Source organism: Ranitomeya variabilis, chromosome 3 (genome assembly GCF_051348905.1).
Source record: "Ranitomeya variabilis isolate aRanVar5 chromosome 3, aRanVar5.hap1, whole genome shotgun sequence".
Classification (NCBI taxonomy): domain Eukaryota; kingdom Metazoa; phylum Chordata; class Amphibia; order Anura; family Dendrobatidae; genus Ranitomeya; species Ranitomeya variabilis.
This window is the reverse complement of record NC_135234.1, coordinates 167941434-168229791: the sequence shown is the minus strand read 5'-3', so window position 1 is coordinate 168229791 and position 288358 is coordinate 167941434. Positions and strand designations below refer to the sequence as shown.

General features: G+C 43.5%; 2 protein-coding genes across 2 annotated transcripts; both read right to left on the bottom strand.

The window, feature by feature from the left end:
- Positions 1 to 85042: 85042 nt before the first annotated feature.
- On the bottom strand, positions 85043 to 122104 carry SLC19A2 (solute carrier family 19 member 2). Its single transcript, XM_077294841.1, has 7 exons — positions 121730 to 122104; positions 117274 to 117864; positions 103292 to 103523; positions 102932 to 103124; positions 101635 to 101776; positions 86569 to 87065; positions 85043 to 85572 (listed from the first exon to the last, which is right to left on the bottom strand). The coding sequence occupies exons 1-6, from the start codon at positions 121901 to 121903 to the stop codon at positions 86943 to 86945; spliced, it is 1455 nt and encodes a 484-aa protein (XP_077150956.1). The 5' UTR covers positions 121904 to 122104; the 3' UTR covers positions 85043 to 85572; positions 86569 to 86942.
- A 20874-nt stretch (positions 122105 to 142978) lies between these two features.
- F5 (coagulation factor V) lies at positions 142979 to 277214 on the bottom strand. Its single transcript, XM_077294840.1, has 26 exons — positions 276888 to 277214; positions 246541 to 246623; positions 235693 to 235815; positions 230255 to 230467; positions 226791 to 226949; positions 223802 to 224023; positions 219921 to 220086; positions 207369 to 207507; positions 206291 to 206387; positions 206002 to 206213; positions 203141 to 203285; positions 191768 to 191977; positions 175442 to 176570; positions 171885 to 172643; positions 171253 to 171427; positions 170867 to 171103; positions 169356 to 169575; positions 168910 to 169089; positions 166328 to 166444; positions 165189 to 165260; positions 164135 to 164229; positions 159940 to 160095; positions 157687 to 157831; positions 157349 to 157500; positions 156322 to 156504; positions 142979 to 143468 (listed from the first exon to the last, which is right to left on the bottom strand). The coding sequence occupies exons 1-26, from the start codon at positions 277040 to 277042 to the stop codon at positions 143325 to 143327; spliced, it is 5688 nt and encodes a 1895-aa protein (XP_077150955.1). The 5' UTR covers positions 277043 to 277214; the 3' UTR covers positions 142979 to 143324.
- Between the last annotated feature and the right edge of the window lie 11144 nt (positions 277215 to 288358).

Sequence of the window (288358 nt, the reverse complement as noted above, 5' to 3'; positions counted from 1 at the left end):
AGGATATTCATCTATAAGTCTGGTCTTTACAAATTCTGGTGTCATGTCTGCTTCAGGTCTTGCCTTTAGTGCATTTATCAGAGCAGTGTATGAATCTGGTAAACTGCACAATAATATTGCTCTCAAAAATTATCCCAAAACTAAATGGAGGACATGAAACTCAACACATACTCTACATCAACAGAAAAATGGTGCAAATAGACCACAAACTGAGTATAATCCATAAACAGTATCTTTATTAATAAAGTTTAAAATTTGATACAATAGGAACTAGGACTACTGGACACCATATCATAGGGACAGGATACAACCAACACACATTGAAAGCCTTTTATGTATTTATAGTGACGCATACACCAAAAAAAGTACTCACTAAAAGCTAATGGAAGCTGAATTAAACATGTGTCCCATGGGCCATTAGTATAGATAATAATCTCGGGCAAGCGGTAGTCCATGAAGAGAATTAAGATACAAAATAAAGTGCTAGTGCCTATCACGTCATCCAAGCTGAACCGCTGCAACATATAGCCCAAAGGTTAGGAGAAATGCGACATGTCTTACCAATATAAACAGGCTAATGTGCTGGTGGAAGCCTGTCCCCGCCGCTCCAACGCACGTTTCGTCAAGACTTCCTCAGGAGGCATGTCATTTCTTGCACTTAATCTCATCTTGTAAAGTTTTCTTAGCAGGAATAGTTTGTGATTTAAACTGGATCTTTCATGTAGCTTTCTTAATGCTTCCCACATTCCCTTTGCTGTATTCTCATTCCTTATGTGGATTAACTGATCATCCTCAACTAATAAGCTGATATTAGCTCTTGCTTGTCTGTTTTTCTTATCATTGGGTCTGTGTGTAGTGATTACCTCCCATAAATCATCTTTAGACAATAACATCTCAACTTTGAACTTCCATAACTGATAGTTCTCATTGTTCAGCTTAGCTACTGTGAGTCTCAGATCTGAACTGCTGCTTATCTTTATCTTATTTGTCTTGTTTGGAGAGAATTGCTCTGAAGTATTCATTTACATTCACCAAGTCCTTTTTGTCTTTTATGTTGGGCCCATAACCTGTTGCAGTTTGGTCACAGAAGAAACTTGTGAGAGTAGATTATATGGGGTAATTCAACTTTTATCTTCACAGAACATGAGGTACATGCATCAGCTTCTAAATACAGCTTAACAGGAAGTCTAAAAGACCTTTTACCAGAGAGAAAGTGAAACTAAAATACAACAAGTATATGCATTACATTCATCTAAGCATATAACAGTAACAACATTGCCATCTACTGTCAGAAAAGTGTAAACTCCTCCTGCACACAAATAAGTCTGTATCTGTTGCATATCTGCCAACAGTCTGCATATGTGAAGGATGAAGGGGCAGGATGGGCCCTGTGTTGTATACCAATATTTCTCTGCTGTATCTGTGCATCATAAATCATGGTATGTGTTAAAGGAGCCCACTGAGACTCTTTTGCCCATGGCCCATGAAGACCTGGAGCTGGCCCTGCCTGCTAGCAAGTTAGTATTTGATCTAATACAGTCCGGCATAGAAGATTGACAGGAGAGGGTCATTGTTCCAGGCAATTTCATCAGACAGGGTACAGAACTGAATGGCATAATGTAAAAGAGAGTTAAGGTACCGCCTCACAGTGGCACTTTGGTCGCTACGACGGCACGATCCGTGGAGCTGGAGCGATAATTTCATGACGTATTTGCGATGTAGAAGCCGTTGGTTACTGTGCGCACATCGTATACAATATCGTGCACACCTTTGTTACACGATGCGATCATGCCACCACAGCGGGACACTTGACGACGAAAGAAAGTTTCAAACGATCTGCTACGACGTACGATTCTCAGCGGGGTCCCTGATCGCAGTAGCGTGTCAGACACAGCGAGATCGTAAGTATATCGCTGGAACGTCACAGATCGTGCCGTCGGAGCGACCAAAGTGCCACTGTGAGACGGTACCCTTAGTCCCCTGATAAGCTTGGGTATGGAATTATCAACTGAGACTGACTGGATGCAATCTGGTTTGTCAAGCACTCTATGGAAGGCAGACAGAAAGGATGGTAGAGGATCCATCATGGGATCGTCCTGCTCCCTTAATAGTGTAGTCCAAGCCAACGCATCTTCAGGTAACTAAATAATAATATGTACCATGCTCGACTGCTATTAAAAAAAATTGTTGGGGACAAAGTTCAAACTGCATTCGTTCACAAAGCCACAGCAGGCCTTAGGGTCTCTGTCAATGCAGGAGTAAGCAAATGTATAGATGTTCCCCAAGCAGAATGTCCGGAGTAAGAATTAGGCTGTGTCAGGTGCTGAGAAGCGAAGGTGTAACTTAGTTTGAGGCAGTGCATTCAGGCTTCTGAGAGGTCATGCATAACAGTCAACATTCGGTTGGCTCACAGGAAGTTGCATAACCAGTTCAGATAAGTCTTCCATACCCAGAGGCAATGCTGGTGATACCTCTGCATTTTTGGAATCTATGGACTCAATTTTCTGTTAAGGACCCAAATGGTGAAGTAGATTCTCTAAGCCGCAGGTCAGGGTGGACAACAAAGATCAAAGACGATGGCAAGGCAGGCAGGATTTGCTTGGTGTCATGTTAAACAGAGAGGACCAGGACAGTAAGCAGACAAGTGGAGCAGGGGACACCAGAATACACAGAGCTAGGAGTGACACTCTCAGGAACTGAAGATATATAGTAAGTTTTGGACTTGCAGCAGCATTTGTATTGTGAACAAGGTCAAAGATGAGCTTACTGCAGACGAAGGGTAAATTGCAGGTCTGAGCCAGGAAGTGAATCCACATTGTAGAAACAAAGGAGTTTGCAGAGATGATTGTCAGCTGAGCTGGCTGAGATAAAGCTTCCATACACTACAAACAAAAATGGTCTCAGTTAGTCTATTATTACTAATGTCCACATCCCCATCAGGAAATATGAGACTAATATTGGGCATAGTGGCCAGTTTTGAAAACATATACATAAAAAATGTTTTCAAAATACATTTGAAATAAAATTAAACAATAGGCCATTTTTATGATGTTTCCTTTAAAATGTCATATTTGGTGGCAAGAGGGAAGAGCACCATGGTCGTCAGCATCCGTGGCCCTATGAAAGGAGTGGGAAAAATATTTAACTATAGGATGAGTGAGGTTCAGGGCATTGGCGGGATAGGAAGTGTTTTAAGCTGGATGAGCTCAGTGATTTATTGTAGGTGCCGTGTAGTCAGATCTTGTTACTCATTGTAAGAAAAGCTGTCCCGGTTATATCTCCGATCTCCAACATTATACAAATTGGGTTTGCTCTCGTAGCTTTTATAATATAATAATTGTACCATTATCATGTATACATTTCATGTACATAATGTATTATTCATGCTATGTCTTTAGACTACCGTTAGTATGTGACAAAATCTGAATGTTATATAGTGGAGCATGCAGCAGACAAACGAAACGTCCATTTCTAAATGTTAGTTTTTCTAAGAGCCCGGTTGATGGGAGGCGTTGAGTTGTGAAATGGAACATTACTGTTGCCATGCCGTACCCTCTGCATCGTGTTCCTGTTCTCTTCTATTACGTGTTCCACTCTGGGACTCAGATTGATTTTCTGCACAGCGATGACTTTCCTATTAGGTCAATTAGGCATGTTAGTTGGTGCTCCATGACATTACTTTGAAGCTAAAAATACCCATTTTAACTGCTTCAATGCTATTCTAATATTACCATATTCCATTCTTCAAACATGAGCCAATACGGTCATTTATGAAATATGGTTGGTGCTAGAATCCACCTCCCAGACAAAGCAAACCACACAATAACGCAGCTCTTAATGGGAATGTTTCATAAGAAAATGATCTATTGTTTAAATCAGAATTTAATTTAACTGTATTAACTGTATTTTTATAGTTATTCTTCTGTGCAGGCAGAGACTCGCCGACGCAGAAGGATGAGGACACTGCCCATAGTAGAGTGGATATGGTTCGGATAGTTGCACGAGTGCAGGGTGCAGGCGCAGGATTTTGGCGCCACAGCTGCATGTCACAGGGCAGTTCGTCGTGCATGGGATGGGGGGGTACTATGATAATAAAGACAGAAAGCCCAGATTTCTTCCGGGCACTGCACGCCCCGGAGCCTGGAAGAAATCATTACCATAAAAGATTAAAGGGCCACTGTCACCCCCCTCCAGCCGTTATAAACTAAAAGAGCCACCTTGTGCAGCAGTAATGCTGCATTCTAACAAGGTGGCTCTTTTAGCTTTAGGTTCAAGTATACCCCAAATAAAGCGTTTTTATACTTAGCCACAATTCCTGTCTCTAGCCAGGGAGGCGGGTCCTCACTCCCCAGCTTGGCCAGCTCCTCTGCCGTCACTCCAATCTTCCTGCGCTTTTGGCGCCGCCCCCTCAGCGCTGTTATCGTTTCAAAACCGGCGCCTGCGCTGTGTACTGGTGTCCTGCGCAGGCGCAGTAAGCTCTGGCCGTCTGATGTCCCAGCCAGGCTTGCACACTGCGCCTGCGCAGGCATTGCGGCCGCCGGCCAGCCACCTTTGGAATCCCCGCCCCGCACTGTGCATAATGCATAACACAGTTTATAACGGCTGGAGGGGGGTGACAGTGGCCCTTTAAAACACAATTTCTCAACAACTAGGCCACAACTATGAGGCATACAGGTAAGAATATTTTCACCATTCTATTACCTGTATGCCCATAGTAATAGCTTAAAAGGGTCCAGGGGGTGACAGATTCCCTTTAAACATGAAATCATTTTCAACTTTTGCTCTTAATTTTTTGCTGCATCTCTCTTGAGCATTTCATTTTTTTTAATCCACCATGGGGTTCAAATAGCTGTATGAAATTTTTTAAAAAGTGGTTCTATAAATGTACGCCCTATCTATACCAAACACCTGCAGTTCTAGATGCATAGTCATAGACATACATCGCCAAGGTGCCTAAAGATAGTCATACGATTGGCTCTGCCTGCGGAGCTACCAATGTGTTTTTCCTAAAAAAAAAATTGCAATCTTGATATAGTTGCATGGGGCCCCTCTGTCCTAGAGTCCAATGTAAATCTGCCGAATACTGTCTTATTAGTATCTGTCATCAGAGAAATAACCATAATAGTCCACATTGTGCTTTTGATATCTGATTAATCAGTACACAGTATTTATTGGGGCCAAAGTTTAAAGAAATGAAAAATTGAACTTAAATTCCATTCCATGTTCCGTTTGCTGTTGGACTCTTTTGTTAAAAAGAATTTATCTGTACAGCTTTTACTTTTAGCTTTTTAAGTGGAGTCTGCTCACTTCCAAAAATATATTAGGATTGCACTTCCAAACCCATTAGTCACTGGCAACAAGATTTTTCCATTGTATTTTTCCTGATCTGACATTCCTGTGAAAGTCTGGGACATATCCGTTACTTTTTTCAGTACCCGTCTGGACATCATTATTCATGCTTTATATGAGTATAAACATATAGATATGTGAATATTCCTATTTGAAAATATGGGCTACGTTGTGACCGCTATGATTTTGAATAGAAGTAGGCAACTTACTGTTCTCTATTTGGCAACTTGCTACGTGCCTTTACAGTGTTGGGTGGTCTATCGGGAGCGAGTGTTTCAGAAATTATGTTACATCACATGGCTTTAGTAACTGTATTACTGTAAGCCAATCTGAAAGGGCCGCAAAAATTTTAAAGGGGTACTTACCGTATTTTTTGGATTATAAGATGCAATTTTATGATCCCCAAAATTAGGGGGAAAATGGGGGTGCGTTTTATAAACCAAAAACTGTTCTTACCGATGCTGCGGGCCCAGAGCTGGGGGTGTTGCGGTGGTCCTGCGGTGTGCGGTAGTGGTACGGCGGCAAGCAGTGGTCCTGCAGTGGTGGTACAGTGGTGGTGGTACAGTGGTGGTGGCAGCGAGCGGTAGCCCTGTGGTGGCAGCATATGGCGGCCGCCATTCTTCTTCCAGGAGGAATAAAGGAAAAAGCGCGCAAAGAGCAAGTCAGTGTGGCGCCAGCGCAGAGCAGTGAGCAGCGCGCTCTGCTTCCCCCATCAGAGAGTGCCGGAGCTGCAGCAGGCCTGAAGGACGGGGACTGCTGCTCAGAGGGGAGTAGTGTGCCCAGCAGCAATCTGGAGCGAGAGACCGCTATAGAGCAAAGCCGTGCAGAACTGTGCACACATTGCAGAGCCGATCCGTGTGTTGCAGCAGCCACAGAGGGGAGCATTCCGCTCAGGAGCACCAGTGCCACGCAGACCAGCACCGCCTGCCATCTACAGCGGGGACCAGGGAGAGCGGGACGTGCGGTTTGTGTCCAGTGACTGCCAGAGTATCAAGTGCCGTACACTACGTGACTGTGAGTACCGCACACGCGCTGCCCAAGAGGGACACTTGCGCCCTGACGTTGGCGGCGAGCAGTTGCCCTGACACTTTTGACCTGACTTCATCAGTGAAGAATAGTTGTGGAGCCACGTTGGATTCAGAGAGTACCATGACCCACGCTCCTCTGGCCACGGTAGTATATGGACTAGGGGCAGCGGAAGGTGCCGGAGACCAACCGCTATCACCAGAAGACGTGGTTTTGTTGCATAGAGGACCTCCTTGGAAGATACACCGCACCAGCCGTTGCTGACGCTATTGAGTTCACAGCAGGAGTTACAGTTAAAGGACTTCCTGATACACGTGTAACCGAACTGCCGTTATCTGAATCATTGTTCTTTGCCTCATCTTATCCTTTTGCCATTTATACTGTTAATCCCTTGTTTAACCCATTGCCTCCCTGCATGATGTATTCCCCTGTTAATAAATCTGTTAACCCTTGCTTTGTCTCCTGCCCGTCACTGCATCCCGCGTTCCTGCTGTATCTTACACACACTCTGTCTCTCAAAAATATTCCCCCCGCACACTGCTCCCCTGCGAAATATTCCGCACGCACTGGCCCGTTCCAAAATTACCCCCACACACTGTCCCGTTCCAAAATACCCCCTCCACACACACACACTGCCTGTCTAAATAAAGTACCCCACCACCACCACTGACTCTCGCAAAAACTGTCGCCCTTTTCAAAATTTTCACTCCCATTTTGTGCATTTACTGTAACATTAACATTAAACCCCTTCCCCTTCATCCACAATAATAAGGCTCCTTCATGGAGCGCTTACTATTGGCTGCATCATCTCTTCTACTCTGTGGAACTTTGGGGCTGCATTGCTGGAGCAACATCTTACCGGCAGGTAGTAAGTAATTGTCTGTTATTCTCCCAGTGGAATGATCAAGCAGCAATTTTCCAGCTTCATTTGACCTTAAGTCTACAGAACAGTTAATCCCCTTCCGGTTTGCTCTGTTGATGAGGCATCACTGTCAATGTCATGCTGATTGGCAGCCGGCTGCCCTCTTCCTATCAGCATGACATTGGCAGTTGCACCCCCTCAACAGAGCAGTGCGGAAGTGAAGGAACTGATCTGTTGATATGAAGTGCTCATAAACAGGGGAATCACTGGCAGGAGCAGTCTGTGACTTCTCTGAACAAATTGTCCCAGGGCAGAACAAGCAGGTGGAAACTACTGGCTGGTAAGTTCTTAGCCCATAGCTAAAAAAATATATATAGTCATGGATAAGCCCTTCAACTAATGACATTAAATAGCTGTAGATCCTGACTATACCTCCAACACTTGTTAAACCTTTCAGCACAGTTTGCTATGAATACGTGAGACACAATGTTCTTTACCGGAATCTATTTCTTCCTCCTAACATTGGGAGAACAGTTGTTAGATTTCAATGGCATTAACATTAAACAAAGAAAAACTCCTGTTCCATGTATTTGTGTTACTAGGCAACCAATTGTTCCTGGCAAATATATAGCAGCAGGACCCAAATGATTAGCTGGCATCAAATGTGAACATTAAACAGTAGTCTGGCATTGTACTCATTTCACTTGGATCAACAAAAGGAACAGTAATCGTGTGTGAATCTAAGCAGGACTAGCGACGTTTTAAGAAACTATTCCTGATACATTTATGCATTTTGCTGACTCACAGACCTTTTGTGAATACATATTTCTTTCAATATTAAAATATGCATATTGTGTATTGCTGCATATTAACGCATTTCTAAATATCCTGTTATTGTATTCATGGTAAATAACATTACAATTCTCTGCTATTCACTGTACTTTTAGCTGCCCTCAATTCCAAGAAGTTTACCTATTTCTGAGTGGGGTTAACTTAAAGGGAATCTGTCACCAGGTTTTTGCCACCTAATCTGAGAGAAGCAACATGTAGAGACAGAGACCCTGATTCCAGTGATGTGTCACTTACTGGGCTGCTCAGAGTAGTTTTGATAAAATCACTGTTTTATCAGCAGGATATTATCACTAGAGGACTACATCTGCAGAAAGCTGCCAATCAGTGGTGTGGGCGGGGTTATACAGAGCTTAGCATTCTGAAAACTGCTAGATCTGCTGCAGCGAAAACAACAATTGTATCAAAATTACAGCAAGCAGCCCAATAAGTGACACATTGCTGGAATCAGGGTCTCTGTGTTTTTATAATGCTGCTTTCAGATGGGATAGCAAAAACTTGGTGACAGATTCCCTTTAAGGGCTTAGACCAATTATGTTTATTATTGCTGCGTAGTTAATATGAAGTTACCTGGCATATGGAATCAGTAAGGTTTCAGCTAGTGAAGAAAGAAACTGGTTGCTAATGAAAGTCAGGATGATGAAAAACACTATTTGGGCAAAAGTTAAAAGAAAAATCACAATTCTGTTTATTTATATGATGCCATGATGTATTCTCACTGTCCCCATTGGGACTCACAATCTAAATTCCCTGTCAGTATGACTAATAAGTGTGGAGGAAACTCACACAAACACGGGGAGAACATATAAACTACTTTCAGATGTTGGTTTTGAACCCAGGACCCCAGCACTGGAAATGATCAGTGCTAACCACTGAGCCACCATACTCCCTGAACAGAGTACAATCTGTTTTCAGTGTTCTTATAAGCACATCTCCTAACTTTTATATCCCCATTTTATTACTATTATTATTATACCCAGCCACGTTGTACTTAGAAATGTCCACAAAACCTGCCAGATAATTTTTAGCACATTTGCATATATTCCATTCTTTTCAGATCTGTTTTAGTGACAATCTCGTAAAAACAGACCTGAGGGAAGTATGACAAAGGAAAAAGAATAACTTCAAGTTACACCAAGTTATTTAATTATTTAGACATTGCAGAGTTATGAATTTTTGTACTTTAGAAGATTTTGATTTTTTTTGTACGTGAAATAAATAGATGCCACATTGATGGTAAAAAAACACACAGAACAACATTGGATGAGGATTGGATGAAAATCGGTCTTTTTTCTCATATGCAAAAAAAATGGACTTTTGAATGAGGCCTGTTATTATAATTTGTTCACTTACATTTCTAATGAAAAACTAAGCTTTTTTTTATTTAGTTATCCCCAAGTATGTGTTATGATTTTTCGTAATATACCGTCGCTGCATCTCTGTCCCTGCATCTCCGTTGTCCAGCGCCGGCGGCTCTCCTCTCCTGTGCTGAGAGGTCACGTGGTACCGCTCATTAAGGTAATGAATATGGACGCGTCTCCACTCCCATAGGCATGGAGCGCATATTCATTACCTTAATGAGCAGTACCACGTGACCGCTCAGCACAGGAGAGGAGAGCCACCGGCGCCAGACAACGGAGATGCAGGGACGGAGATGCAGGCACGAGGAGAGTGAGTATGACGGGGAGGGTGGGCAATGTGAGCCATGCATACAACCAGGGGAAGGGGGGAAAGCTGAGCCATGAAGACCGGAGGAGCTGAGCAATGCGGGACTGGGGGAGCTGAGCAATGCGGGACTGGGGGAGCTGAGCAATGCGGGACTGGGGCAGCTGAGCAATGCGGGACTGGGGGAGCTGAGCAATGTGGGAACCTGGGAGCTGAGCAATTCGGGAACGGGGGAGCTGAGAAATGCGGGACCGGGGGAGCCATGCATACAACAGTGGGAACCACACATACCAGGACAGAACAGGGGGAGCCACACATACCAGGACAGGACAGGGGGAGCCACACATACCAGGACAGGACGGGGGAGCCACATACCAGGACAGGACAGAGGGAGCCACGCATAGCAGGACAGGGGGAGCCACATACCAGGACAGGACAGGGGAGCCACACACAGCAGGACTGGGATGAGGGGACAATGCATACCTGGCTTATACTCAAGTCAATAAGCTTACCCAGTTTTCCGTGGCAAAAGTAGGTGCCTCGGCTTGTACTCGGGTCAGCTTATACTCTAATATATATGGTACTTTATTACCTTATTTTGCTTCCATCTCTTCCCAACACTATGCTACAGGCATATTTAAATTCCCAGTTCGTACTCCTTTAGAAGCTTGTTTTAACTGCTACTCACCAAAGATTTGTATACTATGTTCTGGCAAAGTACAGGAATTCACCATTCTGTGCCTCTCCACTCCCTACCCAACTGTTCAGACCGGTGAATTCTCCTACTTTGATGGTTTGAATATACTGTATGAAGCTTATTCAGCAGTGGTTAAAAGGAACTCTTAAAGGAGCATGAACTGGACATTCAGATATCACTCAGCATTGTATTTGGGAGAGAAGGAAACAAAATAAGGTAATTGTAACACTAGTTACTACTCATGGACAAGCCGTTTGGCTTGGGTAGTCAAGAGGTTCGGGGTCACATACCAAGAGGGCGTGTCATATACAAAGTAGTAAAGCAAAAGGGGTAGTCAGGTCACAGTCCAGAGTGAGAATTCCAAGGTTAGAGTATGTCAAGGCAAAAGAGGTAATACAAATGGGTAGTAAATAGGAAAATTCAGGTTTTTGGCAACAAAATATCAGAATGTCAGAATTCAGAGAACAAGGCACAGAGGATAAGCCACACAGAGCTGAAAGCTACAATTGGCAGTTATCTGGGATAGACAGCTTAGCTACGTAACTGAGTAAGGCTGGTTTCACATTTGCATAGGGCAGCTGCAGAGGGCTGCGTAGTTCCTCCATTAAGCCCCACCCACTGCCGCACCTCTTCCATTCAGCTCTGCCTACGCAGGCCATGCAAATGTATGTGGATGCGTCCGCAGGCGCCATTTTGACGCTGCGCCGACCGCAACAAAATGCAACATGTTGCGTTTGGCACAGCGTCAAAACGGCACATGCGGAGGAATCCGCATACATTTGCATGGCCTGCATACCCAATGTTAAAGATAGGTACGCAGATCGCATGCTGATGTAGGCAGAGCTAAATGGAAGAGGTGCGGCAGTGGGCAGGGCAAGTGTGAAACCAGCCTTAGGCCAGTCTCACACGTCCAGATAATTCCGGTACCGGAGAAAACGGTACCGGAGTTACCCGTGTCTGTGTGGTCACGTGGCACATCAGTGTGGCACAAGTGCGGCAGCCGTGTGCCTCCTGAGGACCACACGGACCGTGCAGGAGAGAGAGCGCTACAGTAAGCGCTGTCCCCAGCGTGTGGTGCTGAAGGCGGCATTCATCTCTTCTCCCCTGCAGGAGAGAAGAGATGAAAAATCAATTTTTTTTGTTAAAAATAAAGTTTGGGGTCACCTCCTGCCTCCCACCCCTTGTGCTCCCGCCCGCTTGCAGAGAAATACTCACCCAGCTCCCACGATGCCTCCTGTCAGCGCCAGCAGCCTGTCCTGTGTGAGCGGTCACGTGGTACCGCTCATTACAGTGATGAATATGCAGCTCCACCACTTCAGCCCCACTCTTGGGACAGCGCTTAACTGTAGCACTGTTTCTCCTGCGGCGGTACGTGCACACAGAGGAGAGTGCACACTGTTCTCCGTGTGCACGTGTGTGGGACGCTTTGCGGACCGTGCTGCCGGAGTAAAGCGGACATGTCTCCATGTTTTGCACACGGACACACGGTCTGTGAAAACACGCAGGCATGTGCATAGACCCATTTCAATTGAATGGGTCTACGTGTGTCAGTGTCTCCGGTACGTGAGAAAACTGTCACTACACGTACCGGAGCCACTGACGTGTGAAACCGGCCTGAGGCTATGTGCACACATCAGGAGATTTCTTGCAGAAATTTCCTGAACAAAACCGGAGATTTTCTGCAAAAAATCCGCATGCGGTTTTTTTTGTGTTTTTTGCAGGTTTTTCCAGAGGTTCCCAATGCAATAATATAGTGAGAAATCCGCAAAAAATCTGCAAAATTAATGAACATGCTGCGTTTTTTACCGCGATGCGTTTTTTTCGCGGAAAAAAACGCAACATATGCACAAAAATTGCAGAATGCATTATAAATGATGGGATGCATATGTATGCGTTTTTTATGTGTTAGCAGCCATCGGATCACCTCTTTATACACTGATAGCTGCTACTGCGCATGTTGCATGTATGACCGTTGGTGGGTCTGTTATTTGCCTGCTTGTAACCTTCTGGTGTTGGAAAAATATTTTTATGATTTATGCTGAAATAGCATGTACAATTGTATAGCGCACTATATATATCATCTGTGCATACTAGCAATTAGCAGCTCTTTTCAGCATTTTTGCAAGTTTTCTGTCACATTTGGTGTGTAGTGCCGCTAATACTTTGGTTTAGGGGCAATAACTTTAAGTGTATATCCAATCATCGCAGAGGCATATTATCTATCAAGTGCTCTATATGGACTAATTGCACCACCAGGGGTGTATATTGCCTTTTGCAGCTTATAACATTGTCCCTTGAAGTCTGGACAAGCGCACGTATCAAAATTCACTCTGTACATTTTAATGTCACTAATATGGTTTCCTTAGTAAGTCTATAGTTTCGGCAAACATTCAGACAATGGCAACACAAATCATTCCAGCACTGTGATAGCAAATCTGAAAACAGGACTATGTTTAATGATGGATGTTGAAATCCTTGCTGTATCATAAATATCCGTATGAACTGTGTATTACTAATACAAATGTATGCAAGGATTGTCTACCAAGAGATAACGCAAGTATTCTACTGAGCTGGCTCAACAAGACGAGGCTTGTCTCACCTAGTAGGTCCCATTCTAACGAAAGCTTAGTAAACAGCGTCGTAACAATTCATGTCAATAAATTAAACATTTGATGAGCAACAGAAGCGCCTGTTTTTATAACACGATTACTGGCAATCCCAATCCTGTCTGCATCTGCTAATAATTCTTAGAACAGATCATGGATTTTACTGCAAACCCACCCACCGCAGAGCATGACAAGCAGTAAAAATGACATTAAAATCTGGAAACTGACCATCGGGCACAAGCCAACATTCACTTGGATTGCGCTTGAGTTTATAGCACAGCTATAAATTACGGTAAATGTTGGGTCACACTGACTTATTGTGTTGTTTTCCTTCTTTCTGCTGGTTTCTCTTAGGCCAAATTTATAAAAATATGGTTTTTTTTTCTTGTACACTTTCCCCTCCCCTTTATAAAAAGAAGCGATTTTCATCAGCGTACTGGATCTGATTTTTTTACTCCATCTGTCCATTTTACCATCCCTGAGTCATTTGTTTTTCTCATATGACAAAAACACACTGATGGAGGTTTCCCAATCTTCTCCTAGTATTAATATGTGAAAAACGGACAGCACACAGAAGAAGTACAGATGGCATAAATGTACTGTCCATTTTTTGTTGTTGACTTATTTTCTCGAATGCATGAGTTTGAACTTCAAATTGGATGAAAATGTCCCATAAAATAGACTTATAGACTATAACAGAAAAAGGAAGTTATCTCCAGCGATGGACTTTATTTATAAATCTTAACATTTATTGTATTGTCATTATAAAAGCAAGGACAATGGCATACCACGGATACCCTGGAGGCAAAACCGACACGTTTCGACAGCTAGGATTTAGTCATAGTCAAACCATGATAGACTTCAGTGGTGGCCAGATCCTTTGGCTGACAGCAGTAAAGAATAAAATAAAAAATGAAAGATTTTGGTAGAATGGGGGCAAATTTAATAATATACAATTTACATAGTTGTTTTTACATTTAAAGTATCGTACTTTACAAATGTGCGCATCTTAGCTTAGATGGGAATATCCCTTTTAACTAGCAGCACGGATGACAAAAGCCAAGGAAAGTCTATGGGTCCGTATACACACATACAGCACACAGATGACTTCCGTGTGCCGTCTGAGTGACATGTAGCAGAATAAAAATGCCTTCAAGAAATTACTGATATTTATGTGTTAAAGATGTGCAAAGATAATAGATAGATACATAAATAAATAGGAGAGAATATGTATAAGTAATAGTAAAGTGCTTAGTGCTCCATTCTATTTACCTGGTTGAAGTTAACCTGTATGGGCTCCACTACCTGAGGTCACCTCGGCGTCCCCTCACCCCGACGCACGTTTCACCGCCAGCTTCTTCTTAGGTGTCAGTGGTAATTTCACGTAGCGTTAGGAGAAGTAGTCTCAGCTGATGTATACACACAGTGGCAAATAATAATTCATGAGGACAGCACCAAATTTAGCATTTCTATAGCTGTATTTTCATGGGTTAAATTATTGCACCTTAATAGTAATTTATTGTCTGCCTAGTGAGTCGTTCGGTGTATGTAAGTGCATATCACCTTATTCATTCTAGCTATCCTTGGCTCCTCGTGGCATCATGAAGCCATTACAAATTTTGTACTGATTTGATTTTTTTCTGAGTGCCACCTCTAAGCATCCCCTATTGTGACATCTCTGCTTATTTTATTATCATGTTTTAATTGATTATAAATAAAGCCTTTTTATTGTGGATTTCTTTAGTATTCAACCCATCATTTGGTTAGAAGTATAGTTTGTATTTTTCCCAGTCTGATAATATTTCCTCTCTGCTTTACCTTTGCTGATTACAAAAAATGGGGGAGGGCCCCCACATCCTTTTTTTTCATTTATTTATTTATTTATTTATTCATCCGGTTACTACAATGCTGAACAATAAACTCCACATCCAAGCCACTAAAGGGTGCAATTTTATAATTTGTTTTGGGGTTGTGAAATTATATCTGACGGATATCTATCTATCTATTGCCTTTGCACATCTTTAACACATAAAAATCAGTAATTTCTAGAATGCATTTTATTCCGATACGTGTCACATGGATGGGCAAAACACCGTCTCACATGTATGGTTTTTTAAGCGGACAAATGAAGGGGGCTTTAAAAGGATAACTAACTATACTATGAAGTAATTTTTCAAAATAAGCTGTCCTTTATCTGTACATAAAGTACATATACCGTATATACCTCACATCACAGAGATAGAGATTCCTTCATTACTTATATAAAACACAGGCAAAAGTAGCAGCATGGAGGAAATTATGCTACAGTGCTGAGTAGTGTAGATATGATTACAATCCTGGAGTGAGGTAAAAGACTTGTTAGAAAGCTCACCATGATCTTTCTGCGGCTTCCTCTGCTCCTCACTACTCCTTCTCTCTCCATACATTATAATGAGAGGCGTAACCTGACACATCAGTGACAGCCTTCATGACTTAACCCCTTCACAACCTTTGATGTAAGTATATGAATAGTGTGGGCAAAAGAGCAGTGCCTGCGCAATCACCCAATCTTTGCCATGGAAACCAGAAGTCATCATGCTGGGTCTGCCAGCTAAGGTATCCTTGTTAGACCATGCCATAGCATGCTCAGGACATGGTCTAAGAAGCTTCTGTTAGTGCAGCACTGATAGGTATAATGCATTGCAATGTTGGTGCATTATACCAGCGATCAAAGTAATATAATTTAAAGTCCCATACAGAGACTAAGAAAAAAGTAAAAAGAAAGTTTTCAAAAATTGCCAAAAAAAATTTTTAAATCACAAAATAAAAAAATACCAATAAATACATATATTTATATAAAAATAAAAAAAAACAAAAAAAACAGGTATTTGGTATTGTTGCATCTGTAATGACCCGAGCTATGAAACTGTCACATTAGTTGACCCCTTCGGTGATCACAGTAAAAAAATAAATGAAAAAAAACATGCTTTTCATCATATTGCTGAACAAAAAGTTGAATAAAACGCAATAGAAAGTTGAGTGTAAATAAAAATAACATACCTGAAAACGTAATATTGTCCTGCAAAAAAAAAGCCACCATACAGCTTCATCAACGGAGAAATAAAAAAGTTATAGCTCTCAGAATATAGCAATGCAAAATCAATTCTTTTTTCAAAAAAATTATCTTTATTATGTAAAAACGCCAAAACATAAAAAAAATATAAATGTGGTATTGCCGTAATTGTAATTAATGGAAGAATAAAGCTGCCTTACCAATTTTAACACATGATCTGCATTAAAACCCCCCAAAATTCCTGAGTTGCTGTTTTTTGTTCATTCTGCCTCCCAAAAATTGAAATAGAGAGTGATTAAAAAATTTTATGTGCTCAAACATGGTACCAATAAAAACTTCAACTTGTCCCACAAAAAACAAGCCCTCACATGATATCAGCAGAAATATAGGAAAATTATGACTCTCAGAATAATTTGTAAAAAATAGCGTCTTTTAGTGTGTGAAAGCAGCCAAAGATAAAAAAAACTATATAAATCTGGTATCGTTTTAATTGCACAAACCCGAAGAAGAAAACAGTCTAATTACTTATACTACAAGAGGAATGGAGTAAATAAATAAATTAAACCAATTCTTCACATGCTGTTGATTTGTTTATTCTGCCTCACAAAAATCTCAGGCTCAGATCACATTTATCCTGAACTCTACGCTGAGCACTTACACTAGAGTTTCCGTGTTAATCTATGAAATACGCAATTCAGATGGAAACCTCAATGTAAGATTCCCTATAATGAAGCAGATGGAGACACTGTGAATGCCATCTGGCCTATGATCCGGCGGTGTCCATTTTTTTAAAGGGAACCTGTCACCACGTTTTTGGAAGATGGGATAAAAATAGCGTTAAATAGGGGCAGAGGTGGGCATTACATTAGTGTGTTTGTTATGCGTTTATTACCCACCTAAGTTGCCGAAATACCTTTGCAAAGTCTCCGTTTTCGCCTGTCAATCAGGCTGGTCTGGTCAAAAGGGCGTCTTGTCTTCCCCCAGATTTTGCGTAGTTTTCCGTTGGTGGCGTAGTGGTGTGCGCATGCCCAAAGTCCTGAATCCTCTGCCAGGGGATTTAAAAGAGCGCGCTGTTCGTTTTCATTGGTGATCGGTGGGCGCGGCCATCTTCCTTTGGCCGCGCGTGCGCAGAAGCGGCGCTCTGCTGGCCGCGGCTTCAGGAAAATGGCCGCGGGATGCCGCGCGTGCGCAGATGGATATCGCGGCGGCCATTTTCCTGAAGCCGCGGCCAGCAGAGCGCCGCTTCTGCGCACGCGCGGCCAAAGGAAGATGGCCGCGCCCACCGATCACCAATGAAAACGAACAGCGCGCTCTTTTAAATCCCCTGGCAGAGGATTCGGGACCTTGGGCATGCGCACACCACTACGCCACCAACGGAAAACTACGCAAAATCTGGGGGAAGACAACGCCCTTTTGACCAGACCAGCCTGATTGACAGGCGAAAACGGAGACTTTGCAAAGGTATTTCGGCAACTTAGGTGGGTAATAAACGCATAACAAACACACTAATGTAATGCCCACCTCTGCCCCTATTTAACGCTATTTTTATCCCATCTTCCAAAAACGTGGTGACAGGTTCCCTTTAAGCGTGCATAAAACCACTGTCGGCCACAGTTTTGTGTGAAAAGAAGGACACTGCTGAACTGAGGCCAGACAGAGTCCAGAGTAACTCTGCTGCCTCATTATAGTGAATTGACCTATTGGCGGTTTCATCTGAATTACATCATTTGGAGATTTACGTGGGAACCCCGATGTCAGTGCTTATCGTAGAGCACCGGATAAATGTAATCCAAAATGTTATATAAAATATGCTCAACAAAAGTTTAACTCAATCCACAAATCCCCACTCATGACCGTCATCTTTCAATGGAAATCTAGAGGGCTTCCATGATACTGGTAGCACGAAGGCTCTAGAAAAGCAAAATAGTTCCTCACCTACCAAAAGAAATCCATCAAATTATGAATTCCAAAATCCAAATGCCCCTCTCCCTTCTGAGCCCCACAGTGTGCCTAAACCTCAGTTAGCATCCCAGTTTGGAATTTCTGTAGCGATGACAGCCCGCTTAATTTATGGGGTCCATGTCTCCAGACACACAAGCTGGGCAAAATGTACTGGGCATTGCAATGTAACGGACACTACAAGGGCAAATTGGCAATTTTCACTCAGCAACATCCATTGCTTCTTGTTTCTTGAAAACACCCATGGAGTCAAAATTGTCACTACTTCTTTAGATACATTTCCAAGGGGATGTAATTTCCAAAATGTGGTCACTTGATGGGGAGGAGGAGGGGGATTCTGCTCTTCTGGCACTTAGGGGCTCTGTATATGGAGTCCACAAACTCTTGTTCTCCAAGAGTCAAATAGGCCACCTTCCCTTCTGAGTCTGGCCATGTGGCTTAGCAGTACTGTACAGCCACATATGGGGTATTGCCACATTCAGCAGAAATTGTTTGACACATTTGGTAAAAAATTAATTATTTTTTCTTCACCACCTAATGGTATAAAATTCTGTGACACACCTATGGCGTCAATATGACCACTGCACCCCCAGATGAGTTCATTGGGACATGTAGATTGTAAAATGGAGTCATTTATTGGGGGTGATGCTGCTCTTGCACCTCAGGGGCTCTGCCAATGTGGCATGGCACCCTCAAACCATTACAACAAAATATGCACTAAATTGTGGAGCTTTCCACTGTGACTGAAAAGTATTTCCCGATAACATGTAGGGTATTGGCGCACAAACAATTGCACAACAAACTGAGATCTTATTAGCACTTATAAAATTTAAAAACTTGGGGCTAAAAACATTTTAGTGATAAAAATGCAATTATTCTTTCTTCACCGCCCAATGGTATAAAATTCTGGAGGCACAGGTGGTGTCAATATGCTGACTGCACTCCTAGGTGGGTGTAGTTTGTAAAGTGGGGTCACTTATGTTGGCGTCTGTTTTCCTGGCACCTCAGGGGATCTGAAAATGTTACATGTGGAAGCATGGTTGAAAAGCAATGTCTGACTTTCGTTTGTTTATTTTCATCGATTTTTTATTTATTATTACTTTTGTCAGATTCAAGTTATTTCTGTGACCATTGTGGGTTTTTCTGTCATTAAACGAGGGGTACCAACAATTTTGACCACGAGTGTACCTCTCTGATTTAAAGGCACACAGATGAAAAGTTTGAAAATTTCAAATTTTTTTACAAATTTCCATTTTTTTTCCATAAATAAAAAGTCATATCGAAGAAATTTTGCTACTATCATGTAGTACAATATGTTACAAAAAAAGAATCTCAGAATCAGTGGGATACGTTGAAACACTCCAGAGTTATTACCACATAAAGTGACAGTGGTCAGAATTGTAAAATGTGGCTTGATCATTAAGGTCAAAATTGGCTCTGTCACTAAGGGATTAAGGGCGAAATTTCAAAATTTTTGCAAAAATTCTGATACTTTCACAAATAAATGCAGGAAATATTGTCTTAAACATACTACCAACATAAAGTACGATGTGTCACAAAAAACTGTCTCGGAATCTCTGGGATACGCTAAAGCGTTCCAGACTTATTACCACATAAAGTGACAGTAATAGAATTGTAAAATTAGGCCTGGTCAGCAGGGTGAAAACAGGCTGGAGGGTGAAGGGGTTAACCAAGATGGATGTGAGCCAGTAAGGGGAGGAGCAGTAAGAAGGGGCTCATAAGTGGAGAAAGGAGAAGATTTTTCTATTACAAAGTTGTTGTTTTTTACATTTGCCTGTACTATTGATTTATGCAAAGCTTGTTGAAAGTACATGTTCCATTTAAGGATTTATGGTTAGTGATGATACTATAAAGGTGCATGCAGACATAGACATGGAAGGCTCCGACCCAATGTCAGAACATCACTGCTGATGACACCATTGTGGGGGTAAAGCAGTGAGAGATTCAGTGTTTTTGTAATCTGTTCAGGAGAGATTTAACCGCTTAATGACCGCCAATACATCTTTTAACTGGCCTGAGATATGAGAATAGCCTCCCCATACAGGTGTCACTCCAGCAGCTGTCAGCTGTACACTATAGCTGACAACTTGCTGCATCAGCCATGATCAGTGTAGGCATCGTCCATATCTGTTTAACCCCTTAGATGCTGCTGTCAATAATGACTATCTACTATATAATTGCCTAAGGGTACTTCCGTCTTTCTGTCACGGTTATTCGTTCGCTGATTGGTCGTGGCAGCCATGACAGGCAGCTGCCGAGACCAATCAGCGATGCGCACAGTCCAGAAAAAAATGGCCACTTACTACCCGCACTCACTGCCGGCGACCGCATACACCGCTCACACAGGGTTAATGCCGGCGTTAACGGACCGCGTTATGCCGCGGGTAACGCACTCCGTTACAGCCGCAATTAACCCTGTGTGTCCCCAACTTTGTACTATTGACGCTGCCTATGCGGCATCAATAGTACAAAATGTAATGTTAAAAATAATAAATAAAAAAAAAAAAACGGCTATACTCGCCCGCCATCTTCCGTTGCAGTTTGCGGTGGCAAAGATGGTATGGCAGCAGGACCTGCCATGACGTCACGGTCATGTGATCGCGACGTTATCACAAGTCCTGCGCGGCAAGGACCTGACGTGACGTCACGATCATGTGACCGCTACACGATCATGTGACCGTGACGTCATCACAGTTTCTGCGCACAGACCGACCCTGGGACCGGAAGCTGCCGTGGACTACAAGGGGCCCTCGGAAAGGTGAGTATATGTTTCTTTTTTATTTTTAAACCTGTGACAAACATGGCTGGGCAATATACTACGTGGCTCTGTGCTCTATACTACTTCGCTGTGCAATATACTACGTGGCTCTGTGCTGTATACTACGTCACTGGGCAATATAATACGTAACTGGGCAATATACTACCTGACTGGGCAATATACTACGTCACTGGGCAATATACTACGTCGATGGCCAATATACTACGTCGCTATACTACGTCGCTGGGCACTATACTAAATACTACGTGGCTGGGCAATATACTACGTGACTGGGCAATATACTACGTGACTGGGCAATATACTACGTAACTGGGCAATATACTACATGGCTGGGCAATATACTACGTCACTGGGCAATATACTACGTCACTGGGCAATATACTACGTAACTGGGCAATATACTACGTAACTGGGCAATATACTACGTGACTGGGCAATATACTACGTCGCTGGGCAATATACTACATCGCTATACTACGTCGCTGGGCACTATACTAAATACTATGTGGCTGGGCAATATACTGTACTACGTGACTGGGCAATATACTACGTGACTGGGCAATATACTACGTAACTGGGCAATATACTACATGGCTGGGCAATATACTATGTCACTGGGCAATATACTACGTAACTGGGCAATATACTACGTGGACATGCATATTCTAGAATACCCGATGCGTTAGAATCGGGCCACCATCTAGTATCATATAAATGGTTAAGCGAGTGTGGGGGCTTCCTCTTTATGCCCATCGGCACCCCGAGGTCATAATCGTGTGATCCTGATGTTTGCCATGGCAGTTCATGAGCAAATAGTGGCCTTAGAGTCTGCCGATACCAGTGGCCTGTTCAAAAGTCAGCGACATTTAGGTGGTAAAAATCAATTTTTTCATTCCTGTCATGTCACTTTGCATTAATTCCTGAACAGCACCTAAAGGGTTAATAAACTACCTGACAGCAGTTTTCAGTATGTCAGGGGATATTGTTTTTAACCCGTTAATGACCGCCGATATGTCTTTTAACGGGGTCGTTAAGAGTACTTAAACTACGTCGCCGTTAATTAATGGCACTGTGGAAAAAGTGTATAGCGCCCCCCAGTCGGATTTTCTCCGAGGTCTTGGCTGCCGGGGGTAGCCGAAACCTCAGAGAACATGATTCGGGTTGGTTTTTACCGACCCCCAGGTTGCAATCGCCGTTATTAACCGTATAATGGCGACCGCAAAAAAAAGAGTGCAATTTGCCATTTAATTTATCTGTCCTCCGATGTGAGGACAGAGAAATAGGCTCCCTGATCGCCCCCCGATGCTTACCAGTGTCCCTGGGTCCTCCTGCTTCCCCCCACAGCCGCTGGCGTCTTCCGGTAAAAAAATGGAGGGCGCATGCACAGTGCGCCCGCCGAGATCTGCCAGCCCGCAACAATAGGAAGATTTTTCCTATTGATTCATTTTGGTCACACCCTATCACAGTGATCAAAATAGAAAAAATTGTAAATGAACCGCTCCTTTATCACCCCCTTAGTTAGGAAAAAATAATAAAATAAAGAAAATATATTTATTTCCATTTTCCCATTAGGGTTACAGTTAGATTAAAGTGAGTTGGGCTAAAGTTTGAGATTAGGGTTGGGATTAGGGTTGGGATTGGGGTTTGGGTTGGGATTGGGGTTTGGGTTGGGATTAGGGTTAGAGTTGGGATTAGGGTTGGGATTAGAATTAGGTTTGTGGTTAGCGTTAGGGCTGGGATTAGGGTTAGGGTAGGGATTAGGGTTAGGGTTGGGATTGGGGTTTGAATTAGGGTTAGGGTTGGGTTTAGGGTTAGAGTTGGGATTAGGGTTCGGTTTGTGGTGATGGTTATGGTTAGGGTTGGGATTAGGGTTAGGGTTGGGACTAGGGTTAGGATTAGGGCTAGGGTTGGGACTAGGGTTATGGTTACGGTTGGGATTAGGGTTAGGGGTGTGTTGGGGTTAGGGTTCTGAATAGGGTTACGATTAGGGTTGGGATTAGGGTTAGGGGTGTGTTGCGGTTAGGGTTGGAGTTAGAATTGGGAGGTTTCCACTGTTTAGATACATCAGAGGGTCTCCAAACGCGACATGGCGCCACCATTGATTCCAGCCAATTTTGAATTCAAAAAGTCAAATGGTGCTCCCTCCCTTCTGAGCTCTGCCATGCACCAAAACAGTGGTTTACCCCCACATATGGGGCATCAGCATACTCAGGACAAATGGGACAACTTTTGTGGTAAAATTTCTCCTGTCACCCTTGGGAAAATAAAAATTGGGGGCTATAAAATCATTTTTGTGGAAAAAAATGATTTTTTATTTTCAGGGCTCTGTGTTACAAACTTCTGTGAAGCACTTGGGCTTTCAAAGTGCTCACCACACATCTAAATAAGCTGCTTTGGGGGGGTCTAGTTTCCAAAATGTGGTCACTTGTGGGGGGTTTCTACTGTTTAGCACTAGAAGTCCCAGAGATGGGTCATTTGACATTTCTACCTTTGAAACCCAGAGAAGGGTCAAATGACCTAAAGGATTTTATCTATAGCTTATCTTATCTCTATTCACTGTCTTTTGTTCTGTAATTAAGGCCATTACTGTTGCACCACAGGAGGTTGTTTGCTGTTTTCCATCGAGTTTACCCATGTAGTTTCAAGTTTCAAGTTAGTTCTGTTCAGTTTATTGTATTTGATAATATAAAGTCTATACATATTGTATTTAGTTTAGTTTTATTTGAGCAAAAAAGCGCTGAAACAATGAATCATTTTTTATATATTTTAAACAGAGAATTAGAAATTTTAGAGCAAGGTACAGCTGTGAGTAATGACCAGAAGCATTTGTGTCTAAGGCTATGTGCACACTTTGCGGATTCCACTGCGGATTTTTCCGCAGCGGAATTCCAAAATCCGCAGTGAAAACCCATTGTGGTTTTTACTGCGGATTTATCGCGTTTTTTACTGCGGTTTCTTCTGCGGATTTTCATCTGCAGTTTCCTATTGGAGCAGGTGAAAATCCGCAGAAAAGAAGTGACATGCTGCGGAATGTAATCCGCAGTTTTTCCGCAGCATGTGCACAGCGTTTTTTGTTTCCCATAAGTTTACATTGTACTGTAAACTCAGGGGAAACTGCTGCGGATCCGCAGCGGTCAAAGGTACCGTTACATGTTACGATCTCGTCGACGATATAGTTAGAAATGTCACGTGATCACATTGTTCGTGCAATCAGTTTCACATCGTCCAAGAGGCGTCACATGCAACTATCTTGTTAACGATGTAAATTTTGGCTTCGCGTTAGCCTCATTGCAAATGTTTGCAGAACGATTTTTCACAATGGCAGGAATAGGAGAATTTAGACCGACATCGTTCATCTCAGCGTTACACTGAACGATGCTGCACATCTTCTGACACATAATTGGACGAGGATCGTCAGATTTGAGATCCTGACCTCAAATCTGCGATCAGCGATCCAACGATGTGTTCGTCCGATATCTTCACGTTACACGCAACGATGTGAAAACGACATTGCATGAACGACGTGATCACGTGACGTTTTCAAACGATATCGTCAACGAGATCATAACGTGTAACTGTACCTTTAGGCCTCAATCACACTAGCGAAAAAAAATCGCAGCATGTTCATTCTTGTGCAAATTTGGCGCGAAAAAAATTCGCACAAGAGGACTGAAATTTTAGTGTAAAAATATACAAAAGAACAACTGTTATTTGTTTTGATGCTTTTTATTTTTTTTTTAAAAAACCAATAAGATTTTTTTTTCACTAAACGGTTATTTCACACCAACATCAAACAAATAGTCACATTTTCAAGATGAGCAGTGTATAAGCGGCATGGCCAAACAAATGCTATAAAACAGTGAACAAGAAAACAATATAATCAAATTATACAACAGGGAGGGATGTTGGTGGAGGAGTGGGAAGAGGGGAGGGGGGAAAGGGTAAAGGATGCTTTTTATTTTTGTTATAAAAATGTTAAAAAAATACAAGGAATAAAACAATTCCACACATATTTTCAATAGGCTGCAGTGGGGGGCTGTGTGTGTGTGAGTGGCATGTCCTTGTGTGACTAGCATTTCAGCACTCACTCAGCAGTCTGTCTGAACATGTCGGAACATACCTGGCACTGCCTGGGTATGTCCCTGGTACATTTGCCACACGTGTATTTGTAGCAGTCAACACATCTCTCAGTTGCACAATTGTTCATGCATCGATGGTTGACCTGACACTTCACCCTTTTGCCAGGGCTGGGTGTGGAAGGAAGTTGCCAAAGGAGTTTCTCCTTGCGTGCCTTCTTTTCAGTCACATGACTGCCACCTAACTCTTTTGCAAGCTCAACCAGGAAGTCCACCCGTCTCTCCCGCACCCCAGTGCATGCCTGATAAAGAACATGAGCATTGAGTGCTGCCATGTCAATCATGTTGTAGAACACGGCGACTGGCCATCTCCGTGTTCCTGCACGCACGCTGTACTCCCGCACCATTTGGTCCATTACATCCACACCGCACTTAGTGTGGTTGTACTGTGTGACCGTGTTTGGCTTCCTTTTGTTGGTATCCTCAGTCTCAACCACGCTGTGCATGCTGCTGAGAATGTAGACGGCCTTCTTTCGTTTGGGTGCATACACTGTCAGTGTGGCACCAGTGGTTGAAAACACCTGAGTGGTGAATTCAGTGCGGTCCATCTGTCTAGCGGATTGAGGAATTTCCCGGCGACTCTTGTTGACTGTGCCGAGGATAGTGGTTTCCCGGCTAAGCAGTCGTTGTGCAAGTGACAATGATGTAAAGAAATTGTCCGTGGTTACAGTTCTGCCCTTGTCCATGAATGGTTCCATCAGCCTCATCACTACAGTTTCGGACAGTCTCTCCCCGCTGGGACGACTGGGGTCCTTGCCAAGATATGGGAGGACATTACAGATGTACTTTGATTTCAAGTCGCAAGCCACTCAAAACTTGATGCCAAACTTGTCTGGTTTTGTTGCAATGTATTGCAGAAAACAGCAGCGAGTCTTTGATGGGAAAAGCTGTTCATCAATAGTGATGTGTCGACCAGGGTTGTAGGATGCGATGCGGTTGGTGACAAACGATCTCCACACATCGGAGATTGCAGCAAACTTATCGGTCTCCACTCGCTCACTGCGCGTGAACATATCATCAAAGCATAGGTGTTGCATGATGTCTTGAAAGCGGTTTCGGGTCATAGTGGCAATGATCCTTGGGTTTCCCAGGTTTGCTGACCAGCTGTCACGTAGTGATGGAACCTTGGTCACCCCCCGCAAGATAATGACTGAAATAAATGCCATTAGTTCTGGGAAACCCATGAACCAATCCACCTGCTCCGTGTGACGTGCATGTTGAGTAGTCCATTCTTCAATGCTACGAAGCATGTCAAGACTGATAAAACAGAGGAAGCTCTGAAGGCGACTCTGGACACTTCGTCTGGCCTTAGCACTTGGCTCTCCATCTGTAGGGTACGGTTCTATTGGGGTCAAATGGAGATGTTTCCCCACTTGTACTTCATGCCACACTGTGCCATCTTTTGCGGTCTCTGTCAGCTCACTCGCCAACCGAGCTCTCTTTTTTGGTAGAGGCGGAGTCTCCTCATCTGCAAGATAAATAATTTCAAATAAGCATTTTGTTTGGTTCAAGATAAAAAAGATAGTCAGGAAATAAAATAGGTAACTCACACTGCCTTTTTTGGCATCCTGTTCTGTCCGTTTTTAAAACAAGCAGAACAGGATCCCTTTTGGCCCCCATGCACCGTGGGTGATGTCCGTGTGCTATCCGTGAATCCACAGATAGCGCTGTCTGCTGTCACCACATACTCACCTCCCTCCAGCTCCTCTTCTCCTCTCACTTCCGGTTCACTCTAGGGCTCAGTAAAGTGAATATTCATAAGCCTAATGAGCGGCACCGGAAGTGAGAGGAACTGTCAGCGCTGGACTGAGGTGAATATGAAATTCTTTATTTTTAGGCTTTTCACTTTCTTCCGTGGTCCGTGCACACGGAAGTCACCGACCCTTATCTGCACCAACCCCTGCAAAACATAGGATCCAAATGAACAGGCAAAAAAGGGAGTGTGAAGCCAGCTTAACCTGAAGACAGCTCAGAGTCCGAATCTGGTTGAAGGACTATGTCTTCTCCATCTGAGTCAGAAGGGTTTGTGTTGCTCAGAATCAGTTCCAATGCCTCTTCAATGGTGTGCCTTCTCTCCATTTTCTTTCCTGTGAACAAAATAGGTTTCTCCCCCACAGCACATAAAGCTGCATGCAAATTTGCTAATGCAATGCAGCTGGTGGGGTGGGCAGACACTCAGGAGCAGCTCACATTCTCACAAGCAACCCCCACACTCAGGAATAGCTTGCATTCTTCTGTTTACACACTCTTATCTTAGATAATCCCCCCTGCAGATTCCTCAGGCAAGAGCACATTTACAAATAAAAGGATGCTAATTAAGGTGTCAATATGGACTGAGGGTCATTTGACCTTCTCTCAGGACTTCAGGGGGGATCTTGAAATTCCCTGGACTTCTAGTGTTAGGCACATCAGGAGCTCTGCAAACGCAACATGACGCCCGCAGACCATTCTATTAAAGTCTGCATTCCAAAACATTCAAAAACGGCGCTCCTTCCCTTCCGAGCTCTGCCATGTGCCCAGTGGTCCCCACCACATATAGGGTATCAGCGTACTCAGGACAAATTGCACACCAACTTTTATGGTCCAGTTTCTCCTGTTACCCTTGCGTGCTTAGGATAAATTGCACAAAACTTTGGTTGTCTAATTTCTCCTGTTACCCTTGTGAAAATAAAAATTTGGGGGAGAAAAGATCATTTTTGTGGAAAAAAAATATATTTTTTTTATTTTTATGACTACGTTATAAACTTCTGTGAAGCACTTGGGGGTTGAAAGTGCTCACCACACACTAGATAAGTTCCTTAAGGGGTCTAGTTTCCAAAATGGTGTCACTTGTGGGGGATTTCCACTGTTTAGGCACATCAGGGGCTTTCCAAATGCAACATGGTGTCCGATTTCAATTCTGCATTGAAAAAGTCAAACGGCACTCCTTCTCTTCCAAGCTCTGTCGTGCGCCCAAACAGTGGTTTACCCCCACATATGGGGTATCAGCGTATTCAGGAGAAATGGCACAACAAATTTTGTGGTTAATTTTCTCTTTTTGCACTTGTGAAAACAAGAAAATTGTTTCTGAAATAAAATGTTTGTAAAAAAAGTTAAATGTTAATTTTTTCCTTCCACATTGCTTCAGTTCCTGTGAAGCATATAAAGGGTTAATAAACTTCTTGAATGTGGTTTTGAGCACCTTGAAGTGTGCAGTTTTTAGAATGGTGTCACTTTTGGGTATTTTCTTGTCATGTACACCTCTCAAATGACTTTAATTGTGAGATGGTCCCTAAAAAAAATGGTTTTGTAAATTTTGTTGTAAAAATGAGAAATTGCTGGTCAAATTTTAACCCTTATAACTTCCTAACAAAAATAAAATTTGTTTCCAAAATTGTGCTGATGTAAAGTAGACATGTGGGAAATGTTATTTAATAACTATTTTGTGTGACATATCTCTCTGATTTAACGGCATAAAAATTCAAAGTTTGAAAATTCCAAAATTGTATTTTTTTTGCCATATTTTCATTTTATTAATAAACTAGCTGAAGAGCCTGGCGTTGCCTGGGCATAGTAAATATCTGTGGTTAGTTATAGCACCTCACTTCTCTAATTTTCCCATCACGCCTCTCATTTAGCACCTCACTTCTCTTATTTTAGCCCTCACATCTCTCATTTTCTCCCTCACACCTCTCATTTTCCCCCTCACTCCTCTTATTTTCCCCCTCACTCCTCTCATTCCCCCCTAACACTTGTCATTTTGACCTCACATCTGTCATTTTCCGATCACTCTACTATTTTCCCTCACTCCTCTCATTTTTCACTCACACCTTTTCATTTTCACCTCACACCTCTCATTTTCCCCTCAGTATATACATGTTTGTCATCTCCCTTATATATAGTATACACCTGTATGTCATCTCCTGTATATAGTATATACCTGTATGTCATCTCCCCTGTATACAGTATATACCTGTATGTCATCTCCCCTGTAAATAGTATATACCTGCTGTATGTCATCTCCTCCTGTATATTGTATATACCTGTATGTCATCTCTTCTGTATATAGTATATACCTGTGTGTCATTTCCTCCTATCTATAGTACATACCTATATGTCATCTCCTGTTTATAGTATATACCTATATGTCATCTCCCCTGTATATAGTATATACCTGCTGTATGTCATCTCCTCTTGTATATACCTATGTGTCATCTCCTCTTTTATATAGTATATACCTGTATGTCATCTCCTCTTTTATATAGTATATACCTGTATGTCACCTCCTCCTGTATATAATATATACCTGTGTGTTATCTCCTCCTGTATATAGTATATACCTGTAAGTCATCTCCTCCTGTATATAGTATATACCTGTATGTCATCTCCTCCTGTATATAGTATATACCTGTATGTCATCTCCTCCTATATATAGTATATACCTGTATGTCATCTCCTGTATATAGTATATACCTGTAAGTCATCTCCTCCTGTATATAGTATATACCTGTGTGTCATCTGCTCCTGTATATAGTATATACCTGTGTGTGTCATCTCCCCTGTATATAGTATGTACCTGTATGTCATCTCCTCCTGTATATAGTATACAGGTCCTTCTCAAAAAATTAGCATATAGTGTTAAATTTCATTATTTACCATAATGTAATGATTACAATTAAACTTTCATATATTATAGATTCATTATCCACCAACTGAAATTTGTCAGGTCTTTTATTGTTTTAATACTGATGATTTTGGCATACAACTCCTGATAACCCAAAAAACCTGTCTCAATAAATTAGCATATTTCACCCGTCCAATCAAATAAAAGTGTTTTTTAATACCAAACAAAAAAACCATCAAATAATAATGTTCAGTTATGCACTAAATACTTGGTCGGGAATCCTTTGGCAGAAATGACTGCTTCAATGCGGCGTGGCATGGAGGCAATCAGCCGGTGACACTGCTGAGATGTTATGGAGGCCCAGGATGCTTCAATAGCGGCCTTAAGCTCATCCAGAGTGTTGGGTCTTGCGTCTCTCAACTTTCTCTTCACAATATCCCACAGATTCTCTATGGGGTTCAGGTCAGGAGAGTTGGCTGGCCAATTGAGCACAGTAATACCATGGTCAGTAAACCATTTACCAGTGGTTTTGGCACTGTGAGCAGGTGCCAGGTCGTGCTGAAAAATGAAATCTTCATCTCCATAAAGCATTTCAGCCGATGGAAGCATGAAGTGCTCCAAAATCTCCTGATAGCTAGCTGCATTGACCCTGCCCTTGATGAAACACAGTGGACCAACACCAGCAGCTGACATGGCACCCCACACCATCACTGACTGTGGGTACTTGACACTGGACTTCAGGCATTTTGGCATTTCCTTCTCCCCAGTCTTCCTCCAGACTCTGGCACCTTGATTTCCGAATGACATGCAAAATTTGCTTTCATCAGAAAAAAGTACTTGGGACCACTTAGCAACAGTCCAGTGCTGCTTCTCTGTAGCCCAGGTCAGGCGCTTCTGCCGCTGTTTATGGTTCAAAAGTGGCTTTACCTGGGGAATGCGGCACCTGTAGCCCATTTCCTGCACACGCCTGTGCACGGTGGCTCTGGATGTTTCCACACCAGACTCAGTCCACTGCTTCCTCAGGTTCCCCAAGGTCTGGAATCGGTCCTTCTCCACAATCTTCCTCAGGGTCCGGTCACCTCTTCTCGTTGTACAGCGTTTTCTGCCACATTGTTTCCTTCCAACAGACTTACCATTGAGGTGCCTTGATACAGCACTCTGGGAACAGCCTATTTGTTGAGAAATTTCTTTCTGGGTCTTACCCTCTTGCTTGAGGGTGTCAATCAGGGCCGGACTGGCCATAGGGCAGTTCTGGCAAATGCTAGAAGGGCCGATGGCAGTAGTGGGCCGCTCGAATGTGCCGCTGTCGGCACACTCCCCACGCTGTCGGCACACTCCCCACGCTGTCGGCACACTCCCCACGCTGTCGCGGCACACTCCCGGCCCCGCATTCAACTACAGTTGAATGCAATGATGGAGGAGAGAGCGTCTGCTGACGCTTCCTCTCCCATCATTCCCCGCTCTGCCTGCCGCTGACACTGCGGGTGCGCGATGATGTCATATCATCGCGCACCTGCTGTGTGACCGGGCGGGCAGACTGCGACTGCTGAGACCAGAGCCAGGAGCAGCGCGGGGCAGGAGGAGAGAGGTGAGTAGTGTTTGTTTTTTTTATCAATGAGTGATGACTGGATTGTGGAGCTATTGGGGGGGGGGGCATTACTTTCTATGGGGGCTGCCTGCCTGCATTGCATTCTATGGGGGCTGCCTGCCTGCATTGCATTCTATGGGGGCTGCCTGCCTGCATTACATTCTATGGGGGCTGCCTGCCTGCATTACATTCTATGGGGGCTGCCTGCCTGCATTACATTCTATGGGGGCTGCCTGCCTGCATTACATTCTATGGGGGCTGCCTGCCTGCATTACATTCTATGGGGGCTGCCTGCCTGCATTACATTCTATGGGGGCTGCCTGCCTGCATTACATTCTATGGGGGCTGCCTGCCTGCATTACTTTCTATGGGGGCTGTGCTGCATTATATTGTATGGTGTCTGCCTGCATTACATTCTATGGGGGCTGGCTGCATTCCATTCCATGGGCCTGTGCTGCATTATATTCTATGGGGCTGGCTGCATTCCATTACATGGGCCTGTGCTGCATTATATTCTATGGGGCTGGCTGCATTCCATTCCATGGGCCTGTGCTGCATTATATTCTATGGGGCTGTGCTGCATTATATTCTATGGGGCTGTGCTGTATTACATTCTATGGGGCTGTGCTGCATTTAATTCTATGGGGCTGGCTGCATTACATTCTATGGGGGCTGTGCTGCATTACATTCTATGGGGCTGGCTGCATTACATTCTATGGGGGCTGTGCTGTATTACATTCTATGGGGACTGTGCTGCATTAAATTCTATGGGGACTGTGCTGCATTACATTCTATGGGGCTGTTCTGTATTACATTCTATGGGGCTGGCTGCATTACATTCTATGGGGCTGTTCTGTATTACATTCTATGGGGCTGGCTGCATTACATTCTATGGGGGCTGTGCTGTATTACATTCTATGGGGGCTGTGCTGTATTACATTCTATGGAGGCTGTGCTGTATTACATTCTATGGGGGCTGTGCTGTATTACATTCTATGGGGGCTGTGCTGTATTACATTCTATGGGGGCTGTGCTGTATTACATTCTATGGGGACTGAGCTGTAATGCTGGATACAGCTGTAATTATATGTTATATAGTCGTGTTACACTCCCCTCACTTCTTGTAGCCTACAAGTGTACAAAGATATTATACAGTCACCATGCGACAAGTGGGCCTGTGTGACTTCAAATGCCAGGGCTGAATTTTAGTCCCAGTCCGGCCCTGGTGTCAATGATGGCCTTCTTGACATCTGTCAGGTCGCTAGTCTTACCCATGATGGGGGTTTTGAGTAATGAACCAGGCAGGGAGTTTTTAAAAGCCTCAGGTATCTTTTGCATGTGTTTAGAGTTAATTAGTTGATTCAGAAGATTAGGGTAATAGGTCATTTAGAGAACCTTATCTTGATATGCTAATTTATTGAGACAGGTTTTTTGGGTTATCAGGAGTTGGATGCCAAAATCATCAGTATTAAAACAATAAAAGACCTGACAAATTTCAGTTGGTGGATAATGAATCTATAATATATGAAAGTTTAATTGTAATCATTACATTATGGTAAATAATGAAATTTAACACTATATGCTAATTTTTTGAGAAGGACCTGTATACCTGTGTGTCATCTCCTCCTGTATATAGTATATACCTGTATGTCATCTCCTCCTGTATATAGTATATACCTGTATGTCATCTCCTCCTGTATATAGTATGTACCTGTATGTCATCTTCTCCTGTATATAGTATATACCTGTGTGTCATCTGCTCCTGTATATAGTATATACCTGTATGTCATCTCCCCTGTATAGAGTATGTACCTGTAGTAACACTGTTTGACAATCAATTTCACATGCTGTTGTGCAAATAGACAACAGATGGAAATGATTGGCAATTATCAAGATACACTCAATAAAGGAGTGGTTCTGCAGGTGGGGACCACAGACCACATCTCAGTACCAATGCCTTCTTGCTGATGTTTTGGTCACTTTTGAATGTTGGTTGTGCTTTCACACTCGTAATAGCATAAGACAGACTCTACAACCCACACAAGTGGCTCAGGTAGTGCAGCTCATCCAGGATGGCACATCATTGCGAGCTGTGGCAAGAAGGTTTGCTGTGTCTGTCAGCGTAGTGTCCAGAGGCTGGAGGCGCTACCAGGAGACGGGCCAGTACTCCAGGAGACATGGAGGGGGCCGTAGAAGGGCAACAACCCAGCAGCAGGACTACTACCTCAGCCTTTGTGCAAGGAGGAACAGGAGGAGCACTGCCAGAGCCCTGCAAAATGACCTCCAGCAGGCCACAAATGTGCATGTGCCTGCACAAATGGTTAGAAACCGACTCCATGAGGATGGTCTGATTGCCCGATGTCCACAGATGGGAGTTGTGCTCACAGCCCAGCACCGTGCAGGATGATTGGCATTTGCCACAGAACACCAGAATAGGCAAATTTGCCACTGGTGCCCTGTGCTCTTTACAGATGAAAGCAAGTTCACACTGAGCACATGTGACAGACATGACAAAGTCTGGAGATGCCGTGGAGAGCAATCTGTTGCCTGCAACATCCTTAAACATGACCAGTTTGGCAGTGGGTCAGTAATGGTGTGGGGTGGCATTTCTTTGGAGGGCCGCACAGCCCTCCATGTGCTCACCAGAGGTAGCCTGACTGCCCTTAGGTACCGAGATGAAATCCTCAGTCCCCTTGTGAGACCATATGCTGGTGCGGTTGGCCCTGGGTTCCTCCTAATACAGGACAATGCCAGACCTCATGTGGCTGGAGTGTGTCAGCAGTTCCTGCAAGATGAAGGCATTGAAGCTATGGACTGGCCCGCCCGTTTCCCAGACCTGAATCCGATTGAACACATCTGGGACATCATGTCTCACACCATCCACCAACGTTACACCACAGACTGTCCAGGAGTTGGCAGATGCTTTAGTCCAGGTCTGGGAGGAGATCCCTCAGGAGACCATCCGCCGCCTCATCAGGAGCATGCCCAGGTGTTGTTGGGAGGTCATACAGGCACATGGAGGCAGCACACACAACTGAACATCATTTCCTTGTCTTGAGGCATTTCCGCAGAAGTTGGATCAGCCTGTAATTTGATTTTCCACTTTGATTTTGAGTATCATTCCAAATCCAAACCTCCATGGGATATTCATTTTGATTTACATTGATCATTTTTTGTTTTATTTTTCACAACACATTTGACTATGTAATGAATAAAGATTTTCAACTGAAATATTTCATTCAGTGATATCTAGGATGTGGGATTTTAGTGTTCCCTTTATTTTTTTGAGCAGTGTATATCTAGACTCTAAACATCTCAAATCTGCTCTCTGTGCACCCTTACTCTGACACTGACCATCACCTGATGTGGCAGAGAAATGGTGATGAGCCCCCCAAAGTGCCAGTTATGGGCGACCCTAACCTCTTCAGAAGCTATTGTCTCTCAACTGTTTTCACCTTGTGACTTAGTTCTGAAAGAAGTAAAAATGCATTGTACATGGACTGCACAGAACTGGATATTTTATACATGAAAACCTTTCTCCACTTAATCATTAAAGACTTATCAGAACTCATCCACAAACTATAATGGAATAAGCATTATCGTGTATGCAAAATTTACAACAGAAGTTTCAACTTACACTTTATATTTATTCCATTTTCTTTTATTCCCGTTATCTTAACTGTCTGGTTCTTTATTCCGTTTATCTCTTATCATTTATTTGCCTGTTCTATAATTTGTTTTTATTATCTCGGGACCTGTAAATCTTTTTCTATGCTTTGCTATAATGGCTGCTTTCCTATCAATAACCTGTCCTTCACCTGCCACCTAGTGCACACTTGGAAACATTGCAGTCCAGCAGAGTATGAAGAATTTGAATTTCATGATAAATTATATAAATTTATTTTACATACAATCTTTTTTATAAACAGGATTGCGCATTTAAAAAGATTTGTTTTACCTTTTTTTTCTAGTAGCATTCCAGAGAAGCCGGTATGGTTTGCAGCCACACATACAGCATTTTAACCCCTTCACTCACCAAAAAACCATAGACCCTGATTCATCAAAGCAATTAGCCAGAAGGTGTACAAGATGTACAAGATGTACAGAAGGGGTAGAGAGAAGGGGATATTTTTCGAAGTTCCAGTGTTACTGATACAGGGTGATATTCGTCCGTGATGGTGATACAAAAACAAACATGTCAGTCTCTGATATTTACATTGTGGACACTGAGTCCACAAAAACACACAGACTTGTGAACAGCCCCATAGACTATAATGTGTATATGTTCATTCCGTGAAAACACATACATGAAAAATAGAGGTCTGAGCGAGGTTTAAGGCCTGGGTCAGATGGTCGTATTAAAAGTAAGGCCGTCAAATTGTGGTCGTGGCTGACTCCAAGTGCTGCTCCGGGGGTTCGCCACATAGAGGATAAGTGCAGGGAGCTGCCAGCTATGTACATGCACTAGTCTGGTCCGTATATCAGACCAAAGGATGCATGCTACAGCATCCGCAATCCTATAGAGATCCGTGTGGAAATTTGTCCAAATACACTGGCATATAAGCTATAATGGGGAAGTGCGCTCGGATCACATAGATATATATATCACTCCAGTCTGACAGAGCCCTAAGAGTATTTTATGTGGCCAGACAGTAAGTACAAAAGGATATCATGGCGACGTGTGCTTGGTATTCAGGCAGGCAAGCATATGCAGACTTAATTTGAAGAGGAAAAAAGGGCCCAGATAAAAGAACTATGGAAGGAGTTATTTGTTCTTTTAAAACATTTTTGAGATAATGGCCACATGGTGTTGTAATATGTGCACAACGTCCTGTAATGGAAACTGAAGCCAGCACTGATTGGCCACAGGGATCACGTGACATAATGTCACATGATCAAAGGGAGAGACAGTGCCGACATTGGTGGAAAGCGCCAGCACCAGAAATAAAAATAAGTGCAATTATTTTACAAGGGGGTAACATAGGGATTCAGAAGGGGTTGTCCATTACTTTAAATTAGACTAAAATGATTGAATGTTCAGCCTGTGTACCACAAAAGGGGCAATCCTATTCAAATACTTCCAGTACGTGGGAGTGATCACAAATTTGTGGGGTAAATATCAAATGGATGTAGTTGGATGGACAATACATGATGGGCCTGTAACAAGAAAATAATTTCTGTCTGGGAAATATCATTACAACAACTCAAGTAATAAAACTATTCAGACAGAGAGGTATTACAGGGGGGTAACAGGAGACATACAACGTTGGGCTGTTGTCCAAAAATGTGGTTGGGGTAATATAGCGCAACATGCTGACATCACCTAAAGCATAAAATTTGGGCATATCAGTACGTGGGGGACCCCACAGTCCAGTACTGCCAAGTCCTAGTAGTGTGGTTGGCCACCAGGAGATGTGATGTCCACACCGTCAGTCTGCAGGAAGAGAAGTCAGGATCAGCATGGCCTCATCTATCCATCGTTTGGGGCAGTGTGAGATGGTGCACAGTGATGCTCTTGAGAACAAAATGTTTTTTAATCCTTTTCATAATATTATCCAGAATAGGTCTTTTGAGTCTTACTAGATGCCCAGAGTTCCTGAATAGTGGACTTCAGCTCCGATCACTAAGTGGTTGTCTTAGCAGAAATGAAAAGACTGCAGTCACTGTATGTGATTGACAACTACTGAAAAATTGTGACAGTGTGCAATGTGCACGCTGTCAGTGTCCGATGCGGTCAGTGTGCGATCTGCACACTGTCACAATTCCCCTGTATTATTCTGGCTTCTCTAAATTCTCTTCTGTTGTCTTAATGGCACAGTAAGAAATGACACAATGAGCAGCCATATAGGATCTGATATACAATACCTGCTACCCTGGAATCTCATATCTGTATGCGTTCCTTATTTGTATATGGTGTTGAATATGGAGCTAATAGCCTGTAATGCAACTAGGCACATATTTTTTCATATTTAACATGTCTTATCCGTATTTGTGTTTCTTTTAATATCTATAGTTGTTGTGTCTTTGTAACTGATAGTGGGTGAAATTGAAAAATTTGTTAAAAATATTTACAGTGGCACAAATTAGAATTACTCATCATTTCTGAGTAAAGGATTCTCTCAAATGAGAGTTTCTGCGTCATGATGTTGAAAATCCTGTGTTATTCTTGCTAAGACACCCACACCTTATCACACTAATGTTTTAATTCCACTTGGCTAAGCCAAGGTCTTCTTTTTTGATTAAGAAAAGCTATGTTTTCATGAACTAATTGAATAATTGTGTCTACTTTAAAGGCACATTAACTTGCAAATGATCTATGTCTAATATTTAGGCTGAATTTTGACCTCTGTGAACCAGCTGCCCATGGGCAATTCAGTCCAAACTCAGCAGCCTCATATATGCCTATGTCACAGCATCTACAGTCATATTTTGGCCACATTCACACATTCAGTATTTGGTCAGTATTTTACATCAGTATTTATAAGCCAAAACCAGGAGAGGAACAATCAGAGGAAAAGTATTATAGAAACACGTCACCACTAGTGTGCTCGTTAAACCGGGGTCACACTGGCGTGTGCAATTTGAGAAACTTGCGTGAGTCTCTCGCATCAATGCCCAGCACTGCCGCCGGCACTGCATGTATTTCTATGCAGCTGAAAGCTCCGGCCCCAAGTGCCAGCAGCAGTGCCGGGTATTGATGCGAGAGACTGACACAAGTTTCTTGCATTGCACATGCAAGTGTGACCCCGGCCTTACTCGAGTTTTACGAGCATACTCTGGTGTTCTCCGAGTATCTTGGGCGAGCTCGTAGATTATTTTTGAGTCCCCGCAGCTGCATAATTTGCGGCTGCCAGACAACCTGAACACATGCCTGTTTGTTAGGGAATCCCCACATGTATTCAGGCTGTCTGGCAGCCACAAATCAATATAAAGTGAAAAGAATGGTACATAGCAGCATTCTATCAATCAAATATTGATTAACCTATTCATTCAGGACATACTTGCTATCAATCAGGGACATTTATGTGGATCAGTCGCCAATAACTTGAGCAAGAACGGGGGTGTGGGAACCACATATACGACCAAGATGATCCAATATATAAAAGAATACTTTATTACCTTTTTACGACAGGAAAAATGGGGTTCATGGGGAACATGTGTAAAAACAGGCAAAAAGTGCAACCGTACAAAAATGACATTTTGACCAGGACATACCACAACTAGTATTCATATATATCATATATCATGGAATAAATGGCGCTATAATAATAAATAATAATAATAATAATAATAATATATAACACATTTTTTAAATACAATAATCGGCATAATGCTGATGAATGTGGGGTTAGATACCTACAGTACAGACAAAAAGTTTGGACACAAATTCTCATTTAAAGATTTTTCTGTATTTCCATGACTGTGAAAATTGTACATTCACACTGAAGGTATCAAAACTATGAATTAACACATATGGAATTATATACTTAACAAAAAAGTGTGAAACACCTGAAATTATGTCTTATATTCTAGGTTCTTCAAAGTAGCCACCTTTTGCTTTGATGACTGCTTTGCACACTCTTGGCATTCTCTTGATGAGCTTTAAGAGGTAGTCACCGGGAATGGTTTTCACTTCACAGGTGTGCCCTGTCAGGTTTAATAAGTGGGATTTCTTGCCTTATAAATGGGGTTGGGACCATCAGTTGTGTTGTGCAGAAGTCTGGTGGATACACAGCTGATAGTCCTACTGAATAGGCTGTTAGAATTTGTATTATGGCAAGAAAAAAGCAGCTAAGTAAAGAAAAACGAGTGGCCATCATTACTTTAAGATTGGGATTAGGGTTAGTGGTGTGTCAGGGTTAGGGGTGTGGTTAGGGTTACCGTTGAGATTAGGGTTAGCAATGTGTTTGGATTAGGGTTTCAATATAATTGGGGGGTTTCCACTGTTTAGGCACATCAGGGTCTCTCATGGCGTCCGATCTCAATTCCAGCCAATTCTGCGTTGAAAAAGTAAAACAGTGCTCATTCCCTTCCGAGCTCTCCCATTCGCCCAAACAGGGGTTTACCCCAACATATGGGATATCAGCATACTCAGGACATATTGGACAACAACTTTTGGGGTCCAATTTCTCCTGTTACCCTTGGGAAAATACAAAACTGGGGGCTAAAAAATAATTTTTGTGGGAAAAAAAAGGATTTTTTTTTTCACGGCTCTGCGTTATAAACTGTAGTGAAACACTTGGGGGTTCAAAGTTCTCACAACACATCTAGATAAGTTCCTTGGGTGGTCTAGTTTCCAATATGGGGTCACTTGTGGGGGGTTTCTACTGTTTAGGTACATTAGGGGCTCTGCAAACGCAATGTGACGCCTGCAGACCAATCCACCTAAGTCTGCATTCCAAATGATGATCCTTCCCTTCCGAGCTCTCCCATGTGCTCAAACGGTGGTTCTTCCCCACATATGGGGTATCAGCGTACTCAGGACAAATTGGACAACAACCTTTGGGGTCCAATTTCAACTGTCACCCTTGGAAAAATACAAAACTGGGGGCTAAAAAAGAATTTTTGTGGGAAAAAAAAGGAATTTTTATTTTCACGGCTCTGCGTTATAAACTGTAGTGAAACACTTGGGGGTTCAAAGCTCTCACAACACATCTAGATGAGTTCCTTAGGGGGTCTACTTTCCAAAATGGTGTCTTTTGTGGGGGGTTTCAATGTTTAGGCACATCAGTGGCTCTCCAAATGCAGCATGGCGTCCCATCTCAATTCCTGTCAATTTTGCATTGAAAAGTCAAACGGCGCTCCTTCCCTTCCGAACTCTCCCATGCACCCAATCAGTGGTTTACCCCCACATATGGGGTATCAGCGTACTCAGGAGAAATTGTACAACAACTTTTGGGGTCCAATTTCTTCTCTTACCCTTGGGAAAATAAAAAATTGGGGGCGAAAAGATTATTTTTGTGAAAAAATATGATTTTTTATTTTTATGGCTCTGCATTATAAACTTCTGTGAAGCACTTGGTGGGTCAAAGTGCTCACCACACATCTAGATAAGTTCCTTAAGGGGTCTACTTTCCAAAATGGTGTCACTTGTGGGGGGGTTTCAATGTTTAGGCACATCAGGGGCTCTCCAAATGCAACATGGCGTCCCATCTCAATTCCAGTCAATTTTGCATTGAAAAGTCAAATGGCGCTCCTTCGCTTTCGAGCTCTGCCATGTGCCCAAACAGTGGTTTACCCCCACATATGGGGTATCAGCGTACTCAGGACAAATTGTACAACAACTTTTGGGGTCCATTTTCTCCTGTTACCCTTGGTAAAATAAAACAAATTGGAGCTGAAGTAAATTTTTTGTGAAAAAAAGTTAAATGTTCATTTTTATTTAAACATTCCAAAAATTCCTGTGAAACACCTGAAGGGTTAATAAACTTCTTGAATGTGGTTTTGAGCACCTTGAGGGGTGCAGTTTTTAGAATGGTGTCACACTTGGTTATTTTATATCATATAGACCCCTCAAAATGACTTCAAATCAGATGTGGTCCCTAAAAAAAATGGTGTTGTAAAAATGAGAAATTGCTGGTCAACTTTTAACCCTTATAACTCCCTAACAAAAAAAAATTTTGGTTCCAAAATTGTGCTGATGTAAAGTAGACATGTGGGAAATGTTACTTATTAAGTATTTTTTGTGACATATCTCTGTGATTTAATTGCATAAAAATTCTAAGTTGGAAAATTGCGAAATTTTCAAAATTTTTGCCAAATTTCCATTTTTTGCACAAATAAATGCAGGTAATATCAAAGAAATGTTACCACTATCATGAAGTACATTATCTCTCGAGAAAATAATGTCAGAATCACCAAGATCCGTTGAAGCGTTCCAGAATTATAACCTCATAAAGGGACAGTGGTCAGAATTGTAAAAATTAGCCTGGTCATTAACGAGCAAACCACCCTTGGGGGTAAAGGGGTTAAATGAGAAGGTGTGTCCAAACTTTTGGTCTGTACTGTATATGTCAGTGACACACATATATTATTATTATTCATTATTATAGCGCCATTTATTCCATGGCGCTTTACATGTGAGGAGGGGTATACATAATAAAAACAAGTACAATAATCTTAAACAATACAGGTCACAACTAGTGTTGAGCATTCCGATACCGCAAGTATCGGGTATCGGCCGATATTTGCTGTATCGGAATTCCGATACCGAGATCTGATACTTTTGTGGTATCGGGTATCGGTATCGAAACAACATTAATGTAAAAATGTGTAAAAGAGAGAATTAAAATAAAAAATATTGCTATACTCACCTCTCCGACGCAGCCTGCACCTTACCGAGGGAAGCGGCAGCGTTCTTTGTTTAAAATTCGCGCTTTTCTTTCCTTACGTGAAGTCCCGGCTTTGTGATTGGTTGCATCGCAGTCACATGGGCGACGCAACCAATCACAGCAAGCCGTGATGTAATTTCAGGTCCTTAAGGATTTTAAAATTACGTCCCGGCTTTGTGATTGGTTGCGTCGCAGTCACATGGGCGACGCAACCAATCACAAGCCGTGACGTCACGGGAGGCTGGACACGCGCGCATTTTAAAATGCGCGCTTGTCCAGCCTCCCGTGACGTCCCGGCTTGTGATTGGTTGCGTCGCGATCAACCAATCACAAGCCGGGAGGCTGGACACGCGGGCATTTTAAAATGCGCGCTTGTCCAACCTCCCGTGACGTCCCGGCTTGTGATTGGTTGCTTCGCGGTCAACCAATCACAAGCCGGGAGGCTGGACACGCGCGCATTTTAAAATGCGCGCGTGTCCAGCCTCCCGGCTTGTGATTGGTTGATCGCGACGCAACCAATCACAAGCCGGGACGTCACGGGAGGCTGGACAAGCGCGCATTTTAAAATGCGCGCGTGTCCAGCCTCCCGTGACGTCACGGCTTGTGATTGGTTGCGTCGCCCATGTGACTGCGACGCAACCAATCACAAAGCCGGGACGTAATTTTAAAATCCTTAAGGACCTGAAATTACGTCACGGCTTGCTGTGATTGGTTGCGTCGCCCATGTGACTGCGACGCAACCAATCACAAAGCCGGGACTTCACGTAAGGAAAGAAAAGCGCGAATTTTAAACAAAGAACGCTGCCGCTTCCCTCGGTAAGGTGCAGGCTGCGTCGGAGAGGTGAGTATAGCAATATTTTTTATTTTCATTCTCTCTTTTACACATTAATATGGATCCCAGGGCCTGAAGGATAGTTTCCTCTCCTTCAGACCCTGAGAACCATCAGGAATACCGTCCGATACTTGAGTCCCATTGACTTGTATTGGTATCGGGTATCGGTATCGGATTGGATCCGATACTTTGCCGGTATCGGCTGATACTTTCCGATACCGATACTTTCAAGTATCGGACGGTATCGCTCAACACTAGTCACAACTGGTACAGGAGGAGAGAGGACCCTGCCCGCGAGGGCTCATATATATATATCTTTATGTTTCATAGAGAGTTAGGTAGCAGAATAGCTGATAATTCATTTGTTGGCTTCTGCATAATCATCTTAGAAGCCGACAGGATATAAGACATGGTTTACATACAGTAAACCATTGCATATCCATTAAATTTTTATATTTCGCTCACTAAAAATTTTAGTAGTGTGTGCGTAAAATTTTGGAGCTATAGGTGTTAAATTAAAGGATTAATTCACGGAAAAAACTGGTGTGGGCTCCCACGCAATTTTCTCTGACAGAGAGGGAAAGCCAGTGACTGAGGGCAGTGATGTGAACTATACTTCTTGACTCCCTCTTGTGGTCACTAGTGATTTGGCACTTGGATTGTCTTTTACCAGGTTTGTACACACCTGCTTCGTTAGGCCTGGGGTGTTGCTATTTAAACTTCCTGGATTTTCAGTCCAGTGCCTGGCATCGTTGTAATCAGTTCATTTCTGTTTGCTCCTGTCTTCAGGTCCTGGTTCTTTGCAAGATAAGCTAAGTTCTGCTTTCTTAATTTTGTTTATTTGCATTGTGCTTATTTTTGTCCAGCTTGTACAAAATGTGATTCCTGATATCGCTGGAAGCTCTAGGGGGCTGATATTCTCCCCCCTCACCGTTAGTCGGTTTGGGGGTTCTTGGATATTCGGCGTGGATATTTTGCAGGGTTTTTTGCTGACCATATAAGTCATCTTACTATCTTCTGCTATTTAGTCAGTGGGCCTCTCTTTGCTAAAATCTAGTTCATTCTTACGTTTGTCTTTTCTTCTTGCCTCACCGTTATTATTTGTTGGGGGCTTGTATTTCTTTGGGGTCTTTTCTCTGGAGGCAAGAGAGGTCTTATTTTCCCTGATAGGGTTAGTTAGTTCTCCGGCTGGCGCGAGACGTCTAGGATCAACGTAGGCATGTTCCCCGGCTACTGTTAGTGTTTGTGCTAGGATCAGCTATATGGTCAGCCTAGTTACCACTTCCCTATGAGCTGGTATTTATGTTTGCAGACTTTGCTTAATCTCTGTGATCCCTTGCCATTGAGATCATAACAGTATGCCAGGCCTAAATAGTTAATGCATTGCAGAAGTGGGATTAAAAGAAAAGGAGTTCTGAGTTTTTGGTTTTTTTTTCTCTCCTCTTTCTTCCTTCCCCTTTTTCTCAGAGTGGCTGTGAGCTTGCTGCAGACATGAATGTTCAGACCTTGATTACTAGTGTGGATCAGCTTGCTGCACGAGTGCAGAGCATTCAGGATTTTGTTGTTAGCAGTCCTATGTCTGAGCCTAAGATACCTATTCCTGAGCTGTTCTCTGGAGATCGATTTAAATTTGGGAATTTTAGGAATAATTGTAAATTGTTTCTATCTTTGAAACCTCGTTCGTCTGGAGATTCAGCTCAGCCAGTTAAAATTGTTATCTCCTTTTTGCGTGGCGACCCTCAGGATTGGGCTTTCTCGTTGGCGCCAGGAGATCCGGCATTGGCGGATGTTGATGCGTTTTTTCTGGCGCTCGGATTGCTTTATGAGGAGCCTAATCTTGAAATTCAGGCAGAAAAAGCTCTACTGGCTATCTCTCAGGGCCAGGATGAAGCTGAGGTGTACTGCCAAAAATTTCGGAAATGGTCCGTGCTTACTCAATGGAATGAATGTGCTCTGGCCGCAAATTTCAGAAATGGCCTTTCTGAAGCCATTAAGAATGTGATGGTGGGTTTTCCAATTCCTACAAGTCTGAATGATTCTATGGCACTGGCTATTCAGATTGATCGGCATTTGCGGGAGCGCAAATCCGCTAATCCTCTCGCGGTGTTGTCTGAACGGACACCTGTCTCAATGCAATGCGACAGAATCCTGACTAGAACCGAACGACAAAATCATAGACGTCAGAATGGGTTGTGTTTTTACTGTGGTGATTCTACACATGTTATATCAGCATGCTCTAAACGCCTAACCAAGGTTATCAGTCCTGTCACCATTGGTAATTTGCAGCCTAAATTTATTTTGTCTGTGACTTTAATTTGTTCATTGTCTTCCTACCCTGTTATGGCATTTGTGGATTCAAGTGCTGCCCTGAGTCTTATGGACTTGTCGTTTGCCAAGCGCTGCGGTTTTGTCCTGGAGCCTTTAAAAATTCCTATTCCTCTCAGAGGAATTGATGCTACGCCACTGGCGGAAAATAAACCGCAGTTTTGGACACAAGTGACCATGTGCATGACTCCTGAACATCGGGAGGTGATTCGTTTTCTTGTTCTGCATAAAATGAAGGATTTGGTCGTGTTAGGTCTGCCATGGTTACAGACCCATAATCCTGTTTTGGATTGGAAGGCTATGTCTGTGTCGAGTTGGGTTTGTCAGGGAATTCATTACGATTCTCCGCCGGTGTCTATTGCTACTTCTACTCCTTCAGAGGTTCCTGAGTATTTGTGTGACTATCAGGATGTATTCAGTGAGTCCAGGTCCAGTGATCTTCCTCCTCATAGGGACTGTGACTGCGCTATAGATTTGATTCCTGGCAGTAAATTTCCTAAGGGACGATTATTTAATTTGTCTGTACCCGAGCATGCCGCGATGCGTTCTTATGTCAAGGAGTCTTTGGAGAAGGGGCATATTCGCCCATCCTCTTCCCCTCTTGGTGCGGGATTCTTTTTTGTGGCCAAGAAAGACGGGTCTTTGAGACCTTGTATAGACTATCGGCTTCTGAATAAAATCACTGTTAAGTTTCAGTATCCTTTGCCACTATTGTCAGACTTGTTTGCTCGGATTAAGGGTGCCAAGTGGTTCACCAAGATAGATCTTCGTGGTGCGTACAACCTTGTGCGCATTAGGCAGGGAGATGAATGGAAAACTGCATTCAATACGCCCGAAGGTCATTTTGAATACTTGGTGATGCCCTTTGGGCTCTCTAATGCTCCTTCAGTGTTTCAGTCCTTTATGCATGATATCTTCCGGAAGTATCTGGATAAATTTATGATTGTTTATCTGGATGATATTCTGGTTTTCTCGGATGATTGGGATTCTCATGTAAAGCAGGTCAGGATGGTGTTTCAGGTTTTGCGTGATAATGCTTTGTTTGTGAAGGGCTCAAAGTGTCTCTTTGGAGTGCAGAAGGTTTCCTTTTTGGGTTTTATTTTCTCCCCTTCTGCTGTGGAGATGGACCCAGTCAAGGTCCGAGCTATTCATGATTGGACTCAGCCCACGTCTGTTAAGAGTCTTCAGAAGTTCTTGGGGTTTGCTAATTTCTACCGTCGCTTTATCGCTAATTTTTCTAGCGTTGTTAAACCTTTGACGGATATGACCAAGAAAGGTTCTGATGTGGCTAATTGGGCCCCTGCAGCCGTGGAGGCCTTCCAGGAGCTGAAGCTCCGGTTTACTTCGGCGCCTGTTTTGTGCCAGCCTGATGTCTCACTTCCCTTTCAGGTTGAAGTGGATGCTTCTGAGATCGGTGCTGGGGCTGTTTTGTCGCAGAGAGGCTCTGGTTGCTCTGTGATGAGACCATGTGCCTTTTTCTCTAGGAAGTTTTCGCCAGCTGAGCGGAACTATGATGTTGGTAATCAGGAGTTGTTGGCCATGAAGTGGGCATTTGAGGAGTGGCGTCATTGGCTCGAGGGTGCTAAGCATCGTGTGGTGGTCTTGACTGATCACAAAAATCTGATGTATCTCGAGTCTGCTAAGCGCCTGAATCCTAGACAGGCTCGTTGGTCATTGTTTTTCTCTCGTTTTGACTTTGTGGTCTCGTACCTGCCTGGTTCGAAGAATGTTAAGGCTGATGCTCTTTCTAGGAGCTTTGTGCCTGACTCTCCTGGAGTCTCGGAGCCAGCTGGTATTCTTAAAGAGGGAGTAATCGTGTCGGCCATATCTCCTGATTTGCGACGTGTGTTGCAGAGATTTCAGGCTGGTAGACCTGACTCTTGTCCACCCGACAGACTGTTTGTTCCTGATAAATGGACCAGCAAAGTCATTTCCGAGGTTTATTCCTTGGTGTTGGCAGGGCATCCGGGAATTTTTGGTACCCGAGATTTGGTGGCTAGGTCCTTTTGGTGGCCTTCCTTGTCACGGGATGTGCGGTCATTTGTGCAGTCCTGTGGGACTTGTGCTCGAGCTAAGCCTTGTTGTTCTCGTGCTAGCAGGTTGCTTCTGCCCTTGCCCGTCCCGAAGAGGCCTTGGACACACATTTCCATGGATTTCATTTCTGATCTTCCGGTGTCTCAAGGAATGTCTGTCATCTGGGTGGTGTGTGATCGTTTGTGATCGTTTTTCCAAGATGGTCCATTTGGTACCCTTGCCTAAGTTGCCTTCCTCTTCCGATCTGGTTCCTTTGTTTTTTCAGAATGTGGTTCGTTTACACGGCATTCCGGAGAATATCGTGTCCGACAGAGGATCCCAGTTTGTGTCCAGATTCTGGCGATCTTTTTGTGCTAAAATGGGCATTGATTTGTCGTTTTCATCTGCCTTCCATCCTCAGACTAATGGTCAAACGGAGCAAACTAATCAGACACTGGAGGCTTATTTGAGATGTTTTGTCTCTGCGGACCAGGATGATTGGGTGACCTTCTTGCCGTTGGCAGAGTTTGCCCTTAATAATCGGGCTAGTTCCGCTACTTTGGTTTCACCATTCTTCTGCAACTCTGGTTTTCATCCTCGTTTCTCCTCGGGTCATGTTGAGTCTTCTGACTGTCCTGGGGTGGATTCCGTGGTGGATAGGTTGCAGCAGATTTGGAATCATGTGGTGGACAACTTCAAGTTGTCACAGGAGAAGGCTCAGCGTTTTGCCAACCGCTGCCGCGGTGTGGGCCCCTGACTTCGTGTTGGGGATTTGGTTTGGTTGTCTTCTCGGTATGTCCCTCTGAAGGTTTCCTCTCCTACGTTTAAGCCTCGCTTTATTGGTCCTTATAAAATTTTGGAAGTTCTTAACCCGGTTTCTTTTCGTTTGGATCTTCCGGTGTCGTTTGCCATTCACAACGTGTTCCATAGGTCTTTGTTGCGGCAGTACGTTGTGCCTGTGGTTCCTGCTGTTGAGCCTCCTGCTCTGGTGTTGGTTGAGGGCGAGTTGGAGTACGTGGTAGAGAAGATCTTGGATTCTCGTCTCTCTAGACGGAGGCTTCAGTATTTGGTCAAATGGAAGGGCTATGGTCAGGAGGATAATTCCTGGGTGGCCGCCTCTGATGTTCATGCGGCCGATTTGGTTCGTGCCTTCCACGCTGCTCATCCTGGTCGCCCTGGTGGTCTTGGTGAGGGTTCGGTGACCCCTCCTTAAAGGGGGGGTACTGTTGTGAACTATACTTCTTGGCTCCCTCTTGTGGTCACTAGTGATTTGGCACTTGGATTGTCTTTTACCAGGTTTGTACTCACCTGCTTCGTTAGGCCTGGGGTGTTGCTATTTAAACTTCCTGGATTCTCAGTCCAGTGCCTGGCATCGTTGTAATCAGTTCATTTCTGTTTGCTCCTGTCTTCAGGTCCTGGTTCTTTGCAAGATAAGCTAAGTTCTGCTTTCTTACTTTTGTTTATTTGCATTGTGCTTATTTTTGTCCAGCTTGTACAAAATGTGATTCCTGATATCGCTGGAAGCTCTAGGGGGCTGATATTCTTCCCCCTCACTGTTAGTCGGTTTGGGGGTTCTTGGATATTCGGCGTGGATATTTTGCAGGGTTTTTTGCTGACCATATAAGTCATCTTACTATCTTCTGCTATTTAGTCAGTGGGCCTCTCTTTGCTAAAATCTAGTTCATTCTTACGTTTGTCTTTTCTTCTTGCCTCACCGTTATTATTTGTTGGGGGCTTGTATTTCTTTGGGGTCTTTTCTCTGGAGGCAAGAGAGGTCTTATTTTCCCTGATAGGGTTAGTTAGTTCTCCGGCTGGCGCGAGACGTCTAGGATCAACGTAGGCACGTTCCCCGGCTACTGTTAGTGTTTGTGCTAGGATCAGCTATATGGTCAGCCTAGTTACCACTTCCCTATGAGCTGGTATTTATGTTTGCAGACTTTGCTTAATCTCTGTGATCCCTTGCCATTGAGATCATAACAGGGCAGATATTAATAGCCTAGAGAAGGACCATGGTTATTGGCCCCCCGACTAAAAAAATCTGCCCCCAGCCACCCCAAAAAAGGCGCATCTGTAAGATGCGTCTATTCCGGCACTTAGCCTCTCTCTTCCCATTACCCTGTAGCAGAGGCATATGGGGTAATAAGGGGTTAATGTCACCTTGCTATTGTAAGGTGACATTAATAATGGAGAGGTGTCAATAAGACACCTCTCCACTATTAATCCAATAAAATGAAAGGGTTAAAAATACACACACACATTAAGAATAAAGTCTTTTAATGAAATAATGAAACACACAGGTTTAACATCTTTATTGCACTCTTAATCCATAGGAAGCCCTTGTTCTTCTGTAAAAAAAAAGAAAAAAAAGAAGCAACAGTATCCCAAATCTGTCCTCCTTACAGTCAAGTTCCACGCTGCAATCCATTTCAAGGGGTTAAATAGTTTATAACCGGGAGCGGAGCTAATGCTTCTGGCTGGACTGTAAACCACGGGGCGGGGCCGGCTACCGCTGATGTCACTGAGCATGCGCAGACTCACCGCTTGACCCGTGGTGAACTGACAGCGTGGGAAAATATTCAGAAACTTTCCCACGCTATAGAGTCCATATCCGGTCAGGTGGAGAGGCTGCGCAGGCAGCTTTTCATTCATTCCTCTGTGGTTTACAGCTCGGCCGATAGCATTAGCACCGCTTCGGGTTGTAAACTATTTAACCCCTTGAGATGGATTACAGCATGGGACTTGACTGTACGGGGGACAGGTATGTTGGTTTTTTTTCTGTTTTTTTTTTTTTACAGAAGAACGAGGGCTTTGCTTGGATTGAGAGTGCAATAAAGATGTTAAACCTGCGTGTTTCATTATTTCATTAAAAGACTTTATTAATAATGTGTGTGTTTTTAGCCCTTTCATACTATTGGATTAATAATGGGTAGGTGTCTTATTGGCACCTCTCTATTACTAACCAGGCTTGCTATTGTAAGGTGACATTAACTCCTTATTATTACCCCATATGCCACTGCCACAGGGCAATGGGAAGAGAGAGGCTAAGTGCCGGAATAGGTCTTCCAGATGTGCCTTTTCTGGGGTGGCTGGGGGCAGGTGTTATTAGCCGGGGGGCAATAACCATGGTCCTTCTCTAGGCTATTAATATCTTCCCTCAGTCACCGGCTTTCCCTCTCTGGCGGAGAAAATTGCGTGGAACCACAAGCCAGTTTTTTCCGTGAATTAATCCTTTAATTTAACACCTACAGCTCCAAAATTTCACACACACATACTACTAACATTATTTGTGAGGGACATATAAAAATCTAATGGATATGCAATGGTTTACTGTATGTAAACTATGTCTCATATCCTGCCGGGTTCTGCAATGATTTTACAGAGCCCAACAATTGAATTACTGGCTATTCTGCTATCTATCTCTCTATGAAATATTAAGATAGATATATATATATATTTATATATATATATATATATATATATATGTGTGTGTCACTAACATATATATATATATATATATATATATATATATATATAATATTAAAAAAAAAGGAAAGCAGCACAGAAACAAAATAAAAAAGGAGGACTTTATTGCATGGCAGAGTTATGTATGTGTAAGTCTTTTGTAATCATGATTTCGGGGATAGGGACACCTGATTTTTTGAAATTATTAATTGCTCATTAAATATATTTTAAGGAATAATCACGGTATATGCAACATATTATGTTCACTGATAATGAATTTAGTAAGGTTACCGATATTCACATGGATGCACTTTCTTATGGACTGTTAATGGATACAGTTTATTAATAATTATAATATTGCACATGATGAATTTTATAATTGGATATGCATGTGTTTTGTATAAATGGCTGTTTCACTCATGTGTTCGCTGCTTGAAAAAGGATTTTTGTATCCGAAACGTCGCCACGCCGATTCAGGCAATAAAGTCCACCTTTTTTATTTTGTTTCTGTGCTGCTTTCCTTTTTTTATATTATTGTTGGAGGCCTTTGGACTGCTGGTTGGGAGAGCTCTGCACGAGGTTGAGGTAATATTGGATGCTGTTCCATTTTTTCACTATATATATATATATATATATATATATATATATATGTATATATATATATAAATAAAAGAAAATTAGAGCAGCACAAAGAAAGAGTCCAGGTGCAGAGCCCCCCAGGCAAATAACTAACCTCAATTATAAGAAACCAGAAAAATTGAGAAAGGTTCCTATTGGGACCGAAACGTCGCCTTCTGGGCTGATTAAATAGCTCCTTTTCACTACAAACGGTGTGCTGCCTCCAATTTTTCTGGATATATATATATATATATACCTATACTATGTGTATATTTCTATTCTATTCTAATCTATTCTGTTCTATACTGTACGCGACATCTGCTTTTAATCTATCTATATGTGTGTTTTGAAGATTATTTGGTTTTGAAACGATGTGTACAGTTGTATTTTTGCAATGCGATTTTAACATGAGCTTTTACATGGAAAGAACTGCTGTATGCAAAACCTAATTTTAAAATCGCATTGCATACGCATGTCATACGGATGTTCCGAGGAAAAATTGCACAGAAATCGCATTACACTCGCATGACACTCATCCGTTTTTTCTGTCCGGAAATCGGACCGTTTTATTTCTCACAAATGAGTATGAGCCCTAACAGTTGTGTACTGTCATGCTGCTCTTCAGAATTCTCTGTGTTCAGTTGAATACTACAGCCTCTGCTCAATACAGGATTCACTAAACCATCTCAGACAGATGTCTGTCAAGCCTTTGTTTAAAGACTTCCATTTAATGAGGAATACTGGAGGAGAGAAAAAAGAGCAAATAGGGTCTTATCCCGTGGAGATAGTAAGGTATGCAATCAGATTGCACTCACCTGACGTATCTTTACTTTAGAGCAGTGTTCCCCAACTCAAGAGCCACCAACAGGTCATGTTTTCAGTATTTCCTTAGAATTGCCCAGGTGATAATTGCATCATTTGCACAGGCATTAATTCCATCACCTATGCAATATTACAGAAATCCTGGAAACATGACCTGTTGGGGGCTCTTGAGGACCGGAATTGGGGAACACTGCTTTAGAGCATGGAAAGTCATCAGAGTTGACAGCTGCTGCAGATCCACTGGTCAAGGAACTGATGACCAAAGAACATAGTATCAAACTGGAGAAATTCGTGGACATCACCTGCACTGCTGTGCAAATCACAATCCACACGGTTGTAGGAAAGAATTGATGGTTTATTCATTCAAGGCGTTTCAAAGTCATTACGACTTCTTCAGGAGATGTATAGGTACACAATATCACTAACAGTTTAAATGGATACAGCATTTAAAAACTGGTGCCAAACAGATCACATGTCAAACTGTGTCAAAGTTCAAAAAGCCGGCTTATGGTACAGCACATGACAGTTACAGCTTAGAGGAAAAAGATTTGATTTAAAATAAAAACAATGTTATCTACTATATGATTGTCTAAGGGTCACTTCCGTCTTTCTGTCCTTCCGTCTTTCTGTCCTTCTGTCCTTCTGTTTTTCTTTCTGTCACGGATATTCATTGGTCGCGGCCTCTGTCTGTCATGGAATCCAAGTCGCTGATTGGTCTCGCCAGCTGCCTGTCATGGCTGCCGCGACCAATCAGCGACGGCCACAGTCCGATTAGTCCCTCCCTACTCCCGTGCAGTCAGTGCCCGGCGCCCGCTCCATACTCCCCTCCAGTCACCGCTCACACAGGGTTAATGCCGGCGGTAACGGACCACTTTATGCCGCGGGTAACTCACTCCGTTACCGCCACTATTAACCCTGTGTGACCAAGTTTTTACTATTGATGCTTCCTATGCAGCGTCAATAGTAAAAACATCTAATGTTTAAAAATAATTAAAAAAATAAAAATCATTATATACTCACCTTTCCCGCTCCTCGCGACGCTCCGGTGACCACTCCATGCAAGTGGCAGGTTCCGGTGCCAAGGATGGTCTGCGAGAAGGACCTGCCATGATGTCACGGTCATGTGACCACGACGTCATCACAGGTCCTGCACGCCTGCACGAGAAGGACCTGCCGTGACGCCATGGTCATGTGACTGCAACACGGTCATGTGACCGCGACATCATCACAGCTCCTGCGCGCCTGCGCGAGAAGGAGGCGACAGGACTACAAGGGGCCCTGGAAGGTGAGTATATGTTTATTTTTTATTTTTTTAACCTGTGACATACGTGGCTGGGCAATATACTACGTAGCTGGGCAATATACTACGTGACTGGCCAATATACTACGTGGCTCTGTGCTGTATACTACGTCACTGTGCAATATACTATGTGGCTCTGTGCTGTATACTACGTCACTGGGCAATATACTACGTAACTGGGCAATATACTATGTGGCTGGGCAATATACTACGTCACTGGGCAATATACGACGTAACTGGGCAATATACTACGTGGCTCTGTGCTGTATACTACGTCGCTGTGCAATATACTATGTGGTTGGGCAATATACTACGTGGCTGGGCAATATACTACGTGACTGGCCAATATGCTACGTGGCTGGGCAATATACTACGTGGCTCTGCTGTATACTACGTCACTGGGCAATATACTACTTTACTGGGCAATATACTACGTGGCTGGGCAATATACTACGTCACTGGGCAATATACTACGTCACTGGGCAATATACTACGTCACTGGGCAATATACTACGTGGGCTGGGCAATATACTACGTGGGCTGGGCAATATACTACGTGGCTCTGTGCTGTATACTATGTGGCTGGGCTATATACTACGTGGCTGGGCAATATACTACGTGGCTGGGCAATATACTATGTTTGCTGTGCAATATACTACGTGGACATGCATATTCTAGAATACCCGATACGTTAGAATCGGGCCACCATCTAGTTTTATTATAATCATGTACTCTTATTGATAGGTGCATAAAAACAGAAGAAGCCAAAAATAATGAAGAAAATGACCAACAAATGGGAACAAACTCACTAAAAAAGGGAGAAAAGAAAAAAACTCACAGACGCACTTAACGTATGAGCCAAAGTTCCAGATGAAAAGGACTGGTCCAGAGAGAAATGTGAAGATAAAAGGTGTATAGAAGGTTGAGAATACCATCCTATAAAAATATCTATTATTTTATTTGTTTATTAAAAACTAGCAGTCTAAAAAATACCATAAATATATGAATAAACTTATTTTGATGAAATGTATTTATTTTACGTGTGATTATTTCATAAAATTATATAAATTATATTTTATGAAATAATCACATGTAAAATAAATAAATATATCATCATGTTTCATTGATACACGATGCACATTTTTTGTTTAAGATAATGTTGTCATTTAATTATTTATGATGCAATTGTTCAGATTAATTTGTAACACTTACACTAATTTATTACTTTTTAACCTTAACTTCTCCTAAAGTTGGTTAAGAAATGCATGAAAGAGAGAATATAACTTTTTTCTGTGAATATGTATCAATTAGTGATGAACTAACGTGCTCGCCACTACTCGGTACTCGCGCGAGTATCACTATGCTCGGTGTATTCAGCGAGCACAGAGCATTTCCGGGATTATTCGGCGGGAGCTCAGGTCTCCTCCTTTTAATTTTGGCGCTTTTTAGAGCTCCAATCAACATGCAGGGATTGTCTGCCATGCACTGTAATACCGCAGCCATCTTTGTTGTGGTATTACAGTGATTGGCTGGCGGCACAGCGTCATCAGGTCTATAAGAGACCTGGCGCCGCCCTGCTCGTCACATTCTGCTCCGGACTCAGCTAGCGTAGGGACAGCTGCTGCTGAGATAAGGTCAGATTCTTACATTTATTGGTGTGGGTCTACTAGTGTTCAATCCACAAATCCTGATAAACCAACAGTCCTTTTTAGGGTTAATTCGGGGGCACATAGATTGCAGCTCTAGGTAAGTAGGGGAGTCTATGTGCGCATATCCACATCAGTGCAAGACAAAAGGCTCCATTACTGTCTGCTGCTGCAAATTTTATGTATACGTAGCTGCAGGTATCCGTGGCTAGGATTTTTTTTTTTTTTGCACCTTATACCTGCTAATTTTATCACAAAGCAATCCATAGCCCCCTTTTTTCTACATTTATTTGCTTGGTCACACTGCAGACTACAGCCAGGTCATTTCAATACAAGAGCGTAAAAATCTAACAATTTCAATTTTTTTTTGTCCCAGGCATCAGATGTGAGTGTGCAGAAAATTCTGGCCCTTTTTTTGATACTATAGTATTTTTTGCAGCGTCTTACAACATTTTGGACACCATTTTGCTGACCAAAAAACCTGTAGCTGGCCCAAAAATATTTAGCTACAGTTTTTATATTTATCACTGTGATTTGTATGCCACATGCATTGCATATCATTGCGCAAAATATTTTACAATTTTAGTACTCCAATTTTTTTTTTTAGTGTCATAGCCTACTTATTGACACAATTTTGGTGGGCCAAAAAAAATCAAGGCCACATTTTGATCAGTCTGTTATCTCCGTCTGACGCCTGGTCTATCTGTGGTCTCCAAATTCTTGCTTTTTAGGCATGCATTCCACTTTTTCGTCTGTCTGCTACCCTTGTTCTATACAGTATTTGTGGTTAAATTTTTTTTTTAAATACTGGCCACAAATTAAACAGTCTGTTATCTCCATCAGACGCCTGGTCTATCTGTGTTGTCCAAATCCTTGCTTTTCATGCATACAATGCAGTTTTTGTCTGCTACCCTTGGTCTATACAGTATTTTGTGGTTACATTTAAAAAAAAAATACAGGCCACATATTGAAAGTCTGTTATCTCAGTCAGGTGCCTGGTCTATCTTTGGTCTCCAAATCCTTGCTTTTCAGGTATACATTCCACTTTTTGGTCTGCTACCCTTGGTCTATACAATATTTTGTGATTACATTTAAAAAAAAAAATACAGGCCACATATTGAAACAGTCTGATATCTCAGATGCCTGGTCTATCTGCGGTGTCCAAATCCTTGCTTTTCAGGCATACATTGTAGGTTTTTGTCTGCTACCCTTGGTCTATACAGTATTTTGTGGTTTAAAAAATGTAGAAAAATACAGGCCACATATTGAAACAGTCTGTTATCTCAGTCAGACGTCCGGTCTATCTGTGGTCTCCAAATACTTGCTTTTCAGGCATACTGATCACATAAGTTTTGTCAAAATTAATCCATTTGTATGGAACTTTTAAAATATTTCAGTAGTCCATTTAAAATGGGCAAGGCAAGGGGCAAGGGACAGGGAAGTGGATGTGATGCTGATGGTGCATGCAGAGTACGAGGCCGTGGCCAAGCTGCAAGTGGGCCACAACAAAGACCCACATCTTCTCGCTCGACCTTCCTGTCCCAGTTTTTAGGGGACCGCAGCACACCACTATTGAAGCCAGAGCAGTGTGAAATGGTTGTTGGTTGGATAGCGGATAATGCTTCCTGTCACTTAGCCACCACCACCACCACCATGTCTTCCACACGGTCAATTCTGAGTAGCCGTGAGTGTGGACCGCATATTACTCACCCTGATTCTCCTTCCTCCCACCATGCCGAGTCCACGTCCTTGTCCCAGCGCAGCCTTCAGTTGTCTATACCCCAGTTATTGGAACGCAAGCGGAAATATGCAGCCAGCGCCCCACAGGCCACAGTACTAAATTCTAACATTTCTCTTCTGCTTGTGCTCGAAATGTTGCCCTTTAGGCTTGTTGAGACGGAAGCTTTCCTCAACCTGACAGTGGCGGCTGTCCCAAGGTACTCAGTCCCCAGTCGCCACTATTTCTCCCGGTGTGTCGTAACGGCATTGTACCAGCACGAGTCCCACAACATTACCCGTTTCCTCAACAATGCTGTTACTGGGAAAGTCCACCTAACCACAGACACGTGGACAAGTGCTTGTGGGCAGGGATGGTACATCTCACTGATGGCACACTGGGTTAACATAGTGGAAGCCGGGACCCAGTCGGACCTTGAGATGGAACACATCCTCCCGACGCCGAGGATTGCGGGACCTACGTCAATCAGAGTTGCCCCCACAGTCTACAGCTCCTGCACCTCCTCCTCCTCTTCAGCCTCCATCTCTGAAATGAGCACATCAGCCAGAAGCTGGAATCACTGCAGCACTGCATCAGCCAAGCCAAGTGGCAACAGGCTGTGCTGAAGCTAATCTGCTTAGGTGACAAACCACACAATGCTGAAGAGTTGTGGACAGCGCTGAAAGAGCAGTCAGGTTTTTGGATGACACCGCTAAACCTACAGCCAGGCATGGTCGTGTGTGACAATGGCCGGAACCCGGTGGCGGCTCTGAGGCAAGGTGAGCTCACACATGTACCTTGCCTGGCCCATGTGCTTAAACTCGTCGTTCAATGTTTTCTCAAAAGCTACCCGTAGGTGCCGTCTGTCTGCTCATTTTAGAAAGTCAGCTACAGCTTCAGTCGCCCTTGCCGTGCTTCAGCAGCATTTGCATCTTCCGGCTCACCGACTGGTGTGTGATGTCCCCACGCTTTGGAACTCTACACTGCGTGTTGGAAAGGATTTGTGAGCAGAAGAGGGCAGTTGTTGACTACCAGCATCAACAAGGCTGTTGTTATTCAGTTCAGACTCCACACATAAGACCTCAGGAGTGGACATGGATGTCAGACATATGTACTATCCTCAAAAACTTTGAGGACTGCACCAAGATGGTGAGCGGCGATGACGCCATAATTAGCATCACCATCCCGCTTCTCTGCATTCTGAAAACCTCTATGCTCCCAATTAAAGAGGATGCATTGCAAACAGAGCACAAGGACATGGAGCAAGGAACCATGCAGGGTGATTACACTCAGCCCAGCCTCATGTCGTCCCAACATGGATTGGTAGACAACAAGCTACTTTCATGCGCTATAGACAGTACTACAAGCACAGCTGTCATACCGCCTGTTCAGCGTGGATGGCCTGAGGACAGGGGGAGAAGGATGAGGACAGCATGGTCAGTCGTCCTGTTGGTGAGGACACGGAAGTCTTGCCTGTTAGCAGTCTGGCACGCATGGCTGACTTTATGTTCACTGCGTTTCCCGTGACTCTCGCATTATTTAACATTTTTGGTGACGCTCATTACTGGTTGGTGACACTTCTAGACCCACGCTACAAGGAGAACTTTCATTCTCTTCTTCCAGAGGCAGACAGGTGTACTAAAATGTTGCAGTACCAGAGGGCCCTTGTAACAGAATTACTAAAATAATTCCCATCAGAGAACGCTGACAGCAGACATCACAGTTTGTTGTACAACCAAGGAGTCCAAGTGAGAGAGACAGAAGTACAATCCAGCACAGGCAGGGGAACAATGGCAAAGTTCTGGGACAGTTTTCTCCGACCCTCCCATCGTGCCGGCACAGAGGCAAGGGGTGCTGTCACAAGTGCAATGTTTGGGAAGATGCTGAGGGAGTACCTTGCTGATCGTACAAATGTCCTCCGTGATTCCTCTGTGCATTTTAATTATTGGGTATCCAAGCTGAACACATGGCATGAACTGGCTCTCTACGCCTTGGAGGTCCTGGCCTGCCCTGCTGCTAGCGTTCTGTCAGAGTGGGTTTTTAGTGCCGCTTGTGGAATTATAACAGATAAGTGCAACTGCCTGTCAAATGAAAATGCTGACAGGCTGATTCTTGTAAAAATGAACAAGGGCTGGATTGGGAAAGACTTCTGTACACCACCGAATGAAAATAGCGAAACATAACCTCAAATACATTGTCATTTTTTTGGAGGTGTATTCTCATGCACCTCTTCACAACCACACATGGGTATACACTTCCTGATTTGGTCTGTTTGGTGTTATCGTCCTCCTTATCCTCATCATCCACAACCACTAGATGACCAGAGTGATCGTATTCTGTGATGCAAAAGTCACTCAATTTTTGTGCAAGGGTGTTTTTATGTTACTAATTTGAAACCAAATTTTTTTTTACTCCCCCAGGGGGAAATGTTTGTCAGCCCATACACAGTGTATGGGCATTACAAGTCAAGGAGACCCGCTCCTTTAAATTGGGCCTAGTTTTTAATGTTTAATGAGGCCTTCCTCCACGTCTCATCATTCACAGCCACTAGATCACCAGAGTTAACATGTTCCTTTCTGCTACAGCCAGTCAATATTTTGGGAAGGGTGTCTATGATCCTCATAAAATATTATAAAAAAATGTACCCCCATGGGGAAATGTTTGTCAGCCCATGCACTTAGTGAATGGGCATTACAAGTCAAGGAGACCTGATCTTTTAAATTGGGCCTAGTTTTTAATGAGGCCTTCCTCCACGTCTCATCATTCTCCGCCACTAGAACACCAGGGTGAATGTGTTCTATGCTGCTACAACCAGTCAATTTTTTGGCAAGGGTGTCTATGATTCCCATGAAATAATTTTTAAAAATGTACCCCCATGGGGAAATGTTTGTCAGCCCATGCACTTAGTGAATGGGCATTACAAGTCAAGGAGACCTGATCTTTTAAATTGGGCCTAGTTTTTAATGAGGCCTTCCTCCACGTCTCATCATTCTCCGCCACTAGAACACCAGGGAGAACGTGTTCTATGCTGCTACAACCAGTCAACTTTTTGGCAAGGGTGTCTATGATTCCCATGAAATATTTTTAAAAAATGTACCCCCCATGGGGAAATGTTTGTCAGCCCATGCACTTAGTGTATGGGCATTACAAGTCTAGGAGACCCGCTCCTTTAAATTGGACCTAGTTTTTATTGAGGACTTCCTCCACATCTCATCATCCACCACCACTAGATTACCAGGGTTAACGTGTTCTGTCCTGCTACACCCAGTCAATTTTTGGATAGGGTGTCTATGATCCCCATAAAATATTTTTTTTAAAATGTACCCTTCATGGGGAAATGTTTGTCAGCCCATGCACTTAGTGTATGGGCATTATGAGTCTAGGAGACCCTCTCATTTGGAATGGGAGTTATCTTTATGAGGCCCTCCTCCATGTTTCTTCCAAGGGAGGATTGGGGTGCTTGCTAGTTTGGGTCAAGAAGGTGGCCCTTGCATTCAATGCATAAGGAAACAGTATGGCAGGACCAACTGAAGAATGTGAAGTGTGTTTTCCTGTGGCCATCCAGTACCTGGGTTCAGAGGCTTCTTGGGGTGCATATGACTTGATAGCAGGGCAGGCCTTGCATTCAATGCAACATTTTTTTCAGGAGGCCCTCCTGTACTCTCGTGAAAGGGGTATTGGGGTGCATCATAATTCTTGGCAGCCCAGCCACTCACTGCATAGGCAATAACAGCATAGGAGATCCACTGTTTAATAATGGCCCTTTAAGAATATTAATGCCACCTGATGCCCCTCTAAAAATAGGCTTTGTGACTTTAAGAGTCCCTCGTTCAGAAATGAAACAAGATATGTCTCCTTATGTGTCACACAACACATGGCCAGCTAGGATTGTTAACCCCGTTCTGCCAGCTGACGGAATAGTAAGTCAGCTGGCAGTATCCCCCGCTTTGAGGTGGGCTCCGGCGGTGAGCCCATACTGTTCTTATTATGGTACATGCTCTCCACACTGTCCTTTCCTTTCCATACTTGACCCCTCTTCACACTGTCCTCTCACAGTGTCCCCCTTATACTGCCCATAAGTCTCTATACTTTACCCCTGTCTCACACTCCCACTCCTCAGCATACTGTCCACTTTATTCAGTGCCCTGACACCTGTGAAGGTAAATAAGTGCACAAGTTTGCAAATAAAACCTCAGTATAAGGCCGGCGTCACACTTGGCGTAAGACAATACGGTCCGTATTTTACGGCCGTAATACGGCCGTAATACGGAGAAATGTTCCCAAAATAGTGATCCGTAGGCAGGGTGTGTCAGCGTATTTTGCGCATGGCATCCTCCGTATGTAATCCGTATGGCATCCGTACTGCGAGATTTTCTCGCAGGCTTGCAAAACCGACATCTAATGGATTTATGTGCTCAAATGTTCGGGAAAACATATATACAGTATATATATATATATATATATATATATATATATATATATATATATATATATATATATATATATATATATATGTCATTGAGACACATATATATATTCTGTATTTATATTTACTTCAGCGCGATATCTGTGACAAGCCGGTAATTCAATTGCCGGCTTCTCATTTCTCCTTCCCAAACCCGACAGGATATGAGACATGGTTTACATACAGTAAACCATCTCATATCCCCATTTTTTTTGCATATTCCACACTACTAATGTTAGTAGTGTGTGTATGCAAAATTTGGGCGCTGTAGCTGCTAAAATAAAGGGTTAAATGGCGGAAAAAATTGGCGTGGGCTCCCGCGCAAATTTCTCCGCCAGAGCGGTAAAGCCAGTGACTGAGGGCAGATATTAATAGCCAGGAGAGGGTCCATGGTTATTGGCCCCCCCGTGGCTAAAAACATCTGCCCCCAGCCACCCCAGAAAAGGCACATCTGGAAGATGCACCTATTCTGGCACTTGGCCACTCTCTTCCCACTCCCTGTAGCGGTGGGATATGGGGTAATGAAGGGTTAATGCCACCTTGCTATTGTAAGGTGACATTAAGCCAGATTAATAATGGAGAGGCGTCAATTATGTCACCTATCCATTATTAATCCAATTGTTTGAAAGGGTTAAAAAACACACACACATGATTTAAAAGTATTTTAATGAAATAAACACAGCGGTTGTTTTAATATTTTATTTGTCATGGTTCCCAATGGCAAGGGAACGTCAGAGAACATAAATAACAGAACAGCTCTTGGGTGATGGAATCTCGAGCTGACCGTGAGCTAAACCTACCACACAACTAACAGTGGCCGGGTGGCGTACCTACGTTTTATCCCTAGACGCCTAGCGCCAGCCGGAGGACTAACTAACCCTAATAGAGGAAAAGACAGACCTGGCTTACCTCTAGGGAAATTCCCCCAAAAAGGAGACAGAAGCCCCCCACATATATTGACGGTGAGTTCAGAGGAAAAGACATACGCAGTATGAAGGTAGGTTCAGCAAAGCGAGGTCCGCTTACTAGATAGCAAGAAGATACAATAGGGAACTTCACGGTCAGCTGAAAACCCTATTAATATACCATCCCGAAATTACTTTAAGACTCATGTGTCAACTCATGACACCGGAGTGGCAATTTCGGCCCACAAGAGCTTCCAGCTACAGAAAAATAACATAACTGTGAACTGGAACAAAAATGCAAAACAAACTTAGGACTAAGAGTCCAACTTAGCTGATAGTAGTCTAGAAGCAGGAACATGCAACAGAAAGGCTCTGGTTACATTGATGGCCGGCACTAGAATAACTGAGCAGCAAGGCTAAATAGGATACACCCATATCCAGATGAAAACAGGTGAACAGAGAAAGTGAAGCACACAAGTCCAGTACCACCAGTGACCACCGGGGGAGCCCAAAAACCAAATTCACAACAGTACCCCCCCTCAAGGAGGGGGCACCGAACCCTCACAAGAACCACCAGGGCGATCAGGATGAGCCCTATGAAAGGCACGGACCAAATCAGAGGCATGAACATCAGAGGCTGTCACCCAAGAATTATCCTCCTGACCGTAGCCCTTCCACTTGACCAGATACTGAAGTTTCCGTCTGGAAACACGGGAGTCCAAGATCTTCTCCACAACGTACTCCAATTCACCCTCAACCAACACCGGAGCGGGAGGCTCAACGGAAGGCACAACCGGTACCTCATACCTGCGCAATAATGACCGATGGAAGACATTATGGATAGAAAAAGATGCTGGGAGGTCCAATCGAAAGGACACGGGGTTAAGAATCTCCAAAATCTCATACGGGCCGATGAACCGAGGCTTAAACTTAGGAGAAGAAACCCTCATAGGGACAAAACGAGAAGACAACCACACCCAATCCCCAACACGAAGACGAGGACCAACACGACGGCGGCGGTTAGCAAAAAGCCGAGTCTTCTCCTGGGACAACTCCAAATTGTCCACCACCTGTCCCCAAATCCGATGCAACCTATCCACCACAGTATCCACTCCAGGACAATCCGAAGACTCCACCTGACCGGAAGAAAAACGAGGATGAAACCCCGAATTGCAAAAGAAAGGAGAAACCAAAGTGGCAGAACTAGCCCGATTATTGAGGGCAAACTCCGCCAACGGCAAAAAGGCAACCCAGTCATCCTGATCCGCAGACACAAAACACCTCAAATAAGTCTCCAAGGTCTGATTAGTTCGCTCAGTCTGGCCATTAGTCTGAGGATGGAACGCAGACGAAAAAGACAAATCAATGCCCATCCTAGCACAGAACGCCCGCCAAAATCTAGACACGAACTGGGTCCCCCTGTCAGAAACGATATTCTCCGGAATACCATGCAAGCGAACCACATTTTGAAAAAACAGAGAAACCAACTCGGATGAGGAAGGCAACTTAGGCAAGGGCACCAAATGAACCATCTTTGAAAAACGGTCACACACCACCCAGATGACAGACATTTTCTGAGAAACAGGGAGATCAGAAATAAAATCCATAGAGATGTGAGTCCAAGGCCTCTTCGGAATAGGCAAAGATAACAACAATCCGCTAGCCCGAGAACAACAAGGCTTGGCCCGAGCACAAACATCACAAGACTGCACAAAAACTCGTACATCTCGAGACAGGGAAGGCCACCAGAAGGACCTAGCCACCAAATCCCTGGTACCAAAGATCCCGGGATGACCTGCCAACACAGAAGAATGAACCTCCGAGATGACTCTACTGGTCCAATCATCAGGAACAAACAGTCTACCAGGCGGGCAACGATCAGGTCTATCCGCCTGAAACTCCTGCAAAGCCCGTCGCAGGTCTGGGGAAACAGCAGATAATATCACCCCATCCTTAAGGATACCTGTAGGTTCAGAATCACCAGGGGAATCAGGCTCAAAACTCCTAGAAAGGGCATCCGCCTTCACATTTTTAGAACCTGGTAAGTATGAGACCACAAAATTAAACCGAGAGAAAAACAACGACCAGCGCGCCTGTCTAGGATTCAGGCGCCTGGCAGACTCAAGATAAATCAAATTCTTGTGATCGGTCAATACCACCACCTGATGTCTAGCCCCCTCAAGCCAATGACGCCACTCCTCAAAAGCCCACTTCATAGCCAAAAGCTCCCGATTACCAATATCATAATTTCGCTCGGCGGGCGAAAATTTTCGAGAAAAGAACGCACAAGGTCTCATCACGGAGCAGTCGGAACTTTTCTGCGACAAGACCGCCCCAGCTCCGATCTCGGAAGCATCGACCTCAACCTGAAAAGGAAGAGTAACATCAGGCTGACGCAACACAGGGGCGGAAGAAAAGCGGCGCTTAAGCTCCCGAAAGGCCTCCACAGCAGCAGGGGACCAATCAGCAACATCAGCACCCTTTTTGGTCAAATCAGTCAAAGGTTTAGCAACATCAGAAAAACCAGTTATAAATCGACGATAAAAATTAGCAAAGCCCAAAAATTTCTGAAGGCTCTTAAGAGAAGAAGGTTGCGTCCAATCACAAATAGCCCGAACCTTGACAGGATCCATCTCAATGGAAGAGGGGGAAAAAATGTACCCCAAAAAAGAAATCTTTTGAACCCCAAAAATACACTTAGAACCCTTCACACACAAGGAATTAGCCCGCAAAACCTGAAAAACCCTCCTGACCTGTTGGACATGAGAATCCCAGTCATCCGAAAAAATCAAAATATCATCCAAATACACGATCATAAATTTATCCAAATATTCACGGAAAATGTCATGCATAAAGGACTGAAAGACTGAAGGGGCATTTGAAAGACCAAAAGGCATTACTAAATACTCAAAATGGCCCTCGAGCGTATTAAATGCGGTTTTCCACTCATCCCCCTGCTTAATTCGCACCAAATTATACGCCCCACGGAGATCAATCTTAGAGAACCACTTAGCCCCTTTTATTCGAGCAAACAAATCAGTCAGCAGTGGCAGAGGATACTGATATTTGACTGTAATTTTATTCAAGAGTCGATAATCAATACACGGCCTCAAAGAGCCATCTTTTTTAGATACAAAGAAAAAACCGGCTCCTAAGGGAGATGAAGAAGGACGAATATGTCCCTTTTCCAGGGACTCCTTAATATATTCTCGCATAGCAGCATGTTCAGGTACAGATAGATTAAATAAACGACCCTTTGGAAATTTACTGCCCGGAATCAGATCTATGGTACAATCGCAATCTCTGTGAGGAGGTAGTGAACCAAGCTTAGGCTCCTCAAAAACATCACGATAATCAGATAAAAATTCCGGAATCTCAGAGGGAATAGATGACGAAATGGAAACCAAAGGTACGTCCCCATGAGCCCCCTGACATCCCCAGCTTAACACAGACATTGCTTTCCAGTCAAGGACTGGGTTATGAGATTGTAACCATGGTAATCCGAGCACCAAAACGTCATGTAGATTGTACAACACAAGGAAGCGAATCATCTCCTGATGGTCTGGATTCATACGCATGGTCACTTGTGTCCAGTATTGTGGTTTATTACTAGCCAATGGTGTAGAGTCAATACCCTTCAGAGGTATAGGAACTTCCAGAGGCTCTAGATCAAACCCACAGCGCCTGGCAAAGGACCAATCCATTAGACTCAAAGCGGCGCCAGAGTCGACATAGGCATCCGCGGTAATTGACGATAATGAACAAATCAAGGTCACAGACAGAATAAACTTAGACTGTAAAGTGCCAATTGAAATAGACTTATCAACCTTTTTTGTACGTTTAGAGCATGCTGATATAACATGAGTTGAATCACCACAATAGAAGCACAACCCATTTTTTCGCCTAAAATTCTGCCGTTCACTTCTGGACAGAATTCTATCACATTGCATATTTTCTGGAGCCTTCTCAGAAGACACCGCCAAATGGTGCACAGGTTTGCGCTCCCGCAAACGCCGATCAATCTGAATAGCCATTGTCATGGACTCATTCAGACCTGTAGGTGCAGGGAACCCCACCATAACATCTTTAATGGCATCAGAGAGACCCTCTCTGAAATTCGCCGCCAGGGCGCACTCATTCCACTGAGTAAGCACAGACCATTTACGAAATTTTTGGCACTATATTTCAGCTTCATCTTGCCCTTGAGATAGGGCCATCAAGGCTTTTTCAGCCTGAATCTCTAAGTTAGGTTCCTCGTAAAGCAACCCCAAAGCCAGAAAAAACGCATCCACATTGAGCAACGCAGGATCCCCGGGTGCCAATGCAAATGCCCAGTCTTGAGGGTCACCCCGCAGCAAGGAAATTACTATCCCAACCTGCTGTGCGGGATCTCCAGCGGAGCGAGATCTCAGGGAAAGAAATAATTTACAATTATTTTTGAAATTCAGGAAACGAGATCTATCCCCGGAGAAAAATTCTGGTATAGGAATTCTAGGTTCAGATATAGGAGCATGAATAACAAAATCCTGTAAATTTTGAACCTTCGTAGCAAGATTATTCAAACCTGTAGCCAAACTCTGAGGATCCATTTTAATCAGGTGAGATCAGAGCCATTCAAGGAGTAGAAGGAGAGAGAGAGACAAAGGCTGCAATTAGAGCAGAAATGCAACTAAGTCAACTATAGAGCAAGCTCAGAGAAAAAAAAAAAAAAAAATCTGCAGACTTCTTTTTCTCTCCTTTCTTCTGCCAACGGTTTTAACACTGGGCCGGCCATACTGTCATGGTTCCCAATGGCAAGGGAACGTCAGAGAACATAAATAACAGAACAGCTCTTGGGTGATGGAATCTCGAGCTGACCGTGAGCTAAACCTACCACACAACTAACAGTGGCCGGGTGGCGTACCTACGTTTTATCCCTAGACGCCTAGCGCCAGCCGGAGGACTAACTAACCCTAATAGAGGAAAAGACAGACCTGGCTTACCTCTAGGGAAATTCCCCCAAAAAGGAGACAGAAGCCCCCCACATATATTGACGGTGAGTTCAGAGGAAAAGACATACGCAGTATGAAGGTAGGTTCAGCAAAGCGAGGTCCGCTTACTAGATAGCAAGAAGATACAATAGGGAACTTCACGGTCAGCTGAAAACCCTATTAATAAACCATCCCGAAATTACTTTAAGACTCATGTGTCAACTCATGACACCGGAGTGGCAATTTCGGCCCACAAGAGCTTCCAGCTACAGAAAAATAACATAACTGTGAACTGGAACAAAAATGCAAAACAAACTTAGGACTAAGAGTCCAACTTAGCTGATAGTAGTCTAGAAGCAGGAACATGCAACAGAAAGGCTCTGGTTACATTGATGGCCGGCACTAGAATAACTGAGCAGCAAGGCTAAATAGGATACACCCATATCCAGATGAAAACAGGTGAACAGAGAAAGTGAAGCACACAAGTCCAGTACCACCAGTGACCACCGGGGGAGCCCAAAAACCAAATTCACAACATTTATTGCTCTCTCAATCCATTTGCAGACCCTCGCTTGGCAAAACAATAAATGCACAAGATACATACCCTCTGTTGAACCGTCACGTCCCACGAGGTAATCCATCTGAAGGGGTTAAAATAATTTACAAGCAGGAGCCCTGCAAATGCAGCTGTGCTCGTGCTTGTAATTCCCCGGCGAATGAAGGAAATGTAGGTCATTGACCTACATTTCCTTCAGTCGCGGTGATGCGCGCCCTGGTGGATGTCCTCATATGACCTGGAGCGTGGGAAAAAGTTCCCAGGCTGCAGTTCATGAGAACATCCAGCAGGGCGCATCACCGCGACTGAATGTAAGTATAGATCACTCTGCTTTCCTTTCAGCACCCGGGGATTACAGGCACGAGCGAGTGGTTTAGCACAGCTCATGCCTGTAATATTAGTTAACCCCTTCAGATGGATTACCTCGTGGGACGTGATAGGACATCAGAAGGTATGTATATTGTGTGTTTATTATTTTGCCAAGCGAGGGTGTTGCTGATGGATTGAGAGAGCAATAAATTATTAAAACAACCTGTTTGTTTCTTTCATTAAAATACTTTTTAATCATGTGTGTGTGTGTTTTAACCCTTTCAGACAAATGGATTATTAATGGATAGGTGTCATAATTGACGCCTCTCCATTATTAATCTGGCTTAATGTCACCTTACAATAGCAAGGTGGCATTAACCCTTCATTACCCCATATCCCACCGCTACAGTGAGTGGGAAGAGAGTGGCCAAGTGCCAGAATAGGCGCATCTTCCAGATGTGCCTTTTCTGGGGTGGCTGGGGGCAGATGTTTTTAGCCACGGGGGGGCCAATAACCATGGACCCTCTCCTGGCTATTAATATCTGCCCTCAGTCACTGGCTTTACCACTCTGGCGGAGAAAATTGCGCGGGAGCCCACGCCAATTTTTTCCGCCATTTAACCCTTTATTTTAGCAGCTACAGCGCCCAAATTTTGCATACACACACTACTAACATTAGTAGTGTGGAATATGCAAAAAAAAAGGGGATATGAGATGGTTTACTGTATGTAAACCATGTCTCATATCCTGTCGGGTTTAGGCAGGAGAAATGAAAAGCCGGCAATTGAATTACCGACTTTTCACTAACACCGCTGCGTATTTCTCGCAAGTCACACTGCTGGTCCGTGTGGAATCCGTATTTTTCTCGCCCCCATAGACTTTCATTGGCGTATTATTTGCGCAATACGCTGACAAACGCAGCATGCTGCGATTTTGTACGGCCGTAGAACGCCGTATATTACGGATCCGTAATATACGGCTGATAGGACGAGACCCATTGAGAATCATTGTGCCGTATGTAATGCGAGTTTTACGGACGTAGTTTTTGCGCTCTTACGTCCGTAAAACACGCATGTGTGACGACGGCCTTACTGCAAACTCAAATGCTCAGTGCTGGCCGCAGGTGGCTACGGGCGACCTCTGGGATTCTCACGCATCGGGTGAATGGGGGTGATTCCCACCCACTGCATTCTCCATATATTTCAGTGGATATGTGGCTACATCTTTACAATAAAATGGATAAAGTGTTAGTTGAAAATAGGCTAACAAGGGTCAGGAAATACTTGCAGATAACTATAGCATGGGTCCCAAAATCATTGTTAGGCGATGTGCACACGTTGCGGATTTTGCTGCGGATCCACAGCGAATTTGACCCTACGGATTTGCAGCAGTTTTCCATGTGTTGTACAGTACCATGTAAACTTATGGAAAACAAATCCGCAGTGCCCATGGTGCGGAAAATACCACGCAGAAACGCTGCATTGTATTTTCCGCAGCATGTCACTTCTTTGTGAGGATTCTGCAGCAGTTTACACCAGCTCCTCAATAGTAATCTGCAGGTGTAAAATCGCAGGTGGTATCTGCACAAAAAACGCAGGAAATCCGCATCCAGATGTCTTACTGCAGCAATGTATAAATGAACTTTTAAAAAATGATGCAAAACTTTCAATGCATCTTGTCCTCAAAAAGGTTGTGAAAATTACTGTGTTGTAGCTGAACATTACAAAAGCATGCTGCAAATAGGAGCTTAGCTGCACCTCCCATGTTGGCTTGGTTCCCACCATCTGTATCATAACTTCTCCATTTCAGGCCATGTTGGTTAAACACAAGTTACAAATTTTACAAAAACGGTTGATAAAAGAGTGATGGGAGCGATGTAAGGAAGTAAATTATTGTGTCAATTCACTGCAAATGGACAAAAATAAGAACCAAGTGTTCTCCACATGGAAAAATGTTAATGCTCACACGTTACATTTTTGGTGCGTTTCTCCTGGCAAAACCTGCTCTCTTGGCAGTAAAGAAGCTGCTTACAAAAAGCAGGTTTAGGGCGCATTCCCACTGGCGACAAAATCAGACGAATGTAATCAGGTTAAAAATCAGATTGCATTCTGACCAATGCTATTCTATCATTGTGTATTATTCTGCGATTTTTTTTCCAGTTTGGATCAGATCATGATTGCATTAGAAAAAAGTTGCATCATGCTGCGATTTTTATTGGAAATCGGATCGCATTCACCAATAGAAATCAATGGGTGCGAAAAAAAATCACACCCATTGACCCTGCAAGTGCTGTCTGATTTTTACGCACTGATGTCCTTTGAAACCCTGGCAATTTATCTGCTGCATACAGTAAAATCACTGACATCTACAGTTGTGCTCAAAAGTTTACATACTCCGGCAGAATTTTTGCTTTCTTGGCCTTTTTTCAGAGAATCTGAATGATAACACCAAAACTTTTTCTCCACTCATGGTTAGTGGCTGGGTGAAGCCATTTATTGTCAAACTACTGTGTTTTCTTTTTTTAAACCATAATGACAACCCAAAACATCAAAATGACACTAATCAAAAGTTCACATACCATCATGATAGTGGCCTTATAACATGCACATAATTTAATACAAATGGGTTTGACTGCTTACTAAAGGTAACATCCTCACCTGTGACCTGTTTGCTTGTAATCAGTGTGTGTGTGCATAAAAGCTGAGTGAGTTTCTGGGATCCAGACAGACTCTTGCATCTTTCATCCAGCCCCTGACATTTCTGAATTGTGAGTCATGGGGAAAGCAAAAGAATTGTCAGTGGGTGCAAGTCTGGACACGTGCGGAAAGTCATGCACCAGCTGCAGGGGACCTCACATCCCGCAGATAGCAGCCAGGGACCACACACATGGATGGTCATGCAGCGGAGCAAAGACTCTACAACACATGTACGGCTACACAGTAGAGCAGGGAACTGAGTAGCATCCACATAGATAACTGACAACAGTATCCCAACTGGTTAGGGGGAAAGGAGCAAAGAGTAAAAGCACAGACATGCAGAGTAACGCCGGGGAAAGAAGGCACAAGCACACCGGCGTTACACTCTGGCCTTAGCTGCGTTTTTGCTGCGTTTTTATTGTCACTTGTGCATGTTAATAAAGTTGCCCCCCCAAAAATCATTACTCAAATTCATTAGGTTTTTGCACCAAAACCTAATAGCTGCCTTTTTGCACTTACTCATTGCTTTCTATGAGTGAAAACATGTTGAAAAGACGTTGAAAGAAGTGACATGCTGCAGTTTGGAAAAACGCAGCAGTGTTCCATATCAGTCAGAAAAAAAAATCAATGTGTGCATGAGATTTCTGAAATCAGCTTTTGCTGGTACTGTAAAACGCAGCTTTTAATTTCCATAAAAAAAAGCTCCAAAAACGCATCGGATATCAAAAATAAAATGGGACATGTGCACAATACCTGAAGGTGTCAGTAGATGTGACATCACCTGCCCCACTTACCTAGCAATGCAGAAGTGAACGGAGCATGACTAACCTTAGAAGATCAGAAAATAAAGACATGAGGGAGAATATGGTCATGTCAGAGAAACACGGGTGCGAGACTTATCAGTTAGGGCAGGGTTACACGCTCTTTGCACGTTTCCAGACTCTCTCACCTCACAGGCTCCTAGAACTTTCCAAAAGGTTTCTTGAGTATGATGATCGGATCATCCACCATTAGGTAGAGCTTTTCTGTTCAATTACACAAGCATAAATGGGACTTGGCCATGTGTAAAAATCATCTCTCAGAACAATGTGTGGAAGAGTTGGAAATTATCCACTAATTTTATCTAGGACGGAATTTTCTGGAAAGCTTGCAAGCAGATAGTAAAACTACACCTTGATTGTAGATCTGATCTACAACTGTAAAGCGTGAGTTCAAGCAGGGGTTAAGATATGTAGATATAATGTATCCTATACAGAGTACAGTGACATGTAAATATTTTCTGTGAGAAGATAAGAAATGCAAACATTGGAGTTCAAGAACACAGCAGTCATTTCTGACTTCACCCTGATAGTGGGTTTGTACTTCACTACTAGTAGTTTACCAGTAATGTCTGACTTTTTAATTCTGGCATAAAAGCATTGAAAAGTTGAAAAATGTGGGTGCAACTCAAAGTTGTGCCCAATTTTTTCTACTTTTGGTGTTCTACACCAGTTTCTCCCAGCTACAAAAAATAAATGTAGCTGGGGTGTGACGGCACATGGCGACTATCACTTGTCAGGCTGTGTGTACACGTTGTGGGTTTTTCACGTTTTTATGCTATAAAAATGCAATAAAAACGCATAAAAAACTCCTACATATGCATCCTATCATTTAGAATGCATTCTGCAATTTTTGTGCACATGATGCGTTTTTTTTCAGTGAAAATAGCCTTATGCACTGCACACTTTTAGGATTCTCCCTTGCCGGTGGACAGTCATGTCAGCACAAGTATGTGATTTGAATACTTCTGGCCACATTCCAACAAGACGTTGCCGGCCTCGCTCAGTTAATTCTCATTGAGTGAGGCCACACGTCTAGTCAGCACGTGACCGCATGTAAATTGCCAGCACGAGAGAATCCTGACAGCGTGCAGTGAGCACTGTGAGAATTCGGAAGTCTGCAGTCACAAAGAATGACTGCAGACTCATTACAAACCTGGACAACCCGTATAATGCTTTTAACATAAATAAAAACATGAGAATTAGTATCACAAATAACATTTATATCCAGGTACCTTATAGATGACGTCATCTCTGAAGTCGTTCTCCTTCTTTTCTTCATCTTGTCCAGACCCCATGATGTCCCTCTTATGGTACATGCTCTTTACCCTGACTTCTCCTTTCCATACTGGCCCTCCTCACACTGTGTTCCCCCTATAGGGCTCAGTATTTATACTGTACTCTCTCATCACACTCCCCCTCCTTGGTATACTGTCCCCTCCTGGCTGTGCCCTTACACTGTCCCCCCATGCTACGCCTTCACTACTCAGTTTCTATTCCTTGCCCACTCACTTCCCTCCTCATGCAGTCTCCTCACACTATTCCCCTCCCTCCTTATACTGTCTCCTCACATCCCCTGTTCACCAAACTGTCTCCTCATATATTTACCCCCTCACTTTCTATACTGCCTGCTCACCTGACTCTCCATACTGTGTCTGCACACATCCCATCACCCTCACTCCCAGTACTCTGTCCACATACATTTTTCACATCGCTACTCATACTGTGTCCGCATACATTCCCTGTTCGCTCCCCATACTGTCTGCACCCATCCCCACTCACCACACTGTGTCTGCACCCATCCCCATACTCTTTCCTTTTATATGCCCCCCATTCCTCCATACTGTTTCCTCGTATATGCCCCCCATTCCCCAGTACTGTGTCCTCGTACATTCCCCCCATTCCCCTGTACTGTTTCCTGATACATGACCCCATTCCTCCATACTGTTTCCTCGTACATGCCCCCATTCCCCTGTAGTTTCCTCATACATGCCCCCCATCTCCCCCTTTGCTCTTCATTTTGTGTCCTCAAATCTCCCCCACATTAAATCTCCAATCCCCATTCCAAATCTCCCCCCACACATTAAACACCCCCATCCCCACTCAAATTCTCACCCCACACACATTGAATCTCCCCCCCGCACTTAATCTTCGGTGTCTTCAGCTACACTGGAGCACTTACCTCCCATCTGTGTCTGAGTCTGCAGCATGGGCGAGTGACGTCAGCAGCTTGATTACATGATCTGATCACGCTGCTGGCGTCGCTCTGACCCAGCAGTCAGAGCATGAATTGTACTCGCAACTGTAAGATGCGAGTACAATTGATCCCAGAGAGCCTGCACGCTGCAGCTTCTCTGTGCCCGCTGTCAGATTGACAGGCGGCACAGAGAACAGCTGACTCCCAGTCCGGGGCGCGGCAGAATGCAGCTGCCGTGGGGAGACACTGCGGACTGCCGTATTAGGCGGCCCAACTGTGCCCCCTGCCGGCTGCACCCGGGGCACATTCCCCGGTTGCCTCCCCTAAATACACCTCTGTGGCCGGGGGGCGGCACATGTATAGATGGAGATCTCGGCACCAAGATCAGATGAGAGGCAAGTGAGGCCTGCAGGTCTTTGGATGTTGTTGCGAGGTCTTTTGTGACCTCTTGGATGAGTCGTCACTGCGCTCTTGGAGTAATTTTGGTCGGCCAGCAACTCTTGGGAAGGTTCACCACTGTTCCATGTTTTCACCATTTGTGGATAATCACTCTCTGTGGTTCGCTGGAGTCCCAAAGCTTGAGAAATGGTTTTATAACCTTTTCCAGACTGATACATTTCAATTACTTTGTTTCTCGTTTGTTCCAGAATTTCTTTGGATTGCAGTATGATTTGTTTATCCTCCTTTTGGATTGACCACAGCACTGTAGATGTTCAGTAATTAACCCCTTAACCCCCACAGCTTTTTTCGGTTTTGCGTTTTCATTTTTTTGCTCCCCTTCTTCTTAGAGCCATAACTTTTTTTTATTTTTCTGTCAATATGGCCAAGTGAGGGCTTGTTTTTTTTTTGCGGGATGAGTTGTACGTTTGAACGACACCATTGGTTTTACCACATCATGTACTACAAAACGGGGGGGGAAAAATCCAAGTGCGGTGAAATTGCAAAAAAAAGTGTACTTGTTTTTTGTTTGTTTTTTTTACTAGGTTCATTAAATGCTAAAACTGACCTGTCATTATGATTCTCCAGGTCATTATTAGTTTATAGACACCAAACAGGTCTAGGTTTTTTTTTATCTAAGTGGTGGAAATTTTTTTACAAACTTAAAAAAAAATTGCGCCATTTTCCGATTCCTGTAGCATCTCCATTTTTTGTGATCTCGGGTTGGGCGAGGGCTTATTTTTTGCGGGCCGAGCTGACGTTTTTAATACTATTTTGGTGCAGATACAATCTTTTGATCGCCTGCTATTGCATTTTAATGCAATTGTCATGGCGACTAAAAAAAACAATTCTTTCATTGTGACTTTTTTTTTCTCGCTACGCTGCTTAGCGATCAGGTTAATTATTTTTTTTAATTGATTGGGTGATTTTGAATGCGGCGATACCAAACATGTGTAGGTTTGATTTTATTTTTATTGTTTTATTTTGAATGGGGCGAAAGGGGGGTGATTTGAATTTTATATATTTTTTTATATTTTTAAAAACATTTTTCTTTTTACTTTTGGCATGCTTCAATAGTCTCCATAGGAGACTAGAAGCTGCCACAACCCGATCGGCTCTACTACATAGAGGCAATGTTCAGAACGCCTCTATATAGCAGAATTGCTCACTTAAATGAGCGCGGACCACTGGGTGGTCACAACAAGTCAGCACTGACAACCTCAGGTTGTCATGCCAACACACCTGTGACACTTGATCACGTGACTGGGGTCACTGGTGTGCGGATTTCTGACATGATTGCCGTAAGCGCAATTTAAATGCCGCTGTCAGAGTTTGACAGCGGAATTTAACTGGTTAATAGCCGTGCGTGGATCGTCATAGTTTGTAAGCTTGCGAGCAGGGCCCTCACTAATATCTATTGTCTGTACAAATCCCCTCTATAATGTAAAGCACTGCGGAATATGTTGGCCCTATATAAATAAAATAATAATTATTACATTACCGTATATACTCGAGTATAAGCCGACCCGAGTATAAGCCGACCCCCCTAATTTTGCAACAAAAAACTGGGAAAACTTATTGACTCGAGTATAAGCCTAGGGGGGAAAATGCAGCAGGTACCGGTAAATTTGAATAAAAAAAATAGATACCAATAAAAGTAAAATTAATTGAGACATCAGTAGGTTAAGTGTTTTTGAATATCCATATTGAATCAGGAGCCCCATATAATGCTCCATACTGTTCATTATGGCCCCATAGATGCCCCATATAATACTCCATGCAGTTCTTTATGGCCCCATATAATGCTCCATGCAGTTCTTTATGGCCCCATAGATGCTCCATATAATGTTCCATGCAGTTATGGCCCCATAGATGCTCCATATAATGCTCCATGCAGTTATGGCCCCATATAATGCTCCATGCAGTTATGGCCCCATATAATGCTCCATACAGTTATGGCCCCATAGATGCCCCATATAATGCTCCATGCAGTTATGGCCCCATAGATGCCCCATATAATGCTCCATGCAGTTATGGCCCCATAGATGCCCCATATAATACTCCATGCAGTTATGGCCCCATGGATGCACCATATAATGCTCCATGCAGTTATGGCCCCATATAATGCCCCATATAGTTATGGCCCCATATAATGCTCCATGCAGTTCATTATGGCCCCATAGATGCGCCATATAATGCTCCAGGCAGTTATGGCCCCATATAATGCTCCATGCAGTTCTTTATGGCCCCATAGATGCTCCATACAGCATTGTCCAACATGTAATGCTGCTGCTGCAATAAAAAAAAAATGACATACTCACCTCTCGTCGCTGCTCCTCAGCGTCCCATCTCTCCGCACTGACTGTTCAGGCAGAGGGCGGCGCGCACACTCATACGTCATCGCGCCCTCTGACCTGCACAGTCACAGCAAGAGGACGGGAAGACGGAGCGGCGCCCGGAACACGGACAGGTAAATATGAAATACTCACCTGCTCCTGACGCTGTCCCTGCCTGTCCCATGGTACCACAGCTTCTTCCTGTAATGAGCGGTCACTGGTACCGCTCATTACAGTAATGAATATGCGGCTCCACCCCTATGGGAGTGGAGTCCATATTCATTACTTTAATGAGCGGTACCACGTGACCGCTGAATAGAGGAAGAGCTGCAGCGCGGGAGACCATGGGACAGGCTGGGACAGCGTTAGGAGCGCCAGGAGCAGGTGAGTATGCGACAGTCCTCTCTCCCCCTCACCCGCCGACCATGACTCGAGTATAAGCCGAGAGGGGCACTTTCAGCCCAAAAATTTGGGGTGAAAATCTCGGCTTATACTCTAGTATATACGGTAAATTAATCTTTAGGCAATGTGCATGTTCTGACATGATTTTCATTCTCTGTTTATGTTCATCTTTATAGGCTGAAGAAAAATCCCAAAGTGGAGAATTGGCCTTTTTTAAAGATTTGGCCCAAAATGTCCTGTTTATACTAGAGGGTCGGGCCCACTCAGTGGAACACCTGGTAAGGATCCGTCATCTTCTATCATGTGAAGATAGCAGTTTTATTCTAGTCTCCACCGTGTGATATTACCTATTACCCCCGCAGTACAATGATATATGTGTATAAAGGATATTTTATTCCCTATAATGTGTCAGTGGAGGGGTCCGGCTTGTATCACGTCCTCTACATCTGCAGCCGTGTCAGCAGTGACATAATATAGAAGGGAGAAGTTCCGGCATCTGCAGCTTTTATTTTTCTGCAGCTTCTATGTGTAAATGTCTTTCTCATTCTTTTTAGGCATTGATCAGGTAATTGAACACATAGAGAAAGCCGTGTATGAGCGACTATACACCAGTCAGACTGATCAGCACTGGATCTTTTGGGTGAGCTTTATTTTGGCATCATGCACTTTTTCCAGGGTTTCTTTTCTTCCTTCTTTCTTTAAATGGTCTTTTTATCGAGAGATTATTGCATAACAAGCATATTCAGAGAAGATAACTGTAACAGAAAGCATAACTTCAAATACTATATCCGGTAAAATTAACAGCTAGTATCTGGCAATCAGAAACGTAATTACCGTAACACAGATGAATTACGGAAACTTCCAGTTTTGGTGAAAAACTAGGTGAACATCAGAGGAGACAGAGAGCACAGAACAGTTGAGGAGGATAGGAGTGGGAGGGGAAAAATTACAGGATAGGAAGGAATAAGGGGTGGGAGGGGGCTTAGAAGCACCTTGGGATGAATAATTAATTATGGTGTAACTATAGAGTAAAAGGTAGATTGTCCATGTTCTCTACTGGTGTAGGTCCATTGTGTTTTATCAAGACCAAAGTCAGTACAGCCATCTACCAGGAAATTTTAGAGAACTTCATGCTTCCCTCTGCCAACAAGCATTATAGAGATAGAAATGTAATTCTCCAGCAGGACTTGGCACCTGTCCACACTGCCAAAAGTACCAATACCTGGTTCAAAAAATGATCTGACCTTAACCCCGTAGAGAATCTATGGGGTATTGTCAAGTGGAAGATGACACACCAGACCCAACAATGCAGATGAGCTGAAGGCTGCTATCAAAGCAACCTGGGCTTCCATCACACCTCAGCAGTGCCACAGGCTGATCTCCTCCATGCTATGCCACATTGATGTAGTAATTGATGCAAGAGGAGTATATTTACTGAACATACATTTCAGTACGCCAACATTTTGGATGTTAAAATCATTTTTTCAAGATAGTGTTATAAAGTATTCTAATTTACTGAGAACGACTTTTGGGTTTTCATTGGCTGTAAGCCATAATCATCAACATAAACAGAAATAACTACTTGAAATACATCACTCTATTTGTAATGACTAATATATGAGTTTAACTTTTTGCATTGAAGAACTGAAATAAATTAACTTTTTGATGATATTCTAATTTTGTGAGATGCATCTGTATAGCAATCGCTTGGCTGTGTACTTGTACTTGATTTTATGCACATGTTTCCACTGAGAGTGAATGAAACACCCAAACTCAGTAAATAGGAGGGGTGTCCAGATACTTAAGGCTGTATAGTGTATAAAACAGTACATGAACAGCTCAATGAAAGCGCAATCTACACTTTCATAGACCAGCAAGTAAGGAGCAAATTTTGGGCAAATATTACAAAGCTACAGGATTTCTAGTTGTTCGCCCAAACTGGAAAGCTTAGAATCGCCTTGAATGGGTTGTCCAGGAGTATGATATGGATTCAGTAGAAAAAAAAACTCCCTGGAATAGGTCATCAATATCAGATCGGTTGTAGGGGTTTGACACAAGGCATCCCTACCAAACAACAGTTTTCAGCTCTGCCAACACCCGGATGTAAAACAGTAAATTAAGACCAAATTACACAGGATAGTTTATGGAAAAATACCATAAAGGATTTTTCATAAACACATTCCTTAAGGTATGTGCAAACGACGTCTTGTTAAAAGTAAGTTCCACTAGGAATCTGACTGAAAAAGCATTGCAAAAAATGAACATAGCAATATAAAAAAACAACATTTTGTGCACATTCGGTCCTTTGTGACTTTTCTTAACTGCTTCAAAGTTCGGAAACCATCATGAGGTTAAAAGAAGTTGAATGTCCATTCTTTGGCGTCTCGGTTTGGAAAATGCTCTCTGTTTATAGCTGGAAGAGTAGAGAAAAGACCCCGGAGAGTGAACCATAGACACTGTCTAAGGCTTCTATCACACTATCATGTATTCAGATACAAATGGCGTCCACATCCATTACATCACTGACCCATTCATAGATGTGAGTTTAGTCCAGAAATCAGACTCAACCCAGACATAGCTTTTCTTTTATTCTGCAGATAATAGGGCTTTTGGGCTCTTTTGCAGGTGCCTGAGGCCTAATTATTTACATTGTTATACTTACCATCATTCCAGGGGTAAAACTTATGTATGGAAAAAAATAAATAAGTTACAAAGCTTCTTCAACGCATTGCAATGTTAAGCATAGACAGCACACAGATGCCATCTGTCAGTGATTTTTCACAGACTTGAATGGTTGATTTTGATGTGACTTAGATCAAAATCAACATTTCTGTGATTTTTTTGTTTTGCAGACGCACGATCCTCAAAACAAACAAGAAAAACAAAACGTGAATAGCGCCACACAATATAATGGGTACACATAATATCAGTAAAAATCAGATATAACAAGTACGTAAAATATGAACATCTGAATGAGGCCAAAATAATGCACAAGCAGCCCTTTTACCATAAAAACATAAATCAGATACTATATGTATGTAGCAGTCATGTGTCTCATTTGATTCCAAGTAGCAGCTCAGTGAAAAAAATAATTTATTTTGATTGCAAATCTGCAACAAGGTGAATTAATGCAAAAAATAAATATGATAAAAAACAATGCTGTATATACAATTACACAATTTATAAAAAAGTATTTGATAAAATAAATACACATAGGAACATTTCTACATGGCAAACAAAGGTTTTGATTAGATGACATTGTAGACAAGCCTAGATTGGTCACGAGTGCCACACTTGTAGAGCAGTCTACGGCTAGGCACTTGCTGAGAGTGCTGCATCCTGTACAGACTCGTTCAGCCAGATAGTGGGTATTGAGTTTTTTGGAAGACTAGTGCAAAGACCTGGTGTAGTAAGTCTGAGGCTGCTGTCACACTAGTAGTATTTGGTCAGTATTTTACATCAGTATTTGTTAGCCAAAACCAGGAGTGGGTGATAAATACAGAAGTGGTGCATATGTTTCTATTATACTTTTCCTCTAATTGTTCCACTCCTGGTTTTGACTTACAAATACTGATGTAAAATACTGACCAAATACTGCTAGTGTGACGGCAGGATTACTCTTTACCAGGGAGTGTTTATGCATGAAGCTCATCTCCTTTTCAGGAGGTAGAAAGTTTACTTGTTGACAAGATACTGTATATACAGTACCAATAGGTTGCACGGGGTAATGTCCAACGCAATAAAATGCCTAAAAACTTAACTAGGGATATCTGACTATGGGTGAACTGGAGCACCAGATGCATCAGCTGCACAGCAAATATTCCATCCAACCGGTGGAGAACAAAAGTGGGCTAAAATGATTTGCACCTTCAAACTCAATCTTATGATAGTTTGCCAGACCGATTTCAACCTGCAAATATATTTCATGCGGTGGCTGGTTTACATTTTTGTGCTGTCATTTTTCCACCCATCTTCCAAGAGCCATATCTTAATTTACAAATTTTACCAAATGTACTGAAAAACAGTAGTTCCACCATGGTTTTTTAAAGCATCATTGTGCAGAAAATGGTAACCTGATTGTCCAGGTCTGTATAAGCAAGGTGACAACACATTTATATAGTGGCTTGCAGAAGTATTCAACCCCCATTAGCTTTTTACCAATTTTGTTACAACTGTTTAAATATTTTTCTAATCCGACTTGTGTGTGATGCATCAGCACTAAATAGTCTAAGTTGGTGAAGTGAAGAAAAAAAAAAAGTATAGGCATAAATTAAATTTATGGGATCAAATAACTAAAAACTGGCATGTGCATATGTATTCACCCCTTTTTGCTATAAATCTCCTAAAAATTTCTGGTGCAAGCAATTACCTTCATAAGTCACATGCTTAGTGAAAGGAAGTCCACCTGTGTGCAATCTAAGTGTCACATGGTCTGTCAGTATATACACACCTTTTCTAAAAGGCCACAGAGGCTGCAACACCATTAAGAAAAAGGCAACACTAAGGCCGGCGTCACACTAGCGAGTTTTACGGACGTATGAGAGGTGCAGAAAATAAGGATTGCATACGGTACAATGATTCTCTATGTCCCAGCTCCTATCTGCCGTATTTTACTGATCCGTATTATACGGTCTTGTACGGCCGTAGAAAATCGCAGCATGCTGCGTTTGTCACCGTATTGCACAAAAAAAAAAAAAAAAAATTGCCAATGAAAGTCTATGGGGGCGAGAAAAATACGGATTACACACGGACCAGCAGTGTGACTTGCGAGAAGTACGCAGCGGTGTTCTATAGAAAAGCCGGTAATTCAATTGACAGCTTTTTCTTTCTCCTTCACAAACCCGACATATGATGAGACATGGTTTACATACAGTAAACCATCTCATATCCCTTTTTTTTTTTTTTTGCATATTCCACACTACTAATGTTAGTAGTGTGTATGTGCAAAATTTGGGCGCTGTAGCTTGTAAAATAAAGGGTTAAATCACGGAAAAAATTGGCGTGGACTCCCGCGCAATTTTCTCTGCCAGAGTGATAATATCTGCCCTCAGTCACTGGCTTTAATAGCCTAGAGAGGGTCCATGGTTATTGGCCCCCCCGGCTAAAAACATCTGCCCCCAGCCACCCCAGAAAAGGCACATCTAGAAGATGCGCCTATTCTGGCACTTGGCCACACTCGTGTAGCGGTGGGATATGGGGTAATGAAGGGTTAATGTCACCTTGCTATTGTAAGGTGACATTAAGCCAGATTAATAATGGAGAGGCGTCAATTATGACACCTATCTATTATTAATCCAATAGTACGAAATGGTTAATAAAACACACATTATTTAAAAGTATTTTAATGAAATAAAGACACAGGGTGTTGTAATATTTTATTATACTGGTAATCAACCTGAAGACCCTCGTCCTGTAAAAAAGGTAAAATAAAAAATCAACAATATCCCATACCTTCCGTCGTTCTGTCAGTCCCACGATGTAAATCCATCTGAAGGGGTTAAATCATTTTACAGCCAGGAGCTGTGCTAATGCAGTTGCTCCTGTCTGTAAAACTTTGTGAATGAATGTAATGCAGGGGAATGTCCTGTAGTTACCTTGAGTCGCGGTGATGCGCCCCCTGCTGGATGTCCTCATATGAACTCGGGCGTGGGAATTTTTCCCAGGCTCGAGTTCATATGAGGACATCCAGCAGAGGGCGCATCACCGCGACTCAAGGTAACTACAGGACATTCCCCTGCACTCCATTCATTCCCCGGGGTTTTACAGCCGCAAGCACTGCATTAGCACAGCTCCTGGCTGTAAAATTCTTCCTGGCATGCTCAGTTTCAAAAGACGCCATCCGTCGCTGGATTGCTGCTTTTCACAGTCAGCGACGGATCCTGAGTCCATAGACTTCCATTATAGCCAACGGCGGGCAGCGCAGGATCCGTCGCTGAGTGATTTTCCGATGTACAGAAAAAACGTTCCTCTGTGCGTTGTCTACGCCCGACGGGCAGCAATTTTACGACGGATCCAGTGCACAACGGATGAAATGTGTGGCAATCCGTCGCTAATACAAGTCTATGAGAAAAAAAACGGATCCAGCAGCACCATTTGCTGGATCCGTGTTTTTTTTCACAAAACGACGGATTGTGATGGAAAAAGAAAGACGAAGTGTGAAAGAGGCCTAACCAAACGACACCATGAAGACCGAGAAGATCTCCAAACAAGTCAGGGACAAAGTTTTTGAGAAGTACAATTCAGGGTTGGGTTCTAAAAAAATATCCCAATCTCTTATGATTCCCCAAAGCACCAAATTCAATATTATCAACTGGAAATAACATGGTGCCACAACAAATCTGCCAAGAGAGGACCGCCTACCAAAACTCTAAGCCTGGGCGAGGGCATTAATCATAGAGGCAGCACAAGACCAAAAGGTAACCATGAATGATCTGCAGAGTTCCCAAGCAAGAGACTGCAGTATCTGTCCATACGATCACAATAAGGCCGGAGACACACTGGTGCGAGATACGGCCGAGTCTCGCTGGTTAAAAGCAAGCTGTGGCACCTGCACTCCGGAGCGGAGCGTGCAGCTGCATAGCAATACATGGAGCCGCACGCTCCGCTCCGGAGTGCCGGTGCCACAGCTTGCTTTTAACCAGCGAGACTCGGCCGTATCTCGCACCAGTGTGTCTCCGGTCTAAGCCGTACACTCCATAGAGGTGGTCAGAAAAAAAGCCTTTACTTAAACACAAAAATTGTAAGGCGCATTTAAGTTTGCCAAAAGCCATGTTGGAGACTCCCCAAATGTAAAAAATTTATGTTTTGGACCACCAAGCTAAACGCCATGTCTGGTGCCAAGCCAACACAGCTCATCACCCCAAGTACACCATCCCCACAGTGATACATGGTGACAGCAGGCCGCATCATGCTGTGGGGATGTTTTTCAGCAGCAGGGACAGGTAAAATGGTCCGGATCAAGGGGAAGACAGATGGTGAGAAATACAGGGATATTCTTGACCAAAAACGGTTTCCGTCTGTCAGTAATTTGAGACTTGGATGGAGGTTCACCTTCCAACAAGACAATGACCCCAAGCATACTTCTAAAGTAACACTGGTTGAGTGGTTGAAGGGGAAACGTCTAAATGTCTTCAAGTGGCCTAGTCAAAACCCAGATCTTAATCCAATTGAGAATCTGTTGTCAGATTTGAAGATAGATGGTTTCCTCTGGTGAACAGCAAGCTTGAAGGAGCTGGAGCAGTTTTGTCTTGAGGAATGCGCAAAAATCCCAGTGGCAAGATGTGGAAACTCAGAGACTTATTTAAAGCAGCTTACAGGTGTAATTACCGCAAAAGGATGCTCTACAAAAGTACTGACTTTAGGGGATGAACAGTCATGCACACTTATGATTGAATTATTTTGTCCTATTTGTTGTTTGCTTCAAAATATAAAGAAACCCAAATGTTCACAGCTGTAGGCATGTCCTTTACATGAATTTATGCAAATACTCAAATAAACCCAGCTAAAACCTAGGTTGCAAAACATGATAAATGACAAGAGGGCGAATAATTTCGCAAGTCACTGTAGATACACACACACAGACACAGACACACTGCTCAAAAAAATAAAGGGGACACTAATGACACTAATATCCCACATCCTAGATATCACTGAATGAAATATTCCAGTTGTAAATCTTTATTCATTACATAGTGGAATGTGTTGAGAACAATAAAACCTAAAAATGATTAACACATGCCCCGTTTGTGTCTAGCTGTAGATTTTAATTTTATCTTTTTTGGGTACATATGACTGATTTTTAGTTTTTTGGGGGGAATGAAGGCGATTGAGAAAAAAAAGCAATTTTAGACTTCATTTTTTTCTTACAGTAAATGCTATCAATCGGTCAAATACCTTTAAAGGCCTACAAGACGAATGCTTTAACAATAAAACGTGTGTGTCTTGTAGTCTGGAGGAACCTTCCTGTGACGGAGAAGAAAGCAGACACCACGTCCTTCCCGTAGGTTGAAGTGAAGGACAGCATCCAGTTAAGGTAAAAAAATTCTTCTTTATTATGCCATAAATGCAACGTTTCAACCTCAAGGGTCTTTTTCAAGCATGCTTCAAAAAGACCCTTGAGGTTGAAACGTTGCATTTATGGCATAATAAAGAAGAATGTTTTCACCTTGACTGGATGCTGTCCTTCACTTCAACCTATGGTATGTACTCTTCCACTTGGGTCCAGTGGAAATAGGACGGGCATCCGCCTTTACTTGTTTTTTTTGTCAGATGTGCTGTCAGCTGCCAATTTTGTTTTGGACCACGTCCTTCCCGATCACAGAGACAGCCGCGGCCTCCTCTTGTCTGACACTTATCGGTACACAATAGGAAAGGAAGCTACAGGGGCCTGAATGGAGGATGCACGAGATGAGCAGTTGGAGGACTTTCCACCCGATTAACTCAAATACCTTTCCGGTCAGCTTATTTTGCGTGTTGGAAGCAGGGGCCGGCTGTATAGCTTATGGCATCCTGTCTAGTTTACATACCTCCCCTCCCCCTCACAAAATCTGCCGAAAGAGGTAGAGATGGTCATGTTTGGCCATACATTTACAGTATTAATGCATAAGAGTGTTGGGTCAAGCACCAGCTGCCTTTACATTGGGCTTACACATGATAGAGCATATAAACATCATAACACCCCTTTAAGGCAATGTGAAAAGTCAACAATATAATACTTCATTGATGAACAATATCATATGTAATCAAGTATAAAAAATATATATACAATGAATATAAAGTCTATCTATAAAAAAGGAACCATTTATTGGTAATCAGTCTGGCCCCAAAATTATTGGCCATGGAGTTAATCTACCTAAATGAGTAAAATCGGTGACTTCAAATGTCTCAGCCAACCCCAAAACACAAAGACCCAACTCCACCCAATAGTGTCAGACATTTTGTGCACTTTGAGATAAAGGTCACGCTTACAGTAACGTCCTAGTATCCAGGAATTAGGGCATCTGGTAAAACTAAGAGCAATCATGAAATACACACAGGGTCAAAATTGTTGGCACCCCTCGTTTAATAACAGAAAAACCCACAATGGTCACATAAATAACTTGAATCTGACAAAAGTAATAAAAGTAAATACAAGATCTATGAAAATCAACAAATGAAAATCAGACATTCTTTTTCAACCATGCTTCCACAGAATTTTTAAACAAATAAAACTCATGAAATAGGCCTGGACAGAAATGATGGTACCCATGAAAATAATGTGACAAAAGGAACATGTTAAATCAAGGTGTGTCCACTAACTAGCATCACAGGTGTCTACAGTCTTGGAATCAGTGAGTGGGCCTGTATATAGGGCTATAGATACTCACTGTGCTGTTTGGTGACATGGTGTGTATCACACTCAACATGCACCAGAGAAAGCAAAGGAAAGAGGTGTCTCAGGAGACTAGAAAGAAAATTATAGACAAACATGTTAAACGTAAAAGTTATAGGACCATCTCCAAGCAGCTTGATGTTCCTGTGACTACAGTTGCACATATTATTCAGAAATTTAAGATCCATGGGACTGTAGCCAACCTTCCTGGACGTGGCTGCAGGAGGAAAATTGATGACAAATCAAAGAGACGGATAATACGAATGTTAACAAAAGAGCCCAGAAAAACTTCTAAACAGATTAAAGGTGAACTTCAAGCTCAAGGAACATCAGTGTCAGATCCGTCGTTGTATGAGTCAAAGTGGACTTCATGGGAGATGACCAAGGAGGACAACATTGTTGGAAAAAAAAATTAAAAAAAATCAATCATACAAAAGCCAGACTGGAATTTGCCAAAATACATGAGAGAAATGTGCTGCCCATTGTCAGAAAGCTTGGTCGCAGGTCATGGGTCTTGCAACAGGATAATGACCCAAAACACACAGCTAAAAACACCCAAGAATGGCCAAGAGGAAAACATTGGACCATTCTGAAGTGGCCTTCTATGAGCCCTGACCTAAATCCTATTAAGCATCTTTGGAAAGAGCTGAAACATGCCGTCTGGAAAAGGCAACCTTCAAATACGAGACAACTGGAGCAGCTGGCTCTTGAGGAGTGGGCCAAAATACCTGTCAAGAGGTGTGTGCAGAAGTCTCATTGACAGTTGCAGGAATTGTTTGATTGCAATGATTGCCTCAAAAGGTTGTGCAAAAAATACAAAGTTATGGGTACCATCATTTCTGTCCAGGCCTATTTCAGGAGTTGTTTTAGTTGTGTTTTTTTTTTTAAGTTATGTGAAAGCATGGTTGAAAAGCAATGTCTGACTTTCATTTGTTGATTTTCATAGTTTTTAATTATTTATTACTTTATTCAGATTCAAGTTATTTCGGTGACCATTGTGGGTTTTTCTGTCATTAAACGAGGGGTACCAACAATTGACCAAGTGTGTATAACCTATACTGTATTTTCAGACATGAACATGTGCAACCATTTACATTACAGTTCATAAATACATAAGGGCACATATTCGCATAAGGTGCTGTATACCACGGACAGCGCTGGTTTTTCCCCAGCAATATACTGTGCTTCATGGTCAGCCAGATAGTGGTGCTTAGATGTATCTTTCAGGTCCCTGAAGAATCCAGTTTATCCTGCTTTGGTTGTCGACAGTTTTTCACAATGTGGTAGATAGCGCTCACAAAGAATATTATTGCAATGATTGCAAAATACCCAGCGTAAATTTTAAACTGTAAAAAAAAAAGAAAAAAAAAGAAGAAGGATATTACTTGTTTAAAGCTGGAAAAAAAGGCAATTTATGTGAAAGCAATGCTACCTATAACAGCAGTCTGGCTGTGTAGTGTGGATGTGATCCAGACTGCTGTTATATAGGCCGACCCAGACTATACAGCCAGACTGCTTCTAACCCCTTTGAGACAAGACCTGTTTTCACCTTCCTGACCAGGACACTTCTGATCAGCGTCACTTTATGAGGTAATAACGCTGGAGTGCTTCAACGGATCCAACTGATTCCGAGATTGTACTTTATGAGAACGTTAAAATTTCTTCGATATGACTTGTGTTTATTTGTGAAAAAAAAAACGAAATTTGGCAAAAATTTCGCAATTTTCAAAACTTAATTTTTATGCCCTCAAATCAGTCATGTACCACAAAAAAATAATATTTCCCACATGTCTACTTTACATCAGCACAATTTTGGAAACAAATTTTTTTGTTAGGAAGTTATAAGGGATAAAAATTTACCAGCAATTTCTAATTTTTACGACAAAATTTGCAAAACCATTATTTTTAGGGACCACCTCACACTTGAAGTGACTTTGAGGGACCTATATGACAAAATACCCAAAAATGACACCATTCTAAAAACTGCACCCCTCAAGGTACTCAAAACCACATTCAAGAGGTTTATTAACCCTTCAGGTGCTTCACTGGAATTTTTGGAATGTGGAAGGAAAAAATAAACATTTACTTTTCTTTCACAAAAATTTTCCTTTAGACATTTTTTTTTTTTTTACTTTCGCAAGGGTAACAGGAGAAAATGGACCATACATTTTGTTGTGCCATTTCTCCTGCGTACGCAGATGCCCATATGTGGGGGAAATGTACTGTTTGGGTGCACAACAGGGCTTGGAAAGAGCGCCATTTGACTTTTTGAATGGAATAATTTGAATGGAATAATTAGCGGACGCCATATCACTTTTGAAGAACCCCTAATGTGCCTAAACAGTGGAAACCCTCCAGAAATGACACTATTTTGGAAACTAGACCCCTCTGTGACCTTATTACATATGTACTGAGCACCTTGAACCACAGGTGCTTCATAGAAGTTTATAACATTAAGCAGTGAAAATAAAAAAAAAATAATAAAAAAAAAAAATCACATTTTTCCCACAAACATATATATATATTTATTATAATATAATATTATAATATAATATTTATAATATAATATAATATTATATTTATAATATAATATAATATTATATTTATAATATAATATAATATTATATTTATAATATAATATAATATTATATTTATAATATAATATAATATTATATTTATAATATAATATAATATTATATTTATAATATAATATAATATTATATATATAATAATATTATATTTATAATATAATATTATTATAATATCATAATATTATATTATATTATATTTACACATATACACATACATACACACACAAATTTTGTATTTTTTACAACGGCAAAAGGAGAAAATGGACCCCAAAGTTAGTTGTGCAATTTCTCCTGAGTTCACCAATACCCCATATGTGGTCGAAAACTACTTTTGAGGCACCGTGCAAAGCTCAGAAGGGAAGTAGTGTCATATTACAGTGCAGATTTTGCTGCACTTGTTTCACGGTGCCATGTTACATTCACACAGCCCCCTGAGGTGCCAGAACAGCAGAATGCCTCCATAAGTGACCTCATTTTACCAATTAAACCCATCAATGAATTTATCTAGGGGTGAAGTGATTATATTGACACCACAGGTGTGTCACAAACTTTTATACCATTGGGTAGTGAAGAAAAAATAATTTACATGTTTACCACCAAGATTATGTGTTAGCCCCAAGTTTTACATTTTCACACTGGAAAATGGGTAAAAAGGACATCAGAATTTACCCCACAATCTCTGCTGAACGTAGAAATACCCCATATGTGGCTGTACTGTACTACTTTGACTTACGGAGTGACTCGGGAGGGACGGAGCGCTATTTGCCTCCTGAAGCTCAGATTTTCCTAGACTAGTTTGTAGATTCCATATAAAGAGCCCCTAAGTGCCAGAAAAGCAGAATCCCCCTCAAGTGACCCCATTTTGGAAATTATAACCCCTTTGGAATTTATCTACAGATGTAGTGACGATTTTGACTCCATGGGTGTTTTCCAGAAACGGGCAGCAGTGGCTGTTACGGAGTGAAAATTGCAAACTGCTGTTGTAGTGACAAGTACATTGTGCAACCCCTGGCAAAAATTTATGGAATCATCGGCCTTGGAGGATGTTCACTCAGTGGTTTCATTTTGTAGAAAAAAAGCAGATCACAGACATGGCACAAAACTAAAGTCATTTCAAATGGCAACTTTCTGGCTTTAAGAAACACTTAGGCTATGTCCACACGTTGCGGATTCTTGTGCAGATTTTTCCACACCGCTTTCGCAAAATTCCTGCGGTTTTTGTGCGGATTCCACCTGCGGTTTTACACCTGTGGATTCCTATTGAGGTGTAAACTGCTGTGGAATGCGCACAAAGAATTGACATGCTGCAGAAAATACAACACAGCATTTCCGTGCGGTATTTTCTGCACCACGGGCACTGCGGATTTTGTTTTCCATACGTTTACATGGTACTGTACAATGCATGGAAAACTGCTGCGAATCCGCAGTGGCCAATCCGCACAAAATCCACAACGTGTGCACATAGCCTAAAACAAATCAAGAACAAAAAATGCGGTAGTCAGTAATGGTTACTTTTTTTAACCAAGCATAGGGGAAAATTATGGAGTCACTCAATTCTGAGGAAAAAAAATATGTAATCATGAAAAACAAAAACAAAAAAAACGCCAAAACATCACTAGTATTTTGTTGCACCACCTCTGACACTTATAACAGCTTGCAGTCTCTGAGGCATGGACTTGAAGAGTACTGTTTGACACTCATTATCAATCTGGGTCCAACTTTCTCTGATTGCTGTTGCCAGATCAGCTTTGCAGGTTGGATCCTTGTCATGGACCATTTTCTTCAAGTTCCACCAAAGATTTTCAATTGGATTGAGATCTGGACTGTTTGCAGGCCATGACATTGACCTTATGTGTCTTTTTTCAAGGAATGTTTTCACAGTTTTTGCTCTATGGCAGGATGCATTATCATCTTGAAAAATGATTTCATCATCCCCAAACATCCTTTCAATTGATGGGATAAGAAAAGTGTCCAAAATATCAACATAAACTTGTGCATTTATTGAAGATGTAATGACAGCCATCTCCAAATTGCCTTTACCTGACATGCAGCCCCATATCATCAATGACTGTAGAAATTTGCATGTTCTCTTCAGGCAGTCATCTTTATAAATCTCATTGGAACGGCACCAAAACAAAAGTTCCAGCATCATCACCTTACCCAATGCAGATTCGTGATTCATCACTGAATATGACTTTCATCCTGTCATCCACAGTCCACGATTGCTTTTCCTTAGCCCATTGTAACCTTTTTTTCTGTTTAGGTGTTAATGATGGCTTTCGATTAGCTTTTCTTTATGTAAATCCCATTTCCTTTAGGCGGTTTCTTACAGTTCGGTCACAGACGTTGACTCCAGTTTCCACCCATTCGTTCCTCATTTGTTTTGTTGTGCATTTCCTGTTTTGGAGACATATTGCTTGAAGTTTCCGGTCTTGACGCTTTGAGGTCTTCCTTGGTCTACCAGTATGTTTGCCTTTAACAACCTTCCCATGTTGTTTGTATTTGGTCCATATTTTAGACATAGCTGACTGTGAACAACCAACATCTTTTGCAACACTGAGTGAGGATTTACCCTCTTAAGAGCTAGATAATCCTCTCCTTTGTTTCAATTGACATCTCTCGTGTTGTTGGGCGCACGGCAGAGCTCGGAAGGGAAGGAGCGCCGTTTGACTTTTCAATGCAAAATTGACTGAAATTGAGATAGGACACCATGTCACGTTTGGAGAGCCCTTGATGTGCCTAAACATTGAAACCCCCCACAAGTGACACCATTTTGGAAAGTAGACCCCCTAAAGAACTTATCTAGATGTGTGGTGAGCACTTTGACCCACCAAGTGCTTCACAGAAGTTTATAATGTAGAGCCGTAAAAGCAAAAAAATCATATTTTCACAAAAATGATCTTTTCGCCCCCAATTTTTTATTTTCCCAAGGGTAACAGAAGATGTTGTGCAATTTGTCCTGAGTACGCTGATATCCCATATGTGGGGGTAAACCACTGTTTGGGCGCATGGCAGAGCTCGGAAGGGAAAGAGCGCAGTTTGACTTTTTAATGCAAAATTGACTGGAATTGAGATGCCATGTCGCGCTTTGAAAGCCCCTGATGTGCCTAAACAGTGGAAACCCCCCATAAGTGACACCATTTTGGTAAGTAGACCCCCTAAGGAACTTATGTAGATGTGTTGTGAGAACTTTGAACGCCCAAGTGTTTCACTACAGTTTATAACGCAGAGCTGTGAAAATAAAAAATCCCTTTTTTTTTTCCCCACAAAAATTATATTTTAGCCCCCAGTTTTGTATTTTCCCAAGGGTAACAGGAAAAATTGGACCCCAAAAGTTGTTGTCCAATTTGTCCTGAGTACGCTGATACCCCATATGTGGGGGGGGGGGGGGGACCACCGTTTGGGTGCATGGCAGAGCACGGAAGGGAAGGAGTGCCATTTGGAATGCAGACGCCTTTGCAGAGCCCCTGATGTACATAAACAGTAGACACCTCCCACATGTGACCCCATATTGGAAACTAGACCCCCCAAGGAACTTATCTAGATATGTTGTGAGAACTTTGAACCCCCAAGTGTTTCACTAGTTTATAATGCAGAGCCGTGACAATAAAAAATCATTTTTTTCCCACAAAAATGGTTTTTTAGCCCCCCATTTTTTATTTTCCCAAGGGTACCAAGAGAAATTTGACCCCACAAGTTGTCCAATTTGTCCCAAGTACGCCGATACCCCATATATTGGGGTAAACCCGTTTGGGCGCACGGGAGAGCGCGGAAGGGAAGGAGCACTGTTTTACTTTTTCAAGGCAGAATTGGCTGGAATGGAGATCGGACGCTATGTAGCGTTTGGCGAGCCCATGAAATGCCTAAACAGTGGAAACCCCTCAATTCTAACGCCAACCCTAACCCGAACACACCCCTAACCCTAATCCCAACCCTAACCACACCCCTAACCCCAACACACCCCTAACCCTAATCCCAATCATAACCCTAACCATACCCCTAACCCTGACACACCCCTAACCCTAATCCCAACCGTAACCCTAATTTTAGCCCCAACCCTAACCGGAAAATGGAAACAAATACATTTTTTAAATTTTATTATTTTTCCCTAACTGAGGGGGGTTTGATTTACTATTTATAGCTGGTTTTTTAGCTGATTTTTTATGATAGGCAGCTGTCACACACTTAAAGATGCTTTTTATTGCAAATAATAGTTTTTGCGTCTCCACATTTTGAGAGCTATAATTTTTCCATATTTTGGTCCACAGTCATGTGAGGTCTTGCTTTTGCGGGACGAGTTGACGTTTGTAATGGTACCATTTCCGGGCACGTGACTATCGCTTTTTATTCTGATTTTTGTGAGGCAGAATGACCAAAAACCAGCAATTCATGAATTTCTTGGGGGGCGTTTATACCGTTCTGCGTCTGGTTAAATTGATAAAGCAGTTTTATTCTTCGGGTTAGTAAGATTACAGCGATACCTCATTTATATAATTTTTTTATGTTTTGGCTCTTTTATACGATAAAAACTTTTATATAAAAAAAATTATTTTTGCATCGCTTTATTCTGAGGACTAGAACTTTTTTATTTTTACGCTGATGATGCTGTATGGCGGCTCGTTTTTTGCAGGACAAGATGGCATTTTGAGCGGTACCATGTTTATATCCATCTTTTTGATCGCGCGTTATTCCACTTTTTGTTCGGCGGCATGATAAAGCTTTTTTTGCCTTTTTTTACGGTGTCCACTGAAGGGGTTAACTAGTGGGACAGTTTTTATAGGTCGGGTTGTTACGGACGCGGCGATACTAAATATGTGCACTTTTTTTTTTATAAAGAAATGTATTTATTGGAACTTTGTTTTTTTTTTTCTTACACTACACATGTGTATGTATGTATGTACAGTCATGGCCAATAGTATTCACACCCCTGCAATTCTGTCAGATAATACTCAGTTTCTTCCAGAAAATGATTGCAAACAAATTCTTTGGTATTATTTTCTTCATTTAATTTGTCTTAAATGAAAAAACACAAAAAGAATTGTCCTAAAGCCAATTTGGATATAATTCCACACCAAACATAAAAAAGGGGGTGGACAAAAGTATTGTCACTGTTTGAAAAATCATGTGATGCTTCTCTAATTTGTGTAATTAACAGCACCTGTAACTTACCTGTGGCACCTAACAGGTGTTGGCAATAACTAAATCACACTTGCAGCCAGTTGACATGGATTAAAGTTGACTCAACCTCTGTCCTGTGTCCTTGTGTGTACCACATTGAGCATGGAGAAAAGAAAGACCACCAAAGAACTGTCTGAGGACTTAAGAAACTAAATTGTGAGGAAGCATGAGCAATCTCAAGGCTACAAGTCCATCTCCAAAGACCTGAATGTTCCTGTGTCTACCGTGCGCAGTGTCATCAAGAAGTTTAAAACCCATGGCACTGTGGCTAACCTCCCTAGATGTGGACGGAAAAGAAAAATTGACAAGAGATTTCAACGCAAGATTGTGCGGATGTTGGTAAAGAACCTCGACTAACATCCAAACAAGTTCAAGCTGCCCTGCAGTCCGAGGGTACAATAGTGTCAACCCGTACTATCCGTCGGCGTCTGAATGAAAAGGGACTGTATGGTAGGAGACCCAGGAAGACCCCACTTCTTACCCCGAGACAAAGCCAGGCTGGAGTTTGCCAAAACTTACCTGAAAAAGCCTAAAACGTTTTGGAAGAATGTTCTCTGGTCAGATGAGACAAAAGTAGAGCTTTTTGGGCAAAGGCATCAACATAGAGTTTACAGGAGAAAAAAAAGAGGCATTCAAAGAAAAGAACACGGTCCCTACAGTCAAACATGGCGGAGGTTCCCTGATGTTTTGGGGTTGCTTTGCTGCCTCTGGCACTGGACTGCTTGACCGTGTGCGTGGCATTATGAAGTCTGAAGACTACCAACAAATTTTGCAGCATAATGTAGGGCCCAGTGTGAGAAAGCTGGGTCTCCCTCAGAGGTCATGGGTCTTCCAGCAGGACAATGACCCAAAACACACTTCAAAAAGCCCTAGAAAATGGTTTGAGAGAAAGCACTGGAGACTTCTAAGGTGGCCAGCAATGAGTCCAGACCTGAATCCCATAGAACACCTGTGGAGAGATCTAAAAATGGCAGTTTGGAGAAGGCACCCTTCAAATATCAGGGACCTGGAGTAGTTTGCCAAAGAAGAATGGTCTAAAATTCCAGCAGAGCATTGTAAGAAACTCATTGATGGTTACCGGACCTGGTTGGTCGCAGTTATTTTGGCTAAAGGTTGTGCAACCAAGTATTAGGCTGAGGGTGCCAATACTTTTGTCTGGCCCATTTTTGGAGTTTTGTGTGAAATGATCACTGTTTTGCTTTTTGCTTCATGCTCTTTTGTGTTTTTTTCATTTAAGACAAATTAAATGAAGATAATACCAAAGAATTTGTGTTTGCAATCATTTTCAGGAAAAAACTGAGTATTATCTGACAGAATTGCAGGGGTGTGAATACTTTTGGCCATCACTGACTGACTGTCTGTCTGTCTGTCTGTCTGTCTGTCTGTCTGTATGTATGTATGTATGTATACACACACACACACACACACATATATTTTTTTTACTTTGTGGGATATTTACTTTGCAAGGCACTGTGTCAGTGTCAGATCAGCGATCTGACAGGCAGTGCAGGAGGCTTGCCGGCGCCTGCTAAGAGAAGGCGCTTGCAAGACACCTCCCTGCAGGACCTGGAAGGAGCCTCGGGGCCATTTTGGATCCGGGGCCTGCAGGGAGGAGACACTCGGAACAACGCGGCCACTTTGCGTTGTTGCGAGGGTCTCAGGGAAGCACGCATGGAGCCCCATCCCTGCGCGATGCTTCGCTATGCCGTCGGAACGCTGCGATCATGTTTGATCGCAACCGCTCCTGGCACAGTGCCAGATGTCAGCTGTAATAATCAGCTGACACGGCGGCGACCGCCCGCGCTCTCCCAGTGAGCGTGGCCAATCGCCTATGACGTACTATCCCATCCCTGGGAATTAAGTCCCAGGTCACCTCAACGGGATAGTACGTCATATGGGATTAAGGGGTTAACCCCTTAACCCCCAGAGCTTTTTTTCGGTTTTGAGTTTTAGTTTTTCGCTCCCCTCCTTCCCAGAGCCATAACTTTTTTTATTTTTCCGTCAATATGGCCATGTGAGGACTTATTTTTTGCGGAACGAGTTGTACTTTTGAACGCCAGCAATGGCGTTACCATGTCGTGTACTAGAAAATGGGAAAAAAATTCGAAGTGCGTTGAAATTGCAATCCCATACTTTTTTTGTTTGGCTTTTTTGCTAAGTTCACTAAATGCCAAAACTGACCTGCCATTATGATTCTCCAGGTCATTATGAGTTAGACACCAAACATGTCTAGATTATTTTTTTATCTAAGTGGAGAAAAAAAAATTCCAAACTTTGTGCATTTTTTTTTTTTTTTTAAGCAATTTTCCGTTGCCCGTAGCGTCTCCATTTTTCGAGATCTGGGGTTGCGTGAGATTTTTTTGCGTGCAGAGCTGACGTTTTTAATGATACCATTTTGGTGCAGATACGTTCTTTTAATTGCATGTTATTGCATTTTAATGCAATGTCACGGCAACCAAAAAACCTTAATTCTGGCATTTTTACTTTTCTCGCTACGCCGTTTAGCCATCAGGTTAATCCTTTTTTTATTGATAGAGTGGACGATTCTGAACATGGCGATACCAAATATGTGTAGGTTTGAATTTTTTAAAGTTTTTATTTTTTAATGGGGCAAAAGGGGGTGACAAACTTATATTTTTTATCATCAAAGCGGGGGTTCTGCCATCGGACGTACTATTCCATCCGATGGCAGAAAGGGGTTAATAGCCAGAAAAGGCTATGCAAACAGCTGCGGGCTGATATTAATAGCCTAGAAAGGGGCTATGGATATTGCACCTCCCTAGCTAAAAACACCAGCTCTCAGTTGCCCGAGAAATGGCGCATCTCTTAGATGAGCCAATTCTGGCACTTAGCCTCTCTCTTCCCACTGACCTGTAGCAGTGGCATATTGGGTAATAGTTGGGGGGGTTGATATCATCTTTGTATTGTAAGGTGACATCAAGTCGGCTTAGTAATGGAGAGGCGTCAATAAGATACCTATTCATTCCTAATCCTACATTTGGTAAAAGGTTAAAGAAACACAGCCAAAATAAAGTATTTTAATGAAATAAAACACTGCACAGTTTGCCATCTCTATTATGCAAGGGAGATCATCGTGGGGCACTCGTTATTAAATGGATTACGTCGGTACAGGGAGTATACTGTTGGTTTATTATTGCATTGTATAGGGGTTTTTTTTGCCTTTTTTTTTTTTTTAAACACTTGAACACAGTAGCCGGATGATGGGATTACTACTGTCCCATTATCGGCTAGCTGTCACTGTAGCAGACATAGCTGGATGGGACTAGTAGTCCCATCGGACGATGCCTGCCTACATACAGACACACACCCGCACATCTTCTCCGCTCACACACTCTTCCTCCTCTCGAACTGCAGCGTTTCTCGCAGGCAACGCCGCAGCAAAAGTGCAGATCTTTTTAAACCTGCGGTTTTGCCTGACTCACTGGTAGTCAATGGGTGCAGAAACGCTGCAGATCCACAAAAAGAATGGACATGCTGCTGAAAATAAAACGCTGCAAATCCGCGAGTATTTTTCTGCAGCATGTGAACACCAATTCTCAATTTCCCATTGACTAACAAAATGCTTCCATTCAATCCACAAAAAAAAGCAAGTCCCCACTCAGGTCTGTCATCCGTTAACGGAAATATAGGGGCCTCCACGTTACTGGTAGCACAAAGGCTCTGGAAAAGAGAAATGACTCCTCACTCGCCAAAAGAAATCCAGCAAATTCTCCATTCTCAAATCCAAATGCCCCCTCCCTTCTGAGCCCCAGTGTGCTTAAACCACATTTAGCGCCCATATGTTTGGCATTTCTGTTGTGATGAGAGCCATCCTAATTTACAGGTGCGTGTCTCCGGAAGCATGAGCTGGGCATAATGTACTGGTGACTGCAACGTACTGGTCACTACAACAGCAGTTTGTAATTTTCACTGTGCAACAGACACTGCTGCATGTTTCTGGAAAACACCCATGGAGTCAAAATCATCACTACATTTGTAGATAAATTCCAAAGTGGTTATAACTTCCAAAATTGGGTAACTTGAGGGGTATTCTGTTTTTCTAGCACTTAGGGGCTCTTTATATGGATTCAACAAACTAGTCTAGGAAAATCTGCACTTCAGGAGGCAAATAGTGCTCTGTCCCTCCCGAGTCACTCAGAAAGTCAAAGGGAGAGCCCGATTTTTTTGCTCTCGGCCACATATTAAGATTACGCTTCATGATTCTTTGTTTACGTAAGTCAAAGTAGTACAGTACAGCCACATATGGGGTATTTATACATTCAGCAGAAATTGTGGGACAAATTCTGGTGTCATTTTTACCCATTTCCCAGTGTGAAAATTTAAAACTTGGGGCTAACACATAATCTTGATAGAAAAAATAATTTACATTTTTACCTCACTTCCCAATGGTATATTATTATTTATATAGCACCATTGATTCCATGATGCTGCACATGAGAAGGGGTTACATACAGAAATCACTTACAGTAAATAAACAATTACAGACTGATACAGATAGGAGAGGACCCTGCCCTTGCAGGCTTACATTCTACAGGACGGTGGGGAAGGAGACAGTAGGTTGGGGGGTTACAGAAGCTTCGGTGTTGGTGAGGCGGTAGCTCCGTTAGTGGTGAGGAGGCAGCAGGGTCAGTGCAGGCTGTAGGCTTTCCTGAAGAGGTGGGTTTTCAGGTTCCGTCTGAAGGATCCAAATGTGGTTTATAGTCGGTCAGCTTGGGGGCAAAGAATTCCAGAGGATGGTGGATATTCGGGAGATGTCTTGGAGGTGATTAGGTGAGGAGCGAATAAGTGTGGAGGAGAGAAGGAGGTCTTGGGAGGACTGGAGATTACGTTTGGGAAGATATCAGGAGATTAGTTCAGAGACGTATGGAGGAGACAGGTTATGGATGGCTTTGTAGGTCAGTATTAGTAATTTGAACTGGATACGCTGAGGGAATGGAAGCCAGTGAAGAGATTTGCAGAGGGGAGAAGCGGAGGAGTAGTGAGGAGAGAGATGAATTAGTCGGGCATCAGAGTTAAGGATGGACTGGAGACGTGCAAGGGTGTTAGCAAAGAGACCACAAAAAAGGATGTTGCAGTAGTCGAGGCGGGGGATGATGAGGGCATGCACAAGCATTTTAGTAGATTGACGGTTGAGGAAAGGACGGATTTTGGAGATATTTTTTTTGAGCTGGAGGCGACAGGCGGTGGAAAGAGCTTGGATATGCAGTTTGAAGGACAAGGCAGAGTCAAGGGTTACTCCGAGGAAGCGGACTTCCAGGATGGGGGAAAGCTTGATGTCGTTAATTGCGATAGATAGGTCAGGTAAGGAAGATCTATGAGATGGGGGGAAAGAGGATGAGTTCAGATTTTTCCACATTGAGTTTGAGGAAGTGAGAGGAGAAGGAGTATGGCAGATACACACTCCGGGTTTCTGGACAGCAGAGAGGTGACGTCGGGGCCAGAGAGGTAGATCTGAGTGTCATCAGCATAAAGGTGGTACTGGAATCCGTGGGACTTTATGAGTTGTCCCAGGTCAAGTGCATAGATTGAGAAGAGTAAGAGTCCTAGAACAGAGCCTTGGGGGATTCCAACAGAGAGAGGGTGGGATGAGGAAGTAGTGTGGGAGATGCTGAATGTGCAGTTGGAAAGGTATGAGGAGATCCAGGATAGGGTAAGGTTTTTGATGCCAAAGGAAGAGAGGATCTGTAGTAAGAGGCAGTGGTCAACTGTGTTGAAAGCAGAGGACAGGTCTAGGAGGAGGAGTATAGAGTATTGTCCGTTAGCTTTGGCTGTAAGTAGGTCGTTAGTAATTTTGGTCAGGGCTGTCTCAGTTGAGTGATGGGGGCAGAAACCAGATTGTAGATTGTCAAAGAGCAAGTTAGATGAGAGGTGGGAGGAAAGTTCAGCATGGACATGCTGCTCCAGGAGTTTAGAAGCGAATGGGAGCAGCGATATTGGGAGATAGCTGGACATAGAAGTTGGATAGAGGGTTGGTTTTTTAAGGATAGGCGTGATCGTGGCATGTTTGAAAGCAGAAGGGAAGGTTCCAGAAGTTAGTGACAGGTTGAAAAGGTGGGTTAGGGATGGGATAAGAGTGGTGGTGAGGTTGGGGAGGAGGTGGGATGAGGTTGAGTGCACAGGTGGTGAGGTGCGAGTAGATGAATTCACTGAAAGGTTTAATAGGTAAAATGAGGTCACTTATGGGGGGGTTCTGCTTTTATGGCACCTCAGGGGCACTGTCAATGTAACATGGCACCCTCAAACAAGTGCAGCAAAATCTGCACTGTAATATGGCGCTACTTCCCTTCTGAGCTTTGCACGGTGCCTCAAAAGCAGTTTTAGACCACATATGGAGGTATTGGTGAACTCAGGAGAAATTGCACAACAAACTGAGGTCCATTTTCTCTTTTTGACCTTGTGAAAATACAACATTTGTAGCTATAAAAAAGATTTTTGTGGGAAAAATGTGATTTTTATTTTTGTTTAATTTTCACGGTTTAACGTTATAAACTTCTGTGAAGCACCTGTCGTTCAAGGTGTTCAGTACACATCTAGATAACGTCCCAAAGGGGTCTAGTTTCCAAAATGGTGTCATATGTGGTGGGGGGGTTCCACTGTTTAGGCACATCAGGGGCTCTTCAACTGTGACATGGGGTCCGCTAATTATTCCATCAAATTTTACATTCAAAAAGTCAAATAGCGCTCTTTCCAAGCCCTGCCCTACGCCCAAACAGTACATTTTTCCCACATATGGGGTATCTGTGTACTCAGTAGAAATGGCACAACAAAATGTGTGGTCCACAGTAAAAAGAATATAATATATAATATAATATATATCTAAAGGAAAATTTTTCTGAAAGAAAGTTAATTTATTTTTTCCTTCCACATTCCAAAAATTCCTTTGAAGCGCCTGAAGGGTTAATAAACGTCTTGAATGTTTGACTACCTTGAGGGGTGCAGTTTATAGATTGGTGTCATTTTGGGTTATGTCGTCATTTTGCACCACTTTATTCTGAGAGCTGTAATTTATTTTTCTGCTGATGGAGCTGTATGGCGGCTTGTTTTTTGCGGGACAAGATGATGTTTTCAGCGGTACCATTTTTTATTTATACCGGTCTTTTTGATTGCGTTTAATTGCACTTTTTTGTTCGGCGGTATGATGATAAAGCATTGTTTTTTGCCTCGATTTTTATTTTGTTTACACAGTTCGCTGAAGAGGTTTTAAAGAGGGTCGTTACAGACGCGGCGATCTCAAACATGTGTACTTTTATTGTTTGTTGTTTTTATTATTATTTACAGAAATGTATTTTTTATTTTCATTATTTGGGGATTTAAAAAAAAAAATTATATATATATATATATATATATATATATATATATATATATATATATATATATATATATATATATATATATATATATATATATATATATATATATATATATATATATTTTATTTTTTTTTTTATTTTTTTTTTTAAATCCCCAAATAATGAAAATAAAAAATACATTTCTGTAAATAATAATAAAAAAAAACAAAAAAAAAAACAACAAACAAAAGTACACGTTTGGGATCGTGGCACTCACAAGCCACCTCCATGCAGGACCCTGCGGCCATCTTGGTGCCGGGGGTCTCCATGGAGACCATCAGAACAACGAGATTGCATCGTTCTGAGCGAAGCCTGCAGGGAGCCCCAGCGTGATGCTTCTCTATGCCGCTGTCACTACTGACAGCGGCATTAGAGGGGTTAAATGCCCACAATGGGTGCTAGCACCAATCGTGGGCATTGCTGCAGGGTGTCAGCTGTCACATACAGCTGACACCTGCACGCGATCACCGTAGCGCCGTACTAGTACTGCTCTGGGCACAAATTCACCTCCCGCAGAGCAGTACTAGTATGGCACATGTCGAACGGGCCAACGGGGATCGACCCAGACTATGCAGCCAGACTACTGTTATAGGGAAGTCTAGACAGCAAACTCCCAGTACAAGTTTGCCAGTTTTTATCCCCAAGAACATTGCACTAGTAATCTGGTTAAGAATGTCCTAGATTATAGAGAAAGCTCGTGTGCAGTCAATGTCTAACACAATTCAGATTCTGAAGAGAAACTTCACTTGCATTATAACAGAGAAACGAGGACCTACCTGTGTAAATAGATCTAGGCCGAGTCCGCTGGAATCCACAACTATCACAGTCATCACAGTTTGTAATACTAAAGCGGTAAAAGTGTTAACTCCAAAAACAAGGGCATAGCACTCCATGCTTAGATTAGCAGCAATCTGAAATCTTCAGAAACACATAAGGTTAGTCCTTACAGTAAGGTCATAGAAAGGATTGTGCAGAGAAGAGAACAAGGAGAAGGATTTGATCATTTCCAAATGCAGTTAGGTCAGTGACAACATGGTGTTGACGCCAAGCATCAGATGATTTTATGAAGGTCACTTCTCACATTACTGTATGACTCGCCATAGTCTCACTATTAATGTCCACCCTTTGCCCAAACACTCGCCACCGCTCAGCTGTTGTCAGGGAGTCTCCGATAGCAACTGCGTCAGTAAATCTACCATAATCTTCTCTCTAAGGGACCTATTCACATTAGACAACGTGTGGCAGTAAACCAACGGTTGTTTAACAGCAGTGTACACGGACAGACCACGTTTCAGTGCACTGAGGGATCAGTGTCCTCATCGTTAACGGAGCATAGGCTGTGATTGTTCTCGGCAGCATAGGTTTCGTTTATACAGAGCAACGTGCTGCTGAGAACGATGACCTTTTGGGCAACACAATGATTTCACCCGATGAACAGACATTTTGCTCGTTTGTCAGGTGATCGGCAGCCTGTGTACACGGCAAGATTATCACAAGTGAGCGCTACTAGGAACGCTATTCATGATGATCTTGCAGGATACAATTGTGGCCAAAAGTATTGACACCCCTGCAATTCTGTCAGATAATACTCAGCTTCTTCCTGAAAATGATTGCAAACACAAATTCTTTAGCCAGCTTTAGTTTAGATCTTAAACTAAAGCTGGCCAATCATGTGATGACAGACAGTGAGCAATTACTGTAGTGTGTTGCGACAGGATTGATCCTATCAAAACAGTCCTGTACCAAAAGGTTTTGTTTGGAAAGGTTTTCTCTGGTGCATCATGTTATTAAATCTCTTTTTTTGGCGCTAAAACACCGTTCCTATGCAAATTTGCATCTCTTCAGGGTCTGAAAATGTCATACTGTTCAGGACCCTACAAGTCTATGTATAAGGGCTGAAATTATTAATGATCCCAAGGCTCGATCTCCTAGACAGGGCCACCATATAAGTGTAAGGACCCTACCAGACACCATCCTGGACCTCTGCTCCCTGCCATCCAATAAGTAGGATATAGGCGAAAACTTGTCAGACAGATCTGTATAGACTAGGATGTCAGAGAAGGGATCACTTACGTTGCGATTGTGATGAGGATCATATAAATACTTCTGAAGAGGACATACATGGCGTAGCAAACCCAGATGTTTCTGATGATGTCCATGATATATACAGTAACCGCAATAATCATAGCAAAGACAGCCAGCAGCAGCTCGCCCCAAGTGGACCATGAAATTTTAATATAGCCAACAATGAAGACGGCAACTGCACCTATAAAAATACAGATTAAGAAAAAGGATTTGAATGCCAATGATGAAAACCAAGTCCTGTAGATACAATAGACACATCGCTGAGTCACCACAACGCAGCTCCATCCAGTTTTCCTCTGTAAATATGTGCAGTCATTAACTCGAGGTGGTTGACCTTAAATCAATTACCTAGGAGTGTGGACACTGCTTCAACGCTGCCATTGTAAATCTCTGAATGGGAAGATGGAGCGACCATTTCCCATAATCCCTGAGAATAATTCACCACTTGGAAGTACCCACAAGTAGACAAAGCCCACCACACCGACCAGCAGAGGAGGGTCCGGGACGAGTAGCAGTGTAAGAAGTCATTCCACAATGTTCTAAGTACGGTCTGCAAAGTAACTCTCTTCTTCTCTGTGAACTATGAAATGTGAACAATGTCAGAAATCAGGAAGACACACAAACAAGGCAACGCATGCACTGACGCTCGCTCGGCTGTAACTGCTGAAAAAGTTAATGAACACATGCAGCTGCATATCCATTCATTCCCCATCTGGATGTGATGGCGGCTCACCAGAGGTTAGGATACCACTGATGGGGATAGAGCTGTGGGTCCAATCTATCGGATACAGAGTGCATCCTGAGAATATGCCTTCACTGTCTGGAGAGGGTTGGTGGAGAATAGCTCTTTAAGCAATGTCGGAGCTCATCTTAATAAGTGAACTGAATAAAAGTGCTGTAAAATTTAAATATTGAAGACTGTGCATAGTGTTGCTGATCAGTGGGGGTCCAAGTCCTAGGACCCCCACCAATGGGTCAAAACCGGTTTTTACGTACCGGGAATAGGATTTTACAGAGTCCACGACAGCACCGAAAACGAGAGAGGGGATCCGCCCACCTTCCGGACAGGAACCTACAGGTTAAAAAGGGGCGGCCCCCCTCGCCCTCCAGTTTGTGTTCCAGAGTACAAGGGATACCGCCAATGAATCAGTACATGACAATATTATCTTAAACACTACTAAATACCACCACCTCTATAGAGTGATCTCTAAAGGTACCTTCAGACGAAACGACTTTATAACGATATCGCTAGCGATCCGTGACGGTGCAGCGTCCTCGCTAGCGATATCGTTTAGTTTGACAGGCAGCAGCGATCAGGATCCTGCTGTGATGTCGCTGGTCGCTGAATAAAGTCCAGAACTTTATTTGGTCGTCCGATCGCTGTGTATCGTTGTGTTTGAAAGCAAAAGCAACGATACCAGCGATGTTTTACACTGGTAACCAGGGTAAACATCGGGTTACTAAGCGCAGGGCCGCGCTTAGTAACCCGATGTTTACCCTGGTTACCAGCGTAAAAGTAAAAAAAACAAACAGTACATACTTACATGCGTCCCCCAGCGTCTGCTTCCTGACACTGACTGAGCGCCGGCCCTAAAGTGAAAGTGAAAGCACAGAGGTGACGTCACCACTGTGCAGTTAGGGCCGGAGCTCAGTCAGTATCAGGAAGCAGACGCTGGGGGACGCGCAGGTGAGTATGTACTGTTTGTTTTTTTTACTTTTACGCTGGTAACCAGGGTAAACATCGGGTTACTAAGCGCGGCCCTGCGCTTAGCAACCCGATGTTTACCCTGGTTACCAGGGGACTTCGGCATCGTTGGTCGCTGGAGAGGGGTCTGTGTGACAGCTCTCCAGCGATCAAACAGCGACGCTGCAGCGATCGGCATCGTTGTCGCTATCGCTGCAGCGTTGCTTCGTGTGAAGGTACCTTAAGGCACACCTTCCAACAGAGTGCAGGAATAAGTAACTAAATACAGGGAGGGAATGCATGGGTGCTGTCGTGGACTCTGTAAAATCCTATTACCGGTACGTAAAAACCGGTTTTCCTATCGCCACGACAGCACCCACAACGAGAGACTTTCAAAGACTATTAACTGGGAGGGACCACAGCACTAAGTACTGAACGGCCAAACTGCAAGCTGGAACTAGCAGATAGATCAAGGCGATAGTGCTTATAAAAGGTGGAAGGTGATGACCAAGTTGCTGCCTTACATATCATTTCAATGGGGACATCTGCCTTCTCCGCCCAGGATGATGCCATGGCCCGAGTGGAGTGCGCCTTGATGCCTTCTGGTGGTGTTACTCCCCTGGCAGAGTAGGCAAGACATATTGCTTCTCTAATCCATCTGGCGATAGAGCTTTTCGTGACCCCAGAACCCTTTTTCCGATTCTGGAAAGAAATAAACAGAGCCCTACTCTGTCTCCAGCTTTGTGTCCTATCCAGGTATTCTAATATAGTCCTCTTTACATCTAGGGTATGATATTTTTTCTCCTCATCTGAACCTGGATTTTCATAGAAAGATGGTAAATAAATCTCCTGACTTCTATGAAATTTAGTTGCCACTTTTGGCAAGTATGCAGGATCAGGTTTTAAGACAATCTTATCTTGGAGAATTATCAAGTAGGGAGGATCTACTGACAACGCATGTATATCACTGACCCTCCTGGCAGACGTTAATGCTAAAAGTAGGGCTGTTTTTAAGGTTAAATTTTTAATCGAAATAGATTTTAATGGCTCAAAAGGAGGTTCAGTCAACGCCTCAAGCACCAAGTTGAGGTCCCAAGGGGGTACCCTTGCAATATGGATTGGGTTAGAACGCTGACATGCCTTAATAAACCTAGCAACCCATCTATTACCAGCTATATCACTGTTGTACAGAGCTCCTAAGGCTGAAACATGAACCCTTAGAGTGTTGACTGCTAAACCCAATTCCCAGCCTTTCTGAAGGAATTCTAAAATGGCTGAAATCGGAGCATTATCTCCCAATGGCTGCTGATAAAACATAAGGAATTTCTTCCAAATTTTCGAATAGATTTTTGTAGTAACCTCCTTCCTGCTTTTCAATAAGGTAGTTATTAAAGCATTGGAGAACCCCCTCTCCTTCAGAAGCTCCCTCTCAAGTTCCACGCTGTTAAGTGAAGAGTCTCCAAATTTGGATGATGAAATGGACCTTGAGAGAGGAGATCCGGAACCACTGGCAACACCCAGGAATCGGTGACAGACATTGTTTTGAGGAGAGAAAACCAAGGCCTCCTGGGCCAGAAGGGGGCGATTAAAATTACTCTGGCTCCTTCCTCCCGGATCTTCCTGAGAACTATCGGAATTAGACACATAGGGGGGGGAAGGCATATGCTAGCCGGAAGTCCCAACGGACGCGAAGGGAATCCACTATGAGAGGTTGGTCTGCTATGTGTAAGGATGCGAACCTCCTGACCTTCCTGTTCTCCCTCGTAGCAAACAGATCTATTGTCGGCAATCCCCACAGATTGACTATCTGATTGAATATGTGTTGGTCTAGGGACCACTCTCCCTGACGAAGGGAATGGCGACTGAGGTAGTCTGCTTCTATATTGAGTTTCCCCTCTATATGAACTGCTGACAGAGATTGTAAGTGATCCTCGGCCAGAGACAATATCTGTGCTGCGGTGGTCATTAGGGATCGTGACCTTGTCCCTCCCTGATGATTGATGTAGGACACCACAGTCATATTGTCTGTCTGTATCTGTACGTGCGAATTCTCCAGGGAAGGTAGTAAACAAAGAAGAGCCTGGTTGACTGCAGCCAGCTCTCTTAGGTTTGAGGAGTTCTGGGACTCTAGACTTGACCAACGCCCCTGGGTTAGAATGTCTCCCATATGAGCTCCCCAACCGAACGGACTGGCATCTGTCGTGACCACGTTGTCCGGAGTGATGGTCCAGAGGACTCCATTCGATAAATGTACTGGATTGAGCCACCATCTGAGGTCGTGAAGAGTGGCAGGTGATATACTGAACTTCCCGCTTAGAGCACCGTGAAGATCTTTTTCTGCTTGAAGAACTTCGTATTGAAGCATTCGGGTGTGAGATTGAGCCCATCTCACCGCCGATATACACGCAGTCAAAGATCCTAGAAGAGACATTGCGTCTCTTAAACTTAAGATTGGAGCTTTCTTTACGGTCGTGATCCTCTGAATGATCTTCTGCTTCTTTTCTTCTGGTAGGAAGGATGATTGATTTTCTGAGTTTAGGAGAACTCCTAGGAATATTTGATGTCTTGTGGGTTCTAGTTTTGACTTTTCCCAGTTGATTATCCACCCGAGTCCCTGTAGGGATGATATTATGGCATTTACCCTAGATGTACACTGAGCGATTGAATTTCCAATTATTAAAAAATCGTCTAGATAGGGCACTACCAGGGTTTCTTTTTCCCTGACATGGGCCATTACTTCCGACACAACTTTTGTAAAAATTCTAGGTGCCATGGATAGGCCAAAGGGCATTGCTAAAAATTGAAAATGTTTAATCTGATGGTTTACCCATACTGCCATCCTGAGGAATCGCTGATGATTTCGGTGAACTGGAAGATGGTAATACGCATCTTTTAGATCCAACACTGACATGTAGCACCTAGGAAACAAAAGCTTAGTTGTTGATTTAATGGATTCCATCTTAAAAGCGTGATACTGAAGATATTTATTCAATTTACGTAAATTTATGATAGTCCTAAAGGACCCATCAGGCTTAGAGATTAAGAATAGGGGAGAATAAAAACCCGTCTTCTCCTGATGTTTTGGTACTTCTTCAATAACTCGCTTTGTAAGCAATTGTTGAATCTCTAATTCTAAGGCCTGTTGTTGGGCCTGAGTATCCAGTGATGTTACAATAAAATGGTCTGGGGGAGTTCTCAAAAATTCTAATTTTAATCCTGACTCAACAACCCCCATTATCCAGGTACTAGAAGTTATCTTTTGCCATTCTGCTGAGAAGAACTTTAGTCTTCCCCCTACTGGCAATTCTGTTTTATCTGTAGTTACGTCTCAGTCTTGAGAAAGATGAAGGGTTCTTATAGTATCCACCTTTCTTCTTCTGATCCGACGTCTCCCAGTCACGATTATATCCCTGCTGGTCTGGCTGGAATTTTCTGAAGGGCAAGCGTCTCCGGAAGGCATTCCTAAAAGTGGGATTAAATGCTTTAGGAAATCCCTTCTTTCTGTCCTCTGCTTTTGCAAGGAGGTCATCCAGCACCGGGCCAAATAGGTACTCACCCCTACATGGAATGGAGCATAATTTGGCCTTTGCCTGGGCATCCCCCTTCCAGGTCTTTAGCCAAAGTGCCCGTCGGGCTGCATTTGAGAGCCCCGCCGATCTTGCAGCCAATCTCAGGGAGTCAATTGAGGCATCTGCCAGATAAGCCGCTCCTTCTCTAACCTGAGACAGGGAGTTTAGTAATTTGTCTCTAGGTGTTTTAGCTTTAAGCTGTTCTTCCAGCTGCGTCACCCAGACCATGATTGATCTCGCCGTACAGGTGCCTGCGATTGCAGGCTTAAAGGCTCCAGATGATGCTTCCCACACTTTCTTAAGGAGCATGTCAGCCTTCCTGTCTGAAGGATCTTTAAGGAGACCTACATCCTCTAATGGCAGCGAGGCTGTCTTCGAGGTAGAGGCTACTGCCGCATCTACTTTCGGGATTTTCACCCACTGGGATAAGGTGTCATCCTCGAAGGGGTACCTTCTTTTTGCGGCCGAAGGTAAGAATCCCTTATCCAGCTTATCCCACTCTCGTCTGACCAGATCTTTAATGGTATCTACCACGGGGAAAGCTTTGCGACTTCTCTGGTTCAGTCCTGCAAACATGATATCCTGGGTTGTTTTTGGCTCTCTACTCTCTGCCACACCCATAGTTGCACGGACTGCTTTAATTAAAGTGTCCATATTGTCGGTGGAAAAACAAGGCCTTCCTTCCTCATCTGAGGAGACTGATGATGAACTCTCCGAGCATTCACCCTCCTGCAATGAGGGGCTGGAATCGGATATTATTTCCATACTACTTTTCTCATGTCGTTTGGTTTTTAGGGACGATTTTATTTCTTCCCTAATTACTTCTCTTAAATCCGATACACGGAGGGGGGCCTCTTCTAACGTACGGCATATACATAACTGACAATTTCTTTAAATAAGTGTCAGGCAGTGGCTCCGTGCATAATGCGCACTGTTTATGCTTGGATTTTGAAACCTTTTTTCCCTATAAAAAAGCATAGTATAGGAGACAGTTGTGTTAGCCAATGCTCAGATATCAACTCACCACCGCTGATGAAGAATAGAGTACCGGTTTCTGAGGGGGTGAGGTACGACGTGACGTGCCAGGGTCCTGCTGCCCGCGTGCCACATCTCCAGTATGAGATCTGCTACTGCTCCTCTGCTCTCCTTGTCGGTGTTCGGCGTCTCCTGTAGAAGACATGTTGCCGCACACCACTCACCAAGCGCTGCCTCCTTTTCAAAGGTCCCGCGCTCTTCCTCCCGGCCTCCTCCGGAAGTCGTTAATTTACTTCCGGGTCAGAAGCGCCGACCTGCTCCTGCAGCGTCGCGCGCGTGTGGACGACCCTGGGCGGCGTGCCTTCCCCTGGGAACGCCACTACGTCCGCCATCATCCTCGGTCCCTGCCAGACGAGGAGGGAAGCTGAACACAGAACTTCCCTCGACGCTGCTTCCGGGCCCCCGACTCTGCCGTTCCCACCAGACACCGCACAGAGGCTTGGCGGACCCGGGTAAGCGAAAAACTGTAGGCTCCCGCCGTCCGGACAGGAACCCAAACTGGAGGGCGAGGGGGGCCGCCCCTTTTTAACCTGTAGGTTCCTGTCCGGAAGGTGGGCGGATCCCCTCTCTCGTTGTGGGTGCTGTCGTGGCGATAGGAAAACATGCATAAGCTGCGTGAATAGAGCTGTGTACGAGTTCAATAGTAAGTCTATGGGTTCACGCACAGCTCAGAGAGTGAATGTACGGACCCATAAACTTACAACTCAGCCCGTACACCGCTGTGTGTGCGCAGCTCATGCAGCAGCTATGGACATCAGAGGTGTGTTTTGACAGATCGATGGGGTCCTAAGACCTGGACCCCTTCCAAGCTGCAACACTAGTCAGCACCTACAATATAAAAAAAACAAACAAGCAAACAAACACAACAAAAAACACACACACACACACCTTTTAAAAAAAAGTCACAGTTATACTTAAAGATGGAAAAGAACCTGGGAGCTAAAAATCATATCCAATCACTTGTCATCAACAATGTATTGAAGTAATGATACTATATTTTGGGTTTGCAGATATAAGGTCAATGATATCTTCACTTTTTCAAACCAATTTTTGCTATTATAAAGAAAAAATAATTTAATTTTGCAAAAGTCTTTATGAACGTTCTACCATGTGAAGCACTGTTTCCATGGTTACAGACTACTAACAAAACCTGTATGTAGTCAGGACCTGCAGTTATGCATGACATCATTTACCTACTTGTCATGCCACCTTTCTTCTTTCAGTGCTTCACGGTGGGGCCAATCATTTCTACAACCCCTGGCAAAAATTATGAGATCATCGGCCTTGAAGATGTTCATTCAGTTGTTTAATTTTGTAGAAAAAAATAACAGATCACAGACATGGCACAAAAGTAAAGTCATTTCAAATAGCAACTTTCTGGCTTTCAGAAACACTAAAAAAAAATAAAAATATCAAGAACAAAAAATGTGGTAGTCAGTACTGGTTACTTTTTTTAACCAAGCATAGGGGAAAAATTATGGAGTCACTCAATTCTGAGGAAAGAATTATGGAATCACCCCGTAAATTTTCATACCCAAAAATAACACATGCATCAAATTAGATCTGCTCATTAGTAGATTATCAAACTCTTAAAAGAGGGTAAATCATCACAGTCCAATGTTGCAAAAGATGTTGTTTGTTCACAGTCAGCTGTGTCTAAAATCTGGACCAAATACAAACATGGGAAGGTTGTTAAAGGCAAACATACTGGTAGACGAAGGAAGACATCAAAGCATCAAGACCGGAATCTTCAAGCAATGTGTCTCCAAAACAGGAAATGTACAACAAAACAAATGAGGAACGAATAGGTGGAAACTGGAGTCAACGTCTGTGACCGAACTGTAAGAAACCGCCTAAAGGAAATGGGATTTACATACAGAAAAGCTAAACGAAAGCCATCATTAACGCCTAAACAGAAAAAAAAAAAAACAAGGTTACAATGGGGTAAAGTAAAGCAATCGTGGACTGTGGATGACTGGATGAAAGTCATATCAGTGATGAATCACAAATGTGCATTGGGCAAGGTGATGATGCTGGAACTTTTGTTTTGGTGCCGTTCCAATGAGATTTGTTTAAGACTAGCTGTACTACCCGGCTTCGCCCTGTATATACTCTTTGGCGCCATCACTCTCATTCTTTAAGTCTGGCAGCTGTCAATTTGCCTCCAACACTTTTCCTTTCACTTTTTCCCCCCCATTATGTAGATAGGGGCAAAATTGTTTGGTGAATTGGAACGTGCAGGGTTAAAATTTTGCCTCAACATAGCCTATGACACTTTCGGGGTCCAGAAGTGTGACTGTGTAAAATTTTGTGGCTGTAGCTGCGATGGTGCAGATGCCAATCCCGGACACACACACACACACACATTCAGCTTTTTATATATTAGATGACTGCCTGAAGAGAACATGCAACTTTCCACCATCATTGATGATATGGGGCTGCATGTCAGGTAAAGGCACGGGGGACATGGCTGTCATTACATCTTCAATAAATGCACAAGTTTATGTTGATATGTTGGACACTTTTCTTATCCCATCAATTGAAAGGATATTTGGGGATGATGAAATCATTTTTCAAGATGATAATGCATCCTGCCATAGAGCAAAAACTGTGAAAACATTCCTTGAAAAAAGACACATAAGGTCAATGTCATGGCCTGCAAATAGTCCGGATCTCAATACAATTGAAAATCTTTGGTGGAAGTTGAAGAAAATGGTCCATGACAAGGATCCAACCTGCAAAGCGGATCTGGCAACAGCAATCAGAGAAAGTTGGACCCAGATTGATGAAGAGTACTGTTTGAAACTCATTAAGTCCATGCTTCAGACTGCAAGCTGTAATGAAAGCCAGAGGTGGTGCAACAAAATACTAGTGATGTTGTGGAGTGTTTTTTTGTTTGTTTGTTTTTCATGATCCCATAATTTTTTCCTCAGGATGGAGTGATTCCATAATTTTTCCCTATGCTTGGTTAAAAAAAGTAACCATTACTGACTACCACATTATTTGTTCTTGACTTCTCTTAGCGTTTCTTAAAGCCAGAAAGTTGCCATTTGAAATTACTTTAGTTTTGTGCCATATCTGGGATCTGCTTTTAAATTAAAGGGAACCTATCACCCTGTTTTTTAAAGATTAGATAAAAATAGTGTGAAATAGGGGCAGAGCTGGGCAGAGCTGGGCTTTACATTAGTGCCTTTTTGGTGCCTTTACACCCCCGTTAGGCTGCCGAAATACCTTTGTGAAGTGGCCGTTTTGTCCTGTCACTCAAGTTGGTCAGGTCGGATGGGCGTGGTCACAGCGCTGTTTGTCCCCCAGGATCCTGCTCATCATTACGTTGGTGGCGTAGTGGTGTGCGCATGTCCAGCAGGCGAATCCACTGCCCAGGAGATGAATAACAGCGCGGTCTTCGCTATTCAGCCGTTTACCGGTGGGCGCGGCCATCTTTCCTGTGGCCGCGCCTGCGCAGATGGAGCGCTCTGCTGCCCGGGGCTTCAGGAAAATGGCCGCGGGATTCCGCGCGTGCGCAGATGGAGATCGCGGCGGCCATTTTCCTGAAGCCCCGGGCAGCAGAGCGCTCCATCCGCGCTGGCGCGGCCACAGGAAAGATGGCCGCGCCCACCGGTAAACGGCTGAATAGCGAAGACCGCGCTGTTATTCATCTCCTGGGCAGTGGATTCATCTGCTGGACATGCGCACACCACTACGCCACCAACGTAATGATGAGCAGGATCCTGGGGGACAAACCGCGCTGTGACCACGCCCATCCGACCTGACCAACTTGAGTGACAGGACAAAACGGCCACTTCACAAAAGGTATTTCGGCAGCCTAACGGGGGTGTAAAGGCACCAAAAAGGCACTAATGTAAAGCCCAGCTCTGCCCCTATTTCACACTATTTTTATCTAATCTTTAAAAAAACGGGGTGATAGGTTCCCTTTAATTAAACTGAATGAACATCCACCAAGGCCAGTGATTCCATAATTTTTGCCAGGGGTTGTATACACCTCCCCACCTGCTTGGTTTCCATCTATCTCCTCACTTATCTGACTCTAGGAAGCCAGACCTGTCAATCAAAGAAGGGGGGGGGGGGGGGTTGATATTGAGGAAAAACAAGCAGGTGATGAAGCACTGTGTGGCAGGACTTTGTCAGCAGAGTGTAACTGATCAAATGCAGTACTTTTATAATGGCGTCAGTAGCTGGAGGTACAACTGTCAGACCAAGTACTGTCTCATGCACACAGGCTGCTTTACACTGTTCACAGCATACATTGTTCATGGGCATCTGAACTCAAATGTAAATTGGAAACTGAAAAAATTCTCTGGCAACAAATCAGATTACACACATTCCATAAATTATTAAAACGAACCTGTCACCAGGTTTGGCTGATACAAGTTACGGCCACCCCTTTTCAGGGCTTATATACAGCATTCTATAATGCTGTAGATAAGCCCCCGATCCGACCTGCAAAAAAAGAAAAATAAGTTATAATATTCACCTGCAGGTTGGTCCGGTCCGATGGGTGTCACAGGTCTTGGTCCGGCGTCTCCCATCTTCTTACGATACAGCCCTCCTGCTTGCTTCATGGCTCCCCGGCATCGCGCTCCGGCGCAGGCATACTTATCTGCTCTGTTGAGGGCAGAGCAAATTCCTGCATTGCACAGGTGCTGGGCCGCTCTGACCTTTCCCAGCGCCTGCGCATTGCTGTACTTTGCTCTGCCCTCAAAAGGGCAGATAAGTATGCCTGCGCCGGAGCGCGATGCCGGGGAGCCATGAAGCAAGCAGGAGGGCTGTATCGCAAGAACATGGGAGGCGCCGGAACAGGACCAGCGACACCCATCGAACCGGACAGCTCTGCAGGCGAGTATAATAAAACGTATTTTTCTTCTCTTACAGGTTGGATAGGGGGCTTATCTACAGCATTATAGAATGCTGTAGATAAGCCCTGAAAAGGGGTGGCCATAACTTGTATCGGCCAAACTTGGTGACAGGTTCCCTTTAAATCCATCAAGTTTACAGCATTTACATTACTGTGGATTATCAAAGTATTGTGATTTGGCCAATGGGGCCTGGATGGTTGTGTAGTTATATCTATTATCTTAACATTGCACTTGAAAGGCAATTTTTTTTTTCCTAAAACATAAAAATAATGGATCAAAAGAAGATAAAACACAAGAAAAAGCAGAGCTACACAATATCACTCTAGTCATAAAGGAATCAGCTTCTTTATCGTTTTTCCACTTCCAATTTCTCGATGGAAGTTGGTACAGTGGCAATAAAGTTATAAAAATTATGTATATATCTGGGGAACTTTTTTTTTTAAGAAAATGCATTTCAATGATTACTTAATCGGACTTTATTAAAATCAGAGCAGTCACTTCTGGACTGCTCATATCTGACAACTGTTAGGGAGGTCCACATCTTATCCTTTAGTGACGTATTGACAAGTAGCTGCACAATATTGAGTAGCTGGAGGAGTAGGGAGACGGCAGTCAGACACGGCCAGACTCCACATAGAGAAGTTAGAGATCTCATTTATTGCAGTATATGGGAAGCGCTGTTAGCTATGATCCCTGGGTATAGGAAGAGAGCAGGAGCTGCCGAATCCAAGGACACCCACTCAGCCCTGCTATTCAGCCAGGAGGCTGAACTTCCACTGTAACTTGGGCTAATAAACAAGCGCCACTTACAGGGAAAATCAAATAAAAAAAAAAAGGATTAAAATGTTGAGCTCTTTTATGGAGTGTATGGGGAGCACAATGTGTGAAATAAATTAAAATAAGGAATACATAGATAAATAAACAGTAAGAAAAATAAATTTAACAAAGCCCTTGCCAATCCAAGTTGCGGATACTAGCACTACCCCTGTCAAAAATAAAAATGTATCCGATTTATAAAATTGTTAAAGGGAACCTGTCACCCCGTTTTTTCGGTATGAGATAAAAATATTGTTAAATAGGGCCTGAGCTGTGCATTACAATAGTGTAGTTTGTGGACCCCGATTCCCCACCTATGCTGCCGAAATACGTTACCAAAGTAGTCGTTTTCGCCTGTCAATCAGGCTGGTCAGGTCAGATGGGCGTGGTGTCTTCCCCCAGATCTTGCGTAGTTTTCCGTTGGTGGCGTAGTGGTGTGCGCATGTCCAAGGTCCCGAATCCTGCACAGGGGTGTGAAAATAGCAGCGATGTCCGTTATTCCATTGGTGGTCGGTGGGCGCGGCCATCTTGCTTTGGCCGCGCGTGCGCAGAAGCGGCGCTCTGCTGGCCGCGGCTTCAGGAAAATGGCCGCGGGCATCCGCGCGTGCGCAGATGGCTATCGCGGTGGCCATTTTCCTGAAGCCGCGGCCAGCAGAGCGCCGCTTCTGCGCACGCGCGGCCAAAGCAAGATGGCCGCGCCCACCGACCACCAATGGAATAACGGACATCGCTGCTATTTTCACACCCCTGTGCAGGATTCGGGACCTTGGACATGCGCACACCACTACGCCACCAACGGAAAACTACGCAAGATCTGGGGGAAGACACCACGCCCTTTTGACCAGACCAGCCTGATTGACAGGCGAAAACGACTACTTTGGTAACGTATTTCGGCAGCATAGGTGGGGAATCGGGGTCCACAAACTACACTATTGTAATGCACAGCTCAGGCCCTATTTAACAGTATTTTTATCTCATACCGAAAAAACGGGGTGACAGGTTCCCTTTAAGGAAAGGGGAAGAGATTTTCAAATATATTTAGAGGTCCTTTGAGGTTACCGTCTATACTCGTGTATAAGCCGGAGTTTTTCAATACATTTTTTTGTGCTGAAAACGCCCCCTCTCGGCTTATACCAGAGTCAATTGTCCCAGAAAGATGGCGGGTGACAGAGGCAGGAACTGGCGGCTGTGGCTAAAGCCTGTGCTGCTGCTAAACAGAAATCGCCAGCTTCGAGAAGACATCCTACTCGCCCTCCTGCGCACCCTGGCAGCTCTTCCTGGGCCGAGCGATCCCGTGGCCCCACTCATTAAGGTAATGAATATGCACACCTCTCCACTCCCATAGGCATGGAGGGAATATTCATTACCTTAATGAGTGGGGACACGTGATCGCTCAGCACAGGAAGAGCTGCCGGCACCGGGACCAATGAGATGCTGCGAGGGCGCCGGGACCAACGAGATGCTGCAAGGTGAGTAGGATGTTTTTTTTTTGTTTTTTTTTTTAAATAGGAACCATTCATACAAGGATAGGGGATAAGGAGCGATGCATACCAGGACAGCGACGGGGGAGCCACGCGCACCAGGACTGCGACGGGGGAGCCACGCGCACCAGGACTGCGACGGGGGAGCCACGCGCACCAGGACTGGGATGAGGGGACGATGCATACCAGGACAGCGACGGGGGAGCCATGCATACCAGGACTGGGATGAGGGGCCGATGCATACCAGGACAGCGACGGGGGAGCCATGCATACCAGGACTGGGATGAGGGGCCGATGCATACCAGGACAGCGACGGGGGAGCCATGCATACCAGGACTGGGATGAGGGGACGATGCATACCCGGCTTATGCTCGAGTCAATAAGCTTACCCAGTTTTCCGTGGCAAAATTAGGTGCCTTAGCTTATACTCGAGTATATAAAGAAAGAAAAGAAAGTGAAAAAAAGACATACAAAAAAAAAAAAAAAATAGGATAAAAATTAGGCCCTACATTTCACAAAAAAAAGGATCCAGGAATAATTTGAATATTCAAATGAGAAAAAAAAAGAATTTATAGCTCTATAAAGAAAAAAAAAAAAAATGGGGCCTGGTCAGGAAAGTGGAAAAACGGCCACGTCATGAACTGGATAATCACTCCTTACTCTTCAAAGCTTTTTGCTAGACTGCCAAGTACCTGGTGGCCATTTACTTTAGTGCATACTTCCAATTCATCAAGAGCACTTTGCGTTTTGCTATGGGGCCCTAGGACTTCTGTGTACGCACCTGCATCATTAAGGCATTGGACTAGTGGGATGCTGCGCTTGTCCGTCATATTACAACTCCACCAATTTACAAATCATAATTGGCAATTACCTGGCACATATTGTGTGCATCAGTGTTAAGGGGTACGTGAGCTTCAATCTCCTCTGCAGCACACTCCATGTCACCATTTTCTTGGTCTCCTTTCTTTTCATAGTCGACTTTCTTGCCTTCTTTGCCATCAAATAGGTTTTGGTGGAAAAATAGACTTTTCCTTGGCATTGGTAAAAACCATGCAGTAGAAAATGCAATGGATACACTGATTAAGGAGATGACATTTAGACTGAATAGTGGCCAGTGGGCCACCGACACCAGAACTTGCCCAGTAACAGAACCTACTGTGAAGCCAGTTAACGTGGCAGTACGGCAGTAGCTGGTCACCTTCTGGTACACCCTAGGCTCTACCATGCTGTAAATGTAAGAATAGTAGGCAATCTCTGTTGCAGTGGAAATACCATAGAAGAATTCCAGGAACTGGATAGCCAGAGTCCCCTGAGCATAGAGGAGCATGAACCAGGTAATGATCAGACTAAGCCCCTGGAGGACAATCACAGGCTTGTATCGGAGATAGTCCGTGGCGATGAAGACGGGGAAGAGCAGGAGCAGGTAAGAATACGTCCAAACCGGATAAATTTCATTAAACACCTAGAAAAAAAAAAAAAACCTTCACATAAAAATCTAAATTGTCAATTTATGAAATAATTTAGTGTAAATTGTAAGATTAGTAGTCCTTGGCCATAAGGCGGTACAAGATGGCAGAAGGGTGCACTATTCCTTATAATACTCGCCTCTGTAGGTGAAAAGTTTTTCTTTGTTTGTTTTTTTTGTTTTTTTATAAAAAGGGGCTGCATAACATCTTATTGAATACTATGAACCATGTCTTCAAAACAAGGGTCTGCTGCAACTAACGGGTATTATACAGAGCCAGCCATGAGATTGCCTGGTGGACCCAGGAGTCAGCCACAATCCCCTTAGTACAGAGGTGGGCAATCAATTTTCTTGAGGAGCCACATGAGAGACTGACTTATGGGGGGCCGAACCAATAGGCTGAAATTCTACTCAATATTAATATCAACATATTAATTATATTAATAATTATTAATATGAATGATATCACTTAATATTTAGCAGAACTAAGTATGCTAACATCCCCATATATGCCATTTGAACCCGAATACAGCCCCTTTAATACGATGTCAGAGGCCCACCCAGCCTCCCCTGGGCCAGCATCAGAGGCCCACCCAGCCTCCCCTGGGCCAGCATCAGAGGCCCACCCAGCCTCCCCTGGGCCAGCATCAGAGGCCCACCCAGCTTCCTCTGGGCCAGCATCAGAGGCCCACCCAGCCTCCCTATGTCCATGTTAAGATCCCCATAGCCTCCCCATGTCAAGATCCACATGGCCTCCCTAAGACCAATATAGCCTCCCCATGTCAAGATCCCCATAGCCTCCTCATGTCCATAAGACCACCATAGCCTCCCCATGTACATGATAAGACTCTCATAACCTCCCCATGTCAAGATCCACATAGCGTCCCTATGTCCATAAGACCCATATAGCCTCCCCATTCCCATAAGACTTATACAGCCTCCCCGTGTGCAGCCAAATATCCAATACACATAAATAAATAAAAAAAAAAACAAACAAACAAACAAAAACACACTCACCTTTCTCCCGTTCCAACGGCGCTCTGCTTCTGTCTCCGGTGCGCTGGCTCTCTGCAGTACACAGTTGACGCAATGACATGACGTCATCACGTCAGCTGCTTCACAAGCAGATTGGTGGAGGAAGTGGTCGGGGGCCCCTCCTCCACCAATGCACTCAGTGTGGATGGAGAGTGACTGGGGAGACAGCGCGCAGGGGTGCGGGCGGGTGGAGACAACAAGCGGGCGGGCACAGTGCGGCCCGTGGGCCACTGTTTGCAGCCCCTCGGTTGTCTCGGTCCAGACTGGTACAGCCAGAGGGCTGGATGTGGCCCACGAGCTGCACTTTGCCCAGGTCTGCCTTAGTACCATGATTGGGAGCCTAAGCACTGAGGTCATAAACCTATCATTTGCACACAAATTATAATATATACCGTTGTGCTTAAAAGGTTACATACCCCGGCAGAATTTTTGCTTTCTTGGCCTTTTTTCAGAGAATATAAATGATAACACTAAAAGTTTTTCTCCACTCATGGTTAGTGGTTGGGTGAAGCCATTTATTGTCAACTACTGTGTTTTCTCTTTTTAAATCATAATGACAACCCGAACATCCAAATGACCCTGATCAAAAGTTCACATACCCTGGCTATTTTGGCCTGATAACATGCACAGAAGTTGACACAAAAGGATTTGAATTGCTAATAAGGGTAACATCCTCACCTGTGACCTATTTGCTTGTAATCAGTGTGTGTGCATAAAAGCTGAGTGAGTTACTGGGATCCAGACAGACTCTTGCATCTTTCATCCAGCCACTGACGTTTCTGGATTGTGAGTCATGGGGAAAGTAAATGAATTGTCAACGGATCTACGTGAAAAGGTAGTTGAACTGTATAAAACAGGAAAGGGATACAAAAAGATATCCAAGGAATTGATAATGCCAGTCAGCAGCATTCAAACTGTGATTAACAAATGGAAAATCAGGGGCTCTGTAAAAACAAAACCACGGTCAGGCAGACCAACAAAAATGTCGTCCACAACTGCTAGGAAAATTGTTCGGGATGCAAAGAAAAACCCCACAAATAACTAGCGGTGTGGCTGTTTCAAGATGCACAATAAGGAGGTACTTGAAGAAAAATGGGCTGCATGGTCGAGTTGCCAGAAGAAAGCCATTACTGAGCAAATGCAACAAAGTATCTCACCTACAACACGCAAAACAGCAGAGACAAGCCTCAAAACTTCTGGAACAAGGTAATTTGGAGTGATGAGACCAAAATTGAACTTTTTGGCCTCATCCATAAACGTTACATTTGGAGAGAAGTCAACAAGGCCTATGATGAAAGGAACACCATTCCTACTGTAAAGCACAGAGGTCGCTGATGTTTTGGGGATGTGTGAGCTACAAAAGGCACAGGACACTTGGTCAAAAGGTGAAGGAAAGATGAATGCAGCACGTTATCAGCAAATACTGGAGGCAAATTTTCACTCGTCAGCCCGGAAGGCTGCGCAAGGCACGTACTTGGACGTTCCAACATGACAACGATCCAAAACACAAGGCCAAGTCGACCTGTCATTGCCTACAGCAAAACAAAGTGAAGGTTCTGGAGTGGCCATCTCAGTCTCCTGACCTCAATATCATTGAACCACTCTGGGGAAATCTCAAGTGCGCAGTTCATGCTAGACAGCCCAGGAATTTACAGGAACTGGAGCCTTTTTGCCAAGAAGAGTGGGCAGCTTTACCATCTGAAAAAATAAAGAACATCATCCACAACTAACACAAAAGACTTCAAGCTGTCATTGATGTTAGAGGGGGTAATATACGGTATTAAGAAATGGGGTATGTGAACTTTTGATCAGGGTCATTTGGATGCTTTGGGTTGTCATTATGATTTAAAAAGAGAAAACACAGTAGTTTGACAATAAATGGCTTCACCCAACCACTAGCCATGAGTGGAGAAAACGATTTGGTGTTATCATTCATATTCTCTCAGAAAAGGCCAAGAAGGGAAAAATTCTGCCGGGGTATGTACACTTTTCAGCACAACTGTATATTACATGTACGTTGGATTGTGTAGGGTTGTCCAAATTCTCCCGATACCAGTGTTCAGAAATCGCCCACATCTTCTGCCAGGTATGTACAAAGGAGGAGTGGAGATTACTGATCTTATTGCCTAGACCAGTGCTCAGGGATTAGAAGGGCTAGGCTGCCATACCTAACCGGACATCAGATGTGGGGGGGGGATGCCGCTGGGTGGGGCGAATGAGCAAAGCTATTTAATTTATAGACCCCATTGTATGGCATTAGCTGCCAGCTTGATGATTTCATCCCTACATGCCAAATATAACCAGGGGGAGGGGAGGAAACCTGTGTAACCCCTTCCACTGACCACAGGCGACACATCCACTACACACGGCCCCTGCTTGTGACATCCAGGAGAGTTTCCTATAGCAGTTTCCTGCACACAAGTCACATAGAGGTAAAAACCTAGCAACGTTCTGCACAATGAGGCATTTCTGTTACATGGAGTCACCACATCACTGACTCAACAATCCCGGATGATGAAAGTCATGGTCCTGTCACAAGGGGAATACCAGAAACTTCTGGTTTTCACCATGGTAACAAAGACCTATTACCACACTGACACTGCGCAACACACAGTATAACACCGCCACACACACAAAGTATAACGCTGCCACACACACACACTCTCTATAACCCTGCCACACACACAGTATAATGCTGCCACACACACACACACACACATATAATGCACCCCCTCTGCCCCACCACCTCACGCAGGGGGCGCCCCTCTCTGCCCACGTCTCCGGGGTCTATAATATCACTACACGGGGGGGATGAGCCGGTACCCACCTGCCTCTCTGTGAGGTTCTTGTCCGGCCCCAGCAGGTACGGGGTAAGAAAGGGCTCCGAGGGTCTGAGGTTGGAGAAGAAGCCGTTAGTGCACAGGATACATGTGGGCAGCACCCAGCCTCCACCGGGCAGCAGCCGAGCCTTCCTGCTGGGCACTGCCTCCCTCAGCTCCATGCCGGGCAGACAGAGCTCAGCCCTGAGCACAGCACAGAGGCGCGGGGAAGGCGGGCACTGGCCGCGGTGCTGGGGACTCCGGAGCAGCGGGAACTAGTGTGACTACAACCGGCACAAGGTCACTGCCAGCCGGCCTCATGTTTGCCTGTCAATGGTGTGACGCTGAGGGGAGTGCTACCAGGGCGGGCAGCTATTGGCTGCAGGAGAATCACGTGCCCCCCGTGTCGCTTTCATTACTACTGTTCTGGCACATGTGGTGGTTCACGTGATCAGCACCTGCGGCATATACTATCAGTAGCGGAGCTACGGGGGAGCAGAGGGGCCACCGGAGCTACGCTACTCTAACTAGCAGGGAGAGAGGAATCACTGTATGGGGGTGCATTATTCTATATAGAGTCTCCCTATGGGGGTGCAGTATACTATAGTCTCCCTATGGGGGCCGCATTACACTATGTAGAGTCTCCCTATGGGGTCTGCTTATGGGGGTGCAGTATACAATATAGAATCTGCCTATGGGGGTGCATTATACTATATGGAGTCTCCCTATGGGGGTGCAGTATACTATATAGAGTCTGTGGATCACCCCCAGTGTAGGGCAATGGGGTACTCGGCACCGCGGGTCCTGCGGTTCGGGGGATGTCACTGTGGCTGACCCGGTCCGTGGCCCTCAGGGGTGTCCAGTAAAAGAGTTTATATATGGGCAAGGTGCAATAAAGAACGAGGAGACAGGTTTGCAGTCTTTTACCTTGTTTACTGAAGACTTCAGATGGTATCCTCAGCCCGGAGCGCCAGATGACAGGGCAGGCAGAGTCCAGCTGGTCCGAAGGCACATCCAGAGTCCCCTTATCCAGGTGGAAATCAGTAGCCTTCCTACTAACGCCTGTGTGTTGTAGTACCTCCCTGCTGAGCACCACGGCATAGTCCTGACAACTTTCGTGGATGTTTCTGATGTTCTCTCTCTGTCCCCCAGATGGTATGGATAGGACAACCCGTATGACTGATAACCTGGAGCTTATTTATAGGGACCCTAGAGACGCCCCGGTCGCCGCAAGTTGCCACTGTGTCTTCTTAGGTATTAAGGTTGGGCAGCCAACTTGGAATTGACTGTCCTGCCGGTCTCTGGAGCAAGGCTTGGAGACTAGGGTTGAGCGACCTTGACTCTTTTAGGGTCGAGTCATGTTTTGCGAAACCCGACTGTTGGAAAAGTCGAGTCGGGCGTAATCGGCCGATTACTGCGCAAAGTCGAGGATCGGCCGGAACACGAAACCCTATGCACTTTAGTGGATATATATATTTTTTTTAATCAATCAATCAATCTCTCTATCAATCTCTCTCTCTCTCTCTCTCTCTCCCCGTCCCAGCACTGAAAATTTCGTTTTACACATTCCAAATCGCTACTGCGCACAAGCGATAAAATGATGATGGGCGTACACGCCCTAACCCCTATGTCATCACTCTGCCCACGCTCCTTCATTGGCCGAAAAAATGGCGCTAAACGCGTCATACGAAACGCAACTTTGGCGCCAAGATCGCGTACCGCATGGCCGACCCCACACAGGGATCGGATCGGGTTTCATGAGACGCCGACTTTACCAAAAGTCGGCGACTTATGAAAATGAACGACCCGTTTCGCTCAACCCTATTGGAGACAGTTACTCCCTCGGTGTTTCTGGCTACCGGCTTCTGCGCCTCAGAAAGGAGCAGCTTGTTCCTGGCTGAGCTCCCTCTAGTATTCCTCTCCTGTGCTCTGCTTTCCTGCACACTCTCTGCAGTATATTCACCTTTTAGTGTCTTTTCCCAGGAGTTGCAGCACGTCATGCCAGCAGAGCTCCTCTCCTTCTCTCTGCCTGACAGGAACTGAACTCCTTTTCCTCCAAATCAGGATGTAAATAGGGGAGTTCACCCTAAACAGGCTTAGAGCTCCCCCTTCTGGTCTGGAGTGTGAACATGTTGCATGTGTGTAATACATGAATGTGGTTGTCTTTCATTGCCTTCAGACATGACATCACTTCTCCCCTGAAAGGATAATGACATCACTGCGATGACCAGGACACTGGGGTGCCGCATCTGCCTATGGGGGGTGCAGTATACAATATAGAGTCTGCCTATGGGGAGTGCATTATACTATAGAGTCTGCCTATGGGGGGTGCAGTATACAATATAGAGTCTTCCTATGGGGAGTGCATTATACTATAGAGTCTGCCTATGGGGGGTGCAGTATACAATATAGAGTCTTCCTATGGGGAGTGCATTATACTATAGAGTCTGCCTTTGGGGGTTGCGTTATACAATATAGAGTCTGCCTATAGGGTGTGCAGTATACTATATAGAGTCTCCCTATGCGGGGTGCAGTATACAATATAGAGTCTGCCTATGGGGGGCGCATTATACTATATAGAGTCCCCCTATGGGGGTGCATTACACTATATAGAGTCTCCCTATGGGGGTGCATTATACTATATAGAGTCTCCATATGGGGGAGCATTATACTATAGAGTTTGCCTATGGAGAGTGCATTTTACTATATAGAGTCTGCCTATGGGGAGTGCATTATGCTATAAAGTCTGAGGGGGGTGCATTTTACTATATATAGTCTGCCTATGGGGAGTGCATTATACTATAGAGTCTGCCTATGGGGGTGCAGTATACAATATAGAGTCTGCCTATGGGGAGTGCATTATACTATAGAGTCTGCCTATGGGGGGTGCAGTATACAATATAGAGTCTTCCTATGGGGGGTGCATTATACTATAGAGTCTGCCTATGGGGGTGCAGTATGCAATATAGAGTCTTCCTATGGGGAGTGCATTATACTATAGAGTCTGCCTTTGGGGGTTGCGTTATACAATATAGAGTCTGCCTATGGAGAGTGCATTTTACTATATAGAGTCTGCCTATGCGGAAAGCATTATACTATATCGTGTCTGATTATGGGGGATGCATTATACAATAGTCTGCCTATGGGGGATGAATTATACTATTTGGAGTTTGCCTATGTGGGGCTGCGTTATACTATATAGATTCTGCCTATGGGGGGTGTATTATACTATATGGAGTCTGCCTATAGGGGGTACATTATACAATATGGAGTCTTCCTCTGGGGAGCGCATTATACGATATAGAGTTTCCCTATGGAGATTGCATGATACTATATAGGCCTAAAAGGATTGCATTATACTATATGGAGGCCTATGGGGAGTACTTTATACCATATGGAGGCCTATGGGGTTGTGCATTATACTATATTGCAAACTATCTGGTGCATTATACTGTATTGAGGCTATCTAGGGGGCCATCATACAGTGTGGAGATTACAGTGAGGGGGCCATCATGCAGTGTTGGAGCTATCAGTTTGGGCTCTACTAAGGGGTCATTATACTGTGTATAGGGGAGCTGTACAGAAGGGAGACTTGTGACATTATTAAATGTAAAGTGGGCACTTATTGTTATAGAGGAACTCAGGTTACTGGACTGTCAAAGGGGCACACAGGTCAATATTACTTTCTAGGTTTCTAGGTGGCAAATGTGGTGACTGTTTTCTAGGGCACTTGCACACGGCATGACTATATTAGGGTGCTTTAGAATTTAGAGGGCATATAGTACCACACAGTAGGTGCAGTAATAGGGACACATATGACAGCAGCGGCTCAGTATTGGGGTATCAGCAGGATGAGGAGTTTGTGCAGTTAGGGAATAGTCCCATTGGGGAGAGTGCTGAAAATATGAGATGTGAAATGTGTCTTTGTTGTATTCTCTGCAGCCAAGTCCTGGCTGGAAGAAGTTGTCATGTCAGTCTGTGCCAGATGGAAAAGACGGGAAAAGTGAATGATTCCATCAGAAAACGTCAGCGGTAAGTCACCATCTATAACTGCTGTGATCACTTATATGTTCTGTAGGGCTGATATCTACCACTGAGCAAATGGCGGTAATATCCATGTTCGTCTTTGTATAGAGATTATTTTCAGCAACATCGCTGTCATATGCTGAGGTTCTCCTCCATTATTAGGGTGCGTCACCCAGTTGTAATCAAGGTTACCTGGTTAGGGGCCCACTCAGAAGAATTTCCCCCCACGAACCAAAACCCTAGCAACGCCTTTGATATGGTATATATGCATATGCGGGGCACACATAGCATCTGTGCAACTTGGGAGCTGGGGGAAGGGGGGCATTTCCACCTCTTAAGCTGGTGACATTTTGAAATATGATGAGCTATTTGCACCAATGATATGTCTGCCCCGATACACACATGTAAACTTAGGTCCACAAATATTTGGACAGTGACTGAATCGTCATGATTTGGGCTTTGCACAGTTGCGTAACTAGAGTCTGATTGGCCCTGGTACAAGATTCGGACTGGGCCCCCCATCCTGATTATATATACCGTATGCCCTCCATCCTGATATACTGTATGTCCCTTATCCTGGTATATATCCCCCCTTCTGCCGCTGTTATTTAATATTTAGAAAACATAAACCATTATACTCACCAGGGGCATACATAGAAGACTTGGGGCTCCATAGCAGAGGTATAATGCGCTCCTCTTTGTCCTCCATAAAGGATAATGCACCCATCATAGGCCTTCATACAGTATAATGTGCCCCCCATAGTCCTCCATATAGTATAATGCACGGCCCCTAGTCCATCCTATTTATACTGTATAATGCATCCCTCATAGTCCTTACAGTATAATGCACCCCATATTCCTTCATAAAGCATAATGCACAGTCCACAGTACTCCATACAGTAAAATGCACCCCTCATAGTCCTCCATACAGTATAATGCACCCCCATAGTCCTCCATACAGTATAATGCGCCCCAGAGTCCTCCATACAGTATAAAGCACTTCCCATAGTCTTCCATATAGTATAATGTGCCCGCCATAGTCCTCCATATAGTATAATGCATCCTATAGTCCTTCATACAGTATAATGCACCCCTCATAGTCCTCCATATAGTTTAATGCATCCCTCATAGTCTTCCATACAGTACAATGCACCCCAGAGTCCTCCATACAGTTTGAAGTACTTCCCTTAGTCCTCCATATAGAATAATGCACTGCTCATAGTCCTCCATACAGTATAATGTGTCCCCATAGTCCTCCATATAGTATAATGCAAAGCCCCCAGTCTTCTCTATAGTATATTGCATCCCTCATAGTCCTTACAGTATAATGCACCCCCAAATTCCTCCACATAATATAATGCACCCCTCATAGTCCTCCATACAGTATAATGCTCCCGCCATAGTCCTCCATATAGTATAATGCACATCCCATAGCCATTCATGTAGTGTAATGCACAGCCCATAGTCATCCATGTAGTATGATGCACATCCAATAGTCATCCATGTAGTATAATGCACATCCCATAGCGTCCATGTATTATAAGGCACGGCGAAACACATGTTAGAGATGTTGTCCTGATAGTAATATGGTCTCAGAGAATACAGATATGTTGTCACTGAATCATATGTACATCTACTAGCTAGGTCTCGTGCCCTGCACAGTCTCTAACTGTATGAGTTGCAGGCAGTGAATTCAATTGGTGAGGGAGGCTTCGTGTCTGATCTCTCAGCACACTGTCTCGTTGCTTTGACCGCACCTGCAATTCAGCGGCGGGTGTTCCTTCATCCTGCTGCTCCTGTGTTGTCACGGACGTGGTTTGTGGAACCACTGTGCCATGGACCGCGGAGAGCCTGGAGGGGCATGACTAAGAGAACACCTGACTGTTCACTAGAGCCTCTGATGGTGAGGTTAGACTTGGCTCCGGATGAATGCCAGGTGCCACTCCAGGACAGACTAACGGACGCGCAGCGGCTGGACCCAGAGGATAGACTGGAGGAAGTGGCTGGCAGGGTTTGTATTAGAATGCAACAGACAGTTCACATCCGAGTGCAGCAGACAGAGTTCGCATCAGAGTGCGGCAGACAGAGTTTGTATCAGAGTGCAGCAGGCAGTGTTTGTATCAAAGTGCAGCTGACAGGATCTGCAGTTGAGTGCAGCAGGCAGGATCTGCAGTTGAGTGCAGCAAGCAAGATCTGCCATTGGCTGGGGAGGAAAATAGCAAGTGCATGTGCTGGCCCTTTAAGAGGGCGGCAGCGCACGCGTGCGTGCCCTAAGGGCATGGCTAGAGGACTGGCTGGAAGCATGCAGAGCATGGGGAAGGAAGAACTGTCTGCAGCATGGATGAGCGATGAGACACGCCGAAGACCCTCCTGTCAGAGCAGGGATCCAGCGTGGTGCTAAGGCTACGTTCACATTTGCGTTGTTGTGTGTTGTGTCGGCGACGCAACGCACAACGCACGCAAAACGCATGCAAAACGCAGCATTTTGTGACACATGCGTTCATTTTTTTAGCGCAAAAAAAAGCAACATGCAGCGTCCTCTGCGCCCTGACGCTTGCGCCAAAAAAACGCATGAGTCACAAAACGCAACACAACGCATGTCCATGCGCCCCCCCATGGTAAATATAGGGGCGCATGATGCATGCGTCGCCGCGGCTGCGCCCAACGCAACGCAAATGTGAACGTAGCCTAACATGTGTCCAGCCGCATCTACACTTGCAACGGTGGAGTGCATATGTCGGTGATCTCTGCAGGAGAGATTGGTGACACACAGAGTTGGGGAATATCGGCCTGATTTTCCGGGTGTCTGATCTAATGATCAGCGATGTTTTGTGGTGCTTCACATAGCGTGGTTTAATTACACACCGCTTGCTGACACGCAGAATTAACTATTTAAATCTATACGTTGAATTATATCTTCCTGATCAGTGTTTATTTAATCAGGTCACCTGAAAGGGGTTACCAGTGGAGGTAACCCCCCCCCCCCTCCTCTTTTTTTGGTCTGCGGATCATTAATGACTTATAATATCTAAGGCCATGTTCACACACTGCGGTTTTTACCGCGGATCCGTGGCGTTTTTTGACGCTGCGGATCTGCAGCCGTTTTCCATGCGGTCTACAGTACCATGTAAACCCATGGAAAACCAAATCTGCTGTGCACATGCTGCGGAAAAAACGCGCACAAACGCAACGTTGTTTTTTCCGCAGCATGTCAATTCTTTGTGCGGAACTGCAGCGTTTCTGCACCCATTGACTTGCATTGAGTCGGGCACTTACACAGCAAAACCACAGATTTAAAAAAGATCTGCGGTTTAGCTGAGGAGGAAACGCTGCAGTTTGGGAGGGGGGAAAGAGTGTGGGCGGTGACTGTGTGTGTGCGGGCGGGGTCTGCGAGCTCTCTATGCCGGGTCTGCGGGCTGTCCGGGTGGTCTGCGGGCTGTCCGGGTGGTCTGCGGGCTCTCCGTGCTGGGTCTGCGGGCTGCCCGTGTGGTCTGCGGCCTGTCTGGGTGGTCTGCGGGCTGTCCCGGTGGTCTGCGGCCTGTCTGGGGGGTCTGCTGGCTGTCCGGGTGTGTGTGGCACTATGTGTCTGTGTGTGCATGTGTGTGTGCATGTGTGTGTGCATGTGTGTGTGCATGTGTGTGTGTGCATGTGTATGCGCAAGCATCGTCCAATGGGACTACATGTCCCATCGGGCTATGCCTGAAACTGACAGTGAGTGACACATTAGCCAATGATGGGACAGTAGTAGTCCCATCATCCGGCTAATGTGTTGAATGTATAAAAAAACACATACAACATATATACAACACATTACATACAACATGCATACTACATACATACAACATGCTACATACAACATACTACATACATGCAACATACACACAACATGCAACATACTACATACATGCAACATACTACATACATACAACATACTATATACATGCAACATACATACTACATACAACATACTACATACAGTACAGACCAAAAGTTTGGACACACCTCATTTAAAGATTTTTCTGTATTTTCATGACTATGAAAATTGTAAATTCACACTGAAGACATCAAAGCTATGAATTAACACATGTGGAATTATATACTTAACAAAAAAGTGTGAAACAACTGAAAATATGTCTTATATTCTAGGTTCTTTAAAGTAGCCACCTTTTGCTTTGATAACTGCTTTGCACGCTCTTGGCATTCTCTTGATGAGCTTCAAGAGGTAGTCACCGGGAATGGTCTTCCAACAATCTTGAAGGTGTTCCTAGAGATGCTTAGCACTTGTTGGCCCTTTTGCCTTCACCCTGCGGTCCAGCTCACCCAAAACTATCTCGATTGGGTTCAGGTCTGGTGACTGTGGATGCCAGGTCATCTGGCGTAGCACCCCATCCTTCTCCTTCTTGGTCAAATAGTCCTTACACAGCCTGGACGTGTGTTTGGGGTCATTGTACTGTTGAAAAATAAAAGATGGTCCAACTAAACGCAAACTGGATGGAATAGCATGCTGCTGCAAGATGCTGTGGTAGCCTTGCTGGTTCAGTATGCCTTCAATATTGAATAAATCCCCAACAGTGTCACCAGCAAAGCACCCCCACACCATCACACCTCCTCCTCCATGCTTCACGGTGGGAACCAGGCATGTAGAGTTCATCCGTTCACCTTTTCTGCGACGCACAAAGACACGGTGGTTGGAACCAAAGATCTCAAAATTGGACTCATCAGACCAAAGCACAGATTTCCTCAGGTCTAATGTCCATTCCTTGTGTTCTTTAGCCCAAACAAGTATCTTCTGCTTGTTGCCTGTCCTTAGCAGTGGTTTCCTAGCAGCTATTTTACCATGAAGGCCTGCTTCACAAAGTCTCCTCTTAAAGGGCACCTGTCACCCCGTTTTTTCCGTATGAGATAAAAATACTGTTAAATAGGGCCTGAGCTGTGCATTACAATAGTGTATTTTGTGGACCCCGATTCCCCACCTATGCTGCCGAAATACGTTACCAAAGTAGTCGTTTTCGCCTGTCAATCAGGCTGGTCTGGTCAAAAGGGTGTGGTGTCTTCCCCCAGATTTTGCTTAGTTTTCCGTTGGTGGCGTAGTGGTGTGCGCATGTCCAAGGTCCCGAATCCACTGCACAGGGGAGTGGAAAGAGCGCGATGTGCACTATTTCATTGGTGATCCGTGGGCGCGGCCATCTTCCTTTGGCTGCGCGTGCGCAGAAGCGGCGCTCTGCTGGCCGCGGCTTCAGGATGCGCAGATGGAGATCGTGGCGGCCATTTTCCTGAAGCCGAGATGCGAACTCTGCTTCAGGAAAATGGCCGCCGCGATCTCCATCTGCGCACGCGCGGCATCCCGCTGCCATTTCCCTGAAGCCGCGGCCAGCAGAGCGCCGCTTCTGCGCACGCGCGGCCAAAGGAAGATGGCCGCGCCCATGGATCACCAATGAAATAGTGCACATCGCGCTCTTTCCACTCCCCTGTGCAGTGGATTCGGGACCTTGGACATGCGCAAACCACTACGCCACCAACGGAAAACTAAGCAAAATCTGGGGGAAGACACCACGCCCTTTTGACCAGACCAGCCTGATTGACAGGCGAAAACGACTACTTTGGTAACGTATTTCAGCAGCATAGGTGGGGAATCGGGGTACACAAAATACACTATTGTAATGCACAGTTCAGGCCCTATTTAACAGTATTTTTATCTCATACGGAAAAAACGGGGTGACAGGTTCCCTTTAACAGTTGTTATAGAGATGTGTCTGCTGCTAGAACTCTGTGTGGCATTTACCTGGTCTCTAATCTGAGCTGCTGTTAGCCTGTGATTTCTGAGGCTGGTGAATCGGAGAAACTTATCCTCAGAAGCAGAGGTGACTCTTGGTCTTCCTGGGGCGGTCCTCATGTGAGCCAGTTTCTTTGTAGCGCTTGATGGTTTTTGCAACTGCACTTGGGGACACTTTCAAAGTTTTCCCAATTTTTCGGACTGACTGACCTTCATTTCTTAAAGTAATGATGGCCACTCGTTTTTCTTTACTTAGAATTTGTATTATGGCAAGAAAAAAGCAGCTAACAGTCTATTCAGTAGGACTATCAGCTGTGTATCCACCAGACTTCTGCACAACACAACTGATGGTCCCAACCCCATTTATAAGGTAAAAAATCCCACTTATTAAACCTGACAGGGCACACCTATGAAGTGAAAACCATTTCCGGTGACTACTTCTTGAAGCTCATCAAGAGAATGCCGAGAGTGTGCAAAGCAGTCATCAAAGCAAAAGGTGGCTACTTTGAAGAACCTAGAATATAAGACATATATTCAGTTGTTTTACACTTTTTTGTTAAGTATATAATTCCACAAGTGTTAATTCATAGTTTTGATGCCTTCTGTGTGAATTTACAATTTTCATAGTCATGAAAATACAGAAAAATCTTTAAATGAGAAGGTGTGTCCAAATTTTTGGTCTTTACTGTACATGCAACATACTCCATACATGCAACATACTCCATACATGCAACATACTCCATACATGCAACATACTCCATACATGCAACATACTACACACATGCAACATACTACATATATGCAACATACTACATACATACAGCATGCAACATACTACATACATGCAACATACTGTACATACTACATACAACATACCACATACATGCAACATACATACTACATACAACATACTACATACATACAACGTACTACATACATGCAACATACTACATACATGTAACATACTACATATTTGCAACATACTACATACATACAACATGCAACATACTACATACATGCAACATACATGCAACATACTACATACATGCAACATACATACAACATACTGCATACATACAATATACTGCATACATACAACATACTACATACATACTACATACAACATATTACATACAACATATAGACATACAGTACATACAACAGAGTACATACCATCACTTGTCACTTTGATCGCCGAAGCCAGTGTCACCGTAAAAAATATTAAAATAATAAACAAACACTATACCCCCTGATCCGCAGAAATCCAATTAAAACAAGTGTCCCACGACGATCTCCCATGGAGAGCAGCAGTATCAGCTGATGTGACCGCTCTCCAGGGGCTCCAGGAATGCAATGACGGACGGTATCCTTCCGCACTGTATTCCTCTGCCACTGTAAAAAATAGTTCCTAGTCTCACTTGTGGCACTGCTGTGTGAGAAAGTTCCCAAGCAGCAATGCCATAAAGTGAGACCCTGAAATAAGGTAACCTCTTCAGTGATGCACTGCATGAGCCATTGTCTCCTGTCAGTGTGTCACTGGAGGCCTATAGAGCAGTGACATCACCCGATTTCACTGTTCTATAGGGAAGATCGTCGTGGGACACTCGTTATTAATTGGACTGCGTCCGACAGGGAGTATACGGTTTATTATTTTTAATTTTTTACAGGCGATCGAGTATGGTATGGTTAAATTAAGAATATTAAAATACTATTTTGTGTCTTTATTTTTTTTAACTCTTTCACTACTCTAGGATTAAGGCTAGGTTCACATTGCGTTAATGGGTGTCCGCTAGCGGACTCCGTTACATGGCGCAATTGTCACAATTAACGCTATGTAACGGGTCCGTTAGCGCACCCATTGACCGCAATGTGCTAACGGGTAGCCAACGCATCACTGACGCATGCCATTTTTGGCATGTGCTAGCGATGTCCCGTTATTTTTGGATGGACCTCGGACGCTGCTTTCAGCGTCCGAGGTCCGTTCCTTGCTAGCGCAGATCGGGCATCTGCGCTAGCGGGATCGCCAAACGCGATCCCTTTTGGGACATTGCATTAGCGCAATCCGCTAGCGTATGCGCTAAACGGATTGCCCTAACGCAATGTGAACCTAGCCTAATAATGGATAGGCGTCTTATTGACGCCTCTCCATCATTAACTCGGCTTAATGTCACCTTACAATAGCAAGGTGACATTAACCCCTTATTACCCCATATCCCACTGCTACTCGGGAGTGGGAAGAGAGGGGCTAAGTGCCGGAATTGGTGCATCTTACAGATGCGCCATTTCTGGGGTGGCTGCGGACTGGTATTTGGAGCCGAGGGGGGGGGCAATATCCATGGCCCCTCTCTAGGCTATGAATATCAGCCCGCAGCTGTCTGCGTAGCCTTTTTGGCTATAAAATATAGGGGACCCCACATCATTTTTTTGGGGCCCCCCTATTTTAATAGCCAGTAAAGGCTATTTTTTTCTCATAGCGTTATATTAGCTCCAGATTGCGCCTGATGGCCACACGTTTCATCCGTTTTTTGCCGGGTCCATCAGAACAGCTATTTCCAGTGGACAGAGAAAACGTACAGAAAAACATTTTTTTCTGTCCGGCGAAAAAAATCGCCCAGCGACGGATCTGGCGAAAAACGTATGAAACTGAGATGTGAAATGATGAATCCGGCCTCCGAATCCGGTTTTTCATGCATTTTTCGATTGAAATCATGCACATTTTTTGTTCTCTCTCAAAAAAACGGATCAGTTGCATCAGTTTTTCACTATTTGCAACGGATCCGTTTTTTTAAAAATTCGCCGGAAGATGTGCATGATTTCAGTGGAAAAAATGCATGAAAAACCGGATTCGGTGGCCGGATTCATCATTTCACATCTCAGTTTCATACGTTTTTCGCTGGATCCGTCGCTGCGCTTTTTTTCGCTGGACAGAAAAAACTTTCCTCTGTACGTTTTCTCCGTCCGCCGGAAACAGTTTCTTTTGTCGGATCCGGCAAAAAACGGATGAAACATGTGGCCATCAGGCGCAATACGGCGCTAACACAACTATGAGGAAAAAAAAGGATTCGGCGAAAAAAAACCTGGATCCGTTTTTTTCAAAACTCACCAGATTAGTCGCATAATAACCTCACAGTGAGATAATTTGAAGTCTCATACACCATTAGGGTGTTCATAATCTTGTGAACCTCACAGTACACACTGTCTTCTAATACAACACTAGGGTCACAGTAAAGGTACGATATACTGCTTCTCATTTCTGATATACTATAAGGGTATGAATTATAACAAGCCCTTTGCTTAATGAGGAATCACACATGGGCTATTGATTTCTAGTTTATAGTGATATATGCAATAACGAGACAGTGTAGCTGAATCATATTCTGTCATACAATTTAATTTTAGTGCCTCGTTTAATGAAACTTGAGTCCAACCTCTAATTTTGGGGACAATAGTTGTAAATTTACATCTCCCCTTTTTTCCCCTCCCTTTCTTGTCTATCCTACTGTTTTCTTGGTGTCCACATATGTGACTCCTTGTTGACATCAAAGGGCCATGCATGTAGTATAATGTACAGCCCATAGCCATCCATGTAGTATAATGCACATCCCATTGTTATCCATGTAGTATAATGCATAGCCATCCATGTAGTATAATGCAAAGCCCACGGCCATCCATGTAGTATAATGCACATCCCATTGTCATCCATGTAGTATAATGCACAGCCCACAGCCATCCATATAGTATAATGTACAGCCCACAGCCATCCATGTAGTATAATGCACAGCCCATAGCCATCTATGTAGTATAATGCTCATCCCATTGTCATCCATGTAGTATGATGCACAGCTAATTGTCATCCATGTAGTATGATGCACAGCCCATAGCCATCCATGTAGTATAATGTACAGCCCATAGCCATCCATGTAGTATAATGTACAGCCCATAGCCATCCATGTAGTATAATGTACAGCCCATAGACATCCATGTAGTATAATGCACATCCCATTGTCATCCATGTAGTATAATGCACAGCCCATTGTCATCCATGTAGTATAATGCACAGCCCATAGCCATCCATGTAGTATAATGCGCAGCCCATAGTCATACATGTAGTAGTATGGGCACGGGCACCGTGTGCTCACTGATTTATATAACAACAAAAAAATACTCACCTTCCCTCTGCTTCCCAGGCACGCAGCCTCTTCTGAAGCTGGCAGCTGACTTCAGCATGCAAGTGACAGGAGCCCATGACGTCACTGCCATGCGCCTCGGTCACATGCACACAATCAGCTGCTGGCCTTTGATACAACAGCAGTGTGTATTGTGGCACATGGACCCAATGGGTCTGTGTGCCGCAATGCACTTAAGCCGAATGTGTGTCCGAGGATGCACATCTAGTTGAAGTATTTGCTGGTGTCATGGAACCCTCATCAGCCAGGCCCAGTCACAGAGGCGACCGCTGCAACCACAGTCGTTACACTCCTGGCTTTATTTTTTATTTAAAATGAAACAATGTAGATGCAATTGAGAACCTGTGGACAATCAAAAAAGTCCTCCAAGCAAAACTAATAATTAAATACTCAATTTTATTGACACAAAGAAAAAACCTATTAAAATGCCAAACATGCCATACAGGAAAAGAAAAAAAACACTAAGCATAAAATTTATCAGGAGTGAGTTCTGTGCACTATTTATCCTTAGTTGTACAATGGAAAGAATGCAACTGTAATGATCTTACAGCAATGGTTATATTACATATAGAGCGCTAATAGAATTATATTAGTAAGAAAAATGCCTAATAACAAAGTGCAATGTGCAAACAAATAGCTGAACGGCTAAATCGCCAAATACGGAGAGCAATTGTCATGCTGCTGCAGTGCAGTGTAACACAACCTCCACCAGAGGGAGCTTGGGAGGGAAGTGAGACTGTGTACACAGAGAAACTCCACAGAGCAGCAGCACAAGTGCCACCAAGTGGCGAGAGAGTGGTCAGACAAGCCAAGCCAGAAACCGTTCAGATGCAAAGTACAAAAAGGAGTAAAAAGTATACGTGGTCAGGAGCAAGCCAGGGGGTTCAGCAACGTTCGAAAGAGGATAAGGCAAAGACAGAAAGCAGAAACAAGTCCAAATACAGGCCGAGTCAGAAAACCAGATAATATAACCGAGAAACAGAGAAGCGCTGGGAAAAGGGCAAACAGAGGAAGACAACAGACACAGGCAAGTCAGGGATCACAGCAGGACAAATCAAGGGTTCCCAGAGAGAGTCAGGCACACACGCAGAAGGCAGAACTATGGCTGACACTGTCAGCAAGATTCATGGGAGCTAAATAGCAAACTTGAACCCAGAATGAGGCAGAGCAAAGTTAACCCTTGACATGATCTGCCCGGAGAAAGGCCAGACTGGAATAAACCCTGGAACGGATCATGACAGCAATAATGCTGGAAGGTGCTGGCGTATACCTCCAGTCCCCATTGCAGAAATGGGTCATAAATAAGAGTAATGTTTGTGATACCATAACCCAAAGTCACCACTCTGCAGATAGACCAAGAGATATCAATTCAACCCTATGAAAGTACCACTATTTGTCAAAAGGCGCATTAAAGTGTAATGAAACATACCGCAAAAATCCCAGCTATATAATAGAAGATATGTTAATTGCTGAACTTAGTTACCCAAACTCCAGGCAGCTTCAGGCCGGCGGCACACTGGCGAGTTTTACGGACGTAAGAGCGCAGAAATTACGTCCGTAAAACTCGCAAAATAAACGGCACAATTATTCTCAATGGGGCTGCTCCTATCAGCCGTATATTACGGATCAGTATTATACGGCTTTCTACGGCCGTACAAAATCGCAGCATGCTGCGTTTGTCAGCGTATTGCTCAAAAAATTTGCCAATGAAAGTCTATGGGGGCGAGAAAAATACGGATTCCACACGGACCAGCAGTGTGACTTGCGAGAAATACGCAGCGGTGTTAGTGAAAAGTCGGTAATTCAATTGCCGGCTTTTCATTTCTCCTGCCTAAACCCGACATGATATGAGACATGGTTTACATACAGTAAACCATCTCATATCCCCTTTTTTTTTGCATATTCCACACTACTAATGTTAGTAGTGTGTATGTGCAAAATTTCAGCGCTGTAGCTGCTAAAATAAAGGGTTAAATGGCGGAAAAAATTGGCGTGGGCTCCCGTGCAATTTTCTCCGCCAGAATGGTAAAGCCAGTGACTGAGGGCAGATATTAATAGCCAGGAGAGGGTCCATGGTTATTGGCCCCCCCGTGGCTAAAAACATCTGCCCCCAGCCACCCCAGAAAAGGCACATCTGGAAGATGCGCCTATTCTGGCACTTGGCCACTCTCTTCCCACTCCCTGTAGCGGTGGGATATGGGGTAATGAAGGGTTAATGCCACCTTGCTATTGTAAGGTGACATTAAGCCAGATTAATAATGGAGAGGCGTCAATTATGACACCTATCCATTATTAATCCAATTGTTTGAAAGGGTTAAAAAACACACACACACATGATTTAAAAGTATTTTAATGAAATAAACACACAGGTTGTTTTAATAATTTATTGCTCTCTCAATCCATTTGCAGGCCCTCGCTTGGCAAAATAATAAACGCACAAGATACATACCTTCTGATGTCCTATCACGTCCAACGCGGTAATCCATCTGTAGGGGTTAACTAATATTACAGGCACGAGCTGCGATAAACCACTCGCTCGTACCTGTAATCCCCGGGTGCTGAAAGGAAAGCTGGATCTGTACTTACAGTTTTGCAAGCCTGCGAGAAAATCTCGCAGTACGGATGCCATACGGATTACATACGGAGGATGCCATGCGCAAAATACGCTGACACACCCTGACTACGGATCACTATTTTGGGAACATTTCTCCGTATTACGGCCGTATTACGGCCGTAAAATACGGACCGTATTGTCTTACGCCGAGTGTGACGCCGGCCTCAGTGTGAGCCCTTAACGCGCTTTTCGGCTATTCTTCCTCAGCAGGGGTGCATCAGATGCAATTAAGGTGCAGACTTTCAGGTTTAATTAAAGGGGTTGAACAAAAATACCTTGTGAAATGTTTGGGAATTGCAACTAGTTTTCTACAAAGTCTCCTCATTTCAGGGGTAATTGGACAAATATACTTTCCCACGGATAAAATGTTGATTGTTAATATTTTGTAGAGAATACTTTGCAGGCAATGACGGCCTGAAGTCTGGAAGCCCTGGACGTCCCCAAACGTTGGGCTTTACTGCAGATGACTTCTGTTGCCTGTTTCTGTGTCTTTCTGCCTTAAGCTTGTGAAATGCTGCTCAATGGGGTTGAGATCTGGTGATCGACTTGGCCACTGCAGAATATTCCACTTCTTCAGAAATAATAGACTGTCATAAAAGACTGTCATAATCTATCTTTTTGGTTCGCAGGAGTGTTTCTAAGGCTGGTTTCACATTTGCGTTTTTTGCCGCTGCGTTTTAGCGCAAAAAAACGCATGCGGTTTTTTTCCTATATTTAACATTAAAAACGCATGCGGTTTTTTTGTATGCGTTTTGCCGCGTTTGACGACGCATGCGTCGTTTCTATGCTTGCGTTTTGTTGCAGAAATGCAACATGTAGTAATTTCTAGAGGCGTTTTTTTGCCGCAGAAAAAGCATGCCTTTTTTTGCGGCAAAAAAACGTATTGCTGTCTATGTAAACGCATGCGTTTTTAACCCCTTCACGACATGCGCCGTACTAGTACAGCGCATGCCGTGTCTCCCTCTTTGATGTGGGCTCCGGCGCTGAGCCCACATCAAAGTCGAGACATGTCAGCTGTTTTGTACAGCTGACATGTGCGCGCAATAGCGGCGGGTGAAATCGCTATTCACCCGCCGCTATTAACCTGTTAAATGCCGCTGTCAAACGCAGACAGCGGCATTTAACTACCGCATCCGGCCGGGCGGCCGGAAATGACGTCATCGCTGACCCCCGTCACATGATTGGGGGTCGGCGATGCATCAGGATGGTAACCATAGAGGTCCTTGAGACCTCTATGGTTATTGATGCCGGCCTGCTGTGAGCGCCCCCCTGTGGTCGGCGCTCACAGCACACCTGCATTTCAGCTACATAACAGCGATCTGATGATCGCTGTTATGTAGCAGAGCCGATCGGGCTGTGGCTGCTTCTAGCCTCCCATGGAGGCTATTGAAGCATGGCAAAAGTGAAAAAAAAAGTTTTTAAAAATGTGAAAAAAATATTAAAAATATAAACGTTTAAATCACCCCCCTTTCGCCCCATCCTAAATAAAACAATAAAAAAAAAATCAAACCTACACATATTTGGTATTGCAGCGTTCAGAATCGCCCGATCTATCAATTAAAAAAAGCATTAACCTGATCGCTAAACAGCGTAGCGAGAAAAAAATCCGAAACGCCAGAATTACTTTTTTTGGTCGCCGCGACATTGCGTTAAAATGCAATAACAGGCGATCAAAAGAATGAATCTGCGCCGAAATGGTATCATTAAAAATGCCAGCTCGGCACGCAAAAAATAAGTCCTCACCCGACCCCAGATCACGAAAATTGGAGACGCTACGGGTATCGGAAAATGATAAATAAAAAATAACCTAGTCATGTTAGGTGTCTATGAACTCGTAATAACCTAGAGAATCATAATGGCAGGATAGTTTTAGCATTTAGTGAACCTAGCAAAAAAGCCAAACAAAAAACAAGTGTGGGATTGCACTTTTTTTGCAATTTCACCGCACTTGGATTTTTTTTCCCGTTTTCTAGTACACGACATGGTAAAACCAATGATGTCGTTCAAAAGTACAACTCGTCCCGCAAAAAATAAGCCCTCACATGGCCATATTGACGGAAAAATAAAAAAGTTATGGCTCTGGGAAGGAGGGGAGTGAAAAACGAAAACGCAAAAACGAAAAAGGGCCGCGACTTGAAGGGGTTAAGCACATGCGTTTGGTTGCGTTTTAAATGCATGCGTTTCAATAGAAAAAAACAAGAATACACACTGATAGGCCACCCCCCACCATCAAGGTGATAAAGGGATCCAAACCCTAACCCTACCCCTAACCCTAGGGATCCTAACCCTAACCCTAGGGATCCTAACCCTAACCCTAACCCTAGGGATCCTAACCCTAACCCTAACCATTTCTATTTATAGTGGGTTTTCTAGATGATTTTGATGATTAGCAGCTGTCACACACTTCTCAGCATGCGTTTCAAAAACGCAAACGCATGAAAAAACGCATCAAAACGCCGCATTTTTTTTACCGCATGAGAAAACGCATGCGTCTAAAAAACGCAGCGTTTGCACGCGTTTACATGCGGTTTTTTCACCACCTGCGTTTGCATTTTAAACGCTGCGTTTTTAAACGCAAATGTGAAACTAGCCTTAGGCGGGCAGCCATCAGATGCTGGAGAATTACATTTTCCCGTGACACTTTTATTTTGCTAATGTTCTTATACATGTAATGATGGTGCACATGATCAGTACACCAGTACCACGCCTCCTGAAGAAGCCAGGGCGAAACGTACGTTGGGGTGAGGAGAGTCTCCGTGGCAGTTTTGACGTCCACCCTGGCTGTATTGTTGTGCTGCACCTTGACAGGTAATATAACAGTGATTTCACGCACCCCATTAGAAACTATGAATTATTACAACTGTGGGTGATAGTTTCTTTGGGTACATAATGCATGCTATTTTCACTTTTATCTTTTACCTCCCACAAGATTTAAATTGGTGGTTATGCTGTGAGCATTGGGAATGCGTTAATTTATATTGCAACGACACATGCCAGTGTGTGATTTTACAGCTTTAGGTTGTTTTTTTTATATAGTATATAGGCATATTTGAAAACATACTACCCATTATAGAATGGATTAATATCCTCTATATTATTGGGCACTATTTCAATGTTGCAGGGAAAAAATTGTAGACCTGCACAATGCTGGCATAGGTTACAAGACAATTGGCAAGCAGATGGTGAGAAGGCAACAGTTGGCACAATTATTAGGAGATGGAAGAAACACAAGATGACTGTCGAATCTTCCACGGTCTGGGGCTCTATGAAAAATTTTGCCTTGTGGGGTAAGGATAATTCTCAGAAAGGTCAGGAATGAACCCAGAAATATATGGGAGGACCTGGTCAATGACCTGAAGAGAGCTGGGACCACAGTCTCAAATGTTAGCAACACACTACGCCGTCATGGATGATAATCCTGCAGGGCACGCAAGGTCCCCCTGCTCACGTCAACACATGCCCATGCCCATTTGAGATGACCATCTGGATGATCCAGAGGAGGCATAGGAGAAGGTCATGTGTTCAGATGAGATCAAAATAGAACTTTTTGATATTAACTCCACCCACTGTTAGGAGGAAGAACAGATCAGTTATCATGTGTGGGGAAAGATGCGGGCTCAGCGCAGGAGCCCGCATCAAAGGCAGGGACACCACCTTGGACATACCTATACGTCCAAGGTCATGAAGGAGTTAACATTATTATATTAATGGTTGGATTTCAGCCTACCTTACATCTGCCATGTCTCTGAGCACGGAACACCTCGTACCTCTGAGCCTCCAAGGAGGTTGTAGTTCTGGAATATGACAGCACTGGAGGATAACGTGTTCCTTGTCGCTTCATGTTTGATTCTTCTCAGATCTTTGGCAGTTAATCTGAGTCTTTTTTTTCAACATTTTTTGCGACCCTGTTGATGGTTCTGGCATCATGGCCCAATATCTTGCCGATTTCAAGAGTGCTAAATCCAAAAAAGACTTCTTTTTTTTATTATTTGACTTTTCAGAGTTAGTTACGTTCCTTTTTTGGCCCATTTTCTCTGAGGAAAACAAGCTGCCTAAGGGTATGTGTCCACGATCAGGATTGCATCAGGATTTGGTCAGGATTTTACGTCAGTATTTGTAAGCCAAAACCAGGAGTGGGTGATAAATGCAGAATTGGTGCATGTGTTTCTATTATACTTTTCCTCTAATTGTTCCACTCCTGGTTTTGGCTTACAAATACTGATGGAAAATCCTGACCAAATCCTGAACGCGGACACATACCCTAAGGCCGGAGACACACTGGTGCGAGATACGGCCGAGTCTCGCTGGTTAAAAGCAAGCTGTGGCACCGGCACTCCGGAGCGGAGCGTGCGGCTCCATGTAATGCTATGCAGCTGCACGCTCCGCTCCGGAGTGCAGGTGCCACAGCTTGCTTTTAACCAGCGAGACTCGGCCGTATCTCGCACCAGTGTGTCTCCGGCCTAATACTTCTACACACCTTGATTAAGGGTGTTGTATCCTTAGGCCTCAGCCCCCTTCATTACACCCATCATCCAATAAGCATTCAAGCTCATACAGCCAGGAGTTGGACAATCTGCATAAAATGATGATTTGGTCAAATACCGTACTCACCAATAATTATGTTTACACAGTATACAAAAATGAACTCACGGTCATATGTCTTACTATTTTTTTTTATTGTAGAATATGGTTTGGTTTTAGTAAAAATGGTTACAGACAGTCACTGAAATCCATTCTTGTACAGGAATATTAGATGGCTTCTAGATGTAGAAAAATTGGCACAAATTAATAGTTATAAGGAAGCACAGATATAATAATAATAAAAACGGTCCTGAACAACAGTTATAAATAATACACTAAAAAGAAAATTGGATGAATGTTCAAAACCAACAATTCACTATAAAGTATAACGATTGTCTAGCTGAGTTTCTGGAGTACAGAAAACTTCAAGCCTTGTAACTAATTGATGGTACCATAAAAACCAGTACGAACAGTGCAATGATTTATGTATCACAGCCGTAGACTTCCAGCCTCATTACAATGCTTTGATTCCAAATTTTGGGAATTATCCTCAGATATCGAGAGTATATGGGTGGATGGAATTCATTCTTGGCACATCCTTTGCTGTTGCTGTTACCTTGGAATATCTGAAATAGCATTAGTAGAATGCATTTTAGTTTTCGATCCTTTAATATACCAACAAATAGCCAACCACCGTCATATGACACTTATAAATAAAAATCCATAAGGCTACGTTCACATTAGCGTTGTGCGCCGCAGCGTCGGCGCCGCAACGCACAACGCAAACAAAAACGCAGTTGCGTTTTGAACAAAAAACGCAGCGTTTTGCGCCGCATGCGCCCCCCCAAAGTCTAGACGATGTTTGGCATTTTTATTAGAAAACGCATGCGTCGTACAACGCACCACGACGCAAGTACTTGCGTCGTCTGCGTTGTCAATACAAATCAATGGTAAAAAAGGCGCATCGACGACGCAAAAGCGACGCAAACACGACGCATGCGTTTTTTAAAAAGTCGGCGCCGCACAAAAAATGCAACATGTTGCGTTTGCTGCGCCCTGACAGGTGCGCCCTAACGCCGCATGCGGCGTACGACGCACCAAAACGCATGACAACGCATGTACATGCGGCGCCATGCGGCCCCAATGTTAAAGATAGGGCCGCACGACGCATGCGTTTTGTTGCGGCGACGACGCTGCGGCGCACAACGCAAATGTGAACGTAGCCTAAGTTAATGGTTTTTGCCACCTAATCTGAGAGCAGCATAATGTAGAGACGGGGACCCTGATTCCAGCCATGTGTTGCTAACTTGCTGTAGTTTAGATAAAGCTACTGCTTTATCACTCAAGAACTAGTAAACCTGTTACCATGTTCTCCTCGCCTCCACCATGGATTTGCAGCTTTCTGCCTATGCATAGTGTACACAGAAATCTGACAATCAGGGATGTGGGCGGGGTTATACAGAGCTCAGCATTTTGAGAACTGGGAGATGTGCAGCAGGTAAATCTGTGATTTTTATCAAAACTGCAGCAAGCAGCCCAGTAAGTGATACATCACTGGAATCAAGGTCTCTGTCCTTACATCACACAGCTCTCAGGTGGGTTATAATAATAATTTTTTATAATAATAATTTTTATTTATATAGCGCCAACATATTCCGCAGCGCTTTACAACTTATAGAGGGGACTTGTACAGACAATAGACATTACAGCATAACAGAAATCACAGTTCAAAACAGATACCAGGAGGAATGAGGGCCCTGCTCGCAAGCTTACAAACTATGAGGGAAAGGGGAGACACGAGAGGTGGATGGTAACAATTGCTTTAGTTATTTGGACCAGCCATAGTGTAAGGCTCGGGTGTTCATGTAAAGCTGCATGAACCAGTTAACTGCCCAAGTATGTAACAATACAGACACAGAGAGCTATTAACTGCATAAAGTGTATGAGAACATGATGCGAGGAACCTGATTGTGTGTGTGTTTGTTTGTTTTTGGTTTTTTTTATTAGGCCACACAGGGATAGTTAGGTTAATGCGTTGAGGCGGTAGGCCAGTCTGAACAAATGCGTTTTTAGGGCACGCTTAAAACTGTGGGGATTGGGGATTAATCATATTAACCTGAGTAGTGCATTCCAAAGAATCGGCGCAGCACGTGTAAAGTCTTAAGGACAGGAATGGGAGGTTCTGATTATTGAGGATGCTAACCTGAGGTCATTAGCGGAGTGGAGGGCACGGGTAGGGTGATAGACTGAGACCAGAGAGGAGATGTAGGGTGGTGCTGAGCCATGGACTGCTTTGTGGATGAGGGTAGTAGTTTTGTACTGGATTCTGGAATGGATGGGTAGCCAGTGTAATGACTGGCACAAGGTAGAGGCATCGGTGTAACGGTTGGTGAGGAATATGATCCTGGCAGCAGCATTCAGTACAGATTGGAGAGGGGAGAGTTTGGTAAGAGGGAGGCCGATTAGTAGAGAGTTACAATAGTCCAGACGAGAATGAATAAGTGAGACAGTAAGAGTTTTTGCAGAGTCAAAAGTAAGAAAAGGGTGAATTCTAGAAATAAATGTTTTTGAGATGCAGATAAGAAGAGCGAGCCAGTGATCAGATGTGGGGGGTGAATGAAAGCTCGGAATCAAGGATGATCCCCCAAGGCAGCGGGCATGTTGCTTTGGAGTAATGGTGGAACCGCACACGGAGATGGCAATGTCAGGCAAAGGTAGGTTAGTAGAGGGAGAGAACACGAGGAGTTCAGTTTTTGACAGGTTCAGTTTCAGATAGAGGGAGGACATGATGTTAGAGACAGCGGTAAGACAATCACTGGTGTTTTCTAAGAAGGTCGGCGTGAAAGCAGGAGAAGAGGTGTATAATTGGGTGTCGTCAGCATAGAGATGGTACTGGAAACCAAATCTACTGATTTTTTGTCCAATAGGGGCAGTATACAAAGAGAAGAGGAGGGGGCCTAGGACTGATCCTTGAGGAACCCCAACAGTAAGGGGAAGGTGAGAGGAGGAGGAACCAGCAAAACATACAGTGAAGGATCGGTCAGAGAGATAGGAGGAGAACCAAGAGAGAACGGTGTCCTTGAGGCCGATGGAGCGGAGCACAGTGAGGAGGAGCTGATGATCCACAGTGTCGAATGCTGCGGAGAGATCCAAGAGAATTAGCATGGAGTAGTGACCATTAGATTTAGCTGTTAGTAGGTCATTAGAGACTTTAGTGAGGGCAGTTTCAGTAGAGTGTAAAGAGCGGAAGCCAGATTGAAGAGGGTCGAGAAGAGAGTTATCTGAGAGATAGCGGGTAAGACGGGAGTGGACCAGGCGTTTGAGGAGTTTAGATATGAAGGGAAGATTAGAGACAGGTCTATAATTAGCGGCTCAATTTTGGTCGAGGGAGGGTTTTTTAAGTAATGGATGTATGATGGCATGCTTAAATGAGGAGGGAAAAATACCGGAAGTGAGGGAAAGGTTGAATATTTTTGTTAGGTGAGAGGTGACAGCCGGGGAAATGGACTGGAGGAGATGTGACGGAATGGGGTCACTGGTGCAAGTGGTCGGGCGAGAAGATGCAAGGAGCCTGCTTACTTCTTCTGTAACTGGTTCAAAGTCAGAGAGTGAACTAGATGCAGTGGGGGAGGGAGGAAAGTGCATGGTATGAAGAGATTGGGAGATGATTTCCTGTCGAATGTGGTCAATTTTTTCTTTGAAGTAATTGGCCAGATCGTCAGCGCGGAGATCTGTGGTTGGGGCCTGCTCTCTTGGGTTGAGTAGGGACTGGAAATTGTCAAAGAGACGTTTAGCGTTATTGGACAGCGAGGTGATGAGGGTGTTGAAATAGGTTTGTTTGGAGAGGTGAAGGGCAGAGTTGTATGTTTTTAGCATGAACTTATAATGGATGAAATCTTCGGGTAGATTAGATTTTCTCCACAGACGTTCGGCGCACCTGGAGCACCGCTGCAGGAAACGTGTTTGCAGCGTGTGCCACGGTTGTCGCCCTCTGTGCCGAGTTGTCCTATGTATAGCAGGTGCAGCTTCATCCAGGGCACTTTGCAGGGTTTCATTGTAATGCTTCAGGGCAGAATCAGGACATGAGATGGAGAAGATTGGGGCCAATGAGGACTGCAAGTTCTTCATAAGTTTCTGGGTGTTAATGGCCTGTATGTTTCTGCAGCGCCCCAGAGTCCTGGTCGTTGCAGTACTGTGGCTCCGCCACTAAGGGGAGCTATGGTACGTCTGATGGCACTGAAGGAGTTCATCTGACCAGGTATCACAGACACCAATACATTTCACAGCCGGGCCTCCAGGGGGAGCTAAGGGTTCTATTCATTAGGCCACTCCTCACATACTGGTAAAACTGGGGGTCAGGCAGGAAGTTAGTAGAAAGCTGACTGGGTTGGAACCAGGCAACACCTTGTGGCAGAGGGTGTTGTGGGGGAAGATTCGGTAGGGCCCCTGTCGGGGGTGGGATCCTGACAGAGGCCTGACAACTTGATAGAACGTCACGGAACCGTGCCTGCTCAGCATAGCGGCAGTGCCCAAGGAAGGATTAGAAGCGAGATAGATTGTGCTGAGTGAGAAACGAGATCAAGGCAACAAGGAGAATACCAGTAGGAGTCGTGCTGTGAGACCGAGGCAACATTCTACTGAGGCGCACAACCGGCGGCCGGAACGCCGAGGAAGTATTTATAAATCTAGCTTCAAGCAATACTTCAAACCAACGGCAGGACAGTCAGTCATAGGCGGGCTGTCTCACCTAAATCACCTACGAAGACATAGGGGGCAACTTGTGGAGAGGGGCGACTCTAGTGTCCCGGAAGAGCTCCGAGCCTACCCGTCATACGGGTGCCGTCCTAACCGTAACATCAGGGAGGGATGGAAGATTAGCAGAAGATCATCTAATCGAGTTGTGAGGGAACACGAGAAACAGACACAACAGTTGTGGGGACTATCCCGTAAGCACAGCAGGGGAGGACCACAACACATAGCGCTAGCAGGAAGGCACAGATTTCCACCTGTAAGGAGAACTCTGGAGGTGCCATTGGACCGGCCGGACTTGCGCAGCCTGGTGAACCGTATTCCGGACTGAGGACCCAGAGACCTTCAGTAAAGAGGTAAAGAGAATGCAACCTGGTGTCCTCGTTATTTACTGCACCGCACCACCACCATCTACATTTATCACTGTACGCCCCTCAGCAGGGTCACGGATCGGGCCTAGCCACCGTGACAACCCCAGAGCAGAGACTCACAGGCCCGGTACCGGGTACCCCTCGGCCCTGCGGCAGTGGGGGCGCTACAACTTGGCGTCACGAACAGGATCTACTTAAGCCTGAAGAATCAGGTCATGTGTGCCTTGGAACTGTGATCCACTGTGCTTGGGCTGTACTTTATTGCAAAGACTGTGTGTTGCCATTTACCGCCAAAATCCGCCGCCATTATAGCGCTGAGGAGAGCGCAAGAGAAGAAGAGGGGCGTGGAATAGGCGTAGACCAGCTGAAGAGCGCGAAGGACAATGGCCGCCCAGTCTAAATATTTCTGCACCGTGAGGACGTGTCCGTCAGCAGCAGAGATCCGCCTCCTGATCCTCAATGGAGGGCGGAGGCCGAGAAAACGACACCGCCCACGAAGGGGAGAGCGGGAAAAGAACCAGGAAGCGACTCACGTGGAGGACGCCATGGCCAGCAGCTCGGAACCCGAATGTGGGGTGGAAGCGGAAGTCTCCCCCAACTACCCGGACGAGTACCGCAGCCAATTCTCCACGGACAGTGCTGATCCTTTGCAGGCTGAGATGGGAGACTTGATCCACCAGCTCCTTCAGATGAACGCGAAGGCCCGGGCTCCGCACCGGGAAGCGCTGGAAGGAGGTCCTAAGACATCGGAGCCTGTACCACTGCCGGAGTTGTTGCTGAGGACCTCGCCGACACCGCCAGCGGAACCCGCCGCGGAGGAGGAACCTGCATTGGCTGGTGAGTCCGTTGACCCTGCCCCGCCAGCAGAGGACCTGCTGATAGGCCCCGTCGCGGCACCCCCTCTCCCTGGGACCCATAGACTCCAACGCCTGTTACCATGGGAGGAGGCAACGGGCATGGAACACCGCCTGAAGGCCCCGATCGCGCCAACCACCCTGTTGTGTGCGACCCGGGCGGAGCGCACGGTATGCCGCTGGGTGAACCCAGGATCCGACCTCATGGGGTTCCCCGGGGTGAAGACACGAGAAGGGGAGATGGTGCAGGCCCTGAGCTGGGAGGAATACCAGGCCCAGCTGGAACAGCAGTGGAAGGAGGAGGAAAAGGCGTACCAGGCCGGGCTGGACGCCTACCATCAGAAAGACCTGGCGGTCAAGGACCGGGCCCGCAAGGACCCCACCGCTCACCAGGCCCCGCGCAGGCAGGGCATCATCACCACCTTCAAGCTCCGTGGAGGCTGGGGCTTCATTAAAGAGCCGGGTCTGTATGCGGAGGTGTTTGTAAACCGCAGAGATGTCGAGTCGCATCTCAGAGAGGGCCACCCAGACCGGGATCTCTACCCAGGGGATGAAGTCTCGTACACCAGGCACTTTGGGGAAAAAGGGTGGTTTGCCCTGAATGTCCGCAAGAGGCAGAACCCTGTGATGCCCCCGATTAAGGTGCCAGTGAAGCTGATCCCTGTAGCAAAGGTGCCCCCTTGTGGTCAGCCCCTGGTCATTACCAGGACCACCGAGGTCACCCCCACGTGCACCATGGTCAAGACCACGACATGCAGCATTGTCACCTCCACCACCCTCGTGGCCAAGGAGACACCTCCTCAGGTGGGTGGTGCTCGTACTGCTCCAGAATTGAAGACTGTGGGTACGCAGACCCCCAGATGGGACAACAGACCCCCTTATGCAGTACCGGGCGGCTCGCAATACCCAAAGGGGTTGCCTCCACCGGTGCAGCCTCCTGAGTGGTTTGAGTAAGCAAGCATGCTTTAATGATTGTAAATAGTTCTTCAAACTGTTTGTTTTCTGCTACGTTGCTGCTAGACCCGTTTAGGGTTAACTCTTAAAGGGATCCCTTTGTTGACCCGGGATCCCTACTGCTTTTTGGTTATTTTCTATTTTCTTCCTTGTTATCAAGAACTGCCGCAATCATGAACAGTGCATGATACAAACTGCTTGTAAATAGTTTGCACCTTCTTAAAGGTGCTCCCTACTGGTTTTACTTAAAGAAGGACTCTTTGCGAAGATACCGCACCGGAGCCTTTGCTGAGTACGGACTGGTAGCTTGAGAAGATGTGCTACCTCATAAAGACTTGGTCCTCTCTTAAAGGGGATGTTCACTTGTTGCACTTAAAGAATGGTATTGCTTTAAGACAGATAGATAGCAATAATGTCTTGACAAAAAGAAAGTGATGATGATGCTCACATGTAAAAGTTATATGTATCCAACTAGTTGATTGTAAGAAATGTTTGATAACGTTGATAGAAAAATGAGGACAGAAAGTGAACCCGTACGGGGTTAGTCAGTGAGTCCTCTTAGGAGCCATGTAGGGATGGCCCAGTGATTTCAAACTGAAAGTAAATGTTATGTTCTATACTGTGTATAGTAGTTGAAAAGGCAGTAGGCCCAAGCTGAAAGGGGCGGTCCTGTAAAGAAAGGAGAGGCAGCAGGCCTGGAGCAGTTAGGACAGGCGGTCCTGCAGATTTAGCGAAGGAGAATGAAAGAGAAAAGTTGCCCAGTTTTATAATGTTTAATGAGAAGGTCTTTAGTGGATTCAGTGTGTACGTCCTTAAAGGCAATGTTAAATTATGGTTCAAAGTTTGCACTGAGTAGAATACCCGGTTGGGTAACAGGAGTTGTTTATAGCCTGTAATTTATAATGTTTAACCATGTTTGTAACGTTCAAGTGTCCTCACCTCCCATAAAGGGAAGCTCTGTTCAAGCTTACTTATTGTTATTGCATTTTCAAAATTGTATGTCTTTTTGCTAACCTGTATTGTTGTTTTCTTCCCAGTCCAGGAGTACTGGATTTAACCGGGGGGGAGTGCAGCGCCCCAGAGTCCTGGTCGTTGCAGTACTGTGGCTCCGCCACTAAGGGGAGCTATGGTACATCTGATGGCACTGAAGGAGTTCATCTGACCAGGTATCACAGACACCAATACATTTCACAGCCGGGCCTCCAGGGGGAGCTAAGGGTTCTATTCACTAGGCCACTCCTCACATACTGGTAAAACTGGGGGTCAGGCAGGAAGTTAGTAGAAAGCTGACTGGGTTGGAACCAGGCAACACCTTGTGGCAGAGGGTGTTGTGGGGGAAGATTCGGTAGGGCCCCTGTCGGGGGTGGGATCCTGACAGAGGCCTGGCAACTTGAGAGAACGTCACGGGACCGTGCCTGCTCAGCATAGCGGCGGTGCCCAAGGAAGGATTAGAAGCGAGATAGATTGTGCTGAGTGAGAAACGAGATCAAGGCAACAAGGAGAATACCAGTAGGAGTCGTGCTGTGAGACCGAGGCAACATTCTACTGAGGCGCACAACCGGCGGCCGGAACGCCGAGGAAGTATTTATAAATCTAGCTTCAAGCAATACTTCAAACCAACGGCAGGACAGTCAGTCATAGGCGGGCTGTCTCACCTAAATCACCTACGAAGACATAGGGGGCAACTTGTGGAGAGGGGCGACTCTAGTGTCCCGGAAGAGCTCCGAGCCTACCCGTCATACGGGTGCCGTCCTAACCGTAACATCAGGGAGGGACGGAAGATTAGCAGAAGATCATCTAATCGAGTTGTGAGGGAACACGAGAAACAGACACAACAGTTGTGGGGACTATCCCGTAAGCACAGCAGGGGAGGACCACAACACATAGCGCTAGCAGGAAGGCACAGATTTCCACCTGTAAGGAGAACTCTGGAGGTGCCATTGGACCGGCCGGACTTGCGCAGCCTGGTGAACCGTATTCTGGACTGAGGACCCAGAGACCTTCAGTAAAGAGGTAAAGAGACTGCAACCTGGTGTCCTTGTTATTTACTGCACCGCACCACCACCATCTACATTTATCACTGTACGCCCCTCAGCAGGGTCACGGACTGGCCCTAGCCACCGTGACAACCCCAGAGCAGAGACTCACAGGCCCGGTACCGGGAACCCCTCGGCCCTGCGGCAGTGGGGGCGCTACATTTCTATAACTGTGGAAAGTGGGGGTGACCTGAGCGGGATGGCAGTTCTTGATAGAGAATGAAAGAAGGTTGTGGTCAGAGAGCGGGAGAGGGGAATTTGTGAACTCGTCCACTGAGCAAAGCTGGGAGAAGACCAAGTCAAGGGAGTTTCCATCTTCATGCATTGGAGAGTTAGTATGCTGTGAGAGGCCGAAAGAGGAGGTTAGAGATAAAAGGTGAGAAGCAGATGGGGAGAGGGGAGAAGCAATAGGAATGTTAAAATCACCCATGATAAGGGTGGGGGTGTCACAGGAGAGAAAGTGTGGAAGCCAGGTGGCAAAGTGATCCAGGAACTGATGAGAGGGGCCGGGAGGACGATACACCACTGCCACTCGCATGGAGAAGGGGACGTAGAGTCTGACAGCATGGACCTCAAAGGAAGGGAATACAAGTGAGGGTACTTGGGGGATAACCTGGAAGGTACATTTGGGTGAAAGGAGCAGACCAACGCCTCCACCTGCTCTGTTGTCTGATCTTGGGGTATGAGAAAAGTGTAGTCCACCATATGAAAGAGCAGCAGCAGCGGTGGTGTCTGACTGCTGGATCCAGGTTTCAGTAAGAGCCAGGAGATTAAGAGAATTAGAAAGGAAGAAGTCATGAATGAAGGAGAGTTTATTACACACAGAGCGAGAATTCCAAAGGGCACAATTGAAAGAGACAGAAGGCATGCATGGAATATTAATAAGGTTAGAGGGGTTTCTGGGTGTAGCAATTGGGAGGTTTGACTGGCTATAACATGGGGGGCCGGGGTTTGGAGAGATGTCTCCAGCAACTAGGAGAAGGAGGATAGAAAGAGTGAGCAGATGGTTAAGTGATTTGTGAGAGCGTCTCTTGTGTTGGATGGTGGGACTGAATGGATCTGCGCTGTTAAGCAATGTGAACAGAGCATGAGTGCTATACATAGGAGAGGCGAGGACAGAGGGGCCGATATGGATGGAGTGTAAAGAGTTTATGTAAGGGCGGTGAATGTGAGTGAATGCAGCAGCCAGGATATAGATTATACAAATACATATGCTGAGTATTTGTTCTGTTCCAAATGAATAGGGAAAAGGTTTAGATTGTCTTACCTGTCTCCTGCCCTGTCTAACTGCCATGTTATAACTGCTGGTTAGTAAAAACCTGGTTACAGATTCCCTTTAAGCAAATGAGACAACTACAGCATAGTGAACTTCAGGATAAACAAGTGCTTCCCACAAAATTAGAATATCATCAAAAGTAAATTTATTTCAATTTTTTTTATTTTCAATACAAAAAGTGAAACTCATATATTATATAGAGTCATTACAAACAGAGTGATCTATTTCAAGTGTTTATTTCAGTTTTTTTTCTTTTGTATGCACTATATTTTCTTTTGAAAAAGAAAAGGAAAATCCAGTCCTGCTGAGCCGGACTCCATTTTTTTCTATTTTCCTTGATGTGAGGCCAGGGTGAGGCCGGTGTCCAAGTCCCAGGTGGATAAGCATAGAGCAACTGGGTGAGCTGGAATTAAGCTTTTATGACCTTTTTAAGCGCTTAGGAAGCCTTTGAAGGTGTTTTTGTTAATTATACTAATTTACTGAGATAATGACTTTTGGGTTTTCATTGGCTGTAAGCCATAATCATCAACATTAACAGAAATAAACACTTGAAATAGATCACTCTGTTTGTATTGACTCTATATAATATGAGTTTCACTTTTTGTATTGAAGAACTGAAATATATTAACTTTTTTATGATATTCTAATTTTGTGAGAAGCACTTGTATATACCAAGGAGTAGACCAAAGACATGAATAAAGGGAGTCTGTAACCCTCCAAATACGAATTAAACAAAGTACACAGCCATATAAAGGACTTAGCTCCTATAAAAAGTATACCATTAGTGTAATAAAGTGGTTGTCCACCCCCGGTGAAACATTCGACAATTGATTTAGCCTGCCGAATCCTAGCAGTGTAATATACACATCACTACAATTGCCTTAAGTGTGCGATTTGCATAGTTGTGGTTTTGTGCCAACTAGAGTCTAAGGGTACTGTCACACTCTGCAACTTTCCAACGATCACGACCAGCGATACGACCTGGCCGTGATCGTTGGTAAGTCGTTGTGTGGTCGCTGGAGAGCTGTCACACAGAGCGCTCTCCAGCGACCAACGATGCCGAAGGCCCCGGGTAACCAGGGTAAACATCGGGTTACTAAGCGCAGGGCCGCGCTTAGTAACCCGATGTTTACCGTGGTTACCAGCGTAAAAGTAAAAAAAAACAAACACTACATACTCACATTCCGGTGTCCTTCAGGTCCCTTGCAGTCTGCTTCCCGCTCTGACTGAGTGCCGCCGTAAAGTGAAAGCAGAGCACAGCGGTGACGTCACTGCTGTGCTCTGCTCTTACATTCCGGCCGGGAGTCAGTCAGAGCGGGAAGCAGACGGCAAGGGACCTGAAGGACACCGGAATGTGAGTATGTACTGTTTGGTTTTTTTTACTTTTACGCTGGTAACCAGGGTAAACATCGAATTACTAAGTGCGGCCCTGCGCTTAGTAACACGATGTTTACCCTGGTTACAAGCGAACGCATCGCTGGATCGCTGTCACACACAACGATCCAGCGATGACAGCGGGAGATCCAGCGACGAAATAAAGTTTCAAACGATCTGCTACGACGTACGATTCTCAGCGGGGTCCATGATCGCTGCTGCGTGTCAGACACAGCGACATCGTATGGATATCGCTGGAACGTCACGGATCGTACCGTCGTAGCGATCAAAGTGCCACTGTGTGACAGTACCCTAAGGCTGTGAGTGTAATGCAAGTGTAATGCATTTTTCATTTGCTTACAATTAAATTTTTAACACCTAGCATTCAATTTACATCTTAATGCAGTGTGATTGCTATCAGATTTTCACATGAACTTTTACATAGATATGTTATTTACACATGGTTTTCAAAGGAAATATTCTTCAAAACACACACACACACACAATATAAATATATATATATATATATATATATATATATATATATATATATATATATATATATATATATATATATATATATATATATATATATATATATAGTAAAATCACAGCAGGACCCGACAGGATAGAACAGAAAGATCACATACGGTATATACACAAAGAATAGATAGATATTCAGATGTCAGTCACATATACAGTTAGTACAGTGCGTGTGCAGCTTACTGTACATATATTTAATTATGAAATTATTATTTTTATGAACAAATGTGGGCTTCCGCGCAATATTCTTAACCAGCAGCGGGAAAGCCGACGGCTGGGGGCATGTGTTTATAGCCTGGGAAGGGGGTAATACCCATGGAGCTTCCCAGGTTATTAATATCAGCTCACAGCTGTATACTTGGCCTTTACTGGCTATTAAAATGGGGGACCGAAAAAAAAAATGACATGGGGTCCTCCCAAAATTAATAACCAGCAAAGGCTAGGCAGACAGCTGCGGGCTGATATTAATAGCCTAGGAAGGGGCCATGGATATTGGCTCACCCCAGGCTAAAAACATCAGCTCTCAGCTGCCCCAGAAAAGGCGCATCCATAAGATGTGTCAATTCTCGCCCTTAGCCTCGCTCTTCCCACATGACCTATTCCAACTTGTCAGATCACACTGGGGTTTATATGTGAGCCGGAAATCGGTGTTGCAAAATAAATCAATTGAGCCTCATTCTGACACAACATAGCCTCACATTATAAAAGTGACTTCCATCTCACACATAAACCTCAGTGTGAGCCAGCAAGTCGGAACCTCATTCACGAGAGTAAGAAGAGAACTTTATCAGTGCTGGAAACTGGAGAAGACGGTAATCAATGAGTAACATTTACACAGGTTATCCCATAAAAAATTTGAATGGGAGTGCTTCTTTGAATTTGTGCCCTTCTTTTAAAACATTTTGTATGCTTACAGTGGCAGATACAAAAAATGTTGAGTACCACAAAAAAAAATGGAGTAGCAGCTTCTTTGATGCTGGAATGCTGTAGGCCTGTATTTTCCCCATTAACTTCAGTATAGAAAAGATTTAATACTAAGAAAACTGTTGCATCGCAACAGAACAGTTCTCGAAATACTTCTTCAAACTTTTTCTTCAAAGACATTTTGTCATGCTCACAAACACTTTCAACTTTAAGAAGACCCACCAACTCTCCAGAAATGTCTGTTTTAGTAAATACATGCATGTCCCATGAACCATCAATTCTGAAAATGTAGGAAATAGCTGGATATTACCATTCTCCTAGTGAAAAGTATTGACAATGTCAGAGTGTGTAGGGACACAACATATTGTATTGACCAGAGGAAAGGTAGATATAGTTACCTTGTCCATTGATGTGGAAGTGTCCATATAAGATTTCCAGTCCTTTCCATTGTCGCTGTATTGAACAATGTAGGACTTCACATACAGCTCACTTGTAAAAGAGCTGGCCCCTTGTGTCATCATTCCAGTAATTTTCTTGGTCACAAGGAAATCTATTTGTAGCCACTGTTGATTATTGTTTGACTACAAGAAAAATAAATAGGTGTAAAACAGAATACAAGCTTTCACCCCAGAAACCTGGGCAGTTTAAAGAAGTTCCTCTGAAATGACAAAGCTTGGGAGGGGGCAGAATTGGATCATGACTATGCCTGCCAATTAAATTCAGGAAAAGTGCCAACATTTCTAATTCCTGAAATGTTACTCCAATTATTGACTGGAGTAACATTTCTGGTGAAGAGCAAAGGCACACTGATAAGATCCACCAGATACATTAAGTGTGGGGTGCACCTATTAACGAATTTGGCATGTCTTATTCCTGCATGCCACTCATGAACACCAGTCTTAATAAATTTGCCCCTTATTTTTTTAACATAGTCTTCAATGATGAATGGACTGAACTGATAAAGAGCACTCTACAGAGCACTAGATTTTAAATCATAGCTGGACATTTCAAGAACTTTTTTGGTACTTTTATGTTGAAGACCTATTCTTAGGATAGGTCAACTGGCACAACTGGCATCTCCACTGGTCAGTAGTTATCAGCCCTCACGGTGGCGGATATGGAAGGTGTACAGAGTGCAACACTGCAACTCCGAACAATGGTTTAGTGGCAGATCAACTCCTATTCTTCACAATAATTATAAAAACCTCTAGACCACAAGACAAATAGGCAATTCCTGCATGTGTTGTGGCTGTCGAACACCCGTGAGACATTCAGCCGCGGGGACACAAACATATTTTTCGAGCACGCCGAAGACACTCTGTTAGCACTTGAGCATGCTCTGATAACACCTTATCCGAGTACATTCGCTCATCACTACTACTAAATAAACCTCTATAACATCAGACACATTATGCATGCCCATACCTTTGCTTGCCAAGCGTTAACACTACCAGCCTTATTAAGACGTGCCAACGACGCTAGCCATGGAGATGAGAAATATGAAGTCTTGTGTGAGGAGGCGGTAATCTGTGCATCTTTGATATTATAGTTCTCCATACCAAGTGGTGCAGAACAACCTACAAAACAGATTGTTGTATTACATTGGGTAACCTTACTAGGGTAAAAGCCATCAACAACATAGATAAAATTATGGTATAAGTAATTCAGTAACACCAAACAATAATCGAGAGTATATTAAGAAAAATGATAGTTAACAAAATCATTAAAAAAATTGAGATTGACAAATTTACATTGACTATTACCTTGTATTTCACATCCAAGTAGCTCCATACGAAGAACAGGCTGATTTTGGAACCTTGTAGGAAATACCCTGATGTATCGGGCAGGAATTGGGGGGTCAAATAGATTTTCTTTTATACTATGCGAGTCAGAATTACCTACAAAAAGCTGTAAGAATAATAAAGATGCATAAATAGAATAATATTACCATTGATCTTGCCAGTGGTATTTCAGAGTGCGCAGTTCAGCAGTATAGTATCATGCCAGTTTCATGCATGCCCTCTGATTGACCGAACTGTGGGCATCATTTCACCGCACGTCACAGCCGAGTATCCAGCGCATGCCCCTCTGATTGACTGGTCTGTGGGCATCGTTTCACCGCACGTCACAGCCGAGTAGCCAGCGCATGCCCCTCTGATTGACTGGTCTGTGGGCATCGTTTCACCGCACGTCACAGCCGAGTATCCAGCGCATGCCCCTCTGATTGACTGGGCTGTGGGTATTGTTTCACCGCATATCACAGCTGAGCATCCAGCGCATGCCCTCTGATTGGGCTGTGGGCATCATTTCACCGCACGTCACAGCCGAGTATCCAGCGCATGCCCCTCTGATTGACTGGGCTGTGGGTATTGTTTCACCGCATATCACAGCTGAGCATCCAGCGCATGCCCTCTGATTGGGCTGTGGGCATCATTTCACCGCACGTTACAGCCGAGTATCCAGCGCATGCCCTTCTGATTGAATGGGCTGTGGGCATCGCTTCACCGCATGTCACAGCCGAGTATCCAGCGCATGCCCTCTGATTGGGCTGTGGGCATCGCTTCACCGCATGTTACAGCCGAGTATCCAGCGCATGCCCTCTGATTGACTGGGCTGTGGGCATCGTTTCACCGCACGTCACAGACGAGTAACCAGCGCATGCCCTCTGATTGACTGGGCTGTGGACATCGTTTCACCGCATGTTACAGCCGAGTATCCAGCGCATGCCCTCTGATTGACTGGGCTGTGGGCATCGCTTCACCGCACGTCACAGCCAAGTATCCAGCGTGCGCTGGAAGCAGAGGGGAGAGGGAAAGCGTGCTCTGAATACTGGGCTGTGTCGTGCAGTGAAAGACCGCCCACAGCCCAGTCAATCAGGGGGGTGCATGCGACCAGGTCACATCTTTGTGAATCCAGGAAATCTGAAATGTTGACGTGACATCAGCGGATGTCAGCTGGGGGTCTTGTAATACGGACTGAGCGAGCAGCGATAGCGCCGCTGACAGACACATATGGCAGCAGAAGGTATTTACAAAAATACTTAGTTATAAGGTGTAAACTGATGGGGGCATTATACAATGTACTGGACCATCTCTTTAAGAAAGTGACCTCCAGTCCACACAGAAGACACTGAGAGAGCCGGCTGCTCGGAACTGCAGTCACATGATGGAGAAGAGGACTGGAGCAGCGCAGGAAACGGCAGAAGACAGCAATTGGGTAAGTATTGTAATGTATGCACTGTAAATACATTATTGATTGGGCCATAAAAAAATTCTGGAGTGCTTCTCTATAGCATATAGCACTACTACATCAAAAATGAAAATTACATGTGGGAGGAGCATTCTGAAGACAGCTCTCAACCAATCGGATTCAACTCGTGCTTTCAGTGGTCTATTGACATGGAGGAATTGATAGGGCTGTTTTCACAATGCTTCTCCCAGATGTCCTTTCCAGTTGAATGCCGGCACAGAATACAGTCTCCTGTAACATTCAAGCATAACAGCACCGAAACTAAAGTAGTTGCAGAAAGTCGGGTCTTTAAACAACTTTCTTTACTAGTGAGTACTGAATATTGATTGTATGAGAGGGTGTATATAGAGTGAGGACACGTGTGCACTGAGCCATAGGGGTGTAGTTCACATGCCGCAGCTTTTTACAAGTGGCAGAGGAGGAGCAGCCAAATGGTAAGTGGCATAACAACACAGAAAAGCAGAGATAGCGGGAAAAGCAATCCTCCAGTTGTCGCCTTTAATATGGATATTATGGGCAATATGGATAATACAAAAATTGCTAATATTTGCCTTTGGAAACACTAGAAAAGCTCGGTGATAAAACTTGTGGAGCTGCAACTATGACTATATTTTGTTTTTTTTTCCCCCAGAAGTAGAGATAATAACAAAGTGATAAGATTTAATTTTTTTTTACAAAAGTGAATTTCAGGAGAACATCATGTAACAAACTGATATGCTAAAATAGTGATATAAAGAAAAGATGATAAAACAGTCCATGTCTTTTACCTTATGTGTAGCCGTGCTGTTTCCTTTGAAAACGTTCCACTTTCTATTGTCCTTACTGTATGCGACAAAGAACTCCTTGATGTAAAATTGGGTGAAATATTTACTTGCTCCTTGTGTTTGTATTCCGGAGAGTAAGAAGATTTTTTGTAAATCAACCTGGAATACACCAAGGGCATACAATTATTTCTACATCTTATTATACAGTGGCTTGCGAAAGCATTCACCCCCTTGGATTTTTACCTATTTTGTTACATTACAGCCTGTGTTTAAATATATTTGTATTCCGATTTGAGTATGATGCATCAGCACTAAATAGTCTAAGATAGTGAAGTGAGAAAAATAAAGGTATAAATTAAATTTATGGGACCACATAAATAAAAATTGTCATGTGCATATGTATTCACCCCTTTTGCTATGAAGCTCCTAAAAATTTATGGTGCAAGCAATTACCTTCATAAGCCACATGCTTAGTGAAAGGAAGTCCGCCTGTGTGCAATCTAAGTGTCACATGATCTGTCAGTATATACACACCTCTTCTGAAAGACCACAGAGGCTGCAACACCATTAAGAAAGAGACACCACTAACCAAACACCATGAAGACCAAGGAGATCTCCAAACAAGTCAGGGACAGAGTTGTTGAGATGTACAAGTCAGAGTTGGGTTATGAAAAAATATCCCCATCTCTGATGATTCATCAAATCCATTATCATCAAATGGGAAGAATATGGTCGGCATGTGCAAACCGTAAAAACAAGTGAAATTCTAGGTTCTGAGGAAGAAAAACACGAAAAATGCAAATGGGGTGAATACTTTTGCAAGCCACTGTATGTGCACAGAATATCTATTTCACGTGGGTACGCTCCATAACCTTTCTGAAAAAGTGCTAAATAAATTATAAAAATAATGAACATATGAATTTCTAGGTCAAATCAACTTTCTCTGCATATGTCCAGTCTACTGAGCGTCTTTTACCTGCTTCAGTTTTCCAAAGACGTAAAACGGTGAAAATCAGTGAGCTCAGTAGCTTATACAATACAAGTAAAAAACAAAGAAGCAGCAAAAAACACCAATGAAACGACTGAAAAAATGGCTAAAAGACACTATGGAACAAAGGACGCCACGTGGTCTGGAGTGTCTACCTCCTGAAATATGTTCTAAAAGTCATTGTGTGTATGTACCCTTACAATGAGGAAGAAAATTACATTATGACCCCATGCGCATTGGTATCTACTGTATACATATCTAGCTTTACTGATCACATTGAAATCTGTTAGTTTAACGTAAAGGGTTACTGGTTTTATGAAAATAAAGTTTAATTGGATATTGTTTGCCATTAGGGCTCATGCACATGACCGGGTTTTCAGACCCTGTGGTAGCTGTTAAATAAAAACGTATCACACTCAGTCCCATATTATTCAATGGGGCAGTGCATATGAATGATTTTTTTCACTGACCGAATCTGTGTATGAAAAAAATTGCAGTATGCATGAAATTCCTTCCATAAATTGGATGAGACTCGGCCATTCAAAACTATGGGTGCGCAAAAAATCGGATGTCACAGTATAGCAAACCGTCACCATGCACTTACATGCTGCATGCACACCTACTTATATTCCAGTATCTTTATATTAATGTAGTTCCCCATGGCTGCGGGTGTACTAGCCGGGTTCAGTCCTTCTCATGCCTTATCCGCATGCATGTCACTTGGCAAACGGTAAGATTTCTATGTTTGAGGTTAGGACCATCCAGATTAGGGGTCACCGTGAAGTGGTGGGATGGCTTTTACATTTTTTTTATAATCAAAATGATGTTAAATAAGTACCCTCTATTATTTACATGCACTATTGCTGTTTATATTTTTTACTGCAGGGTATTTGCTTATTATTTCTCCATCTTGGGCGCTGTCTGTTTACTGGCCAGTGTGGACATGCACTTACATGCTGCATGCATGCCAACTTATATCCTAGTTAATTTCTTTCTTTTTTTTTTTTTTCCATCCAATTTTTACGTGCACAATGCAATTCTGTAAATTATGAAACTTTTTTGGATGACACTCTGAAAGTTTTTTATACAGTCATGTGAACTTAGCCAGCTAGATATTTCTGACATATCCTGAGGATGAGCAGGTGTATTTTTTTCCCCGATACCTGTCGCTATCGTCAGGATTCCTGCCTGGATATGGTGGATTTGTGAGAGTGACACCTCATTACACAAAACAGGGGTCAGAGGAGAATTAGTAGGTGATGATAGGTGTAGGTCATTCCAATAGGTACGGCATATAATGCTGACACTGTGATAAATACCTATTAAAGTTATACCCTCTAATCACTGGATAAATGTAAAGTTCTGCACTCTAAGACACTTTCTTTCAGTTCATCACTAACTCACAGTTACGTGTTTGCTGTCAGTGAATTCAGAGGCTGCAGACCAGCACAGATCTAGTCCTTCTCTAAGCTGAGTAGTGGACTGTGAGTTAAAAGGGTCTTTAAGCTACAGCACTCTGGTGGCCTAACATCAGATGCAGTCTCCTTTTATTGGTTACAGTAGTGATGTGACGTGACATGTACACAAATCACCACTGTAACCCAGTGACTGGCTGTTGTGTGTGCTATAGTTGGGATGTTACCCCTGTAGCCAGTGATCAGAGACCAGAGCAGTGGAGGAGAGTTGGCCATGTACCCCAGGATGGTGAGTAACATCTGATTTTATCATTTTCACCCAGAACAAGCTATTAGTGGCCTGAAAGTTATGAAAGCAAAACCCCTTTAAAGAGGATCCATCACCTGCACAAAAATTGAGTTAAATACCTTATAAAAATCCCTGATCGTCCCTTATTCTGCAGGTCTTTTCCATTTTGCACTGCGGCTCTCCATTGCAGAGTTGCTTTTGGAGCACAGTATGTGAAATCTCTCCTTGTAGTGCAACTGGGTGTTCCAATAGAGTCTTCTCTGTGGGGTGTGAACTTTCACCTCTCCCATACAGATCCAGCCAATCGCAGCTCAGCAGCACCTTAAACTGCTAGATCAGCTGGTAAATAGTAATTGGCAGCATCTGGGAGGGAGGGGTGACAGTACACACTCCTAGAGAAGGTTCTGAATAAACACAAAATTGTCCTCCAAGCAGAGATTTCACATACAACACTCCAAAAGCAACAACTATGAGTATTTCTGCAATGGGGGTAAAGCATTACAAAATGAAAAAGAACAGAGAAATCAGGGGAACTTGGGGATTTTACAAGGCATTTAACTTAATTTTGTTTTAGCAAGTCACGGGTTTATTTAGATACTTCAGCACAAATCTAACTGTTTTTTTGCTATGGCACATCAGTCTGGAGTCTAGTCTGTTTAGCTCACAGAGCATTGCCAAGGTGCAATTGTATCCTCAGTTGAGAACAGTATGAACTGTTTTCGTTTAAAGGGAATCTGTTTTCTGGATTTACCTGCCTATCAGCCTCCTGGCAACTTTCTACTTATCCCATTACTATCACTAAGTTTTTCAGAACTTAGTGTAAAAATGTAGTTTAATCCTGGCACGGGTCATACTAAAATTACTCAGACGGATCCTCATCAAGGAATAGTATAGCCCAGTGCACAATTATCACTCTCAGAGATAACGAGAATTGCAACGCAATGCCTGTTGAATTACTCTTGTCTTTCTCATATCTGAGGTTTTGATATCATAGGACTGATTTACTAATTGGATTTCCAACTCAGCATGTGCAGGGAGGAGTAAAATTGGAAATTCTCCTTCTCCTCCCATCATTTTGAGGGAAGATTTAGACAACCATATAACTCGTACGAGGATCGCAACGCAATGCTTGGACTGGCCGTCGGCTCTCCCGACCAAAGCATGACCACATGTTTTTCTATGTAGCTGTCACGCCCGTGTCGGGAGAGCCCCCAGCCAGTCCAAGCATTGCTTTGCGATCCTTGTACGAGTTATATGGCTGTCTAACTCTTCCCTGAAAATGATGGGAGGAGAAGGAGAATTTCCAGTTTTACTCCTCCCTGCACATGATGGGTTGGAGATCCAATGACAGTCTTAGTAAATCAGTGTTATGATATCAAAACCTTAGATATGAGAAAGACAAGACTAATTCAACTTTTCAGACTCGGAATTTATAATGAATATATTAATTTATTTTCAGCAAGAAGAGATGTTATAGGTGGAGAGAGAATGATCAAATAGAAGTACCTGAATCCATGGCAGTGAGGATCTATTCAGATGTGCGTTCCATGCGTTGTATGAGCCTACATTGTTGAGCCGGGCTAACTTGGGCTCCCAAGGATCTATACGAAATAAAAAGAAAATATATCCATTCATTTGATGTAATTCATTTAAAATAAATCCATTTTTTTGCAATCACACTGAGGTCTATATACTGTATTTTTAGAAATGGAAACAATAAACTTGTGGCAATATTGTTACCCACTATATTTATTGGGATGTTAACATGTCTATTATTTTAAGGATCAATTTATTTTTTAAGGATTAAGTTTCTGCAAAAAAAAAATAAAAAAAAATATATATATATATATATATATATATATATATATATATATATATATATATATATATATATACTGTATATATATACAAAAAGACGAGAATTGTCCATTTTTATCCTATTCTCAGATCAAACTCACCAATGAAAGTCTATGATGTGATCCTAATGCTGTCCGTTTGTCTCTATTTCATAGAAGAAGCTCGGTAACCTCCATTCGTTTTTTTTATGAAACACTAATGTTAAAAACTGTCACACTGACCAATCGCTGATGAAAACCGGATCCAAAGCACTATTGTAAATTGGTCACTTCTGACGGCCATATTGAAAATCAAGACTGCAAGTTGCTGATATGACTGGCTCCTGGCACGGCTCCTTGTGCTCGTCCACATTGTGGATGGCTGCTGGAGGAGCCTTTAAATTATATGTATTATTCTGGTCTGTAAAATGAGGCAAAGTAATGCATGCTGCAAAACTGAGTGGAAAATCGACCATGTACGCAGGCACACTGGCTATAATAGGTCCGCGTCCTACAATGTGCGCACATGGAAATCACATGGGCCGATTACAAGCTCATCTGAATGGGCGGTAATTTCTATTGCGATCACTTGTTTCCTAAATATACACGGACATGTGAGCAATCTCATAGTCTATAATGTGTACATGTGATAGCTGTGAAAACTATGGAAAAAACAACTACATGAAACACACATATCTGAATGTGCCCTTACTAATTTTACTTACCTATATAATGTGATGCTGTAATCTGCTCATCTGATATTATTCTGCTTGCCATGCCAACTGGAAAATTACACCCTAACAAAAAAACAAAAAATTAAATCTTATGTAAAATATAACAAAGTACATCTCTGTTGAGTAGATGATAGTCCAATATTAGGACATGTTTAGACTGTAAAAGTTATTAGATATTATCAATGCCAGAGAGCTGCTACCAAGGTAAGAAGATCACAAGATGCATGAATAGGGAGCTCAGATGTTATTAGTTAGATATTACTTATTACACCAGAGAGAAATGTTCTATTCATATACAGTGGTAAAAGTTTGGGCACTCCTGGTCAAAAGTTAAAGTCAGCTGGACCTAGATACATCGGATAGATCAACCAACTGTGTAATGTATGTGGGGCCTCCCAACTTGGCCCCAACAGATGATCTCTGGGAAGAGGAGAATCTGGCACATGTAATTTCTGAGGGTCAATCCTTTTGTTCTCGGTGAGACAGCCACTGCCAGTGGAGTTTGGAGAAGGACAGAGGAGTCTGGCAGAGGCTCTCACATAGACAATACAGGAGAGCCCGGTTGAGCTGAGTGTTCCTATTTATGGGGGACTTTTGAGAGATAGCTGTCAGCCAAACGATCCTTCAGGCGAAAGCTATCTATTGTGTATGGGGGCTTTATTTTGGATTTATTTTAATGTTCTAAAATTTCAGAGGACAAATGAAAGATAAATGAAGGTAAATGTATAATTTTGGCTTAGACTGCCACCACAGATGGTGAGTTCCAGGCATCAACTTTGTCAGTTTTGGTCAGATGCTCAACACTAAATGAAGCCATGATCGTTTTGTCATACAAGATAGGCACAAATGTGCACACTAGAATAGGAAATTGTCAACTCTAGCCCCCCAATGTCATAGAGTCACAGTAGCTACAGGAGAAGCCACAAGTTTATCATAGATTTGCCATTAGTTGGCCGCTATGTGACAAGGTGACAGCGACAGGCAGCTACTTCCCTGCATCTTTGTAAAGTGAACCTTTTATTACTGACACCTATGGCGTGTAGACGACAATCGTGTATTTTTCATGCTCTAATTTCCATAAAAGTGTATTAGTAAATCACACGGCAAGTGATAGGATTTTTTCAATTTACCGTCTTCTGCAACATTGAATAATGTTTGCATTCCTGCTTGCTGATATTCTGCAACTTCTGTATCGAGCAGCCAGATACCGGCCCTTGCTGGCTTCATTTCAATTGTGGCAAATGTACCTAAGAAAACACAAAATGGTACTTTTAAGGTTAAGTTCCCACGATGAGCATTTGGAGAGCTTTTGACGCTGCGTAATTTTGCTATGCAAACAACGCAACATCTTACAGTTCCAGCAAAGTGGATGGGATTTATAGAACTCTCCGGCCTCCTGTGCTTCGTCGTTTTACACACCGGAAACTGACCTGCGATGTGTGTTTCAGATCCACAGCATGTCAATCCCTTTTGCAGTAAAATAACATCTTATTTGCAAATTTTCCCCATAGACTTGAAAGAAATTAGGAAACAGATCAAGCATATTTATAAAAACTCTCATGGCCCTTCGATCTGTGTTCGTTTCCAGGAAAACTCTTACAAAATTATCACCAGGTGGTACAACACGCCTAAGCGGATTCACAGATGGCACCAGGCTTCCACTACTGACTGTTGGAGGTGTGGAGCGAACGATGGTAGCTATATACACGTCTGGTGGTCGTGCCCAATGCTTTGTCGGTTTTGGAGTGAGGTGTCCTCGATTATATATAAGTTACTGAACAAGTGTGTCACTTTAAAACTAGAAAACATTTTTCTAAATCTCCCAATTTGGCCTAATGATAGATGTGCTTCTAAGCTAGCTCAGTTCATTACGACGGCTGGGAAATCATTGATCCCGTCAAATTCGAACTCAACTACAATTCCTTCTACCCAACAACTGTATTCCAAAATTGAACAGTTGTATCATGTTGAAAAATTAGCGGCAAAGGTCAATCACAATTATGCTAATTTTCTTAGTGTCTGGATGCCATGGACCCAATTCAGATCACAGACTACCTTTTTCGCGGTAATTTCTGTATAATTATTTATTCATCCCAAAGTGCCTCCACAATCCCCCCCCCCACCTGTACTCTCTTTCCCCCTACCCCCCTTTTTTCTCCCTGTTCTCTTTACCTCACCCACTTTTACATCCATCTTTTCAGTCCGTTCCTCCTACTCTGATGTTTTAAGATATCTTACAAAAAATTGAAGGTAACCGTAAACCATAAAGGTACGGTGACTCAGTTTTTATATGATTGACACTAGATATTTACTTTACCTGTAATGCATTTAATTTGCTGCATTTGTTATGGTTCTTTTCATGAAAATATATGTAATATGTTATTTTTCAATAAAGAGAACATTGAAAGAAAGAAGGAAATGAGGAAAATCCTCAGGTAAAAAGCGCTTATGTGTTTTTAGTGCATGGAAATGCAGTAAAAACGCATGTAATCCACACATGACTGTATCCATAAGGTTTTATCAAATCCAAACACCAGGACATATAAAAAAACAAACCATCTTTATTTAAAACATAACTTGAAGACAGAAAATGCAGCTAAAAAAACACAATAAAAATGAACGTAAAAAACAACCCCAAGCAAAAACGCAATGAAAAAGTAACCTAATTTAGCTAATGGGTGCAGGAATGCTGCAGAAAGATCTATAACATCAGAAACACACCGAATACTCATCGGGGGCACACAGCCTAACAGGGAAGACATCACAACTATTGATATGAATAAGAATTACAGAAATGTTTGAGCTTGGCTTTTAACGGCGGAAGAAAGGAAAAGCCAAGAAAGATCTAGTGGGGGCTTGGTGACTTTTAATCTAGCAATAAATAATGTATGATGATGTAAATGACACAAAACCACAGGTCTCATTAATTGGCTGCAGCGGTTATGTGCAGTCATGACATCACTGTTGCTGCCGTATCAATAAAGACTGAGCTGCAGCAGGGATGCAGCGCTGGAGCAGTGGGAGGTATGTAATGCTGATTCTATTAGAAAAAAGATGCCTCTACAACAAAAAGGAAATTAAATCCGCAAGACCCCTTGAATGGCTGTGCTTAAAGGGTGACTGATATTTTCAGCTCATTTGCATATGAGAAAAATGTGAATTCCTCCAGAATCAGTAATCAGATGGCAGATATCAAGGTATCATTTGAATCAACTTTGTATGTAGACGGCTTAGGAGGGGTTGATCCTACTGTCAGATGCCATTTAAAGTGGGCCTGATACCTGCTGCCCATTCTGTGGACCACATGTATCAGGCACAGGCTTTATGACCACAACAATGTATGGCTTAATCTGAAACGCTGGGGTGTTTCAAAGAAAAGCATCCTTTTAATATGTCCACCAGAATAAACACCAGGTTCCTTGGTGTTGGCTGGTGGTTTTTCAGGTGGACTTATCCATAACTCTCTGACCTACTATACCATAGGTCCACCAAGACCTAGTATTTAGAGTTCTTTTTGCTTTTTGTATGTCTAATTGTTGCACGGTTTTCTTGGTGTTTCTTTAATATATTTCATGAAATACTAGTTTTATAGGAATTATACAACCCTGGGTGCAAAGTAAGACAAGCATAACAAAAAATGAGGATTAATTAAAGATGAGTGATAGACGAACAGTAACATAACTCTACAGAGGTGGTATGCCATTCTACTTACCAGGCATTAAGGGGTAAGCTGGATGCCGAAATTCTGCATTTATTCTTTCTGTCATGGTTTGACCATGGAAGTTAATTACATGGATATCTTTTGGTCCTCCCATGTTTAACATGTGCCATCTCACCAGTTCATTCTGATGCATATTGAAACCTTGAAGGTTATATGTAATTCCATTTATGGCTGGAAATGAACAGGGAGAAATAGGTGTCACAATTGTTATGTTGTATTAGCAATATCAGAGTAAAGCACTTGTCATATTGGAAAATCTATTCATGTGTATGAATCAACATATATTTGTATCAAAATATCTACAGCGGAAGCCTCTGGTATAAGCTATGCAGATGTCATACAGTGCGCCAGGACCACAGCTTTATGACACCTTGGTCCGAGTACAATATTCGGTATATTCACTATACTGCATATTTTCTATGCCTGATCCTTCTTACCATGAAAGTTATGACAGTTCATCCCATCTGATGATTTTTTAGCTTCATCTGTGCACATTTTCTTTGAGTTCTTATCAAAGTACCAGCTTTTTTCTTCTTCAAAAGTCATGAACAGCAGCGTAAATTCCCGAGCATCCAGTGGACGGCTGGTGTCTTTATCAAGAGTCCCAGTTTTGCAGATGATCAGGGGCCCAATAAGGCCAGAATGAATATCCTTCTCCTAGTAAAGAGATATAAAATACCGTAGATAAATATACTATACTGGCCATTTATCGTCAGCTGACTAGTTACCTATAATTTTACAAAAATAGTGGTCCATAAATAATATTGTCCTAGATGGATAGGGGACATGCTTGATACCTCTTTGCATCTGAAAATTGCTTACTTTGGTGGATTGACATGAACGGCATTATTCCTTTTCTTGAAAGGGTTGGAGGCAACTTTGATTTATATAGAACTCCAAATTCATTTGTAAATGCTATAAACATCTTCATATTGATTTCTCTATTGGTTCTTAAGCAACTTTCTTAATTGCTTTTATGAAAAAAAAAAACTATTTTTTATATAATTTTGTTGCTGCATAATCTGTTACCTACAAGATCTGGCACAAATCTGGCTCTGATGCCTCTCTGCTTTTTCACTCCTTTCTTCTAGATTTACCTTTTTTTCCTTTCTTTTTCGATAGAATAAAATAATGTTTTTTTATGATAGCTGGGCATACACCTACTTTTCATTTGCAATTTTTCTCTTTTGTAACTTACGTTTTGTTATTAACACATAGAGCACAGTCAGTATTAAGAGGTTGCTCTTAAAGGCTTGTTCACATGTTCTGATATCGTAAAAATTAAAATGTAGTAAAAACAAGCAATTTTACAATTTACTTGATAAAGTCCTTAACAATTAGGATTTAAATAGTCTCCGTTCCCAAAAATTGAATAATATTGTTATGCCTCGATGCCTAGGTTACAAGCCAACAGTGCTATCTGTCAGCAGTGGTCAAATGTGAGCACTGTCCACAAGCTCTTGTAGTAAAGCTTGTAATCATCACTGCTCTGAGGCTGGCCGGGATCACTGAATCACACTGTTAGCTCCTAATCCTGCCCAGATTCAATGCCCCAGTGCTCTTCTGATGCTGCGGAGGCAAAGCTGTCTCATACCACCGCATCTCATCGTAGAGAGCACACTTCAACGCAGAGGGACAATAATGATCTGAACTGTCAATCAAGCACCAGCTCACTGCCCCCGGCAAGCTGGAAGCCAGAAGTCTAGGGAGCCATGATATTGTGGTTTTCAGATTTTCTTTTTTAATAAATGTGCAAAAATTTCTACATTTCTTTTTTTTCGGTCAAGATGGGGTGCAGAGTGTGCATTAATGAGAAAAAAATGAACTTTTTAGAATTTACCAAATGGCTGCAATGAAGCAAAGAGTGAAAAATGTAAATGGGTCTGAATACTTTCTGTACCCACTGTACATATATTAGTTGATAATCATGTACAGGCTCATTCCTTACCGGGTTAAGTCCCGAGTGATAGGCCCATGTCTTGCATGCCGAACCGTCTGGCTCAGGTCCTGATTGCTTTGTAGCATACCACACATAGACATAGGATTCCTGAGGATGCACAGCTTCGTCTTTCTTTAGCCACTCCAGAGTTTCATCATCATACCTGTAGCCCTCTGATGACTTTTCATAAGATACCCCATGCGCATGAAGGGAGTACGGCCGTGATGCTAGATTTTTAAAAGTCACCTACGGACACAACACAAAATATATCACAATAATTCTAATGTTATATTGAAGGTAACAGGCAGATAATAGACAATCAATTTATTAACATCATAGGACTAATCTACTAATATTCTAACATTTTTTATGTGAATGTGGAATTGAATTCTTACCTGGATAACGTCCTCAACTTCAGCTCTAATCACAGGTCCAAGTATGCCAAGATGTTCTTCATATTCACCCTCTACATCTTGTTTTGTAAAAGTGCTGTCGAGATATTGTCGAAATACAACTTTTGTGTATATGTTCTGTCCTGTTTCACTAAAAGGTTTCTCATTTACCTGATTTCTGTAGGAAAACAAACATATTTGTTCAATTCTTTGATCTTTGACCTATTAGTTAAAGAATGGGCAGCTGTATTATTATTTTGTTCCCATTGCTCCCCTAAGTAATCTCTTTTTGTTTTGTTTTTTAAATCCGTCATGTGGTTCCATAGATGTGGTCATTTGAATTTATGGGTAATTTTTATGGTCTCTACATGGGGGCTGCAAATTGTGCCCATGGTTTGGTGAATTGCCTGAAGTTCCCTTTGACTACAGAAGCATTGCTACAAGACATTGTGATCAATGTGTTTTAGCGTATTTAGTTGTGCGCTTTTAAATGGAGGGAAACAATGGTCATTGGTCACCATAAAGTGGAAATTCACATGTCCACAGCAGAGATGTAATATGAGATAATTAGCAATAGGCACATTACGGAAAACTATTGTAACTGAGAAGGAACAATATAAAGATGTGTACCGTACCTTCTTGAGCCTCCTGTGTAGTCCCACTGCACTTCCTCAGCTGCAATATAGTAATTCCTTTTAGTTCCTTTTGAGGTTCGCATGAAATTTTCCACTATTCTATCTGGATTCGTGTAGCGGTTTACATCATCCTCCGTCTCTATTTTATACGGCTCTTCATATATTAGATATGGCGGTTTGGTTTTCCCTTCATCACTGAAGAGGCTAACGTCATGATCATATTCTGCATAATCACCTTCAAATTTTCTGGATACTCCAATTACAATTTCAGATTTGCGTTCATGAGGATTGTATCCTCTGGGTTGCAAACTTTTGGGATTATGCCCTCTTGGACTAAACCCTCCAGGACTAGACGTCCTATTCCCATCATTGTGCACAGAATTATTTTGTGCCATGTATTCATCATACGAGGTCTCGTTTATCTTAAAGCCATGTACGTTGGTTTGGCCATTGTTCCCAGCAGTTCTTTTTCCTTTCATCTTCTTTTTTCTTTTTAGATACATCACAGTGGTCTCATTTGTATTTTCATGAATCTGAAATGTATTCATCCTTTTGTAATATACTTTTTTTTTTACATTGTTATTATTGCCGGTTTCTACTGTCACGTTACTTGTAGTTGGGAGAGATGTATTTTTAAGTTCTTTGATATTATCGTCTACAGTTTCATTAGGCATTAGATTTTCATTCTCTTTAGCCTCTGTTTCATCTCTTTGTTCCTGGAGAAATACATTTTTTATTATATCTCCAAATATATGAGCACTGAGGAAGAAAAACATAAGTATTATTAGTCAACTTTCAGGACCAAGTAGGTGGAGGTAACCATTATCAGACTCTTTGCCAAATCTTTCCACATCCTCAAAAAGGAAAAGACCTTTACCTAAAGACAACAGTTTTGGGGGCCTTGCCCCTCGTTAGTGTAAAGCAAGGTACTGTTTATAGGACTTTTATGGCGGTCTACTTTCTCCTTGAGGCTATGTGCACACGTCAGGATTTCTGGCAGAAATTTTCCTGACAAAAAAATGAACATTTCTGCCAGAAATCCGCATGCGATTTTACCGCGTTTTTACAGCGTTTTACCCCTTTTTTATGCGTTTTTTATGCATTTTTCCCAATGCATAGAATAGCGGGAAAAACACGAAAAAAACGCTAAATTAATGAACATGCTGCTTTATTTACCGCGATGCGGTTTTTTTTCGCGGAAAAAAACGCATCATGTGCACAAAAATTGCAGAATGCATTCTAAATGATAGGATGCATAATGCATGCGTTTTAATGAGTTTTTATAGCGTTTTTATCGCGAAAAAAACGCGAAAAAACCTGAACGTGTGCACATACTCTGAGTCACAAGACTTCCCTATGTAAGGAGACTTAGGGTATGTGCACACGTCAGGATTTCTTGCAGAAATTTTCCTGACAAAAACCGGACATTTCTGCCAGAAATCCACATGCGTTTTTTTCGCGTTTTTGACGCGTTTTTTTGTGCGTTTTTTTTTGGCGGTTTTTCCCAATGCATAGAATTGCGGGAAAAATGCGGAAAATCCGCAAAATTAATGAACATGCTGCTTTTTTTTACCGCGATGCGTTTTTTTCGCGGAAAAAAACGCATCATGTGCACAAAACATGCAGAATGCATTCTAAATGATAGGATGCATAATGTATGCATTTTTAATGAGTTTTTATAGCGTTTTTATCGTGAAAAAACGTGAAAAAAACGCGAAAAAACCTGAACGTGTGCACATAGCCTTATAGGTCAATATATGTTCCATGGAAAAAAAGAATGCAAATTAGCTTTCTTCAAAAGTGAAAGAAAGCTGGTTCTCTAATGCCATCCTTATGTCACATCCAACCCTTTAAACCCCTAATGATCTGGGACATACACATTAGTCAGATGTTGCTACGGGGTATATGGTGCAGTCTCAGGAGCAGAGCCCACTTCATTTGAGGCACATCCCATCTGTGTTATATAGCCAGCATCAGGCTGTAACAACAGCGGTTGGAAGGAGCTCCAGGTATAGTTTTTTCTGTTAAAAAAAATATATATATTTTAAAGATCCAGCCCGGGACCATAGCCAGAGATGAGACTATTCTAGCTCTTCCCTGGCCGCCTTTTGCCAGTGCCAATAGAAGTGATCGACAGGTCTCTACATGTCCCTCTTTCTATGATCACAGTGAAAATACTAGGGGGTGAAATTAGAATATAACTTGGACATGTTATGAAAGCTCTGTTTCTCTAGGTTTTTATGAGGACCTGTTACTGAGTCAAAAATGGCCAAATTTTTCTCATATTTTATTTGCGCTGCTCTCCTAAATATTCATTTTTTTTTAATTCCTTTTGTTAAAACTATAAAAGGTAGAGCTAAATATAAAAGTCCCATAAATCTCTGAAACGATATAGCAGATTTGAAAAAGTAAAAAGCAAAAAATCAAACAGATTATTTACGGGAGCAACAGGAATAAAATAATAGTAAAAACTGGCTACTTTTGACTCAGTGATGGTCCTCTTTTAGTTTTAAAAATCTCTGTTATAGAATCAAAACAAACATTTTATGTTAAATTATGTATAGATAACAGTGGTGTGGGAAAAGGTTGTCCAGGACTTATCAATTAATAAATTATCAATAGGGTAGGCCATCAATATGAGATCAGTGGGGGTCTTACACTTACATCTCATTCTCCACCGGTCAGTTGTAAACAGCCTCGGCAGCGGTTGGAGCCAAGGGATTTAGGGAGGAACACAGTAGCCAGTTCCGTACATTTCTTGGTTCCAGCTGCTTTAGGATCAGTGAGAGTGTTGGGCCTCACAGATCTGATATTGACCAATTGTTAAGTTCTGGAAAAGCCTTTAACTCAAAGTTTACCCACAGTCTGCATTGTAAATACACCTAAGACCCAATGGTCTCTTTATTGTAATTTTCTTTGTTCAGGTTATATTCTAAATGAATACAACTGAAAATTCCAGCGAATCTTTCCTACTTGGAAATTAAAAACCATTTTATTCTTTCATCTTTAAAATAATCCATATGGCAGAAGTCCTTAATATACACAGGGGGGGTCAAAGAAAAGGGCACACTGCTGCTTTATGCGTGCAGACTACATGTTTTGACCTTCTTAAGTCTTCTTCTAGGTCTCCCTAGAGACCTAAGACCTAGAAGAAGACCTAAGATGGTCAAAACGCGTAGTCTGCACTCATAAAGCAGCAGTGTGCCCTTTTTTTTATCCCCCTGTGTATGTTAAGGACTTCTGCCATATGGATTATTTTAAAGATGAAAGAATAAAATGTTTTTTAATTGCCAAGTAGGAAAGATTCGCTGGAATTTTCTGTCGCATACTGTGGCTATTGCATCATGGTTGTGCCTCTAGCATTTCAATTCCGTGAGGCTTCCTGGCAGTGAGCAAATCTCCAAAGGACGAAAGACTGGATGAGCTGCCTACAACTTTTGTTATTTGGATATTCTAAATGTGATGCAAGCTTTTAACACTAAACTGATTTCTAGGTTCATACAAGGTCATATTCTTCTATAGTAATGTATATCATGTTAAGAAAAACCCTCACGTACCCAAACATTTCTGCAAGTTCTGCATCATAAAAATCATCTATGCTGTTTTTAGATGGACTCGATGTGGTCACTGGAGTTTGGATACGAGCACTCTCATGTGTAGTTTGAAGGGCTGTGATGTTCTGGAGATTGCTGGGCAGAATGGAGGGTGATGCTGAAGTTGGTACCTGGTTCCCTACATCACCATAATCTTCTGCTTTACTGTCCAAAATTGATGTTACCTGAGTTTTGTCATTATTTTGTTCCAAGTGCAATACCTTCCTTGTGACATTAACAAATTTTGGTAACTCTGTGATATTTTCAGGTCTCTCCAATGAAAAAACATCATCATTAGATATCGGGGTATCACCAGATGGAAGACCCTGAGTGTCAGTAAAAAAATTGTGTACTTCTTCATTATTTTCAATCACATTTTCAGTACTGGAGTTTCCATTATCTTTTTCTGCATGTCTTTTGGTCGGATTTATGGACTTTGCTATGTTTGATCCATTACTGGATGCATAATCCTGTGCTACTTTTCTATCTTCTTCTATAGATGATTCTTCGAGGTATAACGTGGAATTACCATCATCGTAACTTGCTAGACTACTTGCTGATTCACTTTCCAAGCCTGTCCTGTTTCTTGAAATCCAATCATGCAACTGTTCTGTTTGATTCAACTTATCCCACCGATCAAGAATGACATCCTGTAACTCATTTGTTCCATTAAAGCCTTCACGTTCGTCTTTTGAGATATTCCAACTTGTATCGTTCTTTACAAACTCCTCTTCATCCAACTCCGTTGAATAATCTTCATTTCCATTTGTTTGGTTAACAGAAATTTGTACCTTTTCATCATTACTTTCAAACATATGTTCTATGGCTAAAGCAGTAAGGTTTACACCTTCATCTGTTGCATCATTATTTTTTCTAAGTGACCGAATGTGAAACATAGTAGCCAACTGCTCATTATAGTCCATGTCTTCATCAGTGAGTCTTAGTTCTTCAGACTCTTCCCCTGAATCAGCTCTAGTAGTTGGATAGTCAAAAGAAAATTCTGAGAATTCATAATCTTCTTCACTTGCACATTTTGCATTCTTAAACCTTAGAGTTGTGACTTTGGAGTTGTAATTTCCGAATATCCAAACACCTGTAGAAAAGTAAATAATGTATGTAACTTGGTGAAAGATTGATTTTGATCTTACTCAATGGTAGAATACTCAATTCTATGAAATAGGTTATCCAACATAAAGTATTATTCAAAATTCAACAAGACATGTCAAAAGAAGAGTATTTGTAATATACATGTTTAAAAATTGATGAGCGGACTTTGCATGCACATTACATTTTAATCTGGGGTAGTGATTCCATGCTGTGTCTCCAGTGGTAGCAATGTTGGACATACCATTTCAGTAGTTCATGCCGTGGAGTGATCTGATAGTGAGGCGGTCAACACAATGCGGTAATAAGAGAAGAAATGAAACAAGGGCTGTAGATAACAAGTCAGAACAAAAGTGAAAGAAGAGATAGATACAGATAAAATGAGATTAATATATGGAAAGCTAGACATTAGTTATTTATTATTCTGGATGTTGGTGCTGTAAACAGGTACATGGATGCAACAGCGGTTGAAATAGCACAGAGTATGAGGTCACTGGTAACTTACCCAACAAATATTTTTGACTAACACAAGTATAAGTGGTGCCTATGACACAATATAGAGAGTAAAGGAAACGGTCGAAGGACCATAACTTATTGGACAATAGAATACAGCAATTTGGCTATATAGAATAGACTCGAACAAAGAAGACCCAGGAAAACATACTCAGAAGGGAGGTAAGAACATTTCTAAAACAATCCACAGCGAGGAGATTGGAACAAAACAAAATCCTCTAATCTGCATGCTCGCAAATGCCAGAAGCCTGACAAACAAGATGGAAGAACTAGAAGCAGAAATATCTACAGGTAACTTTGACATAGTGGGAATAACCGAGACATGGTTAGATGAAAGCTATGACTGGGCAGTTAACTTACAGGGTTACAGTCTGTTTAGAAAGGATCGTAAAAATCGGAGAGGAGGAGGGGTTTGTCTCTATGTAAAGTCTTGTCTAAAGTCCACTTTAAGGGAGGATATTAGCGAAGGTAATGAGGATGTCGAGTCCATATGGGTCGAAATTCATGGAGGGAAAAATGGTAACAAAATTCTCATTGGGGTCTGTTACAAACCCCCAAATATAACAGAAATCATGGAAAGTCTACTTCTAAAGCAGATAGATGAAGCTGCAACCCATAATGAGGTCCTGGTTATGGGGGACTTTAACTACCCGGATATTAACTGGGAAACAGAAACCTGTGAAACCCATAAAGGCAACAGGTTTCTGCTAATAACCAAGAAAAATTATCTTTCACAATTGGTGCAGAATCCAACCAGAGGAGCAGCACTTTTAGACCTAATACTATCTAATAGACCTGACAGAATAACAAATCTGCAGGTGGTCGGGCATCTAGGAAATAGCGACCACAATATTGTACAGTTTCACCTGTCTTTCACTAGGGGGACTTGTCAGGGAGTCACAAAAACACTGAACTTTAGGAAGGCAAAGTTTGACCAGCTTAGAGATGCCCTTAATCTGGTAGACTGGGACAATATCCTCAGAAATAAGAATACAGATAATAAATGGAAAATGTTTAAGAACATCCTAAATAGGCACTGTAAGCGGTTTATACCTTGTGGGAATAAAAGGACTAGAAATAGGAAAAACCCAATGTGGCTAAACAAAGAAGTAAGACAGGCAATTAACAGTAAAAAGAAAGCATTTGCACTACTAAAGCAGGATGGCACCATTGAAGCTCTAAAAAACTATAGGGAGAAAAATACTTTATCTAAAAAACTAATTAAAGCTGCCAAAAAGGAAACAGAGAAGCACATTGCTAAGGAGAGTAAAACTAATCCCAAACTGTTCTTCAACTATATCAATAGTAAAAGAATAAAAACTGAAAATGTAGGCCCCTTAAAAAATAGTGAGGAAAGAATGGTTGTAGATGATGAGGAAAAGGCTAACATATTAAACACCTTCTTCTCCACGGTATTCACGGTGGAAAATGAAATGCTAGGTGAAATCCCAAGAAACAATGAAAACCCTATATTAAGGGTCACCAATCTAACCCAAGAAGAGGTGCGAAACCGGCTAAATAAGATTAAAATAGATAAATCTCCGGGTCCGGATGGCATACACCCACGAGTACTAAGAGAACTAAGTAATGTAATAGATAAACCATTATTTCTTATTTTTAGGGACTCTATAGCGATGGGGTCTGTTCCGCAGGACTGGCGCATAGCAAATGTGGTGCCAATATTCAAAAAGGGCTCTAAAAGTGAACCTGGAAATTATAGGCCAGTAAGTCTAACCTCTACTGTTGGTAAAATATTTGAAGGGTTTCTGAAGGATGTTATTCTGGATTATCTCAATGAGAATAACTGTTTAACTCCATATCAGCATGGGTTTATGAGAAATCGCTCATGTCAAACCAATCTAATCAGTTTTTATGAAGAGGTAAGCTATAGGCTAGACCACGGTGAGTCATTGGACGTGGTATATCTCGATTTTTCCAAAGCGTTTGATACCGTGCCGCACAAGAGGTTGGTACACAAAATGAGAATGCTTGGTCTGGGGGAAAATGTGTGTAAATGGGTTAGTAACTGGCTTAGTGATAGAAAGCAGAGGGTGGTTATAAATGGTATAGTCTCTAACTGGGTCGCTGTGACCAGTGGGGTACCGCAGGGGTCGGTATTGGGACCTGTTCTCTTCAACATATTTCATTAATGATCTGGTAGAAGGTTTACACAGTAAAATATTGATATTTGCAGATGATACAAAACTATGTAAAGCAGTTAATACAAGAGAAGATAGTATTCTGCTACAGATGGATCTGGATAAGTTGGAAACTTGGGCTGAAAGGTGGCAGATGAGGTTTAACAATGATAAATGTAAGGTTATACACATGGGAAGAAGGAATCAATATCACCATTACACACTGAACGGGAAACCACTGGGTAAATCTGACAGGGAGAAGGACTTGGGGATCCTAGTTAATGATAAACTTACCTGGAGCAGCCAGTGCCAGGCAGCAGCTGCCAAGGCAAACAGGATCATGGGGTGCATTAAAAGAGGTCTGGATACACATGATGAGAGCATTATACTGCCTCTGTACAAATCCCTAGTTAGACCGCACATGGAGTACTGTGTCCAGTTTTGGGCACCGGTGCTCAGGAAGGATATAATGGAACTAGAGAGAGTACAAAGGAGGGCAACAAAGTTAATAAAGGGGATGGGAGAACTACAATACCCAGATAGATTAGCGAAATTAGGATTATTTCGTCTAGAAAAAAGACGACTGAGGGGCGATCTAATAACCATGTATAAGTATATAAGGGGACAATACAAATATCTCGCTGAGGATCTGTTTATACCAAGGAAGGTGACGGGCACAAGGGGGCATTCTTTGCGTCTGGAGGAGAGAAGGTTTTTCCACCAACATAGAAGAGGATTCTTTACTGTTAGGGCAGTGAGAATCTGGAATTGCTTGCCTGAGGAGGTGGTGATGGCGAACTCAGTCGAGGGGTTCAAGAGAGGCCTGGATGTCTTCCTGGAGCAGAACAATATTGTATCATACAATTATTAGGTTCTGTAGAAGGATGTAGATCTGGGGATTTATTATGATGGAATATAGGAATATAGGCTGAACTGGATGGACAAATGTCTTTTTTCGGCCTTACTAACTATGTTACTATGTTACTATGTTAACACACTTCAAGTTCTAATCACATACTATTGTTCTATTAATACAAATAAAATATTATCACCAGTCATGTCTTGATCCTAATACCTTAACCTGAGGTGTGCCACCGTTACTATCAGGCCCGTTACCGCCGTCTCTCTGCCACTCTCTAGGCAATACAAGCTATAATGCAAGCCCTAACCGAGGCCTATGATGCTACACATTAGACAAATCCAGTCACTTTGGACACCCGTTACGCTGGTCACCTTCATACCCTGAGACATTTTTAAACTGGAAATTATAGCTAACACAAATGTTCCTCTTCATGTGGTGGAAACTGTTTTTGTTTAGGCAGTAAGATAGGTTGAGTTTTAGGATTTTCAGTATATGTGACATACTATTATATTTCAAATATGCATGATCCGATCGGTGTATATAGCATTATGTTAATGAATCTATCATTATGTCGTACCTGCACTGACCCGGAAATGTGTAAACTGTGTATGTACATGTGAATTAAGTGTTTTAATAAACGAATTTAAAAAAAAACAAAACAAATGTTCCTCTTCAGTGGCTTGATCGTCTCTCTTGGTTCTTGCTCTGCTCCCTCAGCTCAGATCTCTTTGCTCTGGTTTCTCATCTTCGATTTTGACTACCCAGCTTTCATCATTCGCCCCCGATTCTGGTTACTCTACTTTTCACTCGGGTCTGGTCACTCGACTCTTTACTCAGGTCTGGTCACTCGATTCCTCACTCGCGTCTGGTCACTCGAAATGGCGGCCATAATATGATACCACGTGTCCATCCTGTTACAGGTTCAGGCACCGATTCCTTCCATTCACTGCCCTCCTGGGCCTTTTATAATTATTACCGGCACCACAGTTAGGGTTTCCTCAAATCTCTTCCCATTAGGAATCAGGCGCTTCGTTATGCAGTTCCTGCTGATGCAATCCTTTCCACTTTTTCTAGTCCTACAACTTTTGGCCAGTAGATGTTGGCGCTGATTTACGGACATCCTATTATACATTAACTGAGGAAATCTTCCCTTCGTCCATCTGCATACAGTGCTGTGTGTGAAGAACTACTTTCTCTGCAGGTTTGGGGAGGAAGAAGCAGATGAAGGCTATGGAAACAGGAGGATGAGATTAGCAAGAGATGACTGCAATGCATTCCTGAGAAATTCTGCTGCATTTTAGTCATGTAAGACAAGCTGCTGCCATGACATGAAGTGAAAAGACCAAAGCTTCAGAGAGTTGGGAAAGAGCGGTGAAAAGTGGTGAAAATCAGAATCGAGGAAGGCATTGATGTGATTGAAAATGTAATTTTTCCTTGTGGGATAACACCTCTAAGTGAAGAAGATGGGTTGGGTAATTATTTTTTCCAAGGGGCCACATGAGATACTGTGACTGCTGTGGAGGGTCGAAACAACCAGCCAAACTTAATTCTGCTCACTATTATTATCATTGTTTTATATTTATATGTATCACTTAACATTGAGCTAACTTATGTCTATTGACTCTCTGCTACTGTTAATAAATATTATGATAGGGCAATTTGCAACTTGTATTCATATCAGTAGCAACAAATCAAATCATACTGCTCCTGGTCTTCTGCCCTTGTACTTTGATCAACAGCTTCCAACATAATAAGATGTCACCACAAAGCCCCCCACACAATATAATGTCAACATGAAGCCCCATACACAGTTAAATGTCCGCACAAAGCCAATCTTGCAGAATAATGTCCCCACAAAAGCCCTCAAGCAGTATCACATCCCCACATAGCCTCATTACACAGTAGTATGTCCTCACACAACTTTCCACTGATGTTCCCATACAGTCCCCTAACCCTAACACATTATGATGTCATCACACAGCTCCCTGCTCAGAGTGATGTCCCCCACACTGCTCCGATGCACAATGACATCCCCCAAACAGTCCTAAGCAGAATAATGTCCTCCCGCAGTCTCATGCAGAATGATATCTCTATACAGCCCCCTTGGAAAATAATGTCCCCCACACAACCCACTTTCACAATGTTGTCCCCACACAGCCCTCATGAAAAATGATTGTTCCACATAGCCTCCTGTAACAAAACACTCCGGGATCGCCTTTGCTGGGGTCAAAGGTCACGTGGTTTGTGCATTAAACTCTGAGGCGACAGCAGGTTTCCAAGTAGACTGACCTCAGGTCAGGTTTATTAAAGTGAAAGCAAATACAGAAAACAAATCATAAAAAGAAATCCTTGCCTGTCCGGCGCTAACTATACAGATACGTTCCTAACTAACAACTGGGGGGGCTTCTCCCACCCAGCTAACATTACATAGATCATGAGCATAGCTCTCACTCACGTTTGTCTCACACAGACAGGCATTCTGTGTGCCCCAGGCTGACGCCTGATTCCTCCAGCTGGTCATCTTTTAAACCTGCACTTATTAACCCATGAGTATGCTGAAGACACAGAGCAGCCTAACTCACATAGGACAGATATCTAGGCGAGATATACCTGCCCCCAACTACCAGACCGACATGACTCTTACATATCCCCCCCTCCTACTCAGACCACTCCGGTCGAGCAAGGACACCCCCGAAACAGTGCACTCGGGATAGGGCATCGGCGTTTCCCATCTGCGCCCCTGGGCAATGCTCTACTGTGAAAGAGTAAGCCTGCAGGGCAAGGAACCAGCGAGTTACCCTACTATTACGGTCCTTGTGGAGGTGCATCCACTTGAGAGGGGCATGGTCCGTGACCAACTTAAACTTCCTACCTGCCAGGTAATACTTGAGAGAGTCGAGAGCCCATTTAATGGCTAGACACTCTTTTTCAACCACGGCATACCTCTGCTCATGTACATTTAATTTCCGACTGAGGTAGAGGACCGGGTGTTCCACTCCGTCCTTCACCTGGGAAAGTACAGCTCCGATACCAGTATCAGAGGCATCAGTTTGCACCACGAACTCGTTGCTGAAATCGGGAGTCACTAGTACGGGCTGAGAGCACAAAGCCCGTTTTAGGCTGTGGAAGGCCTCTTCGGCCGCTGAAGACCACTTTACCATGACGGAATCCTTCCCTTTGGTAAGATCCGTCAAGGGGGTGGCAATGGCTGCAAAGTTGGGTATGAACCGGCGATAATAGCCGGCAATCCCCAGGAACGCTTGAACTTGTTTCTTGTTCACTGGTTGCGGCCAGCGCTGAATTGCCTGTATTTTGTCGAACTGGGGTTTAACCACTCCTCTGCCAATCACGTAGCCCAAGTATCGGGCTTCTTCAAGGCCGATGTGACATTTCTTGGGATTCGCCGTTAAGCCTGCGTCTCTCAGGTCATCAATCACCGCTTGTACTTTCTGGAGGTGAGTCCCCCAGTCCATGCTGTAAATTACGATGTCATCGAGGTAGGCAGAAGCGTACTGCCTGTGGGGCCTCAAGACTCGATCCATCAGTCTCTGGAACGTTGCTGGGGCTCCGTGAAGTCCAAACGGCATGTAGATATACTGGAACAGCCCTTCCGGTGTAGCAAATGCCGTCTTCTCTCTGGCCGCTTCGGCCAGAGGGATCTGCCAGTACCCCTTTGTTAGATCCAGGGTCGTAATATATCGGGCTTTACCCAGCCGATCGATCAACTCATCGACCCGGGGCATAGGGTAGGCATCAAATTTAGAAACCGCATTCAGTTTCCTAAAATCATTGCAAAACCGTATAGAGCCATCCGGCTTAGGTATCAATACGATTGGACTGGACCAGGCGCTGTGCGATTCTTCAATGACTCCTAAGTCCAACATTGCCTTCACCTCCCGGGAGACGGCTTCACGGCGTGCTTCCGGAATCCGGTATGGCTTCACATGAACTGTGACACCAGGCTCTGTGACAATCTCATGTTTCACTAGTCTAGTCTGGCCAGGTTTTTCCGAGAAAAACTGTTGGTTCTGTACCAAAAACTGCTTAACCTCAGATTTTTGTCGTTCAGAGAGAGTCTCGGCAATCTGCACCTCCGGTATGGTAGGTGAACAAACCGGACGGGGCAGATCCGCTGTTAGGGCAGCGCGGTCTTTCCAGGGTTTTATCAGATTCACATGATAAATCTGTTCTGGTTTTCTCTTACCAGGCTGGTGCACTTTATAGTTCACCTTCTCCAACTCGTTCCATGACCTCAAAGGGGCCCTGCCATTTTGCCAGAAATTTACTATCCACCGTAGGGATTAGGATCAACACCCTATCCCCGGGTGCAAACGTACGGACCTTGGCGCCTCTATCATAACTTTGCCTCTGGGCTCCCTGGGCCTGTAACATATGTTCCCTCACAAGGGGCATGACAGCAGCAATACGGTCCTGCATTTGCGTTACATGATCTATCACCGTTTTAAAGGGAGTGACTTGACCTTCCCAGGTTTCTTTTGCGACGTCCAACAGTCCACGGGGACGACGGGCATATAACAGCTCGAAAGGCGAGAATCCTGTGGAAGACTGGGGAACTTCCCTAATGGCAAACAGCAAATAGGGTAACAAGTAATCCCAGTTCTTCCCATCTTTGTCTATCGCCTTCCGGAGCATCTGTTTTAAGGTTTTATTAAACCGCTCAACCAGACCGTCTGTTTGAGGGTGATAGACAGACGTACGCAACTGGTCTATTTGTAAGAGCCTGCAGAGCTCCTTCATCACCCTTGACATAAAGGGAGTCCCCTGGTCGGTGAGTATCTGTTTAGGAATTCCCACCCGACTAAACACTTGCACCAACTCTTTGGCGATCGTTTTGGTAGCAGTGTTACGCAAAGGGATGGCTTCGGGGTAACGAGTGGCATAGTCCATGATGACGAGGATATGTTGATGCCTACGTGCGGACCGGGGAAGGGGCCCAACCAAATCCATCCCAATTCTCTCAAATGGGACCCCAATAATAGGGAGGGGTACCAAAGGGCTACAGAACCGAGGTTTAGGTGCCGAGATTTGGCACTCTGGACAGGACTCACAATAGTTACGCACATCATTGTGTATTCCAGGCCACACAAAACAATGCAATATCCTTTCTGTGGTTTTTTGTACCCCCAGATGTCCCCCCATTATATGTCCGTGGGCCAGGTCCAGTACCTTCCGCCGATAAGGTTTGGGTACCACTAACTGTTGCACAGTGTCTTCCCCTTTTTTCTCTACCTGGTATAGTAAATCATTCTCAAGAACCATGTACGGGTACGCTAGCCTAGTGACAGGTTCTACGGGTACCCCATCTATCATTTTTACATTTTTCCTAGCCTGAGTCAGGGTAGGATCTTTCATTTGTTCGCTGTGGAAGTCATCCAACTGGACTCCCAAATCGGGTAGGCAGGGTGCTGGATGACTGTCTGCCTCCGCCTCTCGCTGAGTTTCCTCAGTTTCCCCCGCCATAACTGAGAATGGGAAATGAAGGTTAGATTCAATAACCTCCCCAGCAGCATCTTCCTGTGGGGTCTCGTCTAGGAACTCGGGACCTCCAGATGGCATGGGGGAAGGTTCACAGCTACCGTGAAGGAGCAACTGATTCTCCCATAACTGCCAGAAATGGGGAAAATCCCTACCCAGGATTATATCGTGTAACAACGCGGGAATGAGTCCCACTTTGTGTTGCACAGACCCATATGGAGTGGAAATACATATGACCGCTGTAGGATACGAGCAGGTGTCACCATGCACACATGTTACAGAAAACTTGTCAGACGGGCCAGACGGGAGTGCCACCAGACTGGCTTTCACTAGAGTCACCACACTTCCAGAGTCTAGCAATGCCACAACATTTTTCCCATCAACAGATAATTCACACAGATGTTTCGCTGCATCATTTTGACCCGCATTCACACTCATTAGCCGTGTAACCAAAGACATGCGTTTTTTAGAGTCTGTAACATCGCATTGCATGGGTTCAGCGGTAACAGGACAGTTCACAGAAACATGGCCCTTCTCATGGCAGCGGAAACACCTAACAGGCCCCCTATTGAGACCATAGTCCGACACTCTCGGTCTCGGAGAGCGAGCAGTCCCGGGTACCTCCCCCACAGTTTTAGGTAATTTCCCTTCACCCGCAGTTCCTGGAACAGTCTTACCGGTTCCACGAGGAGGAGGCACAGACCGGGTAGTAGCGGTATCATCAGGAAGTCCTTCCGCCACGGAATAACGCTCCACCAAGTCCACCAATTGATCCGCTGTCGCGGGATTTCCTTGGCTCACCCACTTTTTCAGCGCCGGTGGTAATACTCTCAGGTACTTGTCCAGAACGATCCGCTGGATTATCTCTGGAGTTGTCAGTACCTCGGGTTGCAGCCATTTCTTTATCAAGTAGATCAGGTCAAACATCTGCGATCGCGGCGGTTTATCAGGCTGATAGGTCCACTGATGTACCCTCTGTGCACGGACAGCCGTCGTCACACCCAGCCGGGCCAGGACCTCAGCCTTCAGCCTCTCAAAGTCCTGAGCGACTTCCGGGTCTAAGTCATGGTAAGCTTTTTGGGCCTCACCGGAGAGAAACGGAGCAATTAGATCGGCCCATCGTTCCTTCGGCCACTTCTCTCTCAACGCTGTCCGCTCAAACGTTGTCAGGTACGCCTCGACGTCATCTTCTGCAGTCAGCTTTTGCCAGTACCGACTCACATGGATTCTCCTGGACTCTGCTTCCGGGTTAGCCTCAGGCATGCTCACCAAGCGCTGCGCCACCTGTTGGAGAAGCTGGCGGTCTGCAGTCGTCACGTCTACCAACTCCTTCAGCTGTGCGGCCATCAAGCGGTTAGCTTCCTGCTGTGCGGCAGTGGCCTGCTGCTGTATGGCAGTGGACTGTACTAGGGCTTTCACCACGTCTTCCATACTGTCGCCTGTGCCACGGAATGCCCGCGTTCTCCACCACAATGTAACAAAACACTCCGGGATCGCCTTTGCTGGGGTCAAAGGTCACGTGGTTTGTGCATTAAACTCTGAGGCGACAGCAGGTTTCCAAGTAGACTGACCTCAGGTCAGGTTTATTAAAGTGAAAGCAAATACAGAAAACAAATCATAAAAAGAAATCCTTGCCTGTCCGGCGCTAACTATACAGATACGTTCCTAACTAACAACTGGGGGGGCTTCTCCCACCCAGCTAACATTACATAGATCATGAGCATAGCTCTCACTCACGTTTGTCTCACACAGACAGGCATTCTGTGTGCCCCAGGCTGACGCCTGATTCCTCCAGCTGGTCATCTTTTAAACCTGCACTTATTAACCCATGAGTATGCTGAAGACACAGAGCAGCCTAACTCACATAGGACAGATATCTAGGCGAGATATACCTGCCCCCAACTACCAGACCGACATGACTCTTACACTCCTTACATATTATTATGTCCCCATACAGACCCCTTACACATTATATTCCCACACGTCCCTATGGATAATGATGTCCCCACCCAGCCCCATGAAGAATGATATCCCTACACAGCCCCAATGGAGAGTGATGAACCCACACAGCCTCCATGGAGTATAATGTCCCCACAGAGCACCCATGGAGTATAATATCCTCACATAGCCCCCTGACACAATGGTGTCCCTACACAGGCCCCATTAAGAATGATGTCCCCACACAGCCCACATGCAGAATGATGACCCCACACAGCCCCATTGAAAATGATGCCCCTACACAGTTCTCTTGGAGAAGAATATTCCCCACACAGCCCCTTTATACAATGATGTCCCTACACAGCCCCCATTGGGAATTATGTCCCTACACAGCCTACATGGAGAATGATGTCCTCACACATCAACTTACACATTATTATGTCCACCACACAGCCTCCTTGGAAAATAATATCCGCTACACAGCCGCCTTACACAATGATATTCTCACACAGCACCATGTAGAATGATGTCCCCACACAGTCTCCTCCCTCTACACAAAATTATATATTTAAAAAAATGCTTGCCTCATCCCGTTCTTCCATAACGCAGGCCTGAGGCACAGTTGATGAGAAGTAGTGATGTCATCGCGCCTGCTGTACTCTTAGTCACACAGGCCCAATGATGGGAAAGGAAGCTGACGGCTCCCTGTTCCATAATTTTATTTATGGTGTCTCATCTGGAGGATGCAGATACCGGTTAATTCGAGAAATTGGCAGCTTGGGCAGGGACTTCACACCTGCTGTGAGACTGCCACTGCATGAAGCCCTTTGGCTGTCCTGGTCCATGGGCTGCACTAGACCAGCCAGAGGACTGTATGTGGCATGTGGGACGCATTTTGCCCACATCTGGTGTAAAGCATTTATACAATGAATTGCTACTTTTGACATTCAGGATATCCCAAATTGTTTCATTTTCTCATAGTTGAGTATTGTTCTGGGATCTGTTTCTGAGGAAATAAAAACAAAACTGACATTGTATTTTGTAGATTTTAACCCCTTCACGACATGTGCCGTACATGTATGGCACAAGTCGGAAGCAGGTGTATGGAGCGGGCTCACAGCGTGAATCTGCTCATACCCAGCAGGTCATGGATGTGTATTACAGCCAGGACCAGCCTCTAACAATCATGGATGGAATGGAGCTCCACCCACACCTGTTAAATACCGCTGCCAAACTCTGACAGCAACATTTAACATGCGCCATCATGCGTACTTGTCATTCCATGCTCCCATGATGTGATTGTTGAAGACCTCAATGCTTGTCATTATGGAGGCCCCTTTGAAACCCTTCAAAAGAGACTGTGATTTCTGGTATATACTGTACAGCGATGCCAATTCTTTCTGTGGGGTAAAACCTGTTAAAAAGCATGCAGCAAATGCTTTACCTCACTTTAGCTTTATGATCCCCTGCTGTAATGTCTGTATACAGTGGCGCAACTACAAAGATATAAGCCCCGGTGCGAACTTTCAAATGGCCCCCCCATTGCAAAATATTTTCCACCCAAATTTACATTTTCCCTATTCATTTCGCACACTATAGTTTTGTTGCCATGTTGTATAGTCTGACCTAATACTGTCCTGTAGTCGCTAAGAAAAATGATTTTATAACTTTCATGTCCTAATGCTAATTAGGGTGATGTCTTTGGAAGTGCAGACACTCTGGGCGCTCATGTCCTCCCTCGTTCCAATTCCAAGCGCACTCCCGGCATTTGAAATCTGTGTGCTGTTTCTTCCTGGTATGATGCTGCACTGTGTCATTTCCGGTCCTCTGCAGTCTGGAGGTATCGGATACAGAGCATGCGCACTGCTCATTCTGAAGCTGGCGAGTACACCCAATACAGTCAGCACAAGCATGTGATTTGTATACTTCTGACCACATTCCGACAAGACGTTCCCGGTGTATGTAAATCACCAACACCAGAGAATCCTGACAGCGTGCAGTGCGCCCTGTGAGAACTCAGAAGTCTGCAGTGACATAGAATGACTGCAGACTCATCACAAACCTGGACATCCCCTTTAATGCTCCTAACATAAATAAAAACATGAGAATTAGTATCACAAATAACATTTACATCCAGGTACCTTATAGATGACGTCATCTCTGGACTTGTTCTGCTTCTTTTCTTCATCTTGTCCAGACCCCATGATGAGTTTTCTCATCCACAGCTGTCTCTGCAGACTTCAATTTTCTCCAGTCTTTTGCAGAAAATCTCCACATGATGCCCTTAAAGATAGAAGTGTCATTATAAAGCTCCTGAATAAAAAATTGCCCCTCACTATTTTGTCTGCACAAAATATGACCCCCACACTGTCTCTCTTATGGTACATGCTCTTTACACTGACCTCTCCTTTCCATACTGGCGCCCTCTTCACACTGTTCTCTCACACTGTGTCCTCCCTATAGGGCCCAGTCTCTATACTGTACTCCATCATCACACTCCCCCTCCTCGGTATACTGTCCCCTCCTGGCTGTACCCTTACACTGTCTCCCCATGCTACCCCCCCTACTCAGTTTCAGTTGTGTGCCCACTCACTTTTCTCCCCCCATACTGTCTCCTCACACTATTCCCCTCCCTCCTTATACTGTCTCCTCTCACATCCCCCTGTTCATCATACTGTCTCCTCATATATTTACCCCCTCACTTTCTATACTGCCTGCTCACACATACCCCTCACACATACCCCCACTGTGTCTGCACACACCCTATCACCCTCACTCCCCGTACTTTGTCCACATACATTTTTCACATCCCTTCTCATACTGTGTCTGCATACATTCCCCCGTTCACTCCCCATACTGTCTGCACACATCCCCACTCACCATACTGTGTCTGCACACATCCCCCATACTGTTTCCTCATACATGCCCCCCATTCCCCCATACTGTTTCCTCGTACATGCCCCTCATTCCCCAGTACTGTTTCCTCATACATGCCCCCCATTCCTCCATACTGTTTCCTCATACATGCCCCCCATTCCCCTATACTGTTTCCTCGTACATGCCCCCATTTCCCCATACTGTGTCCTCATACATGACCCCCATTCTTCTGTACTGTCTCATTATACATGCCCCCCATTCCCCATACTATTTCCTCATACATGCCCTGCATCTCCCCCTTTGCTCCTTATTTTGTGTCCTCAAATCTCCCCCCACACATTAAATCTCCCCATCCCCATTCCAAATCTCCCCTCACATATTAAACACCCCATCCCCCTCCAAATCTCCACACACACATTAAACACCCCCATCCCCCCTCCAAATATTCTCACCCACATTAAATCCACCATCCCCCCTCAAATATCCACCCAGACATTAAATCTCCCCCCCATGCATTTAATTTTTGGTGTCTTCAGCTCCACTGGAACACTTACCATCTATCTGCGTCTCTGCAGCATTGGCGAGTGAGGTCAGCAGCGTGATCACATGACATGATCACACTGCTGGCGTCATTCTGACCCGGCGGTCATAACTTCAATTGGCACAGAAAACGGCCAACTCCCAGTCCAGGGAGCAGCAGAATGCAGCCAATAGGCGAAACACTGCGGGCAACCGCATTAGGTGGCCCGACTGCGACCACCTGCCAGCTGCGCCCGGGGCACATGCCCCGGCTGCCCCCCTAGATACGCCTCTGGCTGGGCGGGCACCTAAGCACTCCAGGCCCATCGCAGCTGTGACCCCTGAGGCCTCGGTAGTTAAGTCCCTGTCTGTATACTCATTTTTGCTTCTTCTCTTGCCCTTGAGCAGTATAATCAGACCATGTTCCTGCATGGTCAGACACAGCTATTACCATTATGTCAGAACAGAAATTTTTTTTTAACACAGTCAATGGTGGAACTTATTTTTACTCCAAGATCTATTGATTAAAATGTACTTTGTTCATGGAAAAACTCCTTTAAATATTGCAATTGTTGCATTATAATACAGCCATTCTGTTATGTGGCTGAGGAATCTTTGGACTTAGACATTAGGTCTGGGTACATCAACAACCTCTGCTTCTCCTAAACCTTCTCTACTGTTTGGGAACTTATTCAGGTACAATACATAATGGAACACCAAGTGTACAGCTCTCAATAATTATCAATACACATTTTGTTTGTTTCAGTCAAGGTTACGTTTTGGGTTCGTATTTGTCCTTTTGTGCCCACAAAGATGTATTAATTGATATTAAAGCACAATTACCTTGATTATTCATTTCTATAGAAATGCTTTCACCAGTCATAGGAAAGAGCGTCACCATATCTCCATTTCCCAGTTTGTATCGGAAAATATGGCCACTAAGTTGTAGTGTAATGGTTTCATCTTGTACCCCAACACTTGATACATGCCATTGCACAACGTGACTATGACAAAATCCCAGAAGTGAATTTTCATAGCTGTTTCCATTTATGCCTGTAACAACAAAAAGACACTGGATCAATAAAATGATGTCTATCAAGAAATGAAGTCTAACAGGAATTAATGATTAGCAAGGAGTAATGAATATAGAAAAACACAGCTAATTGTATAAAGAACTCCTAACAACATTTTTATTTCATAAGCTGTCCTAATTACTATTGTAATTATGCGTAAGTGTGTAAATATACTTATCGCTCACCATCCTTCTGGCGTTGTTTCAGTGCTCTTCTTGCCCACGTAACCTGAAACCTACTAAGCGGCTCACGCAGGGGTTTATATGTGAGTTGGACATCGCTTTCTTTGTGTGAGTCTATGGAATCTCGTTCTGAAGCACCGTATGGTTACATTGAAGGAAGTAACTACTCCCCACCCAATGGTAACTGTGCGAGCCTGCAAAGAAGAGGATCGCTCCCATGGGACCAGGGCGGCGCGGAAAACCGGAGGTGGTAAGTGTAGGAATACACTTACAAATCGCCACAAAAGTATGTAGGACATTTTATGAAATAAAAATGTTGCTGGGACTTCTTCTTCAAGTTGGACCTTTTGAGAGGAATGTTAGCCTGTGAGGGTGACAAAGGGGCATCCTCTACATCTAGAGGAAAGAAGTTTTAATCACAATCACAGATGCAGGTTTTTTTACTGTAAGAGCAGTGAAACTATTGAACTCTCTGCCATATGATGTTGTCATTGTTGATTCACTACAAAAGTTCAAGAAGGGTCTAGATGACTTTCTTGAAAATGTAATATTCCAGATTATGGATACTAGATTCTGTGATTAGGCGTTGATTCAGGGAACTGGAGTATGATTGTCGTATGTGGAGTCGAGAAGGATTTTTTCCCCTAATATGAAGCTATTAGTGTTTGCCCCATACAGTTTTTGCGTTCCTTTGGATCAACATGTTAGGCTATAGGTGGAACTCCATGGAATTAAGTCTGCAATCAACCTTAAAACAATGAAATATGAAATAACCACGTACATTTGCCCTAGTGTTCAGATGGGGCAGTCCCATTTTCTAATGCTCAAGAAAAGCGTTGTATTTCTGTGCTTTTGTATAATAATAGTATATTTTTTTCTGATGTGAAAAATCATTGTACAGTGCTGTATATATCAATTTTATGCTTAAAAGGTTTATACATGTCTATTGTTTTTATTATGAGCCTAAAAACTAACAGGTAGGTAGTTGCTGACCATCTGCTGTTATTATAGAATAGCAACTCACTCGAGAAAATAGGTAACACTCTAAAAACTGTAATTGACCCTGCCAGTTCCTTTGTAGACTAGATATCCTGACCTCGCAGTCTCTAGCGGTTCCTGCATGAGCTGAGACAAACCTGACCACAGACTAGACGACGGCACCTCTGACCTATGCTGCCTGAAAGGCCATCAAGCGCTTCACATACCTCCTAAAGAAACGGAAGGCAGAGAAGAATGCAAATTACCTAAAGAAGTCAAAGTGTGCTGAAATAGATAGACATCCCAGAGTGAGTAAAACACACAACTAAATACAAAAGAAAGGATTGCATACGTACTGTTAGCGAATATGTAGCCTATTTCCTAAAAAGGAACAGAAGATAGGTGCAGAGTAAAGAACATAAACAGCAGAGAGATAAACCTTTTCAAAACTGAACTTTTTGTGTTTCCTCTCTCTAGCAACCAACTTATACCCGATAGTCATAGTTACTCACCGATAACGGTGTTTCTCAGAGCCCATGACAGCACACCAGAGAGAGGGGATCCGCCCTTCAGGGACAGGAAACCTACAGGATAAAAGGGCGGTACCTCTCCCCTGCATCAGTTTTGTTTACAGAGCATCGGAGGTCCTCCAGGTTAGTTACAACAACAGAAAAAGTACAATTTATCATATTGCTTAACAGGTAAACACCGTGTCTATATAAAAAGGCACTTCACACAAAATAATGTGCTCACCGCACACGTGATGAGGGGGGGAATAAGTAGGTGCTGTCATGGGCTCTGAGAAACACCGTTATCGGTGAGTAACTATGACTTTCTCAGTCGCCCATGACAGCACACCAGAGAGAATTGCAGAGATATATTGGTTAGGGAGGGACCACAGCCTGTAGAACCCTTCTTCCGAAGGTTAGGTCAGACGAGGAGGCTAGGTCTAGGCGATAGTGTCTGAAAAAGGTTGAAGGTGAAGACCAGGTGGCCGCCTTACAGATTTGGTCTAATGGTACCTCTGACCTTTCGGCCCAGGAGGTCGCCATAGCCCTTGTAGAGTGGGCCTTCAGTCCTTGTGGGACGGCGTTCCCGGTGGATGAGTAGGCCAAGGCTATTGCGTCTGTTACCCATCGTGCTATAGTGCTCTTAGAAGCTTTGAGTCCTTTCCTAGGCCCCTGGAAACAGATAAAAAGAGACCCTTCCTTCCTACACTGTTGGGTGGATTTAATATATTGGATTAGACACCTTCTCACATCTAGTGTGTGGAATTTTTCTTCTTTCCTATTTTTAGGGTCTGGACAGAAGGAAGGAAGGATTATTTCCTGGGATCTGTGAAATATGGATGCTACTTTGGGTAGATAGGCAGGGTCTGTTTTTAGTACAACCTTATCATCCAGGATTTGTGTAAAGGGAGGGTTTGCGGACAGGGCTTGGAGATCACTTATTCTGCGGGCCGATGTCAGGGCTATTAGGAGGGCAGTTTTAAGTGATAGAATCCTAAGAGGTATTGACTCTACAGGTTCAAACGGGGGTTCTGTCAGGGCTGACAAGACCAGGTTCAAGTCCCAAGTTGGTAATTTTTTTACTGTTACAGGTTTAGACCTTGCGGCTGCTCTGATAAACCGCATCACCCAAGGGTTTGCTGCTATGTTTTCACAGTAAAGTGCTCCTAGAGCTGATATTTGTACTTTTAAGGTACTTATTGAAAGGCCCAGGTCTAACCCCTTTTGTAGAAATTCTAATATTTCAGTCACTGGAACCCCGTCTTGTAACCTGACCCCGGAGGAGGATAAAAATTTTTGCCAAGTTTTACCATATATTTTTGTGGTCACTGGTTTTCTACTTTTCATTAGTGTAGAAACTAGTTTGTTAGAAAAACCTCTATCCCTCAATAGTGACCTCTCAAATTCCACGCTGTTAAGTGGAGATTCTCTGACTGGGGGTGGAACACCGGTCCCTGAGACAGAAGGTCCGGAAGATCCGGAAGGACCCAGGGATCTGTGATCGATAGCATCCTCAGCCAGGAGAACCAGGCCCTTTTGGGCCAGAAGGGGGCTATTAGGATAAGTCTGGATTTGTCCTGCCTGATTTTTCGCAGAACTGCTGGGATGAGGATGATGGGAGGAAATGCGTATGCAAGAGTGTGTGTCCAGGGAATCGTAAATGCGTCTACTGCCCGAGGATTCCCTCTGGGATCTAAGGAGCAAAAGGTTTTCACCTTCTTGTTGTGCCTGTTTGCAAAGAGGTCTATTACAGGGATGCCCCATAAGTCTGTGATTTTTTTGAAGATTCCCTGATTCAAGGACCATTCCCCTTGTTTTAGTTGGGTACGACTTAGAAAGTCCGCTTCCTGGTTCTCTACCCCTTTTATGTGTAGGGCTGATATGGATAGAAAACTGTTCTGCACTAGGCTGAGAATTTCGGAGGTAGTTTCCATTAGTGTTTGAGACCTGGTACCCCCCTGGTGATTCAAGTAAGCTACAACTACTTTGTTGTCTGAAAAAATTCGGACGTGATGCCCTTGTAATTCTCTTAGGAAAAAACGTAGTGCATGATTCACCGCTCTCAGCTCTTTTTGGTTTGAGGAAGTCTCGAGTTCCTGACTTGACCATACCCCCTGAGCGACTTTGTTGTTCAGGTGAGCCCCCCACCCTGTGGGACTTGCGTCTGTTGTTACTATCTGAGGGTTTTCTATTACCCATGGAATCCCTTTTGATAGATTGGTGGGATTTAACCACCAGTTTAGGGAATGAATAACAGGCGAACTTAGAGTCATGCGACCCTCTAACCGACCTCTCAGTAAACTCTGGTTTTTTAAAATGTCCCACTGGAGGGGTCTCGTGTGGAGCTGCGCCCACTGAACTGCTGGAAGGCAAGCAGAGAGGGACCCTAGTAACGACATCGCCCTCCTCAGAGACATGGATGGTTTTGAGCAAGCTTCCGACACTAGATGTAATATCTTTTGTCTTTTCTGAACTGGGAGGCGACATTCTTGGGAACTTGAGTCCAAAGTAAGACCCAAAAATTCCTGAACCCTGGTTGGTTCCAGTTTTGATTTTTGAAGGTTCACCAACCAGCCTAGTTTTCCCAAAATGTCTATCACTCTTTGGCAATGCTGACTGCAGAGTTGGGCCGAGCTGCTGACAATCAAAAAGTCGTCCAAATATGGAACGATTAAGATGTCCTCTTCCCTTAGATGTGCCATCATCTCTGCTACCAATTTGGTGAAGATGCGAGGTGCGATTGATATGCCAAAGGGAAGGGCTCTGTATTGGTATTCCCTTATCTGCCCTTTCATGACCACTGCCAGTCTGAGGAATTTTTGAGAATTCTTGTGGATGGGGACGTGATAATACGCGTCGCTGAGATCTAGAACTACCATGAAACAGTTCGGAAACAGGTTTTTTATTGTCGACTTTATTGATTCCATTTTGAATCGTTTGTTTTTTACGTAAGTGTTTAGTTTCCGTAAGTTTATTATGGTCCGGAAAGACCCGTCTGGTTTGGGAACCAGAAATAATGGGGAGTAGAAACCTTTCTTCCTCTCCAGAGGGGGAACTTCCAGAATGACATTTTTGTCCAATAATTTTAGGATTTCGAGTTCTAGAGCTTCTTGTTGTTGGGGAGAAGACCTCGGTGAAGTTACTACATAATGTCGGGGGGGTAGGGAAAAAAATTCTATTTGAAGACCCGCGTGTATTAGATTTAGTATCCAGGGGCTGGTAGTGATTTTTTCCCAGGCCGGGAGGAATTGAGACAACCTCCCTCCCACCCTGGGGGAGATGTCACTTAGGGGGGGGTTTCTTATCTCGTGGGGAACTACCGAAGAGGAAACCTCTTTCTCTTCTTTTCCCATCTTCCCAGCGGTTTTGTTCTCTTGGCGGTCTTCTTCTAAAGAATTTCCTACTCCGAAAGGGCCGTTTATTGAACGTTTGAGGTAGGATGGGGAACCCTTTCTTTTTATCTCCTGCTTTTTGCAGGATGTCGTCTAGAGTCTCTCCAAAGAGAAACTTGCCTTCACACGGAATAGAACACAGTTTGTGTTTAGTTTGTAAATCTCGGCAGACGAATCGGCTAGAAATGCCGCGGCACCTCTAATCATGGGAATAGAGTCTAACACCTTATTTCTGGGTACCCCATCCCTCAGTTGTTTCTCTAAGTTGTCAATCCAGATCATAAGGGAGCGTGACGTGCAAGCCGCTGCTATGGCCGGTCTCAGGCATCCCCCCGCCGACTCCCAGGCACCTTTGAGAAAGGTGTCGGCTCTCTTGTCAAGAGGATCCTTTAGGGTTCCCATATCTTCAAATGGTAACGCGTATCTTTTTGAGGCTTTAGCTACCGCCACGTCGAGTTTGGGAGCCTTATCCCATGAAGAGGAGGATTCCTCTTCAAATGGATATTTTCTTTTAATAGAGGGAACTGATGCATTTTTCCTCTCTGGTTTTTCCCACTCTCTTTTGATTAAGGTTTGTATATTTTCATTTAGGGGAAAAACTTTTCGCTTTTTTTGGCATAGTCCTCCGAACATGACATCCTGAACGGTTTTGTCAGGACGAGGGTCCAATACACCCATTGTCGACCTCACTGCTTTAACAAGGCCGTCAACCTCGTCTAAGGGAAAACAATGACGACCTCCCCTTTCGTCATCTGAAGAAGAGAAGGAGGAGTCCTGTGTATCTGAGTTTACGACATCAGAGCTGGAGGAATCGGAGTTCCTATAGGGATTAGGTTTTTCTTTACTGACTTTCTTTCCTCCTTTAAGGGTTTTAAAAACAGACTCTACCTCTGTTTTGATTACGGAGCGTAACTCAGAGGCAAAGTTTGGTGTCTCCTCGCAGAGGACTTGACCAATACACGAATCACATAACTTTTTATCCCAAGATTGCGGTAATTCTATATCGCATAATGGGCAGGTTCTGTGCTTTGTTTTTGCCGTTCTCTTCCTTGCCTAGGATAAAGGAGAAGAGGGACCCCAGTTACAAACAAATGAGCTTTCACGAAGATCACTCACCAATCAGACGCAGCCACAGGTACCGGTTCTGGAGGAGGGGTAGGATCTTGAAGAGAGAGATCCGTAGATGGTAGCTGATTCACCACACTGGAACTCTTGCTACGTTGTGTGGAATGGCTACCAGACCGAGAACTCCGGGTGCCCGCAGAGGTTCGCTTCTTCTGTGCGTCCGGTTTCGGTCGTTGGTGGTGGCGCTGCTGCTGCTGCTGCGGTGGCGGCGGCGGCTGGAGCTGCTGGTCGCTGTCTTCCATGGCTCTATTAGCTTGGGACGGCATGCAGCAAGGAGTTTCCTATGCGCACCATCTTTTAAACAGAGCGCTTCTTAATAGCCCCTCCTCTGTGGCTGCGTGAAGGAGGAAGCGTCCTTTTTTTTTTTTTTTTTTTCTCTCTGTCATGCTACTGCGCATGCGCGCGCCGTCAGGGACCCGGAAATGAAGCAATCCAGTTCCGGGGCAGCGCCATCTTGGTACACCTTAGTTACAGCGCTGCCCCTGAACCGGAAGCCACATACTACCTCCGGTGCGGCGCCATTTTGGAAATGCCGGCGTCCTGAGTGTGGCAGAGTATCGGGAGCCCCAGCCTCCTATCCGGAGTGGCGGCTACACTTCCTCCCGCTCACGCTGACGGCCCGTCGGTCGCAGCCGTGGCGGCTTCGGACACCGCACCAGCCGTGGCAGGGGCCTCCCCGCTGCCAGGACTCGGACTGGCCGGCTCCGGATTCCAGGCTTCTTCACGGTTCCAGCTTCTCAGGTACCGTCCAGAAGGTTCCCCGTCAGGGACAGGAAACCAAAACTGATGCAGGGGAGAGGTACCGCCCTTTTATCCTGTAGGTTTCCTGTCCCTGAAGGGCGGATCCCCTCTCTCTGGTGTGCTGTCATGGGCGACTGAGAAATTGGAATTGCCTTGGGTGATTTAACAATTGATCCCAAGTAGCATCGCCCTACCTGTGCTCTCCGCTCCGCAACTGATCTAAGACTAACATTCTCCTTAATCCAAACCTCCCAATTCCGTCTCCAAGACTTTTTTTGTGCTGCGCCAGTTTTCTAGAATGCACTACCCCAAACGATTAGAATAATACTTAGCCCCCACATTTTTAAGCATGCTTTAAAAATACATCTATTTAGACAGGCCTATCACCTCACTTCACTAACCTAACTCTCCCTAATGCCCTATTTATTACAATGATGGCTGGACCATACATGCCAAGCACTATTTACCTATTGTGTCCCCCCTATTTCCTTATAGATTGCAAGCTTATACCCTGCACCTGCTTTGCTTCTACGTTCCTGAATGTCTGATATATATATATATATATATATATATATATATATATATATATATATATATACATACACAGGTCCTTCTCAAAAAATTAGCATATAGTGTTAAATTTCATTATTTACCATAATGTAATGATTACAATTAAACTTTCATATATTATAGATTCATTATCCACCAACTGAAATTTGTCAGGTCTTTTATTGTTTTAATACTGATGATTTTGGCATACAACTCCTGATAACCCAAAAACCTGTCTCAATAAATTAGCATATCAAGAAAAGGTTCTCTAAATGACCTATTACCCTAATCTTCTGAATCAACTAATTAACTCTAAACACATGCAAAAGATACCTGAGGCTTTTAAAAATTGCCTGCCTGCCTGGTTCATTACTCAAAACCCCCATCATGGGTAAGACTAGCGACCTGACAGATGTCAAGAAGGCCATCATTGACACCCTCAAGCAAGAGGGTAAGACCCAGAAAGAAATTTCTCAACAAATAGGCTGTTCCCAGAGTGCTGTATCAAGGCACCTCAATGGTAAGTCTGTTGGAAGGAAACAATGTGGCAGAAAACGCTGTACAACGAGAAGAGGTGACCGGACCCTGAGGAAGATTGTGGAGAAGGACCGATTCCAGACCTTGGGGAACCTGAGGAAGCAGTGGACTGAGTCTGGTGTGGAAACATCCAGAGCCACCGTGCACAGGCGTGTGCAGGAAATGGGCTACAGGTGCCGCATTCCCCAGGTAAAGCCACTTTTGAACCATAAACAGCGGCAGAAGCGCCTGACCTGGGCTACAGAGAAGCAGCACTGGACTGTTGCTAAGTGGTCCCAAGTACTTTTTTCTGATGAAAGCAAATTTTGCATGTCATTCGGAAATCAAGGTGCCAGAGTCTGGAGGAAGACTGGGGAGAAGGAAATGTCAAAATGCCTGAAGTCCAGTGTCAAGTACCCACAGTCAGTGATGGTGTGGGGTGCCATGTCAGCTGCTGGTGTTGGTCCACTGTGTTTCATCAAGGGCAGGGTCAATGCAGCTGAAATGCTTTATGGAGATGAAGATTTCATTTTTCAGCACGACCTGGCACCTGCTCACAGTGCCAAAACCACTGGTAAATGGTTTACTGACCATGGTATTACTGTGCTCAATTGGCCTGCCAACTCTCTTGACCTGAACCCCATAGAGAATCTGTGGGATATTGTGAAGAGAAAGTTGAGAGACGCAAGACCCAACACTCTGGATGAGCTTAAGGCTGCTATTGAAGCATCCTGGGCCTCCATAACATCTCAGCAGTGTCACAGGCTGATTGCCTCCATGCCACGCCGCATTGAAGCAGTCATTTCTGCCAAAGGATTCCCGACCAAGTATTGAGTGCATAACTGAACATTATTATTTGATGGTTTTTTTGTTTGTTATTAAAAAACACTTTTATTTGATTGGACGGGTGAAATATGCTAATTTATTGAGACAGGTTTTTTGGGTTATCAGGAGTTGTATGCCAAAATCATCAGTATTAAAACAATAAAAGACCTGACAAATTTCAGTTGGTGGATAATGAATCTATAATATATGAAAGTTTAATTGTAATCATTACATTATGGTAAATAATGAAATTTAACACTATATGCTAATTTTTTGAGAAGGACCTGTATATATATACTGCTATGTTGTATAATGTCTGGTATCATAATGCTGCTATGTTGAATAATATATATACAGTTCTGGCAAAAATTAAGAGACCACTGCAAAATTTTCAGTTTGTCTGATATTGTTGAGTAAAATGTAAATTGTCCTTTTATTCCATAAACTACTGACATGACAACATATCTCTGAAGTTCCAAGCAATAAATTATGTATTTATTTTCTGAAAAAGAGAAATGATCAAAATAACCAAAAAATGCATTGCTTTCAGACCTCAAATAATGCAAAAAAAAAAAAAAACAAGTTCATAATCATTTAGAAGCAACAATACTAATGTTTTAACTCTGGAAGAGATCAGAAATCAATATATTGTGGAATAACCATGAATTTTAATCACAGCTTTCATGCGTCTTGGCATGCTTTCCACCAGTCTTTCACACTGCTTCTTCCTCTTGATTACATTCCAGAGGTTTTCAATGGTGTTCAGATCAGGAGATTGGGCTGGCCGTGACAGGGATTTGATGTCGTGGTCCTTCATCTACACCTTGATTGACCTAGCTGTGTGGCATGGCGCATTGTCCTGCTGGAAAAAAACAGTCCTCAGAGTTGGGGAACATGGCCTGAGCAGTAGGAATCAACTGTTTTTCCGGGATAACCTTGTATGCGGCTTGAGTCACAAGCCATCAAACAAAGAAGAACTGCTTACATTTTTGCACCAGAATCAGTGTGAAAGACTGGTGGAAAGCATGCCAAGATGCATGAAAGCTGTGATTACAATTCATGGTTATTCCACATAATATTGATTTTTGAACTCATCCTGAGTTAAAACATTAGTATTGTTGTTTCTAAATGATTATGAACTTGTTTTTTTTTGCATTATTTGAGGTCGGCAAGCAATGCATTTTTTTGTTATTATGACCATTTCTCATTTTCAGAAAATAAATACAAAACGTATTGCTTGGAACTTTGGAGACATTTTGTCAGTAATTTATAGAATAAAAGAACCATTTACAGTTTACTCAAAAATATACCTATAAAGAGAAAAATCAGACTAACTGAATATTTTGCAGTGGTCTCTTAATTTTTGCCAGAGCTGTATGTTTCGGTACTGTATAGATAGGGAAAGTGTAGTATTTAGATTAGCCCACTAGAGGGGGGCATTGTAGGATAGTAATAAGAATAAGATAGGAACTAGTTAAGTTAGGAGGGGCCAACTGTATCAGGTAGAGAGGGCTTCCTGAATTGATGCAGTAGTGCCTGGGAGCCTGGACAGGGCATCTGTGCCACGCAACATTCAAGTAAAGGAGCCCAGCTCATCCAGGGTCCAGGAGCAATGGTGGGAGATTAAGGAATAAAGGAATACAGGGCAGCTTCAACATGGTTGCAGTAAACAACGTGGGAAGACGCCTAAGTGTCCGGGGGGAAACGGACAGGGAACTCCTGAAATTAGTTAGGCTGGCCAGACAGGTTCTGGAGACTTCGGTATGACTCTGCAATATTCCTGGAGGTGTACAGGACGGCACAGGGAAAGGAAACGTTATAATGTGTGAAGAATCCTGTGTTGTACCTGTGATTAATCTGGACGAGCTGAGAAAACAACTGAGTAAAGTTATTAGATTAAAACTGGATTTGGACTCTGCCTGTCTTCGCATGATATTTGGGAAAGGAAACCCCAATAGACTGAAGAGGGCTCTTATGTGCAAGTAAGTGAGCCATCCAACACACAACAGAAGGGACATTGTATTTATGTGATGGACGGCCAGGGTGTGCAAGTACTACCACCCTCTGCCACGACTACCCCCCTGGCCTCTGTTACATACACAAACATGGCACACGGATGGTACACACGTACACATGGATGGGCAACAGAAAACCACACGGATAGTAAAAACTATTATGCTTACATTTTTTTAATCGGATGTGTGAAGGGGGCCTTAGAGAATGTTTCCTGTCAGCTTTGATCATTAGTGATCAGAGATACTGACATTTGTTTCACTTTTTAATTTGATTGCATGTGTTCCAGGGAAAAAAAGGAGAGAAGTCTTACTTTGAATGACGTAGGAGTGGTACAGGCTCTTCGAGTCTTTGCTGAGCACTTTGTTGCAGGCTTTTGGTTTGTTTTGCTCGTAGTACCAACTTTTATTCTCATCAAATACAGTAAACATTGCAACTTGTTCTTCATCGGCTTTTTCCTAGGAAAAGAGCAAATCATTTCTATGAATTCTGGAGAAGTCAAGGAAAGTTACATGCCTTGCTGGTCCCAGAGTTTGCTCTGAAAATTGTCATTTTTATTTTGTTATATTTATAGTGATCTGATACAGGAAAAACTATGACCTGTGAAATGGCTATGTGAAATGGATGTACTTTTAGAGTTTTTACTTTTATGGTAAGTAAATGGTTTTCTTTTGCACCTGATTATGTGTACTCTCTTTTATTACATCCTTATAAAGGTCACTGATCACTTTTAGAGCACTGAAATTGAAAAAATTAGATATTGTAGGCATTTTTCTAGCCTGCGCCTTACAGGCGCATTGTACCTGAACTCGTTAGTGAATGCATAGTTCTTGACGGAGGGTTAATATCAGGATAATTTCAAACATATTAATTATATACACAGTAAATATGCGATTATTTCAATATGTATATATAATATTCATTATGCAATCTAGGGGGCAGGTCAGTGAGGGATCAGTGACCTATCAGAAGCCATACTGGTGAATACCTAACCATAGGACCACATGAAGACCCCCCACAAGCCGCCCCGGAGCACAAGCATATCATTAACTCAAATCTGAAAATAAAATTTAAACAACCACAAGATGGATTTCATCAACCAAGGTAACATTTTAGTCAGTATAATGACGCCGACCTGACACTGTCTGTAGGTTCCTCTGCACAATCCTGCTGTCAGGTTCCCTTTAAGTTACTTTATCTTTTTGTCTTGTGGTGATAGTTTCTGTATTTGGCATCAAATTCATCAAAATGGTGCACACAATCCATGAATTTGGTGCAAAGTCAAAAATGGGCTTTTTTTCTGCTTTGAGTTGCTTTTACAACTTTTTAGTGCCAAAAAATCAACCAAAAATGCATCAAAATTTGGATGTACTCCAAAATACATCAGGGGGAACTAGAGTGAAGTTGTGCCAAATTTTTAAAGTTTTTAAAAAGTCAAAGTTGATGAATCAGGTGAAAACATCTAGAATCGCTAAAACTCCGGCAATATAACAGAAAACAGAAAAAACAGACGAGCACATATAAGATAGACTTAAAAAACGGTGCAAATAGAATAATGAACGGTACACACGAAACTAGTAGGGTTGATCGAATAGCTTCGGATAAGTGCTTATCCGAATAGCTGTAGCGCTTACCGAATAGCTGCATCGGTAACCCGGATACCTGGAGCGCTCCCGATAATCAGCTGTTCGGCACCGCAGCTGCATGTGTCGCGGCTGTGTGACTGTCACATCACATGCATGGAGAGCCTGTGTGATGCTGTGAAGCTATTCAATCAACCCTAGAAACTAAGCAAGAAACAGGTGCAAAAGCAATGATGAATTGGAGCCTAACTCTTCTGCACCATTACAGGAGCTGAGTAGTGATGAGCGCAAAGGCTCGTAACACAAGATTGCCCAGGGAGCAAGCCGAAGCACCGAGTATCGCGGGTGCTCATGTAACATGTTTGTGTCCCTACATCCGCATGTTTCACGGCTGTTAGACAGCCATAAAACATGTGGGGATTTCCTGACATACACCGTCAATCCCCGTATATTATATATGTGTGGCCACGTGGACTTGAACATGGCACTCAAACACCCGCGATACTTGGTGCATACCCGAGCACCCTAAAGAGTACTTATGCCCATCACTAGAGTTGAGCTATTACAGGCTAAACCACTGCAAGATCAGCAATTCAATGTATTGGAACTTACAATTTTATTATTAATGACTTTGTAGAATTATAATATTTGCCGATACTATACTAAACTCTGCAGGGTAATCAGTAAAGAAGTATTTATGTAAGCTGGAGGCTTGGACTGAGAAATGGTAATTGAAGTTTAATGTAGATAAATGTAAGGTTTTGCACTGGGCCAGAAAAAATGAAATATTTAATAATGTACTAAATGGTAAAACACTAGGTAAAAATATCACTGAAAATGAAATTTGGGTGTAAACTCAACTTTAGTGACCAGTGTCAGGCAGCTGCTAACAAGGCAAATAAAATAATGAGATAGACTAAAGAAGCAGTACAGAGATCTTTCTATTGATATTTTTACACCTAGACCTGTGACATTGACAATGGGGGCATCTTTTATGTCTAGAGGAAAGAAGGTTTAAGCAAAATCACAAATGCAGATTTCTTACTGTAACATGATGCTGTAATGGTTCATTCACTACAGAACTACAAGGAGGCCTGGATGACTCTCTTGTATAATATAATATCATAGGCTATGGGTACTAGATTCCAGGGAAGAGACCTGTCAATCAACTAGAGCAATGCAGGGCACAGCCATCCGAGGCAGCGCTGGACTAGTCCAGTCTACGAATGGATCGTCAAACTATATCTAGTGTTTGGGTATGGTTTGCCGGATCTTCAAACGCTCCAAACGCTGCCGTGGTTTGGGAGGCATGAATCATATGACAGGTTCCCTATAATCTTTAATTTTGTGGTTTGAATATCACCAATTCTTTCTCAGTGTGATTTGTACCTTTTTTACTTTCATGTTTATCAGAATTCACGGCCATAAGACTTTTCTAGTTGTCATGCTACTGTATATGACCCAGTGACTTCCCTAACATGAGGGTGATACTTGAAGGATTTTCCATTGTAAAGTATTACCGGTACTTTATAAAGTGTTGGACATAAGAACCTAAACTATTGCATTAAGTTTGCTTCCAAGACATGTTTACCTGTAGTCCTCTAGTATTTAATGCCATCGACTTGCAAATAAGAAGGGTACCAAGAAGTCCAGAGGCCAAATCCTTCACAATGTTAACAGTACTATGATATATTCTCGTTAAACACAGTGGGTCATTTTTTGTAGGTTCATCAGTTTCCAGTATAGTCCAGAAATAAGAAGCGGTTTCCCCGGGCATCACTGTGCTATTCTCTGTCTCATGACCTAGTACAAAAGCATGCAAATTAGTGCGAATTTATTAACTGTTTCTTCATTGACACCTATGTGTAGGACACTCTTACCTTTTGGTTCTGGAACATAACCTTTAAAGAATCGTTGTAATGACACACCATGTGGATATATGTTGTGGGGTTGGCTCGCCATGTTTTTAAAGACAACCTGGAAATACACATGACAACATATTACAAAATCCCTTATGAACATCACTCCTAAGAAGGTCCCTATACACATTAGTCTGAGTCGGCCAAACCTGACAATATTGGTGGGATAGTCCATCAGTAATCTATATGGAAGCTGTCAAATTCTCCCCGGAACAACGATGCAGAGAGGAGGGTCGGCATATTGGAAGTCCAACAGCCAATTCTTTGGTGCTCCCAGGAGGTAAGTCGCTACAAGAGAAGTCTAATGTGTATGGGGACCTCACCATACCAGCTGTAACCACTAGTGATGAGCGAATATACTCGTTACTCGAGATTTCTCGAGCACGCTCGGGTGTCCTCCAAATATTTTTTAGTGCTTGGAGATTTAGTTTTTATTGCCTTAGCTGAATGATTTACATCTGTTAGCCAGCATAAGTACATGTGGGGGTTGCCTGGCTGCTAGGGAATCCCCACATGTACTTAAGCTGCGGCAAGAAAAACGAAATCTCCTAGAACTAAAAAATACTCGGAGGACACCCGATCGTGCTTGGGAAATCTCGAGTAACGAGTATATTCGCTCATCACTAGTAACCACCAATCATCAGAGCACATAAATAACAGACAAAGGATCTGTAAAAGCAGATTTTTAGCACAGCCGCACTCATGTGCATTCACTAGTATTGAGCTTCAATACTAGACTCTTGTGAACATGGAGGTCAGGCCTCCTCTGATCACATATTAGGCATATATGAAATATGGCAATTATTCTTTGTACAGGACTGCTTTTTCTAACAGATTCAGACTTTCTACTGTAACTGAGTCCGGTCTAGGTATGGGTTAGCACTTGTCAACTGAGTAGAGGAAGATAAAACTACCGTATTAATTCTATTGGTGCCATCAACTTCATGAAATAACCAAGATTCCTGAAGGAAAAAACATGTTCTCAAACTCTTCAGACATTCAGTTTATCAACATAAATTACAAAGATTCCAATACATACCACAATCGTGTCCCTGACCTGAGCCCGGATCACCGGTCCGATTAGTCCAAGTTCTCTGGGGTTTTTAACCTCCTCTTTGAAAGTGCTATCAGTGTATTGCTTATAGACTACTTTCTTAAATGGATGATGGCAGTAGGTTCTAACAGTGGAGACAACAGAGACATTCATCATTAGATGGTAGTACAGCGCATGAAATATATATTACACATATTCTTAAGGCTTAAAGTTTATATTGTAACTAGAGATGGGCCGACCCATAGATGTTCGGGTCCGGTGGGTTTGACTGAACAGTTAAAAAAACGTTTGGGCTTGGGTACCAGAACAGTACACGGACCCAAACCCGGACCCCATTCACTTGAATGGGGGCCCAAACATCCAGTGTTTGCCATGCTGTCATCTGCATGACAGCGCGGCAAAAACTGCTTTGAAATCATTACCGTCGGTCAGACAGCCATGGTTCTCTGGTTCTCCAGTTTCCTCCCACACTCCGAAAACATGCTGATAGGGAATCTAGATTCTGAGCCCCGATGGGTACGATGCCGATAATGTCTGTAAAGTGCTGTCGAATTAATAACACTTTATCAGTGAGTAAAATAAATAAATAAATGAGACACAGAAGCTCACTTGGGAGGTCAAACACAGGTGTTGGGTGAGAAGACTGGGCTCATAATGCCAGGTCTAGTTCATCCCAAGGGTGTTAGGGCTTTCACACAAAACTCACCCAGGCATGCCTTTATTGGCTTTGCTTTATTCTCTGTGGCACAGTCATGTTGGAACAGAAAAGAAACTGTTCCCACAAAATTGAAGTCAAACTATTGTTCAAAATGTCTTGGTATGATGAAGCAGTGAGCTCTCCATTCATTGGGATTTAAGGGCTTAGGCCAACCAGTACAGTCACCAAACCCAGAGACATCCATCACACTGCCAGATAGAGAACCATGATTTGTCAGTCCACAGAATATGTTTTGACTGCTCCAAAGTCCAGTATCGGCGTATTTTACTTAACTCCATCAGAAGTTTGCTATTGTGCTTGGTGATGTAAAGCTACTTGAAGCTTCTTGGCCATACCATGAAACATCTGTTTTTGTGCTGAAGTTAAAGGGGTTGTCCACTACTAGGATAACCCTTTCTCTACTGGCTGCTCACTTGCTCTTCATTGCGTATACATCTGAAGGTAGGGAGAGGGACACCGGGGCTGATTGGGCCCAGGGCTCATGGTCATAACCTCACGCGAGCCCTGGGAACGCGAGTGCTGACGCCTGCTGGAACAGCGCCGGCATGGAAGGTGAGTAAAAGTGCTTTTACTTTAACAAAGGCAAACATTCAGATGGGGAAGGGGTTGTCCTAGTTGTAGACAAACACTTTAATGTCAAACGAGGTTTGGACTTTGTATCTATTGAGTCACAGAACGCTATGCACATCAGCACTCGGCAACATTGCTCTATCACGTTACATGGTGTCCACTTTGTAGCCAAATTGCATTGATTCCTTCACTTTTCAACATTGTCACTCACAGCTGATCATTAAATATTTAGGAAGGGAAGGTATTTCATGAACTGACTTGTTGCAATGATGGCATTCTATTACAGAACCACACTCCAATTCTCCGAGCTCTGCTAATACAAGCATTACTTTCACAAATGTTTGTAAAATCTTACATGGTAACTGCAGGCTGGATATTGTACAGATTCAACATACAATGACACAGACCGTCCATATCTGAATCATGTGTTACACCGTCCATATCTGAGTCATGTGTTACTAGCAGACATTTTACTGGTGAAACATTAATGATGAACTGAACCTATGGACTTCCATCCCTGGCATTTTCCCACGGTCCTGAAGTCACAGCAGTTCATGACAGCTGCGAGAACAGCTTCAGAGACAAGCGCTAATGTCACTAATGCTGCGCTCCCTCACAGCCTGACCCACACTGAACTCTTGAGCATTGGAAAATCAGCTGGCATTTTCCCACGCTCAAGAGTTCATCTGAGTTCAGACTGTGAGGGAGCGCAGCATTAGTGACATTAGCGCTTGTCTCTGAAGCAAGCACCGGCAGCTTCTCATTCATTCCCCAGTAGTTTGCAGCCGGTTGTATACTGTTTATACCCCAGATATGGATTACGGCGTGGGACTGAACGCCGGACCGGTATGAGTATATTGTTGGCTTATTATTTTTTCTTTCTTACAGGAGATCGAGGGCATTGCATGGATTAGCAGAACAGTAAAGATAGGAAACTGTGTTGTGTTTGATTTCATTAAAAGTCTTTATTCTGACTGTGCGTTTATTTAACCCTTCACCAGGTTTAGGATTAGTAATGGATAGGTGTCTTATTGACACCTCTCCATTACTAAGCTGGCTTGATGTCACCTTACAATACAAAGGTGGCATCAACCCCCAACTATTACCCCATAACGGCAGTGGGAAGAGAGAGGCTAAGTGCTGGAATTGGCACATCTTACAGATGTGCAATTTCTGGGGCGGCTGGGGGCAGATGTTTGTAGCCGGAGGGGGGACAATAACCATGGTCCCTTCCTAGGCTATGAATATCTGCCCCAGTCTCTGGATTTCCCGATCAGGCAGAGAAAATTGCACTGGAGCCCACGCCATTTTTTTGCACGAAAAGATTTTTATTAACCCCTTTACCCCCAAGGGTGGTTTGCAGGTTAATGACCGGGCCAATTTTTACAATTCTGACCACTGTCCATTTATGAGGTTATAACTCTGGAACGCTTCAACGGATCCCGGTGATTCTGACAATGTTTTCTCATGACATATTGTACTTCATGATAGTGGTAAAATTTCTTTGATATTACCTGCGTTTATTTGTGAAAAAAGCGGAAATTTGGCAAAAATTTTGAAAATTTCGCAATTTTCCAACTTTGAATTTTTATGCAATTAAATCACAGAGATATGTCGCACAAAATACTTAATAAGTAACATTTTCCACATGTCTACTTTACATCAGCTCAATTTTCGAACCAAATTTTTTTTGTTAGGGAGTTATAAGGGTTAAAAGTTGACCAGCAATTTCTCATTTTTATAACACCATTTTTTTTAGGGACCACATCTCATTTGAAGTCATTTTTAGGGGTCTATATGATAGAAAATACCTAAGTGTGACACCATTCTAAAAACTGAACCCTTCAAGGTGCTCAAAACCACATTCAAGAAGTTTATTAACCCTTCAGGTGTTTCACAGGAATTTTTGGAATGTTTAAATAAAAATGAACTTAACTTTTTTTCACAAAAAATTTACTTCAGCTCCAATTTGTTTTATTTTACCAAGGGTAACAGAAGAAAATGGACCTCAAAAGTTGTTGTACAATTTGTCCTGAGTACGCCGATACCCCATAGGTGGAGGTAAACCACTGTTTGGGCGCATGGCAGAGCTCGGAAGGGAAGGAGCGCCATTTAACTTTTCAATGCAAAATTGACTGGAATTGAGATGGGACGCCATGTTGCGTTTGGAGAGCCACTGATGTGCCTAAACATTGAAACCGCCCACAAGTGACACCATTTTGGAAATTAGACCCCCTAAGGAACTTATCTAGATGTGTGGCGAGCACTTTGACCCATTAAGTGATTCACAGATGTTTATAATGCAGAGCCGTGAAAATAAAAAATCATATTTTTTCACAAAAATGATCTTTTCGCCCTCAATTTTTTATTTTCTCAAGGGTAAGAGAAGAAATTGGACCCCAAAAGTTGTTGTACAATTTGTCCTAAGTATGCTGACACCCCATATGCGGGGGTAAACCACTGTTTGGGCGCAAGGGAGAGCTCAGAAGAGAAGGAGCGCCGTTTGACTTTTCAATGCAAAATTGACAGGAATTGAGATGGGATGCCATGTTGCGTTTGGAGAGCCACTGATGTGCCTAAACATTGAAACCCCCCACAAGTGACCCCATATTGGAAACTAGACCCCCCCAAGGAACTTATCTAGATGTGTTGTGAGAACTTTGAACCCCCAAGTGTTTCACTACAGTTTATAACGCAGAGCCGTGAAAATAAAAAATCTTTTTTTTTTCCACAAAAATTATTTTTTAGCCCCCAGTTTTGGATTTTTCCAAGGATAACAGTTGAAATTGAACCCCAAAAGTTGTTGTCCAATTTGTCCTGAGTATGCTGATACCCAATATGTGGGGGGAACCACCGTTTGGGCGCATGGCAGAGCTCGGAAGGGAAGGAGCGCCATTTGGAATGCAGACTTAGATGGATTGGTCTGCAGGCGTCACGTTGCATTTGCAGAGCCCCTCATGTAACTAAACAGTAGAAACCCCCACAAGTGAACCCATATTGCAAACTAGACCCCCCAAGGAACTTATGTAGATGTGTTGTGAGAACTTTAAACCCCCAGTGTTTCACTACAGTTTATAACGCAGAGCCATGAAAATAAAAAATCTTTTTTTTCCACAAAAATTATTTTTTAGCCCCCAGTTTTCTATTTTCCCAAGGGTAACAGGAGAAATCGGACCCCAAAAGTTGTTGTCCAATGTGTCCTGAGTACGCTGATACCCCATATGTTGAGGTAAACCCCTGTTTGGGCGCACGGGGGAGCTCGGAAGGGAAGGAGCACTGTTTTACTTTTTCAATGCAGAATTGGCTGGAATTGAGATCGGACGCCATGTCACGTTTGGAGAGCCCCTGATGTGCCTAAACAGTGGAAACCCCCCAATTATAACTGAAACCCTAATCCAAACACACCCCTAACCCTAATCTCAATGGTAACCCTAACCACACCCCAAACCCTGACACACCCCTAACCCCAATCCCAACCCTATTCCCAACCGTAAATGTAATCCAAACCCTAACCCTAACTTTAGCCCCAACCCTAACCCTAACTTTAGCCCCAACCCTAACTGGAGCCCTAACCCTAGCCCCAACCCTAAGCCTAGCCCTAACCCTAAGCCTAGCCCTAACCCTAACCCTAGCCCTAACCCTAATGGGAAAATGGAATTAAATACTTTTTTTAATTTTTTAATTTTTCCCTAACTAAGGGGGTGATGAAGGGGGGTTTGATTTACTATTTATAGCAGGTTTTTTAGCGGAATTTTATGATTGGCAGCTGTCACACACTAAAAGACGCTTTTTATAGCAAAAAATATTTTTTGCGTTACCACATTTTGAGAGCTATAACACAGGTCAACAAAAAAATTTTTTTTTTCTGGTGTCCAAAATATTTTAATGAATTTGGGGTATTTTTGGGGTGCTGATTCTGAATATGCTATCAGTTTTGCCAGATTGGCTCAAGTTTTTGAGATTTTTGGTATCTTATTTATAGCACTTGTTGGTAAATGCGACGCATCATCTCATTAATTTCTTTGGATTAGTACTTGAACTGAGCAGTTCTCAATATAGTTTTGTGTTAATTAGTGTTCTAAAAGTTTGTTCATAGCTTGATTTTTGCACTAACTTTATGTTGTTGTCTGTTTTCCAGTGAAAAGCATGAACTCATCAAGAAGAAGTTGTCTTAACGATCCAGACTCATTCTGTTACATTTGTGGTGAATACACACTGCCAAAACATAGAAGAAACATAACAGACTTCGTAAAAAAAGTGTATTTTGCCTATTTTGGGGTTATGCTTGGGGACCAAGACAAGTTTTGGGCACCACACATAGTGTGCAAAGCATGTATCGAATTATTACGAAAATGGAGCAAAGGACAAAGAAAAAGCTTCAAATTTGGTGTTCCAATGGTGTGGAGAGAGCCAAAAAATCATCATGATGACTGTTATTTCTGTGCAGTGCAAGGATTCAATAAGCATAAGAAACGAAAATGGGAGTAACATGGAATCTGCAAGAAGGCCTGTCCCTCATTGTGAAGATGTGCCTGTACCTGTGTTTACCATAAATAACAGTCATCATGATGATTTTTTGGCTCTCTCCACACCATTGGAACACCAAATTTGAAGCTTTTTCTTTGTCCTTTGCTCCATTTTCGTAATAATTCGATACATGCTTTGCACACTATGTGTGGTGCCCAAAACTTGTCTTGGTCCCCAAGCATAACCCCAAAATAGGCAAAATACACTTTTTTTTACGAAGTCTGTTATGTTTCTTCTATGTTTTGGCAGTATGTATTCACCACAAATGTAACAGAATGAGTCTGGATCGTTAAGACAACTTCTTCTTGATGAGTTCATGCTTTTCACTGGAAAACAGACAACAACATAAAGTTAGTGCAAAAATCAAGCTATGAACAAACTTTTAGAACACTAATTAACACAAAACTATATTGAGAACTGCTCAGTTCAAGTACTAATCCAAAGAAATGAATGAGATGATGCGTCGAATTTACCAACAAGTGCTATAAATAAGATACCAAAAATCTCAAAAACTTGAGCCAATCTGGCAAAACTGATGACATATTCAGAATCAGCACCCCAAAAATACCCTAAATTCGATGAAATATCTTTGGCACCAAAAATGCTGTTGACCAGTGTAATTTTTCCATATTTTGGTCCACAGAGTCATGTGAGGTCTTGTTTTTTGCGGGACGAGTTGACGTTTTTATTAGTAACATTTTCGGGCACGTGACATTTTTTGATCGCTTTTTATTCCGATTTTTGTGAGGCAAAATGACCAAAAACCAGCTATAAATTTCTTTTGGGGGGTGTTATACCGTTCCGCGTTTGGTAAAATGGATAAAGCAGTTTTATTCTTCGGGTCAGTTTGATTACAGCGATACCTCATTTATATCATTTTTTAATGTTTTGGCGCTTTTATACGATAAAAACTATTTTATAGAAAAAATAATTATTTTTGCATCACTTTATTCTGAGGACTATAACTTTTTTATTTTTTCGCTGATGATGCTGTATGGCGGCTCGTTTTTTGTGGGACAAGATGACGTTTTCAGTGGTTTCATGGTTATTTATATCCATCTTTTTGATCGCGTGTTATTCCACTTTTTGTTCGGCGGTATGATAATAAAGCGTTGTTTTTTGCCTTGTTTTTTTTTTACGGTGTTCACTGAAGGGGTTAACTAATGGGACAGTTTTATAGGTCAGGTCGTTACAGACGCGGCGATACTAAATATGTGTACTGAGCAGGCGCTGGTAAGCCACCTCCCTGCAGGACCCGGATGCAGCCCCGCGGCCATTTTGGATCCGGGCCTCCAGGGAGGAGGAGGTAAGAGACCCTCGCAGCAATGCGATCACATCGCGTTGCTCCGAGGGTCTCAGGGAAGCACGCAGGGAGCGCCCTCCCTGCGCGATGCTTCCCTATACCGCCGTGACCGCTCCTGACACATAGTGCCGAATGTCAGCTGCGATAGTCAGCTGACACCCAGCCGCGATTGGCCGCGCTCCCCCCGTGAGCGTGGCTGATCGCTCTGGACGTATTATTCCGTCCCCCATGGACGGAATAGTACGTCCAATGGTAGAAAGGGGTTAAATACGCACATGTCCCATAATTTGCACACACACTATACTAATTATATTGGTCACTGACATCTATAAATCTAACTATTCTGCAATAGTTTACTGTATGTAATCCATGTCTTCTATCCTGTCGGCTCCTGCATTGATTTTACAGAAGCCGACAAATAAATTAACGGCTATTCTTCTATCTATCTGTCTATGAAATATAAAGACATATATATATATATATATATATATATATATATATATATATATATATATATATATATATATATACACCGCGTTCCAAATTATTTTGCAAATAGGATTTAAGTGTCATAATGATTTAACTGTTTTGTTTTTCAAATAAACTCATGGATGGTATTGTGTCTCAGGGCTCAATGTATCACCGAAATCAATCTTAAACACATGTGATAATTAGTTTTCCAGGTGATTCTAATTAAAGGAAAACTACTTAAAAATGATGTTCCACATTATTAAACAGGAAACAGGTTTTAAGCACTATGGGAAATAAAAAGGATCTCGCTGCTCCTGAAAAGCGTTAAATAGTGCAATGCTTTGGACAAGGTATGAAAACATTAGATTTTTCACGAAAACATAAGAGTGATCATCATACTGTGAAGAGATTTGTGACTGAAACAGAGCACAGACAGAGATCATGCAGATAAAGGCATAATGAGGAAGGTTTCTGCCAGACAAATTCATTGGATTAAGAGAGCAGCTGCTAAAATACCATTACAAAACAGCAAACAGTTATTTGAAGCTGCTGGTGCCTCTGGAGTCCCTCGAACCTCAAGGTGTAGGATCCTTCAAAGGCTTGCTGTGGTGCATAAACCTACTATTTGGCCACCACTAAACAGTGTTCACAAGCAGAAACGGTTGCAATGGGTCCAGACATACATGAAGACTAATTTTCAAACAGTCTTGTTTACTGATGAGCGTCGAGCAACCCTGGATGGTCCAGATGGATGGAGTAGTGGATGGTTGGTGGATGGTCACCATGTCCCAACAAGGCTGTGACTTCAGCAAGGAGGTGGAGGAGTCATGTTTTGGGCCGTATTCATGGAGCAACAGCTGGTAGGGTCCTTTAAGGTTCCTGAAGGTGTGAAAATGACGTCTGCAAAGTATATAGAGTTTCTGAATGACAACTTTCTTCCATGGTATAAAAAGCAGAGGTGCCTTCAGGAGCAAAATCATCTTCATGCATGACAATGCACCATCTCATGCTGCAAAGAATACCTCTGAGTCATTGGCTGCTATGGGCATAAAAGGAGATAAACTCATGGTGTGGCCACCATCTTCCCCTGACCTCAACCCTATAGAGAACCTTTGGAGTATCATCAAGCAAAAGATCTATGAGGGTGGGAGGCAGTACACATCAAAACAGCAGCTCTGGGACTTCATGCAAAGAAATACAAGCAGAAACTCTCCAAAAACTCACAAGTTCAATGGATGCAAGAATGGTGAAGGTGATATCAAAGAAGGGTTCCTATGTTAACATGTAACTTGGCCTGTTAGGATGTTTTGGAGTTAAATAGCTTTTTTGCTCAGTGAATGTGACCTCCTAAAGCTGCAAATTCCACAAATTAGCATTTTCAGTTCTTTAAAACATATCAAAGGTTTAGAAATTCTACTGTGCCTAATAATTTGGAACAGTGCATTTTGAGTTTTTATTCATTTTAGAGATTATACTGTTATCATTAGGAGGTTTCTTCAGTAAAATTCGATGTATACTCTAACGGGTGATTACTTTTATTAGACTGACTGTCATTTGCACTGACCATTTAGGGAAATCCGAGAAAAATATAATTTGCATAATAATTTCGAACATGGTGTATGTGTGTCACTGATATATATATATATATATATATACTAGATGGTGGCCCGATTCTAACGCATCGGGTATTCTAGAATATGCATGTCCACGTAGTATATTGCCCAGTGACGTAGTATATTGCCCAGTGACGTAGTATATTGCCCAGTGACGTAGTATATTGCCCAGTTACGTAGTATATTGCCCAGTGACGTAGTATATTGCCCAGTTATGTAGTATATTGCACAGCCACATAGTATATTGCCCAGTGACGTAGTATATTGCCCAGTGACGTAGTATATTGCCCAGTTACGTAGTATACAGCACAGAGCCACGTAGTATATTGGCCAGTTACGTAGTATACAGCAGAGCCACATAGTATATTGCACAGCGACGTAGTATACAGCACAGAGCCACGTAGCATATTGCCCAGTTCCGTCGTATATTGCCCAGTGACGTAGTATATTGCCCAGCCACGTAGTATATTGCCCAGTGACGTAGTATATTGCCCAATGACGTAGTCTACAGCACAGAGCCACGTAGTATATTGCCCAGTGATGTAGTATACAGCACAGAGCCACGTAGTATATAGCACAGAGCCACATAGTATATTGCCCAGCCACGTAGTATATTGCCCAGCCACGTATGTCACAGGTTAAAAAAATAAAAATAAACATATACTCACCTTCCAAGGGGCCCCTTGTAGTTCTGCCGCCTGTGTTCGGTTCAGGCGGCAGCTTCAGGTCCGAGGGTGTGATGACGTCGCGGTCACATGACCGTGACGTCACGGCAGGTCCTTCTCGCGCAGGCGCGCAGGGCCTGTGATGACGTCGCGGTCACATGACCATGACGTCATGGCAGGTCCTTGTCGCACACCAACCTTAGCACCGGAACCTGCCGCTTGCATGGACTGGTCACCGGAGCGTCGGAAAGGCGGCGGAAGGTGAGTATATAATGATTTTTTATTTTTTTTAAATTATTTTTAATATTAGATGTTTTTACTATTGAGGCTGCATAGGCAAGCCTCAATAGTAAAAACTTGGTCACACAGGGTTAATAGCGGCGGTAAGGGAGTGAGTTACCCGCGGCATAACGCGGTCCGTTACCGCTGGCATTAACCCTGTGTGAGCCGTGACTGCTGGGAGTATGGAGCGGGCGCCGGGCACTGACTGCAGGGGAGTAGGGAGGGACTAATCAGACTGTGCCGGTCGCTGATTGGTCGCGGCAGCCATGACAGGCAGCTGGCGAGACAAATCAGCGAATAAATATCCGTGACGGAAGTTGCCGACAGAAAGACGGAAGTACCCCTTAGACAATTATAAATATATATATACACTCACCGGCCACTTTATTAGGTACACCTGTCCAACTTCTTGTTAACACTTAATTTCTAATCAGCCAATCACATGGCGGCAACTCAGTGCATTTAGGCATGTAGACATGGTCAAGACAATCTCCTGCAGTTCAAACCGAGCATCAGTATGGGGAAGAAAGGTGATTTGAGTGCCTTTGAACGTGGCATGGTTGTTGGTGCCAGAAGGGCTGGTCTGAGTATTTCAGAAACTGCTGATCTACTGGGATTTTCACGCACAACCATCTCTAGGGTTTACAGAGAATGGTCCGAAAAAGAAAAAAAATCCAGTGAGCGGCAGTTCTGTGGGCGGAAATGCCTTGTTGATGCCAGAGGTCAGAGGAGAATGGGCAGACTGGTTCGAGCTGATAGAAAGGCAACAGTGACTCAAATCGCCACCCGTTACAACCAAGATAGGCCTAAGAGCATCTCTGAACGCACAGTGCGTCGAACTTTGAGGCAGATGGGCTACAGCAGCAGAAGACCACACCGGGTACCACTCCTTTCAGCTAAGAACAGGAAACTGAGGCTACAATTTGTACAAGCTCATCGAAATTGGACAGTAGAAGATTGGAAAAACGTTGCTTGGTCTGATGAGTCTCGATTTCTGCTGCGACATTCGGATGGTAGGGTCAGAATTTGGCGTAAACAACATGAAAGCATGGATCCATCCTGCCTTGTATGGAGCATCTTTGGGATGTGCAGCCGACAAATCTGCGGCAACTGTGTGATGCCATCATGTCAATATGGACCAAAATGTCTGAGGAATGCTTCCAGCACCTTGTTGAATCTATGCCACGAAGAATTGAGGCAGTTCTGAAGGCAAAAGGGGGTCCAACCCGTTACTAGCATGGTGTACCTAATAAAGTGGCCGGTGAGTGTATATTGTATTCTATGTGTATATACGTATGTTCTATTGGAACCTGTCAGTGTGTTTTTACAGCAGCCGCATATGAAATGCCAGTTTTTCAAAGGACACCGGTGCATAAAAATCCCCCAGCACTGGCATGGTGCGAGTGCTGTGTGATTTTTTTCTCGCACCCATTGACTTCTATTGCGGGATACGATCCATTTTCTGATTACAATCGCAGCATGCTGCGATTTTTTTTCCAGCCCAATTGTGATCCAATCCGAGCTGGGAAAAAAACCCGCAGATGAGCACACAATCATCCCAATTCAATCCGATTTTTTATCTGATTGAATTCGTCCAATTTCATCGCAAGTGGGCATGAGCCCTATATGTTATCATATCATAAGCATTCAATACATAGCAAGCAGCATATTATTCTCCATTAAGGGACATCCGGACTTGCTGAACATTTGCGTTGTGGAAAAGCAAAGAATTTACACAGCAGATTTCACAAAGTAAAAACTACAGCAAAAGCCACAACAAAATGCAGATATAATATATGGTAAAGTGTCATCTGATCTAGACAAAACTCATTTTCAAGTTATAATATGTCAGGCATGTTCTAGCAAAGGGTACCCATAAGCCACATTAAATGGTGGAATACTTATTTCTCATTAATAAGTTGTATCATAGCAATACTTAAAGGGAATCTGTCAGCAGGTTTTTGCTATTTAATCTGAGAGTAGCAAAATGTGTAGGCATATTACGGGGATGTGTCACTTGCTCAGCAGTTTGCTGTAGTTACAATACAATCTGTGTTTTATCTGCAGGAAATTACCACTTCCGGACTAGGTGTTGCGTGCCAGGCAGTCCAGCTAATCTGTTTAACTCCGCCCCCACCACTGATTGGCAGCTTGCCGACATGACCAGTGTAAACAGGTAGCTGCTAATAATCAGTAGTGTGGGCGGGGTTATACAGAGGTCAGCATTTAGAGAACTGCTACAACTGTAATTGTATCCAATGGCAGCAAACTGGAATCAGGATCTCTCTGCCTCTACATCAGGCTGCTCTCAGATTCCATGGCAAAAACCTACTGACAGATTCTCTTTAATTAATTGTAAAAGTACATAAATAACAATTAGACACTTACTTCTCAGAGTTCTCTGAAGTCCCAGATGCATAATCCCAGTCTACTTCAACTGCAGCTACATAATAATCCCACTTTTTAATATATCTAGTTTGAAAAACAGACTTCCTCAGTGTATGGTGTACGCGGTCAAAACACGAATTTACCTCCAAATGACCATGCATGCCGGCTGGTAAAAAAAATAAATGAAAAGGAACCTGTAAATCCATCTGTCTTTAATATGCATCATCATATATTATGTGGACTATAAGAAACTACACAATGCACAATTTAAAAAAAGAAAGAAAAAAGATTTAATAAAGTTTTCTAGTAAGAATTAATCACCTGTCACCCGGCATAGGTAATTGATTGTACACTGCTGGGCATCTGAGCGCAGAGATCCACACCAGGAGATAGCCAAGTACACTACTCAGCTAACCCTTTAGAGAATGAATCGCGTGGCCATCGAGCACGTGCACTGATGATATATTCAGACTGAGGGTAGAGGGCCACTGTTCTGGCAATTGGTTTGGCTTTTGGAGTCAGATCCCTACCAAATTCAAAGTTATCAACTATACTTGGATAATTGATATCTTCTTCTTCTTAAAATACCCCTTTAAGACTATTTTCAGACTTCCCTGGTGGTAAAGGAAAGTGCAGACATTTAGTGAACTTGAGGGATTACTGTCTATAATAAGATATGGATTAATGGACACATCCCTGGAGGTCTGAGGTGGTGGAAAGGTTCATGCTTCTCCTCCTTGTGCTCTATAGAAGGGTTTAATATATGCTGTCCATACATTTACTCTCCTTCCCAGGTGATAGGCATTTTCAGCCCCTGACAGGAAAGTCACAGCAACGTGCTTATTGCATTCAGTTCCCCCAGCCTACCCTGCACTTATCATATTAACCCCCTATTAACCCTGATTTTCAGTGGTGGAGTCAGGCTTGAGCTGCAGGTAGCTGCCAGGTACTACTCCTAGGCAGTCCACGGTTCTGAGTCTGCGGACCCCAGCATCAGATTCGCCAAAATGAATAAGAACTCGGAGTCACTGACAGACAGGATATGGACTCTTCAGACTACTCAGGTTCTGGGTGCTATGACAGAATGGATACTGACAAGGAGTCCAGACATAGATTCGGATACTGGAACATGTTCCAACCGTACAGACTCAGGAACGCAAACCACAGGTGCAGGTTCCAGTACTGATGGAACGGTTAGAGGGATCCGGCACCGCCGTGGCTTCTCAGGATTCAGGTACTGTCGGTGCGGATTCTCGGAGTTCAGGAACGGCCAGTGCGGCCTCAGGCTACAGTGATCTGAAGATTCAATTTCAGGTTCAGGGACCGCCAGGTGTTGTTTCAGGTTGAGGGCCTGGCCACACAAGGACTAGGGCTTCAGGTTGAGAGCCTGGCCACACAAGGACTAGGGCTTCAGGTTGAGGCCCTGGCCACATAAGGACTAGGGCTTCAGGTTGAGGCCCTGGCCACACAAGGACTAGGGCTTCAGGTTGAGGCCCTGGCCACACAAGGACTAGGGCTTCAGGTTGAGGCCCTGGCCACACAAGGACTAGGGCTTCAGGTTCAGGCCCTGGCCACACAAGGACTAGGGCTTCAGGTTGAGGGCCTGGCCACAGAAGGACTAGGGCTTCAGGTTCAGGCCCTGGCCACACAAGGACTAGGGCTTCAAGTTCAGGCCCTGGCCACACAAGGACTAGGGCTTCAGGTTCAGGCCCTGGCCACACAAGGACTAGGGCTTCAGGTTGAGGGCCTGGCCACAGAAGGACTAGGGCTTCAGGTTCAGGCCCTGGCCACACAAGGACTAGGGCTTAAGGTTCAGGCCCTGGCCACACAAGGACAGGGCTTCAGGTTCAGGCCCTGGCCACACAAGGACTAGGGTTTCAGGTTCAAGCCCTGGCCACACAAGGAGTAGGGCTTCAGATTAAGGCTCCCTGCAAGGGATACTAGAATGAGGTGCGGAGCGCCCCCACACCGCCGCAGGGCCGAGGGGTACCCGGAGCCGGGCCTCTGGGTCTCAGTCCTGGGGTTGTCACGGTGGCTAGACCCGGTCCGTGGCCCTGTCTGTCAGTGGGGGACGTCCGGTGCAATAAGTGGTGTTGTAACGGTGCAGTTGTGGGGTGCAGGTCGCGGTAAATAACGAGGACACCAGGTTGCAGTCTCTTTACCTCTTTACTGGAGATCTCTGGGTCCTCAGTCCGGAATACGGTTCACCAGGCTGCGCAAGTCCGGCCGGTCCAATGGCACCTCCAGAGTTCTCTTCACAGGTGGAAATCGGTGCCTTCCTTCTTAGCGCTATGTGTTGTAGTCCTCCCCTGCTGTGCTTACGGAAAGTACCCCACAACTGTTGTGTCTGTTTCTTAAGTTCCCTCACAACTCGATTAAATGATGTTCTTCTAATCGTCCGTCCCTCCCTGATGTTACGGTTAGAACGGCACCCGTTTGTCGGGTAGGCCTGGAGTTCTTCCGGGACCCTAGAGACGCCCCTCTCCCGCAATTGCCTCCCAAGACTTCATAGGTGATATGTGTTAGACAGCCCGCCTTAAACTGACTGTCCTGCCGCTGTTTAGAGTATTGCTTGAAGCTGAATGTTATAATACTCCCTCGGCGTTCCGGCCACCGGTAGTGCGCCTCAGTAGGGTGTTGCTTCGGTCTTACAGCACGACCCCTACTGGAATTCTCCTATTGCTTGATCTCGTTTCTCACTCAGCACAATCTATCTCGCTTCTAGTCCTTTCTTAGGGCACCGCCGCTATTCTGAGCAGGCACGGTCCCGTTACGTTCTTTCCAATGCCAAGCCTCTGCCAGGATCCCACCCCTGGCAGAGACCCTACTGTCTCTTCCTCCACAACACCCTCTGCCACTGAGTGTGGCTTCGTCCAATCCAGTCAGCTTTCTGATCTAACTTCCTGCCTGACCCCCGGTTTACCCACTATGGTGGGGAGTGGCCTAATGAATAGCACCCTTAGCTCCCCCCGGAGGCCCTGCTGTGAAATGTATTGGTGTCTGTGATACCTGGTCAGATGAACTCCTTCAGTGCCATCGAACGCACCATGGCTTCCCATATTGGCGGAGCCACAGTACTGCAACGACCAGGACTCTGGGGCGCTGCAGAGGGACCTGGCAACATACAGTTACATACACACACAACTCAGGGTATTATTGGGGTTGCCCAGACACCTTCTTATTGGTTAGGGTTCATTTTATACAAGATGTCTCTCAACTGGAGGCATTTTCAAACTATGCATGCTGTCCCTTTAAGAGCAGAGGAGCATGCGCATACGAGGCACACTGCCGGGAAGTCTATGTGGCGTGCACAGACAGCAGGAAGCAGGGAGACGTGCCAAGACGGAGAGTTGACCGAGAGGCCACAGAGGCGAGAATGTCGGCATCCCTGCATGGAGGGAGAAGGGAAACCATGCAGGGATGCCGGCAATAGCATTACATAGGTGCTGGTTCCAGCAATCTGAAAATAATTGGGAAGCAGACGCTGTGAATTGTCATTTGTGGGTCACAAAACTCCATTATTTTGACATGTGAGGGTCTCAGAGATGAGACTCACACATATTAGACATTTATGAATATCCTGTGAGTGTACTCCTGAGGTTGGATTGGTGTCAAGAATGTAAGATGCACATAAACTTTTATCCCATCTTGGTTCGCAAAATTGGGATATTAAGTAACTCAAAATGAGCAAAAATTTTAAAGCTGTAGGAAGGTATTACATAGCCAGGTGGTTCAATGATCAAGCTCCTGACAGTTTATAATAATGGTCTCATGCATATCCATGAAATTTCTTTGTAAAACATTTGCGATGTCTTGTGTCTTCTCCTTATGGTAATACATTTATACACTTCACAACAAGACTATATTGCAGAAATCCTTACCTTCGAGATGTTTTTCAACAAGTGAAGATATATTCCATCTGCCAGTTTGGGTCACAGTCATGTTTGCAGTTGTGGATGCCATGCTGGCAAGGCTTATCATAGAGACTTTATGAAGTTTTTCCTCCAAGGAGTGCTCAAAGATGTGAATGGAGAAAAATTCAGGTTTGGAACTCAAACCCAGTATATGCCAACTAATGTTGTCATCGACACAGGCTGTGAATGCTGGAGCATAAATACCATTATCTAATATTTACATATTACCAACAAAACAAATATAATCTACTCCTTTATGTATTCCTGTATCTTCTTAAATAGGACAGGGCTACTTTGCTAAATTGTAGAGGTTGTTTTTTTTAGATACTATTTCCTAAGAAATAACCATTCTGGAGCATCTTTCATATTCTAGAAAGTTCTGAATAAAGTGACAACTGGGTGTTACCTGTTAGGGGCGTGTCCCTGCACTCTGTCGAACCAAAGCTGACAATGTGAAACTGTGTAGGGACACGTGACTGTAAAAAGATCAATGGTAACACCCCGGGCTATATTTATTCACTTATTTGTAGGAGAAACATCAGAGCAACAGAACATCTCAGTCATAAGGAAAGATGATCCAGAATTGTATCTGTTAATGTGACTTCAAGCATTTGCTATAATAGACATGTCAGGAGGGCTGACAGATCCTCTTATAAAATGTGCTTATACGAGATATGTTTGGGGTGCACATTCAAATATTAAATTAGAAAGAGAAAAATTATATATATACACATATATATATATATATATATATATATATATATATATATATATATATATATATACTGAACAAAAATAGCAACACTTGTTTTTGCTCCCATTTTCATGAGTTGAACTCAAAATCTAAGACTTTTTCTATATACAGGGTGGGCCATGTATATGGATACACCTAAATAAAATGGGAGTGGTTGGTGATATTAACTTCCTGTTTGTGGCACATTAGTATATGGGAGGGGGAAAACTTTTCAAGATGGGTGGTAACCATGGTGGCCATTTTGAAGTCGGCCATTTTGGATCCGACTATTTTTTCCACTGGTAAGAGGGTCATGTGACACATCAAACTTATTGGGAATTTCACAAGAAAAACAATGGTGTTTGTTTTGCCCATTCTGCAAATTCAGTGCACCGATCTAGGTCATCCTTGTTGAGGTGCTGCAGCAGCTGGACTTTGTAAGGGTGCCATTTGTGAGTAGCTAATATCCGCCGAAGGGATGTTCTACTGATGCCAGATCGACGCGCTGAATTTGCAGAATGGGCAAAACAAAAATTGGAGCAGGACCCTCAGTTTACACAGAACATTATGTTCAGTGATGAGGCAAACTTTTTTGGGTGGGCCATTTATATGGATACACCTAAATAACATGGGAATGGTGACAGTTTTCTTGCGTAGGGTGTCTTGCATTGAAATCTGCTGCAATGACCCGAGTACAGCATTCACCATACATCAACACAATTTCTATCTCCTCCTCACGTGTTAACTTATGCGATACGTCAATGGCTGTAAACAAAGAGAAACGTGTAAATAACTCATGAAAGAATAAAGATACGTTAAAACCAAGCACACCATTGTTTTTCTTGTGAAATTCTCAGTAAGTTTGATGTGTCACATGACCCTCTTCCCATTGGAAAAAATAAAGTTGGATCAAAAAAGGCCAACTTCAAAATGTCCACCATGGTAACCTCCCATCTTGAAAAAAGTTTTCCCCTTATACTAATGTGCCACAAACAGGAAGTTGATATAACCAACCATTCCCATTTTATTTAGGTGTATCCATATACATGGCCCACCTTGTACATAAAATGCCTTTTTCTTTCGAATATTGTTCACAAATTTGCTAAACCTGTATTAGTGAGCACCTCTCCTTTTCCGATATAGTCCATCCATATCACAGGTGTGGCATATCAAGATGCGGATTAGACAGCATGATTATCCCAGGTGTTCTGTAGGCTGGCCACAATAAAAGGCAACCCTAAAATGTGCAGTTTTAAAGTACTGAAGGGCTCCGGGGGTGGTCAGAAAACCAGTCAGTATCTGGTGTGACCACCATCTGCTTCACATCTCCTTCGCATAGAGTTGATCAGGTTGTTGATTGTGGCCTGTGGAATGTTGGTCCACTTCTCTTCAATGGTGGTACGAAGTTGCTGTATATTGACAGGAACTTCAACATTCTGTTGTATATGCCAATCCAGAGCATCCCAAACATGCTCAATGGGTGACATGTCTGGTGAGTTTGCAGACCATGCAAGACCTTCGCACAGCCATTGAAGAGGAGTGGACCAACATTCCAATACCCGATGAGTCAACCCGACTGGGAAATGCTTTGTATGGATGGATAAAGATCCAGAGAACATAAACCCTTGTCTTCACTCTGTGGCAACGCCGGGAATCACTGCTCTTCTTCCTGGTTGATTACATTGAGTTGTAACTTTTAGATCTCTCAGCAAACAATGGAGCTATCCAGCAGGTCACAGCCTTCAGAATACCAACTGAAGTAGCTAAAGATTGCAGCTGATTAAGATATTATTAGGGGCAGGGAACTTACATTAAATACACAATTCCAGCTTAAGATATAAAAAAAATGTCAGAGTGGTGCTTTAGTATCTCCTGACAAATGTAAAATAGAAGTGTCCTCCACACACAAGAATAGCAGACTGGACGAGAGCTAATTTGCATACTATTTTCCAGGGAGCATTGATGGCAGCAAGACTATCTACACCTGGTTCCCTTGCCGGTTGTCTTTCCTTCCGCCGGTCGGCATCGAGGAAGAGGATACCAGCAGGGGTGCCAGCCAGTGAGGAGGAGCTGCGGGGGAACAGTATGTGAATAAGGAACTATTTATCATCTTTAACGCCCACTCGGGCCATAATAAACTTAAAAGACAGGGGTGGAAAACCCCCTGAAGTACTAACTTTTCTTTAAGACTCATTGTACCGAGAAAGTAGTAAGTATTCATACCTGGTACAGCTCCATTCACATATCCATTTACAGTATACATCAAAGGTCTTTCCTTCATTGATGGAAAGGTTTGCCAACTTTTACTTTCATCGAACACTCCGAACATCAAGACATAATCTTTGTTAAAGTTTTTTTGTGTTCCATCATGATTTAGGCTTCCTAATATTTAATGGGGAAACATTTGTTAAATCTTACAGGTGTTCAACAGTCACGTATTATTACAAGCTAGTACTGTTGTATGTAGTGCGATGCCTAGACCTGGGCCCAAAGATATACAGGGGGTGAAATTTTTCTAAGTAAATATATTTCTAAAGGTGCTATTTGAAATTCTTTCCAGATGTCGGTAACAACCCATCCAATCCACACGGGCAAAAAAAATCAGATCATGGATGTCCATAAATTAAGTTATGTGTAAAAATGAGAAATGACACAGGGAAGAAGTATTGATCATGCTTATTGAATTGTATTTAATACTTTGTCCAAAAACTTTTGTTGGTGATGACAGCTTCAAGACGCCTGTTCTATGGAGAAACTAGTCGCATGCCTTCCTCAGGTGTGGTTTTTGCCCATGCTTTCACACAAGCACTCTTCAAATCCTGAAAGTTCCATGGGCGCCTTCTATGAACACTGAGCTTTAGTTACTTCCATAAATTTTCTGTTGGATTTAGGTCAGGTGACTGGCTGGGCCATTCTAGCAGCTTTATTTTCTTTCTCTGAAACCAATTGACAGTTTCCTTGGCTGTGAATTTGGGATAATTGTCTTGCTGAAATGTTCACCCTCCTTTCATCTTCATCATCTTGGTAGATAGCAACATATCTTTATCAAACATACCTTGGTACATTTATCCATTCATTCCCCCTTCAATTATTCAAAGTTTGCCAGTGCCATATGCTGAAAAACAGCCTCATATCGTGATGTTCCCACTTCCAAACTTCACTGTTGGTATGGTGTTCTTGGGTTCAGGGGTGAACCTAGCCACACTGCTGCCTGAGGCGAACTTCAAAACGACGCCCCCCCAAACACATATACAGTACAGCCCCCCTATAGGGCTCCCATCTCATATACAGTCCCCCCCATACATTACATGAGTGATAACTAATGTACATTCTACAATAGGTCATAAATCAGACAGTATAGTCCTCCATACAGTATTCTGGGCAGTGCACCACAGTGCTCCATACAGAATAATGAGCCCCATATATTGCTCCATACAGTATAATGAGCCCCATATATTGCTCCATAAAGTATTGTGGGCACCGCACAGTGCCCCATACAGAATAACATGCCCCATATATTGCTCCATACAGTATAATGAGCACCATATATTGCTCCATACAGTATAATGAGCCCCACATGAAGCTCCATACTGTACAATGGCCACAAAGTGCTCCATACTGTATAATGGCCACACATGATGCTCCATACTGTATAATGACCACACAGTGCTCCATACTGTATAATGGCCACACATGATGCTCCATACTGTATAATGGCCACACAGTGCTCCATACTGTATAATGGCCACACATGATTCTCCATACTGTACAATGGCCACACAGTGCTCTATACTGTATAATGGCCACACATAATGCTCCATACTGTATAATGGGCCCACATGATGCTCCATACTGTATAATGGCCACACATAGTTACTCCTACACATGCGGCTCTGCTCCGTACACCTTGCACACACGGCTCCACTCCGTACTCACGTGGCTCCACTCCATACACCTCGCACACACCCGGCTCTGCTCCATACACCTCATACACACCTGGCTCCGCTCCATACACCTCTTACACACCCGGCTCCGCTCTGTACACCTCATACACACACGGCTCCGCTCCGTACACCTCGTACACATTCAGCTCCACTCCATACACCTCGTACACACACGGCTCCGCTCCATACACCTCATATACACACGGCTCCGCTCCGTACATCTCATACACATTCAGCTCCGCTCCATACACCTCATACACACACGGCTCCCCTCCATACACCTCATACACACACGGCTTCACTCCATACACCTCATACACACACGGCTTATGCTCCATACACCTCGTATACACACAGCTCTGCTCCATACATCTCATACACACACGGCTCCGCTCCATACACCTCATACACACACGGCTTCCGCTCCATACACCTCATTCACATTCAGCTCCGCTCCGTACACCTCGTACACACAAGGCTCTGCTACATCCACACTGTAAAACCCTCCTGACCCCACACAATCCATGGAGGTCCCGATTAATCGCACTTGAACATGCTTTTTGTTCAGCAATGGAATCTTGCTTGGTGAGCATGCATATACTCGTAGGTCATCGGGGTTGAGTGCATTACTTATAGTTTTCCTTGAAACAATTGTACCTGCTGATTCCAGGTCTATCTGGAACTCTCCACAGGTGGCCCTTGGCCCTTGGACAACTCTTGTGATAATTCTTTTTACTCCTTTATCTGAAATCTTGCAGGGAGCACCTGGTCCTGGCCGGTTTATGGTGAAATGATAAATTATGTTCTTTCCACTTCTGGATTATGGCCCCAACAGTGCTCACTGGAACCTTCAGTAGTTTAGAAATTATTCTGTAATCAATTAGGTCAGTATGTTTTACAACAATAAGGTTGCAATGGTCTTGAGACAGCTCACTGGTTTTACCCATCATGAGATATTTCTTGTGTGACACCTTGGTAATGAGACATCTTTTTATAGGCCATCAGATGAACCAGCTGATATTATTATTCACTTAGTGGCAGGATTGCTTTGTAATTACTGATAGATTTCAGCTGGTGTCATGCCTTTCCATGTGTTTAATACCTTTTCCAATCTATGGTTTGAATTTCATGTTATTAGCACCTTTATAAACATATTTACTTAGAAATTTGATGACGTTCAAACTTATTTCACCCACTGTACTATATTTTAACAGAGCAGATTTTGAATTTAGATCAAGACTGTATATCTGCAATTGATCTGCTTCCACCCTTTTCATATGGATATTATGGCTGAGGGTTCCCTCATCATTTCCTATCAACCAGACTGAAAAGGCACTGCTCTGATGGACTTAATGTGACCACTGACCATGAGTGGTGCAAGTAACCGTTAACAATTTTACAACTGGGGGGTTAGAAAAAATTGTGACATGTTCAATCTAGGAATGGATTTGTAATAATTTCAATTATCTATGTCCATTAAAGCCTCATTTTACTTAGGGAAAGACTTTCCCCATTAATAGACTACCTGCATTATCAGTTTTATCGGCAGTGCCCGCCATCCCGGCTAGTGCATTGGCCAGGTACCATCTTACCACTTTGTGTCTGTCCTTGTTCTAAGTGAGGTCATTCAGTGAGGAGGAATGGAAGGCTTTGTGGGGGTCTCAATGGACAGGTTAAAAACATGTTTTATGGAATAGCCCCTTTATATATTTAAAACTAATGATTGGATATATTATTCTTTACCTTTTTTACAAATCAGCAATGGACCAATCAAACCAGAATTCACATCTTGTACTGGGTTTGCCATTGAATAATAACTGCTGGTTAAACAGTCAGGATCAGCTTCTTTCGGCCCCACATCCTCTGTAATATCCCATTTATAGGTGTACATTTCATTCGGTTGAACCAAATCATCCATTTTTTCCAAGCTAGGTGTCTTGTCAGCATATAATGCACCTAAACAAAATAAAATATATTATGACCCTCTGATGTAATGATTAAAAAGCAGGATTTATATTTTGCAAAATGTAGCAATTACTGGATCCTAACACACACGGAGGAGATATCTGTTCTATATATAGGCTTTAGGTTATGTTATGGGATTCGGCACCTAAATCCTGACATGGTTTGTTGATATTCCTAAGGCCTTCCACCTCTAGATTGGTCCTGTCGGTTCACCATAGAGATGGCCCTGAACAGCATAAGCTATTTAGACTTTGTCATTTGACTGCAAGTGTGTGATTTGCCAACTTGCAGTCACGGGGAAACTTCTCATCTGCTTCTCTCAATCTTCTACTGTTATAAGTGGATAAGGATCTAGTCAGGACATAACTGCAAGTAGGCAAATCATATACTTTTGAATATGTAGCAACCGTTCAAACCAGCAAGCAGAGCTGACTCCTAACAGTATGTATATTACACATTGTTAGAACTTGCTCACACCGCTGTATACAGTAATTTTATCAAAACTGCAGCAAGCAGGCCAGTAAGTGACACATCACTGTAATCAGGATCTCTGCCTCTACATCATGCTGCTCTCACATAGGATAGCAAAAACCTGGTGGCAGTTTCCCTTTAACCCCTTTCTGACATTTGTTGTAATAATAAGATGTAATAATTCGTCCCTGTGCCCTGGGCCTATTTCACCAGGGACGCATTATTACTTCATCGCGATCTCTGATTCTGACAGCTGACACCCAGCACTAAGTGCCACGAGTGGTCACACACCGCTCCCAGCACTTTAACCCCTAAATGCTGCGATTGAACGTGATCGCAGCATTCCGGAAGGGATGACAGCCCCTCTGCCCGTGGATCGGAGACCTCGCGGCATGACGCGGGATCCCAATCGTTGCCATGGAGATCTGATGTCATCATGACAACATTCGGGTCACCAAAGCTAGGAAAGTTGCTCTGATCAGTGCAGAGCTGACAGTTTGTACTGCACAGGGATGCTGCTGCATCTCCATGCTGTACGAGCAATCAGCCTGCAAAAAAATGATAGTTCTATAGTGAGACAAAGTAAAAAAAAATATTAATAATAATAATTCTAAAAATATATATAAAAAATAAAATAAAAAAATCAACAGATATTGTACTCAAATATTTGCATAAAAAATATATAAACAATAAAAGTACACATATTTGGTATTGCCGTGTCCGCAACGACCCGACCTATAAAACTGTCCCACTAGTTAACCCCTTTAGTGAACACAATAATAAAAATGAATAAAAAACACAGCAAAAAAACAATGCTTTATCATCAACACAGGTGGACTCTAATGAAGGAGAAGAACGATCTCAAGGAGGATCACACGGAAATGGACAGCTTATGACTTAAATATGAGTGTCTGAGCAAAGGGGCTGAATACTTAAGACCATGTGATATTTCAGTTTTTCTTTTTTAATAAATTTGTAAAAATGTCTACATTTCTGTTTTTTTCAGTCAAGATGGGGTGCAGAGTGTACATTTAATGAGAAAAAAAAATGGACTTTTTTGAATTTACCAAATGGTTACAATGAAACAAAGAGTGAAAAACTTAAAGGGGTATGAAGACTTTTCATACCCACTTTATTTTATATGACCTATCTCTGTGATTTAAGGGCATGAAAATTCAAAGTTAGAAAATGTTTACATTTTCAAATTCTTAGCCAAATTTGAGTTTTTTTTCACATATAAGCGCAAGTCATACCAAAGAAATTTTACCACTATCATGAAGTACAATATGTCAGGAATAAACACCTTCATTTCAGCCCCTATCTCCTGCTGTCTTCAGCGTAGCAAAAACTGCTGACACATGGACTTTAAATTGTGCACACATTACTAAATAGATGTCTTTGACCTGATGTGTACATACTTTGAAATTCCATGTCAGAATAGTTGTATGATACTAAAATTGAATTAAATTAGAGTTGGACTAAAATATGTTAATATTGATACTTGGTTGGTGATTATTCTGTCATTTTTATATGGATTATCAAAGTAAGTTAGGGTAAGTACATAACTCTGATTACGGCTAAGATATTTTATTAATAATGTATGCAGTTTAGCAGGGATTAGAACATTATACAGCCACAATCCCAAACAAGAATTTCAACTTATTTGGAAATATCTTACAGACATATGTTATTCACAACAGAATATAGAACACAGATCAGAAGATGAAAGTTAGATATTTTTAGATTTCATGTCAAACAATTAACTCATTTAGAAATTCATGGCAGTGACACGACTTAATAAAGTTGGGACAGGGTTAACAAATAGCTGGGAAAGGAAGTGGTACTAATGAACAACAGCAGGAGGGTCAGTTTTCAACTAAGTCACATGACTATAAAAAGATCATGTTAGAGAGGCAGAGTCTCTCAGAAGCAAAGATGGTCAGCTGAGCATTATATACAGAAAGAGAGAGATAGAGAGAGAGGTTTTAGAACATGTGCTCCCATACAATGTCTATCTCATGTTAAGCCTTGCATATTTCAGCAAGAAAATGCTAAACCACATACTTTATCAATCACAACATCATAGCTTTGCAGAAAAAGAGGTCGGGTGATGACCTGGCTGCCTGCAGTCCAGACCCTTCACCAATAGAAAATAGTTTTTTGCATTATGAAATGAAAAATCCGGCAAAGACAACCCAGGACTGTAGGGAAAAAAAGATTCCTCTCCCAAACCCCGGTAGTTGGTCTCCTCACTTCTCAAACTTTTACAGACTGCTGTAAAAAGAAAAAGGAATGCAACAATGGTAGACATGACATAGGCCTAATCTGTTGTAGAAATGGAAAAATGTCTAATTTTTTACTTCTGTTCTATGTTCGATTGTGGATAACATATGGTTATGAGATTTCTATATTATTGCATTCTTGTTTTTTTTTTTGTAGATTTTACATAGAGCCATAACTTTTTTGGAATTGTGGTTGTATAAAGCTCTGCCACCAGGAAGGAAGTCTGAGCATTGCTGCAGCAGTATGGTGGGCAGAGCTCTCTGTGACTGCAGAGAGAAGAGAAATGGGACTGAGCCACTAAGCGATTCTCAACAGAGGGCCTGCGAGGGCCGAAGAAGAGTCTGTTACGAGTGGTTGAAGCAGCTCCAGTGTGAAGTCTATGATATGAGATAAGAGGCAGTGGTGCATCAAAATGGCAACTCTAAAGATAGCATCCTGCTGTAGTAAAGACAGATATATTACCTTTATTTTACTTTTTGGTGTTAATTCATTGTATATAAACTATATGTGGTGTTCTGTATGTGTATGTGCATGTGTGTACTGTGCTGTGTTTTTCCCTTGCATTGTCTGAGCACCTTTGGTACTAAATTTGTAGTGAGCTGGCAGGCCATGGTATTGGTACACCCTGTCTAGTAGATGCTGTTGTTAGTGCTTGCCAAGGAAGAGCCCAAAGAGGATGTAAGTAATTGCATTTTTGCATTAAAGCTCTATACCACTAGGTTAGAGCACACCAAGGAGTCACGGGAGAGTCATTAGAAGACAGTGTTTTTGGCATCAAAAAGAGGAAAGTGCAGTTAGGCCACGTCTGGTGCCTGGAGAACCTGTCATGTAACTTTTGGCTTGGGCTTGACCATTGTACATTGTAAGAGAGTTGGAGAGCTGGAGGCCAGAAGAAAAATGGGGCGTCTGGTGCTCCCAAAATTCTGTGTGGACTGGAAATTTTGGTGCCATGCAAAAAGGCCCAACATTTTGAAGTAGCAGACAGTAAAATAACAAGAAAACTACAGCCACAATAGTTGAGTGACCTGACAATAGCGTCAGCCATCGGCGTAGTCAGATCTGGGAGGTCTGCAGGGCTTGAAACTTTAGCCTGGTGGAAAGTTAGCCCCCATGTACTGAATGGGCTGTGTAGGATCATCAACCCTGGAAAAGTTGCACCTGAGTGAGACAGGATTGCAGGAACTTTAGTCTTTAAGAAAAATAGCAGCCATCAATGAAAGGGCTTAACGATTACCCAATGGGGTGTTAGTGACTTGTTATTACAATCTTAGTGCACTGGTGGAAATTAAAATGAGTTGTTAACCATCGGCGTCTTGGAGATAATGTTGAATATTTAGAGAGTGTTTTTCCAACTGACTTAAAAAGAAGTTCCAGGGTAAAATTTTAGGTTGCAAGTATTACTTGGATCCTCTTACTTGTATCCTCTCATGGAGTATTGTGCTGCAAACATTTTTGTATTTAATAAATTTATGTCTAAATTGAATACTTTATCCTAGAAACTGAATCTGACAATCCTGCTACAATATGGATAAGCGAACACAATGTTTTTTTCAGTAGGGGTCTGCTCTGAAACCTGCCTGAAAAAGTGCTCAGAAAATGCTCTAAAGAATGAACATATTCATGTCTATGTTAAAATTACATACTACGGTACTCATATGTTCAGGTTTTTTAGAGTACCGGTATTTTAACCTTTTCAGGTTTCCAAAGCTGCCAAACGATTAAAAGAAATGACATGTCCATTGTTAGGTGCTTACAGAGATGAATACGCAATGTACTTTACAATACAAGTCAATGGGAAAGCTCAAAAGATGCATGGTAGATGTTCTGGTTATCTTTTTGACCATTTTGTTGGTATTTTTACTTAAAACACCCTTAGTATTTTCTTCATTGTTAAATGGAGCTAAAAAAAAAAGTAACAAAAACACCAGTAAAAAAACACACAAAATGCTGAAAAGCTAATACAAATACTGCAAGCAGTCAAAAACATTAAAAAAGAGTTTAAAGATGTAAAAATGGTAAAAATATGCTTCAGGAAAAAAATTGTCTATTTCCTGAAGCGCCTCTCTCTTGAAAAACTGGACTGGTTTGTGCACCTGAAAAAATCTGTTTAGTGATCAGTGTGAACATTATGTAATGCAAGAAGTAAATGATAGGTTCTGGTATACAGAAGTTACCTATAAATAAAAATAAAAAGGGGGTCAGCATTTCGAGCACCTCTGTGGATGCTATACGTTTTGTGTCCCGTTTGTATTATCCCTATTCATGTATTCTGCAGTGATGCTAGTTAGGGTGGTCTGGCAGGGGAAGTGATCCAGGCGCCTGGTCTGAGTGATAAAATATTGTATATAAAAAAGGACAGACATAATATCATTTGGACTCATATAACATGTAAAAATAATTTTATTCCACTTTTATATTTATTCAATTATGAATGGTTGAGCGGAACTAAAATGTTTTTTTACCTTCCGACAACTTTCCATATGAAATTCCTTGTGGATGAATGGTAAGAGGCTTACTAGCCATATTCTTAAAATGGACTTTTAAAGTATCTCCAACTTCTGCAAGTAACGTCGGTCCAAGGATACCTAAAGAAGAACAAATGAAGCCATTCTGAAACAGAATATGAATAAAACCTTATAATTGTAATTTTAAAATATAATAACCCACAGCTGAATAATTTCATATATATTATATCTAGATGCAGCCATGTTTTGAATAGCAAAGTGCAGAATTTTCAGAGACGATTATGAAGAAACAAAAAAGATATGTTGAACTACAAGCAGAGATTTCACATACTGCACTCCAGAAGCAATAAATGTGAATAACTCTGCAATGGAGAGATGTGGTGCAAAATAGATAAGAGCAGCATATGTAATAATGAAAGAGAAGATGCTACCATCACTCAGTGCACTTGGTAGACCTGCATTTTTCCAGTGTGACAATGATCCAAAACACATATGCAGTTGCATTTCTGGAGAACAACAGGATAAACGTGTTTCGGTGGCCCAGTATGTCTCCTGACCTGAATCCAATCCAATACTGATAGGGAATTCTGAAGGAGCAAGTTGAGCATCAAGAGACAAGTTTCTTTGTAATCTACTCTGAGGGAGTGTGTTTTTGCCCTTCCATCCCAATGTCAGCAATCACAACTAGGCAGCATTGAACACTGCTATAACTGTGATTAGCAGCTTCGGGGAGGATGGAAAGTACACACTTCCTAGAGAAAATGCAGAAGAAACACTAGTTGGTTTGCAAGAAGAAATTTCACATTTTGTGCTCCAAAAAAATGAAACTTGAACATCTCAGCAATTGAATGAAGCAGCGCAAAACAGAAAAGAGTTTCAGAATTATGGGAGCTCAGGGATGTTTACAATGTATTAACATTTGTATGAACAAGTAACAGGTCCTCTTTAAATGTGCAAGATATGATGACCACTGTTTACTTCCTGGACATCTTTCATATAAAAAAAAAACGAAAATTACAGGCCACATCAGTAATATGCAGGCATTACCAAAGAGGTCAGTGATTGTCTGCAGTGGTCATGTGAAGCAGTCTATGTATGGTGCATGATTATTGCAGTAAGTCAGCAGAAACTGGCAAGGACCACTGGAGCAATGGCATTGGAGTGTAATGGCAATAAAGTGATAAGAATACTTGTCATGCAGATATTTTCTAAATAACAACAAAATCATCTAAGTAATAGTGCCCTGATATCATTAATGACTCAACAACTAGCAGTCAGAATGCTCTGATAACAAGGTTAGGCAGGTATCATGCATCTGACATTCACAGTCCAAGAGCAGACCAGCAGCTTTCAGAGGCATAGAAAAGGCTGTTTGATAAATTCAGCAGACCCAGCGTCTGTTAAGACATTGTTGTCTGAACTTGGACGCAAATTTCAGACATATAAAACCGCCCTAACCAGTGAATCAGTCAGCAAACAACAGGCGGTCACATATGCAATTCTGCTGATTGAGATTAGGTTCTCCTAAGGGCAGGTGCGGACCACAGAGAAAATTCTGAGAATCACAATCTGACCAGAGGCTGATCAGAGTCAGAGTATGATTTGATTTTCTCAGAGGTGGAAAGAAAAAAATGTTTCTCTATCTTCCCCCTTCAATCTGAAAATTGGATGGCACTCGGATGTCATCCAAGTGTGATCCAATGTCTTCTATGGACCCATAGACATGAATAGCTAAATATCACCTAATTACACTGGTATACAGTGATTTTGGTTTCAACGATGTCTGAACGGTTTTATATTAAGTTTATGGTGCTGATTAAGAATATGACTTCAGTTTTGCCAGATTGGCTCTAGTTTCTGAAATATATACTGTAATACTTAATTAATTACAGTATAAGACTCCTTGAAAAAGCCACGTCCAGGCGAAACATGCGTTGGAGCTAGCAGGATACTATTGGGTATGGACTGTTTAATATTATAGGATATCTGCTCTATCCCATTCCCCTTTGCTTCTTTGATTTTCTGAATGCAGGCTTGCAAAACAGATGTTAGCTATGTGATATGGGATATATTTTTTGCACTATTATGTCTATTTTTTTGTCTATAAACCCACTCCAATTATTGCACTAGGGGTTATTTGTATTGTTCTGTTGGTTTTCTTTTCACCTTTTTTTAATGTGTATTTTAATATCATTATAATAAAATATATATTTTACCATATTGGTTTTGTATTTCTGTTGTTTCACCCCCTTTTTTTGAGGAAGTGGTAACAGTATAATTCTGGCTTTAAAAAGTCTCTTTTATAGAATTGTAAGCCTACAAATTGAAATACAAAAAAATTATATGGGATATTTCATTACAAAGAGTCAAAATAGGGACCAAACCACCAAACGCTATTGCATTTGTTATCATACACAAGTCACATTGGGGGAATGCATTACCTTGATGAATTATCTCAAAAACTAGAACTAATTCGGCAAAAGTAATGGGATTGTTTAATTCAGCAGCCTTAAATTACCCTAAATCCATTAGAACAATCTTGGCACGTGAAACCACATTTTTTTTTGTAGACCTGTGTTATCAGAGACAAATTATGAATGCTGTGATTTTTCCCTCAGACCACTTGGTCCAAGGAAAAACGGACATGTGTACAGCTCTATAGAATAACATTGGTTCGAGAGCAATCCGATGTTTTGACAGATCGCAGTCTGATCGAAACCATGGTCATCTGCATAAGCCGTTATACAAAAGAGAGATGTGCTGCTATGTACAGTACATTATGGAACTGACATCTATGTGATTACGGTGCAGAAAGTGTTTTTCCAGTTTTAGAAAAGTGGCTCCCGAATTATCGAATACTAGTAACAAAACAAATACAGATAATACTCACCTTCCCCGGAGTCCAGCTCCATGCTCCCATCTCTGTGTTTTGGTTGCAGTGGCGATATCACGTTGAAAGAGCACATAATCACTGTAGACAACCAGTGAGCTCACAGACTCCACCAATGTAGAAGTCACAATCCAGTGATTGGCTGCAGCAATGAAATGCGCTGCAAAGTGATATCACCGCTGCAGCCAGATCTCACAGATGGGAGAAGCTGTGGGGAGTGTGAGTGCTATCTGGTTATTGTTGTTTTTTTAACCAGAATCTGCATGTTTGAGGTCAACTTTGTTAAAAGGGTGTTAAGGGTCTGTACACATCTGTGTCATGCAAGTGTACAAGGCAGGGTCGGGGCAGTAGTCATGGCCGTATATTCTGACATCTCTGCACCTTGGCCTCCCGATACATGGAGACACTGTCCATTTCTTTCCATACCTGTGTCATCATTATCTGTGCCATCAGGGTCACCTCTGCTTCATCACAGGCTGCCATCATTTGGAGTAACAAGGATAGAGACACAGTCCGGTTTAACTTTCAAACGACTTTAATTTTTCTCAGCACATTTATAGTCCTTACAGCATCATCAGTGGAATCATGGTCACACATGTCTTTCTCTTTCCCTCTGTTCTTCTTCTCACACTGCACACTCCCGGGACAGACCGCATCACACGATTCCCCTAGGTCCTCCCAATTCAGCTCCACAACGGTTAGTCCCTCCATTAACTGTTTTGCCCCAGCCAAGGAAGTTACTGTTTCCGTAGCTAACTGGTGTTTAGTGAGTGATCTACTCTCCGGTACTGCACTTTATGAGGACTCAGCCTGCTCCAGCCCTGGGTTCACTATTCCTGGGGATTCACTCTGCGACCGCTTCGCCCCAATGCTGAGGGTATCCACTCAGGCTATGAGTTGTCACATGCTAAAGCTGACTATGTCTCCTGACCAGTCTCTGCTTCTGCCTTGCCTTTTCCACTGTGGTACTTGCCTCCACTGTTCCGGCTCAATGCTGCGGATGCTGGGCTCCTTGTTCTAGACCGTTACAGGGTTGGTGCAGACATCCCAGGGCAATTAAGCTCGTATGGACTGGCTGGGCGCTCCGGCCCCTACTGATCTAAATCAGGAAGATCCCCCTCTCTATCCTGCTACCAACACCTCCTATATTAACTAGTAATTAATAACATGATTCCCCATCTAGTGGCCAAACTCCATCACTACGCTTTCCCTATTCAACAGACACAAAGAAGCGAAAAAGAACATAAGCAATATGTATGACATGGTAATACACAAAGTAGTGTAGCAGTACCAATAAAACACGCATCTGAGGAATGGTAATACACATAATAGTGTAGCAGTACCATAATAAATTTGTTAACACATGTAACATTATCAATTATTAAAGGGGTGGATCGCTCATCCCCTTACACATGCAGGGATGGAATTCATGATAGACATTGGTGGAGGCAGAATAAATACACTTTTCCTTAACATTAGCCTCATGGGATCACAAGGACAATAGCATTATACACTTATCTGCACGGTAATACCATTGACCTGAATAGAATATTCCAGCTGCCCAAACATCTAGTCATAAGCCCTTGTTTCAACATCACAACTCCCCACAATTACAGGATGCCGCACAGCGTCTAGAATCTCAGGCCTTCGCTGGGGGTAAATACAGCAGCAGGGGGTGTGGAGCAGGAATGATCCCGGGATTTGAGCAGCAGGAAATGCAATTTTAAGAAGATTATGTGCTGGCTTCAAATAGCAGAAAACAACCTTCATCAAAGTAACATTAAAGTCCCCATGTAAAAGTAATTGCTTCCCCCATAGTTCATAGAGCACATAATGAACCGTTCACCAGAGAAATATATGCTGATAATACTGTATTGGGCCCACCACCACAGCTCTGACCATTCTAGGCAGGGACTCGGAGGTTGTCCTATGGTATCTGCCACCAGGACAACATTAGTAGCAGATCCTGCAAGCTCTAGAAGTTGCAAGGTGGGTAACCCCTTCTCAGATGGTAAATATCCCCTTAGAAAATAAAAACAGACTATACTCACATTCGATGCTGTTGCCGTACCAGCGAATCTCTCGGGCTCACATGATGCTGTTTTGCCACATGAGCCCAGAAGCCAATAAGCGGACGGTTCGCTCTCACTTCCATTGAATATACTGTAACTAATATTTGGAGGAAGTCAGAGAGAAGAAGCAGCGCTCTCATCTTCCGTGGTTCAGTCCCATCCAAAAGAAGTAAGACTGAATCGGCCGTATATTGGCTCATGTAGCATAACAACATCACATGAGCCCCGGCAGATCAGGTGCATGGCATTGGAGATGAGTATGGGCTGTTTTTATTTTATAAGGGAGAATATAGCAATTGAAAAAGGGCAGCCCGAGTAGTGGACAACCCCTTTAACGATTCAGACCTGTTTTTCAGAACAACCCACTGATTGTTAATTGGGTCGGTGGACCGTTCCTAAACTTTTTTTGTGTGACAAAGTGCAATTTAGCTGGAAACCTGTTGCCATTAAGGGGGCCCTTATCAGCAATAATATTTAGGTAGGTGGTACGTGTAAAAGTAACATCCACGTAAATGCCAGATCCCAAGGTTTCCCAGCAGGACATTGGCCAGTGGACTACACAGCCTCCAGCGGCATGCCTTCCTCCTATTTATTGGTAGGAACATGGGTGTAACTACAGTGGGTGCAGCAGTTGCAGTCATACATCAGATCTGAAAAAGACTGATACTATTACATATCCATGTTAGATGGGGCATCATGTTGGAGATTTTGCATTGGGGTCCATGATCTTTACAATGTTTTGCTGTGTAATCTGAGAGCACCATGATGCAGGGAAAGACAGCCTGATTACAGAGATGTATCACTTGCTGGTCAGTGCTTTGCTGTTTTAATACAATCAGTGTTTTATCTGGAGGAATGTATCACTACTAGTGATGAGCGAATATACTCGTTACTCGAGATTTCTCGGGGGTCCTCCGAGTATTTTTTAGTGCTCGGAGATTTATTTTTTATTGCCGCAGCTGAATGATTTACATCTGTTAGCCAGCATAAGTACATGTGGGGGTTGCCTGGCTGCTAGGGAATCCCCAGATGTACTTATGCTGGCTAACAGATGTAAATCATTCAGCTGCGGCAATAAAAAATAAATCTCCGAGCACTAAAAAATACTCGGAGGACCCCGAAGTATGCTCGAGAAATCTCGAGTAACGAGTATATTCGCTCATCACTAATCACTACAGGATAACTGGTCTCATGCCTCCTGGTCCAAACAGCATGGCCAGTAAGTTCCTCTGTAACTGAGTAATTTGCATTTGAATTGATATAAGGGTGAAGATCTATGGTAGATCTGAAGCCTCTGTCATTCCATCGCTGTGACTTCAGGCATAGGAGCCATCAGTCAGGCAGGTGATGGAGTATAGAGCTGGAGTGACAGAGGCTTCAAATCTACGATAGTCCATCAGGCATATCAATTCAAAGGCTGATTTTTCAGTAATGCGGGAATGGACTTGCCATGTAAAGATATTGCTGGACTTGTCTTTGAAAGAGCTACAAGCACATATAAATAGTTTGGGGGTGAAATTCTGCTGACAGGTTCCCTTTAACACTAGTCAAACTTTTAGATTTCCAGTTTTCCTTATGTGTTTGACATTCTCCTATCTTTTTTCTTAATCCATAGTTTTACATTTGCCAAAAACTTGACGATTAATCTCCATAATCTTATAAAACCAGTACCAGGTTCTGCATCCCACACGTAAAAGAATGAATAAAAAATAAATAACGTTATCTAAACAGAAAATTTGCTGTGGTTTAAGAAAACTATTTATGGCTGTTACATTAACTTAAAAACTATAAAATCATGTCTCGTACATATCCCCATGGTCCAAGCCGAGAAGAAGAAACCTTGCTCGTTGGTCCTAAGGGTACTGTCACACAGTGGCACTTTTGTCGCTACGACGGTACGATCCGTGACGTTCCAGCGATATCCATACGATATCGCTGTGTCTGACACGCAGCAGCGATCAGGGACCCCGCTGAGAATCGTACGTCGTAGCAGATCGTTTGAAACTTTATTTCGTCGCTGGATCTCCCGCTGTCATCGCTGGATCGTTGTGTGTGACACCGATCCAGCGATGCGTTCGCTTGTAACCAGGGTAAACATAGGGTTACTAAGCGCAGGGCCGCACTTAGTAACCCGATGTTTACCGTGGTTACCAGCGTAAAAGTAAAAAAAAAAAAAACGTACATACTCACATTCCGGTGTCCTTCAGGTCCCTTGCCGTCTGCTTCCCTCTCTGACTGACTGCCGGCCGGAAAGTAAGAGCAGAGCGTCACCGCTGTGATCTGCTTTCACTTTACGGCGGCATTCAGTCAGAGCGGGAAGCAGACGGCAAGGGACCTGACGGACACCGAAATGTGAGTATGTACGGTTTGTTTTTTTTACTTTTACGCTGGTAACCAGGGTAAACATCGGGTTACTAAGCGCGGCCCTGCGCTTAGCAACCCGATGTTTACCCTGGTTACCCGGGGACTTCGGCATCGTTGGTCGCTGGAGAGCTGTCTGTGTGACAGCTCTCCAGCTACCACACAACGACTTTCCAACGATCACGGCCAGGTCGTATCGCTGGTCGTGATCGTTGGAAAGTTGCAGAGTGTGACAGTACCCTAAGAGTTTCAAACCTAAAAACTCCTCTGTCCCCCACCCTCCTATCATGCTGTTACTGCCACTTCCTTGTTAATTCAATTAGGAAAGCTGACAACTAATATGGCTTATGTTACAGGTCTTATAAGGTTGTCATACATACATAGTTCGCATTCCAGTCCAGGGATGGCCAGCCTGACATTTTGTGGGGGCCTCAAATGCCAGATATGTCAGATATCACATTTAGCCACAGAGGGGTCAAAGGGGCACATATATGTGCCAAAATATACACTGCTCAAAAAATAAAGGGAACACTTAAACAACAGAATATAACTCCAAGTAAATCAAACATCTGTGAAATCAAACTGTCCACCTAGGAAGCACAGCACTGTTTGACAATCAATTTCACATGCTGTTGTGCAAATGGAATAGACAACAGATGGAAATGATTGGAAATTATCAAGACACACTCAATAAGGGAGTGGTTCTGCAGGGGGGACCACAGACCACATCTCAGTACCAATGCTTTCTGGTTGATGTTTTGGTCACTTGAATGTTGGTTGTGCTTTCACACTCCTGGTAGCATGAGACAGACTCTACAACCAATACAAGTGGCTCAGGTAGTGCAGCTCATCCAAGATGGCACATCAATGCGAGCTGTGGCAAGAAGGTTTGCTGTGTCTGTCAGCGTAGTGTCCAGAGGCTGGAGGTGCTACCAGGAGACAGGCCAGTACACCAGGATATGTGGCGGGGGCTGTAGGAGGGCAACAACCCAGCAGCAGGACTGCTACCTCAGTTTTTGTGCAAGGAGGAACAGGAGGAGCACTGCCAGAGCCCTGCAAAATTACCTCCAGCATGCCACAAATGTGCATGTGTCTGCATAAACAGTTAGAAACTGACTCCATGAGGATGGTCTGAGTGCCCGACGTCCACAGATGGGGGTTGTGCTCACAGCCTAACACCGTGCAGGACACTTGGCATTTGCCACAGAACACCACTAGGATTAGCAAATTCACCACTGGCGCCCTGTGCTCTTCACAGATGAAAGCAGGTTCACACTGAGCACATGTCTGCAGATGCCGTGGAGAGCGATCTGCTGCCTGCAACATCCTTCAGCATGACCGGTTTGGCAATGGGTCAGTAATGGTGTGTGGTGGCATTTCTTTGGAGGGTCGCACAGCCCTCCATGTGCTCACCAGAGGTAGCCTGACTGCTATTAGGTACTGAGATGAGATCCTCAGACCCCTTGTGAGACCATATGCTGGTGCGGTTGGCCCTGGGTTCCTCCTATGAAGGACAATGCCAGACCTCATTTGGCTGGAGTGTGTCAGCAGTTCCTGCAAGATGAAGGCATTGAAGCTATGGACTGGCCCGCCCGTTCCCCAGACCTGAATCCGATTGAACACATCTGGGACATCATGTCTCGCCCCATCCACCAATGTCACGTTGCACCACAGACTGTCCAGGAGCTGGCGGATGCTTTAGTCCTGGTCTGGGAGGAGATCCCTCAGGAGACAATCTGCCGCCTCATCAGGAGCATACCCAGGCATTGTAGGAGGTCATACAGGCACGTGGAGGCCACGCACAGTACTGAGCATCATTTCCTTGACTTGAGGCATGTCCACTGCAGTTGGATCAGCCTGTAACTTCATTTTCCACTTTGATTTTGAGCATCATTCCAACTCCAGATCTCCGTGGGATATTAGTTATGATTTACGTTGATCATTTTTAGGTTTTATTGTTCTCAACACATTCCACTATGTAATGAATAAAGATTTACAACTGGAATATTTCATTCAGTGATATCTGGAGTAAAAAAAAAAAGGGATATAAAGGTGGATTAGCTCCACGCTGCTTGAAAGATAGAAGTCCAAATGGATATTCAGTTGAAAAAGTGGCTTTATTCAACGCGTTTTAGAGTACTATGACTCCTTCATCAGGAAACCACAAAAGTATAAAGTTTGATATACTTCTGTGGTTCCTGATGAAGGAGTCATAGTACTCCGAAACGCATTGAAGCCACTTTTTCATCTGAATATCCATTTGGACTTCTATCTTTCAAGCAGTGCGGAGCTAATCCACCTTTTTATCCTCTGTTTTTTTTTTTACTCTGACTGGTCACGAGGAGACCAGTGGATCTGCAGCAGCTAATATTTCTATGAGCCTGTGTTTGTGCTCTATCTGGTGAGTAAAATCTGCTTAGAGGTATCTCTTAATACCCAGATAAGACCCTATTGCCCTTTTACTTTCCTTCCAGCTTTTTATTGATTTAGTGATATCTAGGATGTGGGATTTTAGTGTTCCCTTTATTTTTTTGAGCAGTGTAGTTTTCTTCATAGGACTGACAGCGAACAAAAGAGGAGAACATTAAGCTCACAATGGGTGTAAATTGTGATTTTCTTTGTAGTTTCTCTTTTCTGGATTTTTTGATATAGCAGTATTTAAGGTTTGCTTTTACTCTAAATATTTTATAAAACTAAAAACAGTTTCAACGAAGAAAAAAATAAAAACTTTCATATGATCTGTTCTTAAGTTTGAAAAATATACAGAATGCAGGCATACAAAATAATCTATATATAAATACATGGAACTTAAAGGCGATGTCCAGTCACTCTATGTGACTGCAGACTTCTGAATCCCCAATTGTGCGCATCACACGCTGTCAGGATTCTCCTGTGTTGGCAGAGACAGAGAGCGGTCATATGAAAACAAGTTGGCAATCTGCGTACTTACGGCCATATTCCTACTAAACGTGAGTGGCCTGACTCAATACAAGTGAATTAAATGAGGCAGAGCAGGTCTAGTCAGCACATAATAGCATATTTGTGGTCACGTGACCACCAGCTCTACCTGCCGGCACCGGAGAATCCTAACAGTGTGCAGTCCGCAAGCCGTGAGAATTCAAAAGTTTGAAGCTACATAGACTGAATTGAGACTTTCATCCCAAACCTGAACAACCTCTTTAAGTAGGTGACTCAATAAATATTTCAAAGCTGACCATCAACATTTAATTGTTTTTGGTGGACCTGCTAACTCTTTTGGTTCTGTGGAGAGGCTTATAGAGACTGATGGATAGTGCCGGAAGGATCATATAGATTCTATTCTCTCTTCTCTGATTCTGCCGTTTTTCTCCAGATCAGTTGCACCAGAGCTGATGTTTGACATCTGCCTTGATCCCTTGCCTTATGGCAATAACAGGAATATTTAGCCTTTCTTCACACTATACCATCAGTTGATCAAGTGTCTACGGCAATCTGAATGGACCTTCTATATCAGAACATAAATGATTTTATTGTGCAGCTTACCTGACAGCTTGGATACAGCTTTTGCTTTCTGAAAACCTTCTTCATATTCCCTGAAAACTATTTTCTTAAAGACATATTCAGAGCTGTATAACAAAAAAAGAAAATCTTACATTATAGGTCTACATCAGAACTGCATTTATATGTGGCTAATATACTTGTTATATAATCTGGATCCTAACTAACACACATTGTCAGAGCTAGTTTTTGCTGCATGGCTGGAGGTTGTTGCTGGTGATTATTAGAGTAGGCGTTTTGTGGATTTATCTGTCACTGTTGCTTGGATTTTGAGTGTGTGATAATTCCCTATCTTTTCTTTTGGTTTAACCCCATCATCGACTCCCTGGTGCATTCCTCTGTTATATATGTGAGTATATTTGGTATTTTCCATTACCCCTGTTCGTATTAGCTTGTTAAGCCTGGTTAGCATATTACGGTACACTACTACTCCCCTCTTCCCTGGGTGGGGGAAGGGTACAGACTGAGGGTGGATTCAGGAGCTAAGGCAAGGTTTGTGGCCCTGGCATCTTCACCAATAGAAATAACCCAGGGAACAGGGCGAGCTAGGGCGGTCCCTAGTGGTAGGGACAGGGAAAGAGCCCCTAGTCATAGGACATCTGACAATAGAGTCGTGACACTTGGTATAGTCAGGGATCAAGGCAATACACTTAAAGGGATTTTCCAGAACTAAAATATATATATTTTTAGGCATTGATTCTTTTAAAATAATAAACTCAGGCATGCTCATCCGGATCCAGTGCAGATGGTCAGGTCAGCAGATGAGTGTGGCATCAGAGAAGCATTCCATGACACGCTCTTCTATTCTTCTATTCGCCCGAGCACTGCAGTCAATCACAGGCTACAAAAGTTCTGTGACTTTCGAATGGAGCAGACATCACTTCTGCTATGGATCCATGGGAAGGTGAGTAAGCATACGTTTATTGTCCTAAAACCATCAATGCCTAAAATACATTTTCTCAGTATCAGACAACCACTCGAAGCCTCGGCATTAAATGTTTCTCCTTGCTAATGCTCAAGAATCAACCAATGGTCTCTCCATGCATATATATACAGTGCATTTAACTGACCACAAACTAATTTCTTAATATACTATCTTAGTCTGTGAGATCATTGCTAGGGAACCTAACAGAATCATAGAATAAAAGGCTGTTAATTTTAATAGTAATAGTAAAAAGTAATGATGAGTCGTTACATGCCTGAACGCAACTGCTGATGAGACGTGACATCTATCCCAAACACCTGGGATTCTGCTGGATGTTTCTACTGATCCAGTACATGACTTTGCCCGAGCAGAGGCACTATATTTATTATTATGCATTGCTTATATAGTGCTATCTTATTCTGCAGCACTTTACAGACATTATCATTGTTGTACCCATTGAGGCTCACAATCTGAGTTCCCTACCAGTATGTCTTTGGAGTGTGGGAGGAAACCAGAGTACATCAACTCCACACAAACACACTGAGAACATATAAACTCCATATACAGTAACTCACTATATAGATATAATTCGTTTCGCGGCGTCATCGATGCACTGCGCGTGACCAGAAGCCATCTTCTGAACTTCCGGTCATGCACACTGCACCTTTGAAGCCGGAGAACCATACACCCAGCTTCTCAGGTGGACTGGTCAAGATCGGAGGTTCAGAAGATGGCATTTGGGCATGTGCAGTGCATCTCTGATGCCGGGAAATGTATACCCAGCTGCAGAGATGCCATGACGGTGACGAAACAATGGGCGTGATAACCCGAAGAAAGGACTGACTAGTCTGGGGCAACTAACGCCCCATCGACTATTCAAAGTCCTTATTAGCATAGCAAAGGAGGACATTATAAATTATTTTTTTTTATACCTGATTTGTACAGAATAACGTTATACAGGGCTGGTTAGGCAGGGAATTTACTCATAAATAGATGAATGCTCCAGGGTTGGAGGGCATGGGGGACTTGACAGGTTCCATTTAAAAGTGAGAGGTGTGAATAATAAACCAGTCAGTGGTTAGCACTGATACTCTCCAGTGCTGGTGTCCTGGGTCCAGATCACACGAAGGACAAAATCTGCCAAGAGTTTGTATGTTCTGCCCGTGTGTGCGTAGGTTTCCTCCCACACTCCTAAGACATACTGACAGGGAATTTTGAGACAGGGGGAACAGCGATGGGAATGTCGGTAAAGCGAAGCGGAATATGATGTCACTATATAAGTAAGCACAATAAATAAATAACCAAATACGTGACAGCACAAAATATGCTGTGCACCATAATTTATAACTTTTCTACATCAAGAAAGGTGGACTAAAGTCTGACAAGTTCACACATTTTACAGAATTCTTTATAAATATTTACAATGATCAAAATAGCAGCAAGTCTAAATAGTCACAAAATGTTAGCGTGTAAGCGCAGCATAAAACTCTTCATGTTTGCGGGCTTTGTTTGTCTTCATTTGTCTATCTGATCATATCTTACACAGGTTGAAAGGTCGCACAACGAAAAACAAGAAAATGAAATAAAAAAAAGAACATGAAATAATCTATATCCTATCTATCTACAGTGGCTTGCAAAAGTCACCCCCTTGGATTTTTACTTATTTTTCTACATTACAACCTGTGTTTAAATATGTTTGTAATCCAATTTGCGTGTGATGCATCAGCACAAAATAGTAAAAAATTAATGCAGTGTAGCAAGAAAAATATAAGCATAAATTAAATTTATGGGATCAAAACAACTAAAAACTGACATGTGCATATGTATTCACCCCTTTAGCTATGAAGCCCCTAAAAATTTCTGATGCAAGCAATGACCTTCATAAGTTACATGCTTAGTGAAAGGAAGTCCCCCTGTGTGCAATTAAGTGTCATATGGTCTGTGAGTATACAGTGGGGCAGAAAAGTATTTAGTCAGTCAGCAATAGTGCAAGTTCCACCACTTATAAAGATGAGAGGCGTCTGTAATTTGCATCATAGGTAGACCTCAACTATGGGAGACAAACTGAGACAAAAAAATCCAGAAAATCACATTGTCTGTTTTTTTATCATTTTATTTGCATATTATGGTGGAAAATAAGTATTTGGTCAGAAACAAACAATCAAGATTTCTGGCTCTCAAATACCTGTAACTTCTTCTTTAAGAGTCTCCTCTTTCCTCCACTCATTACCTGTAGTAATGGCACCTGTTTAAACTTGTTATCAGTATAAAAACACACCTGTGCACACCCTCAAACAGTCTGACTCCAAACTCCACTATGGTGAAGACCAAAGAGCTGTCAAAGGACACCAGAAACAAAATTGTAGCCCTGCACCAGGCTGGGAAGACTGAATCTGCAATAGTCAACCAGCTTGGAGTGAAGAAATCAACAGTGGGAGCAATAATTAGAAAATGGAAGACATTCAAGACCACTGATAATCTCCCTCGATCTGGGGCTCCACGCAAAATCCCACCCCGTGGGGTCAGAATGATCACAAGAACGGTGAGCAAAAATCCCAGAACCACGCGGGGGACCTAGTAAATGAACTGCAGAGAGCTGGGACCAATGTAACAAGGCCTACCATAAGTAACACACTACGCCACCATGGACTCAGATCCTGCAGTGCCAGACGTGTCCCACTGCTTAAGCCAGTACATGTCCGGGCCCGTCTGAAGTTTGCTAGAGAGCATTTGGATGATCCAGAGGAGTTTTGGGAGAATGTCCCATGGTCTGATGAAACCAAACTGGAACTGTTTGGTAGAAACACAACTTGTCGTGTTTGGAGGAAAAAGAATACTGAGTTGCATCCATCAAACACCATACCTACTGTAAAGCATGGTGGTGGAAACATCATGCTTTGGGGCTGTTTCTCTGCAAAGGGGCCAGGACGACTGATCCGGGTACATGAAAGAATGAATGGGGCCATGTATCGTGAGATTTTGAGTGCAAACCTCCTTCCATCAGCAAGGGCATTGAAGATGAAACGTGGCTGGGTCTTTCAACATGACAATAATCCAAAGCACACCGCCAGGGCAACGAAGGCGTGGCTTCGTAAGAAGCATTTCAAGGTCCTGGAGTGGCCTAGCCAGTCTCCAGATCTCAACCCTATAGAAAACCTTTGGAGGGAGTTGAAAGTCCGTGTTGCCAAGCGAAAAGCCAAAAACATCACTGCTCTAGAGGAGATCTGCATGGAGGAATGGGCCAACATACCAACAACAGTGTGTGGCAACCTTGTGAAGACTTACAGAAAACGTTTGACCTCTGTCATTGCCAACAAAGGATATATTACAAAGTATTGAGATGAAATTTTGTTTCTGACCAAATACTTATTTTCCACCATAATGTGCAAATAAAATGATAAAAAAACAGACAATGTGATTTTCTGGATTTTTTTTTCTCAGTTTGTCTCCCATAGTTGAGGTCTACCTATGATGTAAATTACAGACGCCTCTCATCTTTTTAAGTGGTGGAACTTGCGCTATTGCTGAATGACTAAATACTTTTTTGCCCCACTGTATACACAACTTTTCTGAAAGGACACAGAGGCTGCAACACCATGCAAGGGAACTGGTCACCAGAAATAATGCTGTTACCCTGCAGATATTCGGTTAATCTGCAGGATAACAGTGTTATGATGCTGTCCGGCGCTTGGAAGCAGCCGAATGCAGTAGGAGAGAATGATCTTTATTCTCCCCATCAGCATTCAGTATTCAGTCATAATTGCAGGAGCCATTGCCGGCTCAGTCACTGCTCTGATGTAAGGATTGTAAAGTTTACCCCTTTAAGTTTTCTATGCTGCTATATATGTATATTGTAATGTAATGTATTATATTAATATTAGTGTAAGAGAGTGTTTTAATGCCCATTTTTGGTCACTAGATGAGGGGCATCCTGGTGTGTTTAATAAGGATAAGGTATCCACACTGTAGATAGTTAACTGTAGGAGGGGTCACCATAGTAAGAGGAAGGGAGCTTCCTGTTTAGAGTTAGAAGGGCGAGGGCGCCCATAGAGCTCAGGTGGGTTTTAGGCCAGGGCAAATGTAAGACCCTGTAACTTTAATCTCAAGGAACTATCCAGTCATCCAGTGTGTGGGGAACAGCACAGATGCAGTTACAGAAGATTGAGCTTCAAGTATGGAAGCTATAAAGGTGGACACGGCAGGACAGACAGGTGGGTCGCTCACCATGTGGCAGGTTCTAGCCTGAGTAGATGCCCTCAGATCTGGAGCGAAACGGCTGAAGGAACACCCAGTGGAAGTGAGTCTGAACAGGGAGGATGCCAAGAAAACGTACAATGCGGTACGACCTGATCTCGAGCTGTGTGACAGAGAGAAAAGCGAGGGGAAAGCTGTAATGACGTGTAATGTGAAATCTGCTGAAAATGCTGTGTTGAACCTGGATGTACTGCGAAGCTATGAAAGTAAAGTTCTGCATAATGAGTTACTACTGGACTATGTCTCTGTTATTACACAAATGGCAAAAGGTGACCCTGGAGAACTAAGGAAGAACCCTGATGGCGCAGTGTATGGAGAAACAAGTAAGCTGAAAGTGAAACGTGATTTATATGTGGAGGGAGGTCAGGGCATGCGAAACATGTTAAGCTCAGCCACGACTATGGCCCTGGCTGACCTCTACACTGAGCATATAGAGCGGCCGCTGTATCCATGCCCCGTCCCTGATTGACACTGGCTCTATATTACAGCAGTAGCTCTGTATACGCTCCCACCCCTATGACTGAATACCAAATCCTGGCAAGAGGAATAAAGATCATTCTCACCCCGTTGCACTCGGCTGCATGCAGGCACCGAACAGCATCATAACGCTGTTAACCTGCAGATTAACCGCTGCGACAAAGTCACTGGTGGAGTAATGGAGGGGAGATATGTGTGATGAGAAACCAAAGTAGCTTCATCCAGCACACTACGTGTTGTGAGGGTAAAATTAAAATTGCATTATGGGCTGGTTTTTATGTGGACATTCATAATGCTGGTGGGAGAATGTCCACCGTGTCTCCAACTACAGAGTCGAGCACTGCTGTGTGCTAACAGGACCTTTGGTGATGTCACAATGATGTGATCAGTCACATGGTCTGGGCCTTAAATGGCTGGCTTACAAAGCTTTCAATGTTCAGTGTGGGCCTGGTGAGGAAGCACTTCAGGAAAGTGTGGCTTGGACTTGTAAATCTGAACCGTGCGTGTTCTAGCTGTCGTGATCGGGAGGAACTCCGCTCTCAAAAGGATGGTATTTTTTCTGCCACCATTTTGTTTTGTTTTCCTGGTTTTCCCAGAGGGCTGTATTTGCTTTATTACATCTTGGTTTATGCTGCCTACAATAAACCAAAGGAAGTTGTTAAAGCCACAGTGTACCCGTGTCTATCTCGGTGTGCAGCCAAGTGAGCCGATCTACCACAGGTGGTGTTAGAAGTGAGGGCAGCATTTCCAGCAAACACGTGTGACACCCACAAGCCAACGTATGATGTCAGGCAAGATGGAGAACCTGCTGAAACATCTGCTACAAGCACAGCAGCAAAAGCAACTATAGCACCTACAACAATTACAGCAGTAACAGATGGCGCAACAAGAGACAAATAAGCTGCTTATGTAAGGAGGTGACCGAGGGTGTCACATGCCTCCTCATCTTTGGACCCTGTTCACATGGATTACATGTGGCACTTTGTTATTTGCCAATGTTAATGTGTTCTTGTAATGTTGCTGTATTGTGTATGTATTTGATATGTACTTGGGATACTTAGGGACAGTATAGGGTAATAGCATAGGACAATAGTGGGATTAGAATAGAGGGAGCATATTTGAGATAGGGAATAGGAGTATTAGCTTAGGTATAATCAGCACAGGGGTTTTCCAGGCTGGGAGGAGTTACAGAGTAGTATAGTGCAGAACATTGGGGATATAGAGAAGACACTTCCTGGTTAGAGAGCAGAGCCTGAGCATCCATGCCCAGGGCAAGGATGCAGCAGTGACTGAGGACAGTCTGGCAGCCGTGGGGATAAGGTTCCTTCGGCAAGAAGGGTACCAGGCTGAGTGTCGTGCAGGTGGTCACCAGCTTAAACAGGACTGTTCCAAGAAGGATCCAAAGTTTACGGAAGGGATTAGGTGAATTTGAAACGGCGAGCCTCTTACCCTTTAATTCGAAGCCAGACCAAGTGAATGGCAGGAAGTTGGTAGGCCTAAAGGCACGGACGGGACAGAGATTGTCTGGGAAGAGTAGAGATTGCTAAGACGGGACAGATATTGTCCGGGAAGAGCAGAGATTGCTAAGAAAGGACAGGGATTGTCTGGGAAGAGTAGAGATTGTTAGGAAGACAGGGAAGTCTTAGGAATGTCACTCTGTGAGCACTGTGCCACATCTGTACCGCAAACCCTGTTCTTTACTAAGGTTGAACTGTTTGAAATGAGCAACGAGTCTGGAGTGATTTGTGAGACCCGTGGATCGGGAGCCGAAGTGACAGAAGACAAGAGGGCTCCAGCAACTAATGTGAGTGTCCTGTTGCGCACAATATACACATTCCAGAAGGGATATTATGTTCCATCTGTGGAGCGCCAGGGTGTGGGAACACTACAGCTCATTGCCACGACTACCATTCTGGCCACCTTACACTTATACAGCAGATGCAGCAGCAATACCAGAAGGAGATTGACTTGCTTACAGAGGTAGTTCGTGGAAGGATGGCAACCCCTCTCCCAAGTCCAGGTGATGATACGTATGTCCGGAAGACGGTAAGATGAGCAATGCAAAAAATGACCCCAAGTGATGATGTGGAGGCATTTTTGACTGTGTTTGAGCGGGTGGCGAGGCGTGAGAAGCTACCACCAGAGCAATGGGCAGAGGTGCTGGCCCCCTATTTGACTGGTGAGCCCCAGAAGGCCTACTATGATTTGGCATTACAGGATGCGCAGGAGTACGCCAAGTTAAAAACTTAAATTTTGGTATGCGCAGGAGTGACTATGTCAGTGACAGCACAAAAGTTTCACCACTGGGCATATTATGGAAATAAACTGCCTCAGTCCCAAATGTTTGACCTACTGCATGTGGTGCAAAAATGGTTGCAGCTGGAATCCTCCACTTCAGCCCAGATGATCAAGCGCATTGTCAGGGACAGGTTCGTGCACTCCCTTTCTAGGCCGGTGCAGACCTGGGTTCCCCAGGGAGATCCCCGAAATGCGGACAAACAAGTAGGCCTAATAGAACAATGTCCCATGTCAATAAATGGGGTGCTGGTGTCAGGACTCTTAGACTCAGGGAGTTTGGAGACCCTGATAAGGGCCACGCTTCCCCATCAGTTGATCCCGGGGAAACACGTGGGAGTACGCTGTGTCCAAGGACTAGCCTGTCATCAGAGTGTCGGTTAAAACAAACCGGGGTATGGAGTCCCATGAAGTCGGAGTGGTCAAAAGTTTGCTACACCCCGTGATAATTGACTATAGCCTTTTATGGGACTTGTGGGAAAGGCCGAGATATCAAAGGACACAGACAGGAGCCAGCTCAATCTATGTGACTTGGCTGGTGTCGAGGAAGAGATGATGACCAGTGAGACTGAAATTCCTGAACTGGGGGTTTCTGGTGGGAATTTTGGTACTGCCCAAATGCAGGACTTGACCTTGAAAAAGGTACTGGAAAATGTGACTGTGATAAATGGGGTTGCCCAAGAGCCGGGGCCGACACCAGGTTCTCGTACTTTAAAGTGAATGGGGAGTTGCTATATAGGGTCACTAAACAGAGAAGGGAAGTATTAGAGCAGCTGTTAGTCCCGGGACCCTATAGACATAGGGTACTAGACCTGGCCGATGCTCATGTCTTGAAGGGGCATCTTGGTGTAAGACCCAAGAGCGAGTCCTTCAGAGGTGTTACTGGCCTGAGTGTCACAGTGACATTCATTTCTGCCAATCCTGCCCTACTTTCAGTTAACTGCTCTGGTATCCCACTTCTGTAGTCCCCTAGTTCCATTACCCATAATCGAAGTCCCGTTTGACCAGATTGCCATGGACCAGGTCAGGCCCTTAGTTAAGTCCACCAGGGGTCATCAATATATCCTGGTAATAATGGACTATGCTACGTGATACCTGGAGGCTTTACCACTGAGAAACTCCTCAGCCCGGAGTATAGCAAGGGAGCTAGTGCATATCTTCTCCCCAACAGGCCTGCCGAATGAAATCCTGACTGAAGCACATGTGAGGATGAACTAAAGGCTGCATCGGATTCCTGAAGCTCACCGGGGGGTGATCTCCCAGGAGGTGAAGAGAATGTTGAGACTGGGTGTCATCAAGGAGTCAAAGAGTAGCTGGTCCAGCCCTATTGTCCTGGTAAAGACATGTATCCGTTGCCCCGGATTGATGAGCTTATTGAGAAGCTAGGGTCAGCCAGGTACATCACCACTCTAGACCTTACGAAGTGGTACTAGCAAATTCTCCTAGCTCTGAGTGCCAAGGACAAGGCCTTCTCTACACCTGACAGGTGTTTTCAATATACCCAGATGCCGTTAGGACTATAAGGAGCTCCAGCTATCTTCCAAAGGACTAAGGACTGGATACTAGTCCCTCACAAGAAGTACACCGCCACTAACTTGGTTGACATTGTGATTTTTAGCTCAGATTGGGGAAGTCACCTGCAGAAGGTCCAGGTGGTACTCGATGCACTGAGGAAAGTGGGCTTTATCATAAACCTAAAGAAGTGCACCCTCAGGAAAGAAGAGGCAAAGTACTTGGGCTACATCATTGGAAGGGAAAGCCACAATTAGACAAAATGGAGGAAATCCAAAAGTGGCCACAGCTGGCCTCCAAAAAGCAGGTTATGATGTTTCTGGGAATTGTGGGATATTATCGGCGATTTATCCCAAACTTCGCCATGATAGCTGCTCCCCTGACTGATCTTCTTAAGAGCACAAATTCGACGATGGTCAACTGATTTTCTGAAGCAGAGATGGCATTCCTGGAGTTGAAGCTTGTCCTGTGCAGTCAGTCTTGGTCGCACCAGAATTCACTAAGGAGTTTGTACTCCAGATGGATGCCTCTGAAGTCGGTTTAGGAGCTGTGCTGTCCCTGGAAATCGATGCTCCTATACCAGAGTAGGAAACTCTCCTCCTGTGAGAACTATGCCATCATGGAGAAAGAGTGCTTGGACATCAAGAGGGCAATCGACTCCCTGAGACATTACCTGTTACGCAGAAAGTTCAGACTAATATCAGATCATGCACCCCTGAGATGGATGAGGGAAAAGAAGGGGAAGAGTGCCCGGGTAACTAGGTGGTTTCTGGCGCTCCAGGACTTTACTTTCCATGTGGAGCACAGACCAGGGAGGTTGCATGGGAATGCAGATACCCTGTCCAGAGTCCCCTGCTTAGAAAGTGAAGTGCCAAAACACCCGGCTTTGGGCAGAGAAGGGCTATGTGACAAAGTCACTGGTGGAGTTATGGAGGGGAGATATGTGTTACTGAGAATGATGGTGTCAGTGATATGAAACCAGAGTAGCTTCCTCAAGCACACTACGTGTTGAGAGTAAAATTAAAATTGCATTATGGGCTGGTTTTTATGTGGACATTCATAGTGCCGGTGGGAGAATGTCCACTGTATCTCCACCTACAGAGCCAAGCACTGCTGTGTGCTAACAGGAACTGTGATGACGTCACAATCATGTGATCAGTCACATGGTCTGGGTTTTAAATGGCTGGCTTCCAAAGCTTTCAGTGTTCAGTGTGGACCTGGTGACGAAGCGCTTCAGGAAAGTGTTGATTAGACTTGTAAATCTGAACCGTGCGTGTTCTGCCAGCTGTGATCGGGAGGAACCCCGCTCTCAGAGGGACCGTGCTTCTTCTGCCACCATCTGTTCTATTTACCTGTTTTTCCCAGAGAGCTGATCTAACGCACCGCATATCTGCCGGTTAACAGCATTATTTCTGATGACACGTTCCCTTTAAGCAAAAGGCACCACTAAGCAAACAACACCATGTACACTACCGTTCAAAAGTTTAGGGTCATTTAGAAATTTCCTTATATTGGAAAGAAAAGCACAGTTTTTTCCAATGAAGCTAACATTAAATTATTCAGAAATACACTTTATACATTATTAATGTTGTAAATAACTATTCTAGCTGAAAACGTCTGTATTGTAATGCAATATCTTCATAGGTGTATAGAGACCCATTTCCAACAACCATCACTCCAGTGTTCTTATGGTACTTTGTGTTTGCTAACTGTGTAAGAAGGCTAATGGATGGTTAGAATATCCTTGAAAACCCTTGTGCAAGTATGTTAGCACAGCTGAGAACAGTTTGGCTGATTAGAGAACCTATAAACCTGACCTTCCTTTGAGCTAGTTGAGAATCTGGAGCATTACATTTGTTGGTTCCAACTCTCAAAATGGCCAAAAAAAAAATAACTTTCATGTGAAACTCGGCAGTCTATGCTTGTTCTTAGAAATGAAGGCTATTCCATGAGAGAAATTGGCAAGAAACTGAAGGTTTCCTACAACGGTGTGTACTACTCCCTTCAGAGAAGAGAACAAACAGGCTCTAAGAAGAAAGAGAAGTGGGAGGCCCCTGCTGCACAACTGAGCAACAAGACAAGTACATTAGAGTCTGTAGTTTGAGAAATCGACGCCTCACAGTCCTCAACTGGCAGCATCATTAAATAGCACACGCAAAATGCCAGTGTCAACATCTACCGTGAAGAGGTGACTCCGGGATGCTGGCCTTCAGGGTAGAGTGGCAAAGAAAAAGACATATCTGAGACTGGCTAATAAAAGGAAAAGATTAATATGGGCAAAAGAACACAGAGATTGGACAGAGGAAGATTGGAAAAAAGTGTTTGAGTTTGAGGTGTTTGGACAACACAGAAGAACATTTGTGAGACTCAGAACAACTGAAAAGATGCTGGAAGAGTGCCTGACACCATCTGTCAAGCATGGTGGAGGCAATGTGATTGTTTGGGTTTGCTGTTGCTGCACTGCCCCCCTCAACTCAGTGACCTGTAGGGACAGCGCCTCCAACTGGCGGGTTATGGAAATCATGGGATCCATGGAAATAATGTCGGCCGATTATAATGTCATGGGTGACCTAGGTAGGAAAGAGCTAATAATCCGGGCCCCTGCGATTTCCCTCAGACTAGGGAAACCCTGACTGACCCTCTCCCAGAGTTTACACTGATGGTGTGCATGTCTGGGCCTCCACCCTCACCCTATCTCCTGTTTCAACCCTAGGCTGAAACCACCACCCCCCCACCAGTGAAGAGACCACACTCCAATACCCACAGTTAGCACAGACAAGGATAACGGAAAAATAAGCACCACGCCGCAGTCACTCAGGAATACACTATAAATGCAAAGGGCAAAACAAATACAAATATGGGAAGGAGAAAATAAGACAAAGGGAAATACACCACCAGCAACGATACTCCAACTACTTAGCTCACCACTCCAGACCGAGATAACAACGCACAAGACAGAAACTATAATCGGCGACGCCCAATGTTCAGGAGAACTATTTAAAGGCAGTGGGCATGGCCCAGCTTCCAATCCGAGCACCAGGTAAATTAACCCCGGACCAGCTAGATAAAATCTAGCCGACGCCAATGAGCGCATAGTGGACAAAAGTGGAATTACCGCTGTCTGTCGGACGGCCTGGTCTGAACAGCGTCCGACGTGACAGTACCCCGCCTTCTACGAGGGACCCCAGGGCCCTCACGGCTTATAGGACCCGGCTTGTCCGGATGACGGCGGTGAAACAACCTGACCAGCCGATCCGCATGAACGTCCGAGGCTGGTACCCAGGACCTCTCCTCAGGCCCATAACCACGCCAGTGTACCAAGTACTGTAAAGTGCAGCGCACTACACGAGAGTCAACCACCTTGGAGACTTCAAATTCCAAATTACCATCCACCAAGACTGGAGAAGGCATTGGTGTCGCATCCACAAGACCCACAACCTTCTTTAACAACAATCTGTGGAACACGTTGTGTATTTTATACACCGTAGGAAGCTCCAACCGGTATGCTACTGGGTTAATGACAGCGGCGACCCTAAATGGACCAATAAACCGTGGACCCAATTTAAGGGATGGTATTTTGAGTCTTATGTTTTTTGTGGATAACCACACCCAGTCATCCACACTCAGGTCCGGACCTGGCACACGCCTACTGTCAGCCACACGTTTGTACCTAGCACCCACACTCAACAGGCACTGTTTAACTCTCCTCCAGACTGATGATAATTGTGCTCCTAACTGGTCTTCCTCCGGGACGCCGGAAGAGCCCCCCTGACTCAAAGTACAAAATTGAGGATAAAGCCCGTAAACACAAAAAAACGGAGACTCCCCAGACGACTCCTGGCAGTGATTATTGATGGCAAACTCAGCCAAAGGAAGGAACTTCGACCACTCCTCCTGGTTATCCGAAACAAAGCAGCGTAAGTACTGTTCCAAATTTTGGTTCATACGCTCGGTCTGACCATTTGACTGAGGATGAAACGCCGAAGACAACTTGATCCCCAGCCGTGAACAAAATGCTTTCCAAAATTTTGCCACAAACTGAGACCCCCTATCAGAAACGATGTCAGACGGAACCCCATGATGTCTGACCACCTCCTGCACAAATATCTGAGCCAGAGTCTTAGCGTTAGGCAACGAAGGCAAAGACACAAAGTGCGACATTTTTGAGAACCGATCAACAATCACCAAGATGACCGTGTTCCCAGCTGAGGAGGGCAAGTCAGTGATAAAATCCATGGATATTTCTGTCCATGGCTTACTAGGTACCTCGAGAGGAAGTAGAGTGCCAACAGGACGGGAGCGGGGCGTCTTAGTCCTAGCGCTCGTGGTGCAAGCTGACACGTATGAGACCACGTCCAGTCGGATCTTGGGCCACCAAAACCAACGTGACACCAACTCCAAGGTACCCCTAACCCCTGGGTGGCCAGCCAGGACAGCATCATGATGCTCCGCCAAAACCTTTAAGCGGAGATGAAGCGGTACAAACGTTTTGTTGATGGGAAGCTCAGATGGTACCTCCTCCTGGGCCTCGGCAATCTCAGCCTCAACCTCGGTAGTGAGAGCCGAAACCACAACACCCTTTTGGAGAATGGGTACTGGATCTTCCCGAGGCTCTCCCCCTGGAAAACACCTGGACAAAGCATCCGCCTTAGTGTTTTTAGAACCAGGTCTGTAAGTGACAACAAAGTTGAACCACGTGAAAAACAATGCCCAGCGAGCCTGCCTGGGAGACAGACGCTTGGCAGACTCCAAATAAAGCAAATTCTTATGGTCGGTAATAACAGTAACCTGATGAACCGACCCCTCCAAGAAGTGTCGCCATTCCTCAAAGGCCAATTTGATTGCCAACAACTCTCTGTTGCCGATATCGTAGTTACGTTCGGCGGGCGACAGTTTCTTTGAAAAATAGGCGCATGGACGCAAACCGCTCAAGGATGAGCCTTGTGACAGCACCGCCCCCACACCAACCTCAGACGCATCGACTTCTACAACAAAAGGTTTCGATACATCTGGCTGCACAAGAATGGGAGCCGAAACAAACCTGTTCTTAAGAGATTCAAATGCGCAAACAGCAGCCTCAGGCCAAACGGAGAAATTGGTACCCTTTTTAGTCATGTCAGTTAGCGGTTTATTAATGATAGAAAAATCCTTGATAAACTTCCTATAATAGTTAGAAAACCCAAGGAACCGCTGAAGTGCTTTTAGGTTATCAGGCCGTTCCCAATGCAACACCGCTTGCACCTTAGCGGCGTCCATTTTAAAACCAGAAGCAGACACAATATAGCCCAAGAAAGGCAACTCCTGTACCGAAAATACACATTTCTCCAGTTTTGCATATAGCTTATTCTCTCTGAGAAGCTGTAACACCTGCCTGACATGATCTAAATGAGTATCACGGTCGCAAGAATATATGAGGATATCATCTAGGTACACAATAACGAATTTCCCCAAAACATGCGAGAATACATCATTTATGAAATGTTGAAACACTGCAGGTGCGTTTGTCAACCCAAATGGCATCACCAAATTTTCAAAATGACCCTCAGGGGTATTAAAAGCCGTCTTCCACTCATCACCTTGACGGACTCTTATGAGGTTGTACGCCCCCCTGAGGTCAAGCTTGGTAAACCACTTAGCACCTGCCACCTGGTTGAACAAATCCGGTATCAATGGCATAGGATATGGATCATGAACCGTAATCTGGTTTAACTCCCTGAAATCCAGACACGGCCATAGTCCACCATCTTTCTTCTTAACGAAGAAGAACCCTGCTGCCACTGGTGAGGATGAAGGCCTGATGTGCCCTTTGCTCAAACTTTCAGCAATGTAATCCTTTAGCGCTTGTCTCTCCGGACCGGAGATGTTAAACATCCTTGCTTTAGGCAATTTGGCCCCTGGTTTAAACCTGATAGTACAGTCATAGGAGCGATGTGGTGGCAACTCTGAACAACCCTTCTCAGAGAACACATCCACAAATTCCAGAAGTGACTCAGGAAAGTCACAGCAGAAACACATGTGGCCAAGTAATTCTCCTGACAGAAATCACTCCACTGAATTATGTCCTGAGTTTTCCAGTCAATAACCGGGTTGTGTGTAGACAACCATGGAAAACCCAGAACCAATTGTGCCGGAAGACTCTTGAGCACCTTACATGTAACCTGCTCGAAATGAAGAACCCCAATGTGGAGTTTAACCTCGGCCACAAACTCAGTAATCTCCCCCTGTGGGAGAGGAGCAGAATTGATGGTGACCACATGGATAGGATGAGGCAGTTTTTTGATCCTAAAACCAGCAGTGCGCGCAAACTCCTCATCAATGAGATTTGTGGCAGAACCACTATCCACAAAAACAGTGATTGGCAGCTCTCTGCCAGCGACAACAACTTTGGCAGGGAGCATGAACTGAGAAACCATCAGGGAGGATATACATAAGCTCAGATTGGACTCCTCCACACCCTCTGAGCTTAGAAGTTTTCAGCCGTTGCGTTTTTCTTTGACAGCAGAGGACAGATATTAATAAAATGACCAGTTTTACCGCAGTAAAAACAGGCTCCCTGTTTCCTGAGTACAGGGGCTCGATGTTTAACATGTGATACCCCTGCGATTTGCATAGGTTCCGTGGGCTCACCTGCAGCAACCTCACGTGAACCTAAACCTTCTCCCACAGGCGGCGTCTCATGATCCCCCTGACGCAAACGGCGATCAATGCGGACAACAAGACTCATAGTGGAATCTAGTGAAGCAGGAGTCTCGTACATCAGGAGGGCTTTTTTAACCCTATCAGAAACTCCATGAATAAAGTGACTCCGCAGCGCGGGATCATTCCACTGTGTGTCGACCGCCCAGCGGCGAAATTCAGAACAGTAATCCTCTGCAACATGCTCCCCCTTTCGAATAGTGCGTATCTTAGATTCTGCTAGAGCCATTCTGTCCGGATCGTCGTAAATGTGTCCTAGAGCAGAAAAAAAACTCTCCACTGAGTTAAATGTAGCAGGATCAGACGGCAAAGAAAACGCCCATGCTTGGGGATCCCTGCTTAATAATGACAACACCAGGCCCACACGCTGAGCCTCATTACCGGAGGAGATCGGGCGCATACGGAAATACAGTTTGCAAGCTTCACGAAAAGAAACAAATTTACTGCGTTCCCCAGCAAACTTTTCAGGCAAAGGAAACTTAGGCTCAGCAATTCTTCCTGTAACTACAGCTTGCACATTAGATACTGCTAATCCCTGTTGCTGCACTGCCCCCCTCAACTCAGTGACCTGTAGGGACAGCGCCTCCAACTGGCGGGTTATGGAAATCATGGGATCCATGGAAATAATGTCGGCCGATTATAATGTCACGGGTGACCTAGGTAGGAAAGAGCTAATAACCCGGGCCCCTGCGATTTCCCTCAGACTAGGGAAACCCTGACTGACCCTCTCCCAGAGTTTACACTGATGGTGTGCATGTCTGGGCCTCCACCCTTGCCCTATCTCCTGTTTCAACCCTAGGCTGAAACCACCACCCCCCCACCAGTGAAGAGACCACACTCCAATACCCACAGTTAGCACAGACAAGGATAACGGAAAAATAAGCACCACGCCGCAGTCACTCAGGAATACACTATAAATGCAAAGGGCAAAACAAATACAAATATGGGAAGGAGAAAATAAGACAAAGGCAAATACACCACCAGCAACGATACTCCAACTACTTAGCTCACCACTCCAGACCGAGATAACAACGCACAAGACAGAAGCTATAATCGGCGACGCCCAATGTTCAGGAGAACTATTTAAAGGCAGTGGGCATGGCCCAGCTTCCAATCCAAGCACCAGGTAAATTAACCCCGGACCAGCTAGATAAAATGTAGCCGACGCCAATGAGCGCATAGTGGACAAAAGCGGAATTACCGCTGTCTGTCGGACGACCTGGTCTGAACAGCGTCCGACATGACACAACCAGAGCTGTTGTGGGAGCAGTTTGACCGTATGGTACACAAAAAGTGCCCATCAAACCAACTTGTGGGAGGGGCTTCTGGAAGCGGCTTCTGGAAGCATGGGGTGAAATTTCTCCAGATTACCTCAGCAAATTAACTGCTAGAATGCCAAAGGTCTGCAATGCTGTAATTGCTGCAAAGGGAGCATTCTTTGACAAAAGCAATGTTTGAAGGAGAAAATTATTATTTCAAATAAAAATCTTTTTTTCGAACATTGTCAATGTCTGGACTAGATTTTCAATTCATTTGGCAACTCATTTAATTAATAAAAGTATGAGTTTTCATGGAAAACACAAAATTGTCTGGGTGACCTTTAACTTTTGAACGGTAGTGTAGACCAAAGAGATCTCTGAACAAGTCAGGGACAAAATTATTGAGAAGTATAAGTCAGGGTTGGGTTATAAAAAAAATACCAATCTTTGATGATCCCCTGGAGCACCATCAAATCCATTATCAGCAAATGGAAATAACATGGTACCACAACAAACCTGCCAAGTGAGGGCCACCCACCAAACATCACAGAGGCAGCACAAAGACCAAAGAAAACCCTGAAGGAGTTGCAGAGCTCCCAAGCAGAGACTGGAGTATCTGTTCATATGACTATAATAAGATGTACACTCCATAGAGGTGACCTTTATGGAAGAGTGGTCAAAAAAAACCCTTTACTTACACACAAAAATTGTAAGGCTGGTTTTGAGTTTGCCAAAAGACATGCGAGAGATTTCCCAAATGTATAGAGGAAGGTGCTGTGGTCAGATGAGGCCACGAAGGTAAACGCTATGTCTGGTGCCAAACCAACACAGCTCATCATGCCCAGAACACCATCCCCACAGTGAAACATGGTGATGGCAGCATCATGCTATCTGGATGATTTTTGGCAGCAGGGACAGGGAAAATGGTGCGAGTAGAGGGGACGATGGATGGTGCGAAATACAGGGATATTTGTGAGGAAAATCTGTTTAAGTCTGTCAGTGATTTGAGACTGGAACGGAGATTCACCTTCCAACGAGATAATGACCGAAAGCATACTGCACATATTTAGCTATAGTGTGGGATGGTCACACCTATTATTCCACCCTCAGGATCAACAATATGTAATAGCTAGGAGGATATGCCTGTATTAAAACTTAACTTTTAATAACAACATCTAAAATAATAAACTCAGCCAACGCAAACCAAAAACAAGTGCTCATGTGAACCAGTGCTCAAACAATAAAAATTGGTTGGATCTCACCAATGGTAGCAGAGCGGAATGCCTCTCCAATAATAGTAGACGTATGGTCACCATAGATAGTCTCCCAGTATTTTTAGCTGGAGCTCCGTAGTCCATGTATAGGGATGTGTGTGGGGTAATATCTCTCTTCCCTGTATGATCCCTATCTATGGACTCCACCAACACTTGGACCGTAGCGTATTTCCCCCAAATGCGTTTCATAACCAATAGCGGAGACTCATCAGGGGAGCAGATATGCCAGTGCTCAGCTGGCCAATAGTCCAATGTATGTGCAATAATAGTCTTTCTCAAAGCTGGGACCTGCAGTGGCTAGGTACCCATGCTGCCGTCTGGGTCCACGGTAGTATCCTTCTCCCCACTCACCAAATAGGTTCTTAAATAGCCTGATGAGTCTCCGCTATTGGTTATGAAACGCGTTGGGAGAAATACACTACGGTCCAAGTGTTGGTGGAGTCCATAGATAGGGATCACCTGGGGCCTGTCCTTGTCAGGACAGGAGCTGGAACGGGTTGTACAGGGAAGAGATATTACCCCACACCCATCCCTATATGTGGACTACGGACCTCCAGTTAAAAATACTGGGAGACTATCTATGGTGACCATACGTCTACTATTATTGGAGAGGCATTCCGCTCTGCTACCATTGGTGAGATCCAACCAATTTTTATTGTTTGAGCACTGGTTCACATGAGCACTTGTTTTTGGTTTGCGTCGGCTGAGTTTATTATTTTAGATGCTCCAAAGCATACTGCTAAAGCAACACTCGAACGGTTTAAGGGGAAACGTGTAAATGTTTTGGAGTGGCCTAGCCAAAGCCCAGACTTTAATCCAGCTGAGAATCTGTGGTCAGATTTGAAAATTGCCAGAGGAAAACATCTAACTTAAAGGAGATGGAGAAGTTTTGCCTTGAGGAATGAGCAGAAATCCCAGGGGCAAGATGTAGAAAGCTAATAGAATCTTATCCAAAGAGACTTGCAGCTGTAATTGCTGCAAAATGAGGCTCTACAAAGTAATTACTTTAGGGGGGGTGAACAGTTATAAACACTAAAGTTTTCAGTTATTTTGTCCTATTTGTTGTTTGCTTTACAATAAAAAGAAAACCAAATGTTCACAGTTGTAGGCATGTTCTTTACGTGAACTGATACAAACCCTAAAAAAATACTGAAATTCCAGGTTGTAAGGTAGCAAAAAAAGCAAAAAAAAGGGGGAGAATACTCTCACAAGCCACTGTATCTATCTATCTATCTATCTATCTATCTATCTATCTATCTATCTATCATCTTAAGTTGTAAGATGCCATAGGTTTATTTTTTTTAGAACTTTATTGCATTTTGACTAAAATAGTCTATTACATGGATACTATTTTCAACAATTACACATGAAATCACTAGTCAGTAGACACAAACAACATCTGAAAGAAATGCACTAAAGGTACCGTCACACGAAACGACATCGCTAGCGATCCGTGACGTTGCAGCGTCCTGGCTAGCGATATCGTTTCGTTTGACACGCAGCAGCGATCAGGATCCTGCTGTGATGTCGCTGGTCGCTGAATAAAGTCCAGAACTTTATTTGGTCGTCCGATCGCCGTGTATCGTTGTGTTTGAAAGCAAAAGCAACGATACCAGCGATGTTTTACACTGGTAACCAGGGTAAACATCGGGTTACCAAGCGCAGGGCCGCGCTTAGTAACCCGATGTTTACCCTGGTTACCAGCGTAAAAGGGTAAAAAAAACAAACAGTACATGCTCACCTGCGCGTCCCCCAGCGTCTGCTTCCTGACACTTACTGAGCGCCGGCCCTAAAGTGAAAGTGAAAGCACAGCGGTGACGTCACCGCTGTGCTGTTAGGGCCGGAGCTCAGTCAGTGTCAGGAAGCAGACGCTGGGGGACGCGCAGGTGAGCATGTACTGTTTGTTTTTTTTACCCTTTTACGCTGGTAACCAGGGTAAACATCGGGTTACTAAGCGCGGCCCTGCGCTTAGCAACCCGATGTTTACCCTGGTTACCCGGGGACCTCGGCATCGTTGGTCGCTGGAGAGCGGTCTGTGTGACAGCTCTCCAGCGACCAAACAGCGACGCTGCAGCGATCGGCATCGTTGTCGCTATCGCTGCAGCGTCGCTTCGTGTGAAGGTACCTTTAGTTGAGCTTCAAAAATGGGCACACACAGTACTTACCGTTCATAGTGCAGAATTATTTTTAAACCCACCTCACCCTTCTCTATAGCCCCTGACTCTGACATGATTGTTTCTCTTCTACATCTGCTGTATTTTTTTTTATACGGCCTTAAATTCAAAATCATTAAAAGATAGAGATTTTCCATGACCTTACTTACAAGTATGATGACCTATCCTTAGGTCTGACTTCCATCACCCCAAGTGATCACCTGATTCAAGGGTCCACGCTGCCTCATTGCTAATCCTGCAGAGCTCCATAGGTTTTGTTGTGTCCGTGCCTGGTGCTGCAGCTCAGGCCATGAATGCACCGAGATGCAGAGAGCTTCAGTACCAGGTGCAGTCACTACAAAATGCAGCAAGTTAATGACTATTTTACATTCTGAATATTATGTACCGTATGTTAAAAAAAAAAATCACTTTCATTGTGCATGTGCTGTAGCATGAATGCATGTGTAATGCGCATTTAATTATTTTATTTGCTGGTATAAATACATTCAGAAAAAAAAAATGTCTCAAAATGGCATCGGCTGCGCCTGCATAGTAGCATCTATCGCCGATAGCTACTATTGTGCAGGCGCAGCCGATGCCATTTTGAGACATATTTTTTTTTGCACAGTAGCAGCTATCGGCCATAGATGCTACTATGCAGGTGCCGGCGGCGCCATCTTGGTGGAGACATTTTTTTTTCTCTAGCAAGATAGTGCCGCCAGCGCCTGCGCAGTAGCGTCGCTACTGTGCAGACGCACCTAGCGCCATTTTGACACAGAATTTTTTAATTAATTTATTTATACCAGCAAATAAAATAATTAAATGCACATTATACATGCGATCATGCTTTTTTTTCAATATATATAATATTCAGTATGTAAAATAGGGGGCAGGTCAGTGAGGGATCGGTGACCTGTCAGAAGCCATACTATTGAATACCTAAGCAGAGCACCACATGAAGACCCCCCAGCGCGCCCCGTAAAGATTACGAGATTAAACAACCACAAGATGGATTTTATCACCCAAGGTATCATTTTTAATCGGTATAACGGTGCTGATTTGACACTGTCTGTAGGTTACTGTGCACAAATACTGCTGACAGGTTCCCTTTAATTATCCTTTAAGTAATCAATATACAATTATTACAATCGTTTTGGGAAAAACTTCCAAGTTTTGATGAACAGATGAAGATTGTTACTTTATTTCCTTTTCACATTATATATGATGCTTCTGGTGAAAATCTTTGATTTTTTTTATGCTGACTCAGTATAAACGTATATAAAGTTGTGACTCACCATGGCGTAATATAAGGGTGAGGCTTTGGCACTTTTGCTGAAGGGTTTTCTAGAACTTTGATACTAATGATCTGTCCTCAGGAAAGGTCATCAATGTCAGATTGGTGGGAGTGTGACTCCCTCTACCCCTGTGCTTCCCAGAATCAGCTGTAAAAGGGGCAGTAGCACACGGGAATTGGCATTCGATACATTATTTTGAGACTGAGAATTGTTCTCCAAGCTCTTTCACTTATCTGGGAGACCCACTACACAGCTGTGTCTGTGCCCCACTGACACATCAATTAGCCGATTTCCTTCACAAGAAAAATAGAGGTCATTACTCCTATAGACTTCAAAGGACAAAGCTACATACAAATGCTGCTGCCTCTCTATTCAAGGGGATGTTCAGGATTAGAAAAATGTGCCTTCCTTATTTTAGGCACAACACCTGACCTGATCCTTCCATGCCTTGGGCCTGGTATTGCAGCTCTCTTGAACAGACTGGGGTTGAGCTCTCTCGTCGTCTCTGATGAGAGGTGATGAGAAGGCAAGAGAGTGCACGGTTAGTGTGCATTGTAAGGAGAGAACAAATGAGCAGAAACCAGCCCCCGCAAGTCATGTCACTTCCTAAGTCCAGATATGGCTCTCCGCTGCTGCTCCTGGCTTTGTTTACATGCTACAGCAGTGACATCACAACTACAGTGCCCGTGACCGCTGCTGCCAATCACTGGGCCTGAGCCTACCATCTACATCAACATCACTGCTGCACCCAGTGAATGGCCACAGTGGCCAGGAGCGATGTAGTAATGATCTCATTGCTACATCCTGTCAACACAAACAGGAGCACCAGGAGAGAGGCAGCGCTGGACCCGGTATAACAGGCCAAATTAACCCCTGTCCAGATTAAACCGGGTACAGAGTATACCCCGGGGGATGAACTGTCCTAGACCAAACTATACCTGGGGGTGTAAGATAGCCTAGGCCAAACTATACCCCTCCAAGCTACAATATACCCCTCTATTTTATGAGCCCTTGTGAATAAGAGAGATTCTATATGCCATTTGTTTAACTTAACTTAAGACTGACTTACATGTAGTGGGCAGGTATTTGTGTTGTTAATCATATGATGAAGATTGATCTTATAATACAATGTGACTGGTAACGAAGAACAGTCTTTACATCTGAGATTACACCGTTGTCCAGTAAGATAAGTGCTTTTACCTTAGGGTACTGTCTCACAGTGGCACTTTTGTCGCTACGACGGTACGATCCGTGACGTTCCAGCGATATCCATACGCAGGCTCGGACTGGCCCACCGGGAAACCGGTGGATCCCCCGGTGGGCCCCTGACTCCGACAGTCTCTCTCTTCTCAGTATCCCTGCCCTGCATGCACTATTTAAGCCCCGCCCCTCCCCGCTGAGCTTCTGGCAGGAGCCTCCTGCATTGCCTGGTATAACATAGGGTGGGGAGAACAGTGTGCGGGCAGGATCTCTACCTTCTCTCTCCCTCCCCCGAGTCTCTGGCTAGGATGGGGGGAGAGAGGCTCAGCACAGCCATTTCCCTGAGCTACACTAGATGCTGCTGGAGCCGCTCACAGCAGTAAGCCCCGCCCACCAGCACGGACCAGGTGGTCAGACTGCTGGAGCGCGGGGCCAGGAGAGCTGTGCAGCCACTGCTGAAGAAAGTGAAGTGAATAGAAGATGGCCTCTCTCTCATGCTGCTGTCAGACAAGCTCTAAGCTCTGCTGTCGGCACGGTCAGGAGGGGGAGGGGAGCTCCAGAGGAACACAGTGCCGACCTGAAGTGAGTACTGGAGCTTCCTGCTTATGTCTCTATCCTGACTTCGTTCTGTCCTCCAGCCCAACAAAAGCTGGTTTTCCTGTTTGCCCCATACATCTGCGCTCTCCCTGCCTCCTCTACCCTTTCTGCTTTCTAGTTGCTGATATCACAATGTCTCCCCCACTGCTGTTCTGTGATGGTGACAGGAGATCCCCATCTTCTTCACAGCGCTTGCTGCCCGCGATCCATCTATCTTATTTCTGTGTGTGTATAAGGCTAGGTGCACACATTGCTGATTTTGATGCGTTTCCGCAGCGTTTTTGGACGCGCGGCATTGCCTCAAATCCGCAGTGCGTTGTGCACACAATGTTAATCAATGGGAAATACAAAAACGCTGTACACATGCTGTGGAAAAAACTTGCAGAATCGCTGCAGGTTTTTTTCCGCAGCATGTCAATTATTTGTGCTGAACCGCAGCGTTTCTGCTTCCATTGACTATACACTGAGTAAGGCTACTTTCACACTAGCATCGGTACGGGGCCGTCGCTATGCGTCGGCCCGATGTACCGACGCACGTTGTGAAAGAAATGAACAACGGGGGCAGTGGAAGCAGTTTTTCAACGCATCCACTGCCCCATTGTAAGGTCCGGGGAGGAGGGGGCGCAGTCGAAAATGGCGGACGCGACGCACAAAAAAAGTTACATGGAACTTTTTTTGTGCCGACTGTCCACCAAAACACGACGCATCCGTCGCACGACGGATGTGACGTGTGGCCATACGTCGCAATGCGTCGCTAATGAAAGTCTATGGAGAAAAAACGCATCCTGCAGACAATTCTGCAGGATGCGTTTTTTTCTCCAAAACAACGCATTGCGACGTACACCAAGCAACGCTAGTGTGAAAGTAGCCTAAGGCAAATCCGCACATCAAAAAACGCATGACAATCCGCAACAAATCCACATCAATTCCGCAAGCATTTTGGCCTACATTTTCTGCAAGAGATGCAGATTCTGTGCGGAAAATTCCACAGGCCATTCTGCAACGTGTGCACATACCCTAAGTGTATACACAAATGCACACCTATACACTATATAATAAGTACAGTGTGCATGTCTGCAATGCATTTATGTAAGGCTACTTTCACATTTGCGGTTAAGTCCGCAGCGTATCATCCGCAACCGCAAACGCATGCAAACGTCTGTTAATGCAGCGTTTTTTATCCACATCAGCTTACGCATGATGGTAAAAAAAACGCAGCATTTGCATGCGTTTTTACATGTGTTTGCGCTTTTTATGCGCATGCGTTTGATATTTCCAGGAGGGTGTGTCTTTAATGGGCATGCGCAGTCCGAAGTACGCAAGCACATCAAACGCATACGTACGAAAAGACATGTGTACGCATGCGTTCCCATAGATAGTAATGCGTTTTTTTGCCGCTTTTCTTGCGCTAACAACCGCATACGTTTCTAGGCGGCAAATTGACGCCTCTAAAATTACTACATGTTGCGTTTACCGCGCCAAGCCACAGACGAAACGACGCATGCGTCGTCAAACGCGGCAAAATGCAGCCGATCGCAGACACATGCGTCCCTAATGTTAAATATAAGAAAACACAACGCATGCAGATATTTGCGGAAGAAACACTGCAGACACAACCGCAAATGTGAAACCGGCCTAAGTGAATGTGTATACAATACATTTGCCATTTTTAGTGATGGATTCAGACATAAAAAAGCATATATGCTTTAGTTAAATGCGCCACAAAAAATGCTCATGTACCTTTAAAAAACCTTGCACTTTTAAATGCAGAATGAATAATATATCTATAATGTTATTTATAGCAAAAATATAATAGTAAAAAAAAATTACCAAGGGTTGTCCCATTTTAAAAATTAGTTCATAATCTTCGGGGTATAAAAAAAAAAAGGTAAAAAAACAACTGAGTTTTAGGCTGTGTGCCCACATTGCGTTCGTTATACATTTCTGCCTCGTTTTTTCTGCAGCGGAAACACTTAAAAAATGCATTCCCATGCAATCCTTTGGGATTCCGCAGTTGCTGTGCCCATGCTGCGGATTTTCCCGCTGCGGAATCACATAGCGCTAAAATCCACAACATGTTCATTATTTCTGCGGAATCGTGGCGATTCTCCCACCATAGGATTGCACTGAAACGCTCACTTTACGCATGTGGCTATGCCCACCATGCGTAAAGTGAGCGCTTCATGTGCAGATGGTACCCAGGTCTGGAGGAGAGGAGACTCGCCTCCAGGCCCTGGGTACCATATTCATGTAAAAAAAAAAAAGAATTAAAATAAAAAATAATGATATACTTATCTTCTGATGGTCCCCGGAGTCCTCCCGGCTCTCAGCGGTTCACGCGGCGGCTTCCGTTCCCAGGGATGCTGTGTGCGAATTACCTGGGATGACGTTGTGGTCACGCGACCGTGACGTCACAAAGGTCCTTCGCGCAAAGCATGCCTGGGAATAGAACGTACTGGGAGCGCCGCTGAGGAGATCGGGGGCCGTCAGAAGGTGAGGATAACCATATTTTTTTAAATTATTTTTAACATTCTATCTTTTACTATTGATGCTGCATAGGCAGCATCAATAATAAAAAGTTGGTCACATTTGTCAAGCACTATGCTTGACAAGTCTGACCAACTTGTCAATCACTTTTCCAAGCGATGCTTCAAATCGCTTGGAAAAGCGCAAGCATTCTGCAAGCTAAAAACGCTTGTGTTTTGTGGGAAAACAGCAGGGAGTTGCGGAAATGCTGCGCAGCATTTCTGCAACGTGGGCACATAGCCTAACTTTTTAGCTTTGTTGATTGGGTGCAGCTGTGAAGTTGTCTGCAGCGCTGAGGTCAATCACTGAACTCAGTGTCTGATGAAGATGTCACAATCCACTGAGTTCGGTGATAGATTACAGCACAGTAGACATGAGTCTCATCAGAGGCGAGAACAGTGGAAAGAGGCCTCGCTGGACCCCGATAGTGACCTTATGTACACACGGTGTCTTTTTCAGGATTACCAGTAGCTTGTTTGGAAAACACCTGAAAAAAAATGATAAAAAATAAAATAAAAATGATCCACAGTGTAAAAATGACTTGTACATAAGTTCACTCTTTTTCAGCTTCTTCTAACAGCTTTAGGTTTTCAAAGATGAAAAATGGCTGAAAGAAGGCAGCAAGAAGCTCACTATTAACACTCATAATAATGCATTGCAAAAAAACGCGTAAAAAACGCATTCGGATTTCTTGCAGAAAATGTCTGGTTTTCTTCAGGAATGTTTTGCAAGAAATCCTGACATGTGCACATACTCTAAAAGATGCTTCAGGAAAAACAGCTATGTTATGTTCCTGAAAACAGTTCCTATAACAAAATCAATGTGTGCAGGCTGGCGTCTAAGACATATGCACAACCTAGGAGCTCATTTTTTTTGTTTTATTTGTTTTTGTGTCCCTAAGCCTACAGAGTAATAATCTTTTATATGGGACCACCCGTTTAAATGATATGCATCCTCTGTTGACAGCATTGTCAATATCAAACCCTGATACAAACTTAAAAATAAAAAAGATTGATCTCTGGGAAACTAAAAAAAATAGTAAATCTTGATGGCTTAAAAGTGAACGGGTGTAGCTAAGGATCACATTGGTATTTTTTTCTTTGTATTGTTATAGTGACAGAAAAATTAAACTAAGGCCATGATCACACGCTCAGTATTTGGTCAGTATTTTACCTCAGTAAAGGTCCTTGAGACCTCTATGGTTACCATTCTGATGCATCGCTGACCCCCGATCATGTGACGGGGGTCAGCGATGCGCTCATTTGGCATTTAACTAGTTAATAGCGGCGGGTGAATCGCGATTTCACCGGCCGCTATTGCGGCCACATGTCAGCTGTTCAAAACAGCTGACATGTCCTGGCTTTGATGCGGGCTCACCACTGGAGCCCTGCATCAAAGCGAGGGTTCTGACCTCGGATGTACTATCCCGTCCGAGTCAGAAAGGGGTTAAGTAAAAGAGCCACCTTCAGCAGCACCAAGGCTGCATTCTGTGAAGGTGGCTCTTATGCTTAGTATCCCTAGGAATGCTGAAATAATCACTTTTATAAATGTTGCCGCCTCCTGTGTTCAAAATACGGTACATGCCCAGCGCCTGCACTCTGCCAACGTTACTCGCCTGCTGTAAGTTCACGGGCAGTGTGCATGCCTGAGAAATGTTGGCAGAATGCAGGTGCTGGGCATGTATTTTGAACACAGGAGGCGGCGTACAGACGCAAGAGGGAGATGATTGACGTCTCGGAGGCGGTTGACACCGGGGTAGAAGACATACCTCCGGGACTCAATACATGTATGGCGCAAAATTTATAAAAGTGATTATATCAGCATTCCTAGGGATACTAAGCATAAGAGCCACCTTCACAGAATGCAGCCTTAGTGCTTAGTGGCTCTTTTACTTTTCTAATAAATATAATGAAGCTTACTACTGAGCCTCCTAACAAATACTACAAAACAAAGGTGTACCTAGCCTGAGCATTGAAGTTTAGAGTGGGCCCCTGGAGTCAGTTCCATTGGTGGGCCCTAGACACTGGGGCTACCCCAACCCCCGCTACATAATTAAGACGTGTACTACCTTAGATTATACGCTGATATTAGTGTGTTTTACCGCACAATTGGTGGTCTTGTATTTATTGCTATGTAGCTACATAGTGGGCCCCAAGAATGATTTTCTCTGGTGGGCCCAAGGTGCTCCAGTCCGACGCTGTCCATACGATATCGCTGTGTCTGACGCAGCAGCGATCAGGGACCCTGCTGAGAATCGTACGTCGTAGCAGATCGTTTGGAACTTTCTTTCGTTGCTGGATCTCCCGCTGTCATCGTTGGATCATCGTGTGTGACACCGATCCAACGATGCGTTCGCTTGTAACCAGGGTAAACATCGGGTTACTAAGCGCAGGGCCGCGCTTAGTAACCCGATGTTTTCCCTGGATACCATCGTAAAAGTAAAAAAAAAAAAACAGTACATACTCACATTCCGGTGTCCGTCAGGTCCCTTGCAGTCTGCTTCCCGCTCTGACTGACTGCCGGCCGGAAAGTAAGAGCAGAGCACAGCGGTGACGTCACCGCTGTGATCTGCTTTCACTTTACGGCGGCACCGGCACTCAGTCAGAGCGGGAAGCAGACTGCAAGGGACCTGACGGACACCGGAATGTGAGTATGTACTGTTTTTTTTTTTTTACTTTTACGATGGTAACCAGGGTAAACATCGGGTTACTAAGCGCGGCCCTGCGCTTAGTAACCCGATGTTTACTCTGGTTACCCGGGGCCTTCGGCATCTGTGTGACAGCTCCCCAGCGACCACACAACGACTTACCAACGATCACGGCCAGGTCGTATCGCTGGTCGTGATCATTGGAAAGTTACAGAGTGTGACAGTACCCTTAGCATGCAATTGTAACTTGATCTTATCACTTCACTGGTTTTCTCAACCTGTTTCTGATTGGTTGATAAGTGTGCGGATCTCTTTCTATCATACTCGGACACACAGCTGCTTGTAATGTGTAACTACTGAGAAGTGCGATAGGATTCTTTACCTCATTACATCTTGTGGAAGTCTAATATTTATACTGATTGGAGTTTATCTGGCTTAAGTAATGAAAGTCTATGTGTTTAGAATTTTAAGATTTAAGTCAGTTATCATCTCACATAACTTACCTGACAAACCTGAACCCCTAATAAGATGTTAAAATTAAGTAATTCTAGTGTACATCACTCAATGCTGCTAATATCTGGGGGTATAATAATCTGGCATGAGGGGGGTATGAAATGGCCTAAGTCAATTTATACCTGGAGTATTATTTGGTCAAGGCCATAACATACTCGGGGTATAATCAAACCTAGGCAGCTTTATCCCCGGGGATAGTCTGGACTCGGGGTATACTGGTATACTTGCCTGTTACGCTGGTGAGGGAGAGTAGTGGTGCATTTGTCATTTTTTATATTAACAATCTGATAAAATATATATATATATTTCTAGACAGTCCCTGCACTATATCATAACAAGTGCTTTCATAAGCAGGGCTTTTATGAGAAAAAAAATCGTAAAAAACAACATAGCAGTTTTTTAAGACAAATCCAGAAGTGGATTCAGCAAGAAGGAATAACAGAAATCTCTCCTTTAGTTTTCACATTGCTTTTAAAAGAACTGACTTAAAAAAAAAAACTCTGAAAAACTCACCAGACTGCTGCATTTATCTATCTGTCTATCTATCTATCTATCTATCTATCTATCTATCTATCTATCTATCTATCTATCTATCTATCTATCTATCTATCTATCTATCTATCTATCTATCTATCACACATACACGGTTGCAGCCATCACTACACCAGTGCCCTGCATTCTGCCCACAGATCAGTCTGGAGGTGATTACCTGTCATTCTGCCCATTGCTGTAGTCCCAGTCGGTGATGACAGCAGCCACATAATAGTTTCTGTCCAGGGCGGTCACACAGGGGGTGATCTGTGCCAGGGACCCCAGCAGCAGTAACCAGACCAGGGCTCCTGGGTGATGCATGTGTGGCTCCATGGTGCCTCTTAGTCCATCCAGGCTGCTGCCCTTCTCTCAGTCCCCAGTCCTTTCTGTCAGTCAACAGAGTCCTGAGTACACGGATCAATAACAGTGACCTCTTGCCCCAGCCACTGACATCAAGACCAGGAGATGATCAGCCCTGCTCCTCACCCACCCAGGACTGTAACCCACGTACAGGAAGCTGCAGGGCACCTCTTATATATCCTGCATCACTCATACAGTTCCTGCTGACACAGGGTGGGATGGAGAAAGTTTACAACAATCCCACCCTGACTCATCATTCACTACACTGTATGTACAGGGCTTTGACGTAGCTGAATGAATTTTAGGACATGGACCCTGACCTTTGTTACTATAGTATGTCTATACTATCTGTACCTGTAAGTATCTGTATGATCCAATATGTTTCACTGAAATGAATGAAGAAAAAAATCAAATCAATTAATTATGTCCAGTTTTTATTATACGGAGGAGCTACGAGGCAGACTACAACTAGTTACAGCAATGTTGGTAATTGAGAAATTGCTGGTAATTGGCCGTCTGCTGTATGATTAGGATCTACTGAATAGGCGGCCATGTCTACAAGACGCTCCAGTCTCTATAATTATATTATGAATATCTTCCACATACACCCTCTCCTTAGACCAGTGGTACACACCATTTTTTTGGTCCTAGGGCCACATTGTCATGTTGAATCATTCCCAGGGGCCGCCATAAAAGTTAGGTAAGTTTTACCAACTGAGACATTTCCAGTATATCAAAATTATATGCCATAAATGTCTTGTAGGTAGTAGTCCAGATAGTGAACCTGCACATTTCAGGGGTGGACACTGTCAGCTTGGAGCCACTGTGCTAAAAATGTGTCTGGGCCCCCCTCCTTTTATGGTGACAAAGCTACAGACTATATATATACAGTTGTACTCAAAAATGTACATACCCCGGCAGAATTTTTGCTTTCTTGGCCTTTTTTCAGAGAATATCAATGATAACACCAACACTTTTTTTCTCCACTCATGGTTAGTGGTTGGGTGATGCATTTATTGTCAAACTACTGTGTTTTCTCTTTTTAAATCATAATGACAACCTAAAACATCCAAGTGACCCTGATCAAAAGTTCACAAAGTTTTGAGCACAACTGTGTGTATATATATATATGGATCGCCCCCACGCGTAAGGGCAATGGGGTACTCGGTACCGGGTCCTTCTCAGTTCAGGGGATGTCACGGTGGCCTGACCCGGTCCGTGGCCCTTTTGAGGGGTGTCCAATTAAAGGTGTAGTCTGTCTAGTGTTCGTGACGCCACCTGTGGTATTCGGTCAGGGTGACCGACGCTGCTAGGGGTCCGCTGGGGTGATGGAATGGCAGCTAGATGGTATACCTTCCCACAGGTGAAGTGTATCCCCAGGGCTTCCCAGATGTGTAGGTGGTGATGGTGGATGATGTAAGGCACAGTGAATAATGAGGACACAAGGTTACAGACTCTTTACCTTTCACTGAAGACTTCGGCATCCACAGCCCAGAGTACCGATCACAGGGCAGGCAGAGTCCGGCAGGTCCGAAGGCAAATCCAGAGTTCTCTTATCCAGGTGGAAATCAGTAGCCTTCCTACTAGTGCCTGTGTGTTGTAGTACTTCCCTGCTGAGCACCACGGGATAGTCCTCACAACCTTTGTAGATATTCTAGATGTTATTTCTTCCTCTCTGTCCCCCAGATGGTATGGATGGGACAAACCCATTTGACTGATGGCCTGAGGCTTGTTTATAGGGACCCTAGAGACGCCCCGACCCCCACAATTTGCCACTGTGTCTTCATAGGTATTTAGGTCAGGCAGCCAACTTGGAATCGACTGTCCTGCCGGTCTCTGAAGTAATGCATAGAGTCAATTACGCCCTCGGTGTTCCAACCACCGGCTACGCGCCTCAGAAGGAGGCAGCCTTTACAGGGCAGAACTCCTCCTGGTGTTTTCTCCTTGTGCTGTGACTTCGTTTCTCACTTTCTACAATACAATTCTCTTCGTGTCCTTTCTTAGGATGCTGCCGCACATGGGGCAGGCGCAGCTCCGTGTCTTTCTGTCTCGTGCTAGGCCTCTGCCAGGATCCCACCCCTGACCGGGAACCTCTGTCTGCAGCTCAGATGTTCCTCCTTTCCCCCTGTCTGCCTGACAGGTGTTGCCTGGGCCGAGCCCAGTCAGCTTCTCACTGACTAGATGTTACCTGGGCGAAGCCCAGTCTGCTTTTCTCTCTCTTTCTATCCAAACCACCAGTTTTACCCTTCTGTGAGGACTGCCCTACTAGATAGGAGCATAGCTCCCCCTGGTGGTCTGGAGTGTGAAGTGTGTTGTGATGCTGTGATACCTGGAAAGATGAGCTCCTTTATTACCTTCAGAAGTAATATCACTCCCCCTGGTGGAAGAATAATATTAATGCAGCAACCAGGACTCTGGGGCGCTGCACTTACTTATCACACAAACTCTCCTAATCATGAATATTGCTGCCACTTATTCCACAGTGCCCTCTCATGTTATGTACAGCACCATCCTTTACGTATGAGATTCTCGTTATTTTTGTTATTTATAGCGCCCAGTTCTTTCTTATATACTGCCCACTCTTGTTAGATATAAACGCTGATGGAGCATGGGTGATGGTAGGCTGATGGACTGGTCTTCTGGTCATCAGCAGTCATTTTATATCTAACAAGAGAGGACTATGTAATAAAGAGATGACGCTGTGACTAACAATAACGAGAATACGTCATGTAAGGGGCGATGCTGTACATGACAAAAGTTGACACTATGTAATAATAGGACAGCATTGTACATAACAGAGGACGCTACATAATAAAGGACTGCCACATTTATATCTAGAGAGGAAGATACGTAATAAGGGATGGTGTTATATAAAATTAAAGAGGAAACTATTTATGTTAATTAAGGACAGTGCTATATATAACAAGAACGTACACTATATACTAAAGGACAGTGATATATATAAGGCTACATTCCAGTATCTGTGTGAAGTGTCGGTGTGCTGCCCATCAGAATAGAACATGTTCTGAGTCTCGCTCGATCCATGATTTTGAGGGCTATGTGAATGGATCTATGAATCTCTGAGTTTCTGTTTGATAAAAAATCTAGCGGCACATGGGTATATCACAAGAAAGTAAGAATGTGAGCTAAGGGAGGTTGTTTTACAAATAACAGTTTTGCTCCAAGTCAGAGAGATCCAGTGACCATTGACTTCTCGTCTGATTCGATCCATTTTCTGTTGTTTCTTCTCCACCTGGTCAGACCTGCATCTCAACATTTCCAGACATGATTCGTCTTGACACACTGATCACTGCAGCCCTGAAAATAACAAGGTCATATACAGCTGAAAACAGAAGTTTACATACACTATATATAAAGACACATCTGCATGTTTTTCACTATATCTGACATGAAATCAGAATAAACCTTTCCCATTTTAGGTCAGTTAGGATTACCATAATTATTAATATTTGCCAAAAGCCAAAATAATGAGAGAGAGAGAGCATGTTTTAAGGCATTTTTATTACTTACTGCAAAGTCAAACGTTTACATACACTAAGATTATTATACCTTTAAACAATTCTGGACTGCCCATATGATGATGTCATGTGTTTGGAAGCCATACCTGTGGATGAATTTTAATGCACACTTGAAACACACAGCTTGTTTCTGTAGCATCATAGGAAAGTCTAATGAAATCAGCCAAGATATCAGGAAGAGAATCGTGGACTTGCACAAGTCTGGCTCATTCTTCGGTACAATCAATTTTGAGATACCTGAAGGTGTCTCGTTCATCTGTACAAACAATTATATGCAAGTACAAACAAGATGGGTATGTCCACCAACATACCGCTCAGGAAGGAGACGGGTTCTGTGTCCCAGAGATGAGCATGCTTTGGTCCAACATGTGCATATCAACCCAAGGACAAAAGCAAAAAACCTTGTGAAGATGATGGTGGAAGCTGATAAGTTTGTGTCAATATCAACCGTAAAACGAATAATGTATCAACATGGGCTGAACGGTCACTCTGCCAGGAAGAAGCCATTACTCCAAAAGAAACATAAAAAGCCAGATTAAAGGGAACCTGTCACCACGTTTTTGGAAGATGGGATAAAAATAGCGTTAAATAGGGGCAGAGGTGGGCGTTACATTAGTGTGTGTGTTATGCGTTTATTACCCACCTAAGTTGCCGAAATAACTTTGCAAAGTCTCCGTTTTCGCCTGTCAATCAGGCTGGTCAGGTCACATGGGCGTGGTGTCTTCACCCAGATTTGGCGTAGTTTTCCGTTGGTGGCGTAGTGGTGTGCGCATGCCCAAAGTCCGGAATCCTCTTCCAGGGGATTTAAAATAGCGCGGTGTTCGTTATTGCATTGGTGATCGGTGGGCGCGGCCATCTTCCTTTGGCCGCGCGTGCGCAGAAGCGGCGCTCTGCTGGCCGCGGCTTCAGGAAAATGGCCGCGGGATGCCGCGCGTGCGCAGATGGATATCGCGGCGGCCATTTTCCTGAAGCCGCGGCCAGCAGAGCGCCGCTTCTGCGCACGCGCGGCCAAAGGAAGATGGCCGCGCCCACCGATCACCAATGCAATAACGAACACCGCGCTATTTTAAATCCCCTGGAAGAGGATTCCGGACCTTTGGGCATGCGCACACCACTACGCCACCAACGGAAAACTACGCCAAATCTGGGGGAAGACAACGCCCATGCGACCTGACCAGCCTGATTGACAGGCGAAAACGGAGACTTTGCAAAGTTATTTCGGCAACTTAGGTGGGTAATAAACGCATAACACACACACTAATGTAACGCCCACCTCTGCCCCTATTTAACGCTATTTTTATCCCATCTTCCAAAAACGTGGTGACAGGTTCCCTTTAATGTTTGCAAATTCACACAGGAACAAAGACCTTAAATTTTTGGAGACATGTCCTGTGGTCTGATAAAACTAAAATTGAACTTTTAGGGCATAATGACCATCGTTACGTTTGGAGGAAAAAGGGAGACACTTGGAATCCTAAGAACACCATCCCAACTGTGAAACACGGGGGTGGCAGCATCATGTTGTGGAGTTGTTTTACTGCAGGAAGGACTGGTGCTCTTCACAAAATAGATGGCATCATGAGAAAAGAAGATTATGTGGCAATACTGAAGCAACATCTCAAGACATCAACCAGGAAGTTAAAGTTGGACAGAAATGGGTCTTCCAAATGGACAATGACCCAAAGCATATTGCCAAAATGGTAACAAAGTGGCTTAAGGATAACAAAGTCAATGTTTTGGAGTGGCCATCACAAAGCCCTGATCTCAATCCTATTGAAAATTTATGGGCAAAGCTGAAAAGGCAGGTGTGAGCAAGGCGACCTACAAACCTGGATCAGTTACACCAGTGTTGTCAGGAGGAGTAGACCCAAATTCCGACCAACTATTGTGAGAGGCTTGTGGAAGGATAACCCAAACGTTTGACCCAAGTCATTCAGTTTAAAGGCAATGGTACCAAATACAAATGAAATATATGTAAACTTTTGACTTTGCAGTAAGTAATAAAAATGCCTTAAAACATTCGATCTCTCTCATAACTCTGGCATTTGGCAAATATTACGGTAATCCTAATTGACCTTAAACGGGAAAAGTTTATTCTGATTTCATGTCAGATACTGAGAAAAACATGCAGATGTGTCATTTTATATAGTGTATGGAAACTTCTGGTTTCAACTGTATATTGTGCATATGCATTTATCTTCTGAATGAAAAATCCCCCACACTGCACCCCTGAATACAAATATGTGCAGCACCATTATATTAGCCACACACCATTCAAAATATAAACTGATAAGAGCTGTGCTCCCATCTATATATATAATTGTCTAAGGGTTTTTCCGTCTGTCTGTCTGTCTGTCCTGGAAATCCCGCGTCTCTGATTGGTCGAGGCCGCCAGGCCTCGACCAATCAGCGACGGGCACAGTATCGACGTAGATGTCATAATGGTTGCCATGGCGACGATGATGTCATAAAGGTTGCCTCGACCAATCAGCGACGGGCACAGTCTGCCGCGAATCACATACTACGGGGACATGCATATTCTAGAATACCCGATGCTTTAGAATCGGGCCACAGTCTAGTTAACTATAATCGCTGCTGGCCAATAAATGTACAGTAGGGAAATAAGTATTTGATCCCTTGCTTATTTTGTAAGTTTGCCCACTGACAAAGACATGAACAGTCTATAATTTTAGGGGTAGGTTAATTTTAACATTGAGAGATAGAATATCAAAAATAAAATCCAGAAAATCACATTGTAGAAATTATATAAATTTATTTGCATTTTGCATTGAGAAATAAGTTTTTGCCCATGTTGTAGAGTTTAGCGTCCGACTGAATAATTGAGCCTGTGGACAGGAGTCTTTTATAAAGGTGACTATGTAAGACCGCTGTCTTTAATGCAGGTAGCGAGTTGATTAGGAGCATCTAACTGGTCTGTAGGAGCTTGATGGTTGGTAGGGGATCAAATACTTATTTCTCACTGCAAAATGCAAATAAATTTGTATAATTTCTACAATATGATTTTCTGGATTTTATTTTTGATATTCTATCTCTCAATGTTAAAATTAACCTACCCTTAAAATTATAGACTGTTCATGTCTTTGTCAGTGGGCAAATCAAATACTTATTCCCCCACTGTAGATTAATCAGTCACTGCGATTGCTTTTTCGATGCATTTTTTTCCGTTTGATTTGCTGCAGAAAGTATGCACTGTAATACAGTACAAGCAAAGTGAATGAGATTTCTGAATTCTCATGTACGGTATACGTTGATTATTTTTTCCTTGCAGATTTGCAGCAGATTAAAATCTGCAGCATGTCAATTCTTGTAGTGTTTTTGTAGCGTATTTCAGCCACACTAATGAATGGCAACAAGTAGAAAACAAAAACACATGTCATAAACATGGCAAAACGGGTATTTTATGCAGTGTTTTTCCTGCCAGCACATCAGCAAATCTGCAGCAAAATTTTTTGCTGCAAATCTCGAATATGTGCACATAGTGTTATTCTGTCCTGTGTCCAGCACCCTATTCACTATAAGTCCTTGATAGAGTTACAATGAATTAGGGGCTGAAACTAGACGTTATCAGGGTATAATAATGAATTGGGGGCCATGCATGCCCATGCCATAACACTGCCTCCATCATGTTGTACAGAGGATGTGGTGTGCTTTGGATCATGAGCTAGTCCAAGCCTTCTCCATACTTTCTTCTTCCCATCATTCTTTTACAGGTTGATCTTAGTTTCATCTGACCAAAGAAGGCTTTTCCAGAACTGGGCTGGCTTCATTAAATGCTTTTTGGCAAAGTCTAATCTGACCTTTCTATTTTTAAGGCAGATTAATGGTTTGCACCTTGTGATGAACCCCCCTCTGTATTTGCTCTCATGGGGTCTTTTCTTTAGGGTAGACTTGCATATTGAATCTCTCCTACTTCCTGGAGAGTTCTCTTCACTTGGGTGGATGTTGGGAAGGGGTTTTTCTTCATCATGGAAAGAATTCTGTGATCATCCACCACTGTTGTCTTCTGTGGATGTCCAGGCCTTTTTGAGTTCCTAAGCTCACCAGAGTGGTATTTTTTTGGCAGAATGTACCAAACTATTGATTTCCCCACTCCTAAGGTTTCTGCTATCTCACTGATGAGATTTATTCTTTTTTTTCAACCTATGGAATTACCGTGGATTTACAGCGGGGTTTTTTTTTGCTGTTTTTGTGTGGATTCTCCCTGCGGTTTTACACCTGCGGATTCCTATTATGGAGCAGGTGTAAACCGCTGCGGATCCGCAGCAAAATCAGCAACGTGTGCACATAGCCTTACTGTTCAAATATTTTTGCAACTAACTGTACGCATTAAAGCAAAAGAGGGAAAAATAGGAAGATTGACAGCTCACCCGTGGTAGGTACACCTTGTTCTGCAAGCAACTCGCACAGAGCAGTCTCAGTCTCAGTCTCAGACGTCAGCCATGTGTGAAGGAAAAAAAAAAAAAGGAAGGGGATCCTCCAGCGATGAAACAAGTGATGCCGATATAAAAATGAAAACACTTTATTGGAACTATCCAGGTGTCAGGTGATGTCCAGTTTTTATGTCCTTGTATAGTTCCAATAAAGTTTTTTCATTTTTATAAATGTATGCATTCGCTCCCCATATAATCATGTTCCCCATCCTGGCCCCTTCCTGTGATAATGTCTCACATCCCAGTGTAATGTCTCCAATCCTGGGCCCCATTCTATAATAATGTCCCCCAACCTGGGCCCCTTCATAGTAAAATGTCTCCTGTCCTGGGCACCTTCTTGGTAAAATGTCCCCCATCCTGAGTCACTTAATAGTATAATATCCCCCATACTGGACCTCTTCTAGTAATAATGCTCCCTCTTCTTCTTCAACATATTTAAAAAAAAACAAATGATTTTTCTTACATTCCTCTGTTCCCTCGACATGCAGTGTCCTCTTCTATAGCTGGTATAGTAGCTGGCAGCTGATGTTGGCATGCCCGCCGTGACGTTTTACGTCATCGCCATGCGCTGCCTGTGATGGGCACGCTGGATTCTGTTTGGACAGTGGCATATAATGCAGTGCAGGGAGCCAGAGGCTGCACCAGAGATATGTCCATCCTTGGTCCTGCGTGAATGTGGCTTTCCCCATTGTTAGCTTAAATGCCATAAACTACAATGTAGAGACTTGCATAGTGGGCCACCTGAAAAACTCATATATATCTTCTGGAGTAACAAAGAATGATCTAGAGACCCCATTCTCCTAAAATTTATAGAAGTTATGGAGATGACTGTATGTGACCCCTCTTTTATTTGTTACAGAAACTACAAGCAAACAGCCACACAGGCAAGCATAGAATGGGTTAAATGTGGCGCCTGGGCAGCAGGTTGTGCACCCATACCTTAAACCTGTACTTGAATTAAAAAGGTGTCATCAGTTTTGTCTGGATTTCTCCTAGATGTTGATTGTCAGCAATAACATGCATTAGCTAAAAAATAGGTCCGCACACTTCTAATATAAAATTAATGTACAGGTGCACAAATATGCTATGTGGCCAATATACAAACATATCCATACACGATGCATCAGCACGCTGCAACTAGTGAATACATGAACCCAATATTGCTGTAAATGTTAAAAACGTAAGGTAAAATTAACATTTTTTCATCAAGAAATGAAAACACCAGCACCCTCCTGGTCTTAGCAACCTGATCCACCCAGCCTGGCTCCCATCTCTTCCCCAGTTCACATAAGGTCGGCTTGGGCACACTGAGAGGCGATTCAGAAGAGTTGGGTACACCTTGTTATGGTTGGGTGGATTTTTCATTTCTTAACCCCTCCACGACCAGAGGTATATCTGTTTTTGACTTTTCGTTTTTTTTGCTCCAATTTTTCCCAGAGCCATAACTTTTTTATGTTTCTGTAAATATGGCTATGTGAGGGCTTGTTTTTTTGTGGGACGAGTTGTACTTTTGAAAGACACCACTGGTTTTCACATATCTTGTACTAGAAAAGGGGAAAAAAAAATTCCAAGTGCAGTGAAATTGCAAAAAAAGAGCAATTCCACAGTTGCTGGGGGTTTTTTTTGTGTTTTTTTTTTTTTTACGATGTTCACTAAATGCTTAAACTGACCTGCCATTATGATTCTCTAGGTCACAAACATGTCTAGTTTCTTTTTTATTTACGTGGTGAAAAAAAATCCAAAGTTTGGTAAAAAAAAAAAAAAAAATGGCACCATTTTCCGAGACCTGTAGTGTCTCCATTTTTTGTGATCTGCGTCTGGGTGAGGTATTGTTTTTTACACGCCGAGATGATGTTTTTATTGATACCATTTTGGTGTAGATATGATCTTTTGATTGCCCGCTATTGCATTTTATTGCAATGTAGCGGTGACCCAAAAAACGTAATTCTGACGTTTTTAATTTTTTTCTCATTACGCCGTTTACCGAATTGTATATTTGATTTTTTTTATTGTGTTATTTTGAATGAGGCGAAAGGGGGGTGATTTGAACTTTTATTTTTTTAAAATTTTTAAAATATTTTTTAAAACATTTTTTTTTACTTTTTGCATGCTTCAATAGTCTCCATGGGAGACTAGAAGCTGCAGTTGGCTGATCGCCTCTGCTACATACAGGATATGGTCAGATCGCCTGTGTGGGGCAGAAATGCTCACTTGCTATGAGCACCGACCACGGGGTGATGACACACATACCTGTAATATACGGGAATGCTATATGAGGCAATGTTTGGGAAATGTGTTGGTTACCTTGTGAAGTGACTAACTGTTATGTCTCTACCAAAATACTTTCAACTTGGAAACTGCATCCACAGTTAAATAACCTGTTGAAATCTAACTATGGATGTATTGTATGTACAGTATGTAAAATCTAATAGAGAAAGAGACCTCAGTGTGGGTATCAAATACTTATCTCATGGGTTCTATGAATTAAACAGTCAGGTGGAAATTGTTTTAGATCTCACCCAGTTCAGACGTTGTACTCCGTGTAGCCTCGTGGGAGACTTGTAATAGGTAGACAGGCTATCTAACCATGTTGTGCCCCATGCAATGGCTCCTGCCTTTACACGGGCAGTACCATAGTGTCATATTGATAATATCAAACCCAAAAGAAAATTGTTTGGCCCAGACAGATCCCAGACCTGAATCCAACTGAAAATCTGTGGGTGACCTGTAGAGGGCGCTCTACACAGGAGATCTGACAGATCTGGATGGCTGCAAGGAAGAATGGGCAAAAATAGCCACTTCTAGATGTTTCATACTGATAGGCTCCTACCCAAAAAACGGCAAGCTGTCATAAATTCAAAGGGTACTTAAACAAAGTATTCATTAGAGGGTGTGCATATATATGCACCTACAATACTTTATTGCTCTGTATTTCTTTTTTTCACCCAAAAAAGATTTATTTTAACCCCTTCCCGACCTTTGACGCCACGTAGGCGTCATGAAAGTCGGTGCCAATCCGACCCATGACGCCTATGTGGCGTCATGGAATGATCGCATCCCTGCAGATCGGGTGAAAGGGTTAACTCCTATTTTACCCGATCTGCAGGGAGAGGGGGAGTTGTACTTCAGCCCAGGGGGGGTGGCTTTGCCCCCACGTGGCTACGATCGCTCTGATTGGCTGTTGAAAGTGCAACAGCCAATCAGAGCAATTTGCAATATTTCACCTATGAAAATGGTGAAATATTGCAATCCAGCCATGGCCGATGCTGCAATAGCATCGGCCATGGCTGGAAATCATG

Excerpts from the sequence above, each read along its gene's own strand:
- SLC19A2 (XM_077294841.1), bottom strand. The coding sequence starts at position 121,903 with ATGGAGCTGAGGGAGGCAGTGCCCAGCAGGAAGGCTCGGCTGCTGCCC. Across the intron at positions 103,524-117,273 it reads ATGCACACAATATGTGCCAG|TTCACAGAGAAGAAGAGAGT; the intron begins GTAATTGCCAAT and ends CACATTTCATAG. Across the intron at positions 101,777-102,931 it reads ATCCTCATCACAATCGCAAC|ATTTCAGATTGCTGCTAATC; the intron begins GTAAGTGATCCC and ends GTGTTTCTGAAG.
- F5 (XM_077294840.1), bottom strand. The coding sequence starts at position 277,042 with ATGGAGCCACACATGCATCACCCAGGAGCCCTGGTCTGGTTACTGCTG. Across the intron at positions 171,428-171,884 it reads TACACAGGAGGCTCAAGAAG|AAATCAGGTAAATGAGAAAC; the intron begins GTACGGTACACA and ends GTTTTCCTACAG. Across the intron at positions 160,096-164,134 it reads CCTCACTGCCATGGATTCAG|GTTGATTTACAAAAAATCTT; the intron begins GTACTTCTATTT and ends GGTGTATTCCAG.